This window comes from Siniperca chuatsi, linkage group LG5 (genome assembly GCF_020085105.1).
Source record: "Siniperca chuatsi isolate FFG_IHB_CAS linkage group LG5, ASM2008510v1, whole genome shotgun sequence".
NCBI lineage: Eukaryota > Metazoa > Chordata > Actinopteri > Centrarchiformes > Sinipercidae > Siniperca > Siniperca chuatsi.
This window is the reverse complement of record NC_058046.1, coordinates 8,876,124-9,101,746: the sequence shown is the minus strand read 5'-3', so window position 1 is coordinate 9,101,746 and position 225,623 is coordinate 8,876,124. Positions and strand designations below refer to the sequence as shown.

Genomic DNA, 225,623 nt, shown 5'->3' with positions numbered 1-225,623 from the left:
CACTTCTATGGGTATACAACGATCTTTCGCCATTCCTTTTTCTGACACTGCTTTACCAACACCTGATATTTGGGCCTGTTTCTATCATGTGCCTCTTTGATCTGCTCTTCTCAGGACACAGTCAGCTCAGAGACACATACTTGCTTAAAGGCATCTGACAGTAGGGCCACATCAGGCCTCATTGATGTCAGTGTAGTGGAGTTAGGGAACTTAAGCTGCTTACCCAGGTCCACAAACAGCAACCAGTCAATGTAGTGAGTGGGCCTCTTGACACCACGGACTGTGACTGCTCAGCATCTCTTGTGAACAATGTGCTTCCAAGATGACCTGTTGATGGCTGATGTAGTGTGCCATCACTGCCGTCAGCAGTGTTTGAGTGTAACACCACACTTTGTAGTGTGTTAGTGTGATATTGTACTAAACAAGGTGACACTAGAAAAATAACATCTCCATTTCCAAACACAGATCATCAGTGTTTCTATTGCTCGGTCAAAGTTGAACATAGGTGAACGCTAACCTGCAAGTCCGCCAGATCCGGCTGGAGATCCAAGCAAAACAGGAAACGCTCCTTTGAATTCGTCTGCTTTGCAGGCTTCCAAAAAAGCACTTTGGTTGGATAGAAGTGTAATGTGACCGTACCTTAAGTTCCAAGGTTCCTCGACCTGGGTAAAGGTACCTCACACTTGCCCCATGCTTTTTATTTTATCTTGTCCGTGGTCCAAAGGGGATATTTTAAAAAGACTAAAGAACTCTGGTCTGGCCAAATAACGTAATTACACACTCTCAATTTATTCAAGTTATTAGCTATATTTAAGTATACCAGGCATCGATACAACTACTACTACTACTACCTGGGACTTGAGCTCTGTCACCTAAGCTTTATGAGTGAGTTTTAAGCACTTTCTGCTGTATACTTTAATATGTAATAATAATGTGGTATTAAAACAAATAATACACTTTGAATTTCACCCACCAGAAAATACCACTGTAAATAGGAACAGTGATATTGTGCCTTGGACAGGTGAATTGCTGGTCAGGTGTAAGTATTGTAGTAGTGGAGATACGATGCACATCACAGAGGTAACTGTCAGTTAACTGACACGTAAGATATATTAAGAATGTTGTAAATTATACGTTCAGGGAAACACATTTGTCCGTGTATCACAAGACCAGGGGCCAGATGCATAAAACTCTGTAGATTCCTGACTGATACAGTTTTACGTCTCTTGTTAATAAAAATGAACAAAGATGACAATCAAAGCAACTAAGTCAAAGTGGCAGTGAGTGATTTATTTCCAACAAAATACCATGAACATAGTACAAAGGTTGTCAAAGTATGGGTGAGGATTGGCCAGGGTAGGTTGTACCAAACAAAATGAGGTGAAAACAATACAACAAAACCAGCCTTAGCTAAGCTACCTCTAGAAACAAAAGTACAAACAAAAAGGCTCAAATATCTTATCTACAACAAGAACTGTACAAAACTTAGAGGTGGCACCAACCACTAATCCGAGTATTTCTAGACAGACTCAACTACGTGAGTGAAAAAATGTACAGGGTACTCCAACGTCACCTAACATCCAACCTCTTTCCATATACTTCTCGTTAGAAATTTTCCACGTTTGCCCTGTACTTAGTCATACTTCTATAACTGCTGTGCAATATCCTCCGTCTCATTATAATCTTAATAAGCTACACTTGACAGTTCGTGCACTATTACTTTATACCGTATTATTATCATCAACCGGTAAACCCATTTTGTACTTCACACTTATTTTAATTTTATACTTATACCCACTTGGTACTTAATTTATTTTCTGACCTGTATTACAGTGTATTATATTTTTTGCTTAGTACTTCTATTCCTGTGTGCACTGACATGATAGTGAGCTGCTGTAACAAAAGAGTTTCCCCTCGGGGATCAATAAAGTATTTCTGATTCTGATTCTGTAGCCCACATGCCCTGAGTTCAGTTGAAGTAACTCTTTTATTCCAAACTTTGATGTGATCTCTTCCCAGTTTGTTTTTTAGCATCTGTCTTTCCTGCAAGTACCTAGGACAATTGATAATTACGTTCTATTGTTTCCTGTATATTGCAATACTCACACATACCAGTCCCATGTTTCTGCCCCTGAGCTCTTCTTTCTTCTTTTATTGCTGGCTTGGCATAACGATTGGCCAGCTTCAGAATCGGTTGCCCAACAGGCAGCCTAGCACCTCGTTAGCACCTGGAGAGGACACAGAAGAAAACAGAGGGAGGGGAGGGACAAAGCAGGATAGAAAACAAACAAAGCCTGCTTGGCACGTACAAAGTCTCGACCTTCAGCAATCAGTGCAGTTTCTGAAATTCCTATTTTCCCCCATAACAAAGCTCTTATGGTGAATATGACTGATACTGGATTTTTGAGGCTGACACTGATATTTTTATTTGGGAGTTTAAATAAATCCGATAACGATATATAGGCCAATTTTTTAATTTTTAACACAAACACATAACATAAACAATCTTGATACAGATCCCTTAGATTTTTTTTGTTAATTTTATAAATTTTTTATGGCGACCAATACACATACAGAGCAGAAAATTTTACAGTGTAAAAATAAACTGGTCACTGGTCTCTGAAGGACAAACTGTGTAACGGTGACACAGTTTCTAAATTACCTCAAACCTAGTTTGGCATTTCTGTACTGCAAATTTATCGGCCAACATATAGGCCTACATGAGTACCAATATACTATAAATCGGTCAGGCCATCTCTAGCTCTAATTATGATGATAAAAAATGTAATAAAGACTTATTAAAGGGTCAGATCAAGGCAGTAGGCTACATACAGGGCCTTGAAGTAAAAAAAAAAGAACTGATTATATTCAGTTAAATGCAGGAGGTAAAAGCACCTTCCATCAAATCTTTGTCTGACTTAGCAAATTCTGTTACTTCTCAAATGTATTTAATACTCTAGAAATTCAAGACTTCTTTTTCTTCCTTCCTAACGCCTGTCTTCATTATTTCTTTATTCCCTTTCTTCCTTCATTGTGTCCTTTAACTTTCCTTATTTCCTTTCCTCTGTCCTTCATTTTCTTAAACTGATTTGAAAGCACGCAATTTCCCTTGAGAAACTGTACCCACTGAGCAGGTTTGAACCTATTTTATACAGTCTATAGTTTGAACACATGGTAAATGGTAGGAATTATAAAAATCGTGTTTGTAAGCTAATTAAAGCCTCTATGAAACGAACATAAACGTATGAACACATAGCTTACCGGTAGAACCATTAAATTTAACTCACCTTTTGATGGACAGCCTCAAGTTGCAGGCAGCAGAGCCCTAATTAAACACGTAGCACAGGTGTGCTCTGCCGGAGCGCTTCTCCTGTCTTTGCTGTTTGTACGAGGACATAATAGTATTGAAAGTACTAATAAAAAGCAACAGATTTTCTGGTTTAACATATGTTACTTGTTAAAATGAAGGTGCCAGAGGAGGAATTAATGAGCAATATTTTGAAGCGGTTAACGGGCGAGTCTGCACTCCCTGTTTACAGCAACATTGAGAAGTTGAAACGAGGAAAGGACGGCTTGTACTTTGTCGCCGAAGACTTTAATGAAACTGTGAAAAAAAGAGAATTAGTCAACGCCAAGGAACGACTAAGAGTGAGTGTTAATTGTAAATTACATTGTATGAACCACGAATAAATGTTTGGTAATGTGTTTGACAGCAGGGTTTTTACTAAGTAGGTTAGCTCATGTCAAACTCGGTTACTTTAGCTAACATTAGCTTGCAGGTATCTTAACGTTAGCTGTTCCCTTCCCCTGTGTATGCGTTAACGTAGCTGTAAACGCTATATAGCTTATTAAGACCTTTCAGGAATCTGTATGTTATTATATTTCCATATACACCAACCATATGACCAACCAGCTGCAGCACAAATTTCATCCTTAAGATTTCTTTCCGAGCTCCTACTGTCCAGCTACATTCTTTGGTCTTAGTAGGCCAACCACAGTCAGCTAGTTCTGGTTTATTTCCATGGTTTTAATCAACATGGTTGCAACATGATTATTAAATACCATAGACTGTTGCACAGAATTTACCCGTGGCCTATATTATTTAATAATGCAATCCTAGTTAAGAGTTCTGTATTTGGCAGTAAGCCTGACCCTTTTAAATTTCAAGATTTGTAAATGCAGTTTGGCATAAAGTGGGAGAAAGCAGACTTGAATTTCATAAACGCAATAAGACTTGGAAAATAAATTGATGGATATAAAAGGTTTCTGATGTAAAAACAGTTTTCCTCCATTCTCATATGTCAAACATGTCTAAATTTGGTGTCTGGAAGATATTAAGCCTCATTATAATAGTATTGTGAGAGTAATGATTTGTATTGATATTGGGATATGAAAGGGTTAGTGTAACATTCACTTGGATCCGTCTGCTGGCTTGGGTTGCTGCACCAGTTTCTGTATAGAGCCCTCTTGATTTGCTGTATAGAAAACTGCACACAGTACATTATGATCAAATTAGGGCAAAAAAGGACAGTTCAGTACTTAAATACCTTTTTATTCCTTTTGCATGATGTGCCTGGTTTTGCAAAACAGTTATATCTCATATTGCAATGAAGGATGAAGTCTAGACAAATGTCACTGCTTCAAACACTTTTTAATTATGTGTTCTTATTCATCATCATCTTTTTGCTTTGTTTTAAAGTATGGTTACCTAACTTCAGAGAGATTTTTATGGTGATCTAATCTGGCACATAGTTAACTTCGGCCTCTTTTCTGTGCAGATCAGGAACTTGAACACCATGTTCTCCCGCTTGAAGCGCATGGTGCCACTAATGCGACCAGACCGGAAGCCCAGTAAAGTGGACACACTTAAAGCTGCAACGGAATACATTCGATTGCTTGTTGCAGTTTTGCAGGACACTGACAGTGTAAGTACTGCGTTCACCAGGACACATGTCCTCTGTTGTTTTCCAAGGGCAGCACTCCCATTATTTTGAAATGTTGATTAGAGTTATTTTCTATTTCTCAGGTTGATGGCAGTGGGACTGATTTCCTAAAGAATGCAATCACTTATGGTCAGACTGAAGGTTTGGCCAATGACCTATGGAGAATGGATGATGTGAGTGTAAATGTGGTAAAGCAACCACTACAATTCTCATTGGAACTAACCCACTTTCAAGGCAGGTGGGGATCTTATCATTGTGTGGGTGGCACAGAGGCCACATATGTTTTACTCAGTGTCCCGGTGAATGTAGTGGCTTTGGGGTTAGACCCCTAACAATATACCTGGCTACATGTACCTGTGATATTAAACACTGAGCAGCAGCGCTGGCAAAAATCATCAACTAAATGCCATAAATGTAATGAAAATGAAATGATTCTGAAAATATGCAGTGCCATTTTATGTATTACTCTGGCTGTACTCATGCACATTAGATTTACAATAAAACAATGGCTATGGGGTTTAAGAGCTGATTTTGAGCTTTAAGGGTGTTTGATGGTGTTTACATCCATATTAGATGAACAGTGTAACAATCAAAACCCATTTTATCATACAGCGCAGCGGGACAGTGATCCTAAATTATACAGACAAGGCAACCATGGAGGTGTTTACAGTGAAATGCTGCTGATTGTCCAAGTCACATGACCTCAATCCAACTGAACATGTGTTTCACTCACTGAAGACGAGCCTGGAGGCAAAAAGCCCCCACAACAAACAAAAACTGAAAATGGCTGCAGTAAAAGCAACCAGATATTAAATATTCTGACTGTTAAATTCAATGAATAAAGTTTAATTACTTTCCCCCTCATTTTTGTGGACTATGTATAAAAAGGGATATTGATTCCTATATTACTGATCTGGTGTGTATGTAAACACCTTCAAATTAAAGTTGAGATTCAGTACTTTAAACTCTTTTCTCTGTTTCATCTCAAATCTATTGAGCTGGATTACAGAGTCAACACAACAAAAATGTGTTACTTCACATATACTTATGGACGGCAGAGCCCAACTGCAGTATAAAACACTGCACTGTAGGGCTTGGCAGTAAATAAGAGGAATTGGATTTCAATTTTAGTTTTGCATATGCTAAATCTTTAAACTTTATTAACGTTATTATAATTTGCGCACATAAGTAATTTTCTGTCAGATAGCAAGCTCAACAGTTAGATTATAAAGATGACTTTAGTCACGGCTGTCCTGTACACTGTGACAGGGTATATGTGTCTATGAGGACGTCAAGCACACACAAACAATGTTAGTACATTCATTACAAATGCCAACACACTGGAGACATTTTTTATACTTTTTGATGTGTTTCAAATATAACTGACAAAATCCATAAAAATGTTATCACAAAATGTATCACTCCTATCTATGTTGCTGCCTCGTCACATGGCTCTCCTGGTGCCGTTCTCTGCAGATTTAGGTGCTTTTGAAAAAAAAAAAAGAAATAGGAGTACAACTTTCTAATAAGGCATAAAGTATTTATTAAAGGTTAACAAAACATCTGTTATAATTAAACCATTAAGACCAACATTTGGGTTGCAAGGCTATGAAAAATCTCTCATGTTTATTATCCTCTTTTAGCTAGCTCTGAAATTAATCAGGGAGAAATATCCAATGGAGTTTTCAATCACTTGCCTTGTAGAAAAGGGCTGCTGAGCATCTGATGTCACCAATATCCATTTATCAACAACACTGTAGACTTGATTAATTATTAGAAAGTAAGAAACTCTCCTTATTTATCTTAGCTACAATTACAACAGGGTCAATTAATTATTTTGTTTTTATTAGCTTTATTTTCTCTTTTCGCACTGGTTATACCAGCCTGGGTCTAATATAGTTGAATCTGTCCTCTGTTCTTTAACTTGGCAAAGAAATGATTCCTCATTACCCCCCAAAATTGATGCCACAGAGAATATCCTTTGATACAATTGTTCAATAAATTTAGAAGAATAAATATTTAAATGTTTAACTCTTGAATTAGGGATGTAGATAAGTGTAGGTAAGATTACTTTTTTCTTTAAAATGCCTGTGTCAAAAATGATTTGTTCTGTATGTCTTACTTCTTTGTGCTAAGTATGCACTGTGTGGAAAATTATTTCCTCCTTGAGGACAAATACTGTAAAAACTGTAAATCTGTTTAATATATCTAATCTGTATCTATCTAATTCATCTAATCTCTGTTATCTATCTAATCTATCTCTATCTGTAATCTCCATTATTTGATTAAACTATCAGTGTTTGGTACATTCTGAGCATATGGATGGGTATCGAGGTTTTTATGCTTTTTTTTTTTTACTGCTGTAAAAATGTATTTGCATTGTACAGTAACACTCTTTTTTGCCTTAATTCAATGTAACTGTCATGGATTCACTTTTCAAGCCTAAAGCAGATGAGTATTTGATATTAGAACTAGAAGGATATATAAGGATATATTTTTACTTACATACTTTTTCCTGACAGTTGCTGAACATGTCAGAGGAGCGCTTGGAAGATGGATTCACTATGCCCCCAGAACCAGTAACAGAGGATGGAGATATGACCAGACTGGTGTTGCAACATTGTGTGATGCCTGCATACCAGTTCATCATCCAAGTAGCACCTGACCAGACTTCGGTAACTCATTTAACTTTCCTAATATTATACCTAATTTTGTGCTTGTAGTTTATCAGCTCTCACTCCAGCTGTTGTAGTGCAGCAATTATGAAGATGGACTGTTGCTGTTGGTTAGGAATCAGTGTTGAGCAAACACTCATCCATTCAGTCTATCAGTCAAAAGGATAAACCTCAGTCATGACTCAGAAAAAGAACTTCAGAATATTAGAAACATCACAATGCTACATAATGAACAACTTAGAAGAATAAGATTAGAATACTTAGAATAAGATTGCATGAATTAAAAAGTGCTCAGATCACATTCATTTTGATCTGCTTAATTTTCAACAAGGAAATTTATATGAACAAACCTTATTGTGAACATCACTCTCATAAACAACCATTTGTAATGGAATGTCATTACAGAAATACCTATGGATCAGATACCCAGTTACCAAGTCAGGGCTTTTTGGAGAACATTGGGATCAATTCAGTTTTATTTATATAGCACCAATTCATAACAGAAGTTATCTCATTGCACTTTTCCTATAGAGCAGGTCTAGACCGTAATCTATATAATATTATTTACAGAGACCCAACAAATCCCACCATGAGCAAGCACTTGGCAACAGTGGCAAGAAAACAATGCAAATACCACCTATAATTTATTTACATTTTTTTTAAATAGTAGAATTGTAATTGTAGTATTAATAATAATAAATTAATAATAATAATAGGAATGACAGCTATAGGAATAATAATGACAGTATTAGTAACAGAGCCAATAACAACAACTGTAGCAGCAGTTGTCGAGCAGGAACACGGGGGGCAGCAGGTGGCCGACAACCACAGATCCAGTCTCTGCCGGAGGCAGAAATACCTGCTGAAAGCGTCAGAAGGAGAGAGGAGACAAACAAGATCAAACTGATTCTGACTTTACAGATAGTTGGCTGCTTGCAGGACGAGAAAACACAATAACAACAACATTTGTACACTATAATACAGTCCAATACAATAGCCTTTTCACTAGCAAGGACAACACCATCAACGGGACATGTTTAAATGATTTATTGATGAAACAAGATTGTGTGGGAGGCTTGACTCGCTGCTTGCTTGGTTGGCTGCTATGTGTGGGAAAGCTTCAGTGGCGAACACGCCATAGCACCCGGGCATGATGGACCTCCCTAAGGACCCTACAGAGAGGGGGAAGGAGAAGGGGAAAAGGGAGAGAGAAATGGGGCAGAATTCGAGAGCGAAGAGGAGATGTGTTAGGTAGGTATTTATGGAAGTGCCGGAAGTGGCATGGTTGAGGTGTGGTCCTGCTCATGAAACTCTGCTAGATAGCTCCAATCAATATTACAGTTTTGAAGCTTGCAATGTTCAGTATTTGTTGATACTGTGTCAAAGAATTGGGGAGTCAGCTCTGGTCATTTTCAGGCAATAGTCTGTGGTTTTGCTATCATAGTTTGCCTGACTGTGCCGTGTATTGTTTAGGGTTTCTGTCCACCCACTTTATGTTCAAGTTCTTTTATTGCCATGATCACACAACAATGACAGTTAAGCAGTCGTTGGCAATGAAATTCTTGAAGATCTCAGACTCTCTCCAACTGTTTTTACATGTATATAAAAAATATGTATGAAGAAAAATCACACAAGCGAAACAAAATCTAATTAGAATCCAAGACATAAAATAGTGCAGCAGCTAAAATATAGGAATAAAAAATATATAATATAAATTGCATATACATATACAGTATATACTGTAATGGATACAAATATTATAAATAGGTAGTAAAATAAATATATAAACTGTGATGTGTACAGTAGGGTGGTCAAAATCAGAGTAATACACAATACAAAAAGGTGGAAAAAAACAAACACTGACCATCGAAGTGGTGCAGTGGTCAGATGCTTTGATTCCACACCTGTAATGGATGTGTGTTCACCTTCATAAAACATTTCCATACAACATTTGAGTTTTGAGCATAACAGATTGGCTGTCAACATAAATGTCAAAGGAATTCCTGCAGCTATTGGAGTAAGTATTGTGAAAACTCAGTTAGTCTTATATTGCCATTGGGTTTTTTTTCTTTGGTATGTTGGCTTGAAATGGTTTCCCCCAGGCTTTTTGTGTTTGTGTTTAGAATAAAAATCAATTTATTATGTATGTTTTGTTCATTTAGAGCTCACTTAATTACATAATTCAGTGAATGCAAAATTTTCTGTCAGTTGTAGACAAATGGTGTAACCTTTCAAACACAAGATAGGCAGCCTTCATATACAAGTCTAAATACAGACCCTTCAAACAATAGGCAATCAGACACATGTTTAATTCCTGAAATGATATGGCAGGAATACGCTACAATTACAACTAGCAATCAACACGAAGCATTTGATTGTCTTCAGTGTAACATCCGAGACATTCAAACCATCTTTACAAGTACCTCGTCATCTGATTGGATAATTCAAGGGGAAAGAGGTTTTTTTAATAGTTCCCCCACTTGTGCCATTATTCCATTAACATAACTGGCATGATGTGCTGTTCAGGTTTTAACCACCTGTGGCTGTCACAAAATCTGTTGGTCTGGGTAAACACGCCTCAGATGAGGAAATCTGTCTAAAGTGAAAAGTTGAATCTTTAACACGAGATGTCCCTAAGTAACTGAAAAATGTTAAATGAATGGCAAATTAATTGTAGTGCTTCTTTATACTTTTTATTCCATGAAGTCTCAACCAGAAAAAATATTGTAAGAACTCAGACGTTATCACTTTCTTCTTCATTCAACAGATGTCTCAACCCTTCTGAGTGGTGTTTAGAGCAGATGGCTTGGACCAATATTGGAAACCTGCCAGGTTGTTTTTTTTTTAAATACATGAATATCAAATAAATACATTTTCAGGTAAAATCCAGATTACTGAAATCATACAGTGCATCCAGAAAGTATTCACAGCGCTTCACTTTTTCCACATTTTATATAACAGCCTTATTCCAAAATAGATTAAATTCATTATTTTCCTCCAAATTCTACAAACAATGCCCCAAAATGACAATGTGAAAGAAGTTTGTTTGAAATCTTTGCAAATTTATTAAAAATAAAAACCGAAAAAATCACATGTACATAAGTTCACAGCCATTGCCATGACACTCAAAATTGAGCTCAGGTGCATCTTGTTTCCACTGATCATACTTGATGTTTCTACAACTTGATTGGAGTCCACCTGTGATAAATTCAGTTGATTGGACATGTTTCGCAAAGCCAATTCTCTGGTCTGATGAAACAAAGATTGAACTCTTTGGCCTGAATGGCAAGCGTCATGTCTGGAGGACACCAGGCACCGCTCATCACCTGGCCAATACCATCCCTACAGTGAAGCATGGTGGTGGTAGCATCATGCTGTGGGGACGTTTTTCAGTGGCAGGAACTGGGAGACTAGTCAGGATTGAGGGAAAGATGAATGCAGCAATGTACAGAGACATCCTTGATGAAAACCTGCTCCAGAGCGCTCTGGACCTCAGACTGGGGCGAAGGTTCATCTTCCAACAGGACAACGACCCTAAGCACACAGCCAAGATAACAAAGGAGTGGCTACGGGACAACTCTGTGAATGTCCCTGAGCGGCCCAGCCAGAGACCAGACTCGAACCCTATTGAACATCTCTGGAGAGATCTGAAAATGGCTGTGCACCGACGCTCCCCATCCAACCTGATGGAGCTTGAGAGGTCCTGGGAGAAACTGCCCAAAATAGGTGTCAAGCTTGTAGCATCATACTCAAAAAGACTTGAGGCTATAATTGGTGCCAAAGGTGCTTCAGCAAAGTATTGAGCAAAGGCTGTGAATATTTATGTACATGTGATTTTTTTCGTTTTTTATTTTTTATTATTTTGCAAAGATTTCAACAAACTTCTTTCACGTTGTCATTACGGGGTATTGTTTGTAGAATATTGAGGAAAATAATGAATTTAATTCATTTTGGAATAAGATAAGGCTGTAACATAACGAAATGTGGAAAAAGTGAAGCGCTGTGAATACTTTCCGGATGCACTGTATCAATGGTTGGGAAGAAAGTGTAACACGGTAGGGTCTAAATGCTTATGTCAAACACATACTGTAAATATCAGGCAGGTTATATTAGGGGTTATAATGTGAATATTATAATTGTTGTTGCTTATAATTATCATAATGAATTGTAGTAATAGTACCAGACCCAAATATGAACATGTATCCAGGAATATACAAATGCTGCCCCCATGTGGTCTGAAAGATGATTGTCATTTTGATGAAATTTTCAATTGACAATTGGTACAAAACAAGCACAGGCCTTCCTCACAGGAGACATTCTGACATGTCACAGTACGAGAAGCAAATGTGTAAATAACAAAATGAATGAATTACGTTTAGCTGCTTGAGTTTCAGGGTCCTGGTTTTGTGCATGCTGGCTCAGTGTCACTGGTGAAAGTATTCAGTGCTTCACTTTTTCCACACTTTGATAGAACAGAGCCGAGCTTTCAGACAAAATGTCTGCATGAAAAAGGCCTATTGCTTGATATTGTGTCCTTTCAGTGGGCTACAATTTTGGAGCACAATGGAAAACATCTTTTTTAGAGTATTTTTTCCCCATTAATTTGAAATGCATTGTTACAGTGCCCTCTTCTGATTGAACGTTTCAAGTCTGTTGCACCCAGCATCACTTAAGTGGGATCAGTAGTGTGCTCTGTTGAACCTGTAACCAGAACTTAAGGGACGTCAGGGTGTGCTAAAAACACCTACATCAGTGCAGTAGGGGGGGGGGACTTCAGATAAGTCATGTCTATGAACAAGTCAGTGTAGTGGAAGTGGAAACTGTTATTTTAGATGAAGTAATTATTGTTTTCTTTTTAGGGGCCTGTTGCTTTGAAGAAAGGATTTCTCTCGAAGAAAATTTTATTTATTTAATTTTTGAAATTAAACTTTTGTTGTGTAAATTAATGTTTTTATTTTCATTTTACAAACTGTACCCTCGGCAGCCCTTAAATAAAATGTACAAGACACCTTCTGTTTTTAAAACTTCTGTTTGAAAGGGTTCGTTGTTTTCTATCGAAGTCTAATAGATAGCCTTCTCATTCAACTTTAACTCGTCATGGTACGATGATTTATGTTTGGAAAATATTAAATGAATATTATCAGCTTTCAGGAATTGTCCTTTTGAAGGAAGAAATTTGTACCAAGAGGACAGACTTTTTTTTTTTGGGTACATTTCTGGCTGTCATGTTAATTTGTCCACATAATTAAATGCTGTGTTTGCCAAGTGGTCTCATGTTAAAAGCTTTCATTTCAGGTTTAATTTTACATCACACCACTACCACTGACCATAACAACTGGAAATAACAAAATGCATGAGAAATATAGTAATGACTCATTAGAATTGGTGTTTTTATTTGATCCATTATGTCACTGAGGATAGATGTCCAGATTAGTATTTGTTTTTAAATTTGCAGTGGAAGAAGTAATCAGATTTTTCAGTTATGTAAAAGTAGCAATACCACAGTATAAGAATACCCCATTACAAGTAAAAGGCCTGCTTTCAAATGTTTACCTAGGTAAAAAGGTCATAGGCATGTTCAAACAGATTTAGGTATCAAAATTACAAGTACTCAATATGCATAAATGCCCCTTTCAGAATGTTATGTTATATAATTTGATTATTATTACCCTACTGATGCATTTTTATTATGGTTAATAGTCTCATGATCAATAGTATCTTTCATTATCTTACTATATGTTTTGTATGTAAAATCTTTATTTGCAAAATAAATAGTAACCACAGCTGTGAATAAATGTAGTGGAGTAAGAAGTACAATATTTACTTCTATATTTATAAACAAAGTGTAGAAATATAAAGTGGCAGAAGTATAAGTCAGAGGTACATGTACTTTACTAAATACAGTACTTATGAATATATACGCTGGTCCTTTTTATACCACTGTTTATTTGTGAATGTGATTCTCAGTTCAGATGTGACAAAAGCATGTAAAATGCGTGCGGGCTCTTCTCCATTAGAACAGAAGGTGGCGCCCGTTTGATGTGATACATTTTGCCCGACTTGAACTGTGCCCAGCCAAGTAAAAACGTTTTAGGAGACCGCATTAGAAATCCACCAAGGCTGTACGTAGGCTGTACAAACACAAAAACCAAGTGCATTGCTAAGAGTGATTCGCACTGTAGTTGCATGAGTGGGAGCCCTTGGGTGTCAGACTGTGGACAGGCGTGGCAGTGGGCTGGTCCAGGCGCACTGAGCGATGAAAAACATCAGGGTCCATTGACTTGGTATCAGCTGAGGCCCTGAAATAGTCTGACAAAGGAACGCTGGCGTCGCAAGCCACTACTGACAGATTTATTGTAATTAACCACATCCTCCTATTCTGAGGACGGCTTTGGGCCGTGGGTGTGCCGCACCCACACGGAAGACACGGTCCTGAGGATGCGCTGAGGTGAGTGGTACTGCCTGCTGATATTTGTTCAGTTGTGTCGAACAAGGCGATCATGTTTAAAAGCCTGGGCGTAGCACAGGGTCCTCGCTGACGCGTGCATGAGCAGTGTATGCGCATTTCACCGATGATGTGTCAGTCTGACACGGTACCGTCCTGATGTTTACCATGTTGTTCCCGGTCTTGCGGTGCATCCCGCTCCCTCTCTACGGGTGGACTGTATGCTTGTATAAAACGATGAAATTGCATAGTTGTTCGGTGCAAAGCCCCCCCACCGTATTGCCCATGCTTTCATTTCTTCATTGTGCTCTGCAGATAAAGGATAGTGCACGGTCCCATATGTGCATTTGTGTCGTGTATTCACAGAATGAGACTGCAAGTCTGTGATGGCTGCGCCTTACCGGTGCTTTAGCCATGCAGCGTCTAAGCTCGCGTGCCAGACATGGCTTTTTGTTGCTTTTGCAGTAGCTCAACCAGTCAGTGGTCCAACGGTGTCGGGATTAATATGCGGGACATACAGCTATTCCGGTGATTGGAAATGTGATTGTTTTGAATTCTTTACAGGGGAGTGTCGTGCAGTGTTGTGCCATCGCTGCTGGCCTCTGCATTTTGGGGGTGGCCATTAGCGGATCCTCCGCTCTGCTGGTGCTGAGGCTGCAGCGCGTGCGAGTGTTGCTAGGCAGCCATGCAGAGCGCGGGCCGTTAGCGGGTGGAGGAGCGGAGGATGCTTAAAAAAAAAAAAAAATGTTGAAATATGGCGCTGTAGATACACAATATGGTGCCCTGCACTCACATGACTGATCAGGAAGCCTGTCCTCCGCGTCCTCCCTCATGTGGCCCCGGATCTTTGGGAGTGGGGTATGCAGATTTTTATCTCCCACAGCACAATGGCAGCCATTGACCTTCGGATGGAAACATCTCAGCCACAGCAGTGTAGAAGTTGATGTTAAACTCAGTGTTAGTGGAAATTAGTTTCTATTATTAACCCTCTGTCCTTTTCTATATAATATCTCAGGTGTTGAATTACTGAATAATGTCTTACATAAATCAAGCCTTTTATTATCCTACTAAAATGATCTAGTTATAGAAACTGTGATTACACATTCCAATAAGGCTTGTACAAGACAAAAAAATCATAGCATTTTGCTTCTTTCTTTAGTCGAAAACACCTTAATATCAAGTTTGTAGTAATTAAAAATCATGAGATTTTGAGGGGCAAGTAAACAAATGGTAATGATTAGGGGACATGAAACACTCTGACCCAAAGACACTGTAAAGTCTGTTAATTAAGATTGAATGAGCTATATAGTTCTTCATTATCATTGTGCAGTTGCTGTCACATAAGGAATAATAATCCAATAATATGTAGTTAATGAAAAACAAACCACTTTAAAACTCCCTTGACTGTAATGGACTCCGTCACTTACCTGTACCGTCAGCTGCGGTTCCATTTGCTCCTTTCTTAAGTGTTTTGTGTATTTTGATATTTATTTACATTTAGTGCGGTTTGCCAAGGTGGAAGCCAAATTCCCCATTAGAGGCTGTAGAGACTGGAATGTCCTCCTGCGCAGAGTCAACAAAATGTATTATACCTCTACATCATTCATGCATTAATACGTTTTCATCTTGTGTATGCTGAATTTCGGTAAAGTACTCAGTCTGCTAGATGTTTAGAGTTAATGAGTCCATTTATTTGGGGGTTGAATACAGTAAAGTTGTCCTTGTAAGTTATATAAACAAGCCATAATAATTTAGTTTAGTGCATGCTTGCTTTAGTTATGTGTTGTGTTTGGCGGGAATATTAGATTGAAAGTCATGTGTGAAAATAAATTCTGTTTAACGAAATGCAGTTGAGTTTCTATTACACTGCAGGTGTATGCAATTCATAAATATAGCTAAGTAGTAAGGACGTTCTCATTCGTTCTCAAACAAGCTAATATGATATAATATATATAGACATCTAAACAAGTCTTACACTGGATTATAAAGAGTTGTTTACCATAAAATTAACAGGCAAATATGAGTTGCAGTGACTGCGGAAAGTAAAAACTTGCTTATTTCAGCTAATGAAATCAAAGAATGAGTTTGAACATTTCAAAGTTTGTTAAACATTTCCAAATTGTTTTTAACAAGATTACAAGTATTTAGCTGTATCTTATTTTTGAAAATATGTATGTAAAGGTACATAACTGGTTGGGATCCACTGACCAGCCATTATGACATAAACCTAATGAAAGCGAAGCCAAAGAAAATCAATCCGGAGCTACTTAAGTAATTATACCCTTATCTGGCTCTCTGCTGCTGGATGTCAGTGCTCAGACACAGACCTCCATGCAACCACTGCAATCTACAGCAGTCAATACCAGCATGTCTATGTGAAGACAATGTACACCAAAGAAAATAGATGGTTTAGTTCACCTCTTTTTAAGGTAGGCATAAGACCAAAGATCTCAAGAGTATCTTGCAGCAGCATTCATTTGTTGATCTGTGTGTTCTGGTGAAGGATACTGCAGCAAATAATATTTGTATAGGAATGAAACTATTTAAGCAATACTGAAATTCATATTTTGCAGTTTGGTGAGAACTCAGCTCTGGAAGAGGAGAGAGTGGCAGGAAATCAGCTCCCCTACTTCCTGAGATTTTATGAAACAAAAGTGAGGTGATGATGCAGCATGGTCAGCCATCACAGTGCGACTAAGGATAAGAGGAGGAGGAGGCAGCGATGGTGGGCCAGCAGCCAGATCTCTATGTCTCCTCTTACTCATTAGGACCCTCCCTGGAGAGAGAGGCTTTCTGTCTGCTGCCTGTCAGCAGCTGGGCCTCGTCTACCCCCAGAGAGAGAGTCACATACACTGTGAACCAACCTCTATTGTGAGAGAGACAGAGAGAACTGCTGCCTCAAATTTAGGCTTTTTTTCTGCACAGACTGTTGCTTCTAAATTTAAAATAAGCAACTTGTTAAAAACATCCATCTGCATACATTTGAATGTTATAACTCAGATATATATCTGATTTTGTGATTGCTGACCAAAAACTGACCATCAAATTAAAAGGAAAAACCATCTATTTGAAAAGTAAGTACTGTAGATTCAATCGTAAATTGAACAGAGCAGTTGTTCTGATCTGGGAGCAGTTTGGCTGGGAAATAACATAATGCCTGTATACCAGTGTATGTTTAGGGAGTTTAGTTAATGCTTTAGTGAATGGCTGATGTTTTGATCGCTGATGTAATGTTTCAGTGCTGTTGAGCGCAGGAAGCCTGACTTTGTCGGGATAAAGTGCACAGTTTATCCAGAAACTCCATTAAAGGTTTAGTCATCTGTTAGAGATTCATGTGTGCAATGCAATGAGATTTCGTAATGCACATGGATCTGATGTAACTTTCTTTTATGCCATTGGAATGAGCATCTTAAAAAAAAAAATCTTAAAATCTTTGCCCTGGATGTTAGAGACATGAGGGATGGGACTGACAATGCACGTGATCAGGGATACACAAATAGTTACGTTACATTGATGCAACTAATCAAGTAAGTAAGTAATTGAGTCAGTTAGTGAGATGTAGCACAGGAGAGAGGGTGTGGTGTGTTTGGGACCTTATCTGCTCCCTGCAGCAACTGTGTGTGTGTATGTGTGTGTGTGTGTGAGTTGAGTATGTTTCATTCGGGGAGTGGCCAGCTCTTTTCTGAAGATCCTTACAGTAACTCTTTACTCTTTCTCCAATTACCGAGCCATACCAGTAGCTTACTTCCTGTTAGTGGTTCTGATGCATGTGAGCTCTTACTGCAAAAGCTGCTTTTTCTATAGCTCTGCACTTCCACTGGTCATTGCCCTGAGGAATACAGCACCGTTAATGTGAGGGTAGGTTTTTTATCTTAATGCTGCAATTTGAAAATACAATGAAATAAAGGCTTAATGTGCAGTCCAATATATTGTTTATTTTTGATCTTGTCAAAGGAAACTCAGCTTTGATATTAATGCAAGATACAAAAGGATTTGCTCGGGGTTGAATTGTAAACAAATGAGCATATTGATGGAACTGACAATAATTATGCAATAATAATGAATGGTGTGCCACGATTAAACATAGCCTACAACAAAACACAACAGCTACCTCAAGCATCGCTGTAGAAACAAATGCAGCTGGCATGGAAGAAATAAGCAATCAGGGATGTGATTTTTCCAGATGAATCCAGAATTCCGTGTTTTCCGACTTGCGAGAAGTACGTAATAAATGCACAGCTGAGATGATGAGGCTTCAGCTAGGCACAATCATATTTTGACATACTGTAATTCTATTAGTTTAGGAAATAGATCCAGACATATATAGTGGTTGTGCTTGCAGATCTGCATATCATATAAGACTGGACTATTCGTCTTGGCAGAGGTCTGCGCTGTCCGAGTGCCCTTCTAGTTTAATATTTGATCATCTTTGCTGGATCTCTCCATAGTTTTTAACACCCTCTGGGCAGATCCTTAGGCAGAGCTTCTTTGGACTCTTGAAGGCATACGCTCAGGAAGATTAGAAAATATTCTGCTCTCTGCACTTCTCCCATTTACACATTTAGGCTACTTACAGGATAAGCCATGATGGCAATGACTGTTTCATCCAGGATTATGGCTGCTGCTTTAGGAGCATATGGCTAGTATAATTAGAATTGTTTTGACTTGCTTTTTGTTCAAAAAATGTTTTCTTTCTTTAATTTTAAAATCATATCTGTCCCATCCCCATTGTACTGTACATTGACCTCATTTGCCCGCTCGATTAATTTCATGTTGGGTATGGACAGGAAGTGATGAATTTATACCTATTTTCAAAATACAAACTGTGTCCTTTAAAAACAAATAAAAAACCTGTGTCCCAGTCCACTCTAGCAAGAGAGAGCTCAACACTTACTGTGTTGTCAGCTTGTTGTGTGCTGTGTTAGCATCATCAGTAAGTTTGTTGGCCATCCTCAGGCACCTTAGACTCATCCTGTCTGAAGCTCCTGCCATAAGGAAAGGCCAGTCCAGTTGCCATGAATTGCTCCATTACTCCAGTTAGTGTGTGTGTGTGTGTGTGTGTGTGTGTGTGTGTGTGTGTGTGGGTGGGTCTCAAGCGGAATTTACTGTATTTCTTTCCATTTTGTGAATTGACTGTATCTCATCGGTATCTTGTCAAACGATTTAAACACCAAATTGCACTGTATATGGATGACTTGGAATTTGAATAATCGAAACTCTGGCTAAATGCTGGCTTCTGGTCACCTGTACCTGCCATTGTTGCTTAAATGATGTCATTTGGTAAAGTGCAGTTGATGTTTTCACTCAGTGCTATAAAGCAAATTAGGGAGATGTTTACAGGAGTGGAAGTCAGAATAGTCAAAGTCAGGGCTGGAAAGTCTAGATGCTTCGTGGTCTGTACTGGTCTGCAGCCTGCAGCCAGAACCAGCGGTTGTGGCTCAGGAGGTAGAGTGGGTTGTCTACTAATCACAGGGTTGGTGGTGCGATCCCTGGCTCCTTACATGTCGAAGTGTCCTTGGATACTGAAACCCTCTGAAGCTGCTTGGCATGGCAGCTGTGTACCCATCAGTGTGCGAGTCTGAATGGATGAATGAGAGCACTTTGTCCATTAAGGTATCTCAAATTTCAAAAGAAAAAGCACTTGTTTTAAGCATATCAACATTTTCAAGAGTCAGCATCAATTTGGGAAAAAAATCATAATGAATATTTTTATGCATATATTTTTTTAACAATAACTAATGTGTTACTTTATTTTGTTTTTAATTGAAGTTAAAGGAATAAAAAGGACATTTTGGGAAACGCTTGTTCACTTTCTTGCTGAGACGCAGATGAGAAGATTGATATCCCTGTTATAACTGTATGATAAATATGAAGATACAGCCAGCAGCTGGTTAGCTTAGCTTAGCGCAAAGACAGGAAACAGGGAGAAACAGCTAGCTTGGCAACCAGGGCGGGTCCAACTCAGGGAAGTTACTGGTCCTGGCCAAGAAATAGCCTGGTACATAACCCCCCATAAAACCACAACTTGTCATTTTTACTCTTTACTCATAGCTGTTTCCCCCTGCCTCCAGTCTCTGTGCTAAGCTAAGCTAACCGGCTGCTAGCTGTAGCTTCATAATTAACGGACTGACATGAGAGTGGTATGGATCTTCTCCTCTAACTCTCGGAAATGAAAGCAAAAAAGCGTATTTTCTAAATGTCAAACAATTTCATTAAAATGGTTACCTCCTGCTGCCATTTGCAGTCTATAATGTGTGAATGAAATTAGCACAGCCTTAGGTTATCCTATCAAAATGTTTACTCTCATTTGATTGTTATGGCAGTTCTCTAAAAAGTGTTTTTTAAGCATCATTTATAATATTGACACTCTTTCTTTACAGTTCTCCCCACCCACCCACGGTTGTACACCCACTGCAAAACAGTAGAAGATGAGCAAGTCCCCCACCCCCAAAGGCACCCCGGTGCAGCGCAGCCCCAGTGATGGGGTCCCTGAAGGCCTCCAGTCTCCTCAGCATTCCACACCTGGATCTGGACCCCAGCATAAGAAGCGCATCTCCAGCCTCCTTCAGAGTCCGGTGAGATGGCCGTTTGTCTATGTGTGTATGATTTATTGTCTCAAGTCTTTTTCTTTTTCCTCTTTCTTTCTCTGTCTCTTCTCCTCTAGATGTGGTTGTCTCCTCACATTAGAATAAATCTGTTCTCAAATGCCACTTGACAGCTTGGGCTGCAGTCAGTGCTGGACCCCATTCTGTGTGCATGACGCTGATGAAGTTGTGTGTGAAGTGGAGAGGGTGACCATGAAGTAAAAGGACTGATGGAGAGAGGCTGACTCATTACATATGTTTACTCACCCTCACCCCTGTAGTGTAGGAGTGTTTGTTAATCAGTGCATGTGTTCAAAGCCCTCATGAATTTTATGTGATTATAGCGTATTTTTCTTTGTGAAAACATTAGACAACCCAGGGTTCGCCAAAGACAGAAATGTTCCAGTCTTACACATAGAGTTAATTCAGTATTATTATGAAACTGAAATTATTTGTAATGTGTGGTCTGGTTTTACATGTATGTGCGATAATATTTTAATCTGTGTTTGTGTGTCTGTAGTCATTCAGGGAGGAGCTGGATGTGCTGATCCAGGAACAGATGAAGAAGGGTGGCAGCTCATCCAACCTATGGGCACTGAGACAGCTGGCTGATTTCATGGCCTCACATGGCTCTCCGGCCGCCCTGCCTGTCTCCCCTTCTAGTATGTGCACAAGACTTTTAAATAAACCTCTATCATACTACCATAAAGAATGGCATTTTTAGGCCTGGTATTCTATTATTTGTCCCATTGTTTCATTATTGCCTAAGCAATGCATTTTTAGCAACAACTTTCTATTGTTGGCTCTTTCTGTTGTTACACTGTTATGTTCAGACTTAATACAAAGTGAATTTTCACCTCACATTATTTGCCTGCTGGATTGTTTTTCAGTTAATTCACCCCAAACATCCAATACATCAACTGTACAGATATTAGCTGTTAGCTGTGAGTTCATTCATTAAGTGGAGCCATAAAGCATTGGAATAAGATTTTTTAAATTAAAAATAAACATTTTTTAAAAGTTTAAACATTTAAAATTCATGTGGATGTTTTTTCTCCCCAATGCAAAATTCACTTTTTGTGGAGTCTGAACTCACCTGTAAAATGGTCACGTCGTTGTTTACGTGGGTGTTCCACGGTTTGCATGGCCCTGGTTAATCCACTATAGTGCAGATGTATCTATCTGCTTCATTGTTAGCTTGATTATTCAGCTTCCATTGTAACCTTGTTAGCCTCACATACACAAACACCGTTTCCCATGGACAGACTCGCTAAATAGAAACAGGACGTCACTAGTCCGTTTTGAGAAATAAAGTACCAGAGCATCCAAAAACTTAAACGATGAAATGGGCAGGTTTGCGCAGGTGACTTTACGTTATTGTCAGTCCTGAGGTCCTATAGTTATTCTGGGTGTTTCATTGAACTACCTGAGCTACCACTAGCAGTTAGCATTAGCTCGATTAAACTTCATTTTTAAACCAGGTGTTCTCTTGTTATCCTGGGTCTTCCATTGTTAACCTTGAGTCCATTATTAGGCGATCAATTTAACGTTTATCCGGATGTTCTTTTCATTATTAAACCGGATGTTGATCATATAAAATAAGATAAGACGTAACCAGTTTCCACCCTACTGCCATCCTCACAGCCACTTCCCCGATGATGTGTGATGCATGCCTGGCACAGGTGTAACTAATAACACTAATTAGTGGCTGCATTCCATTTCCGTAGCTGGACCTGGTATTGTGCATACTTGTTCACTGGCATACCGAAGGGTAGAAACACACTGAATGCACTGAGCTCCTCACAATGAGCATCATGGGATTGCTAGCAGAGAAAGATCAGGCAGGCAGGTCGAATGACTAAGTTCAAACAATTTAAGTTAACAAAATGGTTTTATATTTATTGTAAATACATGTCATTTGCAGCCTACTTTTTTCATCCACATAAAACTTCATTCCAAATTTGCAAATTTGAAGAAGAACATGACATAGACGAGACATTATCCATCAGTGTTCCTTATGTTTCCTTTAGAAGAATCACTTTTGTCTGCAGACCATCATCTTCACTGCACACTCTCTGTCTCTGTCTGGTTTTCTCTCTTCCTTCCACAGACATGATGATGGTGTCACCCATCAATGACCTGCATGGCTGGGAGCCTGGCAGCATGGTGAAGGGCGAGAGGTTGATGCGCTGCAAGCTGGCCAGCGTCCACCGCCTGTTCGACCTCTTCGGCTGGGCCCAGATCAGCCACACCCGTCTCACTGTTAGTTCCACTATCTTTTCACATTATATGCCTGACTTAATCTTTTCCTTTTGTTGTGAGGCAGAACACATACTTACTGAACAGACTTGTCATCACGCCAGTGGTAGGTACGGAAATCGAGTCAACCATAAGATCAGCTTTGGTCAGCAGTTTTCTGTGGAAGTCTAGCTCATGTCTGGAATGAAGTGAGTTGATCAGGCTGGTTTGATGCAACAGATACAAGAAAAGATAGATTGGACTTCTTGTAAGTTGTTTATTTAGTTTTAAGGAACTGTAAGGGTCATTTCCAAATATGGAAAAGAGAAAAAGCTGTTCATTTGTTTATTACCAAAATCAGCCTAATCAAGTCAAAGTAATGGAGGGAGGCAAGAGTGAACTTTAGAGCAGTGGATACTGAAGGAAAGTGCTGTTTTAACAGGGGCAGGAAGATATCTGTCACCTCTGATTAGATGATAGCCATCTATGTTTCTGTGCTCTGTTTCCATATATTTAAGTGCAAATTTAAATACGGTGGAATTTAAGGGACAGGTTCCCACACAACAACATATTGTTCAGCTTTACTCTTCCTCCCTGACAGCTGCGTGTTAGTAAAGAACAGGAACACTTCTTGGTGCTTCCAGACGGCCTGGCCTTCAGTGAGGTGACTGGATCCAGTCTGGTGAGTAAGACTGATCACAGTAAAGGTTACACATACTGTAGGCTGATTGGCTGTTTATAGAAAAGTGCATTTAGTCCTCTAATGTTTTTGATATAATGCTATTTTTGATTACATTTTTATAATTGATCAATAATACAATGATCTGATGTCTGTGGGATTGTTTAATTGGTTTTCTGCATTGCAGTATTATGTATTCTTGCATTATAATTGGTAATCAATTTAATCTATTGATTTTTTTTCAATTAAATGATTAATCATTTAGTCTTTAAAATGTCAGAAAGTAGTGGAAGAAATGCCTGTCTCAATTTCTCAGTCTTCACAATTCCGTCTTCAAATTGATTGTTTTGTCTGACAAACAAACCAAATCTCAAACATATCTCGTGAATAAAGCTATACTAAAAATAAAAGCAGCAAATCGTCACTTTTAAAAAGCCAGAGAACATTTGACATGTTCCTTGATAATTGACTTAAACTAATGAATTAGTTTTCTGCTGATTGACTAAACAATTGTTTGACTAATCGTTTCAGCTGTAATTATTAGTTAAAGTATTTTCTTGGGTTTTAACGGTTTCAGTGTTCCATGGTCTACATGCTCTTTAAGAGACATTTCCTCCCTGACAATAACAGAGTAGACAGAAACAAGTGCTTGTCAACAATAAGCAGGTTGCATGAAGTCGAAGAAAAAATACGAAGCATTCAGTCACCCAAAACCTGGTTTTATGCATGAGTCTTAAAACTGCTTTTTTATGAGAAATGCTATTTATGTTTAATTTGTTCCAGAAGAATATCACTTCTGCATGTGAGCATGTTATAGAAGTGATGATGACTTTGTTTCCAAACATCATATATCTAGAGGATCCAGTTTTATCAAACTGTGGCTATCTCATTTGGAAGCAATACTGCCAAATCTGACTTTTCTGAGAAACACATGCAGACGGCGCTGTGTGGTTTCTAGGTAAAGGTGAATATCCTGGGCGAGGTGGTGGAGAAGGGCAGCACCAACCTGGGCGTGGACACAGAGAAGTTCAGCCTGCACTCGGCCATCTACTCTGCCCGGCCAGATGTCCGCTGTCTGCTTCACCTCCACACACCGGCCACGGCTGCGGTGAGTCAGCCTGGGCCCATGCCAAGGGAGAGGGTGGCATTAGGAGACACCATTTACACCTCTGCTGGTGAAAATGGAAGAATGAGGGATTTAGTAATAACACATTTTACTACACATTTTAGATCATTGGTGATTAACTAAGTTGGATATTATTTCATAGTTGTAGCAATTGCAGTGTCACCTTGTTCTGTTGGAGTCTGATAACATGATATCATTGTCCAGCATGGATTTGCTTGTAAAGCACATTGTGAATATGAGCCTGTTTCTTGACCTTTGCTGCCACGACTGACAGCCAACTGTCTTCAGGTTTCAGCTATGAAGTGCGGCCTCCTGCCTCTGTCCCACGAGGCTCTGCTGGTTGGTGATGTGGCTTATTACGACTACAATGGAGTCATGGAGGAGGAGGAGGACAGAGTGGAGCTCCAGAAGAACCTGGGGCCAACCTGTAAGGTGAGCAGACCACAAGAGAGAAGACATTTCATCTAAAACTTGCATATCATTGTTGAAGCAGCTTTATGAATGAAGGAAGAAAAGACATTAGGTGATGTGGTTTTTCACTGGATTAATTCACTGGATTAACCTGCAGCTGTTATAAAATGAAAATAATGATGGTGGTTTTTAATCCCGTGTAAATGTTGATTTCATGATGCGTAGGTTCTGGTGCTGAGGAATCATGGCATTGTGGCTCTGGGGGAGTCTGTGGAGGAGGCCTTCTACACCATCTACCACATCCAGGCTGCCTGCCAGATCCAGGTAGTACACACACACACACACACACACACACACACACACACACACACACACACACATTTTGAACAAGGCACTATGCTGGCTTGAATTTAAATGTGTGTGTGAAGTAGAATGTTGCTGGAAAAGAGAAAATGAGCTCTAACCTTTTCCTGAATAAAAAATGGCCTAAGAGAAGCATCAGCTTGTTCTAAATCTTTTTTTTTTTTTTTTTGCAAGGTGTCAGCTTTGTGCTGTGCCGGTGGTGAACAGAACCTGATTCTGCTGGACCGGACCATCCATAAACCCAACGTAGCCGGCACCGTGGGCTGGGCTGGCTCCACCTTTGGACCCCTGCACAAGAGCCGCATCGGGGAGCATGAGTTTGAAGCCCTCATGAGAACTCTGGATAACTTGGTAAGCAACAGTTATACTAAAGAGAAACATGTACAGTGATGATTAAGGATTAATCAATCTCCACTACACCAATTTTACAGGTGAAGATCAGTTTTCTCGTCATGAAGAGTACAGTACAGTCTATGAACACAGCTGTATAATGTCTTCTTTGGCTCATGGGGGAGCTTTCTAAAGTCTTTGAAAATAACCCTGAACAGGGGCATCAAGGGCGTGGAGTGTGAAAGGCATTTACCTGGCATGTCTGATGAAAGATGCTAGTGTAGCATCCAGTGTTTTTGGAGCTTGACCCAAACTCAGGAATATACTGTAAGTCAGGATATCTCAGTCTCAGCTGCACTGATTTTGAACTATCTTTTTTAAATGTGTCTCTTGCAACTTTCCTAACATGGCACTTTGCTAGATTTCCCCTTTTTAAGGTTTGCTTGAATTATAAGGGTGGCACGCTAAAAGGTTTGACTTTCCTTGATGTGTGTGGGAGGTTTGCTGATTCACACAAACTGCAGGAGGTCTGTCAGCTGCAGCTCTTCATCTAACCAGCTCACTGTGGCTGCTGCTCCTTCTACCACTCCTCCCATGCAACGTTAAAAACTGATCCCCTAACAAAAAGCACCAAAAATGTCCACATATTGCTGTATTGACCAGCTTTTATTGAACATTAGTTCAAAATTACCGTATTTACTATTGTCCGAATTGTAAATAACATTAATGTCAACATCCAAGTCATAAATATGACTGGGAAACTTATTCTGAAAGCTAAGATATGTCCGTCTTGGTGCTTAATGACATGAAAGTACCTGAAAAGACAAACAAATATTAATGCCTCACATTAGCTAAAGTCCTTCAAGGTAATTCAACCCAAATTTAATGGATATAGCGCTCTATCATCAGTGCACAGTATTATTAACCCTCACACGACCAACTTTGCAATCCTACACCCGTCTTGAGTTTTCTGATGATGTGATTGCTTGCTAGTCGTAAACATGAGAATCTTTCTCATCTCTACCATACATCCTGTATCATGTGAACGCATCATGGGCGCTGTGACCAATACTGCTCCATTTTGCTGTTGCTGCTTCACAATAAAAGCATAAAAGCCTTCCTGTGGTTTCCGATGGAAAGCTTTTAATGTAACGCAGCAGGATGAAATATTCAGTTTGCATCAGCAGTAACTTAACAGCAGATACAGCTGTTCTGTGGAATACAACTGCAAACCACAGAAACTTCTGCATTACACAGGTTCTACTAAAGTACTGAAAGCTAAACATAGTGAAACTTTTGAAAATGTTGCTTACTCTCTGGTCACCTACGCAGTCACAGACATCAGTTAAAGGTTTGAGTTAAACGATAAAGTTGATACCACTCTCATATTTGTCCATGAAATATAAGGCCACAGCAAGCAAAACGACACTTTCTTTGCTGGTTGCCTGGCAACCTCAGAGACAACAAGACTCCTAGAAAGGTTTTTGTTTGGATTAAACAAACAAGATATAATTCCTTTAAGTGCAATGACGCAGCTTGCTTAAGAGGCCATAGACATGACATTGACATGACATGGTGCAGCAAAAGTGTGCTATAGCAGACCAGTGGATAAGTGCCTGCTTTCTGCACCATTCTGTTCACCAAAGGGTGAGTTGATGTTGTGTGCAGCATGTATACACTCTAAAGCTTCTTTCTTCTGTTGTTTTTCAGGGCTACCGTACAGGCTACGCCTACCGCTTCCCTGTGCTGCTGGAGCGATCGCGGACACGGAGAGAGGTGGAGGTGCCCGCAACCGCCACAGCTTTCCACCAGTTTGATGACGACGGAGTCCACCCGGCTCTGAGGCAGCACCCCTTTGCCCAGCGCCAGCAGCAGGAGAGGACCCGATGGCTCAACACCCCCAACACCTACCAAAAAGTCAGCCAGGATCAAGCCAGCCCAGGACACCAGCGCAGCACTGTAAGGCTCTGAGAATCATTACTTTTGATTTATTGAATCAAGAATTGTCTAAAATAAAGTTGCACACCAGACATTGTGATGGTCCCAACTGTAGTCCAAAAACATGTTCATTGCAACATCCACAGCGTTGTTCAGACTATGCTACATTGTGGCCATCGTGACCTTAAAGTTGTGTAATGTTTCCCACTCAAAGAAGGAGGGAGGGTGGACTGTCTGCAGTAATGTAGGGATATATATAAAAAAAAAATATATATATATATATATATATATATATATATATACAGTACAGACCAAAAGTTTGGACACACCTTCTCATTCAAAGAGTTTTCTTTATTTTCATGACCATGAAAATTGTAGATTCACACTGAAGGCATCAAAACTATGAATTACACATGTGGAATTATATACATAACAAAAAGTGTGAAACAACTGAAAATATGTCATATCAGTTATATATATATATATAGAGAGAGAGAGAGAGAGAGAGAGAGAGAGAGATAGAGATATATACATAGATACATATAGAGGCCGAAGAGCAGAGGGATCAGAACCAGGGGTGAGATTAAAGTGAGCTGTGAGGAGGGAAGGAAGAAAAGGCTTGAAGCTTGTCAGTGTTTGGAGCTATGTTTTAAGATGATAACTGATGCAAGGAGGAGACGGACACAGAAACAGAGTAATTAACTCACCATCTTTCTGATGATTTGAAAAGAAGTTAGTTATATTTGATGTGCATTCAACCAAGAGTACTTCTGTATCCAAAGTCAACAGTTTTCCCATCTGATTCATGTGGAGGTTGATGTACACTGTGGAGCGTTTGTTTTTATTTCTATGTACCTTAGAGAAACGATGAAGCAGAGCTGCAGTGATGAGTCCTTTAGAGACAAAAACAATATGAGGCTGGTAGTCTTACATCAGTGGGAGGAGCTTTGCTCTCCCTTTCTGTTTTCTCTCCTCCTCAGTCCCTCCCACCCTCTTCTCTGCATTGCAGGGGAAAGCCCACTGCTCTGTGATGACTACTGCAGTGCAGAGTCTGCCCTCTGGTGGACAAACATCCATATTATCAAAGCTGCTTGCTAAAAAAAAAAACTTTATAAGGAAAAACAAATAGTTTTTAAAGGAAGCCCATGTCTGACTAAATAACACAGACAGGATCCTCTACATATAGAGTCATACATTTCTGCTTGTTTTTCTTTTAAAGTGGATTTTGAGATGTTTTGACGTTGGTTTTCTTGCCCTTAGTGGTTGAAGACTGAAGAGGTGACACAAGCTGGCAGCACATCCATCAAGATAGAGAACCCAAACCTGTTTGTGCCTCTTTTCACCAACCCTCAAGAGGTGATCGAGACACGAAACAAGGTAACTTTTCCTTGCGTTTGGCCTTTTCTTTCTCCCACAATTCCTGTCTTTGCCTTCTGCATACTGTCACGTCACATTCTTTTCCTCCTCAGATCCGACAGCAGAATCGCCAGGACATGAAGACAGCAGGACCACAGTCTCAGGTCCTCGCCAGCGTTATAACAGTTGACAGTCCTCCGGTAAACTGCAGTCTCACTGCTTGCCAAACATCTTTTCCTCCTCTTGAGGTGCAGAGTTAAACGCTGTGATTCTGTGTCTCTGCTTGTCTGTTAGTCTCCAGTCAGCCCACCTCAAGTCCCACCAGAGCCAGAACCTCCCAACCCCTTCAACCAGCTGACAGACCAGGAGCTGGAGGAGTACCGCAAGGAGGTGCAGAGGAAACAGGATGGAGGAACCAATGGTATGATTAATTCAGCTCAACTCTGCTGACTCACTGACTATATTAACTCTATTTAGTTTCTTAACCATACAGCTACAGTACTATAACATTGTATACAGTAGGCGTCTGTTTAGAACTAGATGTATCCTTAAAGCAGTATTAGAATATTGCTAGAATATAGATTCAAAGTTATTTTCATGTGCTTTATATGGCTAAAAGTTTGTTGGTGAACATTACACCCATATGTGAAAATTGAACATGTCATTCCAAAAGCCATGTGCATTAATCTGCTGCTGTCACAGCCTCCACTCTTCTGGGAAGGTCTTACACCAGATGTTTGGATAATCTTGATATATCTATTTACACTCCATTTTAATGTTTTAACCAACTGTATTATATTGATGTTTTTTGATTAATCTGATATTTTACTGTCTTTTACTGTGTCTGCATACTTTTGGCTATATAGTGTAGTAAAGGCAGCTTAATATGCTACCCCTCACTTTCACAATGAATGCATTGCACACTTTCTTCTAACCTTCTTAAAGGTGCTGTGTCTAATTACTTATATAGGCTATCAATTTCAAATTAAAATTTCTACCAGGTTTTCACTTATTCCGCAATCCTTGTAAGAAACTGTGAAATCTTTTGCTCTCCTCCATTGTGTGCTCTAACTCATGCACCAGATTTCCTGCTCAAGTCTTGCTGCATGTTACAAAATGTAAGATGCAGTACAGATGCTGATAGAGACTGTCTTTGACTAATGTTTGAAAAATGTAGATATTACAAGTTAAGATGCTTCACACAGCACCCTTAAGCAAACTTGATTTCACTTCTCTTTGCCTCATAAATCTAACTCCCTGCACAACTGAACCCTCACTGTGTGTGTCTGTGTGTGTGTGTTTGTGTAAGTAGGGGAGGAGGTGGCACATGACAAGGAGTCTCCCCCCGCTACCTCTCCCACAAAGGGCCCTGCGCCCAGCCACCCTCCTCTCTCAGGTGAGGCTTGGCAGAGCGCTGACTGTCTGCCCTGCTTGCCTTGCACACTGCCTATCTGACCAGCAGCCTGCTTCAAGTCTTACATGGACTCATGTGCTTCTGCTTCAAATGCTCACTGACAACCGTGAAACACCTCCTGCTTAGTTAAAAACACACATTCGGGAACAACTAGGCCATCTAATGCCAATTTTCTGTATATTTACACAGAAGATTGTCGAAGGAAATGCCTTGTAGATTAGCAGTATGTTTCATTATTTTTTTTATTCTATATAAATGTAATATTCAAAATAAAGAAATACACAGTATATGTTTTGCAAATACTAACCAGAATCAAAGCACCATCTGTTGTTAGCTGGTGGTGAAATATGGGATTTACAATTAACAATGGTTTTCTTTTTCATTTTATATAAATATAATATTCACAATACAGAAATATAGACAGAGAGAGCTATTGTCGTCATGATTATACAGTAGGTACTACATTGAAAAGTGCTGAGCCATACTGTGTCAGGATAAAGAGGACCTCTGGGTAATCCACAGACGTCACTGCAAAAAGAACCATTTTCTACAGAAGAAATAGTCCCTGTGAAAACTGTTGACTGCACATTCTGTGGATTTTGTGGACTTGAAAGTTAACTCATTCACCTCTGGTGGTCCCAGGGATGTTTACATGTTAGATACCTTAAGGCGTAACATGAGGTGTCAGGTTTTGTTGGCATATGTAATCGATCTTTCTCATGAAGGACATTTTGACGTGACGTAGCAGGAAAATACAGGTTCAACATTATTAATGGCTCTGGTACATGTAGCTCTGCCAGTGAGCCGGCTTTGCTCTGGAAATGGCTAAAAGTAAATGCAGACATAGTTTCTGTTATTAGTTACACCTGTGTAAGTCAAAATGTCTGGTACAAGTCTTGTCTTAGCCGTTACCGCTTGATTTACATTTGCCACATTTCAGCTGTTTGTAGGGAAATCCATTTGTCTCTGTACCTACTGTATCTGTTGTACTCTCTCCCTCTGTATCTGTCTGTCTGTCCCTTTCTGTGTTACTTCTCACTGATTCATAGGGCACACTTCTGGTGCTTTGGTCTTGTCTCACTTAGTAAGTACAGAGAAACAGTATGACAACACACTTCTCATTAAGCAAGCATGTTCATCTGCAGTGACACGTCTAGCATGTGGCTTTGCAGCTCCGCCCCACTCAAGGCTGTCTGTCTGGTTGCTGAATATTCTGTTTTTTTTTTGTTGTTGTTTCTTTTAATACTTGGAGCAGAAGAGGCAAAGACCGACTCTCCAGCCATACAGAACGGAGGTGAGGAGGAGAAGCAGACGACAGAGGAACTGGAGAAAGGGATGAAGGCTCTCTCAACCAACGACACCTCCTCCACACCTGCTGCTCCGCCCGCCAAACTACAAGGTGGCACCCCAGAGGGCTCACCCTCCAAGTCCCCGTCCAAGAAGAAGAAGAAGTTCAAGCCCCCGTCGTTCCTGAAAAAGAGCAAGAAGCAGAAGGAGAAAGCAGAAACCTGAGGCGTTCAGACACACCAGACCTCGGTGAAATACTACTGTGAAACATTTCTTAGTGTATGACGGAGTAGCAGATGAGTTAACCACATCAGATCTATTCAAACAGTCAGTTAAGATGTCATTGACAGACATGGTGTACTAAATTGACTCTCAAATGCTTTACTGTAACACTAGTACGCACTGATTTGATCTATGTGGTGATTCATCTTAACGGGTTAAAAAAACACTGATAATTATTTTCACATACTATTTGACCCAGGTCGGATACAAACCAACATTTTCACGCACTACTTCTTGTAGTGCACACACACACACACACACACACACACACACACACACACACACCCACACACACACAGTCCCTGTATTACTCACGTCTTATTTTCACCTGCTGTGCTATCAAACCATTACTTAACTTCACTGTGTAGGCAGTCAAACATGTTCCTTTCTAAAACTGGGATGACTAGAGTGGTCCTGTGCACTTGCCACCATTTTTTTTAATCCACAACTTTAAAAGACACAGTGGAAGTCCCTTTGAATTATGCACCCCTTATCTATGTATAGGCACTTCACACACACACACATATATATATATATATATATATATATATATATATATATATATATATATATATATATATATATATATATATATATATATATATATACATTCTAGTATGTTCCATTTGTTCATCATCATAGGCATCTTCTAGTCATGATTTGGTTTTAATTATCAGATAGATGTTGCAGGTAAACTATGTGAGCACAGGTGCAGTACATGTAGAAATATACTGATAGCTATTGATTGTGCTCTTCTGAATGCTGGTGTTTGTGTATCAGCCTATCAGCCTATTGACGTTATGACAGCAGGGACGAACATGGAAAAAGAAAGCGGGGAAAATATACTGGCTCGCAACAAAACACAAGCCGCTATAAATGCCACTATTACCCAAAAAAGGATAAAGCATAAAGTATTTGTTGCTTGCCAATGCAGTTTGAAACCCAGTAATAGAAGATACTGAAGGTACTAAACATTCCACTTTTCTCATTTTCTCTCAAATGTGTGTGCGCAAAATACCTCTTAACAGTTGTGATTATTTTCTGTTTTATCCAGTAGCTGTTGGCAAAATGCTGATGTGTGATGTTTGCTCATTGTTTTAATTTATTTTATATTAGAATGTATAAGTGAGTGTTGCAAGGTTACCATGTATCAGTCATTAAAGATCGTTTGATTTTAAACCAACTGCACATCTAGCTCATGTCTATCTTTATCTGCTTGATTATCTTGTGCTTCTTTCGCCTTTTGAACAAATGTTAAAGCAGCCTTGCAAAGTGAAAAGACTAGTCAGTGTTGGACAGTGTAATCCATTTTGTTTGTGTGAATCATTTTTGCTGACCAGGTACAGTTGCTTACACCTACATAAACCTTTTTTTAAAGTCCTTATTACTGCTATTAATTTAACAGCTAATACACAGTATTTGTTTAAATCCTATACAATATTAGTTTCTCTATTTACAAATAGGTTTTTTGAAAGTACTAACAACAGTCTGAGTAGACCTACTATCCATTATTATCTGGTGCTGGAGTATGGGATCAATCTTTTTCTTCTTCCTGAATTGTATATGTTAACTCTGTGTGCCATATCCCAAATCACAGTCCAGACCTATGGCTGGTGATGTTGCCAACCGCTGTAAAACAACCACAGACTGTATATAAAGATGGACGACGCGTCTCCACTTCCTCCCACTGTACAAAAATGAAGCCAAAATATCCCGGACACGGGCGCTGCCATCTTGCGCTGGTGACGTCATTTGGAGCCAGAGTCTGCGCAGTAGCGATCGGGATAGGAGCCGCGGTATCCAGGTCCCGCCCATACACCCGGCTGACTCAATCGCGAGCCGGCCTCAGCTGTCAATCATGACGTAACCCCCCCTTTTTTTATAGCATCAAATAACATTTAACATTGAGGGGGCGGGGTTTATGACCTATACTGCAGCCAGCCACCAGGGGGCGACCGAGATGTTCTGTCTTAATTTTTGGGGCGCTGTCATGTCGTCCATCTTTATATCATTGAAAACAACACAGACGAAGGCTCTCCTCCGGGTTGGCAGAGGGCGCTCTTCTGCAGTAAGGTCACCGGAAGCTCTATATCAACCGGAAGCGACAGCAGAAGAGTCTGCTTTCTGCTGCTTTGAAGTAGCAGCCATTACCGTTAAGGGTATACAAACAACCCACGACTTGTTCATATTTCTCACCACAAATTGTTTTTTGTTTAGTACCATTGATCTACGAGGGTGACGTTTGATCTTTTAGGGAAATGGGCCGGAGCAGGAGTCGAACTCCTCCAAGACGAGGTAAGAAACTAGGAGTAGCTAACTTAGCTAACGTAAACACTACGTATCTGTGATTGTCTGGCTTTATTAGCTCCGATATCGCTGTTTTCTCTTCTTTTACATTGGGTGAAAGCAAATATGCATATGAGAAAATGTTAATGAACTTACTTTCTTTCCTTAGCACTGACTTTACACCTTTTTAAAATGCGACTCATGTTTAACATTAATGTCACCTTTCTATAAGTGAACTCCACATGTTCCTCAATGTATTTTAGTTATTTACGTAACGTTAGCTTACTTATTCAACATGGTTATAATTAGATAACACGGGTTAAAAAGCAATGTGATATTGAATTGCTTTGTGTCGCAGTAACTGTTTTATGTGAGTATGTGGAGGCTAACAGAATGTTCTAGATATTAGACTTGAAAAGTATCTGTCAGCGATAGTCGATAGCTGGTTTTGTTGTTGGTGTTTTTAACTCTTAACTCTTAACTCTTTTTTTAAATTTGACATTCTGACGACGACCTGTTTTTATATATGTATATAATATTTTGATTTGTTTATTCCTATGAAATATGTGTGTGTGTGTGTGTGCGCATACGCCGGCGTGGGTATCAATAGGTTGTTCACGGTTCATTAGTAGTGGAGATGATTTGCTATGTATTATTGTTTCCTACCCTGGGGCTACAGATGGAAATTAGCTAGTAGCTAAATCTGGTACAAGACATCTTTTCTCATTTTTGAGATTAATGTATTTTGTACGTGGTCCCTGATAGATAGATAGATAGATAGATAGATAGATAGATTGAATAAACTAAACAAAAAAATTAAAGCCTGAAGAGCTTAACCTGCTGTTGTACCAAGACTCTGTATAGGCCAATATATGGTAAAATATCAGATACTGTTAACTGTTTCAATAAACCTTATTCGTGCATCCATGTTTGCCATTTGAGACAGTGACTGAGTAATATCATCTTATCTCAGGTCCGTCTGACTTCAAGTTAAATCCGATGACATTAAGTGTCACATTTGACAGTTTTCATATCAAAGAATTGCTATTCAGCATTTACAGCAACATTCTTGACACAACTTAGTTTTACAGAATACTAGTTGAACCGTACCTCTTGAAGCAGATTGTGTTCCTAACCAAATTATAAAGAGTTTTCGAAGGCACGTTGGTTGCGATCAGAGCCTTATCTTTCATGTAGAACAACAGTTGTATGCTAATGTGTTCTTGCATACTCAGTGGGACAAGTTTTACCTGAAGTGATTATGAAGTCGGAGATGAAAGGTAATGTATCGCTGTAGTATCTGTAATTATATCAAAAATAATAAATGTGTAACTGAACAATGTATTGGCATTATCAGAACATGTTTGTTCACTATCCAAATTCTGATGTCAGTCACCAAGCAATAACTGAGTTGCCTTGTGGCTATATATCTTTGTGAAAGAAAACTAAAAATAGGACTTGCATGATGCCAATGACATTTATACAGGTTGTATGAATGTCAGGTATAGCAACAAAATATGTTGCAGAGAAGTATTTTAAATCCTTAATGTAGAGAAGACATTCGGAGTTACAGTGTATGGAAGCCCATGTGCCCTGTTTTAAGTTCTCAGTTTCCAGTTTACTTGTGATGTCAATATCTTGTTTCCTTCTTTGCTGCAGAGAGAAGGCGTTCCCGCTCAAATTCACGGGAGCGTGAGCGAAGGCGAAGGGAAAGGGATCGCTCTCGTTCTCGAGATCGGGACCGAGACCGGCGCAGAAGTCGCTCGCGATCCCCTCACAGGAGGCGTTCAAGGTGAGGAAACACTTATTTTTTTCAGTTTTGCAACACTGAATAGTATTTCTCTTTGCCACCGTTTCTATTTTCAGTGGCCAGTCCTTTGTTTATTTTATTTTTTGCTTCTGGTGGGCCATTTAGATTTTGGCCCCTGCAAAAATGTAGGATACATGGTCAATTTTAGACGTTACGTATATTCACCATTATGTATAGTCACCAAATATCAGTGTCAATCTACAATTACCCAAGTCAACTGATCCCCAATATAGATAGTGCCTAGTGAATTGTGATAGAAAAGTATAGTCTTTTCAGTCTTTTGTTTGCAGTGCACTTATGGTACTCTTTGCCCTTTTTGAAAACAAGCATTTATCTGCAACCTAAACAGACCTGAACAATATTAATCACTTCAAGTTGCAGAAGTGTCTGCCCTCAGTAGTTGTGGTAACCTGTCCTGCAGCCATATTTGTTTTCTCTTTGCAGGTCTCCTCCTAGACGTCATCGCTCCTCCTCCCTCTCTCCTACGAGACAAAAAGACAGACGTGAAGATGACCGCAAAGAAGTTAAGGACAAACCAGCGAAGCCCATTCAGATCTCAGGTATTAGATGAATAATATGCATCTATTCTTGCTGTATATTCAGAAATGAATAAATTCAGCTTTTTCATGCAGTCCTCATTCTTGTTCTGTTTCAGTCGTATCATCTGGACACTGAAAGACGTTAATCCGAAGTCATTCTCAAGTGAAAAAATCAGCTTTTTCAGTGTTTATGACATTTCCAAATACAACATGTTTTTGCAAAAATTCAATACCATCATTTTTTGACAGCGGAAGACATGCAGGGCAAAACAGAAGAGGAAATTGAGATGATGAAACTGATGGGATTTGCTTCTTTTGACACCACCAAGGTAGGAGCACAACAGTGTCCTGTGTTGTGCAGCCACAAGGGGGTGCAATTCATTTCAAATAAAGTTCATTGCATTCTACAGAAGATAGGCATACTGTTGATTGCATTCATTTCGGTGTGCCTACTCGATGTACCAATTTATCGGCATTGTACTCTGAATTTCAACAAACACATGGTGAACGCCTACAGTGTCAGAGCAGCTGAGATTCACAGAGTAGATAGCTCCTGATTGTGTTGTGGTCATTATTAATCATGTATTTTTCCCTTTACCAGGCTTCTTTAAAGGTGTGATGAAGGCCATGCCTCTATTGCTATATTAATTATCTATTGACAAAGTGCTGAAAATTGTACAAATCTGAATTTAGAATAACTTACTGGACAACAAGCTAGTCATCCATGGCTAACTTCACACTTAACTTACATCATATACTGTATATGCAACTGCTTTACAGTAAAATCCTTCCAGTGGCTTCCCTTGTTTCATGCTTTTCATCAGTCTCAGCAGCTGGAAGTATTTCACTGGGAAGCCGCTGCAGGCATGTGATGTTGAAGGAAATGTTGAGTTAGCCACTGAGATGTAACTCCTTTGTTGATTGAAATATTGGACAAATTTCCAATTTCTTGGTACTGTTTTTTTCAGTGGATCAACAATGTACCTTTACTGTAGTTTAGAATTGATTTTTAAAGTTTTTCAAAGGCTTATCTTCCAAATTATCCTCACAAATTAGTTCTGTGAATAAAAGGAGCAAGTCAAGCACAGACTTGTACATTTTGTTAATTAGTAATATGTCACTATTGAACTTGATCTGTAATATGTGATGTTTTCTATGTGAGAGGCAATAACATTGTTTTCAAACAGGGGAAGAAAAGTGATGGATCAGCCAATGCACATGCTATCAATGTGTCCATGAAGAGAAAATACAGGTACGTCAACAACAACAAAAAACTACTGTTTCTAATTGCATAGAGCTGTTTGTTGATCGGGAAGCATCACAACAGTGCTGCACATAGCCACAGGCAATTTTTGGAAATGTTTCATGAGCCCTTGTTTTATTATATAGTGATCTTTTATTATTTGAACCCAAGTTGTTGGTCAGGTTGCTGAGTTAAAACGTCAACTTTTCAGTCCCCTCACAGTGAACGCGCTCAGTATCAACCACTGTTATTGTAGCCAATCACCTCTGCAGGTGTTTTATGCAGACATCCTGGCTCTCCTATTGGTGCTCGATGATGTAATCTGCAAGTGTTGCGAGGGTAACAGTGATGTAATGTTTTCTTTATATATTTATTTTTTTAGGCAGTACATGAACAGAAAAGGTGGATTCAACAGACCACTGGACTTCATCGCTTGAAAGTATCAACTCGTGATATCCAAGAAACTTACCTCCACTTACCTCCATTTTGGATGATATTGTGCTATTTCCTGTTTTGTTTGCTTCTATATATTCCTTTTTATGAGAGAACACATAAATGTAAATAATAGTGCTTGAAGTAAGCCCCAGTGAGTATTGATAGGAGACCTACTGTGGACACAGTGCATGGAGCTTCGTGTTGTTGAGGTGTATGTGGTTTTATTTTAAATAAAAGCATTTAAAAAAAATGTTTTTAAAGCCAATTTTGCCTCTTGCATCTGCCATGATGTGCAGGATCATGCGTAATTGTTAGTCTTGACATTTAAAGGTCCAGTGTGTAACATTTAGGAGGAGCTATTGGCAGAAATTGAATATTTAGAAGTATGTTTTCATTAGTGTATAATCACCTGCAAGTAAGAATCGTGTTTTCATTCCCTTAGAATGAGCCGTTTTTAGCTACATGGGGAGCGGGTCCCCTTCTATGGAGGCCGCCATATTGCACCACCATGTTTCTACAGTAGCCCAGAACGGATAAACCAAACACGTGCTCTAGTTAGGCTTTTTTGCGAGTTTCGCAACAACCGTAGTTTACACGCTTGGAACGGGAGGATCCGATCGGTATTCAAATGGTTGTAAACTGCAGTTTCAGCTAGATGCCACTAAATCCTACACACTGGACTGTCAATATTTGTAAATTGATGTATGTGATCATAGTATTACATAGTCCAGTCCAACTGATTTTTAAATATAACCTACCCTACACTCTTGGGTATGCGTTTTACTGCTTGCTTGTATGTTTTTCTGGTGTCACCAAATTTAACCTAATGGTTTTCTCTACAAGTGCATGCTATGGGCTGGTTTCTCATTCAAGGATTAAATTTAGTCCTAGACGAAGGACGTTTTTCAGCAGATAAACCTATTCCATGTTGTCGTTAGTGTACGTCCAGGTTTTATTTCCTGCGTTAAAATGGGCATCCATCTCATTGTGAAGCAGGCTTCAATAGCTATCATGTTTCAGAAAAGTGTGCGTGCGCCTGCGCGGATTTATGCTTTGTGATAGGAGAAACAAGGGACCAATAATAAGTGAGCATGTGAATCTGACCAATCTCTGAACAAGGAATAAGACAACACCACGGGAGCCAATCGTTGCCATACACCGCGAAACAGCATGGCAGAGAGGTGTGTCTTCTGTCAGAAGTGGGCATTGTCACTTTAGCTCGTGGGGATTGCGGCCAATAGCTAACAAGTTTATCAGAAAGCAACCAATCACGGGTGTTTAGTCCATTGTGGCTCGAAACAGTGTGCCTCAGCCAATGTGAATTAGAACCAAAATGGCTGAACCAGGCCCTCAGTGGCAGTCAGTGCCGACCCCTCTCGACGATTGAAGGCTTAAACGCCCAATAGGAGCTTGGCTTGTAATCTCCAGTACCCAATCATATCGCAGCACACAGAAGCTTTGTGGCGAACAGTAGTTAGCTGTCGTTCAGATCAACAAGCCACTATTTTGGAAGCAGTTTTAATAAATACTCACTGTTCTTCTGTTGAAGTCAGTCGCTATCTGCGTTTCCAGCGAGACGTGTCACGCGTGATCAGCGATAAACCAGCACAAAACTAGCCAGCCACCTAGCCCTGAACCGATAAGGTTGGATGACATCGGCGGTTGAACTTTAAGACAGCTAGGCTCGTTTTTCTATAAATTTCACATCAGGCAAGTCTGTGACAACTGAACAAGGCAACGTTCTTGTTTTTGATTGGCTGAATTTTTACAATATACAACCGAGCTAGCAAGAACTTTTCGTCGTTAATTTGGCAACTTGTCACTAGCGCTAACTTCGTTTTTTATTTTTTTGCCAAACAGAATATTCGGCTTATTTTTATATGTCAAGCAACCCTTCGTTTTGTTTTTGACAACAAGCCGCTTTTTTTTTTTTTCGAAGAGCTACCTAGAAAACCAACAGTAGACTATTCAGCAAACAGTTTGCTTAATAGAGAGGGCAAAGCAACCTTAGCTGTTGAAGAATTGTTAGCGTCAGCCTTGACTAGCCAGCTAACACTAACGTTAAACCCTTAACGTTACCTGAACCATTTTAACAGTCATTAAGGAAGATACTAGTTTGGCTTTTAAAACTGACTGGCGCTGTATTCACGACCTTTAACTTTTAAATAGCCCGTTTGATACACTGCAGGAGGAACTCTTTGACTTTACCTCTCGCCTTTTAAAATAATAAGTGACAGAACAGCAACCGGATTGTTAGAAGCAGAGCCAGTGGTAGGACCTGAAGCAGGTTGTGTACAGCCACGCAATCCCAATCGGATTGTTATATTATCAGTGTTATTGTTGAAAATGGCGGCGATCGGACTGGTGCAGATGTTGATCGAAGCAGCCGAGTACCTTGATCGCAGGGAACGAGGTAAAGTGTAATTGTATTGTTTTCTATGATCTGTTATATTTCTGAAAAATTACAGTGACACCCCTCTGCTCCAACTCACGTTAATTTATGCACCTGTCATTTTAAAGCGGTCCTGTTGATTTCCTTTTATTTTTTACATGAAGTAATCGGGCCATTCATTAAATACAGAAACGTTATCGGATTTTGAACAACAATACAGCAGAATGCATCGCCTATCCAAAATAGGTGCTAATCAGTATTCAGTCATTTTTGGGATATACTGCAAATGTGCAAACACACACGTGTATTTGCCTTTCTGATGAAAGATTGAATGCATATGTGGCAAATGCAGTCAGATGTGCAGGGAGACATTGTTTTTATGGAGGCCCCTCCTTTCCCTCTGTTGTGGTTTGCTTGTGGGGTTTATGCCAGTTCAAGATGACATCATTGTCCAGGCTGAGGGGAGAAAATACTGTAAAAAGATACTGCATGAAATCCATTCATTGCATGCCTGCACGTCAACACAGTACATTGCTATTGAATTCCAAAAGGCTCAAGATCAAATGTGGCACATTTTGCAGTCTTTGGCTTCTTTTCACTGTGGCTATATTTTGCATTGCCAGATATCTGGACATGTGACCACTATGTTGTTTATTTGCTTGCAGAAGCTGAACACGGCTATGCCTCCATGCCACCCTTCATCAGCAGCCGAGAGAGGGAAAGCTTGAAAAGAAAAAGCAAAAGCAAGAAAAACACAAGTAGCAGGTAAAGGTCATTGTAGTCCTTGTGGCCAGAAAATACATTTTTCTGTAATTTTTCAGCTCTGCAACAAGGCGCTCATAATATTCCCACTTCAAGTGTGCCCCCACTGAGGGCAGCAGGATTAATCCATTGTTCCCTGGATTGTTTATTTGTTTTTTACAAATCACACTTATAATTTGCCGTTTGTGGTGACAGAATCACATTTAACATCATTTTGTTTTGCATTTTTCTGTGGAGCCGCACTTAGAAATACATATTTCAAACCAGAGTAATATGAAATTCAACTCCCCACCCACTGAAAAGGAGGGGAGGATTGAAAGAGTTTAAAGATGGCAGCCTAATCATTATTGAGAGAAATATATATTTGTGTATAATCATGAATGAATTTGAAAGTTGGTAACACCAATATTTGGTGGTGTTCTGAGTGAACCTGATAAATCCCTAACCATTTGTTCTTGAGAAAATATGACCTAAAGAGTGTGCTTTTATATGTTCTCCACCCAAAGTCAGAGGCCGTATAGCATAAAAAGCATAACGGGTAATCTGTCAACAATATGCTGTAGATATGTATAGTCCATTTATGTATTTGGAGAGCACAGGTAACTGTTTTTTTTAGACGGATACTGCTGACATCAATAAGTTATGTGTGGCAGATAGTCACTGACGTGCACACCATTGTTATGTAGAGGTTTTAGTTTTTTCCTGTCAAGTCAATATCACAGTGTGGAAATGTTGACACCTGTCAATCCTCATTCTCTCTATGCCTAATGGCTAATTTGTGCCTGACACTACAGAAAAGGTTCTCTGATATTACAGACTGTGACTGCATGTGTATGTGAGTCTATTGGGTTAAGGCCATGTTTTGACTCCCCCATGTCTTCTTTTAAGTGTGTGACTGACAGCAGCAAACATCAGTCTGGCTTAAAGCGACTGGCCTCTCGGTAAGGCAAACTGGGTCAAGTCAAGGTGACTGCAGAAGACATTTCAGTGAGGGTGGCGTGTCTTGATAGCTCCAGTCGCCTCAATGGAAACTACTGCATACACATGAGCTGCATTTCCACCAAAAGTACCCAGAACCTTTATCTCCAGGAACTACTTTTCAAGGAACTAAAGTTCATTCTGCCCATTGTTGTGTGCATTTCCACTGCAGTCTAAAGATCCCTGAAGATTAGGCAAGTTACACCCATTAGGTTACACCCATCACACAGCTGCATAACTCTATTGTTTGAACATATAAAACACATGACCTGCAATTCAGCATAAGGACCTTTGCTTATTTTAACCTAATGCACTCTCACCTATTTTAAATACTGAGCTTACCGGTGTATAATGACTGGTGAAATTGACAGCCACTACTTCCTCAGAGCGTTTGTAAATATTAGAATGTGGTAACACAAGCATAAGAATTATGTGTCTTTTTACATATACAATAGTGTATATACTTGTTTACAGATACAAGAAAAAACACTATACACACATTTAGTTCCACAACTATTTATTCATCTGCAGAAATATCTGTGTGCAAAATACAGTTTGTGTGCTTCAGCTGGAGGCATGGGACGATGGCTGCTGTTGGTCGGAGGAGTAAACACACTAGTCTCTGCAGCCTGCAGTTCATTTTATCTGTCCGTTTCATCTGAAAAACACGTCGTATGTGACTTACCTTCAACCGACTGGTCATCTGTTTCCGTGTCTTCCACCATGGCTTCCAACAGCGCAGTAGCTGAGCCGCTGCGCAAGAGAAGGCCGGCCTATGAACCAGCAACACATTGATCCAGATGGTCAAACCACTTGCTGCTCCGCTGGTCGGAGCTCGACCAATCAGAAATGTTCAGTGCAGCAAGCCCCACCCCGAAAGTTCCTGTACTTTTGGAAAGTATTACCCCACGAGCAGTGACCTTTTGGGGGGTGAAATAATGTCCCCGGAACTTAATTTAGACCCTGGTCCCTGCGGTGGAAACGCTCAGAGTTCCTCCAAAGGTTGCGAGTCCCTGGGGAAAGTTCCTGCGGTCGAAACACAACTATAGTTTACATTCAGAGTCTGTAACCGGAATTCCATAAATCAATCATATCGGAACAGATTTGTGTTGCATCCACTCCCCACAGATCAATGTGTGCTCCGTGGTTAGATGCAGGGTGATATGTCCATTCTGTATTTGTGTAGTGCGCTAGGGCCTGTACAGGATGTACACTGATAAGGCAATTGTGAAATTTTGCTCATTGTGCATTGATTGTTCTGGTGGAGAGGATGAAATAACTCCAGGATCAAAGGCAGCACTGGTGGAACCATATTGTATATGACCTAAAAGATTTCATGGAGTATGATACACATATGAACATGAAAAGCTCTGAATGGAAACACCAGAAAAAAAACACCTAATTAGTGCAAAAAAACAAACAAACAAAAAAAGAGTTTTATGCTTGGCTGGGGTGGAAAAGTTGGCATGCCAATGTAGGGAAGATGTGGCAAAGGCTGATGAAAATAGATTAATTTTTTTTAGATAAACAGTGACATTGGGGGACCTGCTTCTTCAGCAGACACAACAATAGCATATTGCTGCCACCCACCGTTGCGTGCCTCCTCTTCATCAGAGAGATATAAAAGTAAACGATAAAAAGGGCGACTGACAATAACACTGCCCAGTGTGTAGAGAGAGGCAATTGATTAGAATATACAATAAATGCCACATTAGGCGGGAAGCAGCAATGAAATGCCATGATGTAGCAGAGGTACAGAAGAGTAGACTGGCAGCCAGGTCATATAATCAATTGTCAATTGTAGACTTGGGTTGAACCCATCAGGTATGTCGGCCATTACACTAGTCCACATCCAGTTATCATCCACCGTCCGTTGGGAGAAATGTCTTCCTCTGCCAATCTGATGTGTTGAAGTGAGCATGCAGAACACATGAAGTGAAGCATGTAAATAGGTTTATATCTATATAGGCCTGTTAAAGTGTGTAACCCAGTGTATATCCAGCTTTAATAGCTGTGGATCTAAAGTTATAAGACTGCCAAACACCTACACCGACATTTCAGTATGCTACACGATGTATAAGCACCCTTCTGATATTGAAACATAGCTCTGTTTGCAGAATTTACATTTCAGTGTCTCAGACCATCAAAATCCTTGAACTTGTCTGCATGTCTTTGTGTAGATTTGATAAGCAAAAACTGAGCCTCATAATAACCTGCCTTCACCTCATCGATCAGACCAGGAAGACATTTTACACATGCAGAAAATACTGCTCTGTAAAAGGAACTTGACGTTTTAAAAATGTGGTTTAGCCAGGATTTTGGCTGTTGGGCTTTCCACCCTTGTCATTAATGGTGATAAATTTGTAAAGACTGGCCACTATGTCCATCGCCTCCATGCTCTAAAGGCGTAGGTATTCTTCAAACAAACGAACACCTCTGATTAAGAATCACAGCACTATTTGCACCTTCTACATCTCGGTGTGTTGACTGCAACTAACAATTATTTCCATTATCGGTTTATCAGTTGATTATTTTTTCTGTTTGTCGTTTAGTGAATAGCGTCCATCACAAGTTCCCAGAGTCCGAGGTGACGTCTTCAAATGTCTTATTTTGTCTGACCAACAGTCCAAAACCCAATTAAATAAACAACAATATAAAAAAGCAGCAAATCCTCCACATTGGAGAAGCTGCAACCAGAGCAGGTTTGGCATTTTGTCTTGACAAATGACCTAAACGATTATAAGATTATCACAGTTGTTGCCGACTCATTTCCTGTCAATCGAATAGTTTAGTCTGCTAATCGTTTCAGCTCTTGTCGACTGTCAAAATTAGATTTAAGAAATTTAGAATAATTACCTGCATTTACCTCATTATTATACTTGATAAACAGGAAGATGTTTTTCATTCATTGTGTATATACATATGTTTGCAGAAAATACCGGCCTTTCGAAAGGAACATGGTGTTCAAATACTTGGTTTGGCCTGTTAGCCAGGATTGTGTCTGTCCATTGGGCTTTGTCAATGACAGTGACAAGTTTGTTGTGTTCTTCCATTGCCATCGTGCACTAAAAGAGGCAGGATGTGGAGTGCTGTAAGAACAAACATACATGCTTCCAGCTCAGAACATGTCATAACATGCTTAGGTGGCACTATTTTTAGAAATGAGTAGTGAAGAAAATGTGAGACCAGCTTTGTATGTCAAGTAGACTACTAGCTGCTGCAGGTTTGTCGTCGTTTCCAGTCATAATTTAGCTCACCAGCATTTACTTTTACCATTTATTGTTAAAAACAAGGTTATGTTGATTTCTGCCAGAGAAGAGTGGATCATTAATTGATCAGGTGTGATCAGTTTTTTTTTTTTTTTTTTTTTTATTTGTTGCTGTTGACTTGGTGAAATATAGGGCAGGCAACCATGTATGTATTTGAAGTTATTCAACCCGTTATGTACAAGCCCCTGCAGTTTCTGTTGTTTCTCCGTGGCGTGGATGTGTGAGCGGTGGGGGAGGGGAGTCACCATGTTTCTGGCATGTATGTGCGCATGTGTGTCAGTAGTAGTGACTCCCCCCTCCCTCTCCCCCTCTTCTCTCCCTCCACACCTCTTCTCACTCTTGGCAGGCAGTGGAGAGCACCAGCTCTTCCATTACATAGATGGAGAGTCCTCCCCCACCCTACACACACACACACACACACCTTCATAGCACTATGGAAAGCATACAATGATCTCGCCATCCTTGTTGAGCAAGCAAATGGAGTCTTTCCATGCTCACCATTCTGTTTTGTGGTTGTTCAGGCTAATGTGGCCGACTTGGGTGAGGCTACAGGAAGGCTTCACAAGTGAAGATTCGGCTTAATGGTTAATGTAGAAGAATCTTGCTGTAGACCGAGCCGAAGGAAAGGTGCACTGGTGAATCATCTTGCTACAATTCAGTGATCCAGTATAGTCTGGCTCATAAACTCTCTATCAAGGACCCCCAAAGCGATAATAGCCCATGGACCCCATGTTGTAAGACTTGTCCAGGAATCAGTATGGGAAGACTGAAGGCTGAATTGAAGGTCTACACTGTATGTGGAGTTATAAGACTGTAACTTATTATTAGAATAGTCGTTCATTTTCTTGACATTGCCCTGACAGTCAGTACTAACCGATTTATCCATCCCATCACTGTCATTTTCAGTTGAAGCGGACACTGCGATAGTAGCTGCCAAGACCAGTTAGCTTAACATTTTTCACAATAATTGAAGAAATGTGCCGATTTAAGAGTTGTTACTTCTGTAAGTTGACTTACAAGGATTCAGAGGTCTGGGACCAGGCTAACTTGGAACCCTCTCCAAAGGAAATTTGGGTGTCATACAACTGGGCACCATTCCCGTCGTTAATATTAACTTTGTACTCACCGAGTTAATCGCTAAAATCTGGGAATGCGGTGACATTGCTTAAAAGAAGTTGGACAGGGCAAGAAATATGAGCGTGAACTTCTTGTTCTGTTATAAAGGTAGTTTGTCAGTTGAACTAATGAAAGTGGCACCTGGATCTCAACATTCAGCAGTCACCTTGATACATAGATGGGGGAGGTATTTCCTTTTCTGCAGAGAATAGGTTAGATGGAGCTTCAGAACATAGCGATTATGTAATATTATAGTAGCGATTCAGTTAATCACCAAGTGGGATGTAGTCAGTGTGGTCCCAGGGCATATTTGGTAGACCAGGGATCCAATTTAATGTGCTTATATGGAATTAGAGCAAACCATACATGATTCCACAATGCTCACAATAAAAAATCTCATTACTACTCAGTATTACATGTGGCATGGTGTGTTAGGTGGAGGGCTAGAGGGTGATGGGACTAGGGCAGGAGGTGGGAGGTGTCCCAGAGCCTGAAATCTAGACGGAATTAGAGGGATCATTTCCCTGCTAGAACTGTTATGTCACCAGCGGCTGTCTGCCCTGCGCAGGAATGCACACTGACTGGACGGGGCCAAGTGAGATAGAGAACACCCAAAGCTGAGACACACACAAGCATTACACCCGTTGCTGCTCAGCGGTTGTGACTGAGGATAGTGGATGATAGAATTTCTAAGCTTAATCTTGAAAGTAAGTTGTCAAACATGGAGGTGAATCAAGGTGTGTGTGTGTGGGGTCCTCTGAGCATCTTGGCCATGGCATGGTGACAGTTGCGAGTCTAGCAAAGCTGACGGCGCAGAGGGTATTTTGGGATCTGGGTTGGGGGGGGATCAGGAGGTCAGGTGGAGGTAGATGAGAGTTCCTTCTGCCACTTCACCCCGTTTCTGCACCCTCTGTGTGTGTGTGTGTGTGTGTGTCATGTCTGTTCTCTCTCTCTCTCTCTCCCTCTCTTTGTGTGTGTGTCGCTTTAACACTGCAATGCAGGTGACATGCTGTCCACTAGCACACCTCCATCTCTCAGTTTACCTTTGGCACTGTCTTTCCCCACCCCTACTTCTCTCAGTACAACATGCAGAGTGGATAAACGGGCAATATGAAGGGGCATTGTCCCGTCGACTCCTGCTTTCTGTTTCTAGTTACTGTTACTATGTTTACCCCGGGCCTCCTCATCATGTACCTGAGTGTGGTCCTTAAAAAGCACAAGTTTCGTCCGTAGAACAATCCTCTGGCATCAGAATACCCAGCCTGTTCTTATTTCCTCGAATCTCATTTTGTCAGCCGTTCTGACTGCTCAGAAACTCCCACGCAGTCTTGTCTCTCTCTCTCACTCCCCTGCAGTAAGGTCTTGGACTGCATTGATGGCACACAGAGAGGAAACCTGTTTAATCAGTGGCTCTGTTATTATGTGTGGTCTCTCATATGTGTTTTATCTCCACAGGTCTACGCACAATGAAATGGAAAAGAACAGGTATGTACAAATGTCTTTGTGCATATTTGTTGCTGTTCCATGTCACCATGTAAAGTGTCAAGTAAAGTATGGGTTGTCGATGGAAAATATTAGATTAAGAATCACTAAAGTATGGAGGATGATTTTACCCAAAATTAAAATGAAAAGGGAAGATGGTGAATAAATTATTATTTTAGTACCCAAAGGTAATCAGGCCATAATGAAATGTTAAAAAGGAAATTGGATATTTAAATGGCAAATTCATATTGTAAAATGCTAATTTGAAAATAAAGCTTAAATTTTAAATCCTGACAGGGAAATTAGAAAAGTTTAAATGTAAATGCTTAAATACAAAAGCATGTGTTACTGAAAAGTAAAATTAATTATTAAGAAGTTTTCTTTTTTTTCTCTCATTTTCCTCCCTCCCTTTTGCATTTGCCTTTTTTTTTTATTTCAATTTGGCTTTTTTTGTATGTAATTTTTCAGGAATTAATTTTGGGATTTTAAATTACACTTTTCATTCTCAAATTGCTGTTTCACAATATCACTTAGTTATTTCAAATATCCAATTTGTTTTTTCAGTGTCCTATATAAAAATAGATTATTTGTCACTCTCTTTTAATTTTCTGTTTTCCCTTTGGTCCAGACTGAAATAACTCTTGAAATTCGGTACACACACTCATGGTCCCCAGAGGATGAATTGAAATCACTTTGGCAATCACCTGACTTTTCCTCTAGCACCACCATCAGGTCAACATTTTAATTTGTTTTATGACCTAAGGACATTCCCATCAGCCTCAGCTGTACTTTGTGTTTATTGCTTATTAACTAAGTTGATGAACATGGTAAACATTAAACCTGCTTAACTTCAGCATGGTAGCGTTGACCTTGTGAACATGTTAGCGTGTAGATGTTAGCATTTAGCTCAAAGCACCGCTGTGCCAAAGTGCAGCCTCACAGAGCAGAGCTAGCATGGCTGTAGACTCTTACTCCGGCTATTAAACACCCTATTAATACTTTTACGATAATATATTTTGGCTAAGATAATGCCACAGTTGTAATACCAGGCTGTGACTTGGTTGTAATGAACCCAAACAAAAATCAACCTGCTGCTATTTTTCAGTAGTTTCTCAGGCAGACATTTTAGGCAGGAATATGAATCTTTTTTCTTTTGTCCCTGTTACTCAAAAATCCTGCCTTTTGTAAGTTGATCCAAACCAGCAGCTCAACGGACAGCCTGAATAATATATGGCACTGAGGCCTGTGCCGGGGATTTAGCCCTCTGCATGTGTGTGCATGAGCGTGTGTGTGGAGATACCTTATACCCAGCAGTAAGTCAGAATTATGACCACAGCACAGTTGTATTACACTTGAGACATTCAACCCCTTTAGCTAGTTTCTCTCACCAGTAGCTTGATGATAGAAAGCATTATAGGCAGATAGTAAATTACTCATGGCGACCCACTGCTAGCAAAGCCAAAGGAGAGGAATGCAACAAGACCATACCCCCCCTCCAGCAATACTGGCTCAGTGAAATCTCCATACACACATTCAAAGTCCTATTTTGAACTCCCCTCCCCTGTGTGTGTGTGTGTGTGTGTGTGTGTGTGTGTGTGTGTGTGTGTGTGTGTGTGTGTGTGTGTTTTCATGTTCTTATATCCCGGTGGGGAATTTAACCTGAATGCCCACTAACCCATGTGGACTTGTGTCACCGTTGGGACAAAAATTGAGGTCCCCATGGGTAGAGACTGCTTTTTGAGGGTTAAGACTTGGTTATAGGGTACAGGTTACAGTTAAGTTTGGGTTAAGGTGGTTAGGCATTTATTTGTGATGGTCAAGGTTAGGGTAATGTGCTAGGGAAAGCATTATATCTATGACCGTCCCCCACGGCGATAGTGAAACAAACGCGTGTGTGTCTGTGCATGTTTACATCCATGTAACATGACTCCAGCCACCACCACGCCTTTTTTACATGCAAGTTCCTCCCAGCTGTAGTCACGGACAGTTACTGTTGGGGGGTCAGAGGGCGAGAGTGAGGACAGTGGGGTGAGTTCCTGCTGGTCAGGCAATGTGCATCACGCTGACCTAGTTGTAGTTTTGGGTTGCAAGGGACGACTCAGTTTGACTGCTTTTATGCAACAGATTTGACTTGCACATTCACCTCGTTTTGGATCAAACAAACGGGTGCACTCTGTTGACACACTGCCAGCATAACCTGTTGCTGAAAAGCGCCGTGTGTTACAGCCACGCCCGTAGTGTTTTCCTCCCACTCGGACACCATGTGACCTGTGCTGTTTTTATGAGTCTGCTGCTCATCAGTGTTGTTTAACAAACATTCGCTAGCCCTGCTGATGCCTTATTGTGTCAGAACAACACAGGCAAGGGCATTTCCATGTTATGTAATGGCAATCTGCATGCCCTTTGGACTGAGTCAGATGAGAAACAGGCACTTGATTTCAGCCGCTGACTACTGCTTTATATGTGCGTATGTGGGATTCACTTGCACTGTGTGTGTGTGTGTGTGTGTGTGTTTAAAAGGGCAAGGGGTGAGAATATATTTGTGTACGTCCTCTGCCCACATTCAAATCAGTCTTATCCCGTCAATATGTCCGTTTTGAATAAAGTCTCCCGGCAGTGACGCTCACATCAGGTTTACCTGCAGCGGACAATAAATGAACAGCTCATCCAGCCAGCCCTCAGCTGCTGAAATAACATTTTTACACTCACTCTCAGGAAGAGTCTGACGTACACACGCCCACTCATTCAGGCGCATACAGACACGTACACACTCTGCCGAGGCTGGAGCTGGAGGTGTGTGTTGTGTAACAGCGGGGTCAAGTGGTCACAAACACCCACCAGACCTTAGCAACTGCCAAGGCTGTCAGCTTAGAGCGTTTGTGACCGGTGGGGTGGTGGTTGTAGGACAGGTGACATTAATGATGAGTTCAGATCTGAACATATGTCACAGATGATGTTTGGATTGCAGCACATTTCTGTTTTCTTCTTGTCGAGGGAGGATTTGTACACTGTTGCGCAATGAAATATCCAGTGTAGCAACAGTGTGCAATAATGTTACAATGCTGAAGAAACGTACACAGGAGAGTCTCATCACCTCATATAGAACCTTACATCTGCACTGCTTTTACTCACTACCTCTTAATATGAGTGAGTCAGTCAAAAAGCAGAGGGATTGATGTGTTATGATGGGTGGGGAACTTTGAATATTTCTTTGGTACAGCCAAAAAAGTGTCTGTAGCTTTAAGTATTGAAACTGTCAAATATTAAAGATAGCATTGAGTGCATACTCTGATACACACTTTACTTATTCTTTAATCAGACCATTTTTGATTAAAATTATAATTTTCTCAATTTTAGACTGTATTTTATTTAGACACAGTTCTTGTAAGGCTGCTTGTATATCGACAACATTTAACAGTTTAGAGGTTTGGCATCTATTGTATAACAAGACTTTTGTATAACAAGAGTTTTAGGTGGTGCTTTGAGCTAAATGCTAACATCTGAGCAACATTTGAGCTAAATGCTAACATCAGCATGCTAACATACTCACAATGACAGTGTTCACCGTGTTCACCAACTTAGTGTTAGTATGCTAACATTTGTTTTTTAGCACTAAACACAAAGTACATCTGAGGGTCATGGGAACGTCATTAGTTTTGTAGGGATTTGGTCATAAACCAAAGTATTGGACAAACTTAGATTTTGACCTGATGATGGTGCTAGATGAGAAGTTAAGGAATCACCTAATTTCATGACAATCCATGCAGTGGTTGTTGAGATATTTCAATCAGGACCAGAGTGGTGGACCAACTGACCGACAGACCGGCATTTCTATCCTTAGAGCTAAGCCACTAGCATGGCTAAAAAACATGTTTAATTTGGTATCAGTCCCGACACTGGTATCTTATTGGAACTAGTATAGAAAAATTTAGATGATTCGCAGCCATAATAATAAGTAAGCTACCTAAGGCTGTATGCAGCCTTTCATCAATTAAAAACCACATTAGTCATTAAAAAAAATCTTAATTCAAGATCCACTTAGTAGCTTTTTACATAAGCTCTCAAATGCATCTCATGATCTTCATCCGCAGATGGAGTTGTCATGAGACAGCTCAGTTGTCATCCATACTAAGGTCACCTGATACAACTGATCAAACTCCCTCCACTGATGAAGACCATGAGAAGGCCCCAGAAAAAGTTTAGAAGTGTACCTTGAGTGATTTTATTTATTTTTTGTTTGCATTTATTTCTAAGGCCAAGAACGAACCTTCACGCTTAACAAATCACATGCTTGTTTTTGTGTGTGTGTCTGATGTGAAAAAAGCTAATGATGTTTGACAGTTTCTGTCTCTTCGTTTGTTCTCTTCTGTCTTCAGACGGGCACATCTACGGCTGTGTTTAGAGCGCTTGAAATCCCTCGTTCCCTTAGGACCAGATGCTAACAGGCACACCACGCTCAGCCTGCTGATGAAGGCCAAAGCTCATATCAAGGTGTGTGTGTGTGTGTGTGTGTGTGTGTGTGTATATATATATATATATATATATATATATATATATATATATATATATATATATATATATATATATATATATATATATATATATATATATATATATATATATATATATATATATATATATATATAAACAAATAAATGTGTGTGTGTGTTTGGTACTCACCTAATCATTGTGAAGAGGGCAATTTGTTGAGCGCTGTAGTGGGTAAGTGTTAGCAGTGTGTGATTGAGTGACTAAAATGTCTTAGATAAGCCACTGAGGGGACACACACACACACACACACAGAGAGCAACATTTTTCACAACTTCTCCTTAAGTGATGTGTTTTTTCTCTTCCCACCCCGCAGAGGTTGGAAGAGAGCGATAGGAGAGCTCAGCACACCGTGGAGCAGCTACAGCGGGAGCAGAGACACCTGAGGAGGCGTCTGGAGCAGCTGGGGGTGGAGAGGACCCGCATGGACAGTACCGGCTCCACTCCGTCCTCTGACAAGTCCGACTCTGACCAAGGTGAGCCTTCACACAGGTACACAGACATGATACACTCACTGCTCTCCATGAAACAGTTCATGGAGCAGGTGAGAACAATAAACGTTTCTACTCCCATAAATGATGTATTAACTCTCTGCACCAACAAATAATATGTTACTGTGGTCGTTTGTGTCTTTTCAGTGGATTGGATGTTTTTATTTATTTAATTTTCAGATATTGTAAGTGATATCATCCTGTGGTGAGAAGCTCAAAGAACCCCAGAGCCATGTATCTTGAGGTTAACAGCTGTCTTACCACAAATCAAAATATGCAAAATAATAATGAAAAAGCCATGGGGGGGAACTGTTTTGCCAAACATTCAAAACAAGAAGGATTAATTATAGTGCTCTGGAGCCAGCTACCTTCTTTTTAGAGAAAAGATTGCTGAATATGTGCAATAAAGTTTATGATTTTGAGTTTCTATTAAACAAAAGAATTTAATCTCTTTCTATTTACTAACTTATTTATACATTTTGACATTTAACTCCTCCATATCTAGTCAAACTAATAATAAATCAATGTAATTTGCAGTGAATTGATGTTAAGAATGCAAAGGAATTACAAATATTGTTATCAGGGTTTGAGAAATAATTTAGAATAAGTCAGGCAGCCTCTGATACCTTCATCACAATCATGTGTCGTAGGACTCTAAGCCTGCTTGGATCTAACTCATCAAAAACTAAATCACTAAACAAAATGATCCACTGTAGTGTACAATATGGCCATCAAAGTTGAGCATTACTGTAATGTATGTATAAACAGTGACATTTAGAATACTATTAAGGTATTATCATATTCCCCCAAGTATTTCATGCATGGGGAAAAACAACTGCTGAAGGTGCGAAGCATACAGTATCATGTACACATACATACAGATTTAAGATATGCATGTAGCAGCTGCCTTCTGTTGCTGACTGTACAGGATCTTGGTGTCCGCAGTTCCCCAGTGCAGGTGTTAGATCAAATGAGTGAAGAGATCGTACCCTGTCTTGTTTACTCAGGAAATCTTAAAGTAGTAATATGAGCTTTTGAGCAACCTTCAGGAAAAACTTGAATAGATAAATTATAGTATTGATCATTAGCCATATCACACTGTTGTCTTTGTGTTCCAACAGAGGACCTGGACGTGGATGTGGAGGGGACGGACTACCTGCTGGGTGACCTGGAATGGAGCACCAGCAGTGTGAGCGACTCAGGGGATGAGCGGGGCAGCCTGCGCAGCAGCTGTAGCGACGAGGGCTACTCCAGTGCCAGCCTGCAGCGCCTGCAGGACACTCAGGAGACGGCCAAGCAGCTGGGCTGCAGCCTATAGACAGCACTGGTCACTGACCCAACTCCGCCTCCTGCCCCCACCCAATCCCATCACAAGATTGTCTCACCACTCCCAGGTCCCGCTCAGACCTCACCCCCTTTCCTCCCTCCTTCCCGACCAGGACTGGCCTGATCGGGAAGGAGGAGGACTGGTCTGAGGCCTCTCCTCCAGACAGGCCTCTGCGGACTTCCTGTCCACACGGTGACTTCCATTCAGACTGCAACACCTCTGAGACAGCCGCCCACATCCAGCACATCATCAGCGGTCAGTTTTTAGGGTGTCACCTGCTCTGCACCAGTCAAACGAGGATTTTAAAGACACTCCACCCCTCCGTCCGTCAGAAACGCAACTTTCAGCCAGAGAATGTTACCACACAATATCCCACTGCCTCTTTTTCTATGCCTCAAGAGCCATGGGAAGCACTTATGAGATTTCACCTTTACTTCACACATATTTAGACACACATACACACCCCTCCATCGCTCCTAGTTGTCCAGTGAGACAGAGTCCTCTCAAAGGTGTGACACTGACTGATGTGGGGCTTTTTTCTGCCCTGCTCACCAGTCAACCATCTGTGCATGGTGTTTTGCACTTGAAATTGCTTTTGTAGACAAAGATGCTGTCTCTTAAAAACTTAAAGGCACCCACTCCAGCTGATGCAGTAATGTTGTCAGATGAAGTGAGTGCTTGAAAACAATGCCAATTGTCTGCCTGTACTGTACAGCGCAGCAGAGTTTGTGGACACTAAACTAGATGGTGTGTGGTGTTTAACCGTTGGGGTCCGACAGCAATACGTCCCTTAGTACTCAAGCTTTGGCAGGCAATCTCATAACTACCCTGTAATTTTCTGTCCACACCTGCCATTCAGAGGAAAAAGTAACACAAAAACAAAACAAATCGCGCAGCATGAGATTGTGAAGGGGCCGGGGGATATGGGATGGTTTTGGGGATGGGTTTGATGTTTTCTCCCTCTCTCTGATGACTGTGGCGTTTTTACAGCATCCTTTTATGATAATGTGTGTATGTCACGTCTGAGCCTGGCGACGACATGGGTCACTAGCAGGTTTGGAAACTTTAAACACCAGCCACCAGGCCAAATGCTGGTATATTTTGGCAGGTGCTGGTACATTTTTGTACACTACTTCTTCACTGCCTCGTTCACCAGGTATTAATAGGAAGGAAAGAGCCTATCTACTGAGAGCAGTCGAGAGACTGGAGCACATTCCAATATGTAGAGAGGACAGGCAGGTGAGATTGAGAGCATTATTTTTTGTGAGTGGATGTTCCTGCCAATTATTTATGAAGTGAGAGTTCAGTTTGAGATGAGCCGAGTCACCCTGAAACAGAAGGACTGGCTTTAACTTTTCAGTGGGAACCCACTGAGAAAGGCCTGAGTCTTTCTCTGTGTTCACATATGAAAAGCACCAAAATCTTAAAACCACAGATTTTCTCTCCTTTGCCTTGCCTTCATAGCTATTTATTGTTTCTGCAAAAATGTACACCTTTTAATGTAAATAGCTTACAGAAAGATCTTTATATCTATCAGCAAATGTATTTATTAGATATACTAAATATATAGATAAATATATAAATATATTTAATTAGTCATAGCCTATGTTCTTCTTGTGAGGTTTATTGAGAGTTTCCTATGTGTAGTTTGTTTGCACAGCCTAGTCAATCCATAGAATATTTAGAAATGTTTCTTGTGCCTCGAGGCTTTTGTGTCTGTTCTGAATTTGACACGGTGCTCCTAGAGAATAAAATGTTTTCTTTGTGGTTGATCATAATTTCTAGCTGTTTTAGAAGCCACGTTGCCCTTTAACGGGGGAATAAAAGGACAAAAAAATCTAAATAATTGATAAAAATGTGATTTTAAAAAGTATAAAAGTGAGAGGAGCTTGTGGCTGGGTTTAGTGGTGGTGATGATTCCTCTGGCAAAGCTGTGTTGCCTGTTCGCCCATCTCCGTGCCTAGGAACCTCAAACAAAATGGCTGCTCACGCCTGGTGAGATTTTAGCCCTTTGCTTTTGGTTCAGAATCATCACGGACAGGGAGAGAGGATTGCAGCTTTTTGAATGTCGATGTCTTCAACCCTGCAGAGTAGCAGCACAGTGCCAAAGGAAACCTCCCTGCTCCTGCATCCACCACATGCAAATCTCAGTTAAAGCATGAAGATGAATCAGAAAAATAGATATAGGATTGTTTAGTCTTTGAGTGTGGAATGCTGCTTTTTATTTGTCAAATTGAAACCTTTTCAAACGGAGAGGAACTGTGTAGCCGCATTATAAGGGGGACTAATGTATGTAGGGGGAAAGGTATTGAAAATTAGGTGCGAGTGGGCAGGTGTATTCACTGAAATGTCTGTTGGTGCGTGCATGTGTATACAGTGCGTGTGTGTGTGTGTATTCTGTCACTGTCTTCAGAGAGAATTTTTTTGGGGTGGTAGAGGGTGGGTGGTTTAAAAAAAAAATTGTAAGGCTATGTTTCTGTTCATTTGTTTACTAGTAAAATGCAAAAAAAAAGTCCACTTGACAAAGACTTGATATATTAACCTAAGCATTAATGTCTGTCTATGGGAGTCTCCTGTTCCCTCCTTTTTTCCATCCATGGCCTATTGTCTGTCTTTCGCCAATCTGCGCGAGTGCGTGTGTGCGTGTGTGCGTGACTCCCTCCTCCACATGTGGCGTTAGCATCCGTGGTGCAGGGGTGTGTGGTGGGGCAGTGTATGTGTCAATGATCACATGCAACTATTGCTCCTCAACCCCCTTACTCCCCTCTAAAAAGATCCTGGTGCTCTCAGCATCTGCCTTAAGAAGCAGGTGTGGAATCTCTCAAAGAACAAGACTACAGTCAGACCAGTTGTTTAAGCTACAGGGGAAACTCCTGTTTGTGTGTATACACAGCTCATCACATTTTGTCCCTGCATACAAAATGGCTAATAATGCCTTAAAACAGACACAAATGTACTACCTAACTGAAGTATATGATATGTATGAGTGTATATGATACATCGACATGTATCACAAAGGCCATTCCTATTCATTGTGACGGTCTCAGGCGTGGTGCTTTCATGCATTACATTACACAACACATACACAAACACGCAGACACACCCCGTCATAGCTTCATGAGCATCGTCGTCGCCTGCCGCCTTTCTCCTCAGAAAGGTCAAATGTTAGTTTGTTGAACAATAACTTTAAAGGAGGGCGTTTTGTGCACTTACTTTTTAAGAATTGGAGAATTTGGACACTGTCTTCTAAAGAAATCACTTTAAATGTGGGGAAAAACACCTTTGAAAATGAATTGTGGAGCAGCAATTTATATTTGCCATTGATATTAAAGGAATAAAACCCTTGTTTACCTACCTATTATCTTGTCACTGTCTTTATGTGTGGTTCAAGACACAAAAGCCTGTACAGTAATTATATTCTAAGAACAAATGAAGGCTTTAACCGAGGAACCCAACCCACCAGTTTCTCATACAATGAATAATCTTTATGAAGAGGCTGAATAGACAGTAATGAGGAGGTTTTTGCACAGCAGATGAAAGCGAGCCTCCGCGGGGGCTTGATTCTCGCCAGCCATCCAGTGTGTTTAGGAGTAATCTGGCCAAATCCCCGGTTTGTATGATCACAGCCATCTGACTGCTGCTGCTCAACAACCAACACACACAAAGTGTGGAGAAGGAGAAGAAGGAGGGGGCTGAGCATCTTGAAAAGCATCCCGCATCCCTTCTAGAGCTCTCTCATTTAGTGTAGAATTGATCAACAGGACTCTGGTTGTGTATTGCAGTGGGTCCCAACCTAAGGGTCAGGGCCCACAAAGGGGTTACACAATAAATCTTAGGGGTTGTGAGACAAAAAAAAATAAAGAATTAAAAAATATAGATTTTCCAGATGTTCCTCTTTTCTTGTGAATTACAGGATAATATTTTACTGTCTGGGTTGCTCCAGCTATTTGTAGCTAAATCCATTAAATCTATTACAAAGTTTGTGTCCTCTGTTCCTAGTTAACAACTAGCTATTTTCAAACTACATATAGGTAGCTATTATCTAAAACTTAAGATTTGTCTTTGTTAGTAAAGACTTAAGTAATGTGTAGATCAGTTGCTAGGAAACATCTGTAGCATCGTCCAATAAAAGCAATCAACCATGTATACAGGAAGTCACAGTGGCATCAATAGCTGTAGCTTAACTTCCAAAAGTTTAAAGTTTTAGGGGGACAAACAATATTAAACTGAACTAGTAATAAAGTAAGAAATAATGTATGTGTGTTTCAGAGTTAGGAGTATTCATGCAGTTTATAATGAGCGGTAATTTCCTGATCATGCTAACCTAGCTAACATTATATGGTCACTGTCTGGCACATTACAGGCAAACTGTTTTGTGATTTGAGGTATGTTGTGTTATTTTTGTGAAATGTGATTATTAAAATTTTTAATTATCTTTTTAATTATTAAAAAGCATTATAGTCAAGTGTGATGTCAGATGTGTCGACCATGTTCCATATCTTTTAGTCTTAAAACGTTACTCTGAATATAAATCAGAAATTAGCAAGCTAACGTTAAATTAATCAGTTAATTCAGTTAGCTGCGCAACACTTGGGAGTTACTGTGTAAATACTTAGTAACAACAAATCTCTGCATAAGAACTAGTTAGAAGTTTTAATAACTAGGCTAAGTCTGAACTTCTGAACAGCTGGTGCGACAGGCCCTAGGCCTTGAAAAATCATTACTTTTACTTTTTAATTGACACATAGACATAAAGAACTATTGGCAATGGGTTGCAATTAGACCTTGCCTCATTTTAAAGGCCAAAAAGGTTCACAGGCCAAAAATGTTGGGAATGACTGTCTATAGATTTACACAACCTTCTAGTATGCATGAATAGACATGAGTACATTTTTCTTTTTAGAAAAAAAATGTAATCACTTAACACTCAATGTTCCAGTTAAGATCCTCTACATCAGTACAAAACTAGACCTCTTTGCATTTGAACGATATCAACAAATATCCTATAATCATGTATGATATAATACAATAGATAGTGGCCTTGTGTTAAGCATTGATGAAAGCAGAGCTGTGTGTCCTAGCTGTGTTCCAGTACAGCGTTGAGGTCATGAGAATGAGTCCGCTATGCTGTGGGGGAGGTACAGCAGGGTCAGCGCTGTCAAGGAAAGGCTCGAGAGAGGCTCAGCACAATGGAGTGATATGCCTGACTGTGGTATGTGTGCACAGTCTGGACACTCAGGGATGATTTCCATTGATGTGATGACTGGATGTCCTTTACCGCAGACTCAAGGCCACTGTGACTCATCTTACAAATGAGTTGATATTATCTATCTAAAGTATCCACCAAAAGACACACCTTACATTTAATCTGCACATGAAACAGGAGACAGACACTGCATTGCAGTTTAGCCTGAGCCAAGCACAACACGCTCCAGCTGAGTGTATTGACATAACCTACCTGCTGGTGTGTGTGTGTGTGTGTAGAAATGTTATTGACAGAGTTGTGTAAGTAAGTGCCTACTGACCCACCTCTACACATCCTCGCTTGTCCGTCATCCTCATTAGTCAAATCCAGCAGTTTATCTGGGACCTGCACAGCCAGCTTACTTTGACCCTCGCATCCCAGGACTGTCCCGACCAATCATGCAATTACACATCCACAAACTCTCTCTCTCTCTCTCTCTCTCTCTCTCTCTCTCTCTCTCACACACACACACACACACTATTATAGACATGCAAAGACGCAGGCAACACACAGACCAAAGCATCACAATCAAACAAATGTCATGTGCCATGGAAACACACATCACCAAGCCCTGGGGAACAATTGAATGAGTACATAACGATTCAATCACTTATAGGCATCAAGTCACCAATGGAGAGCACATAATGACTCCCTCCCCCCCGACTCTCCCCACACTCATAGGGTTGTATGATGATGATTAAGCACAGTTAGAAGTGGGATGGTATTTAGTAGTAATGGTAATCACTGGCTGTCTTATTGTTTAATTTGATCATTGTTTTTGTTTCATGGTCACCTGTGGTTCATAGTTCATAGTACCTTCTCCACCTAAGACACTTTGACATGTCATAGCAGGAAACGCACAGGTGGAACCAATAACATTAATGATGACTGCATTCCATTTAGGTAAGCCAGTACCAGGGTTTTAGTATTGTGCATGCTGGCTCACTGTTATGGCTTACTGGTACATTTAATGGAACTGAGCCATCATTAATGTTATTAGTTACACCTGTGTTTTTGACAGGTCAAAATGTCTGAAAAATGATGTACGTTTCTTGTGACCAATGATTCCTACTGATTTCAAATCAAATCCAAGTCAAACTTTATTTGTCACAGACATCATTATAGAAGTACAATGTGTAGTGAAATGCTGCATTGCCATTGACAGTCCAAGATTGTGCAATAGAAATTATTTACAATATATATTACAAGTATGTGCAAAAAAAACAAGAGCAATTTTAGAAAATATTCTATGTATGCAGGTGTAAAAACTCCTCAGTTCATCTCGTACAGTAGAAGTTATTTTGTTGTTTAAATGAATCCTGCTAACCTAAATCTTGCTCGCATTAGAGCACTGATGCTAGCACTGACAATGTGTCAGCTCCAGCGATTACTGCGATGCAATGTAGCAGTTAACATTGTTATTAGTTATATCTGTGTTTTCAAAATGTCTGAATGGCTCTTGTAGCTCTGGATCATCACATGACTGTCTTCTAAAGTTTTATTGGTCTGAATTACAGTTAAACAGATTTGTGTGACAATCAAACTTATGTAATCTATTATACAATAAATATGTAATCAGTCAAACTGTATCATCCATCATTTTGAAGGTGGGCCACAGTGTCTCTCTGGAAAGAGATCAATGAATAGTAGATGGCACATATCGCTTTACATATCCACATTCATCCAAAGTGAATGAATTTATCTGAGCCCCACTGGATTTCATCACCTGAACAGAAATCCTGCCGCAGCCTGACACAGTACAGCTCTATGTCTGATCATAACGTCAGTGCAGGAAGTGGCTGAGTGCCAACAGCCTTACCTGATCATCCTCCATCACAGCTAGCTCAGATCAAGAGATGGAGATTTGAGTGTGTGTGTATACATGTGCTTTGCTTGTGTGTGTGTATATGCAAACAGATGGAGGAGATCTTCTGCGTGCAGGCAGAGGGGGGGGAGGGGGTGGTCCCGGGGGACCTCAGTGAAGAGTGCACATCAGACAAGATCAGTGCATCCAAGGCAGAACAAAAGCAAGGGAGCTGAGTGGCCTGTACGTGACATATAGGAAAGCTCTTCACAGAAACAATCGCTTGGTGCTTGTGAGTAACACCTGGCAAATCAAAGCACCGAAGGGAAAAGAGTTTCAAAGGAGCAGGGCTGCTGGAGAGTGTTTTGTGTCAGGGCCTCCATGGAGATCTGGGAATTTCTGAGTTATTAGATGCCATTATATATGTAAAGAAAATAATGCCACTCAATGATAAAATATACAGTACATGTGGTCAAATAACATCTTTAATCCATCATCATAGCATTAATAAGCACTCAGGTGGCCCTGGCAGTACTGAATGCAATAAATATGTAATCAATCAAACTACATGAACAGAGGTGGACCACATTGACTGAGCCATATCTATTATTCAATGACACTATATATTGTTTTAAACCTATTTCAGAATAATTCTGGTTGTTGTGCTGCAGTTGAACAGCTTAAGTGTACTAGCCACCCTGTGGAACAGTGTTTACAGTGTTTACAAGTCCATTAGATGAAACCACAGTGAGGGTAGTGTGGCTGTGTGGCTGGGACAGCAGACAGAGAAATGTTAGCGTAGCAGGCTGGTGGAGGGAGGGTCACTATGTTTGAATCCCACCGGGGGAGGTGGGGGGGCAGTGTAAATAAACAATATTCTTTCCTCACCCTCAGCACATGGTATTACAGCATGCAGAGTGAGGGACTTTGTATGTCTTTCACTCCCTGCCTGATGCTATTTATAGTATTTTAAAGTAATGCTTTGACATTTTGGGACATAAGGGTTATGTGTCTTTTTGGTGGTTGTAGCTTCATATTTAACAGACAGATATGACAGTGGAATCAATTTTCTCTCCTCTTGGCAAGAAAGCAAAAAAGTATATTTCCCAGAATGTCGAATTATCCTTTTAAGATCTCAAATATGGTTGTAAAATGAGTTGTGCTCCCCTTACATAATAACTCTGGACAAATGTGACCAGAATTGAAATGACTGGATATCACTATCTTATGCCAGGGCAAATACTGTAGCATTGTGTATTAAAGGTTTACTCTTATTTCCATTAACAATGGTATTGCTACTTGCTATAGGGCTTTTTCACCGGTGTAATGAATAACTTTAATGATGGCTCTGTTCCATTTGAGTGCCACAGTAAGCCATGCTAGTGAACCAGTGTGCACAATAAAAGGGCCCCGAATCTGACTGAAATAAATGGAATGCAGCCAACATTATCAACCTGTGCATTTCTTACAATGACGTGTCAAAATGTCTGCTGTTAAAAAAAGGTTTATTACCTTGCATTGCTCTATATGACGTCGTCTTTTTTTCCTCTTTACACTCAATCGGATATATTTTTTAGAGATAATTTTTCCTTCAACCTTTCACCTGTTCCACCATTTGCCATTGCTACAAACCCTGAAAGCCTTCTTTCTGTTCCTGCTGGAGGAACAGCGCCCCCTTCCTGTTTTTTTTGTTGTTGTAAAACACCAGATCATATTTACTGTGAAATCCAACCAGTGGCACTGTCTGCATGCAAAAGGCCATGCGGGGACTGATCAAGGCTGCCAACTGTGGTCTTGTTTGTTTACAGTCATTACACTGTTGTCTCAGTATGTGGTAATTGTTTATTGATGCAAAAGCGCTGCTTATTGCACCTGTACACTGACCTGAAAGTCAGTTTATAGTACTGCAGTTTTGCATTGCAGCTGATGGGATACATCGGTCGACTCAGTGAATGAGGATTTGAGTGCATGTATCACTTTACTGGGTGATGCTTTCAGTAGAATAAATTAAATACAGGTGGTGTCTGTCCTGTTACTGTGCTGTTTGGGATCCATAAAGGGGCATGGGGAGGCTGTGCAAGACACATAATGATGGACATCAGACATTTCTGGCTACCTGTCATTTCCTGCTGAGTCACTGGCCAAGGTAAAATGCTACAGTCTCTCTCCCTCTCTCTGTCACACACACACACACACACAAATGTGTATTCAGTAATGATTTCTCAGTCTTGATGAACTGAACCGTAATCTTGTGTGTGGTCCACTGAGTTTTTCGACCCCTCTGTGAAGCTGAAACATGAGCTGTGAGGAGTTAGCTGTCATTATGTGGTGTGTTTGTATACCTTCAGTGATGCCCGGCAGCATTACATCCTGGAAAGTGACTAGTTGAGTGACCTTGGGGGCTGACCAATAAATCACAGTCTTCTATTATAGACCTGCAGGCCGCTGCCTGGTAGGATTAAATGCATGATTATATGTCCACATTATACCCACAGTCATTTGCACAGTTATACACTCAGTTGCCAGTTTTTCAGGTACACCTAGCTTTAACCAATGCAGTCTAATACAACAGTCCTGCAATAAATCCTCCCATCATGAATGAGAGAGCTGTTTATTAAACCATATGATCATTTTGGAGGCTGTTGAACTGTATTGCATTTGACAGAGAGGAGTTTCTGTGTTTAGCCTGCCCTCAGTGATATGAACATGATAACCTGATCAAGGTAGGATTTACTGCAGGACTGTTGTATTAGACTGCATTAGTTTTAGCTAGGTGTACCTAATAAACTGGCAACTGAGTGTATATGCAAGTGAAGGCAGTGATCTCAGTATGAAGAAGTTACAACATGAAAGAGGTACTGTAATAAGAGTGAGGATGTGGTTTTTGTTTACACGTGCTCAGCATCAGCTCAGGTCTGCTGTACATGTGATGTCCGCCGATGCTTTAGCATCCCCTAGTGGCTAACATGTGTAATGTAAAAGACTCCTTCCAGTGTCATCTATCTATGAAAATATTATATATATAATATCACTTGTCTTGAATAAAAGAAGAATCTAGAGATTGGACCACCTTAAAATGACTCTTCATATACAGTAAGACACATGTGAAATCCAGAAACAAGCTGATCTGCACTAAAAGCAATTGCACACATGATGAAGGAACATTTTAAAAATCCTGTGTTTAAAGACAAGAATTTAAGACAGATCTAGTGATTCGTTATGGATATGTTGTTGCTGAGCAAATTCTTTCTGCACATAACAATTTATGTTGACTTAAGGCCAAATAAAGTAGGTGACTGCTGGTATCAAGAAAACTATTTTATTTTCAGTGAAAAATAGCTTCCACTTTTCCACTAAAAAAGCATTATATTGTTACTATTCATTCCCATTATAAAAGTAGCATCATGGCGCCTAAGGTGATTTAGGATGACTTGGCAGTGGCTGTGTTGCATAGTTTCATTGTTTGGGCTGTTTTCCAGACTGGCAGTGTGAACAGGAGCACTGGGGGCGCCTTGTGTGGTGTTTGGAGGTGGTGAGGCTGCAGTCCTGTGGGTGGCTGTTCTCTCCTTTGCAGGGGCGTGGTCCTTCTCCTGGCTTCAGCCCGGATCAGGACCAAGGCCAGCGACAGCCCTGCGCAGGATATAAACACCACACAGGCCAGACATGACTTTTGACCAACAGAAACTGAGTACTGTGTGGTGGTAGCTCACTCTGGCTCAGGAAAACTGGATGCATTTTATACATTTGGATATAATGTTAACACACCCAGATCTGATAATCTGGGAAATCAGGTTTACACACATTTAAAGGCAGCCATGTATACTTACAGTTATATAGAGTTTATTTGGGGGGAAAGCAAAAATACAGGCTTTTGGTGGTTGTGGTGACTTATGATGAGGACTGCAGTGTTTATGCGTGGAAAAAAATCAACTAACATACTATTAACTTAATATTAATAACATATATCCAAACTTAATATTGTTCTCTTTTATATAATTGAATGCTTTTTTTGTGACGCAATATTATGATGACCAACAGGAGGTCTCGGTTATAGCTAACTTACAGTTTACCAATCCATCCCTGATGTTTCCACTTTCCAGGACCGTAGATGAGACAGAGTCTCATCCCGCATTCCTATATTGCGGAGGTCGGCGGGGGTGGTGGGGAGGGTGGTGGATGCAGACTGCAGCACCAAAACACACTCTGGCGCACAGCTCCACACATCGATCCGATTTGCCATTCTGCTGGGACAGCAAAGAAAAACTGCAATGACAGTGGACAGTATGGACTAGGGTAACATGAGACAGTCCAGTGGGAGAATAAATGCAGCGGGAAAATGAGATTACACATGTGATTTTGTTATGATGGGATTATATTTGCATGTCATCAAGTCAGAACACGAAAGGTAATCGTGAGTTAATAACTCAATGAAAAGTGACGTTCAATAGATGTATAAGCTCTCACGTCAAACAGGCCCTAAACAAAACACAAAACGTGAGCTTCATTTAGAGTTGCTGTGTGTTGATGCCTGAGCTACAAGGCAGAAAAGAGGAGCTGCATGAGTGAATTCGTGTCTCCCCAGAGGGTGGAGGCTTTCTGCAAAAGCTTGCAGGTTTCCCCTCATCTTCTGTTGTCCCTGCGTCAAATGATGCGCCGGCGCCTTCACTATAAAAGCATCTGTCCTGGCCAGACATCACTCGCATCTCACTTTCGCTCTCACACACTCACCCTCACACACTCCTGAACTCCACACACACTCCCTCTCCCGTACAGAGCAGTGGGACCGGACACCGTCAAGGTAAAGGAAACATGAGTTACTCCAGCGACATTTACAGCAGCAGCTCCTATCGGAAGATCTTCGGAGATGCCCCCCGGTCCGGCCGCGTGGGTCTGGGCAGCAGCAGCAGCCCGTCCCGCCTGCACTCTGCGGGATACCGCAACACCCACCGCACCTATGGTTCCCCCTCCGTGATGTCCTCTACTACCTACCGCAGGACAGCGGCGCCCGGCCGCGTCTACTCCTCCATGCCGGACTCCATGATGGACCTGACCCAGTCCACCGCGGTCACCAACGAGCTCAAGATCATCCGCACCAACGAGAAGGAGCAGCTGCAGGGCCTCAATGACCGGTTCGTGTCCTTCATTGAGAAAGTGCACAACCTGGAGCAGCAGAATAAAGTCCTGGAGGCAGAGGTCACGCTGCTGCGGCAGCGCAACAACGAGCCCTCGCGCCTGCACGAGCTGTACGAGCAGGAGATCCGCGAGCTGCGGGCGCGCGTGGAAGAGCTGACGCACGAGAAGAGCCAGATGCACCTCGACTGCGTGCAGATGAACGACACGCTGGAGCGAGTGAGGGAGAAGCTGGAGGAGGAGACCAGGCTGCGCGGGGAGGCGGAGAACACCCTGAAGGGCTATCGGAAGGACGTGGACGACGCCACCATGGCGCGCCTGGAGCTGGAGAAGAAAGTGGAGTCTCTGGAAAGTTCTGGAGGAGCGCAGAGCTGCAGGCGTCCTCAGGCCACAAGTTCATCCCGAGTGTTCTGATGACCCGTAGGTCCATACACTGACAGGTGGTACTTTGGTCCACTTGTCAGATTTATTGTCAACACTATAGTTTTCAATGTCACACTGCCACAAACACTCTAATATTCCTCAATCCTCATGGCCTTCAGTTTTCAAAGTCATATCCATACATGTTTTACCATAAGCCAACATATCACTATAATATTGTTACAGGGACCGAGGCTTGTGGACTGACTTTACAGTGACCGTATCAAACTTGATGGGAGGCTATTCCATGTAATGGCTTCACTAGACTTTAACACCCCTATAATACCGTAAATAGTATTATAGAATCACCAGATAGATTACCTATACACCGATAATAATATAAATACGTATTTAAAGTCAAATACGCAGTACGCAGTATTCAAAATTGGTTACGCAGGTCCACTACAACTGTTTATATAGGCTACTGTTTCTATATTAGTAAGTTTCCCGCATAGTCCAGGAATTCAATAACCTGCTATCTTTTTTTTTTTTTTTACATTTTTAAAGTATAATAGCAATCTTGAACCGTTTTTCTGTATGCACGACATACTGCGTCCTCCTCAAACTGAACACTGCGCACTGGATAATTGATGGCGCTGCAGTTCCGTTTCAGCACCATGCGCTGTCCCTCCCTCCTCCTCTCATGAATCTGGGGTCTCGAGCGTCCCTGCAGCGTCCCGCGCGCTTCGTCACGCCCCCGTGCAAACTTTAAGATGTTTAGGCTGAAAGAGTGTGCCTTTTTTCGCAAGTAGGTACCGGTCGTCGATGCCAATGTGTACGAAGTAGGCTATGTCGTAAAACTGTATTCTCTGTGGGAATATTATGCGAGTATCATGCTACAGGGGTGTCTCTTCAAATATAAATAAGCTTTGTGCAACAAGGTCATTATGAACTTCGGGTAGGCTACTGTCAGCCCCGCCATTAGCTAGCTAATATTTTGGGGATAATGGCCAATGTTTTCAATAGGCGAGGCGAGGAAAGGGGGCAGAGGGGCGAGGGAGGGAGGGAGAAAAAATGCGTAGAAATAGCGCATAATCCAAGGGTGTGGTCGTCCCAAGGGGCAGCAGGCAGGACCAACCCTGTGAGGTACACTAGCAATTGCTTTCGCGCGACGTTACATTTCAAGCTAAATTGTTTTAACAGCAGCACAACAGTGAAAATACTGTCAAAGTTTGATAAAAAACTTTTGGCATGTCTTGCCCTGAGCGTACACGCGCGCGAGCAGAGGACGCTGTTGATTTCAAAAACAAAATCAATAATATCGATTTGTGTACAAATACAGAAGCTCCTCGAGGTAGCCAGAGTTTTTAATGGCGCTATTATGTATGGAACAGTATTGGAGATCATCATGTTGCAGAAGGAGCAAACGAAAAAGATGCAAAGCAAATACATAAAGTGAATAAGGGCAGCAGCAATTTTCACTGCAACTTTGAGCATAAATCAATTAATTGAATGTGAAGTGGTGTTAAGTAAGTCATGTAGTTGAGTGATGGTTTGCTGGGTAGATTTCTCCAGGGTTTCTCCTCTTCCCTGCAGGGAATATTATTGCTATGTAAGCTATTGACAGCACAGCTTTCTCCAACAGTGAAGCCTGAGTCAGCAGTCGATTCATCAGTCCTGCAGCAGCTCATCAACATACTGCTCACCTTATACATATATGTACATGTCACCAGGAGAAATACAGTCTAACTATAGCACAGAAAAATATTTCCAACATCATCAAAGGCTTTTTTTTCAAATATGCAGTTTTCTAAATGTATGCTCACATACATATAGTGTGTATTCCTTGAAAATATGAGGATTATTGATTACTAAAGTTTTAAATAGTACCGCATATATTTACAGATAACCTACAAATAATGAGTACTCATACTATACGGTGCCTTTCCATTATTCTCTCTCCTACGTCCAGGTGTCAGTGGAGATGGACATGAGCAAACCGGACCTTACTGCTGCCCTGAAGGACATCCGGGCTCAGTATGAGAACCTGTCGGCCAGGAACCAGGCCCAGGCAGAGGATTGGTACCGCTCCAAGTTTGCCAGCGTGACCGAGGCGGCTGCCCGCAACCAGGACTCCATCAAGCACTCGAAGGAAGAGCTGAGTGAGTACCGCAGGCAGGTGCAGGCCCGCACCCTGGAGATCGAGGCCCTCAGGGGCCACAATGAGGCCCTGGAGAGGCAGATTGCCGAGATGGAGGATCGCCATAACAATGAAATCGGAGAGATGCAGGTACGTAAATGACACAGGGTAGCAAGATTTTGTTATTTTTTAAATTTTGTTTTATGATTTAATTAACCTTTATTTAACCAGGTAAGTCTCATTGAGGTTGGAAACCTGTTTGCTAGGGGGCCCTGGCCAAGATGGCAGCATACAAAGTTTCTGACAAAACAAACAAAAATCAGGCAACAGTTAAAACAATACAAAAAACAGTTAATAATACAAGCCATATGTCTCATAAAGCTAAACGTAAGCTAATAACAGAGACAGTTGACAATGAGGTTATTTACCACAGAATTTACAATAGTCTTGCATTCTGCCAGAGATATCAGACTCATCAGTTTAACTTAAGGACACTCTGCATGGGTGACAATGATGAAGGACACAATCTGGGATATGTAATTAGAGGAGCGTCTTTTGTGAATCACTAATATTTTAAATGAATGCATTCCTTGTTCAGTGTGACAAGACAAAGGTGACACATTATCTATTCATAAGAGCATGACAAAATTATTAGCATTTCATAATATGATTGTGTGTGTGTGTATAGGATACCATTCAGCAGCTGGAGGCTGCCCTGCGCAGCACCAAAGGAGAAATGTCCCGTCACCTGCGTGAATACCAGGACCTGCTGAACGTCAAGATGGCGCTGGACATTGAGATCGCTGCCTACAGGTTGGCTACATTCCAAGCATTACAGCAGTAATCAGTTTGGGAGACTGAACTAACCTGAATTTAAGTGTTAGCTTTTACTTTTTGTGCAATACATGCCCCCATCCCTTGCTTATTTTAAATATTCATATGAAGAAAATTAATGGATACATTACATCCACTATCTTGGCTTACAGAAACCTTTTCAAAATCCACTGGACTGGCAGGGTTGTCAAATGTTTTAGTTGTGTAAAGTTTAAAAAGTTTAAAGTTTTAAATTTTTGAGACAAGAAGTTTTCAGCTGATATTATCTTTACAAGTGTCCTGGGAAATACTCCAACATTTATTTGAAGTATTTTTAGAGTTAAACTCTTCTGGGGCGTCTGGTGGCCTAGTTTTTAAGATGCATAGTAACCGCTATGCATGATTCCTGCCAGGCACCATTGTTGCATGTCATACCCTCTCTCTTTCCCCACAGTTCCTCTATATCTACGCAGTAAACTGTCCAATAAAGGCAAAATCCCTCAAAATAATAATATATATAAAAAATTAAACTCTTTTCCATTTGGAAAGTGTGGTTTAAAACACTTGCATTGATCTGATAGTCCCTCTTTGATGCAAATGCATCAGTTGTTTTTCCACTGTAATAAGATAGATGAACGGAAGTGATACAATGTGAAACCTTACCTTAAAAATCTAACTCAGCAATTGTGATAATGTTCTGGGCAAATAAACCAAAACAGACAGCAGAGGTGATACTCCAGTGGCATTAGATCTCTGAGGAGAGATACACTGGGATAATAATAGTAACAAAACCAGACTAGAGGCGACGTCATCTCTTGTCCCCCATCTGTCTCCCTCTCTCTGTCTGTGCAGGAAGCTGCTGGAAGGCGAGGAGTGTCGCCTCAGCTCCATTGGCGGCGCCATGGTCCAGTCCGGCTACCCAGGCTTGTCCTACATGTCAGCCCGCACCTACTCCCTTGGAGCCTACAGGAAGTTTGGAGCCAAGCCTGAGGAGGAGGAAGAGGAGGCGGAAGAAGAGGAGGAGGGCGAGGGAGAGGAGAACAAGGAGGAGGGCGAGGAGGGAGAAGAGGGAGAGGAGGGAGATGGCCAGGAGGAGGGTGAGGGAGAGGAGGAGGGAGAGGAGGAGGAAGAGGAGGAGGAGGAGGAGGAGGAGGAGAAGCTGAAAGAGAAGGAGAAGGAGAAGGAGAAGAAGGAGAGCCCCACCGGCAAGAACAGCAAGAGCTAAACTGCTTGTGTCAACATCATCATTATCAAAAACACATTCCTCATCCCATCAATCACTTATATGCATCTGGTCCCTGTTCACATCATCTCTGTCACATACAAACACACACAATTCAGCACACTCCTGATGCGTCACACCTACTGTGTTTTTCTGTCTCTGTTTGCTCCGTAATTAAGAAGTGATTAGTACAAACTTTACTAGATGGAGAAGGAGCTTTAGAAGGGAATATATGTATTACAATAGCAGAAGAGTTTAAATCATTTACATACTCTGCAGAGGTCGTCATGATTTTACATCACGCAAGTGCAGAGAGACGTGCAGAAAGCTAGCATGATGTCACAAAGTTTCCTAAGTTTGAAACGGATGATTTTTCCTCATATGAGCAACACTAAATGTGCCATTAATGATCAATACTCACAGTAAGAGCAATCAAAACCTTGAAAGTAACAATTTTGTCAGCACACAGACTTTAAGATAAACGCACAGATCTTGGATCATGAGTAACAGCCAGACCAACTTTTACGGTGCTATTTGATTTTTACATATAAAAGTTGGGGAGTACTGTAAGTAAAAGATTTCATCTTAGACCGAAGCTCTACCAGCTCATTCCTGAATGTCGGCTTGTTATACAGGAACGTTTCGAGGAAAAACTGCTTCTATTTGAACTCTCCAACCCCACATTTCCCACAGCAGGTGAATGCTTATCACTCCCCGCTTTCTTCCACTCCTTTCCTTACTCTCATTACTCTCCACTTAGTTTTGCATCTCATCGAAAAAATTAAATATACCACTAACCATTCAAGCCCCTTTTCATTCTCTTTAGTTCACTGAAGTGTCACAGCACAGCAACTCAGAGCTCAGAGAAACTGTATATACAAATGTGTTGGGGTAGGTGGTATTTTCAGTTGCTGGAAAGGAGGAGTGCTGCAGCTTCTCCACGAGGAAGTGCATCTTTGGGAATGAAAAATGTAGAGTTTAAATTGTCGCTATATATAATTTTTTGGGAATATGAATTTTCCCCCCTTTGACTGATTCATTTGTCGATGAATTTATCAGCCATCTCGCCTGTCAGAGATGAATATTTATCTGCAAGTCTCCTTCCTTAATTTCTTTCCCTTAATTTTTAGAGAAAACCAACCTTTTTTCTTTCTCATCATACAAAAGTAGTGGTGCTTTTGTTTAGTTTAGCTGGAAAAAGGAAACAAGATGAAGGTAAACGAGGGTGTCAGGCAGCTGATGATGACACTGACAGCCCTCAGCTCAGACTGTAAGTGGCAGGTGGGGCAGATGCCGCAGGGGTCGTGGCTATATGGTACAGAGTGGAATATAAGGGCTATTTTCACCATAACCCCCTCTATCTCTTTGCCCCAACGGTTTTATTTCACTGTTGTTCATAATTTTAGCCCCTGGGTTTTTCTTTTTGACGAATGAATCAACCAATGGGCATGAATGCATGGCCTGACTCTTGGAGCTTGAATATCTGCTGGATGGGATAGATTTTTGCTTGTTGTGTGTTCAATTAAAAAACTTGCCTTAACCATGACTGAAAGTTAAAATAAAACATGTTTTCACTTGCATCTCACTTGTTTCTGAGGAGGCTGACACTTTCCAGACCTCTGCTATACAACTGTGACTGTATGTGCTGCTATCTCATGCAGTGATATTTCTCTCAAAGCCAAATAAAGACATTTATTAACCAAACATTCACTACATCTCTGTATCTTTAATGTCATGAAATGGGACTGAAATTTGTCAATGAAAATATATAAAATAATATTCCTCCACTGCTATAATGTACATAAAAAAACCACAAGAGAGAACTTCTAAATATTCAAATTCTCTCAAGTTTTCTGTGATAAATGTTAATATGTAATGATGATATTAATGTACTTGATATGAAATGGCATGACACTGGCAACTTGAAAAGTTTTTATATAAAATGAATAAACAGGAAGGGTAAAAGTATACAGGAGTGGAATCTATTTGTATGCACAACTTTGTACAGATTTAGCTGACAATAACAAATTATGCAGTAGAAAAGGTTGATAAAAGTGATGAAATATGATAACTTTGGTCAGAAAACGGTGACTCTGACATGATAATTAAGTTCCCAAGAAAACAAAAATGAAGTATGCATGTATTTATGATGTGACTTCTTCCTTCATATTTATATATGTTCATACATTCTCTTTCGTCCTGGGTTCGAACCTCGACTGTCCCAGGTCCTTTCTGTGCGGAGTTTGCATGTTCTTCCCGTGTTCGTGTGGGTTTCCACTGTGCGGTCCGGTTTCCTCCCACCATCAAAGACGTGTGTTAGGGTTAATATTTCCATCTAAGTAATTCTTCTTTTATAGGAACCTCAGGGGGATTATGAAACAGAAGCTCATCGAGATGTGCCCCCACCCCGAGTCTCGACCCCCGGGTTCCTAGCCCATTACTCTAATTGATCCCTGTTGATCCCCATGATCCCTCGACCCTAATCTGCCCACCAAACACGACCCTCATCCTATCCTTTCCTCATCCTGTTGACAATCCGAATAAACAACCTTTCATTTCGCACAATTAGCGTGGTCTTTGTTAGTAAACAAGGTCATTAAGCCAACCCCGCATGCCTTTGGGTGAAAGGCAGTCGACAGCATGGCTATCATTACCCCCAACAAGCACAATTTTGGATTCTGGCAATTTGAAGCTTCCAGTTCAGCTGTTTTTTCAACATTCTTACTTCAAAATTACATTTCAGCCACTTTCAGTTCTTACATACCAACCGTCAGTTCAACAACTTACACTTCAACTGACATTCCAACTGCTTACAGCATCTACATTTGAACTACTTACGCTGCTTACACTTTATCTGACATTTGCTTATACTTCAAATGACACTGCAACTGCATTCAGTGATTCAATTTTGTCTGATTGCAAGTGCTTTCAACACATTCATTTCAACTGAAACCTCAGCTTATTTCAGTGTGTGCATTTTAACTGACATGTCAATTGCTTCCATTGCTTTCACTTCAACTGACAAGTTCATTGTTTACACCTCATTTGAAACATTTGAATTGACACTTAAACTCCTTTAAGTGCTTCAACTGTGGAAGGAAACATACCGGTTATGTATTGTTGTGTGTCGTTGTGAGTTGATGCATCAGTGATGCACCTCAATGCATCAAGATGCACCATCTATGTGCTTCAACTCTATAAAAAAGCAGCAATTTTGGCACACCCCAGCTACTGTACCCTGATTACTTACTTACTTCTGTCTGTAGTATGCACCCACTGTGTAAAGGACACACATCATATTGGGTCTAGAGCCTGCTACCACTGCAGGGAGTGGGGCTATAAATTCTGCTTGGGGAGGGGCCTAATGGCACCCCAATGGGAAGAGTTGGAACACCCCTGGAGGAAGGGCCGAGTTACCACAATGGATGATGGAACAGTCAGACCAGATTTTGCTTCCCATTCATTTTTATGTGGAACGGGGAACGGTCACAATTTGACCTGTCGTCTTTGCTTCGCACAGAGTTCAATCAGATTAAATCAGGACACGTGAAATCGCAAGGCTCTCCAATGTCCAATCGATTTGAGAGAGGGGGTGGGAATATTCCGGAAATTGTTTGTTTATTTTCTTGTTTTATAACTATATGGCAATATAAAATACAAGCAGCAGAGAAGAAGGAATGCTGTGATGCAGTGAGTGCAGGGACAGTGACAGAGGTTAAATGACAGTAAAGTTGTATAATTCATCTTTATGCAGTGTTGTGGTTGGCCTGCTAGCCATGCTAGTTTATGTTAACTACCGTACTCACGGTATTTCCTGCCCTCCCCCCTGCTTTTGGCCACACCAGGTGAGTTAATTTTTTTGTGTATTTCGGTCTGACTGCAGATTGAGGCCAGGACTGCTGCTGGGCCTTATGCTGCCACAGTGGGTGGGGTTGAGGTACCGGTGGTGGTGGATCCTGCGACTGCAGGGGGTTGGACTGAAAACATTGCTTGGTCTGCGCCTAACGCATCCCAATGGGCAGAGTTGGACAGCTACTTAGGATGATGCCTGCGGTCGTAACAAGAGGTGTAGCTGAACATTTTGCTGGCCTTAAGGCAACAAATCCAAGAATTAGAAGAAAATTCTGTAATAATAGAACTGTAAGACAGAAAAATGTTGAATTGCTCCTTCAGTGTTGTTTCCAAAATCTCATTCATCCATGATTATTCATAATTTGGTGGGTGGTTAGCTCTGTTTCTTTCATGATCATTGATGAGGAAAAACTTGTACTTTCTTTCAAAGCTTCACTTTGATGAAGAATAACCTCGATGAACCTCAGTTGTCCTTACTTGAATATACAGAACAAGTTTATTCAACACAAATCTGATATCAGAGAAGATCTTGGTACAGCTTGCATACATGGACACAGTCAGTACCAAAAACTTAAAGCCTCCTTACATTTCACTCAGCTTTATATGGTACCTGGATGCATGTACAATCACGCCACGAGGGAGGAGGTAGACAATGTGTGTGCAACCCTCGGTCAAGACTATTTCTCATCCATTATTATCATGAGAGTCGGAACATCTCCAAGGTCTTAGTCTTATCTTTACCTCCGGACACCCAGAGCCTCCTAGCTTAAAACATGCCAAGAGTGAAGGACTCTCAGGTCACCTAACCATGACAATGCACAAATCATACAGTATATTCTTTCATACATTTTCTACCACAATCATGATTAATCATTTTTAGATTTTTGCATTGTTCAAATCACAATTTGTCAAACTGAAGAGTTGAAAGAATAAAGAAATGCGGAAGTTTTACTGCTTTTTTCTTTTTGCTGTAGAAAGTTTTACTTATCAAGGACGGTTGCGTTATCCGCTTCTTTCCTGTTAACCTTCTTCTGCAGGACAAGTAGTCAAGACAGCAAGACTACCGAAAGGTAGTCAACAGATGCCTTTGGCTGTGTGTGTGGGTCACGTGACTGTCACCTCGCAGGTCTTAGCGATCTGTCGAGAGCATTCTTTGTGGTCTGTTCGAGAGCATGCACAATGCCAGGACCCTGATACTGAAGCAGCTAAATGGAATTCAGCCATCATTTTATTATTTGCACCTGTGCTTTTCTTACAGTGACATGTCAAAATGGCTTCTGGGGAAAAAGCCTACTAATGTGTCAATAACCACTAACGTAGATCTGGAACAGTTGAAGGTTACGTGCCTTGCTCAAAGGCACCTGGACAGCATTTGTTATTGGAGGAGGTGTCTACTTATTTACTTTCACCCACACAGAAGGAATATAAACTGTCTACTTTAGTCACAAGCCTCCCTGCCTGTCTCCTTAGCACTGCAGTCGATACCTTTTTTGTTCATGGGCGGAGCTGCATAATGTCCAGTGGGTGTTACTATCGGCTCATCTCCGCTTCTGCCTGCCTGCACCCAACGGTGAAAGACGGGGCCGGCTAAGATGGATGGCAGTTGCCAACGCTGGCCCACCAGCACAGCTGTCACCAGCAAGCACTTCATCACAGCCTGAGACTGTTTCCCTGCTCGCAGACTGGGGGGGATCTGCTCAGTGCATCTTTCGGCCATGACACAAGGAGAGTTATGACTCTGCATGGACCTCTGTGTTGCAGAGTCAGACAGGGAGCGTGTCAGAGGGCATATTTATTGAAAATTCAAGAGGCTGATCAGTCCCACAGCTCTGCAGGCCTGTGGCCCGCCGCTGGCCAGACAGAGGGAGTCGTCCTTGAATTGGCCATGCCGCTGCTATGTGCGTGCTGAGCTCTCCTGTCAGCAGATTCTGTTGTTGTGGAGGTGCATACATAATTGAACTGCTCTCCTCCTCCTCCACTTCCCTCCCGAGACCCTTCGAGATAAAGCAATAAATACTCAACCTCAGCATTTAACAGCCACCCTTCGCTGTTCCTGTTGCTGGGAGTCCACAAGCATGTAATTACATTTCCTCTTTTAAGTGACCTAAACACAGAGATACTGGCAAACACACTTCACTATGACCTTGTCATTGCAAGTGCAAGTGCTGACATCCTGAGTGGACACTTGTTTGGCTTGGTGGCTGTGGAGTTTTAAGTAAAATGAGTGTTTCATAGCTTTCAGTTTGCACAAACTCGGAATTAAGTTTTTAGAAGCTGTAAAAGTTAGCATTTGGCATACGAGAACAGTTTACAAAGCTGCATTCTGTCAACTCTATATTAGTCTCCAGCTCATTTTCAGTCACTCTTTTCATTCATTGTTTCTGTCTGTCTTGTCCTTCCCCTCCCTGTCTCCCTTCATCTTTCTCTCTGTTTGTCTGTCTATGTCTCCCTCTCTCTCTCTCCCTGTAACTCCATGGCTATATATAGACTTCTGCATTGCAGATGTCCCAGAGCCCTGCAGTTCTGGAGGAGCTGCTGAGGAGTCCCAGCCAAAAATTTCGACTCCCTGACACAAACTGAGCCCAGGTGAGCAGAAACAGCAGACTAACTGTGCACCACAGGACAGGACAGTTACAGCATGACACCGTACATGTGCAGTCTGCTGTGCATCACGGCTGAGCAACGTCCAAGCCATCACACTGCAGCAAGGATGAAGTGTCCCCCACAGAATAGAGTCAAAACCACTGCAGTCATAATCTTTGGATGGGTGGGTATGTGAGCGTGTGGTGGGGTATTCTTGTTGTCATGCAAATTTTTCTGACCCATTTCCCTTGTGTTCTTACATTCTTGTTTTAAAAGATTTGCTGAGTCATGGTTCTGTTCTTTTTAGAAGCTTTAGATGTTTTAAAAAGTAGGGAAAATAGAGTTTAAAGGAGTGTGTCAAGTGAGACATCACTGGTACTGACAAATCATTTTCGTAATGTCATATGTTCTGTAGGGATGGCTGAATGTGATTGTCAACTTGCCACTAAAGCTAGAAACTTTAATGAAAAATAGTGAAATTACAGGGTGTCAATTGGAAGAAAATAATTGCTTTTCTTTGTATCTGACATTTAATACGGTTTAAAAAGGATTAAACTAAAATAAAAGTTCAAAGTAAGCAGACCTCAAGGCAACGCATAGGTAAAGTGAGCAGACTATACTGACAGCTATATTTACTCTGTTTAGTTAGTCAGTAATCTGTCATTTTGAATGTTTAGAACATCACCTGCATGGGTTAATTTAATCTCTTCTCCATGATGCTGTAAAGATCTGGTGAGTCACGATTCAGTGTGCGCCAGCTGTGTTCACTGCAGGTAAAATTAGCAATGTATATTGAAAAAAATTAGATTGAAATTACAGAAAGACAGCTAAATCAGTACAGAAGAGGGAAAGTGGTGCATTCTAATAAAACTATGTTTCAATTAGTTAATGTAACCTTAAGATTAATCTCAGATTTTGTAGAAATATGTAAATTGCATCACCCTGATGATCCTAAATAACCGTATTCTCTTTCATTGGTGCTTGTTCCATTCATCCAGCCCTGTTAATACCATTCATCACTGGAGAAGGTGAACACCCTACAGTATGATGTCAGATCCTATTGAACTGTTGTATTTGGGCTGCAATGCTCACCACCCCTTTCACTTCTGCTGCAACAGTAGTAGAGCATTAAGTATTTATAACTGCTGGCTGTTGTCAGGCCACAGAGCTGACACACACACACACACACACACACACACACACACACACACAATTATAGTGAGCTTTTGCTGCCACTTGGTGTTAAACATGCAAATTACAAGCAGGAGCAGTTATCCAGCACCACTACCGTCTAGTCTTCAGAGAATCTTAACTGGCAGACATTGGCCTACATTAAACTGATAACCCCAGAATTTATAAACTAGCTCAAAGGCTCATTGGGGGCCTGAACATCACCAGGGAGCCACTGTTGTATATTGTAATGAAGAAATAGGCTACATGGAGTTATAGCTAATGCTATATAGTTTTTGATCATCTACAATCGTTGCACTACAAACACATTACAAAGTATTTGTCCCACACCTCCCATGACTTCAGAGGACTCTCAAATTCAGAATACAACTAAACATTCGGCGACTATACCTTCAAACTAAAAGAACACATTTGTCACTTACACAGCTATGAGTATATGATAAATGTTATTTGTGTTTCAATGTATTCAAAAATACATCGCACCACCAAACACTTAAAACAACAACAACATAAAAAAAACCAACAGAAAAACAGAACTTGAGAGACAAAGATGAAAATAACACTTATGACCTGATCCAGTTAAGAGCTAAACACTTCCATGCCAGCCCTGTTCAGGTAGATGTGTTTCTGCTGCTTGCCCAATCAAGTTCAAAACTGGTCCAGCTGGAAGAGCAAAGCTGTAAAAAGAACATGCAGGAGAGCAGATTGTTATTTTATTCTGAACATTAAAATTTCTCAATTCAAGTCATTTCAGTATCAGTTTGAAATCTGTAACTGTCAATAATTAGTCAAAAACATCCCAAGAATTATGTTATCTTGTAGAAACGCTTCTCCTTTATTTTTCTGGTCACATTGTTCATAGATAAATTACAAATCTCCAGGTTCTCTCAGCAGTTTATGTTGCTAATTCACTGCCCCATTGTTGTTTTTCTCTTTCTCTTTATAAAATTAAGCTTGGGTGAAGATACCTATAATTGTGTATGGTGCTGTATTAAAGTGTTTTTCTATCTCGTTCAAAGTTGACTTTACATACTGAGTTAGAGTCATCTGCTTAAGTAGAAAGATAAATCACTTTTTATTTACCTTGCGTAATGGCAGTAGACCCAGTTACTCAAGATAATCCACAGACCTTGTCGTGAGCAGTTTCATGCAGGAACTATTTTCTTTAAACTGCTCACAACACATTAGTGGATTATCTTGAGTAACCGGGTCATGATTTCTGGAAAGAGACATTGCTGTTGAGTTTTTCAAATGTATTTTTTTGCCGCTTTGAGCACCACAAGCTGAGTGCCATATAGTCCCATTATATTAAAAAAATGCAGACATCTCTACGGCTGATATCTCCAAAACTATGCAACTCACACCAAAACAATCTAGATGGATAAACAGTGCTACAGGTAAGAGGAAAAATATGTATTTTTGATTTTGGGGTGAGCTGTCCCTTTAAATGCAATCAACATGGACTTTATTTTGAAAATCGGAAGTTGTCTTTACATATTATTCCTGCTGTCTTGACACCAATTGGGTTCTTCGAGTGAAAACTGTTGCGGTGCAAAATCTAGCTAGAAGCCTAGCAGGAAATCTATCAGTCCAAATAACGAGTTCGTGTCTCGGAGCCACAGGACCTTCGCTGTTGTCGTTAGGCTCCGATCTGCTAAGATGACAGAGCTAAGGCACCGTGGAGCCAGAGACACCGACCCAACGTTACAACAGCAATCGTCAGAGGACAAGGTAACGTCAGCCCGGACTCAGTCCTACCATTTGGAAGCTATGCTAACGCTAGCTAGCTATTTGAGAGTCCCAATGCATTATCCTGTGGCTAAAGTCCGGCATTTTAAGGTTGTTTATCATTTGGGCACAGTTGCTTACCTAGCAGAATAACAGCTGAAACGTAAAAGCCACTGAAATGCGCCATACAAATCCTCCGCCAAACTGCTCACATTTTAGACTTGATTGGCTGATGCTATTTACGGTCTTCCTGGGTGTGCTTTCGTCGTGAAAACAGGCAAACCAAAGCACAAGTTAATTTTTTTTTTTTATCGAAATCATCTCTTTAACATGTAAATGCCGACGTATGGCTCCCCTTGTATAGTAAAAAAAAAAAAAAAAAACTAAGTTGTATTTGAACCGGTGTTTTTATTTTATGCTAAACAAAGAAAAAGTAAATTGTAAAATATTTGATCGATGTTTGGTTAAGACGTTTTGCAGCTAGCCACATAAACTGGTCTTACATCAGGTCTACATTGAAAAAGCCTCAAGCGAAACGCTCCATGTCGCCTCCTCTAATAACTGGTGAAGACGATTATATTGCTGTTAACTATTTGTTTTTCCAGCAGCGTTAGCTAAAGTCAACTGTTCACTTTAGCTTGTTTACTGAACGACTGCTTAACGGTCACTGCTCGCTGACGTCGTCGCTGCCAGTGTAACAGCGTTAGCCTGGTTGCTCTGACGGCAACATTAATAACAACTGCTTCAGTCATATTGCTGTCTCGCATGATATTATAATTACTTTCGTGTTGGATTAAAACTAAAGGGAAATAAATGCATTGTCTGTGTTGTCAATATGGATGCTAAAGTTGCTTCCCAGTGAATAGTCGGAGCCAAGAAAGGGGCGTGGCGTTGGTGTGATGGGTATCTATCTAGCACGAGAGGACATGATTACAGAAATAGCTTAAAGCAGATGGGAAAGTAGTCGAGGCATTAGCTACATCCGTGCAACAAACCACACAGGGCATGTATGGTAATTTACTAGTGAAGCCCACTCAGTGCTATGACTTTTGTGTCATTTATAATTTGTTGAGTGTCATACTGATTTGATCTATCTCATGTCTCTGTCATCATTTAAACAAAACTGACAACACACTGACAACATCTTTTTGTTTTTTTGTCTTTAGCTGTCTTCAGCATGATCTGGTTCATTAAATTTGTAGTACCTACCAATACAGAATACCCATCCAGTATTTTTGTTGTTAATTTGACTCTTTAATTGTCTGTAGTTTGTGAAGTAAAGCTCCAGACTGAATACATCTGTTTGATCATCTAAAGCAGTTTTTACATGTAGAATTAATACCAGTGTAAAGCAGAATGTGGCTGGCTAAAGTCTGTGTAAAGACAACATCCTGGTTAAAAAGAATACAATTTTAGCCTGACACTGACCCACCCCTCCACCTAGTACAAATGCCAAAGCAGAACCCTTTATTTAGTGTAGGGAAAGCTGGGTGCCACAACAAGTGTCCTGTGTGGATGTGGAAATTCAGGCAAATAGTAAATTGTCATGTGCTTTTAGGTGAGAAGGGCAACGATCATCCACACGATAAAGTTTACTTTTTAAATTACTGCAGGACATAAAGCTGTTCTGGTGGATCCCCTTCCAGCAACGTAGTGGTCATACCAAGTAAAAGGTGGGGAAAAGTTTGTTAAAAAAAAAAAAAAAAGGTGATTATTAAATCTGTTCCGACCCTGCTCTGACCTTTTTATCTGGATCAGCTTTATGAGAACAACACTAAAGAAAATGACATTGGTTTATGAAATGAGGATGACATTAGTTAGAGCAAGATCATTTTTGTGGCTGTTTGCATAACTAGTGTGAAGTCACACTTCAGTCAAACTACATAAACAAATAAAGATGCCTCAGAATTCAGCTGCAACACCGTTTCTTGGATGTCTGCGTGGAGCATCATCTGTTTGTGCACGTTTCTAATTAAAGACATTGTGTTCTTCCAGGCGATGTCGGATGTCTCATTCTGTATGACTTTCTGAACACACGTGTGGTCTTCAGCTATTGAAAACATTTTAAAACACTTGCTCTGAAATGTTTGTGGCTGATGAACTCACAGCACAACACAATAGAAAACCTGAATCACAAACCTCCTTATTTCCTTTTTTTTGCGTTATTTCTGAAGGACACACACTCCTCTAGGTTTAGATGTCTTGGTCTAAAAGCTCTAAAATCCCAGGAAAAGATGGCCTTAGAAAATAAATGTGCTCATCCTTTCACAGCTTGCAGATTTAGCTGTTTCCAATGAATTGGAGATTAACAAAACAGAAACACTCAGTGTTGACGCTGGTGTACCAGAAAGCATGAAAGGGGAGGAGTGTTTATATGAAACGAGCGCCTATTTTTAACTCAAGCATCCTGAATGATGGATATTGTCTCCATAGAAACCAGCAGGCGGAGAGTGGGTCTGTATGTGAGTGTTTTCTTGTGCTTCTGCATTGAGTTGGTTAGCTTTGACAACTATTGACAGTGCATAGAGCTTTTCATATGTTTTTTTTCAAATCTTGGGGGGAAAAGAAAATTCAAATCTTGAAAAAAAAACATTTTCAAATCTTGAAAAATGTACAGATTTGGTTTCTTTTAGCTGAGTTGATCCAGAGAGATGGGGTGACCAGTTAGGGAGTCAGTGTTTTGCTTAGGGACACTTTAACAAAGGTGGACACACACTGACTGTGACTGTTGAAGCTGTCAAGATGTGATCCTCAACCTCAATATTAAATCTCTCTAAAGAGCCGACAGAATCAGTACGGCAGGGTATTATTGCCACAAACCCCCCCCCGTTATAATGGGAAACCTTTCTAGTTTTAATGCGGCCCATTTCGCATTATAACAACATATTTTCCATGTAATTGCATGTTTTTCATTATTAATATGTTGAATGTGATATGTTGTTATAACAAGTAGTTTCTTGTTAAAATGGAATAATTTGATATCTAGCGCTATGTCACAATATGAAAAGGATCTTTTTAAAACTAGAAGTGGTGGTTGATTCTACATTGTCACAGTCTTATATGATGCACCTTTAACCTATTTAAGAAAGGGAAATAAAGTCCTAAAAAAGTTGATAATGGCAGAAATGTTCCCGCCTAGCCTTTCCGGTATGTTTGCTGTCACCATTGTAAAGGTAAATGTGTGGAAAGGGGCACAAATAACATGATAGCATCGTAAAGTGATAAGACAAAATAACTGGCATGCTGTTGAGGCAAAAAGCAACAAAGGTATATTAGTAATATAGAAAATATCCAGCTGCAGTAATGTAATAGTGTGCAATTGTTAATGCCCTAGCGTGAGCCTGAATGGGCGCCACAAATCAGCAAGCCAACCATCTGCTGTGTGAATGTGAGGTGAGAACTCCAAGCCCAATTTGGTCAGCAGCAGCAGAGAGATCAGTGGGGGGTGAAAAGTGAAAGGACAAACTGACCTGAAGAAACCTCAGTTTTCATCAGACGAGTGTGCAACTGCCAGCGTCTGATGACATCCATCCTTTGATCATTGGAGATGGAGAGGCAGAGATCAGTGGGTTTTGAACAGGCCTCAATCAGTGAACAGATGGTTCTGAGAAATCAACAATATGGATGGAAATGAATTGGCGCAGCGTTTAGCCGCCCACACATACCCCTGCACTGGCAGTGCTGCTGCTGTTTGCTTAATACTGTATGTCCACCCTGATATGAAGAACCTGCTGTTGTTTGTTCAATGATTATATCAAAATTTGTTTGAGTACATATCAATTCACAGAACACAGAATATATTTGCATTGTGAATTAAGTGGTATACATGGGGTGTTTTATAAAGGGGCTAGACTAATACAATTTTGACCAGCAGGGCTTTAAAGACATTGCACATCTATGGTCCACCCACACAGGAATTTTCAATTATTTTGGCTAATCAGACCTTTTCGCCAGGACTGTGAGATGCACCGACTGTGCTTAATTGACCATTTGCTAAACCCCTCTCCCGAACTGTGATTATCCAGTCATCCAGTCAGCAAACTGACCAGCCATGGCAGGTCTGTCAAGCTTTGGATTTTCCCACGTGTTGAAGCAGTGTGCATGGGGCTGTAGTAAGAGAGAAACAATGCATTTTAAGATTTTGGAGGTTGGTGCCCCCCCCCCCCCCTTTTAAAAAACAAATGAACAAACAAAAAACACTTTTCCCAAACCAAAGACGCAAAAGTGTAAGGAATGGACAAAACAGTGTGTTTGTTTGCTCTAATGTAAGCTACAAACGTTAGTGTGCCTGGCTAACTATCTTACTACCTACAGCAGTAATCTAGCGTTATTTCTAAGCTAACTACATTAATTCAATTCAATTTTATTTATAGACCGCCAATTCATAACAGAAGTTATCTCATTGCACTTTTCCTATAGAGCAGGTCTAGACCGTACTTATAATATTATTAACAGAGACACAACAAATCCCACCTTATTATGTGGTATTACAGGTTACGTTAGAAAAATACCTGTTCAGGACTGACAGTACATCCACTGTGAGGGAGCCAAGATGCTAGTATCTCAGAGTTTATGCTAACGTTAGCGGCTCTGTCCTGCTTCGATTTAAGGATGTTTAAACTCCAGCAACCCCAGCCAAACTTGGTATCTGAAATAGCGGATAGGTTATGTTAGAACCTTTTTTTAGTTACATTTTTATTTGTAATGCTTTTCTATAATACTAGAGCTACGTAGCTCTACCTTGCAATAAAACAACAACGGTGCTCTTTATTTATGACATCTACATGTATTGGATGAGGATGATGCATTTTTTGCCTGGGACGAGCAGCTTTAGCCTCAGTCGTTTAGCACAGTATCATGTATGTAGCCGTCAAGTGCATATTTATGAGCCTTTTGCAGGGTTCTTGTTTTAAAAGGAGTCTGCTGGAAACATTAACAAGTCAGCTAGAGACAGAGTTTTCAACCAACTCACAAAGTTAGCATTCATTAGCTAGCTAGCTGCAGCGGATAAGATCTGCTAGTGACATTTGCTGTTTCAGCATGGTGGTGAAAGGTGTGTTTGTGCTGTAAAGGGCAAAAAATACCAAGAGCCATCTAACCTACATACCATATCATGTGATTTAGTTTGAGGCCGTCATCATGTTACTAATATTGCTTCCAGTTTTACTGTTTACACTGACATAAATGAGCTGCATTTACACTGCTTTAGCTGTGGTGTTGGAAATATGTAAATACAGTCATATGTCATATTTTTATATAGTTGCAAAAAGAAAAAAAGATCTTACAGAATTTATCATATGAATATCTAAATAAGAGCTATTCTTAAACTGCTACATTCAACCCAAATCTAAGATGGAACAAACTAATCTAAATATGCTTTAAATGCAAAGACTGAGGAACCACTTATGTCTCTTGTGATTCTGTGGTTGCACTTGTTGTCCTATTGCTAAAGCACCATGTCTTTGCTAAATGTCAGTGTCTTCTCCTGTGTCTGTCTGTTTGTTTGTCAGGGTTCCGACAGTGAACTGAAGGTGGAAAAAGATGCGGTGTCAGACAGTGAGTCCAAGGTGGACTCAGGGGTCCCAGAGGTGCCAGTCTCTCCTGATGACACCCCTGTGGTTCTAAACAAGGCCCTGTCTGGACTCTCCTCAAGGTACCATCAGAGAGAAGAGAGAGAACCATATTGCTGAGTTTCGTCTGCAGTAATTAAAGCTTTCTTTACAGTGTTTGTCAATATGATTGTAAAGCACGCTCAGTAAACGTTCTTGGAATAGATGATGGCCAGGATAAAATGTAAAAATATTTCTGCAATTTTGACACCCATTTATGTAAGGAACTGCTCTGTATTCTGAGTTGTTCCGTGAGTCAAGACATTGTTCTATAGAGCTACCAACCTAAACATGAGACCCTTGCTTATCCTGGACTTTACAGCACTGCTACACATATGGAGGAGTCATGATTCATATAAAGGTTTTCTTTGAACAGCAGATATGAATCACTGAATGGTTGAACCTGTATTCCTGGCAGAAATATTATTAATATCAAACTTGGCATGTGCCTGTCTGAGACATAGTTATACTACTGCTTTAACACTATGTAATATGCTGCTTTTAAATTTTCATTAAGCCAAATGATTACCTTATGGCTTATGTTTATTAACCTCTGTGTTTTGTTCAGTTTTGAAAGTACCTAGAACTCAAGTGTGTGTGTGTGTATGTGTGTTTCCTTCAGATGGAAGAACTGGTGGGTACGCGGCATCCTCACACTAGCCATGATCTCCTTCTTCTTCTTCATCATCTACCTGGGCCCCATGGTGCTTATGATGATTGTGAGTACAAACAACGCTGATGCTGCTGTGCAAAAGCTTGGGACACCTCTTGAGTTTGTTGCGTTACAGAAAATGTGAAATCATGCTGTTTTCTGAAGCTTCTGTGGAGTAAAACACCAACAGGAAATTTACAAAGACTGACAAGACTGAGTGACAAAGACGTTTAACAATTACACAGAAGTCTTGGTTTACAATATAAAATATAACATTTGGGCCACGGTCTCACATATTTACATATTTATATTTAAGGTACAGGCACAGTTCATTTTCTCCATGAGTTGTACTGTATATTGAGGCTCATAATTTCTCTCCGTAGCACGTTCAGTTGAACTGTAGCATAGAAATGAAAAACAGAATCTCATGGTTTAATGGGATCCAGGCTCTCTAATGACATGCAGGATTGCTGCTCCTGTCATCTGGGAATTGATCTTGACCCTAAAAATAGGCCTGTCAGCCATTTTGTGTCACTAGGACACCAGGACACATGCACACACTGTACACACACACACACACACACACACAGTTCTGATGCTCAAGTAGCTTGTGTTTCTCTGTGCAGGTCCTCTGTGTTCAGATCAAGTGCTTCCAGGAAATCATCACCATCGGCTACAGTGTGTACCACTCCTACCACCTGCCCTGGTTCAGGACGTTGAGCTGGTGAGGGTGCCCACAAACAAAACATTACACATTTTAAAGAGGTGTCATGAATGCAGCAAATATCCTCGCTTGCTTCTTTCTTATTATGTTGTCTTATGTTTTATTTGTTTCAGACTTGCTGAGGTTTGTTTTCAGACATGTTTAAATCTTGAGTAGATTGTAGATTATTGAGCCAATCAGCAGAAATGGCAAAAAATATTGTGAATCATCACTGCTGTTTGATTTTAGCAGTAGTGGTGTACAGTATAGTGTGATAGATAGCAGAGTGCTGACATTCACTATGCCATTAGCCTGAAAGATCAGATGAAAAATCAAAGCTGTATCCCATGTACAGTTAGTTATTTGGACTGGCAAAGCATTTGGCCTTTTAACATTTTTCACTTCAAGGGAAGTGAGTCAGTGAGCAAAGTTTATTCACATGGTAGATTAAATGTCTCAGCTTCACTGGTTTTTCTGCAGGCATACTGAATGCAGAGTCTGATTAGCTGCTACCATAAAGCTATGAGATGTGTACATTTGCTCCACCCCTATGCCCCACAGGTACTTCCTGCTGTGTGTGAACTACTTCTTCTATGGTGAGACCGTGACAGATTACTTCTTCACACTGGTGCAAAGGGAGGAGCCGCTTCGCATCCTCAGCAAATACCACCGTTTTATCTCCTTTGCCCTCTACCTCACAGGTACAAACACGGAGACTTGATCTGAAAATAATGAGGTCCTGGTGTGTGTGTGTGTGTGTGTGAGTGTGGGGGTGGGTGGGTAACTTAATATAAGAGTAACTTCGTGCAACGTCCTATTCGTTATACAACGACCACATTCTGTTCTTATATGGTACATTCGACTGCACTGTGTACACAAAACAGTACCACTCTTAACACTTACCCAACCCAAGCCATACAGAGGTTTTCTAATGACTACTTTCTACTAGAAAGTGGCTGTAAGTTCTATTGTGGCCTAAACCAAAGGTGCCACAGGGTGATCTAGTAGTTGAATGTCCTCAGGGCCAAAGAAATGAATATATTTACATTTTATCAAATGAAACCATTAAACTTAAGGGGAACAGAGAAGAGGCACATGTCATATATTTAATGAGTGAGGCTGCTGTTTAGCCTTTCATCTGCTAATTAAATTGATTGAAAAGACAGGATGGCATCAGGATCTCTCAGGCTTGTCTCAGCTGATGACAGTGATTGATTAATTAGGCTTTTCAGAGGGGAAATATAAATGTATAAATATATATAAAAAATAAATCAAAGTGTCCAATCAAAAAGATTTCTGCTCAGGAAAGAAGTCATCAAAAGTTGAAAATTGACATTTAGAATATCAATCTTGCTAACTTTGTGGTCTCGATCGGTGCACATCATTAGGCTAGATACTTTAGAGTTGGCTATTTCAGGCGCCATGCTAACTGGGGAAGTCCCATTTCCTGTACTGGTTGTCAGTTAGTAGTTCAGTGGTACTATAGCTGCTTGCTGATGCCAAACAGGATGTGGAGAGGAAGGAAGCACCTGGGCTGTTGCTGCCTCTTGCCTACTAGATTCAACGTGAAACCGAATGGCCCGTCTTTCTCACATTGTCTCTGAGCAGAGAGGCTTTGAAGATAATGGTGTCATGGTTAGAAGTGCCAGAAAACGCTCACGTTTTGGTATGACATGTATTTTAGATGCTGTAGATGTCACGTCTAACCTGGAAAAGAGTAAATGTCAAGACCAGCTTCTTAGGGTCTACAGTGTGTCTGGTTTGACTTCTTTTCTCCCAGTAAAAGCAACATTCTCCTCACCTCAGTTTTATGTACAGTATAAAATAAATGGCTCCAGTAACCGTGAGCTCCTCACTGCATATTAACTCTGGGCTTTGTCTCTTTGTCTGAAATAGGTCACGCTAAATATAGTCAGAGTTTGGCCAAAGATGACCGTGATTCTGACTTAATTAATCTCCCTCTTCCTTCAGGCACTTCAGTCCTGGTTGTGTCCCTATTAAGTATTTCACACATTATTTGTCATGTTGTTGCAGGTTTCTGCATGTTTGTGCTGAGTTTGGTGAAGAAGCACTACCGCCTTCAGTTCTACATGGTAAGTGACCCCCTGCTTCCTCCGGGCCTCCAGCCTCAAGGCTACTGGGTTACTGATGAGACTAGCTAAAATACAGGCAAGTGTATGTAGAAGTGGGCCAGAGATTGCTCTAATAGAAATGTCTGGCACACAGTTATCCCAACTGTGTTCAATTGGTTGTGTTAACCAGAAAAACAATGGTACTGTAAAACTGTTGCTTGGTAACTCAAAAGAGCATCCAGTAACACAACATCCATTCTGTGGATAAGGTCCACTGAGCCTACCCTACATAACAAGCCCATGTCTTGGTCATTAAGCAGACCCAGACAGAAAAAAGTGTCTTTATTCGCATGCTGAAAGAGAACCTTTGCTCTTGTGTCAGTAGAATATATTAAAATATTCATCCTGGGTGGGTTTGCAGAGCACAGGCAGTGTTAAAGTTACACATACACAAACAGTCCCACCTGTCAGTTGAGTATGCCCACAATTGTTGCTGTCTGTAAGTGATGAGTACAGCTAGTTCTTAATATCGAGGAGGAGGCACTTCCTCCACCAACATTTTTCCAATCACATTGTGGATTTAATCAAGCTAGTATCTGGTCACATTTTAGCTGTTGCTGCTACGAGATTTTGTCCTTGCAAAACCAATCTCTGCGTAGTCACTGTTAACAGTAATATCTGGGTGGTGTATCACCAGCAAATCATCTGTCTCAGAAAATGTTGTTACTGTATGTCCAGTCTGTCAAGAAATATTTAATTTTGTTGTGTTGTCTCCACAGTTTGGTTGGACCCATGTGACTCTGCTGATTGTGGTGACTCAGTCTCACCTTATCATTCACAACCTGTTTGAGGGCATGATCTGGTAAGTAAACAGTCCTTTATCTCCTTTTGATACTGTACAGTTGAACTAAATCAGCAGTAAATGGCTTTTTCTCTCTGACGTCTGTTTTGGAAGTAAAATCTAATCAATCATGTTCCAGAATCCAATTCTGTTAAAATTTCATTTAAATGTTAGGCCTTGAGCATGTACAGACAATTAGCTAGTAAAATCCATTACTTTTTTAAATTGTCTCATATATGACGCTGACGTAAACTCTTCTTTGTCTGAAAATTAGGTTCATTGTGCCAATTTCCTGTGTGATCTGTAATGACATTATGGCTTACATGTTTGGTTTCTTCTTCGGCCGCACCCCTCTCATCAAGGTTGGTTGTATCACCATTATTAATAAATTTATAAACCAATCGAACTTACACGCTTCTAGTAAATCACTACCCAATATTTGAAGATTATTCTCCCCTCCAGTTTTGGTTGTAATGCCGGGACAAGTCAGTACTGTGTGGCAAACATAATCACTAACAGGTCTGGGTATTGACTTATGTTATGGACGCATTAAAAGTACTGTTTGGTACATGGTAATATATTAATCTGGTATCCACACCTTGACTGTGTCCTCTGCAGCTGTCACCTAAGAAGACATGGGAGGGATTCATTGGTGGATTCTTCTCCACCATTGTGTTTGGCATCATGGTAAGATGGAATTTCTATCTTGTGCCTTTTTTTTTTAGAGAATATTTTCTCTGTCATCATTTGACTGGGGAGGTACTGGGGTCCTTTTAAAATAAGAGCCACAGGCCAGTGATATGACTGCAGAGTAACTGAAGCTTGCTCTCCTCCCAGCTCTCCTATGTGATGGCAGGCTGGCGCTACTTTGTGTGTCCAGTGGAATTCAACAACGACTCCAACAGTTTCCAAGTGGACTGTGAGCCATCAGAGCTTTTCCAGCTCCAGGACTACGCCCTGCCCAGCATCCTGGAGTCTGTCACTGGATGGGTAGGACTCACCTGCTCTCTCTCTGTCATCTTTTTGCCTTTACTGTGTCTCTTTGCATTACAGCTCCACAAGTCACATTCAAAATGATGAGAATATGAAAGAATGAAATAAGTATATTATCAAAAGGCAGTATGCCAAAATATAAGAGGGATCCAAGATATTCATAGTATAGTGTATTTGTGTACAATCCTATCCATCATTTTGGAGGTGGGTAACACCTAACTGATATAACGCACCTCTGTAAAAGTTTAGAAAAATATAGTGTAATATGTAATATTTTTTTGTAAAGAATTATTTTTATTTATGCCAGGACCTAGTTGGTAGTTTCAGCTCACATATGGACATATGGACCAGTTAAGAAATACAGAACAAAAATGGGAAATGGGTAAAAAGATTTGAAGGAACCCATTATTGGGCAGTCCCACGTTCAAAAGCTGGTTGAATGTTGATAACTGCTGGTCTCTGTTTTTGGTCTAACACTTCCTTCTTGTCTCCACAGACCACAGTGCGTCTCTATCCTTTCCAGATCCACAGCATTGCTCTCTCCTCTTTTGCCTCCATCGTGGGACCTTTCGGTGGCTTCTTTGCCAGCGGCTTCAAGAGAGCCTTCAAGATCAAGGTAGGGATGAAGGACACCTGTACTTTCACTGTCAGTCTGCTGCACACTGTTCATTTTCTTGTTCATATTTGCGTAGTCCACTTGGTGTTGACCTGCTCGTGTCTGTGAAGTCCAACTGTAGATAGTTTTAGATTTCTGCTTAATTACTTATAAAATATTCTATGTTTGCAAAACGTAATATATTACATCAGTTAACATCTGTGACTTTATTTATATTATGTTTTGAGGAGCAGTCTAAGCACATGTACTGTCCTTTGTCTTTTCAGGATTTTGCCAACACTATCCCAGGTCATGGTGGCATTATGGACAGATTTGACTGCCAGTACCTCATGGCCACATTTGTTAATGTCTACATTGCTAGCTTCATCAGGTAAGCACACAGTGGATCAACAATGGGTCCTTGATTTCAGACCACCGTTTTTATTTAGTGCTTTCTTTTTCTATCTCCTCTCCACCGAGGTCCTCCTTCTTTTGGCTTGTTTTGTACTACACGCCGTTGTAGGCAAAAGAGGTATTGGAAATTTATCACAAGTTGCCGTAGCTCTTGACGCACCTGCTGCATGTGCAACGCTGGCCTAGCAGAGAGGACGGGAGGAACCCAGACACGTAGAACCCAGATGACCCTTGTTAGTACAGAGTCGCTGTGATTGGCTTGTTATGTGCTAGCTAACCCTGATTGGTTGAGGAAAAAAAAAATCTAAATACAAAGGGGTGGGCGCTCACAGACACATTTTATTTTTATTTTTTAAAGGAAACCCTCAATTAAATATTGTTAGTGACATGCTATGGTCAAAATGGGATGTTTGCTAGTGAATAACATTCTTGGACAAGCAACTGCATGGTCAGTTTCATGCTTTATTGTGTCTATTTTCAAACCGTATGTTTCACTTCTACAAGAGAAAGGGATTTGACAATGAGGACTAACTGAAGTGTGACACTATCTTGGATACTAAGTTTTGCTGGAAGTCTTTACTTCCCCTAAATCCAGTAATTAACAGGAGCAGCACATAGCTGCTAACGTTAGCCGTTAGCCCATTGGTTGGCCAATTAGTGTTCGGAAGAGGGATTTAGAAAAAGGTCATTTCTGTGGAGATCATTTTGGATAGAGGATGTATGTTTGATTATCTTCTCCCTCCTCTCAGGGGCCCCAACCCCAGCAAGGTGATCCAGCAGCTCCTGGCCCTCCGTGCCGATCAGCAGCTCTACATCTTCAATTCCCTGAAGGCTCACCTGACAGAGAAGGGCCTGCTGCCAGCGCTGGAGGAGGCCGCCGCTTAGAGCCACCCACACCCACCCCGGCTCGCCCTGAGAGGGAGACCAGAGAGGAGGGCAGCACCCGAGGGCCCCACACAGCCCCGGAGCTCTGGGAGACTTGCAGTGCTTTGTGTGAGCGAGAACACATCCGAGTAAACAAAAAAACAAAATGAACAACAAAAAACTACAGCCTTGGGTCATTCCATTTAATTTGAGCGTGAGAGTGGAGCATGTTTGTGTTCATAGTGTGTGAATCATGTTTCTGACACCAGTGTTTTCAGGTTGAGTTAGTGAATTACTGTACACATTTCCATTACAGCCAACTTGTATCTATTCACACTGTTGAGCAAAATGTTGGTCAGCTGTATATTTCTACCTGTTTACAGGATAACCTCTATATACCTATTAATGTGTGTTAATATTTTATTGTACCTTTTTTTTGTTTTGTTTTAATGCACTGCTCTCAACCTTGTTACTCACTGTATTGTAATCCAGCTGCACCCCCTCACCAAATTTTAAGTTTTAATTTTCTTTGTTGTGTTTTTATTTATACATAGATGGTTTTTATATTTGGTATGTTCTATTATATCTTAATGTTGTGTCTGTTTGATTCAGACTGATCGCCTTTGCCATCTGCCATGTGCATTTATGTGTGTGTCTTTTTCCCGTGTCATCATTTCAAAGCCTCTCTTGCTCAGCCAAATCACTGGCATCATAATCTCATGTTTGATAAAGCAGTAATGTCCTTAGAGGAACGGCCAAGTCACCGTGAAGTGTTTGACGGGATCCATCCATGCATCTTCCAAATCCAGAATCCAGTCTGTAAGTTGGTAATTCCCAAACTGTCTGTTGGTTTTGTGCTGTAAGGAGCAGTTAGCAATGCTCCATACAAAATTGTGTTTTATTATGAATCAAAAGATATCTCTGAAGGCCAATGTGACAGACACCAGCACCCCTTTCAGAATAATTGTCAAAATCTCCACTCACCTGGCTATTTCATGGCAAAAGCGGAAAGTTCTGTGGTAATACTTTATCTCTAACAATGAGCTGTTATAGGTTTTACACATGCTCAGTAAGGTGGTGGGATTGTTGCTTTATGGCTTCTATTTGTGACATTGTTGGGATGGGACAGTACAAGTAAGGCACAATCATGGTTTTTACTCTGCCAACATCTGCTTCCATGTGTTGTAACGTTGCCATGTTCACAGCTTCAGAGCAGAAACCCAGAATATGACTATCACTGGTCTCCTTGACCTGTGTGTGTGTGTGTGTGTGTGTGTGTGTGTGTGTGTGAGAGACAGCAGTTGTGAGCTCATGCATCTGATGGTCAGGTTGGAGTTTGCCAATACATTCAGCTACTTTATACACAGCAATCAGTGTTCAAGAGGTTTTCAGTAGGATTCTGTGATATTTATGCGACTGGCAAATGTGTGATTCATTTGATGGTAAAATATAAAAGCTGAAGATTCTCCAGTGTTGAGTTCATTTCTGTTTTTTAAGCATTGTGAATGAATTCTGTCTGTAGTTGACGTGATGATGACGGAGCTTTGTTCAGTCTGAGAACAAAAGCCTGCGTTATGAAAAAAGTAACGTGGTCGTGTTGCATTATGGGAAATGTAGGATAAAGTGTTAAACCCATACTAGGGATTAGAAATCAGGATATCTCTGATGCATCAATTTTAACGATCTCTTGCAAGTCCCCCAACTTTATGGAAGTCCAGTACTAAATTGCTGGACTACTCCTTTAAAACTGACAACACAATCTGTTTTGTTAATTTTTATTGGGGTTGAAAAAGGGTTTTTATTTTACTTTTAAGTCTGAGCCACTGACTCCATTTAAACTCAGGCTGACTGAGTTATTTGTAACTTACAGTATGCAACTGGTGGACAACAAATGTACTTTAATTTAAAGAGGAAGATTTGTAAGACTTCTTGTTGCTGTAAAGTAAATTTGAGATTGTTAAAAGTGATGTGGCCAAGTAAATCTGCAAATGGTCATTAATGACACATTTCTGGGTTGCTTTGGAGAAGTGGTGGTGCTATAGCTGTGCATTGCAGGAAACATAGCGGTGTATTCAGTGTATGTGGGTCCAACTCTGGTTAGACAGAGATTAGGCTGTAATCAGTCTACCATACTCATTAATCACCTCAGGCTGTCCATGTTTGAGCACATTGATCATTTTGTTTCTATCCAATCAGAGAAAAGAATTGATTTATCCTTGTCAGTGAAAGCCAAATGAACTCTGGAAGTTGAGTGAGGTACTATAGGTGTTACTGTAACCCAGACACAACTATTTCTGTACTCCATGTTTTTGGAAAAAACAGCAATATGAACATTCATACAGTATTCAGTGTAGCAGGGATGTGAAGGTCAGTATCTAGGTGTCTCTATATGGTAACCCTATAAAACAGCTTATAAAGATAATTTTGGAAATAGTTTGCTCTCTTCAGATTCTGTCCTCAAAAATTTTAATATATTTTTAAGCAAAGGACTCAAATGGTTTGTAACCCAAAATTAGTTTTTGATTCATTATGGCAATCAATTTATAAGAGTTGACTTTTTCAATATTTTTTCAGATGGAAGGAACCACTGTATAAACTGGCTTAACATGTTTTGCCCCATGTTTGAATGTCACCCCATTCATATTTTTATTGATGTCGTTTCATTCATGTCTTTGGTTTGACTTATGTGATATCCAACCAGTCTTACGCTTAACTTTATCTTTCTTAAAGTATTTATTTTATTTACTGTAAGAAAATCAAACCTTTTCAAAGTTACTATATTGTACATTTAAGAAGATGTTTAGAAACGTGTTCACACATGAGTGTTTAGTATTTTTGGTTAGAGCAATATTTAGGGTATTGCCATATAGGAGAGAGTATTGAGATAGCAGAAAAGTATTTTCTCTCAGTCTTTTCTTGCTGTTGCTTTAGTGCAGTTGGGTGTTTTCTATAGCTATTGTGTGTCAATTTCTGTGTCGCAGTGCAAGTTGAAGCAACGCAGAGACTCGTAGCACTGCCTTGCATCATCTCCCTTTGAGTAGACAGGAAGTTTCCAGAAAGTATCGTGTGGACTGGTGTCTCAGCATTTGTAGATATCTTATGTTTCTCGGGCTTCACCACCTCTGTGGTGGTTTTAATGTTGCAGTTTTTTGCCCTGCAGCTCTGTACTGCCATGTCTCTGTCTGGTGTTACAGACGGCCACCAGAGAGAGCTGGAGCTCCTGTGGTCGGCTGATCAAGTGTAGCACTGATGCTGCATCTGAGCAGAAAGGTTTGACCCTTTTGCTGCTTCTGTTTGATACATTCCAGTGCCCCCAAAGTTAAGATTTGCTCACAGGGAGGTAGAATATAAGGGATAAACCATACCACTATTTAAAAAGAAACCTGATTGTTTTTTTTTTGTTGTTTGTTTCATGACACCCAGGAAACACCTCTTTTAATCGGCACATTGCCACTTTGCTGTTGTGAATCCTGCCAAGCCAGGAACCTCTAAAAGGAATGTATGGGAGTTGTGACTGTCCCCACATACTGTAGGCTCCCCTTTGTGGACATTTAATTTTGTGGTTATAGATTCTCTTATAAATCTGAGTATGATTTCAGTATATTATTCTTAAACTGTGCAATGGTTTGTGTTGAGTTGTACATTTGTCTAGAGAAAAGTTGTACTCTTTGATGCTGAAAATGTGCTTCGCCTTGGTTCAAAGAAAAATTAAAGTTATAAAAAAAGAAAAAAAAAGTTGTGTGCTGTGTGTGACCTGGTTTCTTCCCTCTTGGTCTTCTTCCCCATTTTGAAATAGCTATTAAGTTGATTTCCTTACACCTAACTGCCAATTTTATAATAGTGGTTTGTTTCTTTAAGGATGGGGAAACATTGCAATCGCTGTATTCAAGGGGCAGTAGATACCTCAAGCTTTGACCTTAAGATACACCTTTGTAAATACTCTCTGCTGCAGTCATATTAGACTCATGGCAGCCTGAGCTGTCAAGTGACATGCTCACTGAAGGAGTCAAACAAAGAGGTGAAAACCATTTCCTTTAAGACATCCGAGAGCAGTGAACATTAGTCATTTGAAAACGCCCCACTACATGAAACCCTGGAGCCCAGCACCTTTTAATGATTCAGCCTGGAAGCCATTTATACAGCACTCTATTCTATGAGAACAAGTATGAACATGGAAGTAAAGGCAACATGAGAGGACGTGTTTTGAAGGGCTGAAAAGAAGAAGAAAGATCAACACAGGAAGTAGGAAGTGTGATCTGCGATATCTCCAGTGTGTGTGTGTTTGAGTGTGTATCAATTTGTGTGTGTGTGTATGTGCTTGAGTGGGGTGTATGTGTGAAATGAAACACTGACCTGTGCAGGACAATGTCTCTGAAGCTACCTCGCAACTGGGACTTCAGCACCTTCAAGGCTGAGACAGCTCGGATAGGTAAGCCGGTGGCAGTGCTGCCTTCACTGTCAGCAGTGTGGATTTTGGACTCTTAGCTGATTTGTCATCTTAAGCCATGTAAACTGATTAACAGTAAAATAAGCTACAATTGCTAATTTTCCATGAAATCAGGGATGGTACAGAGTAAAAAATGTATATCCACTTTTTAAAATCTGTGTTTCTCCTTCAAGAATATAAATAAATATAATATAATATAAATAAATATATTAAATAAAAATAAATATAATTTTGTTTGCATATTATTTAATGTTATAGACAGTGTAATTGAGATACCATCATTTTGGTTAAGTGGAAATGGGTGTTTTCTCATAGATACAAACAAATCAGATAATAATTAGTGACTGAATCTACAACCTTCTCACTGTGGGTTTTTGAGCTTGTTGGTGGCTGCTTGCTATGTGGTGATGGTAACCAGAGTTGTTTTTAGAGTTTTTGTTTTTTTTACACAAATCACTGTCATCTAATATAGAATGAATTGTTTCTGTATTAAAACATAGCTTGACATTTACAATTTTAAAGTGCTTTTCTTAAGTCAGTCAAAAGCTCCACCTCAGTGGTTGCAACAAAACATTGACCAACCTTTGTGTGTGCATGTGTATGTGTGTGCAAAGCTATGTGCAGTCATGTATTTAAAATTACTGTTCAGCAGTCTAGACTTACTAATACCGTGCTTACCTCCATTTGCATAGGGTGGAATCAGTGCAATAACATGCCATGTTTCCTCTCAGGATGTCACAACAGTTAACATTTGGATAAAAGAAGTTTGCACACAAGCAGTGACTGGATAAACTCTCTACAGTACAGTCCTGCTATTGTTCACAATGTGCATCATTTTTTCTCCAGCTCTAATCATTTTTTACAATCAGTGGGGTTGTTCAGCACTGTGAAAGGAAGTTGCTGCCTGTAGCACATTTATTTTATCTGCTTCATGTTGACTGCATATCAGCCACTATTATTAAGCCTAACATGCTCTTGCTTTGGTGTGAAAGCACAACTTCCTGAAAGCTGGTGACCCCCTCAAGATTCTTTAACCTTGAGATGTTTTGTGGACCATGACAGATAACAGATTTTATGCGCTGGGACTGGAGTGATGCAGGCTTTCTTTCAGCAGGAAACTGCAAGAGCTCAGTTTCTGCAGAGCTCTGACTTTGTAGCTGTCTGTATGTAACTGTACCTACGTACTGTGAGTGTGGGTGTATATGACGTGTGTGCACAGTCATACTGCATCTGTCCTTTCATAAAGCCCTGAGAGCCACAAACCTGTCAGTGTGCAGGAGTGAATGTTGATTAATAGATAACAAACTAAATGACACTGACTCTTCCTAATGCAGTAAACTCCATAAATCTGCTGTTTCGTGCAGGGTTAAAGGAATAGTTTGACATTTTAGGAAATATTCTTATTTGCTTTCTTGTTGAGAGTTAGATGAGAAGATTGATACCATTCTTAACTCTGTACACAGAAAATTAAGCTACATCCAGCAGCCAGTTAGATTAGCTTAGCATAAATACTGGAAACAGAGGAAACATCTAGCCTGGCTCTGTCCAAAGGTAACAAAATCTGCCTACTAGTAACTCTAAAGGTCACTAATTAATATGCTATAGCTTGTTTGTTTCATCCGTACAAAAACTGAAGTGTAAATACGATAAGTTGTGGGTTTTTTATGGGAGGTTATGTGCTGGACTATTTCTTATGTTAATTAGTGAGCTTTAGACGTCTCATGTCTGTCTATTATATATGAAGCTACAGCTAGCTCCAGTTAGCTTAGTTTAGTATGAAGATTGGGAAGAGAGGGAAATAGCTATTCTGGCTCTGTCAGAAGTAAAAAAACAAAAACAATTTAAGATAGTCCAGCAGAAAAATGGCATGTAAAACCTCAGCTTGTTGTTTTTACTATTCAGTTTTGTATGGATTAAATAAGCAAGACACAAAGTGTTTATTAGTGAGCTTTAGAGGTGCTGTTAGGTGGATTTTTGTTTCCTTAGACAGAGCTATAGGCTAGTTGCTTCCCCGTGCTTCCAGTCTTTATGCTAACGGCTGCTTGGCTCTAGCTTCATATTTAGCATACAGACATGACAGTGATATTAATCTTCTCATCTAACTCTCGGCAAGAAAGCAAATAAGTGTATTTCTCAAAATGTCAAACCATTACTGTTTAAATTTTTATTTTGAATGTTAATTCTGTCATGCGTAGATGCTGCCCGATCATAATCCATTAGGAAGTACATACAAATCTTGATCCTATTATTAATGAATGATTGTGCATGATGATGGAAATTCAGGCTTGTACACTGAATTTTACATTTACATATTTAACCATGAAATCTGATGAAATTATACATGTCTTTAGGTGTAGTTAGTTTATAAAAAATGCCTCCACACAGTCAAAGTGGGAAACTGAATATCATTCTCCTCCGTATCAATCTTGATGTGACAGTGCTGCACTTTTGATGGTGGGCATTGAATGCATCTTTGAGGTGCCGTGGGACTGTAGGCACATCACAAATTGAGGCCAGTTTAAAGGAGCTGTGTGTTTGTCAGCTGAGGGTGTGGTGTGACATCGCAGCACTTAAACTTTCCACTAATCAAGGCAGGGTGTTGCCATTAAAATTAGACCAAAGACTCTCAAACTTCAAGGTGGAGACCTTCAAAGTGCTGCCAGCCCTCCGGCGATCATGTGGCAGCTTCCTGTTTACCCCATTACCGCAGGCCCTTCTTCTTCGCTTCTTCTCTATCATCTTGCTTAACAAGACACGGTGAATTTAAGAACAACTGAGCAATTGGGCTCAATCTCAATCCATTTATCTCTGCAGTCCTACCACCCTCTGTGTTACCCAGACTGTCTCCATCTGTCTCCTCTGGGCCACGTAAACCTCTGCCTCTGTTCTTTCATCACTCCATTGAACCATCACATCATGGCCTCCCGCAGGCACAGAACCCAAGGGTGACAAGTATCAGTCAAGCGTGACATTCTTAAAAAAACTCAAAATAGAATGACATTTCTGTGTCAGTTTCATTTCAGTTTAAATCCACACAGAACTTAATCTCCGAATTAATCTCCAACCTTTCTAGGTTATTGTTACCACTGTGTTATTTATGTAGAACAATCGCAGCTGCTTTCATGCACCTTCCACAGGAAACTGGTCAGCTCAGACCAGTAGTTTCCTTTCAGCCTGAAACTGTATAGGTGGGGAACAAAAATAGCCTTCAGTTAGCAGGCCTCTTGATAGGCTGATTCAGATTCATATCAAAAAGAGGAAGTGCTCTGCTGTAGTCGCGTACAGTGCTGATGTTTTGGTAATGTTCCACAGCTCCGGTTGTTCATGACACTTTTACCACCAGCTTTCTTGTGGTGTTTGGCAGCGCGATCCAAGAGTGTGATACCTGGAGAGGGAGGCCCTGGTCCGGGCTCACCACGCTCCTCCAGGTCCATGGAGAGGCCGCTGAAGGCCGGCTGGCTCAAGAAACAGCAGAGGTCTTTAGTCAAGAACTGGCAGCATCGTTACTTTGTGCTGAGAGGAAGCACTCTGACCTACCACAAGGATGACAAGGAGACCACTGTCCAGGTGAAACACTGGGACATTTGTTTATTTTAGCCCTAACTAATGCTACTGATATATAATTATGATGTATTTTTTCTTCTTTGTTGGCATAAAACACGTGCACATTATTTCCAAAGCAATTCATACAAATACCACATATTCCAAAATTGAAAGCTACAATAACTTTTTGAATTTGACACATGCAATTACTTATATGTGAGGATAGGACTAATTTCTACGTCTCTATTGCATGTTGATGTTCTACTTCTTTAATATTCAGCAATGTTACGTAATGAAAGCAAACCAGCATTATCTAACAACAACATTTAGTAATCTAAAGTTGGTATTTTTTTGCATTAAATGTCTTGTATGTTCACAGATGAATTAACAGGTTAAAAAGAAATGTGTCCTTTATCATTTCCAGTCAACACCACAAACACTAACTCTAACTTTGCACACTTCCTGTAAACAAAACAAATTAAGTCTCACAAGAGAGGCGTCCTGCCATTGAAAGTTTTTTTTGTTACACATTTATGTCTGTTTTCTAATCCACTGGTACATGCTGATGTCTTTAATATTGAACAACCATCCAGCCAAGACCCTATAGTCCATGTTATCATGCTGTCAATCTGTCAATGTGGGACAACCACAAGATTCTCATCCTTTCCTTATATGTCATGCAAAGTGTGTGCAAACGTCCTAAAAATACTATTTCACTCCCATGATGTCATTACTAGCTGGAATTTCAGGGGTGGCTACGCATGTGGAGAAGTAAAACCCCTTACTGTGCTATAGCCATCGATGCAGGGACCGTGGTCAAATTTGTAGACCATATTAATATGTAAAATATCAAAAACAAACAAAATAAACTCTGGCCTTGATTCTTTGGTTGTTTTACTTCTTTAGGTATAAAATGTGTTGAGGTCACTTCATGCTGCCAAGTTTGCATTTCTGTTGACCTCTCCTCATATATGTGTTTTCTCCCTTCCTTCCGATTTACTTCCTGCTTAGAAATGAGTGGTAGTGACATTGAAAGGGAGAGGAGCATTAATGAAAATGTAAAAAAAATGACCAAAATCGCATTCAGGGACATTGAAGAAGGGCAGGACATGCCTCCCACATCATCTGGTTGGTGGATAGGCCCAAAAAGCCACAGAATTATAAGGAATTACTCCACTTTTGGCCTAGTTTTTAAAACAGACACATAGGAGTGGGACTGTGGGTGGAGAATGGGAGATAGAGGAAGTATAAAGTATAAAGGAAGAACATGAGTAGACCCTAAACCAAATGATAATAGATCAGCAATGAGCATTTCCTTGCATTTTTAAGTATGTTGTACATCTGCAAAAGCCCCTGCGATACAATTTTGCCACAATAAAAAAAACTGTGCTACACCTGCAGGGAAAATACCTGCAGAGGCCTTTTCTACATTAACAAGACATAGACTACGTTGACTCTCTAGTAACTCTGAAAGTGAACAGTTAATGTTAATGGTAGCATATGGTGGTCTATGAATGAATGTAAACATTAGTGTAAATGTTGTGTAGTGTTTAGTTCTTGACATGACAGACTTCTGGTTTGGACATTACACTAATGTGCTTTTTACTGTCTGTTTGTGCTCCTGCTCTTTGGTCTCCAGGGAGTCATCCAGCTGCGGTTCAGTAAAGTGAATGAACTCCCTCTGAACTCAGATGACCCTGGGAAATACCTCTTTGAGATTATACCACGTAAGCATGTATTCGACCCTTTAAAGGGAGCAAAACTGACTTCACGCTCTGTGTGTCATATTAATTCCAGCACCTAAAGACGACTTTGTGTGTAGCAGTGATACATCGGTACTGCCTTTGGGGTCTCCCTTCATTGCCTTGTGTCATCTTTGTCTTATTCTTTCTTCTTCATAAGTTACTGAAAACTGAAAACTTCATTTAATATTTCCTGTATACTAGTGTTTTTAAATTATGGGTCTATTTCCAAATTGGGTTACATGGCCCTTTCTAGTATCTGTCTGTAAGAGACAGCACTTACATAGTAGAAAGTCAGAAACTACCAAGAACTGATAGAAATCTTGTAGATTTGACATTTTCTGACAGGCATATCTGTCCTACTAATGGTTTTCTGTATTTTTCTGCATTTTTCCAACAATACCCATCATTTTGCAGGTTCAAGTGGAGATAGAGAGCGATGTCCCTATGTGTTCATGGCAAACTCCCAGAGTGACATGGAGGAGTGGGTCCGCACTCTGCGCAGGGTCATTGGAGTACCAACAAGTGGAGGTTCAGTAAAACCTTATATTGTTATGGAAAGTGAGGTAATTAATGACACTGCAACTATCCTATTTGACTAGACTTTTCGACAAATACATTTAAATACATTTATTCACTTGCCGAGAGTTAGATGAAAAGATCGATACCTCTCTCATGTCTGTACGCTAAATATGTAGCTGGAGCAAGCAGCTGGTTATCTTAGCTTAGCATAAAGACTGGAAACCGAGGGAAACAACTAGCCTGGCTCTGTCCAAAAATAAAGCTGGTTAGCTTGGCTCAAGATAAAAAGAAGGAAGCCAGGAAGTCCAGCATATAACCCCCAGTAAAACCACAACATGTTGTTTTTAAATTAGGTTTTTGCATATATTAAACAAATGAGATACAACATTTTATTAGTGAATGTTAGAGGTGCTGGTAGGCGGAGTAGGTTAGCTATATCCTGCTGTTTCCAGTCTTTGTGCTAAGCTACTGTAAGCTAACCAGCTGCTAGCTGCAGCTACATATTTACCATACAGTGGTATCAATCCTCTCATGTAACTCTCAGCAAGCGAACAAGCATATTTCTCACAATGTCGAACTATTCCTTTAAAGTAAATAAAAATATCTTCACTCCAACAAATCACGTGTTTAAAGTACAGGCACCACCCTACAACTGCTACAAAGACCAGGTGAAAAGGGACAGGTTCATTTGAATGTGAAAAAATGTTTTCTGATTATACAGTATATGGACATTACTTGTCCAAGATGTCATGTCTTACCTCTCTGCCTCTCTGCAGTGTTTGGAAAGGGTCTCATGGACACAGTAACATATGAGCAACGGTTTGGGCCCCACATGGTGCCAATCCTGGTGCAGAAGTGTGTGGAGTTCATCAAAGAACATGGCCTGAATGAGGAGGGCATCTTCCGCCTCCCAGGTCAGGACAATGCTGTCAAACAGTTCAGAGACGCCTTTGATGCAGGAGAGAGGCCCTCCTTCCCCAGGTAACGCTCTCATGGTTCTCTCTGTACAGACTAGAGCCATATGAAATATTAAAAATTAGTCATGATTTCAATATTGTCTAACTCTAACTATATTACACTGTTGTTTATTGGAAGCCCTTAACCCGAACGGATTCCAAAGCATTCTGATCTGATTCCACACAAGTATGTTTGAATAGTAGTAGTAGTAGTAGTAGTAGTGGTATTGTGCATATATATGTGACATATATGAATATAGGGTTATTCCAGTTATTGAAATACACAAGAATAACTGAGTATAAAGTGGTTTATTCATCACATCAGCAGAGTCACACAAAAACATCAAAAACTGTTAAAAAGGAAATGAAATGAAATAATTTGAAGCCCTCTTTAAACCAGGTTGGTAAATGTATGAGCTTGAGCAGGTCACTGCTATATAAGGAGAAAAATGCCCTTACCTCAGTCAATCAACAGCATCAGCTTTTTTTTTTCTGAGAAAGCAAGGAGAGATGAGAGACGCAGAGTGGCTGATAGATTTCTGGTGATACCACATCCTGTTCTGGCAGGCACACAGGAGGAAGCCTGTATTACTCAACATCACAAGCTCCTCTGACAGAGCACTACTAATTAAAACATCCATTTAACCTAACCTGTTTGTCTGTAATCCAGTGTGAGCAGAGTCAAGGAACAGCTGGCTACTGAAAGATACTTTTTGTCAAATTTCAGGCCAAAACCAAAATAAAGAATTGTCTTCTTGGCAGAGTCCAAACAACAAAATTGAACCCCAGACTGCTGCACCAGTAAAATATACACAAAAAAAGGCCCAGAGGCCAAGGACAGCAAAATCCTTGAGGACATATAAATGAGACCTTGTTTATACTACATGCCACCATGTAAATGTTTTTTATGAATCCAGTAAAATATTTACACAGATGTAAAAGCTGATAAAGCTCTAAGCTCATGGACATTTTAATACAAAATGCAAGATGTTATAATTATAACAGAAACATTTTTCATTTAAGCCATGTCAAAGGCTTCCATATACAGCATGTAATCAAGCAAACTGCATGTCTATGATGTAGTGGGCAGGTTCCAATTTTTATAAAATACATACAAACTCGTGCAATGCATGTACTGGCAAAATATTCACTGGTCTAACATTGCGTTCTGTGTTTAAGGTTTAAATGTCAGTTATGCTGTAAGTGAATGTTCATTGGATATGTGTCATTGCCTGCAGTGACACAGATGTCCACACAGTGGCGTCGCTGCTCAAGCTGTACCTGCGAGAGCTGCCTGAGCCCGTGGTGCCCTGGACTCAGTACCAAGATTTCCTGGACTGCACCAACATGCTGGACTCCAGCAGCACGGAGGTATGCTTATTTAAAAAAAAAAGAGAGACTACAGTATGTCTGTACATCTGAGTGAATGCATACATTGTGTGTGTGTGTGTGTGTGTGTGTGTGTGCATGAAGGACAGGTGAGTGTGTGCATCCTTTAATCTCTCGCTCATGTGTCCTCTCAGGGTTGGGAAAAGTTGGAGAAACAAATTGCTCTTCTCCCCAGAATCAACTACAACCTTCTCAGTTATGTCTGCCGGTGAGTAGAAGTAAAGCATCATGGGAAATTCCAGAGAAAAACCACAATGCCTTTGTTGTTGCTTGTTCAATGTCACTGAACAAGACACTTTACTGTACATCTACCAGATCTGACGTGGTCCTTCTGGTTAAAAACATCAGCCAAATGCTGTTCTGAGATCAGTTTCCATTCATGTATCTATTAACTATGCTGATCATGTCTTTTTGTTTTGCAGGTTTTTGTTTGAGGTGCAGCTGCACTCCAAGGTGAATAAGATGAATGTAGAGAACTTGGCTACAGTGATGGGGATCAACCTGCTCAAACCTCAGATAGAAGACCCCATCACTGTGATGAAGGGTAAGAACGGGTCACTGATGTGTCCTGAACATGTGTGCAGATCTGTGTTTTCTTATGACCTTGAAAATATATGGATGTGTCTGATATTCTGGTCCAAAACAGGCTAATCATATGATGTATTTCTCTGTCATGGCTGTGAAAACTGTAGCTCACCATCTGGTAAACAACCTGAATCCAAATGATGTTTGAACTTTATTAAGCAATGGAATGTGGCAATACTGCGACATGACTACATGCTTCTCTTTTTTAGTCACTATATTTAGTGAAATAAAACAGCCTTTTACAAGAAATGCGTCACAAGTTAGGAAGGCATGTCTCATTTAGATACTCGTGTAATATGTGGTGCTGAGGAAGTAGCAAAAACCATGTGCTCAATTTCATAAACTTTACCTACTACCTCAGTTATGCCGCTGCTACTCTTTTTTTAAACTACTACTGACATACGTCTGTGCCTATGTATCTGAACTGTACAAAATGACAGTAATTTAGCTCAAGTGAATTTTCAAAAGATTGAAGAAAGAGAACCTAAAGACATTTTGATCATAATCTTTTCACATTTGTGTTTGTTTTTCTTCGCAGCGACTCCTCAGATCCAGAAACTGATGACAGTGATGATCAGACAGCATGCAACTCTGTTTCCTCTCTCCAAAGACATGCTTCACTCCCCTCCCACAAACAAGGCCGAAAGCCAAAAGAACACTCCCCGAAGCTTTGTGGGCTGGGAGTCTGCAGAGGTACGAGCAGCTGACCACACATCAAGCCTCTGTCAATGTCCTGTTTTTGGGGCATGGTCTGGTGTTACACTGGTAACACGACATATCCTAAAAACAGGACAAGGCAATGGCCAATGGAAAAAAGAACATACCAGAATATCCCAAAAAAATTCTTGTTAGTCAGAAGTTGCCATGTATCCAACGTGAAAGTTGGCTATATAGCAAACAGTGCTAATTCCATCAGCTGTGTCAGTTTGTTGACAAAATCTATGGATAAAACACCCCCACAGTCAGAAACAATTGTTAAATTTGGTGATAGAGTTGCAAAGTTTTCAAAAGCGTCAAGAGTTGTTAACAGTAGCTAGAAAACAGAAGTGGCAAAAATTTAATACGATTATTCACTTCCTTGCTGATAGATACCACTCTCATGTCTGTGCGGTAAATATGTAGCTGGAGCCAACAACCGGTTAGCTTAGCATAAAGATGGTAAAAGGGGGGAAACAGCTGTCTGTCCAAAGGTAACAAAATAATCTGCCTACCACTCTAAAGCTCACTTATTAACACATTATGTCTTGTTTGTGCTCCTGGCCAAGTAGTAGTAGCACATAACCCCTGTCAAATGTCAAATTCAGTCAGTTTTTGTAAAGATTAAACAAACAAGATATAATATGTTAATAGCGAACTTTAGAGGTGCTGGTAGGCAGATTGTGCTACCATTGGACAGAGCCAGGCTAACTGTTTCCCCTGTTTCTAGTCTTTTTGTTAAGCTAAGCTAACTGTAGTTTTATAGTTAATGGACAGATATGAGAGTGGTATTAATATTTTGGCAAGAAAGCGAATAATTTCCCAAAATGTCAAACTATTCCTTTGATGCTTGCATGGAGTCTAGTACAAAAGAAAGTGGTGAAAACACAGTTATATGCTGATTAAACCACTAGCAGATATTTTAAATAGAGAAGCTACTGTAGTATTAGTACCTGCTGGCATAGGTATTAATATTACCTTGGTGACTGTGTGCTACATAAAATGCTAATTCTAGTGAATATGCCATCATTATGTTTTGTTGCTTTTGCACTTATTTTGATTCAGTCTCATCTCTGAAAAACACAGCTTTCCTCTCACTGATGGATTAATAGAAAAATGTTTCTGATGCATTTTCTCTAGCAGTACCTCACTAACACTTTGCTAGTTAAGTGGTCTCAAATGAATGGATGGATGGAGGATAATGGCTTTATAGCTTCATCAAACCAAAGGAAATTCATGCCCTAAATCTCACTGATTATTAATGATTTAGTCAATAATTTACCAGTAATATAAATGGTATTGTAGTTTAATATATATACCACATATATAGTATATCTGTAATTAACCTTCAGTTATTGGTTTGTCTCAGATGGGTGATGCATCTCTGTCCGAGTCTCCAGAAGAGGAGGAGGACAATGACAGTCCAGGTCCAGACAGAGGAAACTGCAGCCCCAAAAACACACTTCAGGAGCTTCTCTCACCTTCCACAGATGACTGGCTCGGAAGTCCCCGCAAACGCACGCAGACCCTGCCCACCTTCAACTGCCCCCTCACTGGGATGGCAGCCAAGGCCGACGCCCTCAACCGGTGGAGTAACATCCAGGAAAGCATGGAGGAGAAGAGCGGGACATTGTCAGAGGACATTTTTAAGATCCTGGACCTCCGGAGTTCAGGTTCATTGTTCGGGGGGTCTCAGATGAGTAACAAGGAGGGAGAGGATAGGTTAACAGCCAAAAGAGGAAGTGACAACACAGGTTCTTCTACTGCTGGCTCCGAAAAGCCTGACAGTGACTCTCGGCCTGCTCGGGTGCTGTCTCATCAAAAGAGTGTAGGGAACCTGGCAGTGAGCGGCTCAGTTCAGCAGGTCAACAGCAGGTCTGAGCAGAAGAAAGACAGCCAGCAGCTTGTAGACAGGTGAGTTCAGCTGAGGAATCACACGGAGACACAGTGACTACCTCACAACTAACTTGCTACACACCAGACAGACCCTCACCAACCATTGCATGTGGTACACACTTTTTGGTAAAAGGTAAAAGGAAAATGAAATTCAGGATTGTTTTCCTGAGGGCATGTGGCACCTTTGGTCTTCCACTGCAAAAAAAATGTGTGTTTTGATAGCTAATTTTGTTTCATATTCAGCCTAATTTTTTCTTTAAAAATGCTAGCAGTGTGAGATAATGAGTTAATACGTTTGTCCCAAGTGCAGTACTTCTTGTTTTGGGAATATTGTAGAAATGAGAGTCAAGAACATGACAGATAATTCCAGGAAACCTTTAAAATAAGCTGATTTAAATTGAAAACAGGTGTAGTAATCTCACTCTACTGGGAGATTTTTGTATTTTTAAAGAAAATGTAATTAGCTCTTTAGGACTCAATATTATATTGTATTATATATAATATAATATTACTTTGTTGACATCTTTTTGGACTGGATTCATTTGTTTTTGCAGTGACGGACACTACAGGACTTTGTTTCTAGAATAGACTGAGTTGCTTTTTGGACCTTTTACTGTATATCTGAACCCTCTGTGTCTCTCACTGTCTCTTGCAGTCTGCAGCAGGAGAACAAGGAGCTGAGGGCCACTGTTGCAGAGCTCCGATCTGCTCTGGAGGCAGATCGCCGCCATGTGGCCGCTCTGGAGATCTGCCTGAGAGATGCCGAGCGCAGCCGAGACGAGGCTCAGAGACGCAACGCCGAGCTGCAAAGAGACATTCAGCAGTTCCTCACCACAAAGCCACAAGCTCCCACCTAACAGTCATTTTATGTATCACTAGTATATGGATTTATGAGTCCGTTAAACTCAACAGAGCTAATTTCACATGAACTGGTTATGGGAAGTGCTATCGTCCTCAAGTGGGACACTGGATTATTTCCATTTGAGCCCTGTTTGGTCCTCATGATAAATTATTGGCTCATTTGTTTGTGCCTGTGAGGAAAGTCTGTCAAGAAGAGATCTAAATAGGCTTTAATATCACTATTCACATTAAAACTTTTAACACAACACAGGTTTGTTCCTCCCTACTGAGTCATGTCACTGTATATGAACTGCCTTGATTTGGTGTAGCATGCAGGACATGCAAGAAAAGAAGCATCACACTTGGAAAATCAATTATATATAAAACTGTATGGCCAATTTGCAACTGGAAAATGCAAGAAATGAGGTTCCATGGAAATGCAAGGCCTGACAGCATCAGCTAAGGCTTAACCCTTTGATCAGAGGTCAACTGGACTGAATAATGTTAATAGTGGACAGTACAAAATACTGTGTCATATTTTGGAGTAAATATTTGATGTTTCATTACAGTGGTAAATTAATAAAACAGCACAAATGTAATTGTTTTTGTTGATGCATAAAATAATGCATTATACCACATATTTACTATACCAACACATCAGTATACCTTTAGTATTTGTACATCATTACTGAAAAGCAGTGATGACTGCCTTTCACATACAAATGAACTGATTACATATGAAGCAAAAGGCCGAGATAAGGAAAACAGTGAGGCAATGTCTTGTCAGGAACATGAATAAAAAGCTACAGGCCTGAAAGCAGTGGACATCGTGCATGATGGTAGAAACTGCTGGCAGTTAAACTGATACATCAGGCCTTTATCCTACAGCCATGCAGCTCTGTAAGCAGTGATTTGAGCTAAATGTTTACATCAGCATGCTCACACACTGACCACGCTAACATGCTGATGAACAAGTATAATGTTAACCACCTTAGTTCAGCGTGTTAACATGCCAACATTTGCTAAGTAGCACTAAATACAAAGTGCAGCTAGGGCTGATGGGAACAGTTTTGCAGGTATTTGGTCATAAATCAAAGTATTTAACATGATTAAATTGACGAACTTTACCATGAATGTCAAACTTTGGTGATGTTGAGATATTTTTGACTGAACAACAGTGCCATCCAGAGAATCAGCAAAGAATCAGATCACTATTATTTACCTCTGAGAATGCAGTTTGTTTAATTAAAGCTGCACTAATCAATATTTTTGTATCACCAAAGGCTCAAATGACTATGTGTAATATGAGGGGTTCTTTGTAGTGACAAACCCACACAGAATTATCACTGCAGTTCCCCTCGGCTCGGGCCTACAGAGCATTAGTGTCTTTCAGCTAGTTTTACTGTTTTGGTTCCAGACGCAGCAGGCAGCTCTTCTAAGCAAAAGAATGGTGCTCTGCATGCCCACCAAACAGCGGCCTGCCAAAAGTAGCGACTAGCTGGTGAACATGAGGAGCATTTAGCCCCTAAAGCAAGGGTTCTTCCCTCAGGAGTTGGTGACCAAAATCAGAGCTAAACGGACAGTGACATAAATGTGTTGGGCGGCCAGAAACACGACTCCTAATGAATGCCAACATTGCTCCGTGTCTGCTGGATGTGTAATAGGCGATTGTTTCAACACATTCGTCATAATGACTTTACACTGTGGAAATATGTCAATGTTTTTTCATATGATACTGCTTTAAATATACCCATTTTAGTGAGCCTGGTATTGCATATTATCTGCAGCAAAGAAACCATAAGCACTGAGCAATGCAGAGCCCACCGTATCATAGATAAGGGACAGAAGGAAAATGCTGGGAAGAAGAGAGCAGAGCACAGAGGAGAGGACAAAGAGAGGTCTGTTGGAAGGATCAGTCCAAAAATAGCAACCCTGGCCTTCATAAATCCACTTTTGTTACACCCTGAGGTCCGTAATACAGACCATATGGATGGGATTGACTGTGTGAATGTGTGTATGTTCAAAAGGACATTATCAAGCCTTCTTACGGCCATCAGGAAGATGTGATAGTCTGTTGTGGCAGCAGTTTAACAGAGAGACAGATAACAGCATGTCTGTCAACTGTCAACCTGGCAGATGAGTGGCAGCGGCAGGAAAAGCTCATTCCTTCCCATCTCTGTGACGCACCGCAATCAGGAGTGTATCTGCAGGTCACACAAAGAAGCTCAGGAATGAAGGACAGTTGGGCAGTGGGATGAGGGTTCAGGTGATGAACCAGTGCCAGTCTGCTTCACCATGTACAGTATATCCATACATTCAGTAATGACTTGTTAGATGGTGGAAGTCTTTCTCCATGAGTCACCCAGTTTCCATACCCATCACTCCCTAATTGAGAGGAATGTCTCATAAAGCTATGTGTATGTGTACCCTTCATGAAACTTTGAGAATGTGCATCAACTATTCTTGCATTGTACATTTTTTAAAGGAGCCTCTTGTGCCCAGATAACCCATTTCAGACACAGTGTCTACTTACCAGAAAAGGAAGTACACACCGAACATTTAAGCCAGCAAAACAGGGTGTGTGTGTGTGTGTGTGTGTGTGTGTGTGTGGGGGGGGTGGTTTCCTTTGTTGACTACTTAAAATTTTCTCCAGACTCACTCAGAATCTTTCATTCTCGATCATTATGGTCTCACACCTCATTGCATTTCAATTTCATTTGGACAAGTGTTGTCTAATAGATATATCCTTTTACATTCAATGATATCAACAGACCCTCGGTGTATTTTGTCAAAAAGAAATGGTCAATGGAGCCTAGACAGCAGCTCACAGAACTCCACCATTTACAAAGCAAATAAACAAATGAAGAATATCAACACTGGAGCACCCACCCAAACAAAATAGCGCTTCCACAAGGAAGAGGCTACAGGACAGTGTTTACAAAATCCTCATTAAGGAAGTTGTGAGATAACACACGCTCATGTGCATCACACAAAGTTGAAGGCACGCACGCACGCACACACACACACACACACACACACACACACACACACCAGCAGAGACCATAAGCACTGAGCAATGCAGAGCCCACCATATCATAGATAAGGGACAGAAAGAAAGAGCTGGGAAGAAGAGAGCAGAGCACAGAGAGAGACTGACAGAGTTGAGGACACAACAGAGATGACTCGGACGGACAAAGCCAAGCATCGGCCACCCTGTCACCGGAACTGCAGCCCTGTTGCAAAGGACATCAAAAGGTGTGCATGAGAATAAATGCTGTGAGCTCTGGAAGAGAGCAGTCGGAATACAAACTGCAGAGACGCTCACACTGGTCAGTGCAAGGGTCAACAACATTACTACCATGGAACCAGAACTTTCTTAGCCTGCAGATGAGCTGACCACAATTTAAGTTAACCTTTGGATTAAGGCGTTCAGTTATCACATAATTTTGTCTTACTGCATCAGCTCATCTATAGACAATCCCAGGCGGCATACAATAGAAAGCTGCAGACAGTTTTTCCCATGGCGAGCATTTGGGTCTCTCAACTGGGAACCATCTGCAGCTCCAAGACTTTGCTCTTGGTGTTTTCCATCCTGCTGAGCCAGGGGCCTCTCTGTGGACAGAGCAGCCCGATCTCCAACACCCATCAGAGGCATCGCTCTGCTCCGGTGCTTGGAGGGGTGGTGGATCCGTCACTGCTGGAGCAGGACAACAACATGAACATGCAGAGCCTGCTGGAGAGTCTGAAGGAACAGTTTCTGCGGACTTTCAACTTGTCTGGCTTGAGTCCTCCTCCCCTGCCTCCTGGAAGCACACGAGAAGAGCCACCTGAGTACATGATGGAGCTCTACAACCGCTTCGCTAATGACCGCACCGCCATGCCCACCGCCAACATCATCCGCAGCTTCAAAAATGAAGGTAAAGATCCTCTGCTCTATATGATGATGCCCCTGTTGATCATATAGATTGATTAAAATTGAGAACTACTTTTTCTTTCTTAGCTGCTGCCATGTTTAGTGAACATCTTTCATTTAAATATTATTTGTATTTTCGTCATCACACTAGCCTGCAACGCCAAAGAATGTAAGCAGTGAAAGTGAGAACAAGGGTCTTCTAGTATTTATGTGCAGTTTTTGAGTAGACTGTAGCTTCAAGTATGTATAAACAAACATTTTGTTAATTAAATCCAAGCCTTACTGTAGTCATGACTCTGATATTTGTTACTTCTCTTTGCAAGGCAATGTTCATATAAAAATGCCAATCTTATTCTGAAATGGAACAGCTTGCAAAATTAAGATAACAGTTAAATTTAGGATGAAATTGAGGATGAAATTCTCAATAGGGTTAGGGTAAGATAGGGTTAGGATACATCGCAGAACTTGACTAAAAACCTCATTAAAAAGACTACAAAATGTGCATAAGTTTAACTTTGACCATTTATTTCTCTTCCCCAGATTCATCTCCCAGTGTTGTGGGAGTTGGAGGAGTGAGGCGTCACCCACTCCTCTTCAATGTGTCTGTCCCCCATCATGAACGCATCACAGCAGCTGAGCTTCGCCTCTATACCCTTGTCCAGACTGACCGCCACCTCTATGCCGGTGTTGACCGCAAGGTCACTATCTACGTAGTGGAATCGCATGACGGAGATGACAACATGACTGATGAGAACACTGTGAGAGGCGATGGATTCAGAGGAGGAGGAGAGCGGCTAGAGCTGGTGGAGTTGGTTTCACGACAAGTCTATAGCACTGATAATGGCTGGGAGGCCTTTGACCTCACTGCTGCTGTTGAACTTTGGCGTAAATCTGACCTTGGCACCACGCACCGGTTGGAAGTGCACATTGCCAGCATGGCTAATGAAGATAATGTTCAAGGTGTGACAGAGGACAACAAAGACAGGAATCCACCTGAAGGGTACATGAAGATTGACACCAGCTCTGAGGAAAAACACAAACCTCTGCTGATTGTTTTCTCTGATGACCAAAGTAGTGATCACCGTGATGACAAGCGCGAGCTGAACGAGATGATTGACCATGAAACCTCTAACATGGTTCTCCAGAACGACTTGGGGACAGGCCTGAATGGGCTGTGGGGGGAGCTGGGGAGGGACAGGGATGAGGGAGATGAAGAAGCTGAACCAGATGAAGAGGACCTCATCCAAATGCGCTCCAATCTGATCTACGACACAGCATCCCGCATTCGTCGCAATGCCAAGGGAAACCACTGCAAGAAACAATCTCTGTACGTAGAGTTCAAAGATATTGGATGGGACAGTTGGATCCTGGCACCCACTGGTTACGATGCCTTTGAGTGCACCGGCCTATGTTCCTTCCCACTGACAAAGCACGTCACACCCACCAAGCATGCCATTGTCCAGACATTGGTCAACATTAACAGTCCTCAGAAGGCGGCACGAGCTTGTTGCGTGCCCACCAAGCTGGACCCCATCTCCTTGCTGTACCTGGATGACACAGGTGTGGTCACCTACAAGTACAAGTTTGAAGGCATGGTGGTGGCTGAGTGTGGCTGCAGATAGTCCAAGCTTGGAGAGAGTTTAACTCTTCGTAAAGTCTTACAGTGAGAGGAAAGACACAGAACTTATTATTAATAAGCTGAAAAGGAGATAAGGCAAAACTGTCTTCAACAAATGGACAAATGTTGGAATCTCTGTAAGGGTTACTCAGTGAGATTGGAAGTGCACAGTCACTATTCATGAAACTATTTGAGCTCCAAATGGATGGGTGTGGACAAATATATGTTTTAAACAGCAAAACAGAAATAAGTACTTCATCTTACATGGCCAAAGCCATGAATATCAGTTGCCATCTCATCTTTCAGACAGTGTGAGAGAGACAGTGTATCAACATGTTCCCATTAGTGATGCCAAGGTGTGTCCTCATACCCACAAGAATAAAAAGGCACAAGATTTCCCAAAGGACTGAACCAAGCACATCCTACAGTATGTGCGGCCTGGTGGGAACTTGTGGGTCAGTTGTCCCCCTCCCTCTCACATCTCTCTTCCTCTCCACTTATCTCTGGCCTCCCCACTCGATGCAAACACTAATCAGCACTTCATGTGTCCTGGCGCAGTGAAATGACCTCCATGAGGCAACCTGACAACACATGAACTCTCCAGGCCCACCTCCTGTAGCCTCCTGATACGTAGGCGCTGTGCAGGGGTCCTAGTGGCAGGGTTATCTATCCCAACCCTATTTCCCACTTCACATGCCTCTTTTCCACTCCCCTTAGCTACAGCGATAGCAAGGTGTGGGGGGTTGAGAAACATGTATGCCACCACTCAGGCTGGAGAACTGGACGCCATTCTGAGCAACTTTTGAGGTGGTGGGATGGGGGAGTGGGACAGGACAAGGGGGCAGGGGTTGTCCACATTCCTAGGCAACAAACACTCTTAACTGACTCAACTCACTGACCTAGCATCATGTGACCCTAACATGTCTCTGACTCCTCAGTTGAGTCGTTCATCACTTTTATGGTAAAAATTGCCTTTTTGGACAGTTATTATCTAAAGGTTAAAATCAAGAGTGGAAAAAGGGGGCACCTTGTTGTGTTCCCTTTCCCAAAGGAAATACAGTTACAGAAATGCAGTTTCTTTTGTTAAAAGCCTTTTGATACCTCTGCTGCTTGTGTCAAATAAAAGACTATTTATTGTTCTAATTTATTAATTTTTACAACAGAGTAGATAACTATATATGTAAATTTGTAAGTTACTTAGTGTAGAGCAGGTTTTGTATCTGTGACAATGCATTTGCAGCACAAAATTAATTTTCTTGGGAAGAGAAATGGTGACAATTTCTAAAACAATAAAGAACTACTTAACAAATCCTAAAAGAGTCTCCTTAACTATTAATTATTCACTGATCCTTACTGTTTCAGAAAGTTTACACACCATGTTATTCAAAATGTCATGAGGATTATCTCATATCAAGATAAACATAAATATATGGAGCTAAAATGCCACACTGATGTTGTTTTTCACAATTAATTGCACATGTTCTATTTTCCACATAACAATTGTCAATCAAAGCATCTTGGTCTATCAACTTTCCTTTCCATTACTTTAGGAAGAAGCTGCTAGACCAATGATACAATGCATTGCTAACATTCAGATCATTCAGTCCGACAGTATCAGCTCACAGGTCATAGTTCATACATGACACACAAACAAAGAACCATGGGAAACTGAGTGGAAGACCCGCTAATGAACAAAATGGATGGCCTGCTGCACACACTGACAGCTAGCAGATGCAGACAGCTGTGATGGAAAACCTGTTTGTGAAGAGAAAATGTGAACAAAAACCGAACAAAGATCTGGACTCCAATATCTCTTTCTGTTCTCACTAAATTTTCTATGAATGTTAAACTAGATCATTGAGCATTGTGTTGTTCTTTTCATGTATCAACACACATTGAAGATAAATAAAGGATACAGATCAGATTCATGCTCTGAAATGTGACAAACTTTCTATTATTTCTTTATTGTTAAGAATGTGTCACACTAATGTTCTATGAAAGGTGACACGTCTGTGCAGCAGAATTGAGGTCAAAGATGAAAATCTGCAGGGACCTAATATTCACTCATGCCCAGCTACTTTGTAAACTGGTTAAAGATACAGTTCGACATTTTGGGAAACACACTCATCTGCTTTCTTGCAGAGAGTTTGATGAGAAGATTGATACCACTCTCGTGCCTATATGCTAAATATGAGGCTACAGCCTGGAGACAGTTAGCTTAACTTAGCATAAAGACTATAAGCTGGAGGAAACAGCTAGGCTAGCATTGCCCAAAGATAGAAAAGTCTGCAAATAAACATGTTAATCTTGTGTGATTAATCCATATGAAAAATGAAGTGAAAAACAATTTGTAGTTTTATGCATGTTATATGCTGGACTATTTCTTTGCTAGGCGCAAAAGTCGCAACTTCCTGGAATCTTGTCATCACTGTGAGGTTATCAGGTTGGTGAGAATTATTGCGCTTTAGAGGTGCTGGTAGATGGACTTTTTACCTTTGAACAGAGCCAGGCTAGCTGTTTCCCCCTGTTTCTAGCCTTTATGCTAAGCTAAGCTAACTGTCTCCTAGCTGTAGCTTCATACTTAACGGACACATATCAGTGTGGTATCAATCTTCTCATCTAACTCTCAGCACGAAAGCAAACATTTCCTTTAGAAGGCTTTTAAAACCCATGACCAATGTTAATGCAGTTATTGTAGTAATTTATTTAGTAACAGTAACAAAAGGTAGGTGAGCAGTATGTCTGGGGTAAATATAACATATGCAATAATAATACCATTGCTACATTGTTACGAAATGATGATTATGTAATGCTTCTGCTACATCCTAGTGTACTGTTTTGACAAAAGGTTTATTTTATTTTTGTGGACCACCATACACTAAAATACTAATAAGCTACAGCACGTGCTGTACATACACTGATTTCTCATCTATATGCAGTCAGACAGTGTGTGTCATAACTGAAGTTGCAGTTTTATAAGCTTGTGTTGGCTGTTCAAAGCTTCCTCAAAAACTTCTTTGGCAACAGCCCACTAATGACAAGTGCACTGAGATGTTTCAGAAAGCAAACAAGTTGTCTAAAAGTGGTTACAGACCAGAGGGCAAGAACCTCAGGCGGTGTCAGCTATGTAAAGCTCACTAATTGAATATTTACAGAATGGTGGAAGAAATATGAATCTGGCCTTTGTCACTGAATGGCAAATGTTCAGGAATTATGATGAAATGGGAAGTCTTTAGTATTTGCTCTGATGATAAGGACTGGTGGAGAGTGCTCTGTGCTTTCTCTCTCTCGTTTTGACATGGCTCCATCTGTCGAAAGATTCTGGAGTTTGTGAAGGATTTAGCCTACGTGATAAATTTAGGAGCACACCTTACAACAAGTAAACAAACTTCCCCAATGTACAGACGGTTCAAAGTGCCTCAAAATCCTGTAATGCTCCAGTGCCTGACATCATGACGTTGGCTGCAGGACGTCGATGTGTGTCTCACTGTGAACGTGTGTTTTGGTGTGTGTCATCCAAAGCTGCATGACTCGCCCTGACTCTGACGTGGGGTCTGTAATAGGGCCTGATTGTTTCCGTTTTGGGTCACATGTTTATCATTCCATCTTTTGGCATCACCACCACCCAGTACTCATCTTTTGCTCTTTCCTCGAATCTCTTCATTTCCCAGGAAAAGTACACATTGCGCAACTATTACTTTGTGGTAATATGCAAAAGTACCTCCAAATGTTCAAACACCTTTTAACAATTTGTATTTGACTCTGATGTTGCGCAATTTCAAAAAGGCCATTGTCAGTAATAAAAAACAGATGTTCAGTGTAGTTCTCATGCTTATGCAGGCCCCAAAAAAAACCAACCCTCAGACTGATTTCTCAGCAAATTAAGCTCAGCGCAAGTCAGGACAAAAAGTACTCTCACACAACTGCCATTCTTCATGACTTTCACTAGCCAGAGACCCTCAAAAAATATATTATTAGTCGTTAATGAGTAGGCTGATTAGAATAATCTAATTTGTAAGTGTTGAATTACTACATGTTAAAATCATGCTCAAAATGACACATCATTGCGAAAGTAAAGTAATAAAACATATATATATATACATATAGTCATTAAGTGTTGGACGCCATATCTCACTGTGATGTAGTGTAGGAAGCTTGAGCAATCTCGAGCTCTTTGCTACCCATCCTCTGGCATCATCCCAGCTGCATTCTGTTGAAAATAACCGTTGAGGATGCTGTTGTTACTGGATTTTAGGGGGGTTGATGAAAATGCCTCTGTAATAAACAGACAACTGCAAATGGTGACAGAAAGGTTTCTCATCCCTATAAACACGTGGTTTTGATTGTTCAAACGATCCCTGTGGAACCGGTTTACAGAGAACGTAGACAGCTGAGAGGCCTAGAGCATACAAATACTAACCACACAAACCACAGCAGTACAACAGAAACCTGAACCTGAGGCGAACAACAACACACTAAGTCTTTGTTTACCTTTCATATATTTCCTCATGTTTATCAAGCCCAATACTTGTAAGGCCTTTTGTATAGAAATGATGATTCATGAAAAAGGTTTACAATCACATGTATAGGACCAATATAGCATTGAATATAGCAGAGTCTTCAAGAAAATACTATCAAGACAATATGGTACAAATTATATAACAGTTTTGGCTCAAAGAGGAACGTTCACTTCAAATATTATTCTTACATTGTAGAAAGTTCCACTGAAATAATTAGGTTTTGCAAAAACTAAAGACTTACTTTACCTTTCATAAGAAATGAGACTGATATCAATTCACTTAGTATTATTAAAGGAATAGTTTGGGGAAATACACTTATGTGCTTTCCTGGCAAGTGTAGGATGAAGATCGATACCACTTTTATAACTGTATGGTTAATATGAAGCTACAGTCAACAGCCAGTTTAGCTTAGCTTAGCGCCAAGACAGAAAACAGGGGGAACAAGATCTGCTCACCAATTAACACATTATATATCATTTGTTTAATCTGTACAAAAATGTGTGGTTTTACAGTTTGTTATGTGCCGGTCTATTTCTTGGCCAGGTGATTCCAGTCTTTGTGCTAAGCTGACTGGCTGCTGGTTGTAGCTTCCAATTTACTGGGATATTGATCTTCTCATCTAACTCTCTGCAAGAAAGCAAATAAACATATTTCCCAAAAATGTCATACTATTCCTTTAAGCAGTTTGTAACGTAGCCTGGCATGAGAGAATATCAGCTCACTTCAGATATTCACTCAGACTCACATATGATCAGCACTGACCAAAATAAATGTGTCACAGATTATCTGCATTACATCTACAATATGACAGCACATAAATCCATCTAAAGACACACCCATGTCATGAGGACAAATCATCTGCACATTAGGTCAGGCAGTTGTTCATTGTTCCATTGCCCTGATTTTTTTGTGTCATCTCTGCGCTCTCCTCATCTCGTGCTGCATTCACTTGATATAGAACAGCTGTAGATATACATGTTAAAATGGCATTGTCAGCTGAAATTGTAAATACTGCAGGTGAACATGATGTTTGTCTCTGAACTTAGTGAATTCTGAGAGCATTGACAAGGAAACATACAGTATCTTTAGTCTTGTTTATGGAATTATAAAGATATGTGACTGCATTGGCAATGGCTGGTTTGCTGTAAACTGTAGGATCACAGATTCCTCATGAAATGTGCAATAAAAAGCAGATCAGGAACAACCAAAATCTGCAGAAAATATCCTTCAGTGCATCTTGACAGATTTGCTGGAACTTGAGCAATCCCCAGTTTGCTGCATGCAACAGTTTTGTCACTCTGGACGTGAATGCAGCACCGATGCACGATATGTGCCAAAGAGGTGGTCCCAGTGGGTGAAGTAGGGGGCATAGTTGCCGATGTAGATACTATGGTGGGCTTGGTGGTAGGGGGCTCCTCCCAGACAGGGCAGCAGTCTGTGCAGAGCCCAGGGCAGGTCGTAGCCACAGTGGTCCTCCACCGCCAGCCAGCTGTTGACGAGGTGGAAGAAGGCTTCGCTCAGAGGGTGGCAGCCCACCAACCAGGCGCTGCTCAGAGCCAGCAGCAGCAGAGACAGCAGCTCGGCTGAGCTGGCGTCTTGAGCTGCCAGAGCAAAGGGTATGCGGTTCTGGTGGTGCAGCTGGTGGATGTTAAAGTAGAGCCAGGGAACTCTGATGAGGAACAGACAAAAAGCTTGTGCTTATACTGTTACTGTAATGAAAAATCACTACCATATTCACAGAATGGTATAATGTCACTGTGGTAGTCTACTCAGAAGAAAGTTAGTTCTAATACTTCTACTGGTACTACTACTACTACTACAGTACTACTACTGCCGCTGCAACTATTACTAATGATGTTGCATCTTATTGAAAGACAACTGTCAGGACACCTGTGGTCACCTAGCAAGTTCAGGTTAAAGGGGCACTCCACTGACTTTACACATGAACATCAGTTTACTCGTCTCTGGTGATGTCCTAGTGATGTCATCAGGGTTGTCTCAGATTGGACTTGAGATTTTTGAACGGATAGCCTGTGTTACAAAGTGGGGAGTGGAATTTGAAAGATGTGATTATTTACCAGGTACAAAAGGGCTAAATAAAGATGTTTCATTATGGGGAATGCAGGATTTGGTGCTTTTGGAGCAGGATATACTAGGGACTGAAAGTCAGAATATCTCAGGCTTTGCTGCTTCAATGTTCATCATTCTCTTTTTTTTGTCTGTCTCTCACAAGTCCCCCAACTTTGTGGAGATTCAATACTGAATCACTTGAGTACCCCTTTAAAAACAATGCATGTAAATTTGAAATACCTTAATTATGACATATAGCAAAGAATCTCCAGCAGTCTCTATATAGCAATCTGTTATAACAAGTGATCCTGAAACATAAAGTGAATTCGGTAACATTTTATTTGGATAGTCCACCTACAGATAGTTTATAAAGTATTTGTAATATTTCAACTTTTTCACTTTGTCTGCAGATGTTTAACAAATTATCAATAGAGTATATGTGACAATTCATGAACATAACCCTAACCAATATGTTTTTTGTGCCTAAACCTAACCAAACCTAGGAAACGGTTCTATTTGTGAAACAGTTGAATCTTTGAATCTCAACTAATAAGCTGTTGAAATGTTACAAATACTCTATAACCTATCTGTAAGCAGACTATCCAAATAAAGTGTAACCGTGAATTCTAACAACAACAAAAAAAGGCTGTAACCATCTGGCTGCTGATTGATTATTTATACATATATGGGTTAGAGGCAATATTACTTAGAAAACACAGCATGTTATTGGACCACACAACTCATCACATCACCTTGGCTGTGACATGAGATGTATATGTAGATAGATTTGAACAAATTATTTCAGGATGGAAAAGTAGAACAGCATATATCAGTGGTGCAAGAAATACTCAGATTAATTAAGATTACTTAATTAAAAGTAGCAATACCACAGTAAAAATACTCCATTACAAGCAAAGGTCCTGTATCTGCAAAGTTTTATGTAAGTATAACAGTAAAAGTAAAATGCAGGCAAAATGATCTCTGTCAGAGTATTAGTATACTATTGGATTGTTATTACTGACGCATTAACATGTAAGCAGCATTTTAATGTTGTAGATGGTGGAGCTGATTCTAGCTATTTTATATAATGTTGGGTGGTTTAATTGACTGCGTGAAAATGCATTGTAGTTTATACAATCATTATAGGTTTTTAAATCTTACACAAGCTTAACAGATTTTCACGTTTTGTTCTACGACATAAAATACGTCAGTCAATACCTCCCTCTTGCATTTTGAAGCTTTTACGTGTCTTAAAGAGGTAAGCGCGTGAAATCACATTACAAGTTGGAAGCTTAGTGGTGGTGACGTTGAAGTCATGTGACCGCGGTGTAGTACATTCACAGCCTAACATTAGCTTTTTACTTCTGGCAATGACATTTACGCTTCAAAGATCATAAAATTGGTGTTCATTTGTGAAGATTATCTTGGTGAACAAAACGTGTCATAAACTTGTTTGCCACAGAGCTTATTTTCTGCAATCATCCAAAATCCAATGAAAAAATCCCATTTGCTTTTTGTCAAGGGGACCAGGGCGATGCTAACTTCCGGGTTGGCCTTCAAAAATATGTCACACTGCAACACTCTATGCACAATAGGCTACTGTGGAGCGCTGTGGGTTTTAATGGCATCCCTACAATGTACTGGACTGTTTGATTGGATTAAAATGTTTATCTAATGTCTTATAGTGTAAGGATGATTGAAATGTCATTTTACAGTTAAGTGTTGCAATATAGATTATGATTATGACTATGATTATAAAATGATGGGGAAGAAAGGGTTACCTAAAGCTAGCTAGCCATGTCCTAAGATCACCTTAGATAACTTGACGTGAAACCCCAGCGCACAAAGTCACCTATATCTACAGCTAATGTATAATTATATGTTGCTAAATGAATTCATTACTCTATCACGAAAGATCCATCACTTGATATGACTGAGTCTGACTCTCACTCCACTGACCATGAATAATGCAGGTTGTGCAAAGAACTGGCAACCACTGGAATTCAATGGAAGTGGGGAGGGGGAGCGCGTCATCTAGTGGCCGGATGTTATCAATGTGTACCTTTGGTACATTACTTGAGTAAATGCACTTAGTTATTGCGACCACTGATTAATATGACCTATTGATTGACAGAGACGATGAAGGAAACATTAATATTTTTGGACTGAAGCTGCAAACAGCTGATATTTTGCTCAAGTAGGTCTACATGCAGGCTCTTTCATGCTTTCTATTCTTGGCCGGCGGAAAATACTCTAAAACTTCACTGGGGAACTAAAACTCCCCAAGGAAACAGAGCAATGATGAACAGCTATGTAGGTCTACTGGAGGCTATAACAGAAAAAAGATCAGAACCCCAAACTCCAAGCTACAGCATCACTGATCAGCAGTAAAATAGGTGAAGCCCAATCACAAAGGCCTCCCTAACATAACACAGGTGCATACTGCTCACCTGTGCATGGATAAGTGCCATATAAAGAAGAGCATGTCAAAAAGAAGAAAACATGCGAAGACTTCCACAAAGAGCTGCCAGCAGGACGGAGCCAGCTCCGGTAACGTGGGGCTCCTCAGCGTCTGAAACAGCGCGGTGACGGGGAGGACGGTAGACAGGTATCTGTACAGTACCCTCCAGAAACAATCAACCCATCGAAGGAGAGACGGCGGCGGACCCGAGTCTGCAGCGATCCTCCACGACCTGACCCGCTGACTGACGCTGCCCAGCGCGTCCAGCGCGAGGAAAGGTGTGCAGAGCAGGACGTGCGTCAAGAAGGCGTAGGACGCAGGCAGGTAAGGGGAGAGCAGGATCTCCTCCTGGCCTGCTCTCACATACTCCCATAGCCCCTGGAGGATAGGCGCGCATGCCTCTCCACGCTCTGTGGCCGGTACGTTCATCACGGTTTTCACCTCTTCACCCCCAACATCGCTAATTCTTACCAAAAAATAAAATAAATAAATAAAAAATTCTAGGAAAAAAATGCTGCAGTTTTTCCCTTTCAAAACTAATATTCTCATATAGGTTGCATTTCTCCACTCTGAATGTACTCTAGAGGGATCTATCCTACATAAACTCTCTTCCAAACACTGTAGAAAAAGGTAATTTAGGTGCTTTTCCTCTGCTGCTGCCACGATTCTTCCAGAAGGCGAGTCAGACTGCTGAAGAAATCTTCTTCATACGGTGGTAGGAGGGGCCCCGCATCCACACGGATTAATGTATAAAGCTAATGAAAACCGACTTTCTGTCCTATTTCTTTAATGTCGAAAGATTGTGTTGGGGGGGTAGGCTAATCCCCCAGAGGGCACGGTTCAGCGTAACACACTTGAGCCACCCACATAAAGTTTGCGACTGGAAATGGTGGGGATTTCTGAAAGAGAACTGTCACTTTAGAAGACCATTTTTTTTCCCAGCGATGGGGAGGTCTGATTATGATCCCAGAGACAGAGAGATTACACTGCTTACTCTTCAGCCATGACAGAACTGACAAACAACAAAACAAAAACAAAATGAGATGATGATGAATGAATCAGAGAATTTTTTAAAAGCCATTTAAATCTCATTGCCTTTTAGATTTTTGTGTCTTGTCTTCATAAAACAAACAAACAAAAAAAAAAGATTTAAGGAGACAACAGATGGAGTACACTTGTCTGAAGAGAAATCAAATGAATCAATGCAATTATCTGTGAATTATTACTGAATTACTGTGCCACCAAAATCAACTATATTCTAAGGTAAATTATCCAAATATTCCAATGCACACAGGGTATTATCTACAGTCTTTATTTCAGTCAAGGCTGGATGACGAACCAGGTGATGTGGGCAAATGTCCCAAGGCCCCACAGTAACTCCGAGTCAGCTGACTGTACCTCATTTGATAAACAGCACATTTGCATGGGATGGAATTTGTGCCACCAAAGAACAATGTCAACTAAGGCAGATCCTGCATTATTACTTAATCATCTGTGAGGAGCAGTGTGTAGGATTTAGTGGCATCTAGCAGTGAAATTGCAGTTTGCAACCATTTGAATACCGCTCGCCACACCCTTCCAGGTGTGTAGGAGAAACTACGGTGGTCACGAAAAACATAAAAGGTCCTATCTAGAGCCAGTGATGGGTTTGTCGTTTTTGGGCTACTGTAGAAACATGGCGGTGCAACATGGCAACCTCAGTGGAAGGGGACCCGCTCCCCGTATAGATAAAAACGGCTTATTTTAAGGTAATGAAAATACAACAATTCTTATTTTCAGGTGATTATACACTAATGAAAACATACTTATACATATTCAATTTCTGTTCGGCTGGTTCGGTTAATTAGGAACGACTCATGAAGAAAGTTGTCAGACTGCAAGTTCCCAGATATGATGTAATCGTTACACAATGATACATTCATATAGTATCTCCCAGTATGTTCCCAGTCACTCATCATTAGTCACCATCATCAGAGTTATTCAGGGTTATTCAGGTCATTCCTGATTCGTTCATCCCTTGTGCCTTAGTAACTACTCAGGATTTTGTGTCTTATTGTAAAGCGTATTGTAAAACTCAACTACCCAAATTAACAATATCAGTAACAGTATTATCAATATCAGAACTTAAGTTTCTTGAAAAGATCTGTGTCAAATGGAAATTAACACAGACATGTTGCCCAGCATTTTGTAGAGTAGTAGCAGTGTCATTACATGCCTGCATATCTTCCTCCTTAAATAAAGAACTAGCCAAATCTGTGAACTGGGGCCACCCTAACATGTTATGTAACCATAATATTAAGGGGTTCAGTCTCACAATTTAAGTATCTTTCATATTTAATGTCTATAATGTGATTGGAGTACTTCACACTGCCATGCTTTGTAATGACACTGGTACGCTCTCCTTTACAACCTGGATAAAGGAACTCATATTTATGGCTAAAATTAAAGTTTGTTAAATGGATTTGTGATGAGAAATGCAAGCTGTAGGAAGCTTTCATTATGGTATAGTTATTACTCAAAAAGTACTTTTTTCAACTTTTTAAATATAATATGCAATTAACACTTGTTTTGATACATTTGATTGTTATTAATAGAAGTGTGTTTCAAACACAAACATCCTATACATCACATTGGACTCGCAATGTAAAGTCTCCTTAAAAATCAACCCACAGTACTTTATTGTCATTTGACAATATCTTGATTGCACATTCACAACTGAAATCAGTGCAAAGACATTTGCCTTTCAAACCATTGCAAGTCTCAATTAGTCAGAGAAATTCTTATTAAAATGACAACTGGAAGTCACTTTGAGAGCTAACTGGACCAACTCTAGACAACAACAGAGAGCAGTGCCACTAACACATAACATATGATAAATGGAAGTTGTATAGAGTTAAGGTGAATTCAGGACACAAGCCATTTAGCGTTGGCACTACAGAAATATTTTCTCATTGTGTCACCGTCTCTGCTCAACCAATAACAAAAACCATGCCAAGTTCCCCAAATCAGTGCCTAAACATGCTTTCATATCTTCCTCCTAAACTAGATAATGAAACGAGTGGTTCCGTGGAAAACATAATTTGTTCTTTAACGATTACCCACGCATTCTGTGCTGTGCCTCATCCCAAACCCTCTGTTGAAGTAACTACAAAATGCTGGGCAACAAACGAAACATTTTGTAAACGGTTAGATGACTGAATCAATCCTTTGTCTAAGATAGAACACAGGAGGTGACACAGGTGGAGTTTGGTATTTGGTCCTGATCAAATGAAGATTTCTATAAAAAGGATTCTGAGGCGTTCAAAAAGAATAACTGATTCCTACAGACAATTTAGGTAATATTTGTACAGTGAGTCCCTCAGTAGAGCGAACTGCTTTTTATGGTTCAGTCAACCTGTATTTTGCAGTTCCTACGACCTCCTCCAGGGCAAGTCACCACTGTGTATATCCTGTAAACATTCTTACAGGACAAACATGAAATGGTTACATACAATTATTAAAAATAGTTGAAAATTGTCAATTGAGAAAGCTGATGTGACGTCTGTAGTTTAGTTACAAAAACCTTGAGTTCAGAAGCTGTTTTTCGTGTCATAACCCAACATAATCTTTTCAAAGTGGGCACTGTTTTGAATAAAACTCCTAATGCAAAACAGATACTGACAGCACAAATATAGTCTTCTCCACTAAATGTACAGTGTGAAAAACAAAGTGATACTTATATATACACACACAGCAAAATGGGGTACAACTTCATACAGTTGCACAAATTCAATTAATATTCAATAGGTCCCCTGTGTTCAAAAGAAATTTTACAAAAACATATAAACACAAACAAATGATATTACATCTGACAGCCAGCAGCTACCACACAGTACATTCATCATCCCTGTGTTTTGTCTACAGCGACATATCTGGTCAGGGCCCGTATTTTTCAAGCAGTTCAGAGTAAGAAATCACGGCCTACCATCCTCAGAGTGACACATATTTGGTCCTTCTTTTCAGCAGAGTATCAACATTTTAATAACTTTCTTAATCCTGTCAAGTCATTCTAAGTCCATTAGGATTTAGCTGAGCTTCCCTGCCCTGGGTTTGTGGGGATTTAGAACATGTCACTGATAACAACATGATTTACTGGATTAAAAAGGTCTTTTGAATAATTATTTTTTGCCTGGGATACAACTGCTCCATTCACAAATAGTTGCTGCAATTGACCGTTTGCTATAAACCCCTCCATTGAACCGCAATAGTCCTTAAGTGGTGTGGCTTGGGCTGTAGAAAGAGTGATATTCTACATTTAAAATGTTTTGAGGATGGAGGATTATTACAAACACAAGAGCAAAAGTGTAAGGAAGGGATAAACTTTTGTGTTTATCTGTGCTAATGTAAGCTACAATTGTTAGCATGTCCAGCTAACTAGCTTAGTACCTACAGTAGTAACCTAGCGTTACTACCAAGGACAACAGTTAGCATATTACTAACAAACTACATTGCTTTGTGTGGTTTCAGGTTACGATAAATAAAAAGCCCTGTTCACGACTAGCACATCCACTGTGTGGAAGCCGCTCCCGGATGCCATCAGAGTTTAGGCTAACGTTAGCAGCTCTGTAATGGATTTAGGCAGGTTTACACTCCAGCAACCCCAGCCAATGTTACCTGAGATAGCTTAATGTTTGTAAATCTGTTAGCCCTCATCCTAAAAGCTTGTTAACTTAAAAGTGAAAACATATATATTTGGTTTTATTTTCAAACTGTGTCAGCTCAGCAGCCAAACAGGCTTATGTTAGAACGAAATAACAGTCTGACCTGACATTTTTCCTCATACTTAAAATACCATGGCTAACTAGCTCCATCCACACGGCAAAACAAGAACAATGCTGTTTCTTTATTTCCATGTCTTCTACATGGATCATCAACTGGTGAGGATGCTAACTTTAAAACGAATCAGCTGGAAACATTAAAAAGGCAGTTAGAGATAGTGTTTTCAACCAACTTTTGGAGCTAGCGTTAGCTTAATTAGCTAGCTAGCTAGAGCTTATAAAATCTGCTAGTGACAGTTGTCAGTTCAGCCAACAAACTTGAAGGTCGCCGGCTAGATAGGAGAAATCAAGGAAAGCTGAATTGAAAGCTTGACAGGCATAGCAACAGTAACTAATAATGACAGGGGTTAGCGAACGGTCAATTCATGAAGCAAGGACAATGTAGCTAAAATAACTTATTTGTGTTGTTCACAACTGTGATTGAATTCATTGCACCTAAAAGCTTAATCAAAATGAATAATCAGTAACTTTCCCGCTACGGAACATGTTTAGAAAACATTTTTGCCTTTTCTTCTATAGAATCAACAGGTTGCAAATATCACTGCTTCAAACACTCAATGAGGACACGTACAAATTAATGGATAACACATAAGTAGCAATGGATTTGTGATCCTTGACGTTGTGGCTAAATGGACTGAGCGCACTTGATGCAGAGACCATAAGAGTTGAGCAGCAACAGGACCAATTCCTTCAAATTATTGTTTTGGCTAAATGACAGTTTTAAAAAAGGAGCTTATTATACACCCACAGGTGAAGCTATTTTATCTAGTTTTTCTTCACCTAACTGACTGAGTCTAGACAATCTCAGTCTCTCCTCATAAATAACTCAAGTCCTCTGCTGTGAGGTAGGAGAATTTTACATCCTAGTCAAACTTTCAATGTGATTTCTAGTAGTGATTCTGAGATGTTTGAGAAATATGGGCCCTGGTCAGCAGAGCTTCTCCAGGCCAGAGGAAGAACCTGCCAGCCAGCCAGCGGGCCAGGCTGATGGCCTCCAGCAGATAGTCCTCCACCCCTGGGTGGTCCTGTGGGTCCCACTACTTTCCTTGCTAATCCAGGTCTAAGATCTGCTCCCCAATAATGTCCATGGCTGCAGAGGCCTTGATAGAGCTCCCTGCAGAGCCAGAGTCCACAAACATCTGGGGTATGTCGTTCCCAAAGTAGATTTTGCTGTTGGCTGCGATGGCCTTGTACTTCATTAGCTGCAGGTACTCTGGTGTTAACTTCAGCTGCAAGAGGGCAGTAGAATTCAAATTACAAATGACCCTGAACTTTCCAGTCTCCATTTGTCCTGGACATATGCTTGTGTAATCTCTACCTTATTGGCCTCAGCAGCTCTCTGTGATGTATAGAACTCTGCGTCTGCCTTGGCTTTCTGCCGGGCCAGGAAAGCGCCGTCTATAAATCAGAAACAAAGACTGTCAGAGTTAACAGCGGCAGGTCGGTAAAATCTGCTTTACTGCTCAAAAAGCAGGAAGCTGCTGTAAATCTAAACAGCTGGTTCCCAGACTCGAACAGCAAACCAGTACTCAAAACAAATATGCTTGAAAATAAGCATTTCTGATTGTACATAGCACAGCTGCTGAAAACCCCTTGAAAATCTACTCACACTAATTTCTTTTTAAATTGCAATGACTTCTGATGCACTACTTCTCATCTTGACCTTTTTACAGTGTTGTGCAAAAACACAGCAACATGTTTGGTTCTTTCTGAGTAAAGAAATACATCTTTGACTTTAATCTTTGATCTATGGAAAAGCATAGGTGGAAATGAAAACAGTGATGATAGCTGTTTTTTGTAACCCTGTGTCTTTATAAATGAGTCAGCATGCATAATACCAGGGCTGTGGAATTCGCACACCTAAATAGCATGCAAGGATTATTCATGTTATTACATGCCTAAATATCTGCTGTGAAAAAGGAGATTAAGGAGAAAAGGTCTTTTCGAGCTTTAGTATACATACATATATGTTTGAATCTAAGTCAAAGACTGAACCTTTCTAAGATACAAACAGTGGTGGAAAGTAACTAAGTATATTTACTCAAGTACTTTACTTAAGTACTGTACAATTTTGAGGTACTTGTACTTGCTTTTCAATTTATGCTCCTTTACACTTCTAGTTCATATAATTTCAGAGGCTATTGTACTTTTCTCTCCCTTGTTACCATCAGTATTACCAAGCCAATAATGTGATATATATAACACTATTTGAAGAATATTTTGCTGATAGCACTTCTGTACATTTCCTTAAATAGGACTTGAATGCAGGACTTTTACTTGTAATAAACTATTTTTACACTGTTGTATTGGTTCTTTTAATTAAGCAAAGGATCTGAGTATCCACAGCTGGATACAAACCTTCGATTTGAGAGATCTTTTTTTCTGTTTCCTTCTCCATGACTTTCTGTTCAAACTTGATCTCTGCCACTTGTGCCACTTTTTCAGCCTCTATAAAAACAAAGAAGCATATTTAAATGTTCAACCTGCCGTGTGTGTAATGCACTTCTCTCTGAACTACAAACCGTAACATGATTGTTTTCTAATTTTCCCTTTCTCACCTATCACAGCTTTGATCCTTTCTGTCTCTGCCTCCTTCTCCACAACCTTCTGTGTCTGTTGAGAGATCAGCAGCTTCGTCTTCTCGCTCTCCCTGCAGACAGAAACACTAACATTACAGGCTCCACACACCCACACAGGTTTTTACTATTTTCACCGATTAGACATCTCCTCTCCTCAGGCAATGCATATAAACTTGTTCTTGCAGTGTTTAAGATTTTTAATTTCTTCAATAATTTTTAACACTACGATGCAATAGGTGTAGGTAATTCCCTGAAGATACTCTGCAGAACTGCAGATTTACGGGAAGGGTGCGGAAAGGGCCCAAAATGTCCATGAGTCAGCCCTCAAGCTCTGGCCGATTTTACATTGAGACAGCCCTGCACCATGGCAAACTTTTTGGGAACGCACATCAAGTCTGAGTCAGGGTGGGTATTGGAACTGGGCCTAAAACCAAGTCTTCCAGCTCCAAACTCCCTATCCAACATCTGAAGCCTGCGTCATCATGGACACATTGACCAAAATGCTCTGCCGACACACAGGGTCTAAAGGCTGTTCATCTCTCTGTCAATCCCTCTAAATTAAAACAATATAACTACTGGTTTAAAAGAAAACTCATTTCTTTTCTCAGCCCCAGGCTTATGATCACATTTTAACTGCTGAGACCTGTTTACAGCCCAGTTTGGTGAGCAACACCAATGCTCAGACTGTATCATAGGCTGTAAAAACAACAGAGTTTAAACATATTTTGAACCACTTATTACAAAGTGAAACCAAAAATATGCTCATCAGTCAACAACTACATTAATTGCAGTAGGCCAAATTTAAATCAAGATGCAGCTCTGCAAAATCTAATATTAAAAATGAATAAAAATAAAAATAAAACTTTTAACATGGGAAACTGGTAAAGACATCTGTGATTGTCTGACTGCTCCTGTTGCTGCCTGACTCCATTTACAGTAAGTGATGTCACTGCCTCCCCAAATCTCAGCAGTTAAGTTGGAAAGTAAATGTTACCATAACCTACAGGAAGGATGGCAAAACCTATAAAAATAAGGCCTACACCTTTAGGTAACAAGGTAGACCTGCATACACATGCATGTTGCATTAATCAGGGTTTGTGTGGGTTTTGGGACAGAAGTCAGACATACTGCCTGACTTTAAATTAAACAATATCAACATTCTGTCAATCATCTGACAATGTATCTGACTTGAAGACTTCCACTTTCCACAGTGGCTGATGCCTCACAGTGCTTCCCTCAACCTTACTAAAACTTACTGTAAATCCTTAATTTCCTCTCCTTATCATAGCTGTCATGACTATGCACATGCTGTTGATTCACGAAACTAAAGTTTGATGCTCACAGACTGACAAGAAACAGCAGAGTCTTCATCCTCTGCAGGACTTGGCAGGGGGAGTTGGATTAACATCGGCCCCATCCATTTGGGAGGGAAAATAAACACACAAAACGGGCTTCTGGGTTCATGGAACATTCCTTGTTGGGCACAAAAAATAAAAAATAAAGATAACTCACATGAGCTCATAGTTCCTGCGAATGCTCTCTGGGATATTGGGTTTAGTGACACGGACCGCCTGTGGATCAGTGAGACAAACAATGAGAAAGAAACAGTAGACTTGGAAGTAGTAGTATATGAAGAAGGCAGAGTCTAGCAAGAAACATGACAGTCCTGTCCAAAAACCTTCTGAACAGTAAGATTATTGGTTTCTCAGAAAGAAACTGAAAGAGATTTCCACAGATTTACAGGAAACATAAGGTCAGAGTATTAAAGTCCAGTGGACTACTCAGGAAAGAAAAGAGCGCGTCTCTGTGGTTGCGAAAGGGGGGGTGGTGGGGTGCATTCAATGGGTGGGAAAACCACTCAGGCTCCTTTTAAAGTCAGTCATAATGTTGTTATGATAAATGCAACAGGAGAGGGGCTTAAAAGATGCTGTGAAAGTTAATACAAGGCTGCAAAGTGTAAAAAGATGTTTGTTATCAGGGACTCTGTGAACAATGTTTCATAAGTTTGACATTATTATTCATAACTTCAATACTGCTTTGTTGTGAGCAGTTTCATGTAGCAGTTTCAGTTTCTTTCTAGCGATAGTTCCTAGATGAAACAGCTCACAACAAGGTCTGTATTATGGAGTATGTGTCTCATGATTTCTGCAGAGACATTGCTTTTGAGTTTTTTGGCACATTGAGCACCACAAGCCGAGTGCCATTGTATTGAAAGAAGGCAGACATCAGCACACGCCGGGCATACTGGGCATACTGTATATACTGTCATATCCACATACCTCATGTATATAAAGCAACCTGTTACGTTAATCATATTTATTTCAGCACCATTTGCATTCTGCACCATTGCACTAATTGTCTTACTGTTTACAAATGTTACTGTTGTTGATTTTTGTACTTTTTAAAAATATATCTATATCTTGCACATAGTAGCTTAATGTTTGTTTACCTTGTTGAGCTTGTTGTCCTTGTTTTTAGCTGTAGTTATGTCTGTCTATTTCTGTGCATGCACATTGAACAACGAAAAACCGGAGTCAAATTCCTTCTCTATGGCCGAGATCTCCAAAACTCGGCAACTCACGCCAAAACAATCTAGATGGATAAATACCACTACAGGTAAGAGGAAAAATATGTATCTTTGAATTTGGGGTGAACTGTCCCTTTAAAGTATCCTTCTGAAGAGAGACAACAAGGTGACAAAAGGTAGAAACGTCACTTTCTTAGTGGAGTTACACAAGAATAATGCTAGTAATACTTGGTCAGTCCAGTATATCTGGATTTTATCACAAATAGTCTCACAACAATATATTACCTTGAAGTAGAAAAGTACATCCTTTGACACTCATGGTTAGATAAAATCAGTTCATGGTGCTTAATGCACTGAGTAATTCTATGATGATATTTTGTAATTTTCCTGCTCTAACCAGTTTTCATTAAGCTGTCTTGTCTCCTCCCTCGGTTTGTGATTAACTACATTTCCCAGAATACATCTGAACAATGCCCAGAGAATGTGCATACACCTGTTGCTTTCAAGCAGATGTGTGCTTAGGAGTAATATATATAAAGCTACTGTAGCTACAGAAAACAATGATGGCAGCAATGCCATTACTCATGTGTCGTGCCTGAATTGTGTGCAGTCTGGTCTACTAAGGCTATATGTTCAGAAATGTGTATCTCTGCCTCTTCTATGAACCCTGAGAGGTGTTGTAATTTCTCAGTTGCACCCACTCTTTCTAAACCCTCGCAGTGCAACATGGCATCTCTATAAAGAAGGCCATGCTTTTTGGTAGATGGCAGATATTGTTCCTTTTGCTTTCAAACCCCCATGCCAGATTAGATGAGATGTGGTTGCAAGCTCCAAAAGCTACTAAATTAACCTTTGAGCTTAGATTATGTTGTTACATATTCATGTGCTGATTTGGATACATTCATACATGTAAGGTCACATCAACCAGTTTTGCAAAGGAATAAAAATATGCATCAAATGTCAAAAATGATTTGGAGCACCCTGGTGGTCTAAGGTTTAAGGTGCCGACCACGAAGAGCAACGTCCCTGTCACTCCCAGTCTCTCTCCCCTCATTGCCTGTCATCTCTCTACTGTCAAAACTGTAATAAAAGCCATAAAGATACCCTCAAAAAATGTGAAAACGATCCCGATAAATACAAGGTACACGACCAATAGCTAATTTAACAGAGCTGAGGGATGTGAGGTAGGTCCTTCCTTAAATCATTAGTAAACTGCACTAACCAAATGATCTACAACATAACTTTGCCAGCTCTAGTTTAAGGCCAACTGGAGCCGTGACAGTCTTGCTCTCAGCTGCTGGACTTGACTAACTTTGTCTTGACTGCAGCCTCCAGGTGCTGCTGATGGTCGTGCTGTACCTGTATGATAAGTCCGGGAGCCATGGATGTTAGATCCTCTTGTAGGGTCAACTTCAGGTTTTCATCGATTTGGTCTGTGGTTGTAAAGTACGAGAGAGATACAAGGCAGTAGAAATAGTTTAGTTTAATTTCAAATATGACTTTTCTGAAAATATGTCTCTCCTTAGAGAGTCTCTCTCTTCTCAGTGAACACTGAGGCTATTGTGAAGCGGGCAACAGAGAATTCACCTTCTCTGCAAACTAAATTCCTTTTCTGTCAGTCCTGTCATACTTTGCCATTTTATTGAAGGTTTCCTGAGTTTTTCTTTTATCTGCTGGTTTCACAGCCTCACAGTAAAAGACAGAAACAGCATGAACAGCAGTGTTAAAATCTCTTCTAAGATCACCGGAGTGAAACAAAGATTTCTGAATTCTTTAACCAACAGCGTTAAGTATTTTGGCCTCTTTCTCTGTTGCCATCAGGGCGTCATTATGTTTTACCTGCTTGTAAAATGAACCATTATTTTGCAATTCAACTGCTAAATGCTCCATAGTTGTTTTTTACCATTATCATTGTTGGTGAATGTTATATTTAATCTTTTTATTGTGTTGATCAAGTTTAAGACGGTGTAGTCCCTCATTCGTCCAGGAGTGTTCTATCGTAGAAAAGGTTTCAGTCGTAGTCATCTGGACACTGTTTTCAGAATCAAGACGTTTCGGCTCCCATCCGGAAGTCATTGTCAATTGTGAAAAATTGGACGGAACTGGAAATTTAAGCTAATCTGAGTTACATAAACCCTGCCCTCGGAGGGAATCTGCCTGAGTATCTGTTAATAGCTAGTTTCACCTGAAACTGACCTAATAGTTTCAAGATGGCCCAGTGTTCAGTAATCAGGCCTATTGTTCTCTGGCTGCATCTACTTCATCACTGTTAAGTGCCTGATTAGCATGTGATAGGCGTGACAGGAACATCGTGCTGTCTAAGACAGCACGATGTTCCTGTCTTCTTTAAACCAGGCAACACTTTAAGACAGAAACTCGTTCACCCTAAGGACAAGTTACCCACACAAAAACAGAGCAATGTTGTCTACTCCATTCAGTGCAGTGAGGAAAACTGCAAAGAACGGTACATAGGCGAAACCAAACAGCCACTTCACAAAAGACTTTATCAGCACAGACGACACGCTAACTCAGGATTACAGAGCGCCGTGCATTTGCATTTAAAAGCTACAAACCACACATTTGAAGACAGCGAGGTGAAGATTCTTAGTAGAGAGAAGAGTTGGTTTGAACGGGGTGTCAAGGAAGCCATTTTTGTGAAGAAAGAGAACCCCTCTTTGAACAGAAATGGTGGTCTGAGATTTAATCTGCCCAAAGTCTATCAGAGTGTATTATCACCTTGGTCACGCCTATCACATGCTAACAATTACTCTACAGTCAATCTCTGCCACAGCAGTGCACAACATATCAGTCAACGCACCGGTATCTTTTATCCAAACGTATGCAAGTAAAAACTGTTCTTGACTGGTCAGAACTGAAATTCTGATACACTATCATCATTTGAACATGATCTTATAATGATGATGCACACTGTAAGTGTCTCATCACAACGCCATGGTTGTGTTTACATTCTGTGGATTCTGTGGTTAAGTGGATAGATTGTTATAGTGGGGCAAAAATGTATTTATTTACGTCACTGCTTAGGAGGAGATCTGCATGGAGGAATGGGCCAAAATACCAGCAGCAGTGTGTGAAAACCTTGTGAAGACTGACAGAAAACATTTGAGCTCTGTCATTGCCAACAGAGGGTATATAACAAAGTATTGAGATAAACTTTTGTTATTGACCAAATCATTTTCCACCATGATTTGCAAATAAATTCTTTAAAAATCCTACAATGTGATTTTCTGGATTCTTTCCAACATTCTGACTCTCATAGTTGAAGTGTACCGATGATGAAAATTACAGGCCTCCCTCATCTTTTTAAGTGGGAGAACTTGCACAATTGGTGGCTGACTAAATACTTTTTTGCCCCACTGTACATTCACAAGTGTGGGAAAGTGAATGAAAAGACAGCAACTGCTATGCATGTGGACTTGGTGTTGGCTGTGTGTAGTGGGTCACCTAATGAGGTGTTTTGAACCCTTAGCAGCTAGTAGGCTGACGACATGCTGTTTATGTAGACGTACCATGAGAAAAAGCTGAGGTGTTTCAAATGAGTAGTTTGCACCCAGTCTGCAGCCCCCCACACTTACCAAACAAGCCAATGTAGACCTCCTGCAGTGAGTGAACACTGCAGAACTGGTTGAGCTCATGGTGAACCTTGTTGAATATCAAAGCTTTGTCATAGTCTGCGGTGAAGTTCCTCACTATGTCATACACTGCAGAGAGGGAAATGGGTCAGAAATGACGGCAAACACAGAACGCACATACTTGGCTCTTCTGGAGGCAGTTGCAACAAAATGTCAGAGCCAAGTTATCCTGTTTGGCCTGTTGAACACCGGTGAGTTTACCTGCGGATGGAATGAGGAAGTTCACTACTTCTATGCGGTCAAAGTAAATCATCACTCCTCCACTGAAAGAGAGAAAATACACAACATTAACTACTTGACAGAGTCTTTATCCAGAACACCAGTACAAGATTAAAGGGACTGTATTTTCATCAGCCAGATGTGTGCTGATGAAGCTCTGACTCTTGCAGCGTTGGTGTTATTACTCTACTCTACCAAATGTGTTATGTGGGAATGTGTAGGGCACAAGATAAATGCTCTGTGTAATAAGTCTTGAGACCTACTACTTAAGCCAATCTAAACAGCAGACCTACCTTGTGCCGCATGGTACATTCTTCACCTCATCTGTCTGCAGTGTCGTCTGCGAGACAAAAACAAAGATTCATGTTTAATACATTTTTAATGATGTCAGGAACACAAAAACGTGCTCCTGACATCATTGTAAAAAAATACCAGACACACACTGGTAGGACTGGGTGTTAATCCATCACCACAGTATGAAATCGGATAATTCCACATGTTAAATTAAATAAACCTGGATTTCACTTGTACATACATGACAAACGAAGTTACAGGAAGTCCTGGTCAGTATGATGAAATGCAGTACACCACCACTAAGAGCTGAAGCAACATCTCTATGACAAATGTGTCAACACAAACTCAACGTTATAAACCTTCACAAGGTAGTTCATATTACAAGGCTGTTGTACTAGATTCATAGGTTCCTCCTTAAAATGTAGGAACTGCACACATTAGCTCATATTTATGAGGACAGAGGTTTGCACACATTTCAAGATATTTAAACTTCCATCTTCTTGGCTCCTCAACTTCGTTTATTCGTGGTTGAGATCAGCTATGACCTTGACTGGTAGATTGGTGTGCCATTCCCTCTACACCACAATTCAATCAATATACATCAGGTTCCAGAAGTCTGGTGGCCAGAATATACTCAAGTTTTAATTAAGGCTTCTCATAGGCCTCTTTCTTTAGACACTGTTTGGTGAAACGACACCCAGATCCCTGCAGCAGGTCTGAACTGGCAACCAATCTGGAATAGTATTTCAATTTCTTCTCACAACTCAAATGAGTTTGTTCATTATAAATTTGTACACAGAGCTCATTATTCAGCAAGCAGAGTATTTTTAATAAAAGGAGCTTTCTGTCAATTTTATAAATGGGACCCCCATATACATATGATATGGTATTGCCCTGTAGTCCTACTCTTATGGAAGAAGTTGTTGCCTAAGACTGTTGTTAAAACAGTCTCGGGCGAAACTATCACATGTTCACTGTCATTTTTACTACTTCATGACACTTCTTCACTCAATCTGTCAATTAATAAAAAGCATATATTATTTATGGCTACAACAGCAGCTAAGAGGATGATTGTCTGCCAGTGGAAGCTGCCTAATTTTATTTTGAAACAAAAGTGGGCACAAACATTTGTGGATATTTTAAATCTTGAATTAGTAACTGCTAGAATGCATTGGGGCTAACATACCTAATATGAAATAAATACATCAGTCTATTCAGAAAGTACAAAGGTTTGGGGTAAATATTTTGTCTATACGTCTCTTTTCCTTTCTTTTTATCCTGCTCAGATACATAAATGTAGGCAAAAAAATAGGGCAACCCAGAGTCATGCCCTTCCTGGTAATGATGCAATATGTGGCCTATACTTTATTTCATTAATGATGTATTATTGGGATTTTATTATTTTATTTTTGGGATTGAGCATATTCCTGCGCCTGTACTGTTATTTCTTATTGGTTTTTTTTTAAAATTTATTTATTGATACTACTAGATAAATGACCCAAATACAACATTTACACATGAAAAGAATTCCTGTGGCGACCCCTGAAAGGGAACAGCCGAAAGGAAAAGAAGAAGACACATGAAAAGAATTCCACGTACACACCCAAATTAAAAAAATATTAATATTAGTTATGTTTAACCTATTAGTCACGCACACACAAAAATTTTCCTCTTGGTATTTTTGTACATACAATATCTTTTTCTCCCAGGATGGTTAAAAGGTTGTTTTCACATATATGAATTAAGGATCTAAGGATAGATGCTGTTGTATGCTGTACAGATTATTAGTGATTTTAGGCTATAAAAATAAAACTGACTTCACTTGACTCACCTGAACAGACTTGCAGGTGGTGATGAATGGAAGCATAAGATGGAAACCAGGGCCGCTGGTGGTGGTCAGGAGAGCCCCTCCCCTGCATTACACAGACACACAGCTGATCATTATATCTTAGAATAGAATAGAACGAAACTTGCTTCAGAATAGAATAAAATTATCTCCTGGGGGGATTTTAGCTTGTAATAAAAACAAAAACAAAATATTCTGATTACTTGTGGTAAGATCAATAAAGATTTGAGTCTAAGCCCAAATGATAAGACTTGAGGTAGCTTTTATTTAGGAGACAAAGAGGAACAGTTTTGGCATTTTAGTCAGTGCTAGCAGTTAGAACTCAGGTGCTTTCAATGTCCTTTATTCTACTGTTGATGATAATAGCAGATATCCCTTCATTACAGTCCCACATACTCGGGCAACTCATTTATCAGGGTTAAAGATAAGAATTTTCCCAGAGGAATTTCTTCTCACGATAAAGAAACAATCTTTATTCTTGGGTGACAGTATCATGACCCATAAGAGACCACAGTCTTAGTTAGTGACAGCTCAGCATTTGTTTCAAAGAGCCCCACTAATGCAGGCAATAGCTGATATTACCTTGTCTGTTATGAAATCTCTGATACTTACTGGAAGTCTGCGCACATGTTTAAAGACTTTAAATACTCTGCACCTAACAAGGTACACAGGCACAGAACCAGAGCTGTTTTTTTGGCAATCTTAATGCCCAGGTATTTACAGTAGTCACTGTTGAACAGTTAAGTTGCTTAAGGCAAACACCTTTGAAGCAGATGCTCTCTTCTTTAAAGTCTCAGTTTTACAACCGAGCAGTTTAACACTAATGTCTCAGGCACAAAATAAAAAAAAACAATGTGTGCTGCAGTCTCACCTGTAGTAAACTCCAGTGTGTCCCTCATCAATCTTGTGGACGGAGGCTAAGAGCGCAGCTCCTCCAAGAGCAGCAATTATTGAGAATATGGCACCCCACTGTGCCATCCTGGCAGGCAGACAGGGAAGACAGCATGTGAAAATGAGCAGATGGGAACAGAGTTTCTCTTCTGGTGTTTACACAATGCCCTGCCTTAATTAAAACCAAATGCTCCCAACTACAAGTACTAATAAACTCTGACTATCCATCCAGTCAGCATGACCTGCACTCAGTGAGCAGCTTGTGTAGTACGGCAGTAACATGTTGGAGCTGGCTTCTTGCGCACTGGTTTATCTCCTCTCAGCTCTGGCTTAGGAAGGCATCAGCTGGGACTCAGTGACCTTGTCACACTTAAAGAGGATTGACGCTAAAGTGCGAAAACGTTGTAACCTCTCGTCATACAAAAAATAAATCTGTCAGTATATTCCACAACATTCACTTATATATGATAACATTTATTTCAGCTAGTTTAAGCTGAAAGAGTTGGACGAGGAGCTGTCTCAGCTTTGGTTAGTAAGGATTTGCAAAGACACAATCCGGTGACCCTGCTGGCTCAACAATGGACTCCTCTCAGAGTCATAGTGTTTATACAGGGATGTTTATACAATTTCCCTTTGTATGTTACATCCTGTTACATATGAATTTTCCATTCTTTAAATTTGGTATGTTTGTTTGTTTTGGTATTTTGTTTGTAAGCGATTTTAAATGCCAATGGAAATAAACAAAGATACAATTAAGTAACATATGAACTTAGAATCATCTGATCTGCAACAAGAACTGTGTGTCCCGATAGTTACACCTAAGATAATGTGTAAAATAAGATGTGTAGTTGTACTGACATCCAGCAGAACGGAGGGAACACTCATAAAGCTAGTAACGCAGGTATCGTTGCAAAGACACTTAACTGTTACAACAGTGTTTAACATCTTGCACGACTGGAAAAGGTCTTCTGGCAATTTCAGAATATCAAATTATCTACCAAACAAAAGTTTTCGAAAAGTGGTGGACTCCGCTTTCTCTGCTTCACGGAAACGACTAAGTTAGAGCCTTGAAGAAGTTCAAACTTCAAACTTTATAAAAAAATAAACACAATTTTGTGTAACACGTGTATGCCGAATGAAAGGAGTGAATCTAAAGATGTGTATGCAGTCGTAAAGTAAATAAATTATGACAGGTATGTATGACTTATTAGAAAGTCAACTTTAAATATCCAAACATTTTAACCGCATTTGGTTTCGAGCTAGCTGTGGTAGCATAATGCAAGTTACTATATTATTCCTGCCTCAAAAAGAGGCGTCTCTTCAAATAGCAGACCAGTTCAGCGATACCATCAGTTAGCTTACCTAGATGTCACAACCTAGCTAACATTACTCTTTACCGTTTGCATCAAAGCACAACAAGGCCAAATATTGATGAACCTTTGCTAACGTTACAAGTTAGCAAACAATATCAGCACGTCTCGTCTCCTTTTGACATGCTACTGTCATATTAAACAAAACAAGGGATACCAGATACTTTGTTTAAATACATATTAACACATTTTATTCTTGCGCGGCAGGTCTTACCTGTAATTTCTTCCGAGGACACTAACAATAGATAAGAAGCAGGTACAGGAACCTGCTATCTTTTGCTTCTTCTTCTTCGATTTTACTGGCGGACTACAAACCAACGTTAAAGGTGCATGCCGCCACCTACTGTATCGGAGTGTGGAACATCATGACTAACCAAAACTAACAAACGGGAAAAAGCCCTTTGAACCTGTAACTGTTTATCCCCCGTCTCTAACAGACCTTTGATGCTCCACTCCCTGCCCATCTCTGCCACTCTGCCCTTCAGTCTTTCTCTTTCTACACTGAACCTCCTACATCCCATCAGCACATCTTCTTCTTCTTTTTTAACGGCGGTTGGCAACCAGCTTAATGGTGCATTACCGCCACCTTCTGTTCTGGAGTGTGGATCAGTCAGTAAACCATAATCTACAATTTCCCAGGGATTTAGGGGGGAAGGAAAGAAAAAACAGTGTCCCAGCCTCAGTCTCCTTAGTACCGTTTCCTCTTTTCTGTTTCCCCCTCCTACCTTATTTACTTTAATACTCTTTTGGATATGGTATAAATGTCTCCCTTTCCCCTCACTATCCCACATTTCTTGCCATTTCTGGTTAATTCTTTCCCAGATTATACATTTTACTTCCGCTTTACTGATTCTTATTTGCATTTCTACATTTTCCTTCTTTAATGCCTTCTTTGCAACCTTGTCCACTTTTTCATTCCCCTTCACTCCCATATGCGCTGGAACCCATAAAAATGTAACTAGTCCTCCCTGGTGTGTTATTCTTGTAACTGAGTAGAGAATTTCATAAAGTATATCCTGTCGACTTGACTGGAACGATACTAGACTAACTAGAGCTGAAGCTGAATCTGTACATATTATGATTCTGTCAATTTTCGCTTCTTCCACCCAACGTAATGCGACTAAAATTGCAACCATCTCCACTGTACAAACTGCTAAGTTATTAGATGTTCTTCTATTGATTTCAATTCCTCTTGCTGGAACCACCACTCCCATTCCTGTTACCCCTGTTTCAGGGTTCTTAGTGCCATCTGTATATATTTGAGTATAGTTTTTATATACTTTAGTCATATAATCATTAAACATCCCAACCAAATCCGCACTTTTTCCTTTCCTTTTAATCTCTAATAGATACCAATCTACCCCCGGACATCTCATCTTCCATGGGGCTATCACTGGATGAACTATTGAAGAGCTGATTTTCATATCAGATGCCCCGAGCTCTTCTGCGGTTTTATTCCCTATATGACCAAAGTTGTCCTTTTTACTTCTCTCTTTCCTCCAGCATTCCTTCAGCACTTCTTTTGTGGGGTGCGAGTCATTATGCCCCTGCAAGTTAACCCAGTAATTTGCTATTATATGCCGTCTCCTTAGTTCCAGAGGCATCTCTCCTACCTCTACCTGGATAGCTGAGACAGGCGATGTCTTAAATGCTCCACTACACACTCTCAACGCTTGAGCCTGAATCCCATCCAATTGTTTTAAATGGGATCTAGCTGCTGATGTATACACTATACTGCCATAGTCCACCGTAGATCTTATCAGGGACACATAAACTCTTTTCAGTGCTTGGCAACTTGCCCCCCATTCTCTACCAGTCAAGCATCTCATAACATTTATTACTTTTTTACTTTTTTCCACTATTCTTCTAATATGATCTACCCATGTTAAACAAAAAGCACCCCCAGGAATTTGAATGTTCCTGCTCTCTCTATTTCTTTCCCATACATCCTTATTTTCAATCTTTCATCTATTCTCTTATTAGTAAAGAACACTTTTGTTTTTTTCCACTGAGAATCTACATCCCCACTCTTTCCCCCACTCCACCACTTTATCTACAGCTCCTTGCACTTTCCCAACTGCATAATCCATATTTTTCCCCCTCTTCCACAGAGCCCCATCGTCTGCAAAAAGTGACCTACCTACATCAGCTGGAATCTTTAAAAAGATATCATTAATCATTATTATGAATAGTAGTGGGCTCACTACACTACCTTGAGGTGTACCATTTTCTACCGTATACTGACTTGACAGTTCTGATCCTATTCTTACTTGGATATTCCTTTCACACACAAAAATCTCTTTTATCCAATTGAAAACTCTCCCTCAATCCCCAACTTGTGTAACTTAATCAGAACTCCTCCTTCCACATCATATCGTAGCTTTTTCTATATCCAAAAACACTGCAATTACTGCCTCTTTATTTTCCTGAGCTCTCCTTATTTCACCTTCTAGTCTAACAACTGCATCCATGGTACTCCTACCTTTCCTAAACCCACTCTGATAATTTGCTATCTTTTCCTTTTTCTCAAGCTCATATGATAACCTTTCTGTTATCATTCTTTCCATTATTTTGCATACATTAGAGGTTAATGCTATTGGTCTATAGCTGATGGGTTTTGATGGATCCTTGCCAGGTTTCCTTATCGGAATTACAACTGCTTCTTTCCATGTTTTTGGCAATCTTCCCTCTTCCCAGACTCTATTATACAGATGCAACAATTTCAGAAGCGCACTTTCTCCTAAATTTTTTAACATCACATAGCATACTTTATCTTTACTCGGTGATGATGATCTTGACATTTTTATTGCTCTCTTCATTTCTTCCATTGTAAATGGTTCATCTATTATACAATCTACTTCCTCCTTCCTTTCTAATATCCCTGGATAATGTCTTATCTTCCCCTCTCTCCTTCTTCTCTCTTCATCTGATAGGTTTTCTGAACTATGTATCTTTGCAAATGCTTTGACCATGCTCTCTGCTTTTTCCCTATTTGACACTGCTGAACATTCCTCTGTTATTATAACCGGGTATTCCCATTCCCTTCTATCTCCTCCCATCCTCTTTATCATTCCCCATACTGCACTTACTGGAGTTGTTCTACCTATCCCATCACAAAACGTCCTCCAGCTAGCCCCCTTAGCCTGTCGTACTGTTCTTCTCACTGTAGCCTGTGCCTTCTTGCACTGGATTAAATGTTGCATATTATGGGTTCTTTTGACTAGTCTGAATGCTTTATTCCTATCCCTTACTGCCTGCTGACATTCCTCTGACCACCATGGTACCAATTTTCTCTTCTTCCTATTTTTATTTTTTGGAATGGAACTCTCTGCTGCTATTATAATTGCTGATGTAAACTGATTACTCAGCTCATCGACATCTTCAGATACCTCCATCCTCATTATCGCCTCCTCACTCAATATCTGGAAATTGTCCCAATCTGCCTTCTCAAATATCCATTTCGGACTTCCATCACCTGGTCTTTTCCCCCCTCTTTCTCCAAATGAACAAACAACTGGATAATGATCACTACCTATTGTATTACTTGTCCAAATCTCCCAGTTACTAATACCAGCTAGCGAGTTAGATACTAAGGTAAGATCTATTGCTGATTCTTTCCCTGTATTTACATTTATTCTCGTACCTCTACCATCATTCATACAAACTAAATTCCTATCCTCCATCAAGTCTTCAATTACCCTTCCATTTGAGTCAGTATGATCGCCTCCCCACACTGTACTGTGAGCATTAAAGTCTGCGCACCACACCACTTTATTTTTGTCTTGCCCTTGTATTGTCAGTAAGTTATTCAGATCCAAACTTTTGCAGGGATTGTCATAATTTATTATGACCATTTCCCCCATCCCATATTTCCACCATTACACATTCCTGATCATCTCCCACACCCAGCTGTCTATATGGGATTCCTTTTTTGATAAATGTAGCACAACCCCCGCCTTTTCCAAGATCTCTATCTTTTCTTATCCCTAAATATCCATAAATTATAAAATCTAAGTTTGGCTTCAGCCAAGTTTCTTGAACACAGATTATGTCCGGTTTCACTGCCAGTGTTTGAATTCCTGACCATTAGCCAGTAAACTCCTGGCATTCCATTGTAGGAGGATTACCATAATTAAGATTAACCAACCCATGGTACATCCTGACTTGACTGAATGGCAAGGTTTTCCCTCACCTCTTCCCACGTCAGTCCTATTAATCCAAGGTGATTCACTGTTGCTTTAACTACTAGCTGAATTTTATCATTTTTGGATTTAACATCCGCAGTACTATTAATAACACCTGCAATGAATGTAACCAGGTCTCTTTTATCCACGTAAACCCTGTCATTTGATCTTTTTTCCTGCTCTTGGTTCCTGATTGTCCCTTGACTGTTACTGTTATTGCTACTACCTTTGTTCTTTCCATTTACCATGCTTGCTGCTTCAGCGTAGGTCATTTTTCTTTCTACTTTTGTCTTCTGGATTTCATTCTCGCGTTTCATAATCTCACAACCTCCGTAGGCCACATTATGAGCTCCACCACAATTACAGCACTTTGGCTGTACTCCTGCTCCACACATCCCATATTCATGATCCCCCCCACATCTTGCGCATCTTCTCTGCTCTTTACAGCTCCTAGCTATATGACCAAATCTTTGACAGTTAAAACATCTTAATGGTTTTGGAACATAAACTCTCACTGGGTAACTCAAGAAACCCAGGAATACCTTTTTTGGCATATTGTCTTCTTCAAATTCAATCAATACTGTTTCACTTTCCTTTTTTACTTCTTCTCTTGTTGTTTTCAGCCTTTGAGCTTTTATTACTTTTCCTCCTTTGATATTCTTCTTGATTTCCTCCATTCCTACACTCATTGGCACTCCTGTGATGACTCCTTTACTTCCAACATCATTTTTCCCCCCCAATTTCCCTGAGCTTTCCACCTTAATTTTCCCTATCTCTTTCATTTTAAGAGCTTTCTCAACTTGATTTTCATTTGCACATCTTATCAGTAGATTACCATCATTTAGCACCTTTGCGTATATTATTTCTCCCATTTTATTCGCCAGGGCTGTTGTCAAAGTAAATGGGTTGATTTTCTTCATGTCACTTTGCGATTTCTCATTAAATCTTACTATGATTGTGTATTTGTCAGGTCTTTCTCTTTGATTTCCCTCTATCTCGTCATCTCCATTCTCCGATTTCTCTTCATTATCACTTCTAGCTCTTTTACTCCCTTTATCTTGATTGATATGTATCAATCTCCCTACTTCCCCCTCATTCTCTTCATCCCTCTCATCACTGCAATCCATTTCAGCCCAACTAGCATTACCTACCTCTGATCCATTCACAGAACAGTCACGCTCAATCGCCTCACAAAAGATATTTCCACTTCCACTTGTTTTTCCCGTAAACTTTCGACTACTATTTTTTCGTTCTCGGCCTGCTGATGCTGCCGCCATCTTTTTCGAATCTCGACCTTCCACTCGCTCCCATCAGCACATGTTCAACAGATTCCTTACAGTTACAAGTCTCACATTTATCTGACACTGCCATTTTTATGGTATACAAGGTAGCATTAAGCCCTGTGTGTCCTAGTCTAGAAAAGATATCAACTTCTTTCCTACATTTACCTTGATTAAATCTGACTGATTTTTGGATTTTATAGTATTCTCTACCCTTACTGTCATTGTTCCATGTTTCCTGCCATGATGTCATTATTCCCTGACGAGTTAGTGATTTTGCTTCTGATCTCCCAAAACAATTTTCTAAAATGTAATTTTCATTTTTGTTTAGTGCATTTTTAGCAAGTTTATCTGCAATCTTATTTCCCTCTATTCCAACGTGTGCTGGTATCCAGCAGAAATGAACATCTATTCCTAGTTGCTGCAGATTTAGTAGGCTCATATAAACCTCAATTAAAAGATCCTCTCGGACTGTTTCTCCTGACTGTATACTTTGTATTGCAGCAACAGAATCTGAACATACCACCACTTTAATCGGTTTCACCTCCTCTACCCACTGAAGACTTCTGCTGTGTATACTGATAACATGTTTGAGATTCTCTTAACACTTCCTTTGTCAGATTCTGGGATGTATATATCTGTAAAAATATTAAGATAATTATAGTAACTTTTCTCTTGATACTCTTGAACCATGCACACAATATTATTATTCCTCTCTGTCCACTCTCTCATTTTTTCTAATATTTGAAGATTTACTCTGGGTTGTGGAAATATCCGTGGGGAAATGCTGCTATGAATAACTGCTGGACTGTGTTGTATAGTATCTAATTTGTACTTTTTCACTTTCTTGTTAATGTCCCTTCCTTGTGGTATCCCGTTTTTAATGACAAAACTATCTGAGATTTGTCAGATAGTTTCGGCATCCAAATTGGTGCACCAGCGCCCCTTCGTGGGTGGTCAACCAACAGCATCTGTCGTGCGTGTATACATCCATGGTGTAGTGCGAGAGTGAGTCGACCAGATTCCCACTCATAATTTGCTCGTTTAGGGCCACTGTTGTCCAGAGGAAAATACGATTAACATGCTTATTTGAAATTTTATAAACTATTTATAGTACTTACAGAACTGGAGGGCATACCCCCCCCCCAAAAAAAAAATAAAAAAGACGCACACTCTTTGGTTTAGTTTTATCACCCGGTGGTAACCCTGATATTTCCTCCAAAGTGGCATTAATGTCATCCTGTTCTTCCCTTTTCCCAACACTCCTGGAAGCTGTTCATAGCCTTCTGCAAATTGGTATTTGTTTGGTGCAAATGTTTGTTGTTTGTTTGTTTCTAGTTGCAAGGTTTCCTTAAGTTGACTATCCACCTCATTTCCCTCATCCGTTTATGAGCTGGAACCCATAAAAACTGAGCTGAAAGTCTCATGTTAATAAGCCTCCATAGCTTTGCTACTGTAAAATCCAACACTAAAAACTGTGGTGAAAAAGTTTTGTTAACACTTTCTATGAAGCCCATGTCTATAATGCATTATAAACATACTTATAATATGTTATACTGTTCTTATAGCAATGTTATTTTAATAATAGTTATAAGCACTCATACATAATGCTATATAAAATTAATCATAACACATTATAAAGCATTTTATAATGACTTATAAAGTCAAGTATCATAATACTTCATAATTGCCGTTCACTCACTGACATTTTCTTTTGGCAAGAATCATAGTATAATTCTCGTAGTTGAAATGAATTATAACCATTTTATAATGCATTATAATCACTGTTATGATGCATTATAATGTGGCATTTCTTTTTCCATCAGGGGGGTGTCGTCTCAGAATCAGCTCCCATTGTTCACTTAAAGGAGCCGACTCATTCGCGAACCGACACATCACTACATTATAGACATGGGCGTTATAATGTGTTATGATTATTGTTATTAAGCATTATGGATATTTATGAGTGCTTATATCTATAATTCTAAGTTGTTATAAGTAGAGCATATGGCATTATAAGTATGTTTATAATGCATTACAGACATGGGCTTCATAGAAAGTGTTAACAAAGTGTTTTAAAATACTTTAATAGTGATCAAATTTTGGTTTTATTTGAAAGTAGCATGCATGTCCTTGACCCCAATGTTTTTAACTTCTTTTCTATCTTTCAGTTAAGATGTGAAAGTTGATGAGAAGTGTTTCATCCACTTTCCTGATGTGAACAGCAGACGGCGATAGAGACCAGCTGAGTTGCACTGCTTCATTTTCATGAGAAAACTGTTGAAAAGGCTGCATTGTCCTACTACCTCAGTCTGCCATGATTTTAACATTTTTACAGACTTTCACTGTTATCTTGCAGCAGATGTTTCAACCATTCATTAATTTGCAGCGGATAAGGTTGGCTGTTAGCAAAAGCCAAAAACAGAAAGTCTGATGTTTATAAAAGAATATTAGACTACAGTCTACCAATTACAAAAAGCAATTACTGAAAAACTCAAAAAGTCTATTTATTTCATCTTCAATCAGCAACAAGCCACTGGAAGTGATACACAACTAATGGTCTTAACACTAAAATGGCTGTGGCGCTTTATTTTTGGACATTGGCCTCTTGAGAAATTTAGAAAAGACCAGAGCTAACCCCAAGGTGCTGCAGTGGCAGCTCTGTGCCCTGCATTTTAAACAGGGAGGGGCGGGGTGGTGGAGGGGAAAGGGAACAACAGAGCAAGGGAAAAGAAGTTTGTCAGAGTTCATTAAGTATCAAGGGAACATCGCTGGAACTGGCAGCGTAAGCCGCGCCGGGGCCCTAGTGCCATTAATCACGACTGACAAGAAACCAGGGGCTGGGGAAGGGGGGCAGCTCTGCCAGAGACTCTGGTAGTGATTATAGAATGGGGTCCAAGCAGTCCAGGCCAGGGGTGTTGAAGGTAAAACACACCACAGGCAAGGCTATAAAGTTCAGGTACCGTCACACAGATCACACTCACATAATCACAGATAGACTGAGAAGACATGTAACTCCAGGCTTTGAAAACATGACAGGGTAATTGGGAAAGAGTGGAATGTTTTGGTTTGAGAAGAGAAGTATAGTGCAGTGTAGTAGCTGGAACTCTCCTTTTGTGTATTTCACCCTCTCCCCCTCATTTATATGAGCTGAGCCTCTGGCTTAATAGCATGCAGGAGGAAGAGAGTGGAAGTGCGGCAGTAACAGAGTGTCGCCCATATATCTCTGTCATCCTGCCTTATTTTCTTTCAGCACCCCCAGAAATCCTGTGGTAGCTCGCCACACTGCTGCCACCCTGGAAGAAGAAATAAATGGGAGAGAGAAAAAGAGGGGAGAAAAGAAAGAGGCGAGCTCGTGACTCGTGAAGATGGAGGCCTCTGTTAAGTGCTGTGCTTGAAAGCCCGTCCGGCCTCATTAGCTGTCAGTTGTAACAATACTGAGCTGGCAGCGAAGACTGCTCCCAGTCTCGGTGCCATAAATCACAGGCTGACAGGGCCCTGACAGGGCTGGGAACCAACACACATGCAAGACTTGCTTGCTTTCTGTCTCTCTGCTGTTCCCTTTTCTTTCTCTTCTCTCCCTCTTTTTCCACTGCTCATTCTTTTTCTTTGTTTATCTTCCATTCCTGCTCTCTATCTTCACTTTCTTTGTTAGCACCGCTCCCTTTCTTTCGCTTTCTCTCTCTTTTATCTGTCTCTCTCCCTCTCTTTCACACACACACACACAAACACACACACACACACACACACACACACACACACACACACACACACACTTACATTGCAGCATGTCAGCAGACAGTCCCGGACACGTGTGCTCACACGAACACACACTTGCCTTTTGCAGCACTTTCTTTTTGGCGTCCCGTACATTGGTGTGACAGGACGGGTTTGGAAAAGTCTGTGATTCTTTGATGGATGAGATGTGTTCACTGGGTCTGTCTGTGCATGTGCATATGTAGTTTGTTCTTCCTCCTAATTCTTGGTTTAATATTTCTCAAGCATACTTGGCCATAGCTGGGATGCATATATTGTTACATATATGATTGTCTAGTAGGTCTGACCCTAGCTGTCTAATATTTCTTTGAAATGTTGAAATTGTATATATTGTTAAAATTGTCAGTGGATAATAGTACTGTAAAAGCCTAACAAAATGTTTAACATTTTTAAAACTGGATTGGTAGAGATTTTACTAAATGTGTAAAAATTGTCTCCATATCAAGTCACACTTGATCTCTTGTTAAAGAGATTCAATTCAATATTGGGAAATCCACTTATTCGCTCTTTTGCCAAGAGTAAGATCAGAAGATTGATACCACTCTCATATTGCCAAATATGTACATGTAGCTAGAGCCACGTAATTAGCTTAGCTTAGCATAAAGCTTGGAAGGTCTATCCTGGCCAAGAAAAAAATCCAACACAAAACCCTCCATAAAACCACAGCTACTGGACGTAGCTTCATATTTAAACCTGCAGTAACTGATTCTTTTGGCCACTTGGGGAAGTGAAAACAGGTTGTGTACACAACACGGCAGCGGCGGACGGCCGCCCGCCATTGAGTCTGGTTCTGTCCAAGGTTTCTGCCCTCTTAAAGCAAAAGTTCCCTCTTAAAGTTTTTCCCAGCCACTGTCGCCAAATGCATAGTGGGATTTGTTGGGTCTCTGTAATTAATATTATTAAGAGTACGGTCTAGACCTGCTCTATAGGAAAAGTACAATGAGATAACTTCTGTTATGAATTGGCGCTATATAAATAAATTTGAATTGAATTGAATTGAACAACATTGAAATATTAGCAGATTATATACGCTTTAATGTACAGATATAAGAGTGGTACTGACCTTCTTGCAAGAAAGTGTAAGACAGTAAATGGGAAATGTTATTGCAGGGTTTATTCTCTGTAACATTGACCCAAGTTGCTTGCTGTGGTTGAGTGATTTAAGAAAAAGGAAAAAAAGCGAAGTTCATATGGAAAAATTGTTGTTGCTGTTGCTAACCTGACACGTTAATTGTAAGCTGAGAAGAACGTTAGCCTACAGAAATCTCCATAAAAGCCTATCTTCGACTCCTGCAGTGTTCTGAACAATTGTCTGGCAGGAGAGGAAGGAACTAAGATCTAAGGAACATTTTTATTACAAGTAATACCGCAAAATAGTTCAGTGTTTCAAAAGGAAGTAAGTGTATTTCCTAAATTGTCGAACTGTTCCTTTAAGATGCTGGTGTAGCTTCACTTCCTTTATCTAAATGAAATTCCACCTCAGGTATTGTCAATACTCACCTAACACCTAACCACTTACTTTGACAAGTGTAATGCCAACTTCAAAACTTCAAAGTGAAACATAAAAGGGTCTCTTAAAACAGCAGTCAGTAACCTGGACCACCATAAAGCTGACCTCCACTTCAGGTCAGAGGAGGACACAGTTTACTGATGTCATGTTATGGGGCTGCTGACATGCAAACGCTTTCAGTGCAGCTTTAAATGTAAATATATGGGTGCATTTGCATGTGTAGGATGTTATGGTGTGTTTGAATTCATGAGGCCGAGCAGGAGCAACTACAGCCGTCTGCCGGCGTCCATTATGGTGACGCGTGATGATGTGTGTGACACGACTGGAAAGGAAGGAAGTTGAAGAGAGCAGAGCGGTGGGTCATTAATCATTGGTCGTTGACACATGAACACACACCACACACATATATATTTCCACACACACACATACATGTAGCTATGAGGGTTGGGGGGGCTTTACTGGTGCTGAGCTTGCAGCTGGAATAAACCCAACTGAACATGTATACACACATTAAGTGAATATATACAGTATGTGTGCGTACATATACTGTGCATACACAGAAAATGAGCTCACAGTTGGGCTACATGCCTCCCACACGCCTCCTCCATTCCAGCGCTGCATACTTGTACCCAAACCCAACAGGACTCAGCTGGATCTAGCAGACTCTGGGTCAGCTTAGTTTGGATTTTGCATTTACTGTAATTGTTCTACCTTGAACAAGGCTTAGGTGCACAAATATTGGTGACAGTTATTGGCAATTTAACATCAATGTTGTCAAGCATTTTTGGTTTCACTTGTGTTTCACCTCACTAAATGCTTCCTAAAGCTTGGCTCTGATTTAAGCATAAATGTGTTGAATAAAGGATTGGGTAAAATTGCTAAGCTCTGCTCCCAAGTGACTTCTGTATCTTGGGAGCAGTTGCTTATAACCCTCTCTCTGATGTGTCGGTCTTCAAAATGTCTTAAAAACCTGAAATATGAAAGAACTTTCTTAGTCTAAAATCTGAACAGCACAGAACATGTTTGTTACCCCCAAAAAGAGCTGGATGGTCCAATGTCAACTAAGGTTCATTGCTAATAAATTCCCAAAAGCAGCATTATAAACCAATATGCTTAAACCTGCAATAACTGATTTTTTTGGGCACTTGAGGGCAGCAGAAACAAGTTGTGAATACTACATTGACATACTGTATTATTACCGTTTAAGTTGAAATGGCAAACTTGCTAGCAAACAGTGTTTAGAGATCCAGCAGACACGGAGCAACATTATCACGTATTTGAAGTCATGTTTTTGGCCACCTGAGAAATTTAAGTTCAATGTTCAATCTCCTTGTAGCTCTGTTTTGGTCTCCACCAACTCCTGAGGGAAATATCTGTCTCATTTGCTGTAAAATGTGCTGAGCAGGTAGTGTGCAGTGGGTTTTTAGACCTTTTTCCCTGAATATGGCTGCCTGCTCTGGTAAAAAATGATGGTAATGAGAGAGTGAATCAAAACAGCCAAGAAACCAAAGCAATGATTTGAAAGACGCCATAAAAGGGGAACGTAGAATCAGGTGATCATTTTCTGTTGGTTTGTCACTATGAGAAACCCATTTCACATAATAAATTGATTCATTTTTATTATAAAAATATTGATTAAAGCTTTTTTTAAAGTAAAGTGAGAAATTCATCCAGTCTGTTGCATTCTGTTGGCTCCAGTTGGAGTCCAACACAAATGTCATGACCACATGTCACGATTTAACTTTAAAGGTTTGGACGCCCACTCTCATTCACCTCTCCTTTCATTTTCTTTTCTCAGTATCATCTGTTACCATTACTGCTAGGATTAGGAGTCCCAGAGGAGGTTCCAGCACAAAGTTACACAACTGGCCTCTCTCTTTTCCGTGCTACATTAATCTTCCCCTGGTTGCAGAAATCTCCCTTTAACATCTTCCTCATGGATGTCCGCCTGCTTTTGCTTCATGGTGAAATGTATTAGAGGACGTGTGTGTGTGTTTATGTGCATGCATGCCTGTGTGTGCATGCATGTGTGGGTGGACAGAGTAATTGGTCCAGTGAATGTGACCGGGTCTGCTCAGGCCAAACGATGCTGCAGTGTACGTACAGTGTGGTGCTGTGCTGAGCTGTGGGGGTGTGGGAAAGCGATCAGAGTGGACTTCAGAGGGAACTGAAGAAGAATGAGGAAATTGCAGACAGATAGGCCTAATGGCTGTGCTGAGGGAAGAGGTTGTAGGGCCAACAGCTGCTAGCCATCCATCTGGACCAGCCTGGATTGCTGGACTGGACCGCTCGGCAGTGACATATTCACCTTCTGGGGACGAGTGCACTGGGACTTTCCATCAGAGCAGGGTCAATAAGTATTTAAGCAATAAATTCATGGAGTTTGTTTTAAAATCCCTTGAAGGCCCAGTTTATTCAAATGCAATAAGGTGAAACTTCAGTTATGGCTGTGGAGAATCTGGATTGTTGCAGCAGTAAGTAGCAAGAGGATCCAGAAAGAAAAAACAAAATAAAAACAGAACATATGGGTTTTGTGAATGTGCACAAATATCAATTTGAACTATGTAGCATGTTTGATGAAATTATCATAATTTGTTTGTGAAAAGTAACACCAACTCATCTGAGGAACCAGAAAGAATTAATTCGCAGTAATGTTTTTTTAAAGTGGTGCAATCTCCAGTGTGCATTGTTCTTCACTGTTCAGAAATCACCTGTCAGAAAAACAGTGTGGGAGATCCTGTGATGTGTTTCTCATTGAATTTTTTTGTTGATGAAGTTTCAATTTCTGCAGGTGGTGCTCTTTTGTGTGTTCTCTTTGGCAGGAAATTATTATAAAATGTATAATATAATATATATAAATTATACATTTATTACTTCCTAAAAAACATATTTTAATGTGAAAAATGAATCAATAATATGTCATATTTTTTTTCCCAGAAAGTTTTATCATTTTAAGTTTAGAACAGCAAATGTAAAATATTTCATGAAACCTTCCAGTACAAGAGGTTTGTGGGCAAAAAAGAGTACCAACATACTGCAACAAAATCTCTCAAATCTTTGTGAAATACTATTCTGAAACAGAATATATATTATATTTTGGACATTAATCATGTAAAGAGTATGTAGCTCTACCAGCAAATTAATTTATGAGCTGGAAACTACACCCATGCATCCACTGTGCCATTTCTATATCAAACTGCCTATTTCTTTCAAAGTGAGAAAATGTTTCAAAATTTATTTGCAATTTAAATTGCAAATAAATGGCTGGGAGCAGTGACTTCCTGAAGTTCTGTCATCACCATGAGTAGAGACTCCAGGAGAGGAGATTCAGCATGTTTCAATTAGTGAGCTTTAGGTGCTGGTAGGTAGATTTTATTACCTTTTGACAGAGCCAGGCTAGATGTTTCCCCATTTCCAGTCTTTATGCTAAGCTAAGCTAATCATCTCCTGGCTGTAACTTCATATTTACAGTACAAATATGAGAGCGGTATCGACCTTCTCATCTAACTTAGCATGAAAGTCAAAAAGCATATTTTCCCAAAACTATTCCTTTAAATTGCAAATAACTTGCTCCATGCATGCAAACTTCCCACGTGGAAAGGAACACGTGGTAGTTTGAGTCTGAGCAGAGTTTTCATTGCTGTGGAAGTTCCTGTTATTTAATGACACATTAAACACATTCACTCTAACCTCAACAAAAGTTCCTTTACTACTAGTCTTTATGCTAAGCTAACCTAACCGGCTGGTGGCTGTAGCTTCATATTTAGCACACGGACACAATATGAATGTGGTATCAATCTTCTCATCTACCTCTCAGCAAGAAAGCAACTTGGTGTATTTCCCCAAATGCCAAACTATTCCTTTAAGACATGGTGCTCATCATCTCATGGCATCATGCTGTTAACTAAATTCTAACTTCCTTGCCCTATAAAGAGGTGTTGCTAGGTAATGTTATCTACAACACAGACCAGATAAACATTACTGTTGAGCAATGAAAGAAATATTGCTTATTCTGTTCCAATCTCATCTGTGAGGAGGGATATTGGCTAGTGACAGATGAAAGCCTAAGTACCTCTGGACAGCTGTTTGATTCATTCTGGATGGATCATCGATCCTGTTGTTGATGTTCAATCATGGAGCCATAAAATAAAAAAGGGCTCGGCTAACCTTCTCTGGTTTGTGTAGCTGATTTGTCAGAGCAGAGGGTGAAAGCTGATGAGGAGAATTCCCTCACTGCTCTCCTCTGTTGCCTGATCCCTCCTCAACTGCACTGGTCATGTGGACCAACAAGCACCCCACCCCCACACACGCCACCACACATATGCATACATGCGTGTGCACACAAACCCACATGCACACACAAACTCGCACACACCGTTACATACGCACACACACACACACACACACACACACACACACACCCTCTAACCTCACTATGGTCTCACACAGCAGGCCTGCCATAAATCAATGGGCAGGATCGTGTCTGCCAGTTAGACTAAACAAGAGCATTTGTGAGGATTTGCTCTCACCCATTAATCATCTTGACAGCTTGAAAAACACATTTCCCCTTTAATGACTGTATTTGGATAATCAGCTCTGTTTCCCTTCCCGCCCTCTCCCTGGCTCTCCCTCCTATCCCCTCCCCATTTGCTTCTTATATTTTTTTTTTTTTTTTTGCCCCAAGCGTCATCATAGGCATGTGGGTAACTCACTATTAGAGGAGGAGAAGGCGGAGGAGGGACTGTAGAGGTGAGGGAGGAGTCTCTCAACGTCTAAAAGGATTCTCCAAAAAAAGTACAAAAAATCACGCTGCCTGTGGAAAAACTTTTTTTTTTTCACTCTCACTCAATAAACCGCAAGGCCTCTGCTAATAAAAACTTGTGTATTTGAGTGCACACTCTCACACTGACGCAGTCCTGCTAAATTAAACACAAAGAACTCATGGATGGTGTAGAACCGCTAACATGAACCATGAACGTCTTAATGTGTAAAGGTTGTCAGGAACTTAAACATTGAAATGTAAATGTGAAAATGTGGTGCAAAATGTGTGTTGAGAGAATTGACAATGACCTCCTACATGTTGCAATCAACAGATCCACCTATATATGCAAAGCCGCAATGCTATTTCCCCCCCAAAAAATTTATTTAAAATTTTAGAATTTGAAAGTGTGACACGGAAAAATATGTTGTGCTTTACTGATACGTTTTAGCAACTTACAGCTGAACTCCAACTTGCGGTTCAGTGAAAAGGACAAATCATATTGCACTTTTAACATGGTGGGTAAAATGATTTCTGTCTAATTCCCAGTCTGTCTATCTATTCACCTGCAGGACTGAAACTCAGAACACCTTATTATGTACACTGTGAAGGAATCAGGTCACTGTGTCACACTGGACCAACAGTGTCCAGGGACTCTGGAGCTGTCAGTGCAGCACCTTAGGGAGACAAGGGAAGTAGAGCTGAAAGAGAGACAGAGAGGTACTGAACATCTCCTCAGTTTAAATAGTCCCATCTTTGAGTTCCAGCTTAGCAAATGGAAAGGATTATAAAACAATTTTGGTATTTGATATTTGCCCTTTATTTAAACCTGCAATTACTGGATTTTTTGTTAATCTAAAAATAGTGATTTCAGACGCTTTAAAATAAGATATTGTCCAGTCTGTTTTGTACCTCCAATATAATGAATGTGAAGCAGGTGGACAAATTACAGTATATTTACCGTAGAACTGATCATTGTTAAAGTGGGAATTCCTTAAAGTGGCACTTCACTGATTTTACACATCTAGATTATTATATATTATACATTACTATTCATGGGGAGTACTATTCAGCTTGTAAAAGCAGTTGTACACAGTCTTCAGTGGCTGTGAAGGAGCGTAGTCAAGTCTTAGAAAATAACTCCTGATGATGTCATCAGGGTTATCTTGGCTCAAGCTTGGAGATTACAAATTCATAACAGAACGACTGTGTTACATATCTGGGGTGTGTGGAGTTTGAAATATGTGGCCATTTGGCAAGACGCGAGAGTCTAATATTAATAAGTTGCATTATGGGAAATGTACGATCCAGCGTTTTGTGTTTGACCCATACTAGGGACTAAAGTCAAGACATCTTGGCCTCTGCTGCACAGATTTTGGCCATTTGTTTGGAGTGGAACTAAGATGAACAAAGAGTTTGCTGATGCTATTGTGCTGACCTGAATCATTTCTTTTATTTCAATTTAAATGGATCCTTTTTTATTTGTTGCTCCCCCAATAACATTAATGATTGATAAGAATTCAGTCCGTTTACGGGGGGAGTGAACGTTTTTCGGCTTCTGAAGGGGGGCAAGACAGAAAAAGTTTGAGAACCACTGGCTTACAGGGACACGTAATGGAACTGAGCCATCGTTTATTTTAGGAGTTGCACCTGTGCAACCTATGACAGGTCAAAAATGTCTGCTGTGAAAAGTTGAATTTGCACTGATTTTATCATGATAATAAGTATTACTATTGTTGTTTTTAGTGGTGAATTTTAGGGCCCCATAATGGTCTAAGTGCTGTTTTTTTCCAAAGTGGGGAGATAATAAAACTCTGGCAAAACTAAAGACATGTCCCATACAAAACAAGCTGATCATTGGTACAAAACTTTGGCTAGCAGTAGTTTATTTAAAAAAAAAATCACAAGTCATTGCTCAGTCCAAGTGTAAATAACCATTGTTGTTGTACACATCCAATAAACCCAATTATTCATAGCTCTAATGTACCGTTACACAGGGTGAGAAATGCAGCTTACATGTATTATTGAGTGACTGTGTGATGTATACAGATGTGTAATGTATACAGCAAGTGTGTGTATGCGCTGGGCTCCTGCATTTCATCCTCCCTCTCATTCATCTTTCCTGTTTCTCTATATTGTTTATTATCCAGTATATGCCTATACATTTATTTTCAGATTGGTACAATCTGCCTTAATGTGGCTGCAAAAATCCTGCAAGAAAAGTTAAGCAGCTAATATATGTGGGTATAAATTGTGTATCCTGGCCAGCATTGCAGTGGATGAGTGTAATCATCATAATGGCAGCCTCTGAGTCTGGATGCCCATCCAGGAGAGACATAAAACAGACATTAGGCCCATGATGCTTAAGGTGAGTACAGTATGACCACAGGCCGTCCCGAAGTGGAAGAAAAAACCATGTTGTCAATCAGAGCATGAATCACAACCGTCAGAGCTGCCTCTCGTTCCCCGCCAAGGCACGCTCATTGCCGAACGCTCGTGACATCTTCGCCGGTGATCTCCCAACAAATGGAATCCAGCTGGAGACGCAGTCCAAGTGCTATTAGCAGTGCACCGTACTGTAATTGAAACGTTCATTTCTCCACCAGTGGTTAGGGAGGGTATGTCTATTAACGGTGCTCACTCACACCACTGGAACTTTGGAGAGACCACAGCAGCTCTGGGCAGCTTTCCATGTCGAGGCCAAGTGAGGTTTGCCAAGGTCAGGGCTGGCTGAAAATTAAATCAAAAGCACTATTTCTCTATCTGAAACTACAGCTGAGCAGACAGCCCCTCTCTGTTGCTAATCAATAAATGGATCAAGCCAAGAGCAGGAATTATACGACCATTTAGATTTTAGGTACATTTTTGGTTGCACTTTTGATTTGTGTGACTTTGAATATTTTTCAGCCTATTATAACTCAAACAACAAGTATTTGAAATATTTAGATGTGCATGTAAGTATAAAATGTTACAAATGTGACAAATATGAGAGTGATATTAATGTTCTCATCTAACTTTCAGCAAGAAAGCAAATAAGTGTATTTCCCAAAATTGTAGTGCTTCTAACATGGTACATATCAATGTATTAACCTAGCTGTGTTGCTCACTGTATATATTTATATATATATATATATATATATATATATATATATACACACACAATTATTTAATTCTACCCCTGACAGAAAGCAGTAACCAGTAATGTTTGCAAGTTTCATAAACCAAATGCTGGAACAAGTTTGCACAGAACATTACTGTACTTGGAATTGTGGGAGGAAGTTGCTCCAACCAGCACAAAACCTGCTAAACAACCTGGAAGTCTTTAATGTGGCTGTTATTGTTTTCACAACGAGCATTACAGCATGGCTGACTGCAGACATGAATGAGAGGGGAGTTGAAGCAGGCATGTAAAATAGTCAGTCACAGGGTTTATGTGGAGAAAAAAAGCAGAGATTGTGTGACAGGCCCCGATGAGGGATGTGTTCACGCCATCTGGGTTGCTTTAACACTGTGGTCACTGTTGGATGCCGAAGGCTCTATATTGTGTCCTGATGTTAAACACAGAGGTGGTAGTCATGGAGTTGAGGTTAATGTTTTGTTCTGGAGACACAGAGAGAGAGCGAGAGAGAGAGAGTGAGAGAGAGAGAGCGAGAGAGAGAGAGAGAGAGAGAGACTAAGTACTCTCTTCTCTCTCTCTGTCCTAGCTGTCAGCAGGGATGGTGAGCCGGGGTAGAGCTGGCGTCTAATTGAAGAGCAGCTCCACACCCTGTCGTCATTAATCACCAGGCCTGTCAGCCGGCTGCTCAGGACCTCACAGTGGCACTCTGCACCGTCTCAGCACTGACGCACAGAGGGGAAAATATTAGTCCCCTCCATCACTATCACTATCTCTACTGATATTACTTCTACTTCTTTGACTACTACTATCATTCTCGTACAATTGCTATTGTTACTATTGCTACCACCATTACTCTGACTGACATCTACTCGACTACCACCAGCCATACTTCAACAACTACTGCTTTACTGCTTGCCTTAAAAGAATAATTCAGAATTTTGGGAAATACGTTTAATCGCGTCTTGACGTGTTGTTGATTTCTACATTTTGGTTTTTGTACGGGTTAAACAAGCAAAATATAATGTGTTAATCAGTGAGCTTTAGAGGTGCTGGTAGACAAATTATGATACCTCTGGGTGGAGCCAGGCTAGCTGTTTGTTTACCCCTTTTTTCCGGTACTTATGCTAAACTAAGCTAACCAGCTGTAGAGGTATTAATCTCATCTAACGCTCACTAAAAAAGTGTAGTAAAAGGGAATAAATATATTGTGGGCCGTATTCTCTGTAACAGTGACCCAAGTTGCTTGCCATAGTTGAGGAATTGAAAGAAAATTGAGAGTTCAGACAAAAGAAGAGTTGTTGCTGTAGTTAACCTGACATGTTGTGTGTACGTTCAGAAGAATGTAACAGAAGAGCTTTTGGCAAGAAAGTGGATACGATTATTTCCCAAAATGTTTTGCTTTACATAATTATGAGGTGAACTATTTTTTTGTACTTTGCTCCCTTAATAATGACAAAATAACAAACAGTATTACTTTTTCAAGTGTAATGCCACTTTCCGTGTTGCTGTGTTTGTACATATTGTCATTTATTTCAATAAAACCCCTAAAGAATGTGAAAAAGCACTGTACAGCATTGGAATAATTTTGTGCTAATGAAATAGCTTTCTAATTGTTAAAAAATGATAATATAATGCTAAATTACTTTGGAAATTTGGAGTACCACTATCAATATGTACCCAAAGCAGACAGTGGCTCAGAAATGTTTTGAGATAATAATATTAACTCCTTCTTCATAATAAACTGATGATAATATTGGGGTTTAAGTCTCCTGAAATGTCCCTGAGGTTTGGTGCTTATTTGAACTTTTTAGGTTGACTAGACTTAAATGTTAAAACTGGAAGATTTGACACACTGCTTTAACATAACATCAGCATTTTTTGGACAAAATAACAAATAATTTAAGACAGGACTCACAGACTCAAAATTCAGCCTCACATGTATCACCCTCCGTGGACAAAGGATTGGGGCTGAATACACATACTTAAAACACACACACAGCCTCACGCAGGCGACATAAATGGAGTGTGTGGGTGTTGACTCAGCTGCAAGAGTGTGTGTGTGGGGGGGGGAGATAGATGGAGGAGATTGATGAGCGCGGGGATAGGGAGAATAGTGAGGCATTTGATGAACGAGTGTAAACTGGCAACAGTGGAATTAATTCCACCTCCCCGACAAGATTGAAAGTTCTCCCCTCTGCATGACCTCCAGTGTGATTCATCTTCAGATTCAAGCCAATGTAACCAATTCTCTATCTACAGTTTGGGAAACAACATCCCAAAATCCATAAACATATATATCAAAGGCAAGATAGCACTTTAGATGTGTATTGTACACCCCACGTGTAAGAGAGGTACCTGCTCTTCTTACAGATTTCACCTGTACTTCACCAACACAACTTTAGAGGGCAACACAATCCAGTATATCTCTAGTGGCACAACTCTGCAAGTCACAAAGAAATATGTTGCACTGAATACACATGTGTAATACAGCATTAAAACCAGAATATCCTTGACCTGTTTTGTCTAGATTACCTTATAAACTCCATCAAAAAAAGCTGCAACAAGAAAGTAAGTCTGTCCTGTTCCAGAGAAGTGCATGGCTCCAGTTTCTAAAGAAGAAAAATAAGTGTAGCGTCCCAAAGAGCTACCCAGAGCGGTGATCAGGGCGCCGTGACCTTGCTGGTGTGGCAGGGGCTGGATGTGGTTTGGGAGGGTCATCCATTTTGTTAATGGTCCTGTCAAGTGACACCTGTGCTCGCCTTTCCCCTGTCTGGAGTGCTAATGAACCGCGAGAGTAGAGGAGTCTGGGAGTCGGGGTCAATAGCCGCCTTGGAGACTATAGCCTCTTCGCTCTGTGCCACCTACACCCTGTCAGCCAAATAGAGTGGAGACACAGAGACATTATCAGGGCTGAAACACTCTAATGGCAGTGGTTGCGGCTTTAAGATAGACCAACTCCTGCCCTTCGAATTAGTATCTAACAGCTCTGAGTTGAGAACGCTGACTTCAGTTAAACCACAGTGCTGCAGAGAGCAGCAAGAAAATAGCTCTTCACATCAGGACCGAGGCCTCCATGTTTGTGGTTCCTGTAAGAGAGCCCGCTCTCCTCAGGGGAGGTGTCACGACTTTGATGAATATTTCTCTATTAACCGTCTCCCATTGTCAGCTCTGGCCTTTGTGTTGCAGGCCAATCCGTCAGACCGTGAGGAGATCCTGGGTCGACACCTCCCTCAGGTCATTATTGAAGTCCCAGTGACCCAGAGGCCACTCCACACAGCCATCCACTCTGCTGAGGAGGCTGTTTTCAGGCCTCACAAACAAGAATCAGCAGTTAAAAGCTGCACTCGCAACAACAAAAGCAATGTGGGTGATGGAGAGAGGAGGATGGATGGAAGTCCTCAGAGACTAGCTCACAGTGCTAATGTGACCTGGCCTGCTCTCCTCGGGACAACCCTGTCAACTGATATGAGCCATGAAATACTGCACATAGCCACTTATAGCGTGGCTGTAACAGCTAGTAATGATAGATAGACCTAGATAAGTGCAGTGCAGCAGTCAAGATATACTCCATCCTCTGACGCATGTGACAAAAAGCTACTTCATGGTACTATATATAGTAATCAGGAAGGAAAAAGAACAAGTTAAAATGCAATCATGTATCATTTATTTAACAAAATAAGACCTCTTCCTGTTGGTTGGATAGCACAGCCATCATTCATTGTTTTTATTTAAGTCATCTTTTCTTATCTTTTGTACCATTTGCATCGGTGACCCCGAGTAAGCTTGAAAAAATATTACATCTTTGCATATTTACAGATAAAAATAATGGCATTGTTCAAGATAATTGTCATGACATGCAATTCTCCAGAGTCTCAATAATGAAGGAAAAAAAAAAAACAACAGCAGAAAGGCAAGGAGATACAAAGAGGTCCCCAGAATAAAGCCTCACAGTCCATCTTTATCGTGGTGCAAGATTTTTATTTTTAGAGTGTATGATAGGCATAATGGTACTTTACTTAAATCATTCGTTTTCAGTTAGAATACTTAAGGACAATTTATTAGGACAGAAAAATTTCCCCCCCAGAGTTGAATACCAAGCGCTTGAGTGAAAAATAAATACAGACTTTCAGTTCTGGGAGACAGATATAGAGAAAAACAAAACAAAAACCAAAATCAAGACTTTAATAATCCCACAATTCCATCATTTTCTAGCTCTGTGTCCCGCCTTCTTTAATCATTACAGTCTGTTGTTTCTAGGCAGCAGACAATCCGTCACAGGGCCTTTTGCCTTTGGTGCACCAGTCACAATCCTGAGGCTAACAGGTGGTACTCCTGGCAGGCGGGCCATCAGGCATGGTGCCCTGTACTGGTGTTGACCCCAATCCTAAGAATCCATCTTCAGGGCTGCTCTGGAGAGTCCAAGCTGGTGCCTGCAGTCTGTAGGCGCCAACACATTTTCTTATATCACTGGTATCCGAGGGCTGAGGCTGAGCCCAGTCTCTGACTATAGAGGGCATAGGGGGAGTAATAGGCTGAGGAGGAAGGGAGGGATGGCATAGGAAGTCCTGGGGCTCCAGGCAGGTGGGATTTGCTGTAGGGGTGGTAGCGAGCTAGGCCCAAGCCAGGAGAGCCTCTGAGGGAGAAGGAGCTGGGCAGGGTACCAGGGCTGCTGTGTGGGGGCAGGTGGAGGTGGCAGGAGGCTGTCGATGAAACCGATGAAGGGTAGGCCGACAACAACTTGCTGTCCACCATCCCAGGCAGGGCTGTGTGGGTACGCAAGTGGGCTAGTAGCTCCTCTGACGTGGCAAAACGCTTGTCACAGGGACCTCCGACAGAAACCCAGTTACAGGCGTGAGGCAGCGGTTCATTGTGGAGCATGAAACCGTAGGTGTAGAGGGGGTGGGACAGGGAGGGGGTGGTGCTGGAAGACAAGGAGCTGGAGTGCAGGGAATGGAGGTGGTGGGAGGGGTAAACCAGGGGGAAACCAGTCTTGAGGCTGGAGGGATCATGGACGCAGGTGGAGCAGTTACTTCCACCTAGGTGGGGTGCATTGGGGTAAGTCAGACAGTACGGGTCCCGACATAAGCCCTGCATCAGGGATGGAGGTGAAGCTCCAGTGAGCGGGCTGGAGCTAGGGTGCTTCCCTGGAAGTCCTAACCCCAGACTTGACTTGGTAGGATCCAAGCCGGGAACAAACTGGGAGGGGTAGCCAGCGTAGGCCCCCACAATGGAGCCATGGTAGCCCATAGTAGCAGGAGGCAAGGGGAAGACAGAATGACCTGGTTTAAAAGGGGAGACAGGGGCGATGTGCCCGGAGCCCAAGCCAGGCTGTGAGGAGCCCTGCGGGTCGGCCTTGCTCTCCGGCCGCGGGCTACTTGCAGAGCTGGCATTGCTGGAGTTGGCGCTGGCCCGTATGTGGCTGGAGTTGGCTAACTGAGCCCCATCCATCCCTGACTTAGCTGCATCTGAGTCTTTTTTGCCAGCGCTGTTGTTGTTACTGTCCGAGCTGGCCTGCTCTGAGCTCCCAGGTTTGTTGTCCATGTGCGGGGCCTGGGAGTGTGGCGGGGGCTGCGTGGAGGGGGAATGGCTTTGTCTGTGGGGCTGGCTCTGAGTGTGCAGGGGAGGAGAGCTGGAGCTGGGTGACTGGGAATGGGGAGGAAAGGATGGACATGAAGCAGCGCCACCACTGGAGCTCCCATTTGGCACCCTGAAAGCTGCTTTATCTGAAGGCCCCTTTGTCCCCTGAACATCCTTACGACAGTCGCCTGGTGACTTAGAGTAAGGCTTGAAGCTGGACTTGTCCTCAAGGGAGTGGTGCTGCTCTCCAGACTTGGAAGATCGGCTCGACAATTCCTTGTCTCCCAGACTGCCTGAGGAGAGGGAGGCCAGCTTGGAAGAGGAGGAAAGGTCTGGTTTGCCAATTTGAGAGCAGGTCTGGGCCAATAGAGCCAAAGGACTCTTCTTGGCATCCAGCTGAGAAGGAAAAAAGAGAGCAAGAAGGTGATCAAACTGTTTTTTTAAGTTGATTTTAGCATCATCAGACATAACCAGTCTATTACAATTATAATTATATTAGTGTATACAATAATTAAAATAATGTTCTGATAATTTATTTTACTGGCCAAACAATGTACTAAATATATAGTAGGGGGGAAATGTCCACAAGTCCACATCCGCCCTGAGTTGTGCATGTATATCTGACATGAACAAAAGAAGTCAGAGGATGGAAAGTTGAAGTAAAGTTTAAAAAAGAAAGAAAGAAAGACATAAAGGGCTCTCATAAACACGTGGAAAGAGAAATGTAATCATATTATAGACGTAAAATAAACAGGTTACATCATATCTGCAGTAATTTTACATTTCGGAACACTGGTGTCTTGCGAATTTGCCAATAAGTCGCTGTGCGTAAAATGGCGCATTTGCTGGCAAATCTGTCAGAATAACAATCATAGCAACCTACGCCATGTAGGCCTACTTAATATTATCTGATTAATTTCAGGATTTAAAACAACATCAGATGATACCAACAGATATTGGAGAAATGTCATTTCTTTTTATTTACTTACTTCAATGCTGACTGGCGCCGATGTGAGGGGCTGGAGATACTCCGGGTGCAGCAAGTGGCCGCTGTGCGCCGTCAACATCTTTATTATCCGGATGGGAAGCCTTTTAGCCTGGCGCGAGGGATCCGTGGCAGAAGGACAAGAGGTGTGTATGAAAACGGATGGTCTCTCCGCTCTTATCCGGTGTGGATCACCGCTGTCGTCGGCGGCTCTGCGCTCCGGGGACTGTCTGCGTAAAAGCGGTTCAGATCCACCGGGGGGATCGCTCATCTGGATCGGGGCTGGAAATGGGACGACGGCATGTAACGAGTGGACGCAGGGTTGAAACTCATTTACCAGCACGTGTCATGATGATATATTCAATAGAAGAGAGTGCGGTAATCCAGAAGGGCAAGTGCGCAGTGCGCGTCCTCCGTGTCGGACCCAAGCTGTCTCTAAAGAGGAACAAATCGCCCAAATGTCATCCTCTATCGGGCTCCTCAATATCACCCGCTAATTATTCCTTTATCCAGTGCTGAAAAAAGGAAGAATCAAGCGAAAAACAAACAAATACCATAAGTAGTCAGAATATCCCCGCAGAGGTTAGTGTGACAGTCCTCCGGCGTGTGTATGTCTCTCCCTCTGCAGCAGTCTCACAGTACCTCACTTCTTCCACATACTAACGACGTGAGGGGAGGGATTTCAAACCAATGAGCCGCAGTCCAATCACAAGTGCCCGCATTCATAAGCAGGGGCGGGACAATGGGAGGGGGCGCGGTTTGTCTTCTGGCCTCACCCTCATACCCAGGCTGTGATGTATGGGTAGAAATCTGTGTCAGTGACCTCCAAAAGCCACATGCAAACTAGACATTCAAAATATAACTACTGTATCACAGATGTCATGACATTATACATTGTGTGACAAAACACAAATATATCCAGTAAGGTTCAACTATGGAGACTATGTATAGTTATGTGGAATGTATCCACCCCGTTCTTGTAAAAAGGTGCATTCAATTCTAAATAATAACCTACTGTCAATGGACATTTCTGGTATGTTAATAGCTTTATTGCATTACAGCAACAAACTGCAATTGATACTGGGCTAAATTCAATTTTTCCAGATTAAAGCAAATTGACATGATTTAATTTTCACATCTTTTGCTGTGACAGGGAATGACATCTTCAGTTTTTGGGTTTGCATTCACACACTCCAAAAACACTCCAATGTAATGTGTTTTTTTAAGTAGTACAGTACACAAGTATTACAGATGCATCAATACTACTTTTCTCAAACATTTTCTCCAGCTTGTACATAAGCATAAAAGAGAAAACAAAAAGACAATGGAGTGCCTCCTTGGTTGCCACATTAGTAAGCCTAGTAACTTAATTTCATTTTCCATAAAGAACAACAAGCTGTGCTTTATGGGGATTTCCATCCTGGTTGGAACGCCTCTTCAACCATCAGATGTCTTGGCCTGAACTACTCGATCTATAATCCAAGATATTACAACACTGTTGTATTCAGTCTGTTTAAAGTGGTGTCATGGATCATTGATTACTGGCTAAAGAACACCAGCACAAGACTTTCTTCTGAGGTTTAATAGGTAAACATGTTTAACATTTCACAACACAGGCTGGCCTTATCAAACTGTACTGCCATCAGCCTGCTCCTTGATTATAATGGCTGCTGCCATTTCTCTGCAGCTGAGAGGAAAAGCAGTGTGATGAGGAGTCACTTCAGCCTCACTCAACAGTGTCACTGTTTGACCTGTCATCATTAGGCTTAGTCGTCACTCATCACCCACACACTGCCACTCACGCTTTATTGACCTGCAGAGATCCAAGAATATGTGCATGCCGCTGGGCTAAGTGCGGTACAATCTTCTTTTGAATCCGTCTGTTTGTTTAAAACTGTCTGTCACCACCTTGGGCCGAGACGCGTAAACAGGTGACGCATAACAACTGCCGTCTCACTGTAAGATTTAAAGGTAACGCTGAGAGCTTAAAGGGGACTTCAAACATTTCTTTAGAACGCAGACTGCTAGTTATGTTGTGAGGTTTCCAATTGGGCTCTTGTTTATCACACAGTCATCCACTTGTTAAGAGGGCGAGTGGGTAAGTCGCTGCAGTGTGGGCGGAGTTGCATAAGGAAGGGGGGCGTTTAAAAGGAGACCAAAGAGGAGGGCATCGGGAAAAGCCAGACAAAGGCAGCGAGAGAATGAAACAAGGGAGGGCTCAAACAACAGGGAGCAACTCCTTTCATGTGTCCCCTTGATGTAGGCTGGTAACAGCTGTTTTGGCGTGTCGATGACTGATGGCTGTTTCCTGTTGTGGATATTTTAAGGGGGCAGCTTTCCCGTTAAAGAGGCTTCTCAGCATGTCCAGGTCCCGCTGGCCCTCGGGGCATTTCCATGCCTTTCCATGGCTGTATCAAAGCAGTGGGTTTGGCTGGCACAACAGCCAAACAAAACCCTCAGAATGGGGCTGATAGGGGCTGAGGAGGAGTGGACCCCACATGCCCTTGTGATCCTTTGATTTATAGAGCCACTGAGGCCTGTAATGGACACCATAGCTCTGTGGCGGGGCCTAATTCATCCCAGTGTTGAAAAGCTGCTGTTTGCTTGACTCCAGAGTAAATATATAATGCTGACATTAGGCAGCTGAATTCTTCTAACCTGGCTTAAGCAAATCCTCATCTGCTCGTTTGTCTTTTGCTCTGTTTGGAAGTGCTGAGGCGTTTTGTGGCGCATGCTGGGATTAGCGTTATTTAGATGCTGTGTGATTGTTTAATGAGGGGCTGACATTGATGTGAGCTCATAAGAGTCTTGTTTCTTTTTTTTTCTTTTCAATTTATTATACTTCTACAGCCAGACCTTGTCAAAGTCTGGTGTCAGCCAGACTTTGACAAGGTCTGGCTGCGTGCAGTACTGTACAAAGAGAAGGAGAGAGAAATGATAAAAGCGCCAGAGAGGCAGAGGAGGGAAAACGAGTGTAAATAACTCCTATTTAATTATCTGTGACTGACTTATGGGGTGTGTGGAATGGGAATAGAGGCCTGAGGCTGGGGCTCTGCTCTACCCCTAGTGTTTTCTCCAGCAGTAATAAAACCGAGGGAAAAAAAGTGGATTAAGACAGTTTCATGGGGTGTAGCAGACATGGCATTTAGACCCAAACACTTAAAAACAGCCTCGCAGGCAACATTCCAGCCAGGACAGAATGTTGAAACAAGGATTTCCTTGAGCTGAAAGGTCCACAAACAATATCTACACAGTGTACTTAATGTATTCACACTTCCTCGTTTATCTTTCTGTGGTTGCCTCTCCCTCTGTCTTTGACATACACATACTAATCCTTTCACACTTGAATGTGCATGCACTCACACGAGAAAATGTAGCCTGCACACACAAACAGACAGGCCATACTGTGCATGATACCATCTTAAAAGTGTGTGTTTTTGTAGTTCTTATACACTATCATCTATCTGACTGTCTACATTGTATACCTGTGTGTGTGTGTGTCAGAGTCAGAGCTGCGGCTGACAACCTTATCTCTCCAGTTTAGGAGGGAGATTGTCTCTCTTGTCAGCTCCTCACGTCTCGCAAGCTAGCGCTCTTATCCACTCTGCCTACCTGTCGTCTATCTGTCTGCATTATAATCACGCCGGGATAATAGGCTTCCCTCTGTGTTCGCAGATTGGCACTTTTATTTCCGAATCCTACACCGTGCATGGTTCCGCCTTGTCGTACTCGCGACACCTGAAACGCATTCGCAGACAAGCACGTAGGCTGCACACCGCCCACGCCCGTGCAACCTCAAGTCCTCTCTCCACACTCTGAAACAAAAGCTGCTATTGTCCTCCACACGGAGAAGTTATCAAGAGCACAGAGAGAGGAGGAGGAGGAGGAGGAGGAGATGTGGGGAGTAGGTGGAGGGAGAACGGGCCTGCGCTGCCAGACAGCGTCTGCCTCAGATCAGATCATCCTACATTGTTGTGTGAAATTTCAGATGACATCAAAAGATGTTTTTTTTCCAGTGGTCTGACGACGGAGGGGGGTCATTTTGATAGAAGCACAATCAAGGTATTCACAAGCTGGACCCGTGACAGGTCTGGTAAAAGGAACAACAGGACTTGCAAAGAAAATCTTCCCAGCACATTCCTCACGCTTGTTAAAGTCAACGCTGCTTCCTCCACTCACGGTCAGAGTCACCGCCTGTGTGTCTTCATCATCCAACCTTTGTTGTTTCATGGAAACCATTCTTATTTTGTCATAAAATCAAAACCACAACACATTTTCTCATCAGGAAAATAAATAAAATAGACAATTGCTCAATCTAGCTTCTCAAATGTAGCCCCACTGGCCTGTTTAAAAGAGTGACTCTATCTGGCATTCATGACCTGATTAACAACAGAAGTTATTGGAGGTTGCAGTAGCCACAAAGTTCCAGCCAAACATAATGATGATGGGGGCGGGAAGGGTGGACCTCAGCAGTACATGTCAGTCATCACAGAGGCATGTCATGTCAGCTGCCACAGCTTTGACATGACAAGAGATGGCATTGCTCAATTAAAAGCCTATCAATGTGTAAGTAAATCAGCGCCTATCAGGCTTGACACATCAAACAAATGGTTATTGAAGCGGCCCGCCTATGTCATTAATCTCTCTGCAAGTGCTTGCCAACCCTGGGTCACCGCAGGAGCAGAAAAACCTGCAACAGTGAGTAATAAATGCAGTAAATATAACAAAGTCAATTTATAAGACCGTTTTTAGGCCCAGTGTAAAACAACACATGCAGTGGGGTTTTTTAAAACTATCCTGCTTTATTGACTTTATTGACTAAACGTGGTCAAGCAGAAGTTGGGATTTACTTTTATGAATTCTCCCTAAATAAAAAAACAGGCAGTAATGGAAAACACATTCCAGACTCAGACCTCGTGTGGCCAAAATATTTGTCTCAACTGGGTCCTTGTGGTGACAAAGCACCGTGCTTGTCCCTGGCAGTAATTCACCGGCTCAGATGAATACATGAAAGTGAAGCACTACCATATATCACGTGCCCCCCCACCCCCCCGTGCTCCGTGTGAGCCTTGCAAAGTCACACACGGCCGTTTGTTATGTGACCGTGCATTCTCATTTCGAACTCTGTGTTGAGGGCTACGGGCCAAGCTGACACTTATGAAATATTTCCCTTGCTGACCTTAGCTACTGCCTCAGCTGGGGAGATTAATCCTCTGTCGGCAGACACTGGGAGCAGACTGCAACAGCAGCACACACACACACACACACACACTACTTCTGGTGACTACAAAACATAGCAGTAGCAACAGCACCGCCAACAACTCTGTTCTGTTAGGAATAATTACAGCTTCTGTTGATTTATTTCAGCTTTACTTGATAGTGGGCCAGTTACAGGGGAGGTGGGAAGAGAGTTAGATGGCGTGCAATGAAGGTTATGAAGCACAATCATACAGCAAATATTGCGCACACACACACTCACATGAGCAAGGTGCAGACAGTACAGGAATACTGCAGCAACAAATAATGAAAAGTTGTTGCACTCAAGAAGAGCTCCTGTGTAATTTACAGTTTTTTCCAGTTGCTAACAAGCATTGTTCAATACTGAAACCACATTTTCAAAACTCATGCATGAATGTTGGCCAAACAGCTAATCTCACCTACAAAACTCACTCAGACCACCATAACACTGGCAACAATTCTCATTCAGCAAACACACATTTCATTCACAACACACTGACCTAAAAAACACTAACAACAGGGAGCATTACATGATTGATGAACTTTTCTTTTTTAAAGTTTCAGTGATTTTCCACATAAATACTGTAACACAATTTCACTTTATTGAAAGCATTTGTAACACGAATGAATCTGAAATTAATCAAAATTTCATTTTTTTTATATGAATATAGCACTTGAAAATTATAACCAAAAGGTGAAAAAAGAGGGGGAAAAACTCCAGGGCTGCAATGATAATAAAAAAGAATAAATAAAATACATTCTACACATTACTGTAACAACATGTGTAGTTGTTTATTATAATAAAGTGAACAACTACAGTGATGGTTCTAGTCTGCTCTCTCTGTTCTCATCAACATCACATCTGATGTCGTCTCCGGTATCTTGGAAAGTTCCTCCTGGGATGTCTGATCCATCCCTGGCAGTCTTCAGGAGAAATGTCTTCGTTGCCTCCAGTATTTTAGTATACTTTCAGTATTTTAAAATAATTACTGCATAAATGCTTGGAATTTGCCATCATTCTGTTTTGAATGTGTTTGTAATCATTTTGAATGCAGTGTGTTAGCATTAGAAGAATGTGCTGAAAATACACAGTGTTTTGCATGTTGTGGAGTACGAATGGGAAAAGAGTTCCTGAATTTTGAAAAGTGTGGTCACTGAATGCATTTTGTCTGAAAGCAATGAAAAATGGTTCACAGTTTGGTCTGCATTGACTTCTGTTTCGCTGACTGTGTGAAGAGTTTTGAAAATGGGGTTTCAGTACTGAACAATGCTTGTTAGCAACTGGAAAAAACTGTAATATTCAGTGTATCTTCACACAGATCGTTCAGTACTTTCAGTATGGAAGCACAGAAAGGACAAATAAAGCTACTGAATACTAATATTGAATACCACTGAATTTATAGAACTGAAATATTTTACTTTGAAAACCATCTATCTGAATTTTATTTGGTCTGAATTCCTTGCATAAAACTCCAAATCAAGTTTTACAAATTTCTGCAAATAGTAAAAAAAATTAAATCAAGTTTATATTAAGTATTTTTTAGGGTTCAAAAGTTGGTCAAATTTTCGGATCCAAAAATTCAAGTCAAGACAAGACAAAATTCAAGATGACATTCTATCAGTCATGAGCCAAGAAAGAAAAGTTCAGATGAGTGACTGGAAACTCCGGAGACTGGAATTTTATATCTGAATATGTGAACCTGAAAGTCCATAATATTTTGAGTTTTGTAAACATCTGAAAACCTAAATGTGAAATTTAATCAATTATTTATGAATGGCTTTCTTTGCTTCCATATATCGGCACGCTGACCCAGAGAAAGAAGAGTGTCGAGGATTGTATCCACATTAGCCATCAGGATGCCTCCTCTTCACCCTTCTTCTTCTTCCTGTATGTTGCTGCAGTCTCTGTCCAGCTCTGCCCTGTCTTAATGTGAAGCAGCAGATGACTTGGCCAAGTTTGGTCTTTTATAAAAGGTTATTTAGTTGCCAGGAGAGAGAGCAAGCTGCTCTTGCAGTTCCTGCCAGAAGGTTGCACTACCGGTGTATCGTAAATTACTCAAGACAGCGTACAAGAACGGGGTGGGGGGTGTTGGGGTGAGGAGGGGAGGGACAATGGGAGAGGAAGGGGTGAAAGAGTAAGTGCAGTTTTCTTTTTGGTCCATGGTGATGAATGAGCTTCTGAACAAGGCAGAAAATACATCATATCACCTTTAATGGGTACACATTTCTGAGGCCATAACTCAGTGTTTAAAAATAGGGAGAGGAGGGTGAAATACGACATCATATATTCCTCCCAACGACACTTTTACGAGCCCTCCCTGCAGTATAAAGGCATTGATTGCTATTTCAAAGCTCCATGTTAGAGTCAGTGCTGAGTACCTCCAGCTGCCAGCGACGAGGAAAAAGAGAAACTCCTGGAGCCCAAAACGTTGCCTGGTTTTGCTGAGTAAAGTTGTGGTTTCTGTGGTTCACACATAGGTTTTCTATATGGAAAATCACAAAATATGAGTGTTTCAGAGAGATTAGGTGTATTTTTCTATTCACCATGGGTGGTCATAAAGTAGGAGAACAGCGATAAGTTGGGAAAAAGGACAGAAGAAGAACATTCTGAACTCTCAACAAAGTTGTTTAAATGATGATGGATGATGGATTTTAAGATTAATTTTGCAGTTGGATTACTTGTTATCCCATCTGTTAGTAAGTTAGCTAGTTAGGAGGGAAGTGTTCTTCCCGTTGTGAGAATGTTGGCGGGGGACGGATTTTTGAGATGAAAAGTGGACATGGAGTACTACATTGGGTATGTTACAGAAGGATTATTCTACGTGTACTATAAATGCAGTAACCCTACTATCATAGATAGTAGCAGTTACTTTGATTACTTTTTTTTGTCTCAAATTATTTGTTTCCATCTTTTTATTCGCAAATCTGCCTGAAAAGAAATGTTAACACAACTTTTAGCTTGAGCCTTTCATAAGGACACAAAAAGATGCAAAATTCCTGTAAGTTACACAAGATCATATACACCATCTGCCATTCTGAGTGTAACAAGACTACAGCCATGCTAGCGGCTGTCAGGTTGTACTTATAGGCACAACGGTGCTTTGAGCTAAATGCTAATGTCAGCATGCTAACATGCTCACAATGACACGCCAACATGCTGATGTTTAGCAGGTACAATGTTTACCATTATCACCATTTTAGTTTACTGTGTTAGCATACTATCATTTGCTTATTAAACACAAACTACAGCTGCAGCTGTCGTTAGTTTTGCAGGTATTTAGTCATACACTAACTTGAAAAATGGAAATGTTGGTGATGATGGTGCTCGATTAAAGGTCAAGGGATCACCAAAGTTATTACAATTCATCCTGAGGGGAACATGAAAAAAGTCAGTAGTCAGTAGGATTCATCCTCTGGGGACCATGAATGTCTGTCCAAAATGTCATGGCAACTCATCCAATGGACTAAGATATATCAGTCTGGACCAAAGTGGTGGCCCAACCAATATTGCCATCCCTAGAACTAAACCACTAGTGTGGCTAAAAACAGCTTTTTAGTGACAACGTTTAGCCCTGTTAAGAGCATGAGTTTTGTGTGGACAGCCTCAATCACTACCAGACCAGTCTGGTGATGGTCACATGCAGGTTGAACACTTCTGTGAAAGAGAGAGAAAAAGAGAAAGTCACTTGTCTACTGACAGAGTGTGAGAGAACAGGATGGAGACACTGTTAGAGTGAGAGACTGCTGACTGGACTTACGGCTTTGGCGAATTTGAGGTTCTTTTCAGTGAGCACTTCCCTGCTGTAAATTTACAGTGTTTGTGCGAGCTGCTATTAAAACCAAATCCATGGCCCAGCCAAGGTCGTTCATTTCAACAGGCCTGCAGGGAGGAATTCTTCTCCTGACAGATTGCCTGTCCTTTCAGTGAAGGGAGAGAAGAGAAAATTAAAGTGTATACATGTGTATATATCAACCTACCCTTGCATCAGATTTATAGTTATGCTTCCAGAAAGTAATGTAGTGTAATTTTACATGATAACCTACAAATTAAGTGAAACAGTAGTTTGACAGCAAGTAAGGAAGTCAACGTTATGGTGAGTGCAAAGTAGACCTGTCCTTACTTTCAGCTACCTGTGTACCTCCGTCTGAAGAGAATATTTCACCTCCGACCACAATGTTAAACAGTATATACAGTATATAGTGTGTGTTCGTCTTAGTGTTTTTGCCCATATGTCATGTCTCATCAACATTCCATCTAAGTGATGTGAATTTAGTTACTTTTGTTAGTAGTCTTGACCTTATAAGGTACATTATGAGAGTGTGTGCTCATTTTTAGGTGACCTCATCCAAAAAAATCTGTGTGTGTGTGTGTGTGTGTGTACATGCACACACCTGGAGAGCAGGCGATTTCATCACTGCTTATTACACATAACAAAATGAGAAACACAGACTTCATTCCCTCACACACACACAAACAGAAATCTCACTTCCCTGGAAATCATTTAAGGCATTCTTTTGTAAACTGAGACAAGGACTCACATTGTGTTTCCTATTATGTGGCTGTGAGTTGGTGTATTGTTTCTGTTTATCTGTAGTGAGTGGCTAGAATCTGCACTTCAACAGGAGGACCCGAGGTCAAGGCCCGGGAGTCAGTAAACATACGCTCTGCTGAAGTGCCCCTGAGCAAAGGCACAGAGTCCCTCCCAGCACCAGGGAGGTGCCAGGGAGAAACACATTTATCTTCAGTGGCCAGCTAAGTATGTTTGATGTATTTTTAGGTTTTTCTGATTTTCCATCCACTTTGGTTTAAAATTGCTTGATAATTGATTATTCACTACACTCAACCCCTCCCCCATCAGTGATTGTCCAATCATAGCTTGGCAATTGTGACTAGGCATTGCAGACCTGTCAAGCATATGCTGAAGAGTTGTGGGGGCTCGGTATACAAAGAGTTTGGCACGTGGTCTTTCTCTTTAGCTTTTCCAAAACCAAAAACATGAGCAAAAGTGTAAGGAATGGATTAAACAGTGTGTTTGCTTGCTGTGATGTAAGCTGCTTACTTCCTACAGTAGTAATGCTACTTCCAATGCCAAGCAGCATATCAACAGCTAACCACATTATTTTGTGGGGTTATATTAGAAAAGACCCCTTTTGGAATGGGACATGCACTGTGTAGTATACCCATTATGTGGGAGCTGGACCCGGATGCTACTATGTCAGAGTGTAGTGGCTTTGTCCTGATTTGAATAATTTTACGCTCCTGCCATCCCTGCAGCCCAATCATCACACAAGATAGCTTTACGTTTGCCAAACACATCTGCTAGTTCTCGTCTCAAAACCTTTTCTCTTGCAACGTTAAAAGTGAAAATATGACAAAAGCATAAATCTCATAACCATAATAATCTTTGCGTTAATCCAAATATGTCAGCATCCAAACAGAGTTAAGTCAGAAAGAAAAAATGTCTCTCTTAAATTCTCCGTTATCGTACTGTACTGTATGAAGTACTATGGCAAACTAGCTCTACACTGCAGTACAAAAACAATGCTGCTCCTTTTTTCCCGCGTCTTCTACATGGATCATCAGTTGGTTATAACTTTAGCCTCAGTCTTTTAGCACAATATCTGGCCTAGTCATCAAGCGGATATTAAAGACCTTTTCAATGGTAATTAGCTATGATAATTAGCTAGCTAGCTAGCTATGATAAAATATGCTAGCAACAGTTGTCATTTCAGATGGCAAAATCGACGGTTGTCAGATAGAAATTAGAGGCTTGCTTTTGCTAAGAATTTCGAGAGGTAAATCTGCCACTGTTCGCATTTTTTACTGCCTCTTATGGGAGAAAGAAAATTTTGACAGATGTAGCAACAGAAACCATGAGGGGGCGTGGCTTAGTGAAGAGTCAATTATTTCTTTAGTTTACCCTTCGATTTCACATGCACTGATTACATCTGTGCACATACTCCTCTGTATATGCAGACAGATGAAGATAGTGGGATAAGGTTGTGCAAACAGAGTGTGTATCCATTTTTGGTGCTGAGCGGTCATTGCTGTTGCTGCTGCCACTAATGTAAACTATAAATTTAAAAACCATCATGAGCAATGTATCACTTGGTTCTAGCAGACAGACTTGTATTTATTTAAAAATGCGTTATTACTTCCATTAAGCCTCAGAAGAGCTACAGCCTCCATTTATAGGCCTTTTTATTAAAGTAACATGATCCCATAACATCCCATCTTTGGAATTAGGTCTCCAAAAACACGTCCAAATGTCAAGTGCAGCCCTCCTCCCCCTGTTTTTCTGTCCAACACCGATCAGTCTATTCTGGACAGGCACATCATTTATTAAGCTGAGGCCAAAGAGAATTATTGTTGTGTAAAATTCCAAAGTCTTTTAGAAGATCAAAGTTCCACAACATAAATCACATTTCCCTGCAAATACAACACAACATTCTCAACCCCTCTTTTTCTCACCGCAGCACACACCCGCATGAGCACACATGTCATGCACACACACTGGAAAGCATACACATACTGTACTTGCACTCACAATGCCACATAGATCAAACAAAGGTATACACAAATATCCCTCTAGCTGTGTTTCAGGGGAAAGGACCATAAGCTCATTATTTAATACCTTTATGATGTTGAGAATTCTGTGTGTCAGAGTGTTATGATTAACCAAAACATTTCCAATGGTAGATCCTTTATTTTTCATATGTACTTTACATATTACACAACCTTTCACTTTGTTCTCAGTAATAACAACAAATCACATCAAATATCCTCTTTTCGTTTTCTCAACTTTGCTTCCAACCTCCTCTGCCTTTTCAGTTCTTTACATTGATCCTCTCTGTGCCTCCATTTCTTTCACTTTATTGTTTTGTGCTTCTTGGCACCCCCCTGTCTCCGAGGAGATCATCTGTATCTGTATAAGAAGTATAGAAGTGGATCTGCTATAAGGCTGCTGAAAGAAAGTTATTTTGCAAAGAGATTTACTGCCTGTTTAACCCTAAGGGAGAAGGATGGAGGCATTACACCCTGTGCAGGTGTATGAATGATTTCTCAGGCTCACCCTCCTTTATATTGAGTGCTGAATAAAAGACTGGCAGGATTTACCTCTTCATCAGAAGAGGATTTTAACATCGGACGGTAAATGTTCTAAACAATGAAGAGGAATTGAGGCTCTCTACTGTCTTTATTCTCGTTCTTTCTTTCTTACTGCTGGATCAAAGTCATCCCTCAGGCCAACCCATTATTGGAGGCAGAGCTTTCCGGAGTAAATCATGTGGTTAATTCCTTACTTTCTCACCGCCCGTATTTGTCATCAGTGTCGCTTTGAGGTGTTGTTCTCTTTGATGAGCCAGCCGGGCCAACTTGTCATGCCATTTGCCGTGAGACTGACAACAATAAATTACAGTTGCTTATGATCAGTTATTATGTAGATATGGTACACAACATGTTCCCCATTTTTAATAGAAATAATTGACTTGTAACAGGTAAATTATAAGGGCAGTTCACATGTTGTCATGGCTGTCAATGCCTGTTTAGGGTTGTTTTCACAGTATGCACTTCTATTATGTTTTTGTTATAAGTCATTTTAGCACCTCTTTTAACAAGTCACTAAATCTTTTATTTAGACATGTATTAATCTTACTTTTCTTAAAATGAAAGAAAACTGCCAGTGGGTTGGAAAAAATCACTCCTTTGAAATACAGTTTCACATGAGGAAAATTAAAGTGAACCAAAATCCTTCTCACCACCACAGGACAAACCCAATAATATCCATTTACCAATAAATATGTTACATTGTTATTAAGTTGTTGTCTAGATGTAGGTATTTGCAACCATGCATGTGTGTAATTTTAATAAAATATCATTCATCATCATCACCAAAGTATCATTTCATATATATGTAGAAAAATAAAGACAGCTACGTAGCTGGACCCCCTTCCGTGCATAATATGTGATGAACACAACACAGTGTGCAGGAGCTTGACAACGGCACTCAGCAAGTGTTGAAATGACATGAACATATAATAATGATGGAAATCGAAACTGTTTTAATGAGTGCTGGGGTAAATTACTCCATCACAATATAAAATTACCCAACCTTTATTAATTTATGGTCATACAAATATGTAGTATATCCTGTATAGCTTTATTAATGTGTATCTACCTATTTTAGTCGGGGTCACGATGAGGTGGGAGGTGGAATAAATGTAGAAAACTGGAAGACAGTGAAAATCAGTTCTTAAACCCATGTAAATAAAAAAAAAAAGAAATATTATTATGATTTATCTGTGGCTTAGGAGGCGAGCTTCCTCCATTATTCGTTGTGATCTGCCACGGCTCGCGTTGGCTGGCAGATTGTATCAGCAAACACAGCAGCTGTACGTACTGTACATGCTGCGAGACAAAATAAGAAGAAGAGGATTTAATGATAAAACTGTGAAGGATTATCTGTCATTTGGCGGGCCCGTGGTGATTTGCTATCAAAACGGATTTTGCGGAAAAGAGGAATGACAGGAATGGAAAGATGATGGAAAAGGATGGAGAAGAGGAAGAGAAGGAGTGGAGGCGGGGGGGGGGATTGAAGATGGCAGAAGGAGGGGGGAGTTGTCATGCAGGGAGGATTTTGTGTTCTGTTTAATTTCTTGCCCTTTTCCCCTCCCTTCCTGACACCAATGAGCTGAGTGTCAGTCACATTTTGAACTTGCCAAGCAAACACAGTAGAATGATTGGAGCTGTCAGTCAAAGTAATGTGTTGTTTGCCACTGGAGGAACTGGGAGAAAGACAGAGGTAGGGGAAGGAACAGAGAGTTATAACTGTGGAGAATACATTATGTCTTATAGATACTCACTCTACATTCACGCCTGAGATCACAAATGATAACTTTGAAGGTGGCAAAATAGATGCACGGGTGTACAAGCCTTCCCTTGACTCAAACATCACATGTATGATCTGAAACATTGCCTTCAGGAAAAGTTGAAATAAAAAAAGCTTTTGTTGTCAACTTTCTATAAGCATGTGGAGACGTAGTTCAGTTTTTGTCAAAGTTTTGTTTGTGTGCAAGCCAAGGCTTTTGAACTGGAAATGTAAACAACCAAATGGACGTACAGACAAAGGGTGCTGTTTCAGTTCCCAAATTGTTAAGTTTCAGATAGTAAAGTTCAAGTACAAGTGAGTTTGGTGAGGACACTAACATGCTTTGAACCCCAAAAAAAACAAGTTTGCCCCCTTTTCCTCTGTAAAATTAACCAGCATGAGCCTAATAGCATGTGACTGGTTCTCTCTGACCCTTTGACTCGCCCAATATATCCACCCCAGTCAAACGCCCCTATTGTGCTAAACTTGTCACCCCACTGACGAGCTAATATCCTCATTCCTGGGAGCTGAGTGGTCGTCTCTTGAAGTTTTAAAGGGAAGTGTGAGATGAGGCACCTTTGCTCATCAAAGACAGCACAATCATCTCTTAAGCCATGACACTCAGCACTGAAGGTTACTGAGTGCTTGAGGTGATTTTATAGCACCCAGCTGGCTGCCTATTCAGCAGGACTGACAGATGGGGTCCAGGAGGTGAGGATCCCCCCTACAAGCAATGGGGGTCCTTATGTGGAATGGAAATTCATTTACACTAATAAGGATAAATCTGCAAATGCGGTGACAGTTTTACAGCCATACATGTTCAGATAATTTTGATCTACAAAATTTCCCCTGACCATATTCATCATCCTACTGCTAAAAAACGATGAAGTTCCTTTAACACAGTTATCCATATGTCATGATATAAAAATGCAGATGAACATCTCTGAGACTCCATCATCTACTTGGAAGTGTTCACTATTACCTATAACTCCAAAAACTCACCATGAAATAGGATCTCATGAAACATCATATACTACCATCTTAGTTTTAAGTAATTTCATCTTTTTCTTAACCTCTCATTTTAAAATAATTTCAAATTAATGTTAGCATTAATTTAAAATTAAAATCCTTAATTTTTGAGACCAAAAATAACAGTTGTAAAAAAAGGGTTGGTGTGGGCCTGTTGTTAAAGGTCCTGGTGAGACAATGAAACATGATCCATGAAGTTCAGTTTGAATGATCAAGGCTAATCAGAGGCCAAAACAACACACAGCGGTTTATAATACTACAGCTCTGAAAACATTTTATAGCTGCAGTCATTTTATTTAAAGTATTTCTGATTCTGATTCTGATTATCCCGTCTACACTTTTGCAAGGTAAACAATCAGCTGTTTACGTCATGACATAATCTGCCACAGATGTCCAATTTAATATTGACTGGCCAAATGACACTGCATTGTGTTCCAGCAAAAGTTGAGCTAGGATAAACTTTTTTTGCCTGACGGCCCTGTATGTCAGGGACCCTGCTGGGCCAATGCAGTGGTCTCATTGAAATGAATGAGGGGACTGCGTTTTGTGCGTTTGTGCTCTAACAGAATGACCTAATAATGGCACGGGATTATTTACTTAGCACTCAGAAGGCCTCTAAAGCTACATCCACACTTCGTTTTAAAACGCATGAGTTCTGCTATGTTTACACCTAGCGTCCACACTACTACTACAAACAAAGACAGCCTCGACTACCAATTGCTCAATCAACGCGGATAACGAATTACAGTCGTTGCTGACCTTGTTGTCTGTCCAAACAAAGAAATCTCTGGTCTTACTTCTTGCCATTGCTGTCCTTTGTTTGCAGTATTTACTACAACTGAGCATCCACCGGCAGAGTAGACAGTCTGCTTCCTGTTTACACCGGCCCCCCAGTGTACATGAATAGTCACGTGATATGCGTTTTCAGGCGTGTTATTATGGACAGAGATTATTTCTGAAACAGGGCTGAAACGCTCGTCTGGACGGAGATCGTATTTTAAAACTAAAACGAAGTAGTGTGGATGTATAGCCTAAATACCACTTGCCAGTTTCAGCATATATCTGTTGGACCAGGTCCATGCTCAAATGACACCTGCCGGAACCACAGACCCTAACTAAAAAGGCTATCTGTAAAAAGGAAAAAACGGAAATGCCATTAGGAAAGCCAGACCTCACTCAACTTCATGAATCAGTTTAACATTTCATGATGGACGTTTTATCATTCCGGATTCTGTAGCGGGCGTGGTGGTAAAACTCTTGCGGTACACCACAGATGTCTCTATGTCAGGAAAACACTGGTTTATGTTGTCAGACAGGTTATGATTGACGTGGAGGAATTACTCGTCACCTTAGTTAACAGGTGGTAAACATTTATGAGCTACAATCAAATAACTCTTTGATACACCTTTAGTTGTCTGACAGCAGACAGAAAAATATGTCAGTGAGGATTGTACTGAAACAATATAAGTGAGAACAGAGGCAAGATAACAAAGGTTGCTGAGACGCAGTAGCGTAACTGGGCTGGCTGCTCCTCCTTACTTGATGACAGCAGTAATACATATATTAATGGTATGTCTTTCCGAAAGAGGAAGAAGATGTTTAACTGATTTTCTATTGTTTTTTGTCTTGACTAAGAACTTTTCGAAATCAACCTGCAAACACAAGCTTTTTTCATATGTAAGAGGTATCGTCCTGCTTTAGTGAACAAAACAGGATTGCACATTCTTTGTTACATGACCATCTAGGAAAAAGGTCAAAATCACAGGTGAGAGCTAAACCTTAGGCATCAGATTTAACATTCTTCAACAGATCTCAGATTTAGCTTCATGTAGCTGGAGTAGGTTGTTATCCAACATTCCACATTAAATATAAAAAGATGGTTCAGAGGCTATCTCACCCACTGGAATTCTTTGCCACAGACATGGTTGAGATGCTGAATATCCCCCCAAAATATTGGCTTTTGGCATCTTCTATTAAGAACTTTGACTTTCAACATCAGAATAATTCCTCAGCTTGCCTACAACTGCCTTCACAAGAACAGATGAAGCTATTCACCTGCTCTGAGCTGCCCCAGCACTGCCAAAATGAAGACAGATAGGCAGGGAGTAAGGATGGGGGGGTAATTAATGTTTCACAAACTCAATCCTTTCCCTCAAGGCGAACTCCTCATCATCTTTCTCTTGCAGAAAATTAAATGATACTCCTCTTGTCTTCCTTTTTGCTCCTGCCCTTCTGTCACCCGGGCGTCTTTGTGTGAACTTTAAGGGATTAGGCTTGCTAGGGCTGGCTGGTAGTTATGGCTGCAGGGAGGACTCCTCAGGTTTCACTCAGGGCTGCGTGTCTCCCCGAGGCGACAGAGAGATGTCAGCGTCTGTCAGCCTCTGTCTGTCATCTAAGTCCTGTCAGCGCAGGCTCTGCCAGTGCTCCATCACGGCTCTGTCGCTCCGAGTTTCCTTCTGGCTTATGATCTGAGACACCCAGACAGTGCAACTGGCTTCACAGCCCAATTCCCTGCCCCCCCGGTCCTCGCTCTTCAGCGCTGATACCTTACGTGACACAACAAACACAAGGTCAAGGTGTCTGTCATGTTTCACTGTGTGGGTTTGTGTGTAAATGTGCAAGCGCCGTTGTTGCCGGTGCTGGTGCATGAAAGCCGGGCATGTCACCTTGCCTGTGTGTACGTGTGTGCGCAAGCATGAGGCGGGCTGTTTTGAGTGACAGTGTGAGTGGGGTGCAGCCAGGCGGCGGCTCTTTGTAAAAGTGCACCTACCTTCTCTTTCCACAAGTCCCTCCTGGCAACAAACTGTCACGGCTGACAGCCCTCACAAAAGAAGGAGAGAGAAGGGAGGCAGGGGGTACGGGGATTAAAAAAAAGTTTAAGAGATGAAATTAAAGCAAAGAAGGGAACCTGACAGCACCTTGAGAAGAGGCATTGTCTGTGAGGGGAAATATATCTGTGCGAGCGGGCTTTGATCAGTGGAGGATGAGAGCAGGGAGGAGCGTGTAAAGCTCCTGAAGCCCAGGAGAAGAAGAAGAAGAAGAAGAAGAAGAAGAAAAAGAAGAAGAAGAAGAAGAAGAAGAAGAAGAAGAAGAAGAAGAAGAAGAAGAAGAAGAAGAAGAAGAAATTCAGCCCCACAATTACTTTCCACTCAGGCTGAGAGGAGAAACAGTATTCTCGTTAGTAAGTACGGCATGGACCTTATTCTCTTTTGGCCTTCACGGTACACTTTCCTTTGCTGGTTCTCTTGCTCTTTTCCTTCCTCTAGGTCAAAAGACAAAATATAGTAAAAGTATACCTTTAGTAAAAAGTGTTTTCCCAAGAACAAAACAGCTGTTTGAAGAGTAGCAGAGGAGGGAAGAGGAGGAGAAGCAGGAGGAGATGAGGTGAAAGTTTTAAGAGTTTTAAGAGAGGAACCTTTGAAACACATGAAGAAGAACACAGAGAATGAGGAGCTGGAGGGAGAAAAAAGGGAAGAAGAGGTGGAAGCGCTGGTGGGGGTGGGAGGAGATAATCACCTTTATTTTGTGATTCAGTGTCGGGGGGGTGTAGCGGCCCGGCTTTCTATATGAGGAGGGAGGTAGGGAAGTGGCAAGGAGCACTGCTCCAGTGCCCCTTCAATACTATGGGAGCACTTTGATAGACAAAGCAGCATGCTGAAGGGGAACCTCCTGCTGGCAGGATCTGAGGAGGCTGTTTACAGAAGAGCTTGTCTGATCTAAAGCCCTGCTCACCCTCTTGTATGGAAAACACTCGGCCTTTGATGTCTCTCTCCCTTTCTCTCTCTCTAAATTTCTTTCTTACTTGTATTTTCTTTCTGTCTCTCAGTGCTGCTACTTCCTCTCATTGGTGGTTGACACATATCAAGATCTGCATTGCATTATTCAGTTTGAACCTTAGGAGACATAATATATTCTGCTACGAGTTTTAGGATACAAGTGCATAACAATTCTTCAAAATACAGAAGGCACGCAATGGCACTGAGTGTGTGAGTGTGTGTGGAGTGTCCACAATGACAGGGTCAAACAGGCTTGTCAACAGGCGGTCTACTTTAATGTGACATATTAATGTGGCCTGCCAATGCCAATAACTCTGCACAAGTTGCACATGTGTGCATATTTATTAGAGTCCATAACTTTTGCTCCCTCATAAAATATTAAACCCCACTTGTGCTGGGAACTGCTGAGTGTGTTCATAAACCAGCAAGCATGTTGTTTTTTCAGCCCCCCTTAGACGCCTGAATTAAATATGTTTGTCAGTGGGCTTATGTGTGTGTATGTGTTTGTGTTTGTGATTATATGAGTGTGTGACCATTGTTCCATCTGTATGAGAAATGTGTGGGAAATGTAATGACCATGGGTGCATATTTGAGTATGTTGTGTGTGAGAGAAAGAGACGTGTAGCCCTTTTCCACCACAGGAACCTTTCTCAGAACCTAGGAACCTTGTTAGGGACCCAAGAACTTCACCTGCCTTTCGACTGGAGGAAGCAGGCTCTAAATTTAATTCCTAGGCCACAGTTCTGGGCCCCCCAGAATGTCCCTGCTCAGGGGGGTTGTACCTTCCAAAGAACCAGGAACTATCAGGGCAGAGTTTGCAATGCAGTACGTTGTTGAGTTGTGAAACACAGACCTCATACTGCTAAAGTTCTGCTAAACATTCATTCACACAGTAAGCAAACACTGGCTAAAACTAGTATCAATAGTTAATGGTTTATAGTGCATTTTCACTGCAGGGACTTTCCCATGTGCTAAGAACCTTTTGAGGAACTCAGGATCTAAACCTGCTGAGGAACCAGGGACTACATTTAGTTCCTCTGCAAGAGGGGTAGTACTTTCCAAAGCTTCAGAAACTTCCTGGGTGGGGTTTGCAGGGCTGAATGTCGCTGATTAGTCAATCAAACTCACATCGCTACTTCAAAGAAAGGTGTTTGGGAGTTTTCAGTCTCCTTTTTCCAACTCTGCATATCTCCTTTACATGTACATTACATATGTCACACAACAGTAAAAACAAAGAACAACAACACGATGACTCTGTGTTGTTGCAAAATTTACTTTTTAGTTCCTAGTTTAGTGGCTCCTTAAAACATGGAAACATTTAATCAAAAAGGGCTAATACAGCCCTTTGCCACAAAAACTTTTCCAAAAACCCAAACCTATTTTAGGAACTTCAACAGCAGAAATGTAGCTCATGGGCCATAGTTCCAGGCTCCCAAAACATCCATGCTCTAGGGGTAGTACTTTCTGAGGGCCCAGGAACTATCACGGTGTAGTTTGCTGTGCTGTTATTGTTATTGTTAGCAGTTATTCACACAGTAAGCAAGCAGTCTGCAAAATCTGCTCTGCCAATATCCCTACTTAGCTCCTAGTAGCATTTCTTTCTACAGCTCAGTTGTAAATATAACAGCAGTAACATCAGCATAAGGCTGCTTTCTTTGACAACAACGCACTTTGGATTTGGTAGTCAACCCAGGGAGATAAATATCAATTCAACTGCAAAACAAATTTTAAAATTCATCATTGAGGGAGTATGTGTGAGAAGTGAGAACACAGAACAGGAAAAAACAGTGATCTATGCCTAAAATCATGTGCGAAAAGAGTTGAAATGGAATTGTTCATTATGGGAGACTGAAGTGTGAATGCCAAAAAACCACTGACTTACACAGAAATGTAACCAACAATGTACCATCTTTCATGTGTGAAAAGAGTTATAGAGAGAAAAAGAGACTGAATAAAGTGTTGTGTATGCATGTGTGTCAGAGGTCTGCTTTTCAAACTAATGATGCACATTATTGAAACAACAGATCACTCTGTTCTGGGATTGTTTTATACTGCCTGTTATTTCACTTTAATCTATGGACATTATCTACACAGGATTTATGGACCATTAGCTCTGTGAGAAGCTGGAATGTAAATGAGGCATAATAAATCAAGTCAGATGAAACACTCCGAGCATGACAAGTTACTTGCACTTATATGGATGCCTTGGTAACTGCATTTGGATAATCTGGTCCTTGTGCTGTATAATTTGTCCTTTGTAATTTGGCCAGCATCATACAGGAAATAAGCATGAATAATGTTGACGACCGATGGATGTATTGCCTTTCAAAGGATTAGTCTTGCATTAACAACAAAGTGACAGAAATAAATTGTTCAAAGTGACAGATGCATGAAACATACAGGATTTGGTAGAAAACGGGAAGAAAACACGTAGCTTTAGCAATGTGACTGCCATGCTCCATCCATACCACTGAGCTATATATTGCATGAAATGGAAGCCCTGCCCCTGGCATTGTGGTGTCTTTACCTATGTACTGACATATAGAGAGGCACATTACTCTTTAAGATTGAAAGTCTATAATGAGTATATAATGAGTAGTTTAAGACCAAACTGTCACATTGTTATGCTCTTATGTCAGCTTTGCTTTGACATGTTAGGTAAGTGTAGGTCCTGATTTTTCTTAACTGCAAGCAGCTATACCTAATCATTTTATACTTTGTTGGTAATTATTTTGTATTATTTTATTTATTATGTAATTATTATTCTGTATCTGAATCAAAATTTTCTAGGTCAAAACTGATTTGCAAGTTTAGGCCGATGCTTTGAATAAAATATATTACAACTGTATGACAGCATGCCATGGTCGGCTCAGACCCAACACGCTATAAAAGATAAGTTTTTTTTAGCACAACTGCTAGCTAGCCTGTCGAGTGCACTATTCCATGTTACATGACCAATTTAGCACCAAAATGCATTACATCCACTCGTACACTTCTTAGTGGCATTTCAAGAAGTCACAACCCTAGCATGCTGATACTGAGAATATTGATATGAATATGCTACATTTGTGCATAGTGCTAAGTTTAAACCTTGTGCATATCTCTCATGAACAGACAAAATTTCACAGCTAACAGTAGCATTTAGCTCCTGAGAGACCAATGAACTTACTCTACTGTATTTATGATAAATAAAATCACACATTGTAAAGACTCTGTTACAAAAGGACTACAAAATTCTTAAGCTTCCACTGACAATATGATGTTTGTATCTGGGGCAGCCCAAGTAATTATGTAAGCACATTTTCATGAACAGCTAACTCAATTAGGAGCTAATTAAATTAGTATTACATTAAATAACCTGTTAGCTAACTTGTAGCTAACAAATATAATCATATTCCTTACATTCTGCATTTTTCCTGCTACTGCACACTATAATCCTGAATTATAATGCTATTGTAGTGCTACTGTTCCCTCAAACTTGGCTATGGCGAGGATGCGATTTGGTCTCTAAGTCGTCTGCTGGCTACCAAACAGCCCTCCGATAGCAGGGAATATTTAGCATTTACAGAGGAGATTGAAATGAAAACCCATTAGAACTGACAGATACCCAGCTGGATGTCTCAGGATGTCAGCATGGCCACCAAGGCCCAACTCTCCCCTTCACTTCCCCTCTCTCCACCCCTCCTCTTCTCCTTCTGTTTCTCATCTCTCATTACTTTTGTTTCTTCTGTCGACTGATACTGAGGCTTCGTCTGAAAGAGCAGCTCGAAGACTTCAGCCTTGACAGGTTGCTGGGCTTTAAGACCAAGCCAATGATTTATCGGATAAAGACGGATGGAGAGATGGAGTGAGAGATAGATAAATGGAGGGCGGTAAAGAGGGAGTGAGAAAGGGAGGTCAGTGATTGCTCAGGGGAGGCTGGATCTGAATAGCTGTAAAAACAGACACTCCGGAGTATGAAAACGGGGGATTTCAACAGGGAATTTGCTCAAATGTGTCAGCCGCTTGCACACAAAAGACCCAACTTCTACCAATTCCTCTGAGTCATTCCACTCAATTGGAGAACAATTGGCTTTAACTGAACTCACACCCTGTTCCCCCCATCCCATAACCCCTCCTACCCTTTCTTTCCCTCTTGTCAGTCTGTATCTCCTCAATTTACCCCACTCATGGAGCTGAGCGACTACGCAGACTTTTCCTGCACAAACCCGTGGCCCTCTCCCCACCCCCAGCCTTTTTGACACGGTCTCCACGTCAACCAGCGTGACAGATTGAACGATGAGACACATGACAGCAGTTCAACTATGGGAGACAAGAATAAGATTAGACATGTGATTCAGTGTGAAGAGGTCAGTGGGAACGATTGCCCCAGCCCCCTTAAACACACATACCCCCCACCCCAACCAATACTAATTATAAACATATGATCAGCGTTCTTCATCGCGGTAGAATGGTGTCTCCGTTGCTTGCTATGTACACTCAGTTCCTGCCTAGTCACTATCAAGCCCCAATCAAAACAGAAATATGAAGAAAAGACAGGGCCCGTTGCTGCAGTGCGGTGGCTCAAATTGAAAGTGACAGCTTGACACATAATATGGCACCCGTAATGTGATTAGGCCAGCGTGGCACTCTCTTCTTAAACTCCCACATCCCAAAGAGCGAGCCTCACGTCCAACTCCGCCAAACACACTCAAGCTCCTGCCTCTAAAAGGGGGGCAGAGAGGGCCATCTTGTCTCCCACTTTAGTTTCTCTTGCTATGCTTCATGCTTTGAGACGAATTGAGATGATGCCGCTGTTGAATCATAACCCCCCTGAGGGGAATTGCAAACACATGTAGGGGGGTGAGAGAGAGAGGCTTTTTGGGTTTAAAGGCATCGATGCCAAGAACAGAGGAGCTGAGTGGGAGAAAGTACACAGTGGTATGGATTAGATCAGCCATTATCAGAAGCAGAGCTGGCCCGGGTCCTCCTGTCAATCCATGTGATGTAAACCAGAAGTGACATGACAATGATATCACCCACAGCTACTCTTGACAGAGTCGAGAGGTGAAATGCAAAGAAATATTGCTGAAAATAATGAGAAATCCAGATGAAGAAATAATGATTGCAACTGATGCAGTAGGAGGGGAGCTTTTTTTTTTAAAGTGGGTTTAAGACTGGGAAGTGAACTGGGAAGGCTTTAGAGGTTGACCATCTTGCAAAAGACATAGAGAGAAAAGTGGAACAGCAGTAGGGAGCTAAGGTGGGGCAAAACGAAAAATGGACTTGAGTCCAGCAGGAAATTCAATAAAATACTTCAAAAGACCATAGCTGACAGTAAAAAATCACAAAATTATAAAATTGAGCTGGAGAAATGAAAAAGAATTATTGTATTTGGCAAGGGCGAGAGGGAACAAGAGCCCAGGGCCACATTTCCAAATGAGCCGTCACAGATTGAGAGATCTTGGCTCTGTTCACGTTTAGCATGGAGGGGAGCTGGTACACACTTCTCCTAGCCTTTCCCAATGAAGTTTCCCCTTTTCCCGGGGAATTCCCTATCATGTTAGCGATGACAGAATGAAAGATGTAGCGAAGGGCTTAGTGGGGACACGACTTGGGAAATGAATGGATGGCAGACCCAGCAGTTGACAGGCAATTGGGAATCCAAGTGAGCTGCATTGGTTTGCCAAGCACAGTAAAATTGAAAGGCCTTAGGTTTCCAGAAATGAGGGTCATTTCTCAACTGTGTTTAAAAATGTGTCAACAACCAGCAAGATGGACTCGACCTGCCAGTTTTCTTGCCCCTCAAACCATTTATATCCATGTGCCTCCAACTGAAATACAAAAAATGTTTTTTTAGATATGGTGAGCCACGCCAAAACCTGCAATATGTGCCTCATCATAAAAGCAAATTAATGTTCTACATCAGCCTCCAAACCCATTGCTTGACTCATTCAAGATGCATTCTCCTCTTTCTCTCCACTCTCCCATCTCTCCAACTCCCCTCCCCAGCCTTTTAGTTTAAGAAAAGCCTGTCAGAGGAAATCAAGTCAAGCCAAAGACATAGTTGAGCGCCTATGACAGGCTGAAAGCCACTCAAATGGGTCTATAATGAGTCTAATAATGGTGTGGGTAAGCATAATTTAACAGGGCTGGGGCCCCAGTGAAGCAGAGGGAGCAGAGGAGAATGACGACTGCAGCGCTGGCTGGCAGGCAATGATGAGCCCTCATTCTCAATGATATGACAAGGCCGGAGCAGAAGGTGGACAAGCTCCAAGCCCGCCAGTCTCTCTGCAGGCCGGGCCCTGGGGGCTGAGCCATGGCCAGACCTGCTCGTCATGGAGCACTGGACTGGAAAATCACACATGACTGGTTGCTTCCACAGGGCCTCGGCTGGCTCAGCAGCGACCCTGTCTCCTTTGAAATAGAGAACTGGGTGACCTCACACTGCCTAGGGACGACATGTAAACTGTATCTCCCCTTCCAAGTGCATGCAATATGTGTTTGTTGTAACTTTGTGTGTGTGATGTTTGAGTGTGTGTGCAGTAGGGGGAAGCAGTGACAGGCTATAGCCACGAGCTAATCACTCAGCTCCCCAGGGAAACGGCTCCCTCAGGACAGGATAATCAAAAGTCCCTTGGCAGAAACCAGTAGAATAATGTAAACAAACACACATACACACACACACACACACGAAACAGACATACATGCCCTTGTTTGTACTCCTGGTGCTGTCCCTGTGGCAGACAGGGTGGTGGTGAAAGGTGGCTCTGGCCCCGGGTCTTTCCCACGAGGCTACCACGCAGCCTGACAGTAGCATTCTGACCTCCGTTCTCCTTCAGCTGTTTACCCTTCAAAATCAATGTTACCAACTACTGTTGTGCTCCTACCTTTTGAAAACTTGGATGTGGTTGAAAAATGTCCAGAAACCTCACAAATGTTGGAATCTGTCAGTTACGGTATAGAGTTGCGAAGTGAGAGTATTTTCCCTAGTGTAAATTCCCATTTCATTTTCTTTACCAGTTTTTTCTTTTCTCAATGATTTTCTACATTCTACTCAACATAGAAATATGGGAGTCTCCTGGATAATTTAACAATACTATTTATGTTATAGCCATCAAGTTTAATTATCACAACTTTTCAACTTCTCTGAGAAATTATGTTCTTTCTATAAATTTGGTATGGCACATGTCTCTAAATACTATGTAATATGCATGAGCCTCAGCCACTGTTGCTAAAGAGAAGCGAGCCAGAGGTACAAATCAGAGTTGTAGCATATTCAGAACACTTCATTGTTGTATTTGGGAAAATACGGCACCATAGCTGCCGAATTCATTTAAAATTGAGTCTAAAATCTGAGCATGAACTGATTTTAACTGTGTAATGTATTATTGGGTTTCTACAGTGTAATCCTTAGCTTCTGCTCACAGTCAATGGTGCATGCAACAATTTTAAGCTTGGTGATTGGACGTTTCTTAACTAAATGCTCCTTTGGAGTCATAGTTGACTCCTTTCCTTTAGTTTTTCTACTGATGATTCAATCTGGAGAGTCTTGTGCCCATCCAATCATCTGACATTGTCCACTCATCCATCCATTAACTACAGCCATTTATCCTTTGCAGGGTCATGGGGGTACTGGGCTCTGTCCATGCAGGCTCAGGGAAAACAGGTCCAAACCTATAACTTTCTTGCTGTGAGGGGACAGTGCTAACCACTGCACCACAGCATGCAGAAAATTACTTCTGGAATCCTGGATGCCTGAAATTACTCCTTTTTTCATGAGACACGTAGCAGTCATATTAAACTCCATGAGAAATTAATCGGTTGTCCACCTCTCTTGAAACTGTCAGTCAGAGTGCTGTTGGTCCTAGTGAAAGTGTTCACATTGGCAAGTTGTGCAGTTAGCTGCTGCTTGCTGTGTTAAATATGAAATAAAAGGAAATTCTTATGCTCTGATTTTTTTTAGCATTGCTACAGTAGAAACAAATAAATGATTACTCTACAGTAAAAGACTGTGAAGAAAGATTCATTTATGCCCCACATTTAACAACACATTCTAAACATGTTGAGGGTCTTATGAAATGCTGAGTGGCCTGATCTGGTCCCTAGACTGGTAGTTTGAGACCCCTGCTTTAAAATAACTGGAGCAATAGCCTGAACATCCGTGGCCTCTGCAGTCTGTCATCCAGGATACATGGCCTCAGCATTTGTTTAAAACATGTGCAACATCTATTGGTGTTTTTCCTCGTTATGCCAAGATAATTAGTTGGGTTGTGTGACAGGAAGCTGTGTTAGCCCTGAGGGGTGTGGCAGAACAGCAGAGTGTCTATGCAGCCGTAGGATGGCATACACAGCTGGGGAGTGCGTGTGTGTGTTTAGGGCAGCAGCAGCAGAGCAGAGGGTTGTGGGAGACAGCCATCGGGGCCAATGCAGTGCCTCCAGTGAAGCAGGTAGATGTGTGACCGCATGCCTTGGCCGGTCGCCACCTCATCAAAGTCACTTTCCCAAAGTTGAGGTGATGCACGGCGCCCCGAGCCCCGTGGTTTATGTTACAGTACCCGTAAAGGGGGTAATGGCCTGGCATTTGACATTTCTGTTTGGAGGAGGAGTGTTGATGGCTGTAGGGTTAGAGTTAGACTTAACGTCTTTCTAAGGATGTGAAATTTCACTCCACTAGTTAACTCTTTTTGACTTTTTCCTTTGAGCATGCCTCTCTTTTCCGTCGTCTTCTTCTCGATTTACATTTCCCTTCTCTAGTTGGGCTTCTGTCTCCTCTTCAAAGTCTCATTCTCAAACCTCTTCACAAACACACACACGTGCACACACACCCACACACATATACACCTCCCTGTCTCTCTCCGTTGACATTTCTCTCTGTCTTCCCTCCTGTCTAAGGACAAGCATGTCCCAGTGTGTTTGGCACTCTGACTGTGTCTGATGGCTAAACTGAGGAGACAGGCTGCTGACAGGCCCTGTGCCAGAGCGGAGAATGCCAACAGGGGAGATTTGTGAAAATATGCCTTGTGTCATTTCCTCTCCATTTCCCTGACAACTTCACTCTGTCAAAAAGCCTACGTGTGAGCACATGGGTAGGTAATGTGTTTGTTTGTGTGTGCATGTGTGTGAGGGATAAGATGTCTTAAAGTATATGTGGGTGGGTGAGTGAATGGGTGGGGAACATGATATGTACATGTGTGTGACAGAGAAACAGAGAGAGAGAGCAATGAATTATGCCCATGTCATCACAACAAAGTCTGCTGAAGTTGAAGCCAAATGATGAAATCTGTCTACCAGGCATGTCTTGAACGCATCTCTACCTCAAAGTTCACCTTTTTTGAACTCACACTTTTCCTTTTGGTGTGCTTGCTCTTCAAACGGATCCCCAAATCTATCCCAGATTTAATCTTTGATCCCTCCTCTTGGAACACAGGCTGAAAGATAACATTTTATGCGAGGCAAAGCGGAAGAAAACAGCCTGCAGAAAGCCAGCGCACAGAACATGCTTGCTGTCAGCCGCGTTCGCTTAATTTGATGCCTCTGTCTCTACCGTCGCCAGTTGAGTCTAATCTTGTTGAGCGCTAGAAATGAGTGTTGGTGACAAGGATGTCAACAGTGGTTTGTTTCGAGCTCGGCAGGAGAACAGTACCTGCCTGTGTGTCTCTGTTACAGAAGTGCCCCCTGTCTTTCTCCCCCTTGTGTGCCCAAGTCATCCGGCGTTACTGTCAATCCCACAGGCCAACATTGACGCGCTTAATCACTCTACACCGCTACTCTACACACACATTTGCATGGCCCTGTGGCTGACAGCTTAAATACAATCCCACCATGCCACACATTTCAAAACATCCCAGCCAAATCCTTATGTTTTCATTTGGATGGAATCCGCAGTGAGTGGCTTCCAACATGGCTGCCAACAGGTGAGAATGTGTATATGTGTGTGTTGTGTGCGAGCTGTCCTGGCAGAGGCCCTGGCGGTTTGTACAGGGGTCACATCAACTTGTGTGAATTTATAGATGTTGAACTCTGTCTTCTGTTTGCTGTTGCTTGACCTCAGAGCTTCACCTCCCTCTCTCTCCTCCCGTGGCTCGGTAATTCCCCCACGGCAGTCAATCACCCAGAGGGGCCTGCTGTAAGGACATCCTGCAGAGAGACTGGGAGTGTGGGAGGAGGGTTGTTAGCCAGGGTCACAAGTTCAAAGTAAACTGATGAGGGGAGTCGTGCTTTGAGTTTAGGAAGAACGTGTGTTAGTTGAGGTGTGAGCGGAAAACTTTCAGCACCATTAGGCTGTACGTGTGTGTGTGAGGAGAAATCCTTGCGGTGGCAGCAGAAGCAGCAGTAGTGCGGGGCAGATCTGTTGCAGCAGCGAGACAGCAAATCCGATTCATCCTGATCAAAGGCTGCTGTCAGTGACAAAGGACCGTTTGTTTAGCCTCAGCATGACATGTATCTGAGAGCCATAAATTACAGGGGGAATTAGGGGAGGTTTGGTGGATTTCATGTTCGTGTGCCTGTCTGTCTCTTTTGGTACAGCGCACACACACGCACACATATACATTAATAGTCACACAGACCACACAAGCATTCACACACACAAGGGGGTGGGAAGGGAAAATGGATCTGTATGTGGCTCTAGATGTGATGATGAGAGATGGGAGCTGGCATGTGTCAGGCACTGGATGAGAGGGTTGGGAGCAGAGAAGAGGAGGTTTTAACAAGGACCACAGTGGAGACTGTGCATGTAGGCTGTTAAGATATGCATCACTCTGTTGATGTTGTTCATAACACCAAAACAAAAGGCTTTACACTGGCTTCATGGTAATAATGTATTTTTGTTTTACCTCAAAGCAGTTGAAAGTATTTATCTGTAACATTAAATATTTGTGACTAAAGAACCAAAGTTAAAGGAATCATTTGACATTTTGTGAAATACGCTTATTCGCTTACTTACTGAGATTTAGTTAGAAAGAATGATAACACTGTCATATCTGTCCATTAAATATAAGGCTACAGCCAGCAGCTAGTTAGCTTAGCTTAGCATAAAGATTGGAAACAGGGGAAAACAGCTAGCCTGGCTCTGTCCAAAGGTTAACAAAGAAAACACCTACCAGCACCTCTAAAGCTCACTAATCAACACATTATATATTGTTTGTTTAATCTGTACAAAACCCTAATGCAAAAACAAGTGGTTTTATGTGCCAGACTATTTCTTGGCTGGGTGCATTGACTTTCTGGAGTCTTGTTGTCACCATGATTGTCTGGCAAACAGCAGAGACTTCAAGGAGTAACTGCGCCCAGCCAAGAAATAGTCCTGTATATAATCCACCACAAAAAAACATAACCTTCCAAAATGTTTGTTTTTACACTTCAGTTACACTAGATGTAATGTGTTACCTAGTAAACTTCAGAGGTGCTGGTTGGCAAGAAACCAACATTAACTGTTGGTAGGAAACAGGCAGTGAACAGCACCCAAGCTCCTCCTCTAGGCACTTTGCCGCTATATAATAACATCACGCTACTTCCTCCTTTACTCACAAGGGACAAGAGTCACAATTACTTCACTGTTGTTTTTCTTGGGAGGACAGTCTATCCTACACTGTAAATTGTTTATTGTCAAATTAACAGTAACTTACTAGCAACAATTATCCAGTAGTTGCTGTTTTTCATACCACAGTAAAATTACCGTAAAACTACTGTAGATTTTAGCATACTGTAAAAGGAAATACAGTATTATACTGTTATTTATAATAATACAACGATACAATAATATAAACAGATCTGTTTTAAAACAAGACTGATTGTCTAACAATGGCGTAGGCAGTCGGCAATCAATGTATCAAATGGGTTCCTCTGAAAATGCTTCTGTCTTGGAGGAGCTGTTGTTAACTGACCAGGATGTGTTTCCATCCAACTAGTTAGTAAGTAACTACACAATCTGGGTCATCAGCCATCTTGGCTGACATTTTTCAAGGGGCTAATATGCTAGATAAGCATTTTCTAAACCTCACCAATATAAATTGTTGTACCATCCATGTCTCTCACATAAATCAGCACCTGTTTCCCAGCACTTAACTCACCCACTGCCATGGAATTCTAAACCATTAACCCCCAACAGTGCCAGCACTGTAAAGTCTACTTAAGAATGTCATGCACAGACAAAAGTGACATTTCAGTCTGGCAAATTTCTTACAACTAGAATGAAAGTATCGACAACATCTGTAACTAGCTAGTCAGCTATACTGTACAGGAGCTTGATCATAGCCTCTTTGAACAAAATTAGATAAAAGTTAGCATAGCTGCTCAATATTTCAGCCGACTTGTTGGCTTTAATGAAATTATCTGAATTCCCTACACACTAAAAGATAACTATAAAACGCAAAACGTTAAAAGGATAAATTCACACAATTTCATAAAAGGGGAAAGGTAATGCCAGAAAATGGGCTCAACTTTCAACCGCAGTTATCCTGTAAAACACATTGGAAATCACATTGGACAGCAATCTTCACAAAACAGTTTCTCACTGTAGGTGTTGTGGATGGTGATCATCAGAGAGGTGAGGGTGGTAGTGATGGTGGGGTTGGCCAGGTGAGGAGGGTGGAGGTGGTAGTGGGGGCCAGGTGAGAGTGGAGGTGAGGGCCAGTTGGTCAGGGTCAGGTGAGGAGGGTGGTGGTGGTGGGTGGTGACATCAAAAACACAAATCAATCACAGAGGCAAAACTTCATCTAAAATGCTGAAAATGCTGCTGCGAAACGGGCTACAATGTAATCCTTCTGGGCAATAGCCCATCATCAAAGTACATCCACTAAAAGCACTTGTTTTTGCCACTGACAGGCTCAGATTGTTATTATAAGTGTGGAAAGGATCCCTACAGGGATAGACCTTTTCGTTAAAGAGTAAGATCTTTTTGTTTGACCAGAAACAAAAAAAAGTTTAAACTTACAATAAAACAAAATATTGCACTCAAATCAAGGACAGTCTTTCATTTGAAGATGGAGGTTTGTGGTTGTTTTTCGCAGTCAGTTAGTATTGCTGTATTTTGGTCATAGACTATATATAAAGATGTTTTGTTTTTTGTTTTTTGTTTTGGTTTCACTTTTTGGGAGCTGTCATGTCGTCCATTTTTATATACAGTCAGTGATTTAGATTTACAGTAATATTTTCCCAGAATGCATTGAAAACAACAGTAACACACTGTACCCAGCTAATACAATACGAAACTGTTGAGAATACAGTAATAATACTGTGAAAACAACAAAAATCATTTACAGTGCCCTGTCAGATGTGCTCAAGTACCCCTTCATCACCCCTTGCATCGACGGGATGGCCTCGTCGAGTTATTGGAAAATATTTCACAGCAGAGAAAACAATGGTTGTGGCGGATCTGTGTCTGCACATGTGAATACACATATCCAAGATACAGTTATCCTAGAACCATCGATGTTTAGGCATGTTCTCTTGTTTGTTGTAACAGAACAGAAGGTTTGAGCCATTTTTCTTTTACCTTTTTTGACTTCGACTTCTGTGCTAGCTTGCTGACTGGTTTTCACACACTCTCAATCGCAACATTCAGTGTTAAGGTGTTGCAACTGTAGGGTACGAAAACTGACGCCTAGTTACTGTGACAATTAATATACTAGAGATCAGCATCACACCCATTTCTAATTTTATTTATTTTCTTCCAAAACACATATATGTGGATATATATTTGTCAAATCATAATTTGAGAGAAAGGCAGGAAAGGGAATCTAAGTTTACAGTGTGCATCCTGTCAAAGTGAATCAGCTGCAGGAAAACTACAGTGCATTGTGGGTACTCTGCTGCACAGCTTTGCAGCAGCAGCATTCTCTGTCTGGCTCTAGATGACAGTTGTTTGTCTGAAGCTCTGAGCCAAAGGCATCATCTGTGTTTACTCTGGACTGGCATGTTTGGCAAAAACTTGTCAATAGTAATTATCCCACTTTAGCAGAACACGACTGCTGAATTAACAGAAATACAAGTTGTTGAGCTGATGAGCCATGAATGTTGATTTGATGCCTGGAGGTTCTTCAGAGCCCAATCTCTTGACAGCAACCCGTGGAGATAAATTGTACTTGGGTGGGAGTTAATTCAAGCCCCTTTCTGTTCAGGGGAATTGATGGATTTTGGTCTAAGCACACGTGATGTACAGTCGAAGGCTTTTAGTTTCCAGAATTATCTTTTTAGAGTACTGCAGGGTACTGGGAAACATTTCTGGAAGCCTTGTGGAAAGAATGAAAAACTGCTGTAATGAATTTAAACGGTGGAAAAAAAGCAAGCGAGATTTGACAAATTAGTTTGAACACTTTTGACTGTCAAGCCGTTAATTTATGACTGAGCAAACGTCCAAGTGTTTAGCTTGGACGCCTAACACAGAGGCCCACAGCTCTTGGAGGTGACTGTTATATGAAATATGGAGGCAGTCCTGCTATTTATTTATTTATTTCCTTGCCTGGCGCTTTCACGGCCCTATTTGTTTTAATCCTCACGAGTGTTGTAGGAGAAACCGATTCCTGTTCACATTAATAAAAATAATATTTTGCGAAGCAAGGTCTAATGGTCAAAATGTCACATCTATGACTCTCTCTTTTTCCTACCCGCAGCCATAACTCAACAAACCGCTCCTTTATTTGCTTCATTCTGGGCCGCCAAGGACACATCTCCCTATAGCTGCATTTTGTTGGTCCAGCCTGCACACATGTGGTGGTCCAAATTAGGGTTTATGCAGCTTAGATGACAATGCCAATATATATTTTTCCTGTTAACATCTTGAAATATGACAAGTTTAGAGCAAAAAAAGCTTCTGAAATAGCACTTAGACCATCATGTGATGTTAAAACGCCATACTAATTGAATCTTTTCAGTGGGCTAGCTGCTCCTTAAGGCATGGTGACACAAAGTTCAGAGCATGTTTTTCAGGCTGTCACCCCTAAAAGCTGTTAAGCACAATCCTTTATCGTAAAATCAGTGGAAACTATTGACACATATGAGCTTTAATTTTAATGAAAAGCCACTATCAGCACAATGTATCAATCCCAACCTCTTTGCAAATGTCACTTTTGTGCCTTTTGACTTTCCAAAATGCTTTTGTTCTTCCACTGTGAAAATGTTAGAATCTCTTTATCTCCTTGCTCTATTCTGAGCCTCTCCCTCCTTCTTTCTCTCTCTGGGATCACTCCCCTCTGAGGCGTTTGACTGAAAACATGCGCTCTTTAATCACTGGGGTGACAGTCCCTGCCCTGTGTTTGCGCCTCTGCCCCGCTGCAACAATAAAGGCAGGGTCACGCTCAGTGTCAGCTCCAGGCGTGATGTTTGAAGGAGGGAGCGAGGGGAAAGAAAGAAAGAAAAATAAAGGGAGGTCAGGAGGAAAGGAGGGGGGAAAGAGAATGAAAGCAGGAAGTGAAGGGGAGAGTAAAAGCTCAGGGAAGTATTGCAAGCATGTCTGCCACAGGAAAAATCTCCCACTCAACACAACACAACTCTCCCACAACAAAAATGGAGGAACTGATTCAAAGTGAACAGGATTCAGTGTGTTGAAGAAAAGGAGATGACAGAATTTTGTGGGTTGGTCTGACTGGCAGGAGTATCTAGGGTATCTCTCTCTCTCTCTCTCTCTCTCTCTCTCTCTCTCTCTCTCTCTCTCTCTCTCTCTCTCTCTCTCTCTCTCTGTGTGTGTGTGTGTGTGTGTGTGTGTGTTGTGATCTAGGGTAGCAGGGGAATCACAGGATCCCATGACCCTGTGACCTGGGGGACCTTGTGCTTCTGTTTGTCTGGCTGATTGACAAATGAAGGGTCAGGCAGCAGGGGGCCAGGCTACTTTGTGTGTGTGTGTGTGTGTGTGTGTGTGTGTGTGTGTGTGTGTGTGTGTGTGTGTGTGTGTGTGTGTGTGTGTGTGTGCGTGACTTTTGCTCAGTTACTTTTGTATAGTGTATGCATCTGTGTAGGTAGGCAGGTATTTCTGAATTATTAGGTGTGAGCTCTTAAGTATGCATGCACTTGATTCTTATGCACATGTATGACCAGCATTTGTGTTCGAAATTTAAGAGCACATTTGAAAATCACATAAACAGGTGTTAGCTAACATCTCACAAGTTTCAGCGTGTGTGTGTGTGTGTGTGTGTGTGTGTGTGTGTGTGTGTGTGTGTGCTTTATTGTGCGTGTACAACTTTGACTGCGTGTGTTTGTCCGTGAATTCCTGTGGAGTTCACGGTGAGGCCAGGCCCAATGGCGCAGCGCCGGGAGAGCCCATTAATTACAGAGCAGTGACACCGGGACGGCCGGGGCCCATAATTGATGCCTCCTGTGTGGCAGGGGAGGCGGTCAGTCACGCAGCGAAAGGAAAGGGTCACCCTGCAGACAGGCCAGGGTGGGTGGTGGTTGGTGGGAAGGTGTGAGGGATGATGGTGGAGGTAAAGGGACATCAGCTCTTATTGGCCCTTACTCATTGTAAAACCACCTTGGTGATCTTTGGTTGCTGTTGCTTAAGCATGTTGCATGAATGTTTCAGTGTGTCACAAAATAATAATACTCATAATCACTATCATTACTACCACCACCAACTTCCAATATCTTCAAAGAATAAGAGGGTATAGCTAAAGGATGGATGTATGGATGTTTCTAATATATATCTTTATACGAGAACAGACATGAGTTGTTTGTAATCTAGTCTTTGGAAACAGCCAATGGGAAGCCTGAAGTGCACTATATGAACTTTGTATGGGGTTAAAAGGTCACTGACATAGCTTGATGCAAGATGCACAATTGCTTAAGCAATCTCTAGAACTAACAGTTTAAGAGCTTTATTTTATTTTATTTTCAAATATACCATGTAATTGAAAAGATGTGGGGATGTCTTTTCGTTTGATTATGTTAATTCTAATATAATTTTAGATTATAGGCCATCACAGCTGTGATTTTGGTTGGTTGCTGATGTGCCACTGTAGGCTAGTCAATTTACACCTTTTCTGTAATAGAAGAAGTTAAAACATTATCGTTCCATTACAGGTTTTACTTGTGCTGCATTTTTTATTGAGCTCATCATTGGTATAACACAAGTTAAAACAATCCCCTTAAAGTGCATGAAGAAGACAAAGAGGAACAACTCTTACACGTGCCAAAGGCTCTCTTGGTAATAAAACCCTTCAAAATTTTAAGATAATATTTTTATTTGCTTTATTGCCAAGAGTTAGATGAGTAAATTGGTGTGTGAAGTATGGAGGTTGAGTCAGGGGGTGATTAGCTTAGCTTAGCTTAGTTCAGCTCATTTAAAAATGACAATTTGTGTTTTTTGGGCGAGTTGCGCTAGAGCTACTTCTTGGCAAACAACAGTTGGGCACAGGGACTTCTTGGTGTCTTGTCTTGTTTGCTTTGAGGATGCCAGGCAAACAAAGGAGAAGCTGCACAGAACTGCTGGGCGGATGGATAAATCAAGTTCCACCACATAACTCACATAACTGTAAAACCACAAATTGTCATTTTTTAAAAACATATTTCTTTAAGAAACATACAGTGTCTATCACATAACTAACTGCCATAAATAAGAAATGAATGATGAAATATGAATTATTTCATATCTATAGAGGTTGTTGTCTTCTGTCATAACAGTCAAATCAGCCACGTCATCCTTTATTAAAGACAAAGCAGTGACATAGAAATTAGCCACATTTCAGGCACAAGCCTGGAGCGGAAACAGCAGTCAGATGGAGAGTGTGCCTCCCTGTCAGCTGAGGATGAGCGATGGCCTGCCAGCCAGATGGACTCCTCCTTGTCAGGGTCCTTTCACTTCCTGCATTTGTCCTTTGATCTGCCTGATGACTAATGAGTACCCTGTGAAGAGCCAGGCAGCCAGACACGGGATCCCCATGTATGTGTGTGTGTATGTATGAGAGAGAGCTTTTACATGCTGCGCAGGGGGTCTCTCTTTGGAGGCTTTCAGTGCGAGGGTGCCCCCCTGCACAGTTTGCTCTCCTGTTGCAGCAGAAGAAGAAGAGGAGGAGGAGGTGGAGGAGGAGAGGTGTCTGAGGAGACAGGGGTGATTGAGAGAGGACAGAGAGGGAGGTCAGACACAGGGCATTAGGAGACACACTCAGTAACCCACACACACTGTGACAGGACCTCTTCAGACACGGATACCCTATCTGACCTCTCTGTGACACCAGCAAAGGACTATATTACTCACTGAATTCTGGGAGTTTGCGCTGATTCAAGAAACACAGTTGCACTAAAATGACTCAGTGGGGTAATTCACCATGTTTGATCTCAGTTGTGACATAGTCCTTATCCAGGACTGGCTATGTCTTGTACAAAGAGTTTTCCTCAACAGAGAATACCTTATCTACATTTTAAATCTCACTCACTAGTCTCACAGAAATTGTTCTTGTACAGTAATGTTTTTTTTCATGTTGGCAGCTGAACGTTCTCCACCCTCTACCTCCACACAGAGAGACAGACAGGTGGCGTCGCTCCCACAGTACCAATGGAAAGTGAAATGTGAGAAATGAGAACCAGGTGTGAAGGATGGGGGTAAGATTGAGCAGACTGGGGGGGGGTTATGTTTTGAGCTGACCTAAGCAAAGGGCCAACAGGTCAGTCAGAGGTCAGGAGGGGGAGAGTGGAGGTGAGAAGGTTAGAGAGGTGAATCCAGAGGAGGGGGGGCTGTGGTGTGTTAGTTTAAACAGGTCACCTCTCAGCCAGTTGCCAGGGGAAGTGAGCTGGCCCCAAGCTGGCCTTCTGATTGGTTACTGGTTAGCCGACAAGCATACTTTCCCTTTGGTTAACTGGTGTGGCGTGTTTCATGTTGATTCATCGCTCTGGAACCAAATGAGTGACAGTGCTGTTTTGGCGGGATGTCTTTATCTTGCCAATTACTGTAGCTGGGCCTTTTGTTGCCTTCCTGCCAGCCCTTGGGAGAGATCACACGGGCTGTCAGTCAGACCCGGCTTCCCACAGAGACACGGAGTGATTGACAAGCACATGGATTGACAGATTGCTGCAGTGGCTGTGTGTGTAGTGTAAATGACTGCTGCTGTTTCAGCATGGGGCTAATGAACTAAGATATTTCTATTGTCACTCTTTTATGTGATATGACTGATGAAAAATAGCTTAGGTGGGATCAAAGTGGATTAAAGTCATGGAATGCAATCTGATTTGCAATTTAGGCATTTAAAATGACACTCTGAAAGGAGTGACTCATGCATGGCAGGCGCAAAGTGGCTGTTGCGAGGACTGAATGTCTGAACTTTTGGCTATGTGACAGCCTTTCTAGCCACTAAGACACCCTGTCTCCAACTGTGATTTCATATTAATTCCACTTTCTGCCAACAGCCTGCCCATAGGTATAATGCTACCTAGCTCACACAGTTGACTGAATCATTTCAATGATAAAGCAGAGCACCTTCACAGGCTCTTTGACTCAACTGTCAATGAATGATCACACCGCAACAGGAGGGTCCCAACCTTATGCAAAAGCAACACCTTTTGACATTTAAATCAATAAGCTCTGGCCTCCATTCGTCCCCAGGACTCCAGTGAACTTTTAACATAGACGACGGCGCTTTGAAGAATGCAAATATGATCCACCCTTCTCACAACGTTTACAGGAAAATCAGCGGCGGCAGCAAAGTATCTAAACACTTGCAGATGATTTATCACCCACAGGATACACCGGCTCGGGTTGAAAGTAGATGAGGAGCAAACCAGTCCAGGATCAAAGATAAACAGGAATAAATCCAGTGAAAAGGGGAGGGAGAGGAGTGGGCAGTGGGCCTGGAAGGATGTGGAAATGGGAGGAGGTGGCAAGAGGGGAGTGGTGGGTAGTTGATTTATGGGCCTTTTGGTATTTAAATCACCCACATACAACACCCCTTCATGTGAAATCATGTGCCGCGTTCCCACCTTTCAGCCCGTTTAACCCCCAGCTGGTGACTCTGATACTCCGGTGACAGGGCTGCATTTTTAACCCGGGCCGGCCAATGAGGTTGCTTCGCCTTCTTGTGCTCCATCATGGCCGAATGCCAGGATGAGAGCATGAAAACCGACGTAACCCGTAACCCCTGACAACTTATTGTCTGTAAGCAAACTTTTTGTATTGGCAAAGTGATCAAAAAAAGTAGGATGCGGTGTGTGTGTGTTGGGGGGGGGGTTGTCAAAATGATGTAATGATGGTTGCCAAGCCATGAAAGGAGGCCTATGTTTCATTTTCCAAGCAGTGAGAAAGAACAGGAGGAAGGAAAAGAGAGACGTCTGGAAGGGAGAGGCAGCAGGGAGGGAGGGAGGGAGGGAGGAGGTGAATGAGCAATATATGAGTGTTGAGAGAGTGGAGGGGAAAAAAGAAGGAACGCCAAGGCTTCAGGTTTGATGTGGGCGTTTTTCTGACAGCTATAATTCTCCAGCCTACAGAATTTCATCAACACAAGTTGTGTTAAAGCTGTGCCGCAGGGCTGCGGCCCTTTCAAGTCCCAAGCTCTGACAGGTAGATTTATTAGTCCTGAAATTTGTACAGATCAGACGTCACTCATGGCAAACTGTCAAAGTGTCAGCACTGCAATATTCCTGCAGGGGCCCTTTGCTTTTTCTAGGCATTTCTGCAGGGACAGAAGACATTTCTCCACCGCTCCAACTCAAAACATTATCGCTGTGTGAGCCAGAATACGGAGGAACAGAATTCATATCCCACTTAAGTCTCCTGATCCAAACATTTTTGACGTTAGGCGGAAATAAAGAGTGACATAAATCATAAAAAAGTACATTTGTCTGAGATTAGCTGCAAAAAGAGGGGGATATGTTTAAAAGTAGTATCTGGACTTTTTTGAAGGTCTGAGCATAAATTTGCCAACTCAGGGTCTAGTTACACTTTCTGGGCATAAGCTCAATAAATCAGTAAAACCTGAATCTTTGGAGCTTGAGTAAGAAGAGTGAGCCAGTTGGTCAGGAGAAGAGGGAGGGAGGAGAATAAATTAGGTGGAGGTGCTGAGTGACACATAGGGGGAAAGGAGGAGGAGGTAAACACAGGGCATGTGCAGGTTAACTTCACACTGCCAGATTTATGAGCTGGTGCAACATGTTGGTTCGCAACAGGATGACTCCAACTTCTGAGGAAGGTGTGTGTAAAAAAACTAAAGCCAAGAGTATGGTGGAGGGCAGAAGCAGGTTGGAGGAGACTGTTGTTGTTCGAGGGGAGGAGGAGGGGCGAGGAAGAGGAGGAGGGCTGCTGCTGGAGGAGGGAGGTAGGAGGTGAGCTGACTCTCTTGGCTGCCTGTTAAGAACTTCGTTCAGCTCAACATCTGGTTTGGATATTTCAAAGTTAATTAGTCATATTGGGGTTGTCTGAAGATAAATTTATCATCCAGCAAAGAACACAAACATTTTGAAAAATGAAAGGAAGTGAGGTGACACATTGCCTGACGTTTAAATAAATCATTTCAACATCATTAAAAACTTACAGCCTGTTGATGGGAGCAAGCAGCTCATGAGGGAGAGTGGGAGTGGGGAGAGAGCCTATCGTATACAGGGAAAGCCTTGTCTCAGCATTTTAATTACTACTCCTGCTGTGTTTGTGTGTGTGTGTGTGTGTGTGTGTGTGTGTGTGGCTTTTAATCCTCTTCTTCATGTAGCAATAAGAAACTCATTTGTGGAGAAAGAACATCTGTGACACTTCTTACAGCAGCTCAATATGTTATTTTTTTGGTGATCTGCACTCCAACTTTGTGGATTCATTCACGTGAAAACAAAAACCATTGTTGTACCTTTATCACACCACTTCTTCCTGTTGTCTATCTTAAGTACATCTTAATACAATACTCACATCTACGTATGTTGAAAGAGTTATTGGTTTCTGTAATATTTCCCCCTGTCCATAATGGACATGATTCCTAGCGCAACTACGATGTGAGAAATAAATAGTTCTTTGTCAGGTAGTCAGATTAAGTGTGTATTTTCCAAAGTTACAGTTGTTCAGTATGGTTATTTTCCCAAACACACTGTCAAAGTGTGTTATTACCTAGCTATAAGTATACAAGCTTACTAGTTATCTTGGTCTTTTTGTGTGTCCCAGACAGTGTTTCCTTGGTGAGCTGTGCCGGACAGATACTTGGTAGTTGCGTGTAGTGTTGCCAACTTGGCAACTTTGTGACTAGGTTTAGCAACTTTTCAGACCCTCTTAACCACTTTATTTCTAAAAAGCGACTAGCGACAAATTTAGCGACTTATTCAGACTATCAGGGAAAAGATGAGAAATATATTCAAATATATTATAATATAATAATATATATAGTAATTCATTCTCACGCATGCTGCGGCTCTTCTGCCAGCAGTGTCTCTCTCCCTCTCCTCTTGCGCTGTGCACAGGCAGTCGGTATGTGGCTGCTTCACTCTTTCTCTCCAGATCTCTGGATCAGGATGTTATAGCTTGTAAATATGTAAATAGTTCGTCTGTGCTTCTCTCTCACTCTTTCTCTCTAAGATTAAGATGTTACTACAGGTTGTAAATATGTAAATAGTTTGTTTGATCTTGTAAATATTAAAATTTTTCTCCCTCCTCCCTCCCTTTGTAGATTTATATATGTATTGTCCCCGTAGTGAGTTTGTTATTATTTGGCCAAGGGTTTCTCTATCTACATTTTATATGTCTTAAATTAAGGTGATCTCTCCCTCACTGCACTAAGCTCTATGCAAATGAATGACATCATCAACATGCAAATGAGCGTATGAAGTCATTTGGCGACTTTTTGCCACTTTTGGAGCTAGTGCTAGCTAATTTCATTGGAAAAGAGTTGGTAGCACTGCTTGCGTGTGCTGCAGGTTTACTCAAGGTGAGCTCAAAATGAATGTGAAGTGAATTTTCACCTTGCTGTATTCAAATTTGATTACTGGGGTGTTTTGCAGGCTATGTTTTTTCATCACAAATGGAGCTAGCAGCATGTAGACGTTAGCTCTAGCTAGTTAAAAACACACTCACAATCTGCGTTTGAATATTCATTTTGCTGATGATATGATTGAAATGGCATCACGCAGAGAGTAACTCAGTCGCTGCCGCACACAATACAATGGATTAAGTCAGCCTTGCGGAAAGGCTTGAGTTAAAAAAAATGACTGGCAACCAAAATGGTGTCTGTCAAGAAGAAAAAAGGCAAGATGAAAGAACATGTCAAGGAAGAGATGATATCTCTTCTGAGCCCGAGGCAGATGCATGCACATACACACACACACGCCCTCTGACAGAGTTTTAATAAAACCTGTCCGATGCCCTCTCCTTGGGTAAAGTGTGAATGATGGCCTGGCTAGACTCCAGGCTGAGCTGTGAACAGCCAGCCAGACTTACACACACACACACACACACACACACACACATAGGTGAACCGACAGACAGACAGGCAGACAAAGAATATAGGATGATCTGCCCTGACTGACACTCATGCCTCACGCTTGGCTTCACCCTAATGCCTGCCTTTGCTTTGAACTCACTTTGTTTGTGAGGCACACATGTATGTTTGTGTTTGAATATGTCCTTATACACAGATACAGTATACTGTACCTGCAGGCTTTTATCTATATATGAACACACACAGTGGGGGGTGTGGATTCGCGGCTGCGCGTGTATATGAAATCAAATACGGAAAACAACACCTTGATGGAGTTTCTGCGTGGTTGCTCTTGAATCACTGTGGACAGATTCTTTATCAATATTTGTGGAGTCAAGAGGGTGAGTTTGTGTTTGATGGAAGGCCTCCAGCTTCTAATTACATGCAGGACAAAGTGTGTGTGTGTGTGTGTGTGTGTTGGTGTGTGTGTGAGTGAGAGAGAGCAAAAGAGTCCTAGAAGAGGCCTGTCTGTTTGATGTAATCTTGCCTGGTGAGCCAAGAAACTGCTCTGCACATCGGACTGACATACCCAAATAGCTCAGCGATTTCTATCCCCTTCGGTGTGTGTGTGTGTGTGTGTGTGTGTGTGTGTGTGTGTGTGTGTGTGTGTGTGTGTGTGTGTGTGTGTGGTCATTAGTGAAGGCACAAGACCGGCAAGACTGTGCAAATGTCATGTGAGCAGGGGGATGTTGACTAGCCTGTCATTATAGTGAACATGTCAAATGGTGGTAGTGTGTGTGTGAAATGGGGGGAGTGAAAAAAAGGAAAGAAAGAAATTATTAACACTCATCAAGAAAGATTAAACCTAGTTGGAGGTCAACCTCTCTGTACCTTGATTGAAGGAGTGAAACGACAGCAGAGAGCTGCTCTTCAGTCATGACTTCTTCTGTCAAAATCAATTGTTTATTGTGAGCATCTATCCAGCAGGCGTGGCGCAGGTCATAGTGACAGTGAGAGGTCTGTACAGAGACAGCAGAGCGGCACCAGTGGAGACCGGCCAGTCCCGGAGAATCAGCATCAGCACCTCTCTGCTTGACACCCTGCTACAGGACACCTCTCACACACACACACACACACACACACACACACACACACACACACACACACACACAGTGACGTAGACACACATGAACGCAAGAGCCAGTTCATATAGGGGTGTGTATTTCTCCCTCTCAGACGATTCAACAGATACACAGTCCACAATCCAATACACAAACATTTGTAAAGATATGATACACTGCAATTCAAAGCAGATTTGATATGATTCAGAAAGAATTTTGACATTTTAACATTTTAATTATTAATATGATTCAACAATTTCCTCCATTTTTATTTTAAATACTGAATCAGAAATACCCCAAAGCAAGCTAACTATTTAGCCACTGCCCAATGGGGAAGCTACCTAATTGTGCTACTTTTTGTACTTTCTTGTAAGCAAATACTGTGTAAATAAGCAACGTATGATTTTCTCCAAAGATTTATGTGATTATGTGTCATACAGCACTTCGGTTTTGTTTGTATCTGTAATTGTGGATGCAATTAAGGGACATACAAACGTGGGATCCCAGAAACGAACACAAAGACCTTCTCCTCCACAGACATTCACAGCCGCCACTGCAGACATGCCAGGGGAATCTCGACCTCATTTGCACAACTTAAAAATTATTCAACTTTTAATGCCTCCCTTTTTTTGCATTGCTTGTCAGTCGCATGTCACATGGAAATCTACAATGACCTACCGTAAAAAGGATGAATTCGTCAGAAATGCAGCTGAGTGGGTATTGTTTTCATGTTGTATTTGATGTGGAAAAACTTGTACTTCTGGTGAGTCTTTGCTTTGATGAATAGAAGAATAAACTCGATGAGCCTCACTTGTCCTTACTTGAATATATGAGTTTATTACAACACAAATCTGACATCAGAGATTTTGGCACAGCTTGCGTACATGGACATAATTAATACCAAAAACTTGATAGATCTAGAAAACTAGATAAATCATCCATGCTTATTATGAAGGTGAAGCATCTCTAAGGTCTTCAGCTTATCTTTTATCCAAGGCCTCCCAGCATAAAGCATGCCAAGTCTGAAGGACTCAGGGATGCTTCACTATCATGTCATCGCATAACTTAAACACTCCTTCATACCCATAAATTTCTCCCACTGTTGGCTTATTATTGTATTGGTGGTTTGGTATTTTCTCATGTAACTGCAACAGCACATGGCTTCAGTACCAGCAGGAGTTAGGGGCCAGTTGGAAGTTGTATTAGCTGCTAACGCTAGCGTTACTTACCTTGTGTTGACTGCTCCTCTGTAATTTGTGTCAGTGCACACATCACCTTCTTGAATTAGTAGTGAGGTTTTTGGTGTCACCGGCAGATTTTATGCTACACTCTTGTCAGTCTCGACAACAGCTAATGCAATATCAAGTTTTCAGGCAGTGTTGTACACAGTCACCCAACATTTCTTTCAGTGTGGGAGTGATGTGTATGGCTTTAAAATGTTGCTAGCATTAAAATGTTGATTGCTAGCTGGAGAGGGGCAGGTCACACAAATCGACACCAAGCAGCAACCTCCGGGGATGAAAAATGAAGCAAACACAGAAGTGCCAAAAGCGAGTCAATCCCCATAGACCCCTGTGTTAAAATGCCCAGCTTTACAGCAGAAATAAACATGTTCACAGATTGGTACAAAAACTGTTGTGGTCATTATATTATATAATTATAATTTCTCGGTTCATGACAACTGTAAAGGAGGTGAATTTTTATATAACTCACCCGTTTATGGCTGAAAGTTATGCATAATTAAGGACGTGGCCACTTTGAGTGACAGGTGGCTTGCCATTAGGTGGTTTCTTCAACCAGGCTTCATTTGGCCCACCTCAGCTCCACTTCTTTGCCCATTTTTGGATTAGCCGGAGTCGGAGCCGCCCACTTTGAGCTTCCGAAACCTATGGGTGACGTCACGGACACTACGTCCATTTTTATACAGTCAATGATCGACCCTAACACACACACTCGTGCCTTTTTAAATTAGTATGGAGACTTTAGGTACCACCAACATACTGTATTTTATGATACAAGTGAGTTTTTGACATAGTACACATTAAAAGAGAAAATCAAGAATAGATCATACTGGGGCTTGTTTGCTTTAGGATGGTTGCCAACTAGCCATTACGATTTGTCCACCTGCTGCACACTCACAGTCTCATACATAGAGGCACACTAGCTTTGTCAGCAAAGAGTTCAGCAGGCAGGGAACTGGCTGTCTCCGCTTGCTGGCTTTTGACTTTAGGAAGGTGGATTGTTTTACCACAGCCTAATAAACCTGCTACTTCATTAACAGGCTGATGAATGGGTGCAGGGTAAATGGGGCAACGGTGCTGACAGGAAAGGGATGACTGTGGTGGCCAGTGTCTACTCCACAGCCAGGGGAGAGGAAGGAGAGGACACAGAGTCCAAACACTGAGGCAGACAGTCTGACACACACACACACACACACAGACACACACGCACACACACAAATGCATACATATAAAGACTAAAATTAGAAGTGGAAAAGCGAGAACAATTTGAGAATTTAAATATTCATTCTTGTCAAATATTTCTTTTCTTGTCACACAACAAATGAAAAAAACTTTAGACTCAACTACAGACAGATGAAAAATTGAAAAACCTAAAAGATTATTGGAGAAACATAATGAATGTAGATGCTTCCATACAGGGCACGAGGGGCTCACAACAAATACTTGTTGAGTATAAAAATTATGCAATTATGCTAAGGCCTTCGTATTCACCATATCTCACCTCAGTTGAACACCTATGGGAGAATGGAGTGACAACAGCACTCTCCACCACCATCATCAAAACACCAAACTTTTAGAAGAATGGTGTTCATCCCTCCAACAGAGTTACAGAAACTTGGAGAATCTATGACAAGGAGCACTGGAGCTGTTCTGGAGGCTTGTGGAGGCCCAACACCTTACTAACACACTTTATGTTGGTTTTTTCCTTTCATTTGTCATCATTGTGTACAGTGTCTGGGGTGTGAGGTCAGGTAGAGGTTAAATATCTTTGCTTCACTGTTGTAGCCCAAGCAAGCTGAAACCAGCTAAAATTATATTCAAGAACAGTTTCAGAAAGGTCCAGATCCTATCTGATCCTCTCAACTGAATATATTAACCTTTTTTTTTTTTACAAATTTCTCAATTACAAATTAAGTTAAAAGTCAGTTTGATTTTAGGGGTTTTAATGTGATGGAGGAAAATTACTCATCCTGCCGTCCTCTCACACACAAGGCCTATCTGTATGTGGGCTACATGTGACCAGTGAACTGAAACAAATTGCCAGGGTGACCTGACCCTGTTCCCGAACCAAAATTGTTTTCCCAAAGGTAGCACTCCAATAGGAAACGGATGCAAGGATGACCACCAGAAGCACATTGCTGCAAGTATTGACTGGTAGTGAACCATCACAGAGTTTCCTGCTTCTGACTCTTCAAAGCCTTGAGAGACAGGAACTCCCTCTTTTTGCTTCCTATCTGTGCAACCCAGTAGATGCATGTGGTCAAGAAGATTTGTTGAGAGAGTGATCTGGCTTTTTCCAACTTCTTCTAGTGTCGTCCATGACGTTTCAGACCTTGTTCATTTTGCAGAACATTCAGAAGGATCTTGGATGTAGTGAATGACTGATGAAATTCAGCAGAGCGAGTCACTTCATTTCCTTTACTGATATGCACGTGCACAGTATGTGTATGAAGACGAAGACTTGTAGGTCTTTATGCAAACTGTTGACATGAAGAGAAAAGAGAAGGAACGGGAGTGTCTCAAATCTATTTTTTACTGATAATGGGAACATTTTTATCAGTTATATCAGTTAATGTATCTAAAGACAGTTGATGTTGAACACAGATGTTTTTGCACCAAAACACCAGCTGCTCATTTGAGCACTGAAGGGTGAACTAGTTCAGTGGAAAAAATACCCCAGCAATATCCAGCAATATTTGGGCTCAGATGTTGACAATATGAATTAATTGTTGTATTTCACCAAAAATAGTACTGAATACCAGTTTACAACTTAACAAAGTGTTTTAGTCTGGAGTTTCTTCTTAAATGCCAATATGTATCCACAGATAACATCAGCCAAAAAGCTATCCACCTACAGTATTAAGCTGTATCTTGCGTTAGCAAATTTGTTCAGCTATATTTTCTGTTCTGCAAGTTATAACTGTTGAATAAAACTGAATTATTAAAAAAAGGATTAATTTATGTGTTTTTCCTCATGAACACTATGAATTTCATGTCATCAAGATTTATGACAGTTTTACAAGGTGGTAAAACCTTTTCATATTATGGGCAAACAGTTTTCTGGGTCTCTCCTCCACAATCCTGTTGTACTCTTTCCACCACTGTCTGTTTGGACTCAAGCCCACGTGTGCTGGTATGCACCATCAGTGTCACAGCTGTGCTGCCTGTCACTCAAGAAGGGGCCTGATGAAAGGAGCTCCATTCCTCCTCACTCCTCCCACTCCCATCACCTCCTCTGTTCCCTCTCGGCCCTGACAGCATGGCTGACCCCTTTCCCCCTGTCAGCACCCAGGTATAATGTGACCTGTCACCAAGGCCCATTCCACTTCAGGCAGGACCCTGCAGCTGGCTGCCCCGTGGTGAGAGCCTAAGCACCGGGGGGGGGGGGGTCATTCTGTCAGGTTATGTGGTACAGGTAAGAATTCAGTGTGCTGTGGCAGTGATAAGGGTCTGTTCATTACATATAAAATTCAACAGAACAGGTGGTGTTCAGTGCTATGATACTCCATGCTTTTTCCTCTCATCTCTGTACATCATAAGGCCTCGAGATTAAGCACACATTTTTCAGTCAAATATAAATATGTCTCTACATGCAATGTACCCTGGTAGAACTACTGTAGTATTCAAGGAATGATACATTCATGGTGAGCACACATTGGCCTAAAAACAAAATGGACATCCACAAATACACAAACACACTTGTTTAAGCTACAGAAAATGTGCTTGCGACCCAATTTATTGAACAACAGGCCCCTCAAGAATTTCCCAGCAGTGTGAAAAGAAACAGCAGAGACAAATGTGTGGATGAAATGTCACGAGAAAGAAGAAAGAGAGGTAGTTACAGTGTGAAGATTTCTCCTTTGGGGGTTTATTTGTCAACTGCCAAAAGGGAGGACCTAGATTCCTATCAGTGCTGCCGGGCGAGACTAGGAGGGTACTGTCATACAAGAAGAACAAGCTTTACTTAGTGGGAACACAATGTTGCCTGACATTTTACTATTTGTATGTAATGATTTACGCACACACACTTAGCATTTAACCACGCCATGGGGCAATGTCTCGGCCTATTTGATGGCTTTCCAGCTGCCAGCAACACTTGTGTCATGTGAACTGAATTTGACCCGACATACTGCTGATGTTTCTACAGTTACGCCCTCCAGCTTCACAGCATTAGACCTGTCAGTGTGCGACCCGTTGCAGTTATTGTGCTGTAATGTAACATAAGTCTGTTGTGCCCAGTCACAAGAAATCCCAGGAGTAACCGTGCTGCTATTTATTACAGCGCATGTCTTTGTTAAATCCGATTTATTCAGATGATGGGTTCAAGGCCTTCTTTCCAGGTGTTTGATTTAAAGAGCCCCCTCCATTTCAGCGACACACACGTACACCCATGCTGTGTATACACACAAGTGACAGTGTATGTTTGGGTATGGGGTGTGTGATTCAATGCGGTGCAGGCTGTGGATGGGCCGACCCCATTAGTAGTGGGGGGGGGGATCTGGCTCGGCTGTGGCCTGGGCTGCTCGCTCGCAGGATAATTTACGGCCCCTTCATCCTGGCGGAATGTGTTTGTAGCCAGGCGTAATGGAGGCAATCCATTCTCCCTGTCAGCGTTGGGAAACACTTTTTTAGCCGGCTATGGGAAGAAATGTTTGACAGAGAGAGGGCAAAGCTGTTTCTATGCATCGTAGCTTGCAAGGAAGGAGTACTTGTGGGCTTCAGTGTTTGTGGGAATACGGGTGTGTGAAAGATGCTGTTTGTTTTAAGCATTTCTCTTATGAATGTGTCCACTTATGGCGCCATAATTGCGAGGGCTGCACAGTCTACTGTAGGTTTATGCTTTCAGATTTTGAAAAGCATTTACATGTGCTACATGCTCTGTTTTTAGCTGTTTGTCACTGAAGCCTGTAAAGTCTGTTTATTGCTATGTCATCAAGGACATGATATTTCTAGGAAACTATAGTGGCTTGTCATTGGCCTATCACTGCATCTTCACATTTTACAAGGAGTATAGGATTACCCAAGCAGAATAATTTGACAGGTCTTATTGATTTCTTCCATAGAAACAAAGCCTTGCAGTGGGGACACAAATTTGGCGAGGATAAAACAGCTGTGGTCTGACAAAGTCTTGGAACCAACCTGACAAAAAACAGCCGCATGGAGAGCCAGAGACAGAAGAGACAGGAAGGACAATTTTGGTAAAAGACTGTGTGAAGAAAAGAGGAAGATGAGGAGCAGCCCACAAAGGGTAATACTGACACTAAATCTCTCATCCTTGGCTTGGCTTTGAATCATTCCAAGGTGGCTGTGGGAAGTTCTGAAGTGATGGAAGTCAATGTGTCACACTTGACATTATTCACAGACCTCTGTGTTGAATTTACCAGCCCCCTGAGAATCTGCAGGCCTCAGGCACACATGGAGGGAGCTAAGCTCCAAAATGGCTGAGCAGCATCACCTCTTTTTCGCAGCAGAGCTGTCACATCAACCTTCACTGAGAACCACAGGAGAGGGAGGGGAGCGCACAGGAGCAAGGGAAGCAAATCAAATGCATGTACACCACCTGTATGTATGGCTCTATGTGTGAATGCATTTTTTTATATGTGTGTGCATGCATGTATCTGCTTGTGTGTGTGGTGTAGGTGGGCTGCCACTTTAATTAATTCCCCTATCCCTTCCCACTGGTAGCTCCTCCTCTCCTCGTCGGGCTTTGGCAGGTGACTCTTGTTAGCTGCACAGCGAGTGGGGAAGTGACTGCGCCTGACAATATAATTTACATTGTCTGTAGAGAGCGATTGGAGCACGGCAGCCGTATTTATGCCACATTAGGGGATTTGCCTGCGCTGCCGTCTTCAGGTCCAATCCATCAGATGGCTGTTTTCCAATGCCGCTTTATTGGAACGTGCCCTTGAGAGACTGCTGAGTAGCAGGGAGTGTGTTTATCTGTGTGTGCGACAGTGTGTGACAGTGCTGTGTGTGTTTACATGAAGGCCTATGAGAGTTTTGTGTGTGTCTGTGTGGATTGTGGTAATTCTTTGTGTGTGCTTCTGCACGAGTGTGTTGATTCAGTTGACTGACTGTGGCTAGCATTCAGACAAATGGATTCCATTCACTGACAGACCAAATTATAGCCATAACTTCAGAAGGGGAACAATGATTACTAGGCCATTGTCATATCAGTGTGCCTGCACAGCAGAAAAGTGGGTACTTTCCTGCTGTGCCAGGGCTTCTTATGCAGCGTGTCCTCTACGGGAGCACTAAAACCCTTCCTTCTTTGCCTGTCAGGTCTACCTCTATTGACTTGTCTCCCTTTGTAACAGTCCCAAATTACAGTCAAGTCATTCCCTCAGCATGCATTTCACTGGATAGCTGTCTCAATAAGTGAGTTAGATGCAAAGTGACACAGACACCCACACTCAGTACAAGCATGGCACAAGGCTTAGTGTACAGGAATATGCATGGGAGACTTCTGGCAGTGGAACAGTGTAATGAACGACACCAAGGAGCTCATTTTTCACAGAGGATACAAAATGTCGGGTCCGGAAAGACATGTCGGAGCTGCGAGGCGGCAACACATGCGGCTCCAAGTGCTGCTCATTAATCATAAGCCAGGGAGGGGCGGCAAGGGGACCCATATCCATCTGTAGCGTACTTATGAGAGTATTATAAACGTGCAGTGCAGCTGGTTGACTGAGAGAGTAAACAGCCTAGCAGTGTACTGCAGTGTGTGCCCTTACAAGGGTACTGAGCCTGAAGCACCTGTTAGGACACACTGAGGGCATATTGGTCACCTGGCCTGCAATGCTATCACAACACATAAACCCAGAACTACTTAGTTTACATTTAGGTCAAGAACAGTCTGGCTTTTATTTGATCTCATCTGTTCTCCTTCTGTTGTCTTCTGTCCTGTTCTCTGCTTTAATTTATCATGTAAATAAGCAACTTAAAGACTCCCAACTTTATATTGTATCACTAGAAAAAATCATCTTGATGACACAAAAGTTAAGAAGCTTTCATCAGTTCAACAAGTGTTCCATTAACCTTGAACTGCCCACTGCTCTGTCGTCAGGATGGTAGAACATTCATGGACTGATAGTACTATGAAACCTTGATGAATATGAAGATATAGTATATGTATTGAGAGATTAGATTCTAGTCTTTTTGGGCATTAGTCATTTTCAAAAAAGAAACAAAGAAAAGAAAGAATAACTGATAATTGTGGTTGGGTGTGGTCAGAAGAATACTTTGTTGCACCAGTAACCACTCCCAACAGTGATGTCACAGTGTGCTGACACACCCTTGAGTACACTTCTACATCACTGCAGCAAGATGATAAGTTAAACCACAGGAGGTCAGGAAAAACGGCAGATTTTCAGCTGCTGTTAAGTTACTCTTCAAAAAGCAAAAAAGCAGTCTGGCAATCAAACAATAGAATCATTCCTTGAAAACGGTATGTCCAAATTCATTGCATTGGACTAACGATCAACAATTTCTTTTAATTTAGGTAGACCCCTCTAAAAAGAGGGGTGGTGAAAAGGGTTAAAGTGAAGGGTTCCCAACTCTAAGAGAATTCTAGCACCCACACACCAAACCTCCTAACCCTACCCAAATCTACCCAACCCGACCTAAAACACCCTTGCCCCTCCGCATATCCTGGGGACATGGGGCAATTTGGCCTTTAATTAATTGATGCTGCTTCCTTGCTGTAAAAAGACAATAAATGAGGGTAGGGTGTGGGCCGAGGTGCTGTGTCAGTGTGTGTAGCTAATGGCTGTCCAGGGCTGTGGGAGGGTGGTTGATAAATTAGGCAGGAGTGAACTTTACACCCCACCCTTACCACTGGGAGTGGAAGGGAAGGAGAGTACAGGAGTAGGAGAGAGGGGAAGGAGAGAGAGAAATGACAAGGCCTATCCCAGTGATGGAGTGGCTGTGCTACTCTTGGCTGCACACTGCTGTTTGCTCTCATTCTCATTCTCCGCCTGTTCAGAGACACAGACAGAGACAGAGACATGCATGCTTTTCAAAAACACGTCCCTTCCATAAAATTGTACCACTCCCCTCAGATAGCATAAAAAAAATCTATACAGTAAGCAAAATAAACCTCACCACGGACGGTAAGAGAAACACAACTGTGCTATACATACACATACACTAATCATACTGTACCCTGCTAGGACAGAAAGATCAGCATTCAAGCTCCATCACACACACACACACACACACACACGCAGATTCATGCAGAGTCAACATTCAAGTACCTGCAGAATGTAGAGGCTATGTTTACATGCATGTAATAACTACTGGCCCCTACATCAACCACTGATAATTTTAAACTGTTATTGCAGTTGCTGTGAAAAACATTAATCTTCCTGCTCACTGACTATACCATGGTTCAATACTTAATAATACAGGTTACGGTCAAATTCAAGGTCAACTTTATTGTACCTGAGAGTAAATAAATTTGTGACGCCAAAAGAAAAAGAGAAAAGTACATGAAAGAATTATTAACAACTTGTTTAAAACATAGAAAAGTTAGGGAACACAACATTGTCAGCATAGACAATAAAAAAGACAGAAGTTGAATAAAAGTGTTTAGGCTTGGGGGGGAGGTTACTGGAAGATAAGAAGTGCAGTTGGTTACCTTTTGTTTAGTGGTGACAGAGGGGGGTGTCAGTGCCCGATCCGTACCGGCTGCCCGATCCGTTCTACACAAGCGCAAAAGTGGTCCTGCCAGTCAACGGAGGTTACCGCAAATGTGCCTGTTCAAAATACTAAAACTAAATCTTTCAAATCAAGATAACAAAATGGTTTTTAATCATTGGAAATATAATAGTTATTATATTATTATATATTATGCAATAGCCAGTACAGATCAGGCAGTGACAGGGGGAAATAGAGGGAACGAAATTATCCCAATAATAAAATACTATGCTTATCACCCAGAATGCTATCATCGCAGTTCTGTGAAAACCTCCTGTCATTAAAACCTCCTGTCATTAAGGAATATTCAGTTTGTCAAAAAAAATTCAAAATTTCCAAGCTTGGAGATACTAGGTGTTCAGTTGACAGTGACACTATACAAGTTTGAGTTATGCTGATGGCATGAACCACAAAAGTAAAATGTTTTTATGCAAGATATGGTTGTAAACAATGTACTAGGAGCTCAGATATGCAGAAGGAACTTGGAGTACTGCTGCTGCTACTTTGGAAGGAGCCAGTTTAGGTGGCGCAGGCAGCCAGGATCCCTAGGAATTATGTTCATAATGGATGAATTACACATGATTTATGTCTGGTGCCAACATTCAATGCCAATGCAGGAAGTGGTGTGCTATTGATGAAGTAAAGCGGAAAGTAAGAGGTAGAATGGTAGATTGGCTTGTAGCATATCCGACTTTCATGCATTGTTATGTCACAATCCAAGTTAATAATAGACTAACTCTATTAATAAGAGTTAGTCTACCCTAACCCTCACTCAACACTAACCCTATTTTTTAACCATAAACACAATATTTCCCTTACCCAAACCATTTGCAGATATTGTTGGAAGACATCATTTCTAAAACAAAGGATAACTTTAATGTAATCTGGGGTTTTGCAGATTCATCCATTACCAATCTTAATGTCTGGTGATAGGATTAGGTCAGGAAGCCTCCCAGATGCCTCCCTGTAGAAGTAACCAACAGGTAAGACATCCCACTGCACAACCAGAACATGCTAGAGGGATCACATATCCAACCTAGCCTGGGAACACCTCGTAATCTCCCAATACGGGCTAGAGGACATGGCAAGGGAAAAGAACATGTGGGCTACCTTGATTATCTTGCTGCCACCATGATTCAGACCAGCAAGTTGGCTGTCCTCAAATAGTAGACTGGGTCATCCATAGAGTGTAGGGTTGGTGGTGTAAATCCAGCTGGTTCTGTCCAGGTTTTGAGGTGTCTGTGAGCAAGACACTGAACCCCACTGAGAAGCGCTTTGACCTGTTCTCAGGTTGAGCGCTATGTAAGCAGTCCTTTTTGCCCCGATGTATGGAAGGAAAATTAAGGAAGGCAACACAACTTTAGTAGTTAGACCAGGTTATTCTTTCCTTTTCTGAAGTATATACTTTCATATCTGCACATTCCACTCCCTGTTCCTCTATTGCACTGAGGTGATAAGTGACCAAACAGAAGCCTGCACACTTGCTCCAAATGCACCGCTGAAAAGAACAAGTCTTTGATAAATAAGCTCATCATCAGATATTATAATGAATGAGGGCCATGCTATGTTTAAAAATATGGCCTATTATTCTAAAGGACGAAGCAAGCGTTCTTCGCTGCTGGCTAGATGCCCTCCTGTGCTCCCATGGAGTGTGGGATAGAACAGTTGTCACAGCAGTTAATTCAGGGGGACAGAGATGAGGCTTGCACAGGGCTTCCAAACTGGCTCTGGTGGTTGTGGGGAGATGGTGATGCTGCACTGTTGGTGACACCTGCAAAGAAAAGGGCACACACAGCAGGGTGTGTATTTATACATGTGTGTATATAGTATGAGTGTCCATATAAGCACATTTAACTGTCGTGTCTGCTTTGCTCGTGGTTAACCTATATTTTGAGGTCTCGCAACGATAATGTTTGTATCTGCACAGGTGAGAAGCATGTGTTACATTGTGTTTAGGAGGGTGTGCTTTGAAAAAAGAGCGTCATCAACAAGGAACAGAGAGAAATGTAAAAGGAGAAACCTGCAAATGTGCTCGTACTGCAGATGAGAGAAGACTAATGGTTAGTCAGTTTATGTCCTTGTAATTAGAAATCCCACTAATATTCCAGCCTGCAGGTTGAATTTACAGACATTAATGTAAATTTCCAGTCAAGTCAAGTCCCCCAGATTGATCTGAATGGTCGCTGAAATTTGTTTCACTCCTTCATATTGATTTAAATCTGTTGCTTGAAAAGCACTAATTAATAATGATAATAAAAGTGTCACAGATCATTAACATCAGCACCTTGACTTCTCTTTTCTACCTCCTTGTTTTCTTTTATTTTGAAACCAGCCACAACCAGCTCAACAACATGACGCTCAGGTTTCCTGAATGTGACTCTTAGTGACACACTTGCAGCACTAGAACAACATTTTTTAATGACAGGAAATGTATATGTAACTCTGTTTCACATGATTTATGACTAGATTCTTTATAATAAGCAACCTAATTACAGTCACTATTAAAATTACATGCAGCCAAACCAATTAAGTTGTCTGGCTCTCGGAGTGTGTTTCCTGTGGGGGCATTTAAGGTTCATCAGCAGTTAAAGAGCACAGTGATTTTATTGAGATATACAGAGGATTATAACCACAGAACCATTACAGCATGTACAAGTATGTAAATGTATATGTATGGGTTGATTTTTATGAGGACAGGTACAGCTGGAAGGACAGAAATACAGTATGTGTAATGCCCTTTGGAACAAAAACTGCCAACATGCTACATATTGTCTGAATTTCTGATTTTGTGGTGTTATAGTATAATCTCAGATTTAAACAGAGCTCTCTGGGCAGATACTGGATCTGCCTTACTCTGAATCAAAGTGCATAGGAATCATTGAACGGCTCACCTTGGTCCTTGGTTTGATCCTTGTTGACTTGAGTGCAATGTATTTACTCACTCGCTCTCTTTTTGGCTCTCTCTGAATTACGTGTTAACTTTTTTGTGCTTTGCCAACAGCAGCCTCCCCTTTACCAGTAACTTGAAACTTTCCATACATTAACTTTTAAGAACTTGAAAGGCTTTGTCGATAAGTTCGTCTTTCCATTTTGGTTGTATTTTACAAATGTGGGAAGCTTGAGAAAAACGGCTGGGGGCCTAAATGGTGTCCAGTCATTGTTTTGTGGTCCTAATTTTTCCAATAATTTTGTTTAATTTTCTTAATATATTCCCTGAACTATTTTTTCTGTCTGGCACCAAATTAAAAGTGAGTGGATTCATCTTCTGGGGACATCCAGTGTCTGAACCGTTTTTCATGGCAATTCATCGAATGATTGATGAGATCTGTTACTCTGAACCAAAGTGTTACCTAACCAACCAAATGACCAGCCATCCAAAGAGACTTGCATAGCTACAAATACTGTATATGAATGCATGGGGCTGGAAACAAGTTGTACTTGTGCTGTGAACGAATGGGAAAGCCAGGGGTGCTTTTGGGATGCTTTGAGTCGCAAATCCTGAGGTGATCGTTGAAAAAGCAACCCTAAGGTTCCTGTGCAGAGCTGAGAAGCCACCTACACAAAGTTGCATTATGCTGAACAGCTTAACATTTTAAGAGCTCTGCACTGTAACTCAGTATGGTAACAATAACTTTACATAGCTTGTAATTTGGGAAGTACTGTACAATTATACATTACATATACAAATAACGTTGTAAAACTGCACTGTAATATCAGAGGTGGGGAACACTGGCTAACCAATATCCAACATTTAATCACAGGCTGTCTGTCTGATTTATTGTCAAATCAACATGTTCATCTAAGCCCAGAGGATATGGGGTAGGACGTGTGAAAAGAGTGTCACTCCTTACCTTTCCGAGAGGAATTCTCCACTCTTTTTCATTCTGTGTTTTCTCTTCTTCTCTGCTGCTGTCCATCTCATGCCTTATACCTGTGTCTGTGCTCTTTGTTTCCTGCTGGTGAGGAAGAGGAAGGGAGGGATAGTGTGAAAGAGCTGCAGTGTGAAGATAAAGCTATTTGGTACTGTCGCATGTCTCCCATTGTGGAAGGACTGGGGGAGCTGAACAAGCGAGGGGAGTGACAGAGGAATGGATCGGTCCATCCATCATGACCATGCAGGACTGACACAAAAAAAGATGGAGCGCTGGGAGAGGCCTCTCGGCTGCGAGGGGCCGGGGAACTCGAAACAATATTTTTTGGCGCCTGTCAGACTGTCCAATACGGG

At 41.1% G+C, this 225,623-nt stretch overlaps 11 protein-coding genes and 2 long non-coding RNA genes across 24 annotated transcripts; 8 read left to right on the top strand and 5 right to left on the bottom strand.

Moving 5' to 3' along the window:
- Nucleotides 1-3,309: 3,309 nt before the first annotated feature.
- figla (folliculogenesis specific bHLH transcription factor) lies at nucleotides 3,310-12,883 on the top strand. Of its 2 annotated transcripts, XM_044196618.1 has the most exons (6): nucleotides 3,310-3,648; nucleotides 4,779-4,925; nucleotides 5,027-5,116; nucleotides 7,466-7,618; nucleotides 10,386-10,450; nucleotides 12,478-12,883. In XM_044196618.1, the coding sequence occupies exons 1-5, from the start codon at nucleotides 3,448-3,450 to the stop codon at nucleotides 10,401-10,403; spliced, it is 609 nt and encodes a 202-aa protein (XP_044052553.1). In that variant the 5' UTR covers nucleotides 3,310-3,447; the 3' UTR covers nucleotides 10,404-10,450; nucleotides 12,478-12,883. The 2 variants fall into 2 exon arrangements, with proteins under 2 accessions (XP_044052553.1, XP_044052552.1); XM_044196617.1 differs by lacking the exon at nucleotides 10,386-10,450.
- An 809-nt stretch (nucleotides 12,884-13,692) lies between these two features.
- On the top strand, nucleotides 13,693-32,355 carry add2 (adducin 2 (beta)). 7 transcript variants are annotated; one of them, XM_044196612.1, is made up of 16 exons: nucleotides 17,764-17,921; nucleotides 20,444-20,638; nucleotides 21,168-21,309; nucleotides 22,758-22,909; nucleotides 23,487-23,567; nucleotides 24,523-24,672; nucleotides 24,979-25,122; nucleotides 25,327-25,425; nucleotides 25,639-25,815; nucleotides 27,505-27,753; nucleotides 28,993-29,109; nucleotides 29,202-29,288; nucleotides 29,383-29,509; nucleotides 30,401-30,484; nucleotides 31,552-31,586; nucleotides 31,758-31,978. In XM_044196612.1, exons 2-16 carry the CDS (start codon nucleotides 20,492-20,494, stop codon nucleotides 31,839-31,841), a joined length of 1,875 nt encoding a protein of 624 aa, XP_044052547.1. In that variant the 5' UTR covers nucleotides 17,764-17,921; nucleotides 20,444-20,491; the 3' UTR covers nucleotides 31,842-31,978. The 7 variants fall into 7 exon arrangements, with proteins under 7 accessions (XP_044052543.1, XP_044052547.1, XP_044052544.1 ...); XM_044196608.1 differs by lacking the exons at nucleotides 17,764-17,921; nucleotides 31,552-31,586 and adding an exon at nucleotides 13,693-14,066 and having other exon boundaries at nucleotides 31,758-32,355; XM_044196609.1 differs by lacking the exon at nucleotides 31,552-31,586 and having other exon boundaries at nucleotides 17,764-17,915; nucleotides 31,758-32,355.
- Nucleotides 32,356-34,154: 1,799 nt separating this feature from the next.
- snrnp27 (small nuclear ribonucleoprotein 27 (U4/U6.U5)) lies at nucleotides 34,155-39,148 on the top strand. 2 transcript variants are annotated; one of them, XM_044196619.1, is made up of 7 exons: nucleotides 34,155-34,366; nucleotides 35,593-35,637; nucleotides 36,017-36,149; nucleotides 36,612-36,727; nucleotides 36,956-37,035; nucleotides 37,894-37,958; nucleotides 38,332-39,148. In XM_044196619.1, the coding sequence occupies exons 1-7, from the start codon at nucleotides 34,330-34,332 to the stop codon at nucleotides 38,384-38,386; spliced, it is 531 nt and encodes a 176-aa protein (XP_044052554.1). In that variant the 5' UTR covers nucleotides 34,155-34,329; the 3' UTR covers nucleotides 38,387-39,148. The 2 variants fall into 2 exon arrangements, with proteins under 2 accessions (XP_044052554.1, XP_044052555.1); XM_044196620.1 differs by lacking the exon at nucleotides 35,593-35,637 and having other exon boundaries at nucleotides 34,164-34,366.
- Nucleotides 39,149-39,339: 191 nt separating this feature from the next.
- mxd1 (MAX dimerization protein 1) lies at nucleotides 39,340-58,107 on the top strand. Of its 2 annotated transcripts, XM_044196615.1 has the most exons (6): nucleotides 39,361-40,797; nucleotides 41,442-41,541; nucleotides 48,357-48,386; nucleotides 52,760-52,874; nucleotides 53,248-53,407; nucleotides 54,544-58,107. In XM_044196615.1, exons 1-6 carry the CDS (start codon nucleotides 40,731-40,733, stop codon nucleotides 54,738-54,740), a joined length of 669 nt encoding a protein of 222 aa, XP_044052550.1. In that variant the 5' UTR covers nucleotides 39,361-40,730; the 3' UTR covers nucleotides 54,741-58,107. The 2 variants fall into 2 exon arrangements, with proteins under 2 accessions (XP_044052551.1, XP_044052550.1); XM_044196616.1 differs by lacking the exon at nucleotides 48,357-48,386 and having other exon boundaries at nucleotides 39,340-40,797.
- A 6,996-nt stretch (nucleotides 58,108-65,103) lies between these two features.
- LOC122876362 lies at nucleotides 65,104-66,285 on the bottom strand. Its single transcript, XR_006378067.1, has 2 exons — nucleotides 65,862-66,285; nucleotides 65,104-65,428 (listed from the first exon to the last, which is right to left on the bottom strand). It is a non-coding gene; the product is annotated as an uncharacterized LOC122876362 (long non-coding RNA).
- A 178-nt stretch (nucleotides 66,286-66,463) lies between these two features.
- On the top strand, nucleotides 66,464-73,167 carry zgc:65851 (uncharacterized protein LOC321113 homolog). Its single transcript, XM_044196606.1, has 4 exons — nucleotides 66,464-67,333; nucleotides 69,261-69,578; nucleotides 70,117-70,241; nucleotides 71,094-73,167. Exons 1-4 carry the CDS (start codon nucleotides 66,608-66,610, stop codon nucleotides 71,464-71,466), a joined length of 1,542 nt encoding a protein of 513 aa, XP_044052541.1. The 5' UTR covers nucleotides 66,464-66,607; the 3' UTR covers nucleotides 71,467-73,167.
- On the bottom strand, nucleotides 72,854-83,636 carry LOC122876361. The gene is made up of 2 exons (XR_006378066.1): nucleotides 80,959-83,636; nucleotides 72,854-79,766 (listed from the first exon to the last, which is right to left on the bottom strand). It is a non-coding gene; the product is annotated as an uncharacterized LOC122876361 (long non-coding RNA).
- cds2 (CDP-diacylglycerol synthase (phosphatidate cytidylyltransferase) 2) lies at nucleotides 80,569-97,295 on the top strand. The gene is made up of 13 exons (XM_044196603.1): nucleotides 80,569-80,820; nucleotides 86,328-86,470; nucleotides 87,049-87,145; nucleotides 87,705-87,802; nucleotides 88,343-88,482; nucleotides 89,816-89,874; nucleotides 90,633-90,715; nucleotides 90,969-91,056; nucleotides 91,313-91,381; nucleotides 91,532-91,684; nucleotides 92,184-92,303; nucleotides 92,570-92,673; nucleotides 93,446-97,295. The coding sequence occupies exons 1-13, from the start codon at nucleotides 80,749-80,751 to the stop codon at nucleotides 93,579-93,581; spliced, it is 1,362 nt and encodes a 453-aa protein (XP_044052538.1). The 5' UTR covers nucleotides 80,569-80,748; the 3' UTR covers nucleotides 93,582-97,295.
- A 246-nt stretch (nucleotides 97,296-97,541) lies between these two features.
- On the top strand, nucleotides 97,542-110,775 carry arhgap25 (Rho GTPase activating protein 25). Of its 3 annotated transcripts, none has more exons than XM_044196598.1 (11): nucleotides 97,542-97,989; nucleotides 101,351-101,574; nucleotides 103,190-103,277; nucleotides 103,710-103,823; nucleotides 104,591-104,795; nucleotides 106,009-106,141; nucleotides 106,294-106,367; nucleotides 106,582-106,703; nucleotides 107,283-107,437; nucleotides 108,810-109,354; nucleotides 109,992-110,775. In XM_044196598.1, the coding sequence occupies exons 1-11, from the start codon at nucleotides 97,926-97,928 to the stop codon at nucleotides 110,191-110,193; spliced, it is 1,926 nt and encodes a 641-aa protein (XP_044052533.1). In that variant the 5' UTR covers nucleotides 97,542-97,925; the 3' UTR covers nucleotides 110,194-110,775. The 3 variants fall into 3 exon arrangements, with proteins under 3 accessions (XP_044052533.1, XP_044052535.1, XP_044052534.1); XM_044196600.1 differs by having other exon boundaries at nucleotides 97,543-97,989; nucleotides 101,320-101,574; XM_044196599.1 differs by having other exon boundaries at nucleotides 97,544-97,989; nucleotides 101,372-101,574.
- Nucleotides 110,776-112,885: 2,110 nt separating this feature from the next.
- bmp10 (bone morphogenetic protein 10) lies at nucleotides 112,886-117,631 on the top strand. The gene is made up of 2 exons (XM_044196601.1): nucleotides 112,886-114,093; nucleotides 114,630-117,631. The coding sequence occupies exons 1-2, from the start codon at nucleotides 113,697-113,699 to the stop codon at nucleotides 115,709-115,711; spliced, it is 1,479 nt and encodes a 492-aa protein (XP_044052536.1). The 5' UTR covers nucleotides 112,886-113,696; the 3' UTR covers nucleotides 115,712-117,631.
- A 760-nt stretch (nucleotides 117,632-118,391) lies between these two features.
- Nucleotides 118,392-125,828, bottom strand: ch25hl3 (cholesterol 25-hydroxylase like 3). Its single transcript, XM_044196605.1, has 2 exons — nucleotides 124,748-125,828; nucleotides 118,392-121,896 (listed from the first exon to the last, which is right to left on the bottom strand). The coding sequence occupies exons 1-2, from the start codon at nucleotides 125,305-125,307 to the stop codon at nucleotides 121,521-121,523; spliced, it is 936 nt and encodes a 311-aa protein (XP_044052540.1). The 5' UTR covers nucleotides 125,308-125,828; the 3' UTR covers nucleotides 118,392-121,520.
- A 226-nt stretch (nucleotides 125,829-126,054) lies between these two features.
- Nucleotides 126,055-143,436, bottom strand: erlin2 (ER lipid raft associated 2). Its single transcript, XM_044196604.1, has 12 exons — nucleotides 143,166-143,436; nucleotides 141,562-141,669; nucleotides 140,676-140,757; nucleotides 138,844-138,890; nucleotides 138,533-138,594; nucleotides 138,275-138,400; nucleotides 136,041-136,114; nucleotides 133,667-133,725; nucleotides 132,134-132,225; nucleotides 131,934-132,023; nucleotides 130,894-130,973; nucleotides 126,055-130,804 (listed from the first exon to the last, which is right to left on the bottom strand). Exons 2-12 carry the CDS (start codon nucleotides 141,666-141,668, stop codon nucleotides 130,625-130,627), a joined length of 999 nt encoding a protein of 332 aa, XP_044052539.1. The 5' UTR covers nucleotide 141,669; nucleotides 143,166-143,436; the 3' UTR covers nucleotides 126,055-130,624.
- Nucleotides 143,437-165,220: 21,784 nt separating this feature from the next.
- On the bottom strand, nucleotides 165,221-168,803 carry znf703 (zinc finger protein 703). The gene is made up of 2 exons (XM_044196586.1): nucleotides 168,146-168,803; nucleotides 165,221-167,552 (listed from the first exon to the last, which is right to left on the bottom strand). The coding sequence occupies exons 1-2, from the start codon at nucleotides 168,410-168,412 to the stop codon at nucleotides 166,044-166,046; spliced, it is 1,776 nt and encodes a 591-aa protein (XP_044052521.1). The 5' UTR covers nucleotides 168,413-168,803; the 3' UTR covers nucleotides 165,221-166,043.
- Nucleotides 168,804-225,623: the final 56,820 nt, after the last annotated feature.

What these genes read in the sequence shown, in the direction of transcription:
- arhgap25 (XM_044196598.1), top strand. Translation starts at nt 97,926, where the DNA reads ATGTCTCTGAAGCTACCTCGCAACTGGGACTTCAGCACCTTCAAGGCT. An exon ending in GAGAGGCCCTCCTTCCCCAG is followed by an intron (nt 104,796 to 106,008) that starts GTAACGCTCTCA and finishes CATTGCCTGCAG; the next exon opens with TGACACAGATGTCCACACAG. An exon ending in AGCCAGCAGCTTGTAGACAG is followed by an intron (nt 109,355 to 109,991) that starts GTGAGTTCAGCT and finishes TGTCTCTTGCAG; the next exon opens with TCTGCAGCAGGAGAACAAGG.
- add2 (XM_044196608.1), top strand. Translation starts at nt 20,492, where the DNA reads ATGAGCAAGTCCCCCACCCCCAAAGGCACCCCGGTGCAGCGCAGCCCC. An exon ending in AGGTGACTGGATCCAGTCTG is followed by an intron (nt 23,568 to 24,522) that starts GTGAGTAAGACT and finishes TGTGGTTTCTAG; the next exon opens with GTAAAGGTGAATATCCTGGG. An exon ending in TGATCGAGACACGAAACAAG is followed by an intron (nt 29,110 to 29,201) that starts GTAACTTTTCCT and finishes TTTCCTCCTCAG; the next exon opens with ATCCGACAGCAGAATCGCCA.
- snrnp27 (XM_044196619.1), top strand. Translation starts at nt 34,330, where the DNA reads ATGGGCCGGAGCAGGAGTCGAACTCCTCCAAGACGAG. An exon ending in TCGAACTCCTCCAAGACGAG is followed by an intron (nt 34,367 to 35,592) that starts GTAAGAAACTAG and finishes TTGCATACTCAG; the next exon opens with TGGGACAAGTTTTACCTGAA. An exon ending in TATGAAGTCGGAGATGAAAG is followed by an intron (nt 35,638 to 36,016) that starts GTAATGTATCGC and finishes TCTTTGCTGCAG; the next exon opens with AGAGAAGGCGTTCCCGCTCA.
- mxd1 (XM_044196615.1), top strand. Translation starts at nt 40,731, where the DNA reads ATGGCGGCGATCGGACTGGTGCAGATGTTGATCGAAGCAGCCGAGTAC. An exon ending in CCTTGATCGCAGGGAACGAG is followed by an intron (nt 40,798 to 41,441) that starts GTAAAGTGTAAT and finishes ATTTGCTTGCAG; the next exon opens with AAGCTGAACACGGCTATGCC. An exon ending in AAGAAAAACACAAGTAGCAG is followed by an intron (nt 41,542 to 48,356) that starts GTAAAGGTCATT and finishes TTATCTCCACAG; the next exon opens with GTCTACGCACAATGAAATGG.
- ch25hl3 (XM_044196605.1), bottom strand. Translation starts at nt 125,307, where the DNA reads ATGAGAATATTAGTTTTGAAAGGGAAAAACTGCAGCATTTTTTTCCTA. An exon ending in TGGCACTTATCCATGCACAG is followed by an intron (nt 121,897 to 124,747) that starts GTGAGCAGTATG and finishes GTTCCTCATCAG; the next exon opens with AGTTCCCTGGCTCTACTTTA.
- znf703 (XM_044196586.1), bottom strand. Translation starts at nt 168,412, where the DNA reads ATGAGCGATCCCCCCGGTGGATCTGAACCGCTTTTACGCAGACAGTCC. An exon ending in CGGCGCCAGTCAGCATTGAA is followed by an intron (nt 167,553 to 168,145) that starts GTAAGTAAATAA and finishes TTTCCTTCTCAG; the next exon opens with CTGGATGCCAAGAAGAGTCC.
- bmp10 (XM_044196601.1), top strand. Translation starts at nt 113,697, where the DNA reads ATGGCGAGCATTTGGGTCTCTCAACTGGGAACCATCTGCAGCTCCAAG. An exon ending in CCGCAGCTTCAAAAATGAAG is followed by an intron (nt 114,094 to 114,629) that starts GTAAAGATCCTC and finishes TCTCTTCCCCAG; the next exon opens with ATTCATCTCCCAGTGTTGTG.
- zgc:65851 (XM_044196606.1), top strand. Translation starts at nt 66,608, where the DNA reads ATGAGTTACTCCAGCGACATTTACAGCAGCAGCTCCTATCGGAAGATC. An exon ending in AGGCCACAAGTTCATCCCGA is followed by an intron (nt 67,334 to 69,260) that starts GTGTTCTGATGA and finishes TCCTACGTCCAG; the next exon opens with GTGTCAGTGGAGATGGACAT. An exon ending in ATTGAGATCGCTGCCTACAG is followed by an intron (nt 70,242 to 71,093) that starts GTTGGCTACATT and finishes CTGTCTGTGCAG; the next exon opens with GAAGCTGCTGGAAGGCGAGG.
- figla (XM_044196617.1), top strand. Translation starts at nt 3,448, where the DNA reads ATGTTACTTGTTAAAATGAAGGTGCCAGAGGAGGAATTAATGAGCAAT. An exon ending in TTTTGCAGGACACTGACAGT is followed by an intron (nt 4,926 to 5,026) that starts GTAAGTACTGCG and finishes TCTATTTCTCAG; the next exon opens with GTTGATGGCAGTGGGACTGA. An exon ending in TAGCACCTGACCAGACTTCG is followed by an intron (nt 7,619 to 12,477) that starts GTAACTCATTTA and finishes TTTTCTTTTTAG; the next exon opens with GGGCCTGTTGCTTTGAAGAA.
- erlin2 (XM_044196604.1), bottom strand. Translation starts at nt 141,668, where the DNA reads ATGGCACAGTGGGGTGCCATATTCTCAATAATTGCTGCTCTTGGAGGA. An exon ending in AATGTACCATGCGGCACAAG is followed by an intron (nt 138,595 to 138,843) that starts GTAGGTCTGCTG and finishes TCTCTCTTTCAG; the next exon opens with TGGAGGAGTGATGATTTACT. An exon ending in GGTCTACATTGGCTTGTTTG is followed by an intron (nt 136,115 to 138,274) that starts GTAAGTGTGGGG and finishes TTACAACCACAG; the next exon opens with ACCAAATCGATGAAAACCTG.
- cds2 (XM_044196603.1), top strand. Translation starts at nt 80,749, where the DNA reads ATGACAGAGCTAAGGCACCGTGGAGCCAGAGACACCGACCCAACGTTA. An exon ending in CTGTCTGGACTCTCCTCAAG is followed by an intron (nt 86,471 to 87,048) that starts GTACCATCAGAG and finishes TGTTTCCTTCAG; the next exon opens with ATGGAAGAACTGGTGGGTAC. An exon ending in TGGTTCAGGACGTTGAGCTG is followed by an intron (nt 87,803 to 88,342) that starts GTGAGGGTGCCC and finishes TATGCCCCACAG; the next exon opens with GTACTTCCTGCTGTGTGTGA.